General features: G+C 40.4%; 15 protein-coding genes and 1 long non-coding RNA gene across 40 annotated transcripts; 6 read left to right on the top strand and 10 right to left on the bottom strand.

The window, feature by feature from the left end:
• The first annotated feature begins 12,722 nt into the window (after positions 1-12,722).
• Positions 12,723-17,716, top strand: rwdd (RWD domain containing 4). Of its 2 annotated transcripts, XM_031290028.2 has the most exons (8): positions 12,728-12,914; positions 13,638-13,718; positions 13,927-14,036; positions 14,627-14,777; positions 15,046-15,145; positions 16,168-16,217; positions 16,345-16,347; positions 16,856-17,716. In XM_031290028.2, the coding sequence occupies exons 1-8, from the start codon at positions 12,891-12,893 to the stop codon at positions 16,892-16,894; spliced, it is 558 nt and encodes a 185-aa protein (XP_031145888.1). In that variant the 5' UTR covers positions 12,728-12,890; the 3' UTR covers positions 16,895-17,716. The 2 variants fall into 2 exon arrangements, with proteins under 2 accessions (XP_035849997.1, XP_031145888.1); XM_035994104.1 differs by lacking the exons at positions 16,345-16,347; positions 16,856-17,716 and having other exon boundaries at positions 12,723-12,914; positions 16,168-16,295.
• A 3,334-nt stretch (positions 17,717-21,050) lies between these two features.
• On the top strand, positions 21,051-64,749 carry LOC116043395. The gene is made up of 29 exons (XM_035994103.1): positions 21,051-21,060; positions 21,232-21,562; positions 22,743-22,942; positions 23,048-23,463; positions 24,987-25,141; positions 30,414-30,628; positions 31,355-31,488; positions 31,573-31,683; positions 32,793-32,951; positions 33,057-33,180; positions 33,250-33,453; positions 34,023-34,367; positions 36,359-36,879; positions 39,722-39,861; positions 40,528-40,656; positions 41,054-41,262; positions 42,495-42,620; positions 42,738-42,871; positions 47,636-47,764; positions 50,390-50,637; positions 51,493-51,658; positions 56,370-56,571; positions 57,235-57,368; positions 57,729-57,865; positions 58,862-59,010; positions 59,731-59,937; positions 60,601-60,695; positions 61,626-61,750; positions 63,733-64,749. Exons 2-29 carry the CDS (start codon positions 21,310-21,312, stop codon positions 63,978-63,980), a joined length of 5,415 nt encoding a protein of 1,804 aa, XP_035849996.1. The 5' UTR covers positions 21,051-21,060; positions 21,232-21,309; the 3' UTR covers positions 63,981-64,749.
• A 4,690-nt stretch (positions 64,750-69,439) lies between these two features.
• ing2 (inhibitor of growth family, member 2) lies at positions 69,440-72,662 on the bottom strand. The gene is made up of 2 exons (XM_031290049.2): positions 72,364-72,662; positions 69,440-70,836 (listed from the first exon to the last, which is right to left on the bottom strand). Exons 1-2 carry the CDS (start codon positions 72,506-72,508, stop codon positions 70,136-70,138), a joined length of 846 nt encoding a protein of 281 aa, XP_031145909.1. The 5' UTR covers positions 72,509-72,662; the 3' UTR covers positions 69,440-70,135.
• A 6,419-nt stretch (positions 72,663-79,081) lies between these two features.
• Positions 79,082-89,454, top strand: si:ch211-212k18.7 (macrosialin). Of its 2 annotated transcripts, XM_031290073.2 has the most exons (7): positions 79,082-79,216; positions 81,811-82,367; positions 82,988-83,107; positions 86,961-87,030; positions 87,356-87,535; positions 88,618-88,797; positions 88,830-89,454. In XM_031290073.2, the coding sequence occupies exons 1-6, from the start codon at positions 79,168-79,170 to the stop codon at positions 88,755-88,757; spliced, it is 1,116 nt and encodes a 371-aa protein (XP_031145933.1). In that variant the 5' UTR covers positions 79,082-79,167; the 3' UTR covers positions 88,758-88,797; positions 88,830-89,454. The 2 variants fall into 2 exon arrangements, with proteins under 2 accessions (XP_031145933.1, XP_031145923.1); XM_031290063.2 differs by having other exon boundaries at positions 88,618-89,454.
• A 5,143-nt stretch (positions 89,455-94,597) lies between these two features.
• On the top strand, positions 94,598-102,574 carry LOC116043426. Of its 3 annotated transcripts, none has more exons than XM_031290100.2 (7): positions 94,598-94,835; positions 95,095-95,207; positions 95,868-95,978; positions 99,510-99,563; positions 100,693-100,851; positions 102,089-102,211; positions 102,495-102,574. In XM_031290100.2, exons 1-7 carry the CDS (start codon positions 94,616-94,618, stop codon positions 102,531-102,533), a joined length of 819 nt encoding a protein of 272 aa, XP_031145960.1. In that variant the 5' UTR covers positions 94,598-94,615; the 3' UTR covers positions 102,534-102,574. The 3 variants fall into 3 exon arrangements, with proteins under 3 accessions (XP_031145960.1, XP_031145951.1, XP_031145942.1); XM_031290091.2 differs by having other exon boundaries at positions 95,092-95,207; XM_031290082.2 differs by having other exon boundaries at positions 95,086-95,207.
• A 3,819-nt stretch (positions 102,575-106,393) lies between these two features.
• On the bottom strand, positions 106,394-112,069 carry slx1b (SLX1 homolog B, structure-specific endonuclease subunit). The gene is made up of 5 exons (XM_031290126.2): positions 111,704-112,069; positions 111,560-111,611; positions 108,335-108,694; positions 106,887-107,102; positions 106,394-106,632 (listed from the first exon to the last, which is right to left on the bottom strand). Exons 1-5 carry the CDS (start codon positions 111,874-111,876, stop codon positions 106,603-106,605), a joined length of 831 nt encoding a protein of 276 aa, XP_031145986.1. The 5' UTR covers positions 111,877-112,069; the 3' UTR covers positions 106,394-106,602.
• Positions 111,622-116,737, top strand: zgc:112271 (uncharacterized protein LOC553698 homolog). 4 transcript variants are annotated; one of them, XM_035993739.1, is made up of 4 exons: positions 111,622-111,640; positions 112,723-112,787; positions 113,455-113,552; positions 116,436-116,737. In XM_035993739.1, the coding sequence occupies exons 2-4, from the start codon at positions 112,725-112,727 to the stop codon at positions 116,533-116,535; spliced, it is 261 nt and encodes an 86-aa protein (XP_035849632.1). In that variant the 5' UTR covers positions 111,622-111,640; positions 112,723-112,724; the 3' UTR covers positions 116,536-116,737. The 4 variants fall into 4 exon arrangements, with proteins under 4 accessions (XP_035849632.1, XP_031145998.1, XP_035849631.1 ...); XM_031290138.1 differs by lacking the exon at positions 111,622-111,640 and adding an exon at positions 112,387-112,504; XM_035993738.1 differs by lacking the exon at positions 111,622-111,640 and adding an exon at positions 112,411-112,449.
• An 8,848-nt stretch (positions 116,738-125,585) lies between these two features.
• Positions 125,586-130,998, bottom strand: LOC116044119 (protein c-ets-1-B-like). The gene is made up of 8 exons (XM_031291161.1): positions 130,992-130,998; positions 130,729-130,848; positions 130,418-130,621; positions 129,617-129,691; positions 129,284-129,475; positions 127,809-128,027; positions 127,586-127,704; positions 125,586-125,993 (listed from the first exon to the last, which is right to left on the bottom strand). The coding sequence occupies exons 1-8, from the start codon at positions 130,996-130,998 to the stop codon at positions 125,781-125,783; spliced, it is 1,149 nt and encodes a 382-aa protein (XP_031147021.1). The 3' UTR covers positions 125,586-125,780.
• A 3,715-nt stretch (positions 130,999-134,713) lies between these two features.
• Positions 134,714-150,999, bottom strand: pygmb (phosphorylase, glycogen, muscle b). Its single transcript, XM_031290111.2, has 20 exons — positions 150,618-150,999; positions 147,966-148,067; positions 146,164-146,242; positions 145,950-146,053; positions 145,125-145,256; positions 142,933-143,044; positions 142,756-142,838; positions 142,084-142,227; positions 141,363-141,455; positions 140,788-140,934; positions 140,509-140,672; positions 140,226-140,340; positions 139,949-140,050; positions 139,709-139,856; positions 139,576-139,634; positions 138,732-138,873; positions 137,869-138,076; positions 137,589-137,723; positions 136,812-136,878; positions 134,714-135,951 (listed from the first exon to the last, which is right to left on the bottom strand). Exons 1-20 carry the CDS (start codon positions 150,858-150,860, stop codon positions 135,802-135,804), a joined length of 2,529 nt encoding a protein of 842 aa, XP_031145971.1. The 5' UTR covers positions 150,861-150,999; the 3' UTR covers positions 134,714-135,801.
• Positions 151,000-153,346: 2,347 nt separating this feature from the next.
• sf1 (splicing factor 1) lies at positions 153,347-166,377 on the bottom strand. Of its 5 annotated transcripts, none has more exons than XM_031290199.2 (13): positions 165,969-166,377; positions 165,140-165,271; positions 163,322-163,397; positions 160,318-160,470; positions 159,362-159,451; positions 159,049-159,232; positions 157,123-157,238; positions 156,846-156,953; positions 156,559-156,754; positions 156,255-156,477; positions 154,881-155,045; positions 154,306-154,371; positions 153,347-154,013 (listed from the first exon to the last, which is right to left on the bottom strand). In XM_031290199.2, the coding sequence occupies exons 1-13, from the start codon at positions 166,228-166,230 to the stop codon at positions 153,682-153,684; spliced, it is 2,103 nt and encodes a 700-aa protein (XP_031146059.1). In that variant the 5' UTR covers positions 166,231-166,377; the 3' UTR covers positions 153,347-153,681. The 5 variants fall into 5 exon arrangements, with proteins under 5 accessions (XP_031146059.1, XP_031146051.1, XP_031146078.1 ...); XM_031290191.2 differs by having other exon boundaries at positions 156,255-156,480; positions 165,969-166,376; XM_031290218.2 differs by lacking the exon at positions 154,306-154,371 and having other exon boundaries at positions 165,969-166,376.
• Positions 166,378-167,682: 1,305 nt separating this feature from the next.
• Positions 167,683-172,917, bottom strand: rbm4.1 (RNA binding motif protein 4.1). Of its 2 annotated transcripts, none has more exons than XM_031290239.2 (3): positions 172,658-172,917; positions 170,359-170,782; positions 167,683-169,460 (listed from the first exon to the last, which is right to left on the bottom strand). In XM_031290239.2, exons 2-3 carry the CDS (start codon positions 170,762-170,764, stop codon positions 168,604-168,606), a joined length of 1,263 nt encoding a protein of 420 aa, XP_031146099.1. In that variant the 5' UTR covers positions 170,765-170,782; positions 172,658-172,917; the 3' UTR covers positions 167,683-168,603. The 2 variants fall into 2 exon arrangements, with proteins under 2 accessions (XP_031146099.1, XP_031146108.1); XM_031290248.2 differs by having other exon boundaries at positions 170,359-170,784; positions 172,661-172,850.
• Positions 172,918-173,691: 774 nt separating this feature from the next.
• On the bottom strand, positions 173,692-179,158 carry LOC116043515 (RNA-binding protein 4.1-like). Of its 3 annotated transcripts, none has more exons than XM_031290278.2 (4): positions 179,136-179,158; positions 176,316-176,745; positions 175,220-175,959; positions 173,692-175,024 (listed from the first exon to the last, which is right to left on the bottom strand). In XM_031290278.2, exons 2-3 carry the CDS (start codon positions 176,725-176,727, stop codon positions 175,235-175,237), a joined length of 1,137 nt encoding a protein of 378 aa, XP_031146138.1. In that variant the 5' UTR covers positions 176,728-176,745; positions 179,136-179,158; the 3' UTR covers positions 173,692-175,024; positions 175,220-175,234. The 3 variants fall into 3 exon arrangements, with proteins under 3 accessions (XP_031146138.1, XP_031146121.1, XP_031146128.1); XM_031290261.2 differs by lacking the exon at positions 179,136-179,158 and adding an exon at positions 178,651-178,768; XM_031290268.2 differs by lacking the exon at positions 179,136-179,158 and adding an exon at positions 178,637-178,750.
• A 451-nt stretch (positions 179,159-179,609) lies between these two features.
• On the bottom strand, positions 179,610-237,243 carry map4k2 (mitogen-activated protein kinase kinase kinase kinase 2). Of its 6 annotated transcripts, XM_035993734.1 has the most exons (33): positions 236,879-237,243; positions 221,512-221,569; positions 219,040-219,130; positions 218,620-218,684; positions 216,462-216,517; positions 214,795-214,842; positions 214,637-214,679; positions 214,418-214,490; positions 212,796-212,927; positions 212,525-212,587; positions 212,315-212,396; positions 210,997-211,113; positions 210,781-210,859; positions 204,106-204,164; positions 203,960-204,012; positions 200,345-200,383; positions 199,862-199,895; positions 198,308-198,464; positions 194,363-194,538; positions 194,150-194,191; positions 193,226-193,310; positions 192,961-193,040; positions 190,265-190,325; positions 190,052-190,175; positions 188,990-189,048; positions 188,517-188,620; positions 185,429-185,606; positions 184,363-184,431; positions 184,177-184,263; positions 184,025-184,095; positions 183,872-183,927; positions 181,060-181,768; positions 179,610-180,687 (listed from the first exon to the last, which is right to left on the bottom strand). In XM_035993734.1, exons 1-32 carry the CDS (start codon positions 236,969-236,971, stop codon positions 181,681-181,683), a joined length of 2,622 nt encoding a protein of 873 aa, XP_035849627.1. In that variant the 5' UTR covers positions 236,972-237,243; the 3' UTR covers positions 179,610-180,687; positions 181,060-181,680. The 6 variants fall into 6 exon arrangements, with proteins under 6 accessions (XP_035849627.1, XP_035849629.1, XP_031146016.1 ...); XM_035993736.1 differs by lacking the exon at positions 179,610-180,687 and having other exon boundaries at positions 181,493-181,768; positions 198,461-198,464; XM_031290156.2 differs by lacking the exon at positions 179,610-180,687 and having other exon boundaries at positions 181,493-181,768; positions 203,960-204,009.
• Positions 237,244-239,130: 1,887 nt separating this feature from the next.
• Positions 239,131-266,401, bottom strand: men1 (multiple endocrine neoplasia I). Of its 4 annotated transcripts, XM_031290315.2 has the most exons (11): positions 251,647-251,750; positions 250,733-251,043; positions 248,840-249,320; positions 248,518-248,726; positions 247,719-247,847; positions 246,598-246,638; positions 246,407-246,494; positions 243,620-243,756; positions 242,187-242,331; positions 240,951-241,124; positions 239,901-240,437 (listed from the first exon to the last, which is right to left on the bottom strand). In XM_031290315.2, the coding sequence occupies exons 3-11, from the start codon at positions 249,273-249,275 to the stop codon at positions 239,901-239,903; spliced, it is 1,896 nt and encodes a 631-aa protein (XP_031146175.1). In that variant the 5' UTR covers positions 249,276-249,320; positions 250,733-251,043; positions 251,647-251,750. The 4 variants fall into 4 exon arrangements, with proteins under 4 accessions (XP_031146200.1, XP_031146175.1, XP_031146183.1 ...); XM_031290323.1 differs by lacking the exons at positions 250,733-251,043; positions 251,647-251,750 and adding an exon at positions 266,389-266,401; XM_031290332.1 differs by lacking the exon at positions 250,733-251,043 and having other exon boundaries at positions 251,647-251,765.
• rtn3 (reticulon 3) lies at positions 251,713-285,948 on the top strand. 3 transcript variants are annotated; one of them, XM_031290288.2, is made up of 9 exons: positions 251,713-251,963; positions 258,927-258,974; positions 263,535-266,327; positions 271,625-271,832; positions 274,058-274,196; positions 276,441-276,510; positions 280,408-280,454; positions 282,256-282,314; positions 282,440-285,948. In XM_031290288.2, exons 1-9 carry the CDS (start codon positions 251,873-251,875, stop codon positions 282,486-282,488), a joined length of 3,504 nt encoding a protein of 1,167 aa, XP_031146148.1. In that variant the 5' UTR covers positions 251,713-251,872; the 3' UTR covers positions 282,489-285,948. The 3 variants fall into 3 exon arrangements, with proteins under 3 accessions (XP_031146148.1, XP_031146155.1, XP_031146162.1); XM_031290295.2 differs by lacking the exon at positions 263,535-266,327; XM_031290302.2 differs by lacking the exons at positions 258,927-258,974; positions 263,535-266,327 and having other exon boundaries at positions 251,717-251,963.
• On the bottom strand, positions 281,030-282,164 carry LOC116043569. The gene is made up of 3 exons (XR_004103503.2): positions 281,908-282,164; positions 281,284-281,312; positions 281,030-281,249 (listed from the first exon to the last, which is right to left on the bottom strand). It is a non-coding gene; the product is annotated as an uncharacterized LOC116043569 (long non-coding RNA).
• Positions 285,949-288,358: the final 2,410 nt, after the last annotated feature.

Here is a 288,358-nt window from a genome sequence, read left to right as displayed (position 1 = left end):
AGAAGCCCGATTGCTAATGGACAAGAATTAAATTCATTTGTTTAAAATTTATCAGACAAGCCTCATGTTATATGCATACAATAGACATGGTTAAAACCACAATGGGATTTTGTCATATATGGATATATTACAATTAGGAATGATAGGGAAACTGGTAAAGGGGGTGGGGTGGCGACATTTGTAAAAAAATGGGTTGAATTATAATGTAGTTAACATAGGGAAAGAACATGAATCAATTGAAATCAAAGTGTGGACAGAAAAGAGCAGTTCAGTGATAGTAAATTACTATAATCCTTGTAATAGATTGAATTATGATATATTGAAAGATGTAAGAGGGTCAACGCAAGGAAAAATTGTATGTGGAGATTTTAATGCACACTGCACAATGTGGGGGAGTAATGATTCAGATGTAAAAGGGTCTGTGATAGAGGAGTTCATTGATGATATGGAATTTGTGTGTATAAATGATGGAAATAGTACAATATATAATAGTTCACAGAATACGAAGAGTGTTATAGATCTGACAATCACATCTGCTACAAGTTAGTTAGTTAGTGCTAGTGTTAGTGCTTGGGAAGTTTTAAATCAATCAACAGTAGATAGTGACCATTACCCAATAATAATAAAGATTGGAGTAGAGATGCGTCAAGAGGGAGGAATGAGTACACCTAGATGGAAACTGGCTAAAGATGACTGGGATGCATTCCAAGTATTAAGTGAAGCTAGTTGTGTAGAGCTAATAGGAGAGAATATAACAGATGTAGAGGATGCTAATAACAAATTGGTTGCATATATTATATACACACAGCAGTATAAACTATTCCAAAAAGTGCAGGAAGCAAAGGTAGAAAGAGTGTGCAATGGTGGGATTAAAAGTGCAGGGAAAGGATCAAAAAGAGAAATGGTGGAGTGGATGCATTGATCCAATATTAAAAAGCACAAGCAATTGTTCGTAAAGCAATTAGGTCTGCAAAACGTACATACTGGAGACAATACTGTAACAAAATGAATGAAACACAGTTTTCAGAGGTATGCAATAAGTAATTTAGAAAAGGTAGAAATTCCAGCAAAACATTTGTGAAGGTTCATAGTTCAGAAAATGTATTGTTTAAAGGCTAAACAGGGTAGAGATAATACCCTTGCACAGAACCCAAGGGTTACAGAAAAAAAGAGTTTCATCAGGAGAAGATCTAGACCTACCATTTAGTCTATTTGAACTAAGGAAAGCTATTTCAAGTCCACGGCAAACTTCACCAGAAAAAGATGGTGTTTGCTATAGCATGTTAGCACATACAGTTGTGTTCAGAATAATAGCAGTGTGTTTAAAAAAAGTGAATAATGCTCAAAATCCTTAGAATAGCTTTTAATTCCATAATATCAATGCATTGGGAACACTGCGCATTCAATTCCAAATCAAAACATGACCAAAATTGATCAAGTTTGTGTTATACCTTTACAGAAAGTGAAGAAAAAGGAATATTAGGCTGTTCTATTTTGTATAGTATTTGCATTTTTCTTTACAAACCCAAACATTTACTGTATAAACTGAAAAATGTCTCAATGGTTTGCTTTACTTTGAATCACTGCACTAATATTTAGTTGCATAACCATTATTTCTGAGAACTGCTTCACATCTGTGTTGCATGGAGTCAGTCCACAGAATGTTGTGCCATTTCTCCTTTGGGCAGTCAATGTGTCCTTTGGCAAATTTCAACCTATTCAGTACATGTCTTTTTTTCAGCAATGGGACTTTGCGGGGGCTTCTAGCTGATAGCTTTGCTTCACATAGCCTTCTTCTGATCGTAACAGTACTCACAGGTAACTTTAAGTCTTCTTTGATTTTCCTGGAGCTGATCATTGGTTGAGCCTTTGCCATTTTGGCTATTTTTCGATCCATTCGAATGGTAGTTGACCGTTTTTTCCCACGTCGTTCAGGCTTTGGATGCCAGTTCAAGGCAATTTTCTGCATTTGTTTATATGTTTTCCCCTCTCCAATCAACTTTTTAATCAAAGTCCGCTGTTCCTCAGAGCAATGTCTGGAACGACCCATTTTGCTGAGTATTTCAGTGTGAAATGCACTATAACCAGCATGCACATTTGCTTCCTTCCTTCCTTAAATATGGGCCATAATTGACACCTGTTTCTTCACAGAATCAATCACCTCACTAATTGAACACAACACTGCTATTATTTTGAACATGCCCCTTTCAATTACAGATTCAATTACACAGAATGAGCAGCATGCATGTCATGACTGTTGGGTCTGTTGGTTTTCTATGTGTCCTGCTTCTACAACACTTACTAGTAAATGATTTGCCATGTAGAAATATCACTTCTACCAAAAAAATTTATTTATGAGGTTAGTGATGTTGGACTGCTATTATTTTGAACACAACTATATGTCAGATAATGCTCTTGAAGTAGTATTAAGATTGTTTAATAAAATATGGGATCAAGGCAAAATCCCATCAATGTGGACGCAATGAATTATAGTTCTGATACTTAAACCAAGTAAAGATTCATCAAATGCATCAAGTTATAGACCCATTTCATTAACATCACAGTTAGGAAAGACTATGGAACGGATGGTTACGGAAAGATTACATTTTTAGAAAGTAAGGACCTTTTTTCAAATTACCTAAGTGGATTCTGGAAAGGAAGAGGAACAATGGATAATGTTTTGAGTCTGGAATCAGAAATTAGGTATGCTCAAACTAATAGAGAAATGATCATTGCTGTATTTTTCATGTTGAAAAAGCATATGACATGCTGTGGAACGAGGGACTTCTCATTAAACTAAGTCATTTGGGTATAAATGTACAACTGGGTGTTAGATTTTATGTTTGGGAGGGCAATAGAAGTAAAAGTGGGTACGGAATATTCCAATAGGTATTCAGTTGAAAATGGAACTCCGCAGGGTAGTGTATGCAGTCCATTATTATTTAATATAATTATCAATGACATCTTTGAACAGGTTGGACATAATGTAGGAAAATCACTTTTTGCTGATGACGGGGCTCTTTGGGTTAGGGGTTCAAACGTAGAATATTTAAAATAACAAAATGCAAGCTGCAATGGACAAAGTGGAAAAATGTACAAATAAATGGGGATTTAAACTGTCAATTAAAGAAATCACAAGTCATATGCTTTGCTAAACGCCATATATCAGTACCCATGAAATTATGTGGACAAATAATCGAGCAGGTCAGAGTGGTTAGGTTTCTTGGGGTTTTGTTGGATGAAAAGCTGACCTGCACCATGGTGTCAACATATTATTAAGGGAAAAACAATTATAGGCTCTGCATTTTCTCTTAATGCTTATACCAGCTGACTCACCCTTGTACAGTAGCGGATTACATTCTCTCAATCATTTATACTCACTCATACTTACACTTAAAGTCTCCGCAATTCCTTACTTTAAATTGACTTAGGTTATCAGGTTCTTTTTCAGTGAGCAAGTTAGAGTTTTTAAAAGACCAAGACAGGGTCAGCACAGTTTCCTTTACACAAAGTCTAACTAAAATAAGCAAAAGGTGCTTACCTTGTTTTTGTTTTAGAGTGGCTACTCTCTCTGTTTTCAAAGAGACCGTGTCATTGTCCCCTCCCTCCGTTGTTGGCTCAGTCTTGGGCCGATCCTTTTCTTGGACGGCACCTATGTCGTGGATTTCTCTATGCACGACTTACTTAACTTAATGAATTATTCAAGGACACCAAGATGGTGATATAACAATTACCTTTATTTAAAACAAAAGCTCCTGAGTTACTCTGCAGAGTTTGACTAAAGGCATTCTTAAAGCATGCAATACTTACTTAGTTTACATTGGGGGATGGAATTAATCGCACAGCATTGTATGTCATCTGACAGCACATGTTTGTCATCAGGCCTTTGACCTCTCTGTCTCTGGCTCCATTATAACAGATCATTGTTTATCTAGGCCCATGATCAGGGGCCTGTTTCACAAAACCAAGATAAGGGATTAAGCTGGGATTTATCAGTTATCCTGGATGATTTAAGCCTTGACTCGGTTTCACGAAAGTGGAGGCACATAAATCACCATGGAGATTTATTCTGTGCAGCTAGCCTGCTCCTGACCAGGCTAACAGCCAGGATTTATTTAATCCTGGAGCCTTTTCTGATCACCCAGCAGTGGTTTTACCCTATTGTTATCAGCCTGGATTAAAATACAACAGGTGCATATTGCTGTTCCTTTAAGTACTGTTATTAAAGTTGTGACCATTATTTGTTTTAATAATTATTCATGTGACAGTTATATTGCTGTATGAAGACTACTGTTCATATTGTTGTTAGAAGTTTGATGAATATATTACTGCAGTTGTTGAGATAATTAGAAAAGGCTGATAAAATTTCAAATGTGTTTTAAATTTTGTTACTAAGGGCAATACATACAATGTTTTACATTTCTATAGTTGACCAATGCACCTTGAATTATTTGAGTTGATTCATTTTTTTTTTAATTCTTTAACAATAACGATCATGTTTGTTCCGCTGCCATGTGCATTGTATTTGGCATTCTTAGCACACAATTTGTGTTGTCCAGTAAACTGGGACTATAATTTGGGAGGATTGTACAATTTAAAGAACATATCCTAATTGTACAATCCTCCCAAATTACAGTCTTAGTTCACTGAACCAGTAACTATCTAGTGATGTAGGCTACTGTACATTCATGTAACAACAGGGGGACGACACCCCAATGGTTTTTGACCTTATATTTTGCTGGGGGGGAAATAACTGATGAATATACTCTGTTCCATTCATGTTTACAGTGTGCATGGAATTTCTCACTTAATTATCTTTATAGTTTCTAGATTTTAGAGTCCAATTTCTTCAATGTCTTTATTTTCTATGTCCACAAGGGAGCAAGGCATATAATATGTAGAGAAGGAAACTCGTCCTCTATAAAAAAATAAAAAAACGCGAGAAAACGCGTGGCAGATAATAGCGGACAGACTGAATGATAGTCTAAAAATATACATTCACGAAATAGTGCTCTTAACTGAAACCATTCAATAAGTCACTGTCATTTGCAAAAACTAACAGTTGTACACTTTGCATTAAAAGCGAGCAGTGGAAGTTAATATGACTTAGGAAATGTATATTTTAGCCCATGAGGGAGAGGGAGGAGTGAAGAGATATACGCATCATACTCTAGCGTTGTAGAAAATTGATCTTCGTGGTAAATTTTCTGAGTAACATTATCTTTTGCTCACTTTTAAGGCAAAGAGTACAATTGTTAATTTGTGCAAATGATTAGTAGCCTAATCCTTGAATGGTATGATTATGACGGTTTCAATTCAGAGTGGTCAGTTAATGTATATATTCAGTCGGTCCGCGATCGTCTGCTACGCTTTCTCTCGCCGTTTCATTACAGCGGCTGTGTTTCTTTTCTTTTTATACGAATAATGTGTTTCACGTGATCATACTTCCACAAGAAGCTGCTGCTCACTCTATGTAAAGTATGTACAATGCGTATTCTCCATTTTGGCATTAGTAAATCTGTGATCGACCTCGCGGTCTTTTGAGGAAAGCCGTGTACGCGCATCTATCTGAATTACTTCAGCCTGGCTTGGCCTTCGTGAAACGCACCAAGCCAGGATGCACAGATTAGACTAGGTCAAGCCTCACTTTATCAGTTATCCTGGATTTATATATTCTGCTTTTGTGAAACAGGCCCCAGGCCACACTCCTCTTGTGGACTGTGGTAAACTCTCTGTCCTCTTAACGGACCTGCGCGCATCCTGTTTCTAGAATTCAGCTGTACATTCCAGAATTATGAAACCACTTCCTGTCTGATCAACAAGGCAATCTCCTACAATGTCTATCAGGGCAAGATTGGGGAGCGAATAGGGCATCATTATTAAATGTACTGTATATAGGGCACTTATGAGAGCAGTACTAGATTATGGTTGCATAGCATATGTATCTGCAGCAGAGACTGGTCTTAGGTTCAGGCTCTACAAATTTGTAGTGGTGCATTTAAAACATCACCAGTAGCTGCAATGCAGATTGAAATGGGGGAAATGCCACTGCGGATTTGGAGAGTTAAGCTTATGATGGTGTATTGGGTCAATTTACAAGGTCATGGAATAGCTCATCCTACGAAGACCATTTTGCAGGATTGGTGGGAGCATAACAAGTCCAATTTTCATAGTTTTGGGTGGATAGGAAATGTAAAAGCAGAAAATATAGGTTTAGGTAATATAAAATATAGTCCATCAGTTCCGTCTTTAGCTATTCCTCCCCGAGTTGCCCCCGATGCTGTGCATCGGAGTGCAAATGTGTTTGAATGTTTATCTGATGAGCAGGTGGCACCTTGTACGGCAGCCTTGGCCACAGTGTATGAATGGTTCCCATGCTATGTAAAAGTGAGTGAGTAGTCAATAGGGGCTTTCCGACCGGAGGGATTTTTGCAGTTCTTAGAACTAAACATTCCTAGAACACTTTTTTCGTCGTGTTCCGACAGGAAAAATTTGGGGATTTTTAAGTTCCTCTGGCCTCAGTAGCGTACTTTTTTAGCTCCTACTTCAGAGCAGGGTCTTTTCCCTTTTCCTAGGTGTACTTGATTGGTCGAACTTATAAGTCACGCCCACTGCCAACTCGGAACTTGCAGACAGAGCAACAACGGGACATTTTTAACAATTTTCACCATCTTATTCATCATTAAATTCACTTCTGACAACGTTTTAGGCGAGAAATTAACTGTTTAGATTTCGAAATATAGGCAGTCTTGCGAAAATTGATGCCGAATTGACAATTTGCTTAAAAGTTTTCGGAGTTGAGGAGCTCCATGAAGTGAGGCGACAGCCAGCAAGCGCCTGCCCCGGCCTCTAGCTCGTCGCTCGGCCAGTCTTGCTCAGACACCTCACTGTAAGATGGAGGTCTCTCAGACCGGTGTCGTAAATAAGAGGCTTTTATTTCGCCGTTGACGGTTTGTTTGTTTAAATATCACAACACATGTCCATCATAAGATTAACGGGAACCTGTGGTTAACTGTCTTTTCGGAGTTAAACTCCACAAGCGTGTCCTGCGGCTCGCCGGCCGTCACACACATACAGTCTCACACACACACACACACGTCCACAGTGCAGCAGGCAGAGGCGGGGTCTGTTCCGAGTATAATAAAGCCCCGTCTGTGTTGAGCAAAACATTACGTGAATTACTACAAGAATGGACGTGCATTTAATATAGGAAAAGTGCACAAGTATTAGCATCATTTGTTGTTCTTGTATGTGTAGCGCTAAGGTCTAGTGACGATGCTATAAAGACCGTTGCCGTGCTTGCGTCACTCCCTTACCCCTCCTACCAGTCCCTATGGCCACTTGGCCAGTGGGAATGCAAACGGAAAAAAAGATTTTGGGGGAGAGTAGTTCTTAGAACTGCTTAGAAGTGTACTTTTCCTCTAAAAAGTACAAGTACTATCTGGTCGGAAAGCACCTATTAAGACTAGAAAAGCGCTATATAAATACAGTCCATTTACATTTACAAAACATCCTGAGACTGGACGTACTGGAGCTGCAATTTACATTCTACAGAATAAGATATTATTAAGAAGAGAGCCACAGATCATTTATCAGTTTATATTGTTGAACTTCTATCTAATATACTAGCATTAGAATGGTTGGAAGAAAACAAAAGAAATGCATTAATTGCTTTGGATAGTTTGGTGGCGCTTACAAGCATAAAAACAGTGAAATCATGCAGACAAGATCTAATTTTTAAACTACATAATTTATTATACAGAATCTACAATAAGGACGTAATGGTCTGTGTCATGTGGGTTCCTGCCCATGTAGGTGTAGATGGAAACGAGAATGCTGACATATTGGCCAAGCAATCAATTAAATCCCAGATTGTGGCCATGAACATCCCACTTAGTAAAGCTGAGGGCAACACAATTATTAAAGATCAAATGGAAATATCATGGCAAGAATACTGGGACATAAATGATGCAGGAAGACATTTATATAACATTCAAAGACATATTGGGTCAGAAATAGAAGGGAAGAGGCAATTTTTACACCTCTCAGGATAGGACATACTGGACTAATTAAAACACCCAACTGGTAGATGTTTACAATGTGATCAGCATGAGTCTGTGCAGCATGTGCTGCTGGAATGTAGGGGCTATGAAAAGGAAAGGAAGAAACTGAGATTAGCATTAAAAGAAGCTAAAATAAGCTTTAAACCAACCCACAATCTTTTTAAAAACTTATCAAAGTAGTTTTGTTGCCTAAACCTAACCAAGTAGCACTTGGCCATAGCGTTATTGGGGCTGTGTCATGTTAAACAAAAAGGATCTTACCCTTTAACAAAAAAACAACAAAACAAAAAAGTTGACCTTTCCTTTCCATTATGCTGTCAGACAATTTCAGCATATAAGCGGTTAAAACAAGCACTTTTGTAGATGTAAATCGAAGGTGTGCAATTGCCCAATAACTTACATTGCAGCTTGCTGCCGACTGCCGTGGTCTTGCTTAATACTGGACCAATGTCAAAGATTGTTGTTACCATCAGTCACTTAGACACAAAAACATGGGGAAATAGGGTCCAGAATGAAAAAAACGAACTTACCCTTTAAGAATAAGTCTTGTCAACCCGTTCTCACTACGAACTCGTAAAATACGGACGTTTGGACAGTGGCTGTCAGCGTCTGAAGAGACGGAAAAAGCGTCCTTCAGCGTGTTTGTACGTATCGGGGCAGAGCAGCAGCTACACGGGGTTTAGCAAGTAGTATGTAAGGCGGAAATTCCACGCAGGGAAGTTGGTTGGGGTGGTGGATGGGTCAAACACAGGACTTTCACCCAGGAGACTGGGGTTCGTGTCCCGCTTGTCACGTTTCCTAAAGTCGCTTTCTTCTTTAACCGTCCCGTTATTCCCACGTGTCACGGAAACATAAGCCCACCCACGACCTTTTCCTAAACCCAACCGTCCTGTTCTTCCCGCGTGTCACGGAAACATAAGCCCACCCACGACCTTTTCCTAAACTCAACCATCCCTTTCCCGTGTGTCACAGAAACGTAAGCCCACCCATGACCTTTTCCTTAACTGCGTCAAAAGGGAGGCCAATAGTCCCGACCAAGCACGTTTAGTTAAAACGCTTATATGACGCTAAAGGAGACTTTTAGCGTCAATAAGAACGACAAAGGCACTTGACCAAGTGTCCGTACTTTACGAGATGGGAGTGAGAACCTGTTGGTCTTGTAAACTCCTCTGCCTACAACCTCCCTTAGCTTAGCTTTCTTTCCCCAGTAAATATGTGAAATTTTAAAGTTATTATGTATTATATTTTTCTTCAGATCAAATTTTATGTGCCGATCCAAACCAATGATGAATCTAACGTAGTAGTGTGTGTGTATCAAAGCCTGATATATCTTTTTATTCCTCTGTGCCATAAAGCTCTTTTGTTTTCCGTCCTGCTGCCCCAAATACTCACTAGAGCATCAAAAGTGGATTGACCCGCTGCTGAAAATAGTCTCCAACAAATGCATTCTCTTTTTGTTTGAGTGTGGTTTGCTAAAAACTACAGTGACCAGCTGTTTTAGTTAATTAGTAAATTCTTAATCTAGTACATCTACATAGTACATCTTAGAAAAACTCATTAGGACATTTTTGTCTTCCACTACAACCTTTATTATGAAGATGACCAAATAAAGTAAAAGCTGTTATTTTTATTTGTCCTTCTCGCTTCAGCTTCCGTTACAGCAGTTTAAGATTTGATTTGATAGACATCTGTTTAAGAAAATGTTTCTAAAGATATTAATATTCATATTGTGACGAGGCGCAGGGCTGCCGTCACGCTAGCGATGCGCTACCTATTTTCTCTCAGAGACTGAATGTAAATGTTGCCTGTATAGGTTTATTTAGCATGTTCATATGTTCTGTTAATTACCACACACTGTTGTCAAATAATCTGTAAACCTAGTCATTTATCAAATTCCTCAGTTATCCTGTAGCTTTCTTGTGTACACATTTAACATTTAACATCTAATACTGCAGTGATTTAAATGCTATAGCAACATCCATCAATACATAATTTTCTATTGTTTAAAACCCTACAGTTTATTTCACAAACATGTTCATTTACAATAATCACACAACACTTGTGCCTTTGTTAACTAGTGTCGTTTATTGAGTTTAAAAGCTAACAGAGGGTAACATGATTTGTCTTACCAGCATGTGCTCTCTTTGTTCTAAAGGAAAGTTCTTCTTCTTCTTCTTCTTCTTCTTCTTCTTCTTCTTCTTCTTCTTCTTGTGTTTTTGAATGGCGGTTGGCAACCAGCTTTTTGGAGCATTACCGCCACCATCTGGACTGGAGTGTGGATCAAGAGGTCAACCTACACTTTCTTAAATCCTTTCTAATAACCCAGTTATCTTCAAAAAAGAAAACAAAAAATAAAAACAAATTTCACCTGATCCTTTTTGCAGTATATCATGTAAATTTAATGTCATCTGGTTTTCACCCAGTTGTGAAATCAATCTTTGTCTGGCTTGATGGTATTTAGGACAATACATAATTACATGTTCTATGGTTTCTTGACTATCGCAATATTCACACATTCCATCAACATGCTTTTTCATTATAAATAATGTTCTATTTAATCCTGTATGCCCTAGCCTCATTCTAAAGGAAAGTTTGCCGCGATCCTCGGGTTTAAATGGGTCTATGACTTCCGGGGTAACAGGAAGTTAACTGGCATTTTAAGTATTACATTTTTTAGCCATCAACATGTCTTGGGGCTTTGTCTAATTTGATTGTGAATCATATAAATGATATGCTGTAAATGTCTAGCTTCTTAGATATATTAATTTTGGCTGTATGGAGCCGTTTCTGTCTATTCACCTGAGCCACCCCTGCATTGTATTGTGTTGGTATGTTCCAATTTGAGGGGTGGAGCTTCAGGCTATATAGAGTGGCAGTAGTATTTGCTCAAGGGAGAGCTGTTGGACACCTGAGGGAGTAGGATGTAAGTCTGTTGCATATTCTCAGAGTGATGACTTGAGTTAAGGTCTAATTAGTGAACAGTTGAATATTTATATTATCTTATTGTTTTGACTCCCAAGTCAATTTATTTTATTTCCTTGAAAGTATATATTTTTCTGTTTTCTTTAATTTTGTTAATTTTTATTTCACGATTTTGCCTCATTTGGCCTTAATTGGGGTAAACAATAAAAATCCCATCTGTCTCCGACTCATCCTGAGTGTTTACACCTGCTCACGACTATTCATCTACATCTACCCTTGACACATATCATGTGTTTTTGTGTTTGTTTGTTTTTGTCTTCTTTATTGATAGAACAGTGCATACAACATTTGCACATCCAAAAGTGGTCATACTAAATAAAGCGGTAAAGACTAAATAAATAAAAATAAATAAATCCAAATTAAAGAATTATATGAATATATTATTGGCTTTTACAGCACTCTTGTTTTTTTCTAAGATTATTTTATTAAATATTTTATTCTAAGCACTCTTGTTTTTAACATCTAACAGTGGTGCCATATTCAAATCATTGGCAAAAAAGTGTCCAAATTTCAGTGTTGAGTCGATCTGTTTCCTTTATGTTTATAGAATGTCCCATTCAAAAAGAAAATCAAATATTTGTTCATCTGGCTGCCTGGAATTTTTTAAACTTAGTCTTTCTCTTTATAAAATGAAAAGTTCTATCCGAATATTAAGCGTGCACAATGAACTAACAGATGAAAAATTGTGTCTTACTCTTTTTTTTCTAATCCACAGAAAACCAAAGATTATTCAATATGCAGCAGGTTAAATCTCCTGAACATGTTTTACTGGATATACCAGCACAAAATTCTAAATAAAACCCATTTTACATAACACAGTATTTCTTACCATATGTGCCCCTTTAATTATTCATCATGGGTTGCTCAAAACATCTTCGTTGGGGAAGAGTTGCATTTAATAGTTAGCCTACATCTCATATTATATGTCTGATATATTTATTTGTCCATTTTCTTTAATAATATACTATGGGCAATTCTGAAGCTGAAACTGTTATGAAACTTCTTAGAAACTGTAGTGCACGCTTATCATGAACCTTATTCTTGTCACGTACCTAGTAAATTTAACATAGATAACTCATTATAGGTTATTAGTAAGTGAATATGTACATGAAAAAGTTCATCAACTAACATAACACTGTGATCAAAGCATAATGGTTTTATCTTTGTATTGAATATCCATGTTATCGAAATGACGTATTTCCACATGTGGATTGTCAATGTTTTTAGTCACATTTAAGTAAAAACTACACTGCTCCTCTGAAATAGTTTGACAGTCATAGGTGTAATTTACAGGGGGGATTGAGGGGTTACAGCCCTCCCCAATAATCAAAACTGGCCAGTGCAACCCCCCCCCCCCCCAAAAAAAAAAGACAAAGACATTTGTACCATTACTTGATGCAGAAAAGGAACACATAGTTGTAGAAAAAATCAGCAGAATGCAGGAAATTAAATGTTTGATATATTCAAAATTTCAATTTTGCTCAAGAGTGGAGATTTCAAGCTTTTCAGAGATCTAGGAGCAGGTCTTTTCGCTACGATCCATTCTGAATTTGGATGACTGGACTAAATTGAAGAAGCTGATGGATTTTCTACGCAGTATAGGACTTTATTATAAAATGTGAATAAGTAAAGACAATGTTGGTAATAAACAGTAGAGGGCAGCAATACGCCACTGCAGCGTCTAGTCTGCCTTAATCCAAAGAAGAAGAACTGCGCATGCGTGTAATATGGTGGCACTGGTGGTACCAGCTGGGGAAGTTGTTACATTATTTTCTTAGTAAAGTTTTAATAGGAGAAATGGGTTGTTAACTCTGGGATTTATAAACTCTACACAGAAGGAAAACCATGACAGCTAACGAGGATCAAGAGGTATGAATGAATGATGATGTAGTAGTAGGCTAGCTTCTGTTAGTGGCTAACAAGTTGACACTAGCGTGACTGCTAGCATAATAGTGTAGGTTAGCGAGCTTAGTTAACAGCTTTTCTGCTCGTTACCTAGGAAAACAATTAAACATGTCAGCTCTTACTTATTGTGCAAGAAACTCAGGACAGAGTGTCAATTGTCTTTCTAGCTTTTGAGCCCAGATAAGCGTCGTTCATGCCTGAGTAAACGTCACGCAAAACTCCATTTAAAAGTGTGCCAAGTTAAGTGTGTTTTAACTCAAGGGAGGAATGCGTGCCACATAAACCTCAAGTCAAGAGCTTTTATGAATACAAAACTTCCTTTAACCCATCCGGTGTATATGTTAGCTGTTAAACAGCACATTTACCAATTAAATATCGGTGTTTCACAGAAGCCATCTGCCACCATAAAACGTAACATTACAGTGGTAAGTTGGTGGCTTTAGCAAGTTAAAGGTTGAATTTAAAGAGTCCATTAATGTCTGGAGGATTACATGTATGCCGATTTAAAAAAAAAAATAGGTAATCATTATCTCGTAAAAAGGTATTGACTCGTCATATCCTGCATACCCATGCCAAGTGTAAATTACCATATGTATTGTGTTTGGTGCGCGGAAGCTATCGGGACAAGCTGCTGCAGATGTAAGGAACTACTTAAATCTGTCTAACCTGCTGTCGCTTCCACCACAGATGGAGTTGGAGGCTCTTCGCTCTATCTATGAGGGGGATGAGTGTTTCAAGGAAATCAGTATAGTTTCCTTTCAGTTTAGGGTGAGTACTATCCCCTGTACTGTCCAATCCTGCTTTAAAAAAACCAATAACCTGCCTCCCCAACAACATGTTTCAACAGGATATACATCAATTAAAGCAAGAAACTCAATATGCTTTTTCACTTGTACTTCATGACCTTTAACAAACTATTAGGATTGGTTCTGTAGCAGTGCCTTCTTTTACCGTCTATTGTAATGCTATCTAACAGATAGGAGACCTTGATGACACCAAAGCATTCATGCTGGACATCACATGGCCTGAGACGTACCCTGAGACGGCCCCACAAATGTCCCTTGATGCTTTTTTCAACAACAGATTGTAAGTGCTAAATTATTATTATGCATTAGTTTACATTGGTAACTGATGGCAGATTAGAATATGACATCAAAATCTGGAAACACTTAGCGCCTTTTGCCTTTGCAGGGTTCTAAACTGTATGACTGTACAACGATTAACAGATATAGTTGTAAGTGTTCCAATACTGTATGTGGATGTAGCCAATTTGTGGTTAATGCACTGTGTAGAATTTTTTGTTTTCTTTCAAATTATTCCGACATGATCAATTTCTGTTTCAAAATTGTTGCAGTCCATCAGGACTGTAACCACAATTTAAGAAATACTAAAGTCACGAGTCCTCCCAACGTAACCCCCACCCTCTCAGAACATTCTGACCAGACACCAAAAATGTTTTAAAACTGTGTTTATTATTATTACTTAGGTATTTTACATTACAATTTCCAGTTGTTTAAACAGTTAAACTATTTGTTTGGATTCCTGTACATTGAATTTCTCAACATGAAAGAAATACTCCATGAGTTATTTATTGGCCTAAAAGCTGTGTTGTAGCTCGACACACACTTTATGTGATGGTCATATTGTTTCTTTCCTTTACAATTATTTAATACCAGCTCTGCAGAGACGAAGCAGCTGATTCTTACAAAGCTGGAGGAGCAGGTGGAGGCTAACCTGGGCACTGCAATGATGTATACTCTTTTTGAGTGGGCCAAGGAGAACCAGGAGGCCCTCATGGAGAACCACAAGCCTGTAGCCACTGCTGTGGTCAGTATATTTCATCACTCCCAACTAAATACATCAGTACAGTTTTAAAATCCTTATTCGTGGGTCTATTTTTGGTACTAAGCCCTGATAGCGGCACAACCCCAGAGAGCTCTTGTCAGTCAACCATTGTGGGCGTTGTGTGGCTTCTTCTTCCCTGGATTGGTGCTCTTTTTGTCCTCCCCCTAGATTAGGTGAGAAGAACTTGTTGTAATTAGAGTTATGAGATGTGAACAAAATAACGGATTGTGTGTTGTTGTTGTTGTTGCAGACATCCAGCAGTGATGGGATTACCAGCTCAACAGCCAAGAAGAAGGAGAAGAAGGAGCAGCTGACTAAATCTCAGAAGAGGAGGATTATCAACAGAACAGGTACATTAGTCAGACTTTCCACAGGAAGATAATCTTTCATTTTAAAGGACCAAATTGGTCATTTCTTATACTGAAACCTTACGATCAAAATCTGATCCTTTCTTTACTGAACTCTACTGTGTTATGTTGCCTAGCTTGTTAGTGTTGCAGCTCTGCCCTCTTCAACACTGAGTATTCGAATGTGAAAAATGATTTGGTGACACTAGTCAGAGACTCTGTTCTGACACTCGGGTTGGCAAAATACACAGATTCGCTAAGCTCCGAATTATCATTAGGAAAGAGCACTGGAGAAACATCCAGGCAGCAGCTTCCAGTGGTGTCACACTATTCCACTGAATAGCAGGTAGGGGTTAAGGCCAATGTATGCGTCTGCGTTAAATCGTGGAGCTAAGGACCCTGCGCAGTAGCCCGATGTGCACCTCTCATAATTACAATTACACGTCGTGGTGACGCACGTCGGTCGGCCGTGACTTGGTAGCATTACATTTCCCCCAACTCATTTCCTGGTTCTCTTTCTCCAATAAACAACATGAAATCAAGGAGAGGGTTAACTTTTCCTGCTACAGATTTCCAACTGTGGTCAGAAAGCCCAGGGGAAACTGTTTCTCCCACTATGCCTCTGGAGCCGGTACTTGCTCACTCCCCCGACCAGACACTCCCCATGCACACACACATTCCGGCCCTGCTATTCTCTTAAAAATATCAACGTGCACACCAATATTTAAGTGTATAAGCTAGTAAAACCTTCAGGCCACTTACGTAGACTACAGCGAAAGCTCTGTGTGGTGCCTCCCTAGAAGCAGAAATCCTGCTTCATACACTGAAATACACCAACAAAGGCTGGGAAGAAGGAGACTTCAAGCTAGTTAAAATGAATGTAAACAATGCAGGATTAAATGGAATGCGGCCCGGCATATTTGATAGCTGTGAAACATTTGGATCTCCATAATAATTTAGAGCCAGTAGCTTTAGTGTTTAAGTCAATAGACAGCAGTGCATATTTTAACGATTTCTGCTTTCAGATCACAAAGGGGAGCTGCCAAGAGGTTGGAACTGGGTTGACGTTATCAAAGTAGGTGCATTTTATCTTCTGGCCACAAGATGGTGCACTTATTCAGCCTTAAGCCTGCAGTGACATTCATCATGAACCTTTCCATGTTTGTCTTTTTCTCTCTCGTCACTCCTGCTTAATGGTCCAGCATGTGAGTAAAAAAAAACATTTAAGTTAAATCTTTGAAATTTATTAATTCATATTTTATTTGGTTTATTTGATAGGGACCATGCATATTTATGAACATTGTTGTATAAAAAAAATCTGCAGTCCCTAGGCAGGTGACATAGGACTAACATAAAGACAGCCAGCAGTCATACAGCACTCATTCACTATAAATTAAAAAGGTACACATAATGGTGACACATACATTGACAAAACAAACAAAACAAAACAAAAATACATGATGACAAAGACGTTATTCATTCACCTCTATACTGCATTCAATTTAACAGTGAAAGTGTATATATGGGTGATGAAATGTGTGACAGTTAAAAGTGAGTGCATCTCTGGTTTTCTAGGATCCACTGTTTTGAGTTGTAAAGGTGTTGAATGAACACTCTCTTATTGGGAGGGGCAAAGCTATTCCAGATGAGAATCAGATCAAATCCTTCACACAATGCCATGTCTTATTGTTTTCCTTTGTTTTCATGTTGCAGTTGAGTAAAACAGGAGGAAAAGACGATGATTTGGCCTGAGGGCAGTGATCTGGTGCTACTTTGTACAAAGAAGTGCAGTGAAGTCTGAACTCACCTGTAGTAGCCTGTTGATGCTGCTGTCCAGATACAGTCACATCCTCCATCTTCAACATTTACTCAACATGGCTGCTTTCACCCTGAGAACCAAAGCAGGCTGGGAATGGTGGACTTCAGGACACACACACACACACACACACACACACACACACACACACACACACACACACACACACACACACACACACACACACACACACACACACACACACAAACACACTTCCAGCTAGAGTCAGACTTTGAGCTGTGAACTATTTGAAGCCCTTGCTGTGTTTTATGTGTTGTGTGCAATCAGGTGAAGACACATCATCAGCTTTTGCTCCTCCTATACAGTTAGCATTCAACCATTCTGCTCAGTCATCCATCAGGGTGGAGTGTGCTTGAGATACTTGCTGTCACTGCCATGTTTTCAGTCTGTGATTAGGCCCAGCTGCCAGGCACTGGAGCTAAAAATGTTGGATAGTGGTTCTAAATGGATGTGTCAAAGTGTACATTTTTTATAACACACAAAATGTCACCAGACAAAAGTTTTTTTTCCCCCTATAAATTTAATTCTTTTTAATAAATAAACCAAATTTGGTCTACTGCTTGTCTAAAAAATGTAATTTACTATTGTGTGAGATTTTAAGACTATAAGAAGGCTCAAGTGATCATGGTCTAAATTGTGAAGTGTGAAGTAACAAAACTGTGCCAGAGTTACAAAGGAAGTTGAGTGATTCTGCCTTCAAAATAAAACCTGAATCTGATAATTGCTGTTGATACCAATGAGGTCATATTTCTGGTAATTTGAGAGTTTAAAGATCTGTAAAGAAGTAGAAATCTTAGTTACTCAAAAAGGCTTTCATCTGATATGACTTACAAAGTCCTTGCACCCTAGAACAAAACCTCTTGACTGTGAAAAGAACTCCTGCACAGGGTCAGTACTTATCATCTAATCAGGTCAAATCTATATAGACATACAGCACTGGAACCATACACTGCATATAAGAACAGCCTGGAGCTGCTTTGATTGTGAGTCTTTCCCAATTAAGGTCCGAGGAATAACACTTGATTTACAGTGTGGGGTTTTTAATGTTACTGCACAGACTAAATATGTTACATTCTTACTGTTTTGCAGCATAACAGAAACAGATGGACAGAATGTATTAACAAGTACAATTTAAACAATATGTGAATAAATAAAATGTGTTTTCAGTCATTTTTATAGGCTGGCCAAAAATGTGTTAACCCAATCCTGGCTACAGACCAGATTTCCCCAGTAGCTGAACATAACTGGTGAAAGACACCTCGTGTAGAAGAACATCTCATGTCACTACACCTTAAACATATTTTCACGAGTTTTATACAACAGCATATCTGTGCTGTCCAAAAACTTAACGTTTACTTATTTAATTCTGCCACATTCTCAATGGACAAGCTAAATGCTGTATGTAAACTATAACACTGGCATCTGGAATAATATGAGCATATTTCATTTGGAATGAGCAGATATGACTGCAAGGCTGTACTATAAAACTGCTATATTTGAGGGGGAAACAATGTCCACTGAAATAGTTTTCCCCTTTAAACGTTTTATTTAAAAATATATATATTTATATTGCGACCGGAAGTTGGGCCTTTTATTCCTTCCTACTTGACACATTGCCGTCTCATATCGGTCGGAGGGGACGTAATGTGGACCTATAACAGGGACGGGCTTTTTGCCAAAAAGAAGAAGAAAGTAAGTGTTTTACGACAAATTATATAGTTTTAATTGTCTAATTTATACTGGATTTTAGTTTGTTTGAAAACTCTTAACCCTCCTGTTGTCCTCGGGTCAAATTTGACCCGTTTTCAAAAAGTCTCTATATCAGAAATGGGTTTCTTTCAATCAAATAACGTGGATGGTTCCATACAACGCTCTTCACAAGTAAAATAAATGATCAGCTCACTACTTTCGTTGAATTTGGGTGTTTTAGTCAATTTTATAGCAGTTGAAAAAAAAATGATAAAAGAACGTAAGAAAAAGCGCCAAAAAAATCGACAAAAACATCAGAAAAAGTGACTAAACGTCAAAACATTTCCAAAACATCGGGAAAAGCAACAAAAGTGTCAAAAAGACGACCAAAACATTGAAAAAAGTTTAATTATTTACACAGAAAAGCAAAGTTGCACGGTGCTGCCACTAACTGCAATAACCTACTGCAGCTAAAAGCTATTCAAAAATCTTTACAGAAGAGCCTGTTTGTTATGCTCAGTATTGAGTTAATCCATTATTGGATGAGTCTAAAAAAGTCTCTAGTGAGCCACTATTGGCAAAAATTAATGATTGTTGACACCTTAATATGCTTATATAGATAGTGTCAGTTTTGTTAGGATAGTATATACACATATTCTTTATGTATATCTTTAGGATGTAGGCCTACTTTGTATAGACTAATTGCAGTATTTCCTAAAGCTGAATTTCGGTCTCTAAAGTAATGTGATAATTTATATTTCCTGTGTTGCAGGAGGACAGAGAGGCTGTAACACTTCCATCTATAAACACTGGCCCAACTGCACTATGTCAGGTGAACTGTGACTTTATAGGTATATTATGTCATAGATATGTAGGTATGTATGCAGGGCTTCACATTAACTTTTATATTTTGTGGGAAATTACGTATTATTTAAATAAAGTTGACTATGATGTGCTACAATTAACTTGAAGAACCAGATTTACAACCCTTTAAAATGTAAATGAGCACGTTAACACCCAAATCAAGAATACATAAAACATATAACACTGCAGTCATCAAATATTCAGCTCTGATGTGTGTAAAGCTCCTTTTTGTATAAAAACATACAAGCGAATAAGACACAGACATAAAAAGAGTAGCTTCTGCTCATATTATGCTCATTTTCAGTTTCATAATTGTATTTAGAGGTTGTACCTGAATAGGTTTACGTGGTTTAATTTTCAAAAAACACCATATTTTTGTTGTACTGCACACGGCTGCAGCTCCTACAGAGTGAGACATCTCAGTTCTGTTCCATCTTTGTTGGGAGTCGCACATGTGCAGTACCTAGGTAAGGACTACTAGCCAGTCAGAAGCAAGAGTATGAGGGCGTGCCACGCTAGCAGCTAGGCGAGCATTAGAACGTGTGTTACAAAGTGAAGTAAAGGCTGGACTACAATAGAGCTGTTTGGAGCAGTTTGTGAACAGTGTTTTCTCTGTAAGATGGTAAGTCCCTTTGGGGTGGACTGTGTATGGAAGACTGTGGGCTTTTTCACTTTGTAAACCTATAACGTGAACAAAATGATATATACACAATAAAGGAATGGGAAAAAGCCCAAAAGCATAATATGAGCACTTTAAGCAGCCGGCATGCGCCCTCGGTGACGGGAAGCGCACGGAGACCAAACGTTTTTACCAAGTAAATTGTCCTGCTCTCTCTGTACTTCTTCTACTTCTTCTACCTACTTACCTACCTAAAAATATAGATATTATTTTATCAGACATATATTTATTAATCCTAAATGTATTATACATTTTTGACTGTATTATATAATTGCATGTTAGGTCTGTGTCACATGTCCAAATTCAGCAAAGTTGATGACATCATCAGGGTTTTTCTTTATAACACAAAGCCTGCATTACAAACTGGGGTCATGGAGACGTGGGGCATTTACTAGACAGAGGGTCTAAAAGATGCTATCGAATTGCATTATGGGAAATGTAGCATCCAGTGTTTTTGGGGCTTGACCCATGGTAGGACTTAAAGTGAGGATATCTCTGCCTCTGCTGCTTTGATTTTGACCATGTACAAATTAAATGTCTCTTGCAAATCCACAAACTTTATAGAAGTTTAATACTAAATCACCGGAGTGCCATTTTAATTTAAACAGACAGATTAGCACTTTAAGTAAATAGGTGAAACAGTTACCTTAACATACTGTACCCATTCTTATGTCTTCTCTGACGCTCTTATTTTTTAGAGGACAAACAGGTATTGGCATGAGACCAAACTGAAGCCAAAGCACCTCAGAGTAAGTGTCTCAGGCCAACACGGAAACCCTAAAGTTTCTGTTCATTCATTTATGGCTAAAGCAATCACAATGTTTTTACAGTGGAGCCCATTTTTTCAAGGTATGTCATTTATTTATTTATATATCATTTTATGTCAGTGAATGTGCCCATTTCATCTTTAAAATGAAACAAAACAGACATAAACCTGTAAGTCTGAGGCAGTTCCTTTGTCAGCTTTCTTTTAATACAGAACTCAACTCAATCATACAGACCTTTTTGTTTTTTGAACAGGTTAAGGCTACCAAGGCCTTACTAGACCTACATGGATATGGGAGAACAATTGAGGACTCAACAAAGTTACTGAGGAGCATGGAGACACTCAGCGAAGAAGATGACGGCAAAGAAGAAAGAGAGGGAAAAAAGAAGGGCAGAGAGACGGACAGTGGGACTTATCTGTCTGTTGGGTCAAACAAAGATGATGTGGACAACGGAAGTGACGACAAACTCCCAGTGACAAACCTGACGTGTGATACAACGACCAGTGAGGTTCAGAGAAAGGAGGAGCCTCCATTTCTTGTTGAAGAGAAGAGATTCATGGTCTACATATGTGGTGGATACAAAGGTAAGAATGACCAAATCTCTGACATGTTTATACTGTGGAACATATTCTTTTTTGAATGCCTGGCAGGTGTTCAGAATCACTCCAAACCATTGTTATAACTCAGTCTTTAGTTTGACATTGGAGAGTTAGATGAGAAGATTAATACCAATCTCATGTCTGTAAGTTAATATGAAGCTGGAGCAAGCAGACAGTTAGCTTAGCTTAGCATAAGCGCAAGAAAAAACTGGTAACAGCTAGCCTGGTTGTGTCCAACGGTATCAACATCTGCCTATCAAAAACGCAAACTCACAAAACAAAACTCAGAAACTGAAAAACTGTCAAACTAGGCGGTGCAATATGAATCAAGATTCTGTTACTGTATTGCCTATCTCTCGCCTCAAATGTTTTCAGAAACACATTTTATGGTATAGCTGTAATCTGAGAAAGTTTGTGATTTGGCTGCCATTCTTTTCCTGCTTGAAAACAGACCAAGCACCGCCCCGACTTGCAGCGCTACGTCACACGTTTTGTTGCTCTCATTGGTTGTAGGTCTCTTCAATTGCAGCCAGAGACATTTTGGTCTGGATGGTTGATACCACCCTTTGGAAATCGAAAATCAAAAGAGAGGTTCCAGACTAATATGAATTTGCAAGTGAGTCTGGTGCCAAGCTAGTGAACCCACTGCTGTTCAGCCTGGAGTTAAGTTACTCTTTAGGGTGCTGATATTTCAGATGCTGTTCAGTTTGCTGCCCTCAAGTTACCAAATAAAACCAATTAATGGTGCTTTAAGATTTAGGTTAAAACTAAATGTCAATACACCCTGAAGAAGGCCGCTTTGTACCGATACCAGTGGGTTGCTGCCCAGTTCTATTTTTAATGGAAGATTTTGATATGAAATAGCCATTCAAATAAAGGCTATTTTAATTTTTTCACAAGAAGAGTGCCTTGGATCTTTTTTATTTATTTATTTTTCTCTTTTGAAGTTGTTAATATTTGTTGTTTTGTTCCACATATGACTTTTAGCTCCATCACCACATAATTCGGCAGCCATATTTATTAAATGCAAAGAAATGTCACAACAGTATTGATCATTTAGAATTTGTCTTTCTCTGTTTTCTAAAGCAAAATCAGTCCCAATTGACATACAGTAAAAGGAAGATGTAACAATTGTTTTCCACATGTGCATATGTGTTTGATTCAGACACAGTTGCAGAGAGAAGTGCGCTCATGGAGAATGTTTATCCCAGACTGTATCTGTACTGTAAGCAGAGAGGCTACGACTTCAGCATGGTTGACCTCCGCTTGGGGGTTGGATCACCTGTAGCTGAATTCCACAACACTGTAGAGCTGCATGTGGAGAATCTCCAGCGATGTCAGGAAACCCAGGGTCCAAACTTTATAGTGAGATATCAGCATGTTGTATTATGTAACAGTAAAAGTGCCGAGACAGCATCTTTGCATTTTAGATGATGAATTCATATGTATCTCCTCTCTTCTGTTGGTCAGTTGTTTGTAGGACAGAAGAATGAGGTCCAGAGCCTTCCCTCCACCATCACCAGAGAGGCTTTTGAGGCCATAGTGAGAGTGGTGGAGAAAGACCAACAGCAGGCGTCCAAGAACAAACCAGTGGAGGACTTTCCTGCCTCAGGCTCCCAGTCCAGCATCACTACAGACAGCAGCTCTGGCAGTTTTGTCCAGGATTCCATTTATGGGAATGATCTGATTTTCAGAGAACAGGCTGAAGTCTCAGGACTGCTGAGCCAGAGCTCCTACAACTCATTTTCAGGAAGAGAGGAGGCCAGACTCAGCCCTGTGGGTGCAAGGAGCCCGGGGGATTTGGACAAAGACCTTACGTTACTCCAGACGTGCTACAGGCTGGACAGGAATTGCCTTCCTCCTATTTACCGCTTACTTCCCATCAGGTGAAAACAATCTGCTGGTCACAGTTTATGGTGTAGCAGATCTAGCCATGACATGCTCTCCCTCACAAAGATTTTTTGTTAACATTTTTAAGGATTGCAATGTCAGTTGGTTGGTTTGTGTAGACTGAAATATCTCAACAACTATTATGGCGCTTACCCACTGCTAGTACTTAGCTCTATTCTACTCGGCTCGGCTCAGCTCGACTGTGGCTCCCCATCCTCCTTTTTCCATTGCAGATTTAGTACCGCCTCGTGCGTGAGGTCATCATAGCGACGCTGCAGGAAACTGCCGTGACCTAACGCGACAAGCACACAGAACGTCGAAGGTGTGTTGTTTTTGACTCTCGGTATGTGGCTGTTTGCCAGAAGACACATTTTGTTTCAAAAGATGCTGGAGGCAGCAAAAAAACACCGCTGGCTAAACTATTTAAAAATGGCGGGTTTGTTCAGGTCACCCCGTCTGTCGCTAGCAATGATGACGTAGTGATAAGTGACGATTCTCTCCGACCAATCAGTAGTCTGCAGGTTTTCACGTCACCTTTTGGTATCGCATTAGCTCACTCGGAACCTCGACAGAGGTGATACTAAAAAAAGTACCTGTTGGCAGGTACCAGGGACTTTTTTTCATAATGGAAAAACAAAAAAGGCGAGTAGAGGCGAGGCGAGCAGGTACCATGTAATGGAAAAACGCCTTTAGATCTATAACCCCAGAGAATGAATCCTAATGACCGTGGCAATTCTCAGACATTTCCTCTGCTATCATCATTAGGGTTGAATTTTTGGTTTTGTGTGAAATATCTCATCCCGTTTGATTGATTGGCATGGAATGTTGTACAGATATTCACTGTCCCCAAAGTATAACTCCCAGTGACTTGTTTATTTTCCTTATAGTCAATCACATTATTCAATGATGGATTGGTACAAAATGAGTGACCGACATTCATGGTTCCCAGAAGATTAATACTAATGGCTTAAGTTATCCTCAGACTTTTAATTACATTTTTTGCCATTAAATTTAATACATGTTCCCCACACAATGAATTGTAATAACTTTGATGATACCCAAAGTTTTATCTAATGTTATCATCCGATCAAAATTTCAATATGACCAGTACTTTGGCTAAGATTTACATTACCAACAACTACTTCTGGAATTGTTGGGTCTCTGTAAATTATTATGGTCTAGAGTATGGTCTAGACCTACTCTATCTTTAAAGTGTCCTGAGATAATTCCTGTTATGATTTGACACAATAAATAAAATTGAACTGAATTGAATGACAAATAAAGATCCTTGAACCTACCTGGTGAACATCAGCAGTCATTGTGAGTATATAAGCATGCTGATTTTAACGTTCATTTTAACATGAACCAGAGCAAATTCCTAAACAATCCAGCTATAATTGTTCTTGTGTAGAAGAAAGGCTCATGTCTATCAGCCCCTCTATCATCCTGTCACAACAGTCAATAGGATTCAACATCTAGAAAACATACCCTATTCATGATCTCCTGGTGACATTCACAGCTCTCACCATCCTGACATGTTGAGCATGGACATGGAGCGCAGGAAGCAGGCCATGAAGGACTGGAGCGCTACCTGCCGCAGACTTTGGGTGATTCTACAACGCAGCGCAGATGAGGCAGTGGGGCAAGAAGAGGCATCACTGTTACTCAGAACAGGTACGGTTGAAAAACATATAGTGTTATTTTTTTTCTTCTCATATGATAGACAGTGGTGGGAGAAGTATTTAGATTATTTTCTTAAGTAAAAAGTACAAATTCAACACTGTAAAAATACTCTGTCACAAGTAAAAGTCCTGCATTGAACATGTTACTTAAAGGAGAACTCCGGCCAATTTTAACGTTAATCTTGATCGCTATAAATATGCGAGTACAGTCGGAAAAAAAACAAGCCGAATTGGTGCGGTCAACATGGAGTAGCTGCAGCTACGTCTACGAGCTTCCACTTAGCTAAAACGCCAGTTGTCTGGGCAAGTTTTAGAGTGCCTTTGTGCTTCTTAACAGACACAAAATGCAATTAAAGCTGCAAGCAGCGTTGGACGGGCCCTCGCGCCTCTGCGCGCGTCGGGGTTACTGGCGGACACCGCTCCTTGCGACCGTGCATTTGCGTGGCACTTAGACACTGCAAATCGTCACCAATGAAAAGGGAACTCCCTGCTGAGTTCAATGATACCTCACACAAGACTCTACGTCATACAGTTCATTAGCTGTGAAAGGGGGGCGTGGCCAAAGCATAGGGGTCAGGGCAAACCTTTACCAATAAAAAAGGAAGTCTCTGCTGAGTTAATTGATACCTCACATAAGACTCTACCTTAAACGGGTCACCAGTTATGAAATGGGGCGTGGCTTAAGCATAGGGGGGCGGGCCAAACCATCAGCAATGAAGAAGGAACTCTGCTGAGTTCAATGACACCTCACACAAGACTCTACCTTTAAACGGTTCAAATGGTATAAAAGGGGGCGTGGCCTGAGTAAGTGGGCGTGGTGAAAGTATGGGGGGCAGCTCATTATCACATGTAGACCACACATTATAAGTTTCATGTAAATCGGATGATGTTTGTCATATAAAGTTTTTCTTTTAATTACTTTTCATCGTTAACGTCTTAAGATGGCACAGACCAAATTTGAAGTTGATCGGATAAAATCTCTAGGAGGAGTTTGTTAAAGTACATGTGGAAATGGTCAAAATCGCACTAATTTTGAACCTTCACATAAAAATGGCGGACTTCTTGTTGGGTTTAGGGTATGGCTCCAATGACGTTTTTTGTACGTCTTGACATGCTTCATATGTGTACCAAGTTTCGTTAGTCTACGTTAAACGTACTGCAGGGGCTCCATTTTGTTAACTTTGTAGGGGGCACTAGCGAGCCATTTTTGTGCGCCTATTCCCGAAACCCTTAAAATACGTACATTTTCACCAGACTTGATGCGACCGCCAATTTTGGTGAGTTTTGGAGTATGGTAAGCCCCTCAAAAAGGCAATTAATTTGCCGGGAAAATAATAATTCCTTCAGTTTCAATAGGGCCTTCGCCGCTGTCGCGCTACGGCCCTATTAAAATGTCTGTGCAACATGAACAGGGCCCTTACGTGACAACAAGATGCGTTTCAACTCAGACATTGTTTAAATTCACCTACCTTGTCTCTATCCTGCCAGTAGCTAGCTCGCCCTGCTAGTTGCTAGCTGCTAGCTGCCGTGTGTTCAGCCAGGTTTCTGTGACCGGCATCCTTGCTTATGATTCCTCCCAGCCTTCGTTGCCTCCCGCTCCCCAACAATCACTCGAGCGGCCACTGTTCTGGCTATGTCCTCCAGAGGACAGGTCATGCCTTCGCGACGAAAACTTGAAGTTTATTCCCCCTCAAAAATAGGTAATTGAGCACTGTAGTGGTTATGCCCATATCAGTGACTATGTAACTACATGGAAACGGGCCAAATGATGTCTGTAGCTTGCACAGTGATAGCATTAGAGAAGGCTAGCTGTAGTCTCGCGCTGAAGTCCTGTTGTAGCAGGAAATGGTAAACAGTGTGCAGATTGCTCCGAGAAGCAAGTATGCTGGTCGGGCCTGCTAGTCCGGCTAAGGGAACTACCACACAGATCGCTACTGCCAAGCCTCCTACTCACCAACACCAGATCGATCACACACAAAATGGATGAGCTACAAATACACACGGAACTGCTGCGTGATGATTATCACAGAAGCCTGGCTGAACACACAGCAGCTAGCAGGGCGAGCTAGCTACTGGCAGGATAGAGACAGGGTTGGTGAATTTAAACAATGTCTGAGTTGAAAACGCATCTTGTTGTCACGTAAGGGCCCTGTTCATGTTGCACAGACATTTTTATTGCATTTTGTGCCTGTTAAGAGGCACAAAGGCACTCTAAAACTTGCCCCGACAACTGCCGTTTTAGCTAAGTGGAAGCTCGTAGACGTAGCAGCAGCTACTCCATGTTGACTGCACCGATTCGGCTCGTTTTTTTTATCAACTGTACTCGCATATTTATAGCGTTCAAGATTAACGTAAAAATCTCCTTTAAAGTGGCTATATGTCAAACGATTAAAATATTTAATCACAATTAATCGCATTAATGTCATAGTTAACTCACAATTAATCACACATTTTTATCTATTCTAAATGTCCCTAGATTTCTTTTTGTCCAATTTTTTTTCTTCTCATTTTAATGCTCTTATCAACCTGGAAAAGTGCAACAGCTTGCTTTGTGCTTTTGTTGCCTGGCTTTGACGAGGGGGCGGAGAATTTGCATCAGCTGTGTGCTTGGCCATCAAGTGGTATTTCAGACTGGACGTGCTGCGATGATAGCTCAGTTCACAACGACAAAACACACAAATCACTTTGGTCTTGTCAATGGAACCATTTGGCAACTTTTTAAAAGTAAACTTTCCATTCAGAATCTTATTGGCATCCATTTCGCCGTCTCGCGCTCGCCATCCACTCAAAACGTAACGTTAGCCTACTACTCTTTGGCCGGCTCACACACCCAAAGTGTGTGCGGTGTGCCTGTTGTTTTATTTCCGGTCTAGCTAGATCCGGTGTGGTGTTGTAGTTTTTCTAACGTTACTAGTTGTTGCAACAGCATGTGAAAAAAAACTACAAAGTTTGCTATGCCAAAAAGAACGTTAATCTCGCGGTAAATTTTTTTTGACGAAAAATCGTTAAAATGGGTTGGCGTTAACGCTGTTAATAACGCGTTTAACTGACAGCACTAATTAAAATGCAATTAGGCCTAGTCTATATAAAGAAATCTCTTGCTTCCTTTTACCTGGCTGGATACTCACTAACACAGGCTTTTCCGGTGTTACAAAGAAATCTTTAAAAGCTATAGTGTGTAGTTTCTGTCTCCCCATGAGGAATTCTAAGTAATGACAACAAAACTGTAGGCGAGTCCAAATGATACAAGCCTTCCGTGACCGCGCACCGCACCGCCCCTCCCCCCCTCCTCCACACAGTTGCTAGTAGCCAAGGAGGACACGGAGGATTAAAAAAATGATGGATGGATTCTTCAGAAGAGGTCATTATCTTCACTTGAGTTTCTGCGTGGGAAAGTCATCGGACGACACAATCTTCTGAACATAGTCATACTGAGAAATACAGAGAGAGTTATGTGGAGCTGATAGGCTTAGCTTAGCTTAGTAGCAACATTTGGCAATGGCTTGAATATAGCTTTCATTAATATCAAAAAGTTACGCTAAAGTAAAAAGTTACACTAAACCTCTAAGTAAAAGTAAGTATCATCAGGAAAATGTACTTAAAGGATTAAAAGTAAAAGTACTCAATGCAGAAAAATCCTCACATTTTAGAAACTGGAAATGATCAAAACAGTTTTGTCAATCAACTTTAATCGTCTAATCATTTTAGCTGGACTTGTTATATTGGTGGGTAGTTTAATTTATAATGAAACATCGTATTTTACAAACTACATGCTTTGTGTGCAAAAATCTTTTGTAAAGTATCTAGTAACTAGGGCTGTCAAACGATTATTTTTTTAATCGCGATTAATCGCTGAATTTCAATAGGTAATTACAATTAATCGCATGTTTTATCACATGATTAAAATTCTATTATTTTGCAATTTAAGTACATATTAACAATGGAAAGCAATTCTTACCATTGTATCTTGATTGGGAATCAAATGAATGCAAGGAAAGTTACTTTATGAACTTGACTTTAAGATTTGTATTTGTTTATTATTTATTTACTGTAAACAAAAGAAAAATGTGTGAATCTGTCATTATTGCACAATTCCTCCAAGTACCTAACTAAAAAACTAAAAATCCCTATCCTTACTAGAGTCAATATAGTGTGCAATAACTTCTAAATAATTTTGATTACTCACTGACGTCCAGTGATCACTGGTTAATGAGACAGCGTTTGCACTTTGCAGCAGTTCCAGTTGGGCTGCTTTCTCCGTGTCGTACAGGCTGTATATGCATGAAACTACTGTCCCCCTTGACGGCAATGTATAAGACGGGTCAGAACATGCCACCATAGTACTTCTTTAAGACCCGAGTCTTCTACGATGCTGATAGGTCTGCAGTTAGTTGCCACCCGTTTCGCAAGAGCTGTAGTAATTTTTTGGGATTTGCTTTAATAGCCTGCTAGCATCAACCTGGGTCACGTTAACTGTACTACTATGCTTATCTCGTAGGTGGTAGCTCAAGCTTGACGTGCTTCGGTGATATTTTAATTTGGCTTTACGCAATGTGCATATGGCGTTTGACTTGTCTACTGAGCCGTCCGGGAGTTTTGGAAAATAAAAAGCGCCATTCAGAATTGTGTTGCTGCTGTCTTTCTCCATCATGCCTGCAGCCTGCAGCAGCAAGATGTGTTACGAAGAAGTATGGCAGCTTGATGATAAGTAAAGGTGCGGCAAAGGGTCAAAATAGTAGCCTGTTAGGCACGATGCAAAGCCGAGTGAATTGTAAAATAAATTAATAAATGGCGGCATTTGATTAATGTGATTTAAAAAAATCGCATCGCGATTAACGCGTTAATGCTGACAGCCCTACTAGTAACTAAAGCTGTCAGATTAATGTAGTGGAGTAAAACGTACAATATTTCTCTCTGACATGTAGCGGAGTAGAAGTAGAAAGTGGCATGAAATGAAAAGACTACAAGTAGCTCAAATTTTCACTTAAGTACAGTACTTGAGTACATATACTTAGTTACATTCCACCACTGATGATAGAGGTGTCTCCTTAATCTTTCTGGCCAAAGAATTCCACTGTGCTGATGGATTCAGAGGAAGCATTGCAGTGAATCTCAGTATGGACGTATTATAGTTTATAGCTTTAAAAAGCTGAACTGAAGTTCCTATGGTTTAAAAACAGTGACAAGAACTTATTTCCTGAGGTATATGCTAACTAATGGCACAAACAGATGTCACCATGATCTTTTCCGTTTTTTATGTGTAGTTCTTGACTGGGAGGTAGAGACGGCTCTGCAGTCTGTAAAAGACGCTCCGCCAGAGGAGCACTGCCACTGCTATAAAAGGCTTATCCCAGACCTTTACAACAACCTGAAGAATAAACATGCTGCTCAGTACACCGACCTCCAGGAGGGACGGGCTCAGCTCGATCCAGTCCTCAGCACAGCACACCAGCAATTCATGGACCGGCTCCATGAAAAGGTATTTTCACTGTTACTAGCTCTTAGTCTATATCCACGACGTTCCACTTCCTGGATTGCTCTGTTGCCGATGGAAATTCCGCCGGATTTCATTCATTTAGGCCGGATATCCGCTACCTTGGGCTTTCTTTGTGTTGGCATTTTAAACTTGGATTTATGAGGACTATGGTTGACCTTTTCTCAGATCTCTGCAAAGCTAGACTATCTGTCTAATCATGTTCCACCAAAACAAGTTCCTTCCCGAGGCTGTGGAGGTATAGGTCTAGCAATGCGAGACTACGGCTTCAACTGAAATCACATTTAGTCGTACTTTTTTTTTATTTAAAGCTGGTTTGGGATCAATCAGAAGTGCTCCTTTACTCTGTCAGCTTCTGAGAAGGCATGCTGGTCTACATGTCTGACAGTTGACAGAGGCAAAGAGACAAAAACTTTTCTCTGCTAACTGTGGCTTGCAGTACTTGGACAGTCAGTGTTTTGTTAGAAGCAGTGTTGAAGAATTAATTTAGCATCTAAAGTCACTGTAAGTTTTTAAACTGTTAAGTGTGCTTCAGCAGACAAGCGAGCTTGCAGTATGGTGTTAGCAGTGTTTTCCCCGGGTGGATGTTTGTTTGGCTTGTTAAGCAAACCAAAGTGCAACACAAGACATGTCTTTGTAGATTTTCTTCTCTTGTCTTTCAGTTCCGCCTCTTAAGTATGTTTTATTAATTTCTATGTCTACATCATCAAGCTGCGCCACACCAACATTTATGAGCGTAATGTGGGATGGGGACGGAAAGGACTGAAACACAATCGCTCACACCAGTTCTACATGGAGCGCATCTCCTCCCACTTTCAAAGGACTGTTATCAACTCCCTCAATAAGTACAACATACACACATATGGAAACATTTTATGAACTAATCTCTGTGTTATAAGGGTTACATCTATGTTCTTTCACTTTTTCAGAGTAATGAAGGCCACCAAAACTCAAGGTCCCTTTGACACAGTGAGGAGAGAAGCTGTCAGAGTGCAGATACAGGGCGACATACAGCGTCACATTGACTATGGACTCCATCTGTGAGTGGCTCATTGTCTTTCTTGTCCATTACCAATCACAAGAGCTGAAAATACACCACACTCTGGTGTGCTTAGGTTACAGTGACTCACAATCCTCTGTTGTATCCACACTTCCTTGTGTGATACCTTGGCTGATAAGATAGCTGTATTTTTACATAAAAATCGTTGCCAGTGTTTTGCTTTCAGCCTATTTATTCCAGTGTCCCCTGGTTGGATTAGTGTAGAAGGGCTTTTTTTTATATTATCGCCTCTAGTTGCCAAAATCAGAAAAAAATTCAAATCCTTCACATGTTGGCTTTAAAATATATTTAACTTGAATTTAATTGGGCTCTTTTAATGGTCCTGAAAACCTCAGTTATTACTGTGAGCAGTGGGATCCACACAACACAAAACCATCTGTTAGTTAGAAGATTACCTGTTTGTTGTTGTCATTGCTTTCCTCTCTGGTTTAAAGTGGATGATGTTTAGTTGGGAAAATATGATGTCACGTATTTCCATGTAGTAATCAAAGTCTGCGACATTTGACTGTTGCCTAATTACTCATAAATATTTAATGTTATAGTGAAGTACTTTTAAATTTAAACCCAACAAATGTTAACGGCCTGGTCACATCACCACATTTTTATAATACATAAAGAATAATATTTGCAGTCCGAGGTGTCCTGTCAACAGCTTTACAGACCAATCTTTTATAATAGTGGTCTCTGGGGAAAATGTTTCTTGGGCCGCATTTTTTGTTGCAGTACTGCGAGTGGCCACCAGGACAAACTGGCAGCAAGGCCAAGAGGCGTTGCTGTATCACACTCTTGATACCTCAGTTAGCACTGTCAAGCAGGTTGCTATTGGTCAGTGGTGTGAATTTGAAGCCCTTTCAATTGAAATGACTTGATTTACCTAAATTATTTAAGTGCTGGTGTGACTGAGATTTTACATGGTGATGAAAGAAAAAGTACAGAGCAACCACAGAGTAATCTATAACTATCTAATTGGGCTACTCAGACTATTTAACAGAGTACAACATATTAATAACGTATAAGTATTCTTAATTGTATTTCCACACATGCTAAAGTTCCAGTTTAACTCCAGTGCGATTTCCTTCCATCCATCAGGGGGAAGGGCTGTACTTTGAGGCGGGCTTTCCTAGCTGATGTGAAGAAGGCAGTGGAGCAGTCAAAAACCAGACCCATCCTCCTACTGGGACCACCAGGCTGGGGAAAGAGCACCACCATGGCTGCAGTAGCACAGCTAGCGCCCTCATGGCTACCGGGGTGAGATGCTGGTAGAGCAGAGAATAGCATGTTAGCAATAACGTTTTTTGGTTTGTGGTGGGTCGTTGATTGAACCATTCCATTTTTTATGTCCCATTGGCTCAGAGCTGTGAAGATATTGGTGCACTTCATTGGCTTCACTGGAGAGAGCAGGAATATTCGACTGGTCCTGCAGAGTCTTTGTGTCCAGCTGGCTGAAGCCTACTGTACCCACACACAGCTGTCAGAGGTACTGGACCATCTCCAGTAAACACAGCTTCACTTTTAAAGAGATGCCAAGATGTATTTGTTCTTCCAGGGCCTTCATCAGCTGATCAATGAGTTCCACTCTCTGTTGGGACTAGTGGGAGCAGAGAGGCCCCTTATGGTCCTGCTGGACGGGTTGGATGAGCTGTCTGAGGAACATGGTGCAGACCTTTCCTGGATCTCAACTCCTCTACCTCCCAATGTCTACCTTATTCTCTCTGCAACCACTGACTCCCACTGTACTCACACTCTGCAGGTCAGTATGGCTCCATTGAAGTAGTCGACATTATAAATTGTACTGTAACTTTAAGAAAAGGTCGATAAAGCAAATCAATCAAAATGTGATAAATATTTGTGGTTTTAGAAGGAGTTATGGGCTAGAACAATTTCCTGCGGCCATGACAGAATTTGGGGCTGATCACACCGAGAAGATTGCGATTAGCATAAGCAATATACAGGCTAATTAAAGTCTTGGCATGGCATCAAAACAGGAAGGAAATGGTAAACTCTCCTCTTGCTTGATATGATTGGCTCCCTGTGCCAAGTGGGACATTGACGAGTGGTGCGACTCTGCGCCTTGTGCTGAAAAGATGAGAATATTTGAACTTTTATGCATGTCTAAAAAACCGCTAGAAAAACACACCATGGGGTGCAAGAAAGAAGTGCAGCATTCAATGCAGCTGTAAGCAATAACTACGGCTGCCCACATACATTTGACCTTGTTGTGCATATTGTTGGTTAAAATGATATATATACCCTTGTTACATAAACTAATCTAGTAAATATGATATTTATACCTGACAGATTGTTCTCTCTTACCAACAGTCAGCCCATCCCACTGTCCTTTCCCTCCCTCCACTCAGTCCTGATGACATCACAGCAGCTTTGGAGACCAAGCTGCAGACTGACCAGAGGTGTCTGCAGGAGCAGCAGTGGCAGCTGCTAATCCAGGCTTGTCTCTCCTGTCCCTGCCCTCTCTACCTGGAAGCAGCTTACTCTGAGAGCATGCTGTGGATGTCCTACTCCCCCCAGGCCAGCATCAGTCTTCCAGCTAGCCTGGAGGGCCTCTACCTCGCCATGCTGGCTCGCTTAGAGAGAGAGCTGGGGAGGCAGCTAGTGAGACGGGCTGCATCTCTCATATCCATCTCACGTTGGGGTGTCACTGAAGAGGTGAGGAAAGCTACATTTACGTACAGGCTGCTTGGCATTGGTGAACAGGGATTTCTATTATTAACCTTAAAACTACATTTGTCACCATTTTCATAATAATATGCAGTTGTGCCTCAGTTCTTGGTCCTATGCTGTGACCAAGAACTGCTGCATGCATGCTGCCCCTTGGCCACAGTGGCCCCGTTTTCACCTGCTATTAAATCTGATCTGAGTGATCGGATCACAAGTGGACAGCTCTCAGTACAGGTGAAAACACTATTAGGATGCATTGAGGATGCATTGAGATCCGATCATTGAGACCACATTTGGAGATGGCCTGAGCCACGTGTCTGCATTCTCATAGCAGTGAGAACGGGAATGTGTTCTGGGCCACATTAACCTACTCAACTGTGTAACGATACTCATTCAAAGTACTTCTCATGTCACAGAAAACACTGAGAGTGAATCATGTGTTTTGGTTGTGAATGGAATGATGTCCGTGTTTATTTGGGGCAGTAAGAGCCGATCACAAGTGGTCACTCAGGACGCATTTGGAGACACATTCTGCTGCCAGGTCGGAACACACATACGTAGAGCTGTCCACTTGTGAGCGTATCACTCAGATCGGATTTTAATATCAGGTGAAAATGGGGCTATCGTTATGCTGATGACGCAACGCTCTTTTAATTGCAGTAACTCTATGAAGCTCAACACGATTCAAAACTGTCTTAATGCAATAAAAGAATGGATCACTCAAAACTTTCTTCTACTTGACAAAACAGATTATCATTAGGCCCAGGTACTGTTATGCACAACTACTCAAATTTAATTTGCCCGTTTACCCAAAATGTTAAACACAGTGTAAAACAAATCTTGGGATTACCTCTGATCCCAACCTAGATTTTAACCTAAAAGTTGAACTCCATGTAAAATCTCTGGTTCAGTCCTGCTTTTTCTAACTAAGTAATATCAGCCAAAAATCAGATCCCTACTTCAGCCAAAATACTGTTGATAACACAAAATCTAACCTACTCTAATCTTTTCCGCATTACAGCTACTGCTCATATATCAATTTTAGAAGTGATGCCTAAGATTTATTCAGCAATATTTAAAAAAAAAAAAGACATACCCAGAAATTACAATTTATTACAATTTGGGGCTGTAGTCAGTAATAATAACTTTCTACTCATCAAATGAAAAAAGAAGTCCAACAAGGCAAGACATAAACAGTCAGATCATCTGAAAGATTTTAAAAGAATAATTAACATCTCAGGAAATACACCCAGTCTCATGTCTCTGCATTATCTACGGAGCTGAAGTCAGAATGTGGTTAGCCTAGCTTAGCATAAAGGATGTAAGCAGAGAAGGTTAGCTTGCTAGTTTTATAATATGCATACCACTACCTCTTAAACTTAATTAACACGCTGAATCTCATTCGTTGTAGGGGAACTTATGTGCTGGAGCTTTTTCTTTACAAACAACAGTGTATCCACCTGCCGAGTGCTTGAGTGCAGTGTCTCTGGCTGTAGTGCTGGTTGCCAGATACAGTCTTGAGCACAGGTTTTGGTTTTTGTCTGTGTATAGGCGCAATGGTACCAAACCAACCTCACTGATAACAAAGAGCGCTGAGCACAGTCCATGTGTTCACCAGGGAGTGGTTCCAGCATGTCACCATTTTCACATTCTGTTTGTGTTCAGATTAAACAAACGAGACACAAAATGTTAATCAGTGAGCTTTACAGGTGTTGGCAGCTGTATTGTTGCCAGGTTAGCTGTTCCCCCTGCTCCCAGTGTTTATGCTAGTATGGACTAACCATTCCTAGCTTCAACCTACAAACAAACGATTGATATCTTCTCAGCATACAGTTATTCTGTATTTGGTCACTTTAATGTAACTAGTCATTTTATCTCAGTCATACCAGTATTAAAGTGACTTCCAGCGCAAAAGCCTGTATATGAATGGGATCAATTGGACATTTTGAACCAATAAAATGCTTGTGTCCATCATCCAGGAGTTACTGGACCTACTGGCCCAAGATGGAAAGGTGCTCCAGGAAGTGACCTCATGTTACTCCTCTTCCGGCCACCCCAGGGTGCCTTATGTCCTGTGGGCTCGACTGAAACGTGACCTCGGTCATCACCTAACTGAGGTCAGGACAGATGGGACGTGGGTGTACCGCTGGACCCATTCTGAGCTGAGGCGTGTGTGCATGAAGCATTATTTAAAAACGGATGATTCTCTCATGGCTGTGCATGCAGATTATGCCAACTACTATAGACACAAGTCACAACACACACACATATTTCAGCCACTGGCATGGACACTGGATGAGGATGGTGAAGGCATGAGTAAAAGTTACAGATTCAATCTGAGGAAGCTTCACGGGTTACCCCACCACCTGGTTCGCTCAAGCCAAATCTTGCTCTTCCTGTCCGAATGCATTTTCAACTATGAGTTCCTGCTCCATAAATCCTGGGGTCTGTCTGTCCTGGACATCGAGGAGGACCTGAAGAAGGCTGTGCTGCCAGACAAGTAGGTCCTTTCAGAGGACAGATAGAATGCTGTCCTGTTGTCTTAAACTGCATATACCATTGATGACGATCACAGTTGTCTAAAGCAAGAAGATCCTCACTTTGCGTCTTGGCTTTGGTTCAGTTTCATGTCCCTGATTTCAACTTTACTTACCTTCCAGTTTCTGCTATCCAAAGACATGCATATCAAGTAATTAGAAGAAATGACATCAGAATAGTGAAACATTATGTCCTTTTTCTTTAATAACCATTATTCTACCTTGATGGAAAATGTCATAAAGTCAAAAGAAAGATGTAAGAGAATTGACAAAGTGTTCCACTCAAACTATTTTGCACTTAAAGGTTCTCTGTAGAGTTTCTGACCACTAGTGGTACACGGTCAATTTAACTAGGGATGCACCGATCCGACTTTTTCAGTCTCGATACCGATACCGATGCCTGGGCTTTGTGTATCTGTCGATACCCGATACCGATCCGATACCATTGTTGAATTAATAATAAACTGTATACCTTCCACCTTATACCTTCCTTCCACCAAGAGGAAGAGACTAAAGGCACCAGACTTTCCTAACTAAACATTACTTACTAAGAAAAAATAACATAGATGTAATGTATTGAATTCTTATTTATTTGTTATTTCAAAAACAACTGTGCATTCAAATCGAAAATAGAATGTAATCAAACTTCTTAAAATAAATTTAAATAAATAAAATGTAGCTGTAGAAACAAAATAGTGTATTGGTCAAACATACAAAAGTAATCAAACAGTTACCAAACATTGTAAACATGTAAACAAATATTTGAATTCTTATTTATTTGTTGTTAAAAAAACAATTGTGCATTCACATCTAGTATTGTACTTTGCAGTTCTACCACCACCCCTTGAAACATTTACTTTGCAGACATTGCAAACAGCTGACGAACTAGTTGGTGTGGCAAGCGTGAAATATCTCCACACAGCCGACTCTTTGGCTCGCTCCATGTTGCTTAACTGTTAACTCAACTCTTCCACCATGCGACACACGTGCTGCTGACGAATGACGTAGGATGTGCTGCGACGGAGGAAAAAAAAAAAGAAAACTGGATTGGCCCGTGGATCTGTTAATTTTTCCGATCCCCAATCCAGCTATTTTGTCAATATCGGGGCCTATATTCGATCTTAATATCGGATCAGTGCACCCCTAAACTTAACATGCATTCCTGTGTTGCACACTACAACGATTGACAGTCTTTGGTGTTTTCAATTGTGTGAAAATGAAAATTTCAAGGCAATTTATCCAATAGTCGACACATTATCAGTCTGACCTAAAAAACATTTCAACCTGGTGGTGTGAGAGGAAAGGTCAGGGGTCTCTGGTGAACATGAGCGTCTGTTGTACATTTCATGACAATTGATCCAATAGTTGTTTGGATTTTACTCAAAACCAAAAATATCAACCTCATGGTGGCTTTAGAGACACTAAGGATTTATCATGTGGGTACCATTACCAAACTGACAATCCATCCTATAGTTGAGATGCTTAGAAGTGTTTGAAGAATTCTGTGCAGAGCATACACATTACTTCTTTCTTGAGATTGTGTGCAAGTGTAAAAAGAATCTTTGTTAACCATGTGAAAAGGCTAAATTTATTGGCCTGTTCTAAATGGCCGCACTTGAGGCCTGTGTTCATAGCCTCTTCTTGGCTGCATCCCACTGCCTCCTCAAGCTTTCTCCAAGATTTTTGTGTCTTTGAATCATATGAATGGGGATAAGGGAGCACATATTTAAGACATTTGTGACAGAAGTAGTTGTATGAAGAATGGATAAAGAGAGCTGAGAGAATCTACACAACTAGTGAATTACTGCGTTCATTGGCTTTATTGTCGGTTTCAGAAAGTTACAGAAATTGTCAGACGCTGCTTCTCCACAATTCTGCCTTCAGTAGTCTACAGTAGTATGTTTCTGATTATAATCACAACTCACACTTGAAATCTTTGGATCTCTTCTTTTGTTTTCCTGATAGGACTGTTTACCGAACTTTGATACTTTTTAGGCACAGACCGAATTGCCTCCATAGTATCAAGTATTGAAAAATGCCTTGTCATTCAATGCCAAATTTCAATAACTGACGAGTAAATCCCATGAGTGTCAGTGAGCCAGTAAGCATGCAGCATGCTTCTACCGAGATCTAATAATGTTTGTGATTGGCTTATTGTCTTATATTACACATCGTAGTAATATAAAAAAACTACGTTCCATACAGAGACGGGGCTCAAATGTGTGTTTTTGTATTTTGAGAGGCTTGACTACAATGTTCATCACATAGGTGTTTTAAAGGATCTGAAAGTGAAAATATTTGTACCGTAGTGTTGTAATTGTTTTTGTTAAAGTTATTTCCATAAAATTTGTATCGAAAAAAGTATCGTCCAGTACCAGTACCGGTATCGAAAGTCTTGAATCTTGAATGATACCCAGCCCTATTTCCTGATACCTTTTTTTTTTTTTTTAGCTATCTACTGCAGGCTGAGCAGATGTCATGTACTTCTGACCTGAGCTAAAATCCAGCTTGTGATATTTGTTGCATGTCGTTCCTTTCTTTATAGCCCAGTCTATCCTCTTTCCACTGCATGCTGTCATCCCTCTGTTGGAGTATGGTCTGGCTGCGCAAGTTAACATTGTGGGATAGGAATGAGAGAAAACACTCTGGCTTGTTTGTATTTCTTTAAACCAATCAAGCTAATCCCAGATGCAGCGACAGTGCCTTTTCAAAATAGATAGCGGAAGGGGAAGAGAATGCTGGCTGAAATAGGTGGCCAATGGCACCATCTGTGTAAATACAGTGTGTATCCCCTTCACCTCCTAGGGAGCTGGTGGATGTGAAGGTGCTCTCAGGTGCACTGGAAATGTCCCGAGCGGTGCTGCTGCAGGACCCCTGTCAGCTGGCCTCCCAGCTTATGGGTCGACTGGGACAAATTGTAACGGAGGATCGTCCTGTTGCTAAAGGTACACTGACAGAATCTACCTTTAAATTGTGTTTGTCAGTATTTATTTACTACATTTAAATTGAAATGGGCTAACGCATGCCTAATCACTGGTATGCCCCATACCAGTAGTTAATCTGTAAACTCCTGCATTAGGCTGCTTTAAAGACTGGCTAGTCCCTTAAGAATTTTATATTTCTGGGTCTCATTTACATGTCTTCATGAAGCACATGGTGCTGGAAGTTAGGTGACACAGTGACTACTACAGGGAAACAATTAATTCATATAAAAAAGTTAAAAAGCCTTTATTAAAATGGCTCTTTCATATTGAAATCGTTAGTAGGCCTGTATTAAAAATAGAACTGGGCAGCACCCTGAAGAAGGCTGTTTGTGCCCATTTAAATAAAGGCTTTTCTTTTTTTGCAAGAAGAGTGCCTTGGACCTTTTTTCTCTTTTGTGTTCCCCTTCCAAAGAACACCCTCATGATTTGTTTGAACTTCTAAGCACTCCGGACTTTTTTTCTTCTAATGAATTCATGTATTTTTGGTATTTTGAGGACATGAAAATAGTCAAGTTAAAGATAGTTAACCACTTGGAAGCAAAAAGTTATTTGTATCGGCCTTCAGTAACTCCAAAAAGTATATCGTCCTCCATTATTTAGTGAATATTTGCTGTGTGTATGACCCAGGTGACCCGCTGAAGTTCAGCTACCTCCATGCTCTACTGTCTCAGTGTCGCCAGTCCTCCCTACCTGTGTTGCTGCCCTCCTCCACCTGTTTGCTCCCCCCAGGAGACCTCCAACACACTCTGCTGGCAGGTAACACATCATACTGCCCTGCTACACAGAGTTGTCATCCTGATTGTCCATACTATAATTTTTCTATGTTGCTCTATTCTGTCCGTCCTGGAAGATGGATCCCTTCTTTGTCGCTCTTCCCGAGGTTTCTTCCATTTCTTCCATTTTCCATTTTTGGCCATAAACATTTTTGGGGACAGGGGGTGCGTATGCTGTACAGATTGTAAAGCCCCCTGAAGTACATTTGTGATTTGTGATATTTGGCTTTATAAATTAAATGTAATTGTCTCTGTACTTAAGGTACATGCTTGTCCACTCCACACCTACTGTAACTAAAATATGTATATGTTGCAACATTTTTTGTAATATAACTGTGTAATGAAATAATCAATTGAATAATGGTGTTTCGACTAACCAGGTCATTTGACCAATGTGACTGCCCTGGGAGGGGGGCAGAGAGGACCCTTGGTTGTCACCAGTGAATCAGATGGAAGGCTGAGGTTTTGGGATCTGGAGCAGAGGCGGATCATCAGGAGCCTGGACGCAGTGGGGGGAATTGTAGGAGATTCCATCACACTGGGTCTGGATGATAGGATGCTTATTGTCCGCATGGGACAAAGTCTGCAGGTTAGACTTCAGCGCTGCTTGGTTTAAATGAAGAGGAACTATCATTATTCTGCCTTATCTCAGCAAGGAATATTGTAACATGGTGTTATTCAAACTACAGTTATGATAACCACTTTGTAAAAACAACTTTTGAGGATCCAAACATGAAGACAATTTGGATATGTAGCACTCGAAGACAAGCAAGCAAAAAATAAGTTTGTATTGTATGAAACACCAGGGGCCTCATGTATAAACGTTGCGTACGCACGAATCGCTTACGTACGCTGGTTTTCCCGCACACGGTGTGATTTATAAAAATGAACTTGACGTAAGAATCGTAAGAATCCAAAGCATCCATCCATGCGTGGCGCAGCGGATCCGTGCGCGTCTCCACCTGTCGTGGAGACGCTGGCCTCACTAACCTCTCCACTTAAATACATGGCATTACATCAGTGAGAAACTGCTTATTGTGCGTAATAAGATAAGATAGACTTTATTAATCCCACACTGGGGAAATTCCTGTGTTACAGCAGCTCAAAAGAAAAAAGAAAAACAATGTACACACATCAGACAACATTATATAAATATATATACATAAAGTATATGAACAAGAAAATTGAATCAGTTATAATAATAATAGTAATAATAAAAAAGACATATTTACACAATAAACACCCTTATATAAACAGACAGTATATAAACACTAATTTGGACTGACACTGAGATGCATGTTGTTCTTTAACTGGTGTGGCGCTGCCACAATTCTCTTGATTTCCACTTCGACATTAGACCTTTTTTTTTTTTATTATTTCTGCCATGGTTCGGTGCATTCACCGCCCAGTCACCATTTGCCACTCTGGGCATTTTCTTTTATTGCTTATCCGAGATGACAAACCTCCAAACAGAAAAAAAAATTCTCGCCTCCACCGCGATCAGCACCTCAACCGGGGGCGCATTTATAGTCATTTCCATATTAATTTATGGGAGGAGGCAAGTCGGGGTCGGTGGTTTGTTCACGTGCGCTCAGTTTGAAAAAAGTTGATTGGGATGTATAAAGGAAAGGTGCGCAGGACCTGGCGTACGCCCGGTTTCATACATGTGAATATTTCTATGCGTAGGTACTTTTTTTGCGTAGGTAAGTTTTGGCCGTACGCCATTTTCTGGTATGAAAGCTGCGCAGTCTTTTATACATGTGGCCCCAGGAGTTCCAAACCACTGAAAAGACCATATACTGATATGTAACTGTGTTTCAGGTGAGAGAGGTTGAATCCGGGCGAGTTGTGTATTCAGAGAGTGACTCAGTGGATGTTCCCATAGTCACCACAACTTGTGAAGGACAGCTGCTGGTGGTCTTCTATGATGGAAGTCATCGAGTCAAGGTGCAGCAAACAGCAACTTAAACTTTACAAAGAGAGCCTTATATGTTCATTCAATTTTATAAAATGTTTGTGTAGGTCATGTCTGAGCTAAATGTCTGTCCCTCGTGTGTTTGTTAGGTTTTCGACCTAGCCTCCAGCTGTTCTCTGCTGCACTGTGCTGACATCTCCATGGAGTGTGAGGCAATCCACAAAAACCGCTCCATTCTGCTGTCCAACAACTCCATCAGAGACTACGTCCTCTTTGCCTACAGGTCAGACAGCATGAGATTAGACCCAGGTCAGGACCAGGCTATGGCCATAAATTGGACATATTAATGATGTCTTTTTATGTTATTCAGCACTTTGAAATTTGACAGATACTTATCTTAACCTAGCAAATAGCTCATCCTATAGCTCAGCTCAGCCTCATCCTGTCTTTGTGTTTGCATTTGAAACAATGGAGATGGTGGCGGCAACTACTTGCTGTCTGAAAGCACTTTAAGACGGAAATATAGTCCCCCGAAATCTGTTCTTTTCTTGGGAGCATTGTCCTGTTGCTGCCTTAGTTTTGATTAATGTTTTGTCTTTGTATTAGCATAAAAAAATGACACCTGAGTATAGATTAAATTATTTTCCTGGTTGCAGTAGTGTCTGCAGATCATCCAGTCAGACTGGGTTCAACCCCAATAATCTCCACCAGAGGGTTAGGATAGGCCAAGTCTCTCATTGCCCTCTTTCGCTATTGCTGAGATAAAGCAGATGTCCCTACCCTTTCGCTATCTCAGCTATGTATTTTGCAATGGCACTGTTGCTGCATCTCGAACTTAGCGCCGCCCAGGACGGTTGTGATTGATTTAAAGAATTCCAAACAAGCCAGTATTTTTTTCCCCCTATCCCAAATTAGATGGGCTAGACCATTCTCTATTGCTAACACAGCGATCAACTCAAACTGTACCTGTGTAACTGTGAAAGTCCTGAGTGGGAATGACTACCTTAAACCCTGGTTGCACAGTAGGCTCAGGTCACTATGAATGTCAAATGATGGTGATCTCAACAGCAACATATTCACAAGTGTCACTACGAGTGACCTTGTTCTTAAACAATATCACATTTCCCTTTGTTAACAAGCTGTGAAATCAGGCCTGCATAGTATCCAGACAAATGTCACCACTAGATTTGAAAACAGTTTTGAATTATTAAGACAGGCAACTACTCATGTGCCTCCCCAGTGTAATGTAGCACCGAGAAGATCCCTTAATGCCTTCACTCATGTCACATAGATGAATGACACTGAAGCTGATGGCCAGGTGCACTGCAAGATGATAAAAGTTTCCACAGAGGTGTTCTTCATCCTGTTACACTCTCATTATAACTGAATTAAGAGCAGTGGCATGGCTGCTTTCAGAGTAATTAGCACAGAAGCCATACCTACACACCTGACAGGAGGAGGTATCAGATAAACAAGAAACTAGGGCACTAGTGGTTGCTGGTAATACAAGACGACAGGGATGGTAATAATATGGAACGCCTCAGAGCATCAGCACATTTACAGTTGGGTCTTAGTGTGTCAGAGTTTAATGAAAGCTTTCATAAAAGCCGTAATCTACAAATAATAATAATAATAATAATACATTTTAGTTAAAGGCGCCTTTCTCGGCACTCAAGGACACCGTACAGGGATACATAAGACATTTAAAAGCAGCAAAAAAAAAAAAAAAAAACAGAAAGAGGCAGAGCAATTGACATCAAGTCAAACAGATTTGTTTTGAGTTGCAATTTGAAATGGGGGAATGAATCAATGTTTCTGAGTTGGGGTGGTAATGAATTCCAGAGACGGGGAGCAGAGCAGCTGAATGCTCTGCTTCCCATTGTGGTGAGATGGGCGGAGGGTACAGACAGGTGTATGGAGGAAGAGGATCTGAGGGAGCGGGATGAGTGGGAACCTGGAAGAGATCAGACAAATATGGGGGGGCGAGGTTGTGGATGGCCTTGAATGTAAACAGGAGGGCTTTGAATTGGATACAGAACTGGACCGGGAGCCAGTGGAGCTGTTGGAGGACAGGAGTGATGTGGTGGATGGATGGGGTTCGGGTTATGATATGGGCAGCTGAATTCTGTACCGGTTGAAGTTTATGGAGGGATTTGTGAGGGAGACCGAAGAGGATAGAGTTGCAGTAATCCAGATGGGAAGTGACGAGACTGTGGACAAGGATGGCGGCAGTGTGGGGGGTAAGGGAGGTGCGGAGGCGATTGATATTTTGTAGGTAGAAGTAGGCAGACCGGGTAATGTTATTGATGTGGGGTTTAAAGGATAGTGTGCTGTCAAGGATGACACCCAGACTCTTAACCTTGGGGCAGGGTGAAACGGAGGAGTTATCAATAGTGAGAGGAAAACTGTTGATTTCGGATAAAGTGGATTTGGTGCCAATGAGGAGAACCTCGGTTTTATTACTGTTTAATTTGAGGAAGTTTTGGGTGAACCAGGTTTTTATTTCAGAGATGCAATCAGTAAGGGAGGTGGGCGGGGTAGATATAGGGTAGGGTAGGATGGAAGTTATTGAAGTTGGAGGGGTCGGCACCAGGATTTTTCAAAATAGGGGTAATGGCAGCAGTTTTGAAGGATGCAGGGACAGTTCCAGTGGTGAGAGAGGAGTGGATGATAGCAGAAATGAGGGGGACCAGGGAGGGAAGGCAGGCTTTAACAAGTTGTGTGGGGAGGGGGTCAAGTTGACAGGTGGATGGCTTGGATTTCTGGGTGAGTCCTGTGATTTTTGAAATATCGGGGAGCTGGAAGGAGGAGAATGAGTGTGTGGATGGGTGAAAGTCGGCTGAGATGCTGAGGTGAGGGATTGATCCAAGGTGCTGGTAGATGTTCTTGATTTTTTTCTGTGAAAAAGGACATAATGGAGTTGCAGAAGGAGGTTGTATACAAGTGAGGGGGGAGAAAGTCTTGCGGTTGAGTGATATTATTAAGTAGGGAAAACAGTGACTTGGAGTTTCCTTTATTGGCAGTGATTATACTGGAGTAGTAGTGGGTTTTGGTGCTAGCAATGGAGTCCTTATAACGTAAGATGTGGTTATTGTACTTTATTTCTTTGTGAATAGTGAGACCAGTTTTTTTATGAAGACGTTCAAGTTGCCGACCTTTGGCTTTCATGAGACGAAGATCGTGGGTGAACCAAGGGGCGGAGATGGAAAAAGAAACAGATCTGGTTTTTAACGGAGCAAGGGAATTAAGAATATTATGGAGTCCAGTGTTGTAATGAGAGACCAGATCATTGGGGGGTGGATAGATTGTGAGTGACAGGGAGGCAGGAGGAGTGGATACTTGAAGTGAGAGTGACGGGGTTGATATTCTTTATATTCCGAAATGAAATAAGGCGTGATATTTTAAAGATGGAGAGAGTGAGTTTCACTGTAAATGAGAGGAGAAAGTGGTCAGTTATGGGGAGTTCAGGGTGACACCAGAGCAGCAGATTAAGTCCAGAATATGTCCTTTGGAGTGTGTGGGAAAAGTGGTATGTTGCTGACATCCAAAACTCTCTAAGCAGGAGGTGAAGTCCTTGGTGAGAGGCAGATTGATATTGTCCATGTGGATATTGAAATCGCCCAGTAGTATTATGTTTGGTGAGCGAGAAGATAAGTGGGTGAGAAAAGCAGCAAAGTCATTTAAAAATTCACCGTTCGGTTTAGGGGGGCAGTAGACAGTAGCAATGATGGCTGGAGTGGGACCAGACAACTTGCAGACAGCAGATTTAAACGAGCTGGAGACAGGCACAGACACCGGCGAGACTTTCCACTTCTCGCGGTAGATTATCGCAAGACCTCCTCCCCGGCCAGAACCAAGGGGTTGACAGATGTAAACAAACCCACTAGGAGTGGATTCATTCAGCTGAGAAAAGTCAATGTCTCGGTTAAACAAAGAAAGTCTAGCTTACGATCGCAGATGAAGTCCTGGATGAGATGTCCCTTGTCTGTCAATGAGCGGATGTTGAGCAGAGCGAAGTTGAGTGAGGTGTTGTCACAGCTGGTGGTGGTGCTAGCTGACCGAGCTATGCGGGATAACACGCTGTGGTCGACAGCCCGGTTGGTGGAGCGTGGAGGGTGACGAGAGCTGGACCAGATGGACTTTATTGCTGTTGAGCTGTTGTAGTGGAAATTCCGGCGGGACCCTCGGTGAATGTATCTCCGGCGGGGCTGGAAGGCGATGTCCGGGTGAAGGTGAAGAGCCTCCGGGGCAGGTCCAGGCAGGTGACAGTGCAGCCGGAGCAGGTCAATGGCCGAGTACGGCAAGCAGCGGTAGCAAGCTGTGCCAACGTTCACTCTTCGGCCGTGACAAGCCATGACCAACTTGCATCCTCCGGTCATCATGGCATCCTCCGGTCATCAGGCATCACGTCAGACTCCAACCCCGTATAAAACAAAATACGGCAGCGAGATGACAAAATGCGTAGCTATATATAACTATTGAACTTTGCTAATGAACTGAGTATGAAAATCAAACGAAATGATCAATGCATTTGCCAAAAAAAAAGAGTAAAGTTACTGAAAGTAAACAAGCCAGACAAAGCGGCGTCAATCTCGCCAGCGTCCCCGTTACTAGGCAACTAGTGTATATATATATATATATATATATATATATATATACACCAGTCTGTAGGATAGGATTTATATATATATATATATATATATATAAATCCTATCCTACAGACTAAATAAAAACATCTTTGTTTGGTACAGATTCGTGCAAAAATCACACTACATGACTATAGTACATTTTTATTTGTGTTTCAATGAAAATGAGAATGATGATGATCCAAAAAAATGGATTATTCCACCCAATATCGTGAATCATATCGCACTCGCAACATCAGTCAAAACAATCACAATTTGACATTTTCCTCATATTGTGCAGCCCTAGTGAGCAGTAAAAATTTGGCACTGTGTTCTAATTTGTAAATACTATTAATGGTTTAAATATATATGAAAGTTACATCCTTTTAGGTTTTTGATACTTGTTCTTCTCTGTGTTTGAGGTCTTGTGATGAGGCAGCAGTATTGAGTGCCAGAGGGGGCGCTGTGCTGTCAGTCCTGTCTGTTCAGCACGGCGCTGCCTCTATACAGGCTGTGGACATGACTGAAGACTACCTGCTGCTCTTCTGCAGGTACAATAACACTACAAACAATTCAATTCAATTCAATTTTATTAATAGTATCAAATCATAACAAGAGTTATCTCAAGACACTTTACAGATTGAGTAGGTCACTCTATATTTTACAAAGACTCAACAATTTCAACAATTCCCCCCAAGAGCAAGCATTTAGTGCGACAGTGGAGAGGAAAAACTCGGACAGACCCAGGCTCTTGGTGAGTGGGCATTTGCCGGTGCCGGTTGGAGGTATGATGGCAACAGTGGCAATTATAGTCACAATACAGATAATGGAACTATGACTAGAAATAATAGTTGTAGCAGTTCAGGGCGCCGAGCAGGACCACGGCGGAAGCTGCAACCATGATTTAGGTGCCACCCTAATCCAAGGAAAACTGTGAGGCGAGAAAACATAAGGGCTCTGGTAGGGCTGCACAATTAATAGAATTTTAATCACGATCACAATTTTGGCTTAACACGATCAAATCACGTGATAGAGCGATATTTAAAATGCTTCATTCTGTTCATAGAACGCTCTGTATCAAAGTGTTTTTTTTCCCCAAAACTCCGTAAACCACTCTCTGAACACGTGCCTCCATGAGCCAATCAGAGTTGTTCCCTGCACCGCGCAGCTTAGTTTAGATGTAGACAGTCACAGAGGACAGAGTAACGTGAGGAAAATTAGACAACAGATAGCAGTCGGTCATAAGTCGTCACAAGGTTTACCAGTTTACCAGTAAACGCAACATTTTGTCCCGTCTGTGTTGTTTTTCAGACAACAGCAGTGACCAGTACTAGTTTGAGTCTTCTAGCTCATAGCTTTAGCAGCAGACTGTTGCACGTCCCGCTGTTGGAATCCTCTACAGTGAAATACAGTCAAACTACGCCGTTTAACTGTCAGCATTTTAGCCGTGTTTAATCCAGTTACTACTGTAGCTAATGGTAGGCTAACATTACCTGCTGTGTAACGTGTTATTAGTAGGGCTGTCAATCGATTAAAAAATGTAATCTAATTAATTACATACTCTGTGATTAATTAATCGAAATTAATCGCATACATAATTAATGGTGCCTGAACCGATACTTTTTAAGAAAGTAAAAAAAAAAAAAAAAAAGGTACTAAACAACAGTCGGTGACATTAAAGAACGGCTTGTTTATTGCTAAGGCCATATGGTCAAAATTAAATGATTTAATAATAATGTATAACAATAACAATAACTTATTTCACTAGTAAATTGCTGTTGAACGACAAAAACAACCACCAGATGGGAAAAGGACATTTACAATAACTTCAAATGCACCACGAGGCTGTAGTTTACCAGTTTCATTGAACACACCGTCTCTGTTGTTTTTCCGACAGCAGCTGCAGATTGTTACATACCGGTGTTGAATCCTCTACAGTAAAACACAGTCAAACTTTACACCGTTTAGCATTAGCTGTCAGCATTTTAACCATGTTTAATCCAGCTACTAGCTAGCGGTAGGCTAACGTTAGCTGCTGTCGAGTATAGTGTTAACTAGCTAGCGGTAGGCTAACGTTAGCTGCTGTCGAGTATAGTGTTAACTAGCGTCACGTGCAGCAGTGTTTGTGTTGCCTGTATCGTCTGTTTCAGAGCATCAGAGAGAAGCGCAGACATATCAGTGGCACCAGATTTCGATAGCCAGTGTTGGCAGGAAGAAGATTTTTACAAGTAAATGTTCCAATTAATGATCCAGGCAGCACATTCTCGTCTCCCTCCTTCATTTTACAGTTGAATGGTGGCTAGAACGGCTCTGGGTCAAACGTCAATATGGAATGGATTAATCTGCGTTATTTTTTTTAACGCGTTATTTTTTCTCAGATTAATTAATCGAAATGAACGTGTTATTTTGACAGCCCTAGTTATTACTGTTTACTAGCGTGACATGCAGCAATGTTTCTGTTGCCTCTAGGGTCTGTTTTGGAGCATCAGAGCGCAACGCAGACATTTAAGTGGCACCGTAATCCGCGTTGCTATTTCGTCCGGTAGATACCTATTGGCACCGGATTTTAACATGCGCCGTTAACGTGAACAGAAAATTGCGTTGCCTGTATCTTTTCACGGCAAACGCACATGTTTGGAAAGCGGTCGCACGACAGCTGAAATGGCATACTCCTTCATAGTATCCTTCAACAAAGGAGTAATATAGCACAATATGGATGTATTGGCAGGAATGTAGCACAATGCGGATGTGAAAGTAGTTGTAATTAGCCTATGTGACAATAACATTTGTTTTGGTTAAAATCAACAAATAATCGTGATAATTAATCGTGATCAATATATTGATCAAAATAATCGTGATTATCATTTTGGCCATAATCGTGCAGCCCTAGGCTCTGGGGAATAAGCTACCCAGAGCTAAGTTAGTAACAAGCATTTCTGGTACATGAATGCACACAGATGTAAAGAGAGAGGAGAGAGGAGCTCAGTGTGTTAAAGAAAGTCCCCCGGCAGTCTAAAACTATAACAGCATAACTAAGAGCTGGTCCAAGTCAAAACTGAGCCAGCTCTATAAAGGTTGGTTTATGAATCTGACGACTATGAAGAGAAGCAGAGAAGAGAAGGGGTGCCTAGGGGTGAAACACTGTAGTGAAACATTCTCTACTTTGTTTGTGTCAGATTCCCATACAAGAGAGGCAGTGAAATCATCCAGATCAAACTCTTCAGCACTGTGTCCTTCCTCTACCTGCGCTCTATACTGGGCTGCAGCCAGGACTGCATTTCCCAGGTCACTATCAACCGGGCGGGGACTCACGTTGTGGCCTTTTGCCCCTCCCCCCATACTGGCATCACGGAGCTGGTCACCTGGAACCTGGAGACAGAGGACCACAAACACATCACTCGCTGCCCCGCAGTACTGACCAAAGGTTTGTTTTTACAGGGGTGCTCAAAGTGTGGTGGTGCAGATACCCAGAGGGGGTTTAGGGGTTTCCAGGAATACTGACCAGATTGACTAATAACCCAACTAGGGATGCAGATATGAGGAAATTATGCATTAACGTTGTTGAATACCGCCATAACAATATTACTTGGGATAAATAAACAGATATTAAAGTGTTCTCAGTTCTGCATTTCTGCTGCTCCCAGTATTCTGCTAAAATACAACAATTTGCTTGTTGAATTTAAACCAAATGAAAGATAATCCTGTCCAACATTCTTTTATTCAAATTGAATGTAAAATACATCACAAAAAAAAATGAGTTACATTTTAAAGTGCAGTTTTCTACTGTTTTTCGCCATATATCGCAGCCTTTTGCGATGTGTGCGATGACGATTAAAAAAACCCCGATATATTGTGCAGCTCTAAACCAAAAAGCATTTGTCCAATTATAGCTTAGCAACAGTGACTAGGCATGGCACACGCACAGCTGTCAAGGTTTGGATTTTTCAACATGCTGAAATGGTCCACATGGAGCCCTAGTAAGGGCAATACTCAATATTGCTCAAAATAAGAGTTGTGTGTTTTTTATTGTCTGTCCAAAACCAAAAGCACAAGAGCAGAAATGTAAAGAATGGATTTAGAGGTTGGTTTTGGCTTCATGCTCCACTGAGCAACTCCCCTAGGAAAGAACGGGGCTCCGCCTCAAACGCTCTATCCAGTTTTTATTATACATCCATGGTTTAAATAGGTACGTTAATCCAGGAAGTAATTTTAGGGGGCGTGTCTTGTAGTAAAGTTGGTGTTTTGCCGTGTTAGCTCTGACATTTTCCTTTCCTTTCAGGCCTTTGTTTTGATCTGCGCTTCTGCCTGGGGGTCTGCAGCGGAGAGAAGTACCTTTGCCTGTGGGATCTGACATCCAGGATCAGTGACCGGGCTCTTACCTATAACATCTATAAGCTCAGGAGCGAAGGCACAGAGGAGGTCGTCCCTATGGGGAAAACCCTGAGGTAGGTACTGAGATGTAGCACTGAAGGTAGTCGCTTTGTATTTTCATCTCATGGTGCTTCTGATCCAGAAGAGGCAGATATTAGTCAATATCATTAACTTTTGTTATGGTGGTTGTTTGATTCAGTTTTTATCCATAAGATGAACACGCCAGTAAGGTCACATTCCCTAAAACCACTAAAATATTGCTTTACCTGACTTGTTATCAGGTTAATGCTAATCAATAACTTTTCTAATGAACCTAGGGCATTCTACGTGGACAGCAACTAGCGGTTACAATCTAATATCATGTTACAAATTACATGGGACCAAAACATTTAAATACAATACGTAAATAAAGTTTCTTACTAAACCTAACCCAACATTTACTTTCGTCCACCATGTTATTGTGTAATATGACGCCAACTCGGCAAGTCTTTGTATGTCTTTCTGACTTCTTGTTCCCAATTTTAAGGGGCATTCATGTGAATTTTTAGCCTGGATGCCAGCCGAACTTAGCCCCGCCCACAACATTCAAGGTCGGGAAGTTCGGTCTGGACTTGATCCGTTGTGGAGCAATTATGCTGTCAGTCAGTCAGTTGCCTACTGGAAATATGTCACATAAAATTTTATGAAAGTGATGCTTTTGAAAACATGATATTTCTGACAATAAATGAAAGATTTTTGAAATGGCATGTCAATTTTGTCTCGGCGGAGCTAAGATGAGAACAATCAGAACACGGCAACAACCCGCGCAGCACTGCAGACAATTCACCACTGCGGGTCAACTACATAAAGCTTAGTGTCTACGTCGGTAGGATTAACAGATAAAATGCCTTCTCCTAAAGCTAAAAACCCTGTTCGCGGCGGTGGAAGCCCGGTGCTCGGAAGCTCCAACGGCCGCTACAAGTTCATGTTGCTGACCAAGCCGTTGAACCGGTCCTCGCCGCCGGATCTCCTCCGGCAGCAGGGCTCCGAGCTGGCCACGGCTGGCTTCCGAGCATCGGAGAGCCCCACTTGGCGCCAGGGGTGTGTGTGTGTGTGTGTGTGTGTGTGTGTGTGTGTGTGTGTGTGTGTGTGTGTGTGTGTGTGGTAGTAGTAAAGAGAGAGAATGGGAGAAAGAAGTTTGTGTGAGGTGGACCTGGTCACCACAGACCCAAATCTTCTCAGCTGTTGCTACTGTCATATGCTGCACTGTCTCTTCATTGTATGGGTCACTTCTTATATAATAACAAGGTAATACAATGTGTAATCAAGTGATGACTGATTAACAGTAATGTAAATGCTAAATGCCCTAATACCTGTTGATATTACAACAATGCAAAGTGGGCTCTTTCTCCATTTCTTTGCACAAAACTCTACAGAAAGTGCCATTTAATGGTTTATTTTTCAAAAAAAAATTCCAGGGGGGCATACTAGGGACCCCCCTAGGGATAGCCCCCTGACATAACAAATCCCAATTTAACCCCTGCACACACACACACACACACACACACACACACACACACACACACACACAGCTGATGGTGTCGCTGCGACTCAGCTGTTCAAGTCACAGAGGCTGGTTTTAGAACGTAAGAGACATCACCTGTTTCAACAGCTAATAGAGAAGTCAGCTGTTAAAGTCAGCTAAAAACTATAAAAATAAAATAATTTTTTTTAGACGGAGCAGAGCCTCAACAACCGCCCAAAAGCACAGTAGCGTTAGCTATAAGGTGGAGAGAGATAGAGAGAGACTGAAGAGAAGGAGCGCCCAGCGGCGTTAGAACAAAGCCGTGAATCAGAGAAATAAAACATGTTTTCGCCAATTCATCTCTAGAAATGCAACTGCAGCAATCATCTCACTATCACTAACGTTATCCACATTCATATTTACACGAAACAAATGATATATCCATCATGTGCATTCTGCAAAGAGTGGTTGCTATGGAGTCTTGTCTGTTGACAGTTGAGTTGAGTTCCATTGCTCTGATTAGTTGTAGGTCTATCCATTGAGTGCAGAGAAATTTTCTTTCCTGGTTCGGTTGAAACACGCCCCATAATCACAGCCCAATGGAGCAGTATCAGACTCAGATTCTAGTCAGAATCTGAGTATGACGATGTCAGGCTAGTGAATTTTCCCAGTCAGAAAGCCGTTCCACTCCCTATTAAGCCCCATTGTACCGAATTTGGTTGATGTGATCGCGGTCCAGTGCAAAATGAATGGGACTCTATGGAGCTAGACGGCTAAATTTGTCTCTTTTGCCTGATTGTCGTTTAGAAATCTCAGATTTGATTGTAGTTTTTGCAAGTTCAACATGGATTATAGGTCGAAAGTTGAATGAACGAGTACTTATGTCCTTTCGATTTCTTACAGGTTGAGTCGTTGTTGACCATTACACGCTAACATTCTGCTAATGAATGCTGATTGGTCAGTGAAGGACAGATTACGATCTGAGATCCTGCTTGATGGCATCCGAAGCAGAACCAGAATGTCAGAGTGAATATTTCGGCGTGGTCTTATGGTCTCATTAGCAAACCTCTTTCTAGCACATGCATTAACAGGGAGAGCCTTACCTGTTAGCTGTGCTGTCGATGCCTCGAGAAAAAAAGGATGCGACTCTGAGCTTGCCGTAAAGCAGTATCTCTGGCCGTATATGTGTATGATGTCACTGACATTTTAAAAGGCTTTTTAGAACAAAAAAGCGACTTTAAAAAAATCTAACACCCAGCAGTGTGTATTTTCTTAGCCTTCCCTTTCAAATGCAACATTCAAATTACTAGACAAAAAATTATATCCTGAGAAAAGTGGATTTTGAGGGTATTAGCTCCATAGAGTCCCATTCATTCTGCACTGGCCTGTGAGCGCCCCCTATATGGAACTCTGGTGGAACTGCAACCAGTTCAGAACCCGAAAGTAACAAGAGAGTGGAACTTCTTCCCTTATTAGAAATTCTTTGATAGCACACACCCAACTTTAACCACAGCCAACCTGACCAATCAGATTACTGGGACAATGGACAGAAATTGAGATGAAATGGACAAAAATACTGATTTACAATAAAAGGATTAGAACTAGGGCTGTCAATCGATTAAAAAAATTAATCTAATTAATTACAGACTCTGTGATTAATTAATCGAAATTAATCGCATACATAATTAACGGTGCCTGAACCGAAGAAAAGAAAACAAAGGGTACTAAACAACAGTTGGTAACATTAAAGAACGGCTTGTTTATTGCTAAGGCCATATGGTCAAAATTAAATGATTTAATAATAATGTATAACAATAACTTATTTCACTAGTAAATTGCTGTTGAACGACAAAAACAACCACCAAGGACATTTACAATAACTTCAAATGCACCACGAAGCTGTAGTTTACCAGTTTCATTGAACCAGTCTGTGGTTTTCCGACGGCAGCTCGTCAGCTGCAGATTGTTACATCCCGCTGTTGAGTCAGTCCTCTACAGTAAAACACAGTAAAACTTTACACCGTTCAGCGTTAGCTGTCAGCGTTGTAACCGTGTTTAATCCAGCTACTAGCTAGCGGTAGGCTAACGCTAGCTGCTGTCGAGTATAGTGTTAACTAGCTAGCGGTAGGCTAACGTTAGCTGCTGTCGAGTATAGTGTTAACTAGCGTCACATGCAGCGGTGTTTGTGTTGCCTGTATCGTCTGTTTCAGAGCATCAGAGAGAAGCGCAGACATATCAGTGGCACCAGATTTCGGTAGCCAGGGTTGGCAGGAAGAAGATTTTTACAAGTAAATGTTCCAGTTAATGATCCAGGCAGCACATTCTCGTCTCCCTCCTTTATTTTACAGTCCAATGGTGGCGAGAACGTCAATATGGAATGGATTAATCTGCTTTAATCTGCGTTATTTTTTTTCTCAGATTAATTAATCGAAATTAACGCGTTATTTTGACAGCCCTAATTAGAACCATTAACAGAAAACACTGTTCACAAACTGATCCAAACAGCTCTGTTGTAGTCCAGCCTTTACTTCTGTGACGAAGGTGCCTCACTTTGTAACACACGTTATAATGCTCGCCTAGCTGCTAGCGTAGCACGCACTCTGCTTCTGACTGGCTAGTAGTCCATACCTAGGTACTGTCAGTGCACGCTCTCATACTCTGCTTCTGACTGGCTAGTAGTCCTTACCTAGGTACTGCGCATTTGCGACTCCCAACAAAGATGGAACAGAAATGAGATGTCTCACTCTGTAGCTAAAACAGAGAGCTCAACACACAGGGTGAAAAGAGGAGCTGCAGCAATGTGCAGTACAACAAAAATATGGTGTTTTTTGAAAATGAAACTATGTAAACCTATTCTGATATAACCTCTAAATACAATTATGAACCTGAAAATGAGCATAATATGAGCACTTAAAAAAAATAAACTCCAATAACAGGTGATTATAACCGCATATTAATTGCACTCTGTTGTGCACACTGTTAATTAACTCACTAAATCATAAATGCAACATCTCAGTCTGGTAGACCTGGTCAGGTATTCATTTATTTGGACTATCTGTACTTTTCTTTTTCTTTATTAATAAGTGGCACTTTTTGAAGTATTTAATGTGTCAACTCTCACTGATTCTTGCTTACTCATTACATGGCGTTAGTAGTTTTAAGGAGTAGTAGTTGCTATACATATTCAGGGGAGCGCAAGGACAGGTGGTATTTGTGATCTGAACTGACAACTGACACTTCATCATCCTCCTTTGATGGAGTCTGGCTCCCTCTGCCTGCAGGTATGCTGTGTGCCGCTCCATCAGAGCTGGGACGGTATATGTGTGGAACTTGACCAGACGGCGTTTTGCCTGCCGACCAGTCAGAGTGGAGCACAGCCTCTACAGCAGCACGGATGTGGTGCTCGCCCATGACTTCAAACTTTACATCTTTACAGACAGAAGCAGAAACAGCAGCATGGACGCCGCTTCATGTCCATTCCAGGTCAGACTGTCTATGATGTCCTTTTGATATTTTCATCTGCTCATTTTGAGTTTAGTTTTTGGTCTACACTTTATACTTGTGTACTCAGATTCATTCTCAACTATGTCCAGACTGCACTCCTTTAAGTTCACGTTTTCTCTTAGCTAAGTTGTGGACTACTTAGTATAGTAACTTATTTACTATATCCACGACGTTCCACTTCCAATATTGCTCCGTTGCCACCGGAAATTTCGCCGGAATTTAACTCTTTTCGGCATTTTAAACTCCTGTGGATTTCTGAGGACTATGGTTAACTGCTCCTCAGATCTCTGCAGGGTAAATCCAGACAGCTAGCTAGACTATCTGTCCAATCTGAGTTTTCTGTTGCACGACTAAAACTACTTTTGAAGTATGTGTTCCATCAACAAGTTACTTCCTGAGGCTATTTTGCAGCGGCACCGTGGCTCTGCCCGGTGCTTAGCGCCGCCCAAGACGATTGTGATTGGTTTAAAGAAATGCCAATGAATCAGAGCATGTTTTTCTCCCATCCCGGAATGCTGTGTAGACTAGCCAGACCCTACTCCGCAGCGCTGTGTAGGAAGGTCTGGCAAAGCGAGACTATGGACTACTGAACTAACCATACCCCCTGTCATAATAACCTTTCTGTCATGTCTGACCTCCCAGACTCTTTTGGTGTATGATTTGATAAAGCGGAGCTATGTGAGGAGACAGACTGGGATCACAGTTAATTCCTGTCCTCAGCGTGAGCACCGTGTTCTGGGGGATGGACGGACTCTTCTGGGCCTATCAGAGACCAGGTAAGAGTGAATATGTGAAATACAGGGAGTATGAAAAGTCTGCAATGATATGGATACTTCACATCACATAAGATTAAGAAAATTAGGAAAAAGAAACTGAGCTCCAAATGAAGTGATGGGTTCCATGTATGACATGCAGTTATTTAATTTGAGGCTACCCTATGATCCAGACACCCTACATGTCTGTATTCCTTGTACAATTTTCATTGGAATGCATTCACATGACCTGAACTGAATTAAAAATGAAAGTATCAAACAAAGTAATACAGTTGTTCTTACTTTGCATCTATCATATTGACCTGCAAAAAGCCATTTCAGCAGAACCCCAGTTTATTTCCTGTCTGATGTGTGTCGTTGCAGAGACCGTCTGATCCTTTGGGATCTAGACTCTGGCTCTATCAAACATGAGATCAAACCCTCCCACAGAGAGTCGCTCCTGTGCAGCTGCCCTGCCCAAGACCTGCAGCCCAATGTGACCCCACGCAGAGAGACAACATGTGAGCTGCCTGATCCTCCAGCTGTAAACACATATTTGTCATCATCATCTTTTCCATGATGATCTGACTTTTTAACATTTACATTTTACTGTGTGTGTGTGTGTGTGTGTGTGTGTGTGTGTGTGTGTGTGTAGCTGATGCACAAATCCAAACCAATTTACAGAGTGTAATATCAGTATTAACATCAGTTCCTAGATCACTTCAATAGCAAGCAATTAGGGCTGTAATAATTTTCCTTCCACTTGTAAGTTGGAGCCAGCTGAGGAGACTAAAATGTTTGTTGGAGAGTATACAGTAGGTGTAATCTTTTCCAGAAAAGGGTTTAATACATGACACTCTGTGGTAAAGGTAGATTTTAGTTTAGTTTTAGTGCTCGTATAACTCCCCGTCCTCTTCACTCTTTAATCTTTACACTAACCTAATCTTAATTCTTTTCTTACTTATAAATCCAAATTCCATCCTTGACTGTCTTCTTAAAGCCATTTTGTGTAGGATTTTATACTACATTTCAAAGTATTTTGATGGCCTGAGTATTAGGAGAAACGTGTGACCATCCTGAAAAATAATGGTGACTTGGTAAAATATACCTGCTTCAATGATACCACGTCTGGATAGGCCTGTTGTTACCTCCACCAAGGAGGTCATGTTTTTGGCTCTGTTTTCTTTTTGTTTGTTGGGAAAAACTACTGGCTCAATTTTTTGACTTGGTGGAAGGGTGTAACATGGGCAAAGGAAGTACCCCTTACATTTTCGAGCGGGTCTAAATCACGGGGCGGACCCACAAATTATTTTTCACTTTCGTTAGCATTTGCGAGATAGGGCATTTGTGCTGCTTTCATGTGGTGTTGGAATAATCTGAAAAATATGTTCCCGACTGGGAAAATTCACGGAATTGCCCCATCGAGTCAGGACGTTAGCTGCAAATAGGGCATGCCTTGAAGGAGGTCGGCACTCTCTGAGTGTCCTTCTAGTTTAAGTTTTCTTGCATTGCTACAGTGATGCCATGGGACATTCGAACAGAGAGCCAGTCTGCAAAGAAAAGGAGGCTCGAGAGGGAGGCACAGAGGGAGAGAGAGGCGAAAAGGAGGCTGGACAGAGAGAAATACAACTTGATAGACCAGTACCTCCTCAGTGGAAATGAACAGGTACACAGCAAAAGAGCAATGCACTGTACAAGGGCAGGATAAGCCATCCAAATCTACATTTTTATCTGCAATGTTTAAGGGCAAAACAATGTTACTGTTAAGACACACAGAGCCGATAATCAGCCGTTAGACAGTCTGGCGAGGTCAGTGACTGGAGTCTGTTCGGTGTGTTTCGTGCCGTCGCCCGTCCGAGGGGCCGTCAGCGTTCATTTTGGCCGATTTGACATGTATAATCGGCGGGACAGGCACTGCCGGCAGTCGGACTCAAATGACCCATCTAATTGGTAGAGTGCTAACCCGGAAACTAGAGTCTCTCAAAATCTGACGAAAATCTTTTAAACTGACCTTTGTCGATCTGAAATGAATACAGATTCAACAACTGCATGGCCTATTTCTCGCTTAAAATGTTTTCAGTAACACGTTTCGTCTTTGAATTTCCGGAGAAACCAGAACCACGTGACGCGTTCGTCGAATCAGCTGCCGGTTTTCATTTTTGGGCGACAATACAGATTAGCGCCGCCTGGTGTTATGTATACGTATTACGTCTCGTCGCTTTGGTGTGTTCCGAGGCACTTTTTTGACCAACTCTGGGACACTGATCAGTCCAACTGCCTTTTCTGCTGAGGGTCGGCCGTCTGGTCAGTGTGTCTGCAGCTTTACACTACATTGTCAGTAGTTGTTGCATCACTGACCTCTACATTCCACACCTTTATTTTGTAGGTGGTGGTGTGCTCTTATTTTGCTCACCACCTCAATGTCTTCAGCGTGGTTTCGCAGGAACACCTGCACAGCCTGGGGGAGAAAACATCACTGCTGAGCCTCCATACTGCAGCTATTACCTACACTGGCAGTCACCTGGTGCTGACCAGCTACAACCATGAGCACAGGATGCCCCATATCACCCTGTGGGACCTGCACAAAGGAGCGGTGGGTTCCCACTGTTTGTTACAGTTTGCTTGAACTAAACTCTTAAATGTTCCGTTTTAAGTTTATTTAACACTTTTAAACAATTATTTGGCGATTTGTGATTGCTTTGTGGCAGGGCGGAGCAAGACATAAACATTCAGGGCTCAGCCCAAACCTAGTGGGCGACCATTTACGGCCGCTACTTGCACTATTTTTCAAGCCTTTGATAATAGAATGCCTAAAATTCTGTACATCATTTGGGAAAAACATGATAGACGACATCCTGTTTGGTATCTAATTGTTCTCTAACTGTGTTCATCATTCTGAAACCAGAACACAACAAATGTTGAGGATGACTCATTTTCACTCCAGCCACACTTTCCCATTCACTTGAATGAGAAAGTGTGTCCAAACTTTGGACTGGTACTGTAGGTAGGGTAGGAATTTGGTGTAAACAGCATTACTAATCTTGAAATGAAGGCGATATTACCGAAGTAACAGAACTTTTGCTCCATTGACTTTGCGGTCCAGTCAGAGACTGAGTGAAATGACACAAGGTTCAAGTTATTTTAAAAACCTAAAACATTCGGGGCTGGAGCCCCAGACCCCCTCGCTCCTCCCCTGCTCTGTGGTTGATTTGATTTTATATTGCCCTCATGTTATGCTTTGTATATATTCTTTTAGGTAAGGAAAAGACTGTCGAATGAAGCTGGAGTTTGCTGCGTAGCTATCACAGACAACGCAGACAGAGTTGTCTTTGGGGTCAGAGGAAGCAACAGGTAAATGTTTTCAGATTTCTTGAGTGACATGACCATGTTACTACTGTATATTCACTACTTTAACACTGTGTCCTACCATTGTTACGCAGATGACACCCAGTCGTGTCTCGTTTAGTCCTGAAATTCCCTGCAATGCCGCTGAACACCGATAAGACTAAACCTCGGACCACTGACATCTAACTTAAAACACTCAGCCAGACATTTATGAGTTGTTTTTGCTTAAACCAGTGCCTCAAACATGTAATAAATGTAAATAACGCTGGGAACAGTCTTGCTTGCCTATTTAATATCTGAACAAACGTCAAAACTGTAGGATGTTTTGAGCGTGAAATTTCATTCTCCACCATGAAAATATTTTATAAAGTAAAAGCCATATTAACTCAAGGTCCACTTAGTAGCTTTTTCTGGAGTATTTGACTGCATCTTACAGTCTTCCTCAATGACAACTTAGCTATCTTCGAAACAAGTAAGCAAACTCCACTCGCCAATGAAGAAAAAGCTTTTATGAGCTTTTATGAGCTTATGCCATACACATATACTAAGCTGTAGTAATTTGGTTAACTGATTAATATTATATATATTCTTACATTTTAAATCTTGACGGTATGTTTATGAGGGGTCCTGTGTCAAAAACTGTTTTTTTACTATAGTTATGTAGTGCATATTCATTAATACATTTGCATTCGATCAACCTACTTTTTTGGAGAACAGGAGAGGGGTGAGGGCTCCCTACTGGGTTTATTCAGCCCTGCTGTCAGCCTTCACTTTCTGTAACTTTTCATACAACAGTCAAAACACCTACTGTTGTCTGACATGCTAATGACGCTAACCATGCTGCCATTGGGTTCCACTAGCATTTTGCTGGCATTCTGTACTGAGTTTTAAATGTGTGGATGAAAACATGCTATCACATTTTGAATGATTTGACAGACTGAAGGTGTGGGACCCCTTCAAGAGAATTTATAGGAGCATCTGTGGCTATGGGAACCTCATGCTAGAATACTCCAGTAAGCTTCACGTGACAGAGGGTGGAACCAGAGCCATCCTGCTGTCAGGTAGGTAGTCTCGCATTGCCAGACCTATCTCCACAGCGCTGTGGAGTAAGGTCTGGCTGCACCACAGATACATTCTGGGATAAGAAGAAAAAAAACTCTCTGGGTTGTTTGCATTTCTTTAAACCAATCACAATCGTCTTGGGCGGTGCTAAGCTCTGGACGCAACGACGGTGCCTCTTCAAAATAGTCTCAGGAAGGAACTTGTTTTAGTAAAACATTTGCATCCCGTAAAAGAAAACACCACATAAAATATTAAATGAAGTTAACTGTTCACACAATACAGTAACATGAGCTATTTAAATTAGCTGGATACATGGTTAAACATCATTTGCTCTTCCCAGCGTATCGCCGTGTGTACTTCGTCCACAGCAATCCCACCAGTTGGTCCCAAAACATATAAACATATTCTTTGTAAATCTTTACAATCATTCCCCGAAAGAACCAAGCAGTTTCTTCAAAACTTGCCATTTTCAGCAGCTCAAAGTTTGTTGTTGTTTCCCGAAACGAACAGATTTTTAGAACAGCCACACACAGAGAGCGGAAGGTGGCGGCCGATGTCAGGCAATTATCCTGGAAATGTACTTTCGTTGATCCAGACTGTCAGGTGGGAAACAGAACTGAAAGTTATTATTCAGTGTATTCATTCAACTTTATTCATAGTGTCAAATCACAACAGACATTATCTCGGGACACATTTCATATAGACCAGGTCTAGATCCGACATTCCCCCATGAGCAACGGGGGCAAGAAAAAAACTCCCCTTTAAAAGCTCCTATAAAGCAATGGAAGAATTTATTAGGGCTTCAGTCTCATGACTCTGTGTGTGTGTGTGTGTGTGTGTGTGTGTGTGTGTGTGTGTGTGTGTGTTTTCACACTCTGGTGCTAAAAACCAACTGTTTTCTCAAGACTCTTTCACCTTAAGGTGCCATATTACAGCATATTTTCACACTTTCAAGCAAGTGAAATCAATGCAGTCCCAGGTAGAAAAGGGTTGGATTAAAGGAGGCTGACATACATTTTGATTTAAGCTGCCTACAGTCTATTTATGTGCTATGATGATTTATTATTTTTGACAGTGTTTAACATGCCAAGAGCTGAAGCGACTTCTAAGTTTATTGCAATTTGGGTGAAAATAAATTTAAAATCGGGCTCTTTACGATAAGTATTCAGCGATTTCTCTCTGATTCTTATTAAGAGGCCTTTGAATCAAAATAAACATTTATCCATGCTCCTGATCTGATCATGTCACTAGAATCTGTTCAATTCAATTCATTCTTAATTGCCTCTCTATAAAGTTATTTTCATAGTTGCTGGAAGAGTCAGCCTCTCCCACACGGGATTCAAATTGTGATTATTTGCTCTCTCTTTTTTTTTTTTACCAATATTGCAGTTGTGAGTGAAATTGTGATTATCTTCCATTAGGTTAAAATCCAGGCCTGTATTTGTGGTCTTAATAGTTTACATTTAATAGATACAAATGTACCAAGCATAATTAAAAATGAATCAACCAGACAGTCAGATTTTCAATCATTCAATCAATTCATTTAGGTATATATAGCTAATATCACTAATCACAAATTGTGACACATTAGTGGTATACTTGACATATTTGTCCAGTAATGGTGATAATTACAAACTGCTCCAGCTCTACTGTAGCTGGTTAACACAGACAAACTGCTTCACAGCTCTGAATCTAGGAGGTCCCAATTCAAAAATCATAATTTAAGCTAATTACCTTAAAAGGACTGAACAAAACCAACGTCACAGCGACGTCTCTGATTGGTTGAGCTCTCTGTTACCATGGAAATGTTTACCAAACCCACGAACAGCTATAGCAAGCTGCTATCATTGAAGTCTATAATCCCTTCTGTACACAGTTAGAACCCAACTATGCACATAACTAAATTTTTTACTGTCATATCATACACAGCAGAATGTCTCCATGTGCAACAGGGATTTTTTATGTTGCTATGATTTTCCAGGACAGCTGAGCCTGTGGGACCTGGAAGCGGGCAGCGTCCTGTCTGTGCTCTCCCTGGATGCACATGTCCGCTGTATGAAGCTGCTTCTTGGGTGCCCGACTTCTGTCCTGCTCGGCCTCAGCCACAGCCCTTCCCTCATCAGCGTCAGGTTAACATCCAGGACTGTCAGCTCAGCAACTCAAGTCTCCCAACACGGAGACCTGTTTGGAGAGTCCAGCAGCAGCGAGGAAGAGGAGGTGAACTCGTGAAAATTCAGGGTTGTACAGCTCTTTCTTCGTAGTGATTGTGTATAGGAAAAGGTCTTTTTACGCCAGTGGATGTCACATGACTTGCAGCCATGCCCTTCCCAACTTTCTATCTCATCTAAAACACTGCAATTCAGGCACCATAAATACATTAGCGGGACTTGACTGTTGTAAATACGTTTAAGATGGGGAGAGCGGGAATGGATGTTAACAAAGGGATGGTGGGAAATGTTATCACGTCAGTTCCTTCAATTTGTGCATTAAAAAGAGTGTGAAAATAATATGTATGATGAGGGGGGAGGCAGTCTAAGGCAGTGTCCACATTTAGGAGCCTGAGGGTAGAAGCTCCTTTCTGAGCCTCTCAGTGCTGGCCTGGTGTAACCAGTACCTTTTTCCTAACCTTAACAGGTAGAAAAGACTGTTACTCAGGTCATTTGGAACTTTAATAATTCTCTTAGCATTATTCTTGCAGCGTCTAGTGTAAGTATCCATTAGACAGGGTAGGGCACTGCCTATTGCATGTTCAGCCGAACAAATCACTCTTTGCAGGGTTTCAGTACCAGGAGTAGAAATTCCTCAGAATTTGAAGGGATACCTGGAATTTCCTCAGGCGTTTAAGGTGAAGCCGTCTCCATGTGAAAAGGCTGCCTTTCTCCCTTTTCACTAGGCCCTGTTCCCAACTTTAACCGTGTTTTGTGTCTGCTTGATTCTTAATTACAGTATAATGTTTCAGTTTATTCGATAAATTATCATTTGATGTATGTAAATGACACAGGTCCGTTTAGTTGGTTTACGAGTTCATAGTATTTTTGTTCTGGTTCTGCGTGTGATGTGGGGGGGTGATCTGCTGCTCCCCAGCTCAATCAAGGAGAGTACATGCATGTTTGCCTGATTAGATCAGGCTCGTTCGAGATGAGCTGCGCCTCGCCTGTAGAGTGGACGAGAGCAGGCGGTAGCAGCAGGGGGAGGTGACGAAAATCCGCAGTCAAGTCGGACAGTCTACAGCCGTTTCCAGCAGCCTTCAGGCTGAACAGGAAGTCACAGAAACACTCACATCCTGTTAGGTCTGATTCCGATTTAATAAAATGTTATCAGACCCATAATCAGCTGTCTCCAGTTGTTTTTACTATGACAGAGTAGCTGTCAAAATGCTCTACATGTGATCTGTTGCTGATGTTAATAAACAACAGACTAGACGATCCGTAATCTGAACAGATTAAGTCTCTCTGACTTCTAAACGTAACTATCAGCCACACAACATGTGTTCTGTACAGAATAAGCCTTTAAATCAGACAAATAGCAATTATAATCCCTCCAATTCAAAAACAATAAAAAAGTTTATATAAAACATCATCACGTTGAGTCGATTCTGAACCAATCAGCTGAGAGCCAGGCGTTTCCCAGCATGCCCTGGGTCCGCCTGGGTCTTTCAGTCGGTGAAAAGCAACTGCGCTGCCTGTGTCTCAAACCTGCGGCTGCCTTGATCTCGTGAGGTTATTGTTGACCACGTGTGCATGACGTCAGAGCATGTCGGGATCAAGTCGGACACAAATCTAACCGGCATGCATGAGGGGAGCAGGGAGGGGCGGGGCACTCTGAGGGTGTAGGAGATAAGGTAAAATAGTTCTGCAGTAAATTACATTTTGATAATATTTGGGGTGCTTATTGTTATGGGTGCTAATATATATATAAATGGTAATGTCAGCAGTAACAGTAAATGTGAATCTAATGGTATTTTCTGGATCCAGAGTGTTGAATGTTGCTTCTTTTTTTTTAGTATAGCTCACCCTATAGTTATCTGTGCAGGTGGTAGGTTCCAGGTGGGTGAGGCTGAGATGTGAAAGTGCCTTCACTAGAAGGTAGAAAGAAAAAGGAGTTGGCAGCCTGCTGTGAGTTTGTTTAGTTTGATGTTATTTTTCCTCAGTTTCATTGTAATTCCCAGATTTCATTTTGTACCCTTTGTTTGAGTATGTTTTTTGTTTGTTAATAAATGCCACAATGGACTTCGGTGACATCATTGTCAGGGAATGTTCTGTTGCTTAAAAAAAAGCATATATATATATATATATATATATATATATATATATATATATTGTGGAATTTGTTCTGTATGTCTGAATGATAAATGATGCTAATAATAAAAAATTGATCTAAAAAAAAAAATTGCGATAAGGTATTTCCACATCACAGGACGAAAAATGTCACTTTTTCAAATCCCGGTGAAATATGTTCTAAATGTGAATGTTTAAACAGCTGTTACAAAGGCTAAGCTAACATGGACTTGCATAACCCTTGTGTTGTTCTTCCGTCGACCATGCAACTTTGTGTTTTTCTTTTTTTTAAAGTTTATTTTTTGGCCATTTTAGGCCTTTATCTATACAGGACAGCTGAAGACATGAAAGGGGAGAGAGAGAGGGGGGATGACACGCAGCAAAGAGCCGCAGGGCAGGGCCAAACCTGCAGTTGCTGCGCTGAGGAGTCGACCCCTATGGGCCCGCTCCACCAGGTTAGCACCCTCAAATTCTTTTTTTCTGGGTCATAAAATTAAAATTAAAACTTTTCCTGACATTTTTGTCACTTTTTTCAAGTTTTTGTTGCTGTTTTGCGCTTTTTTAAATGTTTTTGAAGCATTTTTAGATATTTTTCTCACTATTTTCAACATTCCTTTACCATGTTTTTTTTTTCTTCAAATGCAATAAAATTTAATGAAACACCCAAATCCAGTGAAAATAGTGAACTGATCATTTATTTTAATTGTGAAGAGCGTTGTATGGAACCACCCACATTATTTTGACAATTTGGTTGAAAGAAACCCAAATTTCTGATATAGAAACTTTCAAAATGGGTCAAATTTGACCCGAGGACAACAGGAGGGTTAACCAAGAGACACAGCTACTAAAGGCTAACCTAGCATGTAACATTAATGGTATTGTCTCCTCTCCCTGTGTGATGCATTTAATGTGAGAGTGAGTCCTAAACTTGCCTGGATGAGTGCATGTCTTTCCTACTTCTAGAGGGGTTTGTGCTGTGTTAAACTGATTCACCCAGGCACTGCATGTGTTCGCGTCTGTAGCCGGGCCTGCTGGCAGGTGGCTGCCGTTCTGCATTCACTGCGCCGCGTCCTCTCCTTCATCGGCGTCCTCCCCCAGCCAGCCCTGCTCTTCCTTGTTGTTGTAGTTCAGGTTTTAAACGGTGTATTTACAAAAGTTTGTACTCTTTCAGCGTCTTTGTCTTCAGTAGTGTTCTCTCTGTAGAAAACGTGTGGTTTGCAGCCGTCCGCTTGAGGCTCTTCGCGACTGCTTCCAGCCGGAAACAATCCCCTCCATGAATCTCCTTCACACACAAATCTGGGTTATCAGAGCCACACAAACATGCCCTCTCATGTCACATGTCAGCATTTTCCTTATCAAAAGGCTACTCCAAAAAAAAACGTCTTCAAATAGTCAGTCAGTGAAAAAAACGTTCACTTTTGAACAACTTTTGAACGTATTTTCACTGGTGGCCAAAGTCATTTTGCTTACTGGGTAACATGAAACATATTGTGGTTTTAGCTGGTTAATGTTAGCTTGCTTATTGCTAAAAGAATCTGATTATGTGGGAAACACTACAGCTATTTTATTAGAATGACATGACAAATAAACGTTACTGGATGTAAAGTGAATTCAACTTTAATACATTATATATATATATATATATATATATATATATATATACATATATATATATATATATATATGTATATATATATATATATATATATATATATGTATATATATATATATATATATATATATATATATATATATATATATATGTAAACAGAGAGCGCCATCTATTGGACTCAAAAACTAAAGAAAATACTTCAAAGAGCTTCATTTGGATATCACTAGGGATTTGATCCTGCACGGCATGGAGGATGTTCAGGTGAGTCAATGGGATAGCATGACATTATTTTCTAGTTCCATATTGTGATTTTCTTTTAAGGATTTTGGAATTAGTTTATGCCACTGCAATTATGTTACAATGAATGGAATATTATCTCAACAGACAAGGAATTTATGAATTGTAATCACAAATTTAACCCTCCATAGACTATTTGACAATCAACCAAAACAAACATGATTCAGGTATAACATAAGCCTACAAATGTTTGTATGCCAAAATATAACAACTTATAGGCAACCATTTCTTAGTTTGGAGAGCAGTTAGAAAATGCTGCAAATAAACCAGACTAAATAAAATTAAAACTGAAATTAAAGAAATAGATTGGTAATTGTGTTGACATTTCACTGATTAGACTTCTTCTGATCCTACGAGATCCACAGAAGACAGCCAGCCTTTACTTTTCTCTTGCTCTTGGCAGACTGGATGCACTAACAGGCCTGGAACCCTCCCACAGGCAGAAAAACTCATTACACGCTTCATTTTTGATTTGTTTTTAAGAATTCCAGATTGCCATGGTTTTTGTTTTTTCCTTTTTAAATCAGAGGGTGTTGTCTAAAATCCTCATTGTACCGTACAGGGTGCTGCGTCCACCCCTCGTTGGCTGACAGGCTTCTAGTGGCACATCACACAGGAACACACAAGGCTCATTCCCATCCAGAGCACCCAGTGATTGTTTTTAGAAAATCTTGTAAGCCATTTCTTCTCAATGTACCAAACACCAAAGCAAATTCCTTGTATGCGAAAACCTACTTTGCAATAAACTGGATTCAGATTTTTTTTTACTGCTAAACATAACATTTAGCACATATACACGCTAATGCTAGCATGTCAACATGAGGGTAAGTGTAACATGCTTTACAATTAGCATGTGGCATGCAATTATAGGTGGCTGTGGCTCAGATGGTAAGGGCTGTCGCCTACCATGTCGAAGTGTCCTTGGGAAAGACGCTGAATCCCAAATTGCTCCCGATGCTGTGCCATTGGTGTGTAAATGTGTGAATGTTTATCTGATGAGCAGGTGGCACCTTGTACGGCAGCTTCGGCCACAGTGTGTGAATGGTGCATGGTTCCTGTACTATGTAAAAGCGATTTGAGCAGTCGTTAAGACTAGAAAGGCGCTATATAAATAGTCCATTTACATTTAGGGTAGCATTAATATTAAAGTACAGCTGAGATTGGAGAATTCAGTCATTAGTGTCCTCTCATAAACTTATTGGACAGGTGAAAACTTCAGCCTGATAAATATGCAATGTGAAAAGTCAGAGGATCCCCAAAGTCATCGGGATTTATCCTCTTTGAAATTTCAGAGCAAGTAAACACTTAATATTTTGGCGTTGGCCCAATTTCTGGTGACTAACATTGCCAGTTGCTAATGTGGCTAAAAAAAAAAAAAAAGAATATTGTGTACTGTGAAAAACAATCTTAGCTAATATCTCAGCACACTGTACTGGCTGGATTCAGGCTGCAAAAAACCTTGTTGCATACTCCATGATGATGGAGAAAGAATAACTGAATGGTAACTGAATGATTATACTTTGTTTTAATGAATATAAAAAGACATTTACACAATAGTGATAGTGAACCAGTGAAAACATGAAGTCCACAAACATAACGTCCTATTCCAGTGTCCCATCAACAACCATCTCCTCAATTAAATATCATCTCTTGTAAACATAACATGTGTAGGTTATTCTCTACAAGCCATTATTGTATAGACAAACGCTGATTTCAAATAAATGCGTACAATTCAGAAAGTTAAAATAAAGAAAAAAGTTTGTTTCACCAAAACTGAAGAAAATAATCATTAGCAGGTACACCTTTTTTTTTTTTTTTTTTAAATTAGGACCTTATCCAGAATGAAAAGGGATAGCAAACCAAAAGATGCTTTTTCATTTTTTCCCTCAAAAGTCAAAATAAAAAACAAGTCTCACAAAAAGCAAAAACACTTGGGGAAGATGGCAGCTTCAAGCTGATGACTCTTGCAGCAGCTGGACTCCCTACAGTACACTTATAGCCAGTGAGAACAATCAGTGATGTAACAGCACAAGTTCAATCACAACTTGTCCTTGATTAATAATAAGCGCTGCTACCAATGGTGTTGGACTGTGCTCTTCACAACATCACAAGTACTGTTTTCAACTACGGCTGATAGTCCTAACCCTTTAGGCTAAAGACATCATCCAGATGAATAAAGGGCGAATGAAGATGGGTCACTACCTGGACCTGCGGTCTTTTCTGTTTTTGTCTAGGCTTTTGTCCATGGTCTTTTCATTGTCCCCTCTGCATTTGGGGCAGTACCACTTGCCTTTGGGCTTGTAGGTCAGCCCCACACATGAGAAGTGGAACCACTCGATGGGGCACTGGTCATTGTCGCAGCCGATCATCTCACCGTATGACACCTGCTCGCACAGGCAGTAGGTGGGCTCGTTGGGGTCGATGGCGAAGTCGACCGGCGAGGCATCTCGCTCCTGTTTGGCCTTGCGCTTTTTCTTCTTCGCAGACTTGGACTTCTTCTCTCGGGGCGTAGGAATGGACAGCTCCTCCACTGGGTCGTCCACCAGAGAGCCGTTGGCTGATGGGTGGCTCGAGTCGCGGCTCTCGCTGTTGCGCTGGCGTCGTGGGCGGCGGGCCGAGGTGCGCTCTGGGGCCGGCAAGTCTTGGACGCTGGAGCGCCGCTCCATAGTGACTCGCTCTGCCTCGCTGGGCTCCTGGAGGCAAAGGGAGTGGGAGTCCATCTGGCGGGAGCGGTTCTCCACCAGCTCCGTCATCTGGGTCACTACATGGATCTTCTCGTCGCCCAGCTCCTGGCTGATGATGAGCGCTCTTTGCAGCTGGACCTGAAGGCGCTTTCTTTGAGCTGCATCCTGCTCACCTTTGTACTTCTCAAACACTTCATCCACCTCCTTCAGCACCTCTGAAAAGCAGGATACAAGGACAAGGATTTTTACTCATAAGGATACTGAGAATCATGAGAGAAGAGATATATAATAATAATTAAGTTCCCCTCCACTGTTTTTCGTATTGTTCCTTGACTGTGATGTTTGAACATCCTTATACAGAATGATGTGTGTGCGCAGAGTGTTTTCACATCCATCAGCTGAAGAAGGGTTTCTCTGTGCTCACCTAAATCTCAGTGCGGATGTACCAGCAGGATTTTGTGACCAATCATGGTCCAGTATGCAATTTACACATGTGTGATGTGGAAACATGAAGCTTCCAGGTCACAAACACTCTGAGAACAGACTTTTCAGTCAAATAGAAGACATCTTGTGTGCGCAGTAAAACATTTAAAATAAAAAATAAAACATTTGCATTTAAGTGATGATCACGCAACTATGTAAAAAGGCTAATCTAGTTCAGTGAATAACGGCAAAGTAATTAAGGATGCCAAGTGCTTTAAAACCTCAAAGTAGAATGAGGAGGGCAGCGCCGCAGTGAGTTCCTGCCTACAGGAAATGACGACAGTTAGATGTTGAAAGGGGTTGCCTAGAAGAGCAGCTATCCGGCTCTGCGTCTCACACTCGACGGAGTAGAGTGGAGGTGCAAACATCGTATACAAGCCATCAAAAATGTGTAATCTCGCTTAAAACAATCCAAATTGAATGTGCCCCTGATTATATATGTATATTTAATTATCTATCGACGGGGTCGTGGAACGGTATGGAGACTGGGTTTTAGCCGCTGCTAACCCTGCGTCAACATAAAGCATCGGTGTGGGTTGTTTTTAGATTTAAAAAAACGGCAGTATTTGTTCACCATGGTTATCGGGCAAGGGTTCACACCTCAATGAACACAGTTTAATGTCTTCTACACGTCTGTATTCTGCGTGATGGACTTCGGCATACATTAAACAAACCAAGCATTGTTTAATTATATTAAATGCTTAGGTTTATGCATTGTTTTCCCTGCCATTCGCACAATAATCCGCGGAAACACCGTGGTGGGCGGCAGTGTGTAACGTTAACGTTACCTATTGAAAAAGTTGAGATTTTAATATTACAAGGTGCTAATTTTTGGATTATATCGATGCCGAATTTGCCATCGGACACCAAGTATTTAATGCAGATCTCGTATCTGGCTATAATGTATGTGGACCTTTGCCGAGAGACAGAAATATCGAATCAAAGAATTTTCTCATTGAGTTTGGTGTCACACACACAATACAGGACGGAGTGTATCAGGGTTATGCTAACTGAATGTTGGCTGACTTGTTTATATAACAATTTGCTCGTCAATGTATTTAACCATATTTCAGCTAGTCACATTACTGTTTATCGAAGTAACGTTACATATGAGCAAGGGGCGTTCGGTTTTTGCAAAATGGGAACACAAGGCTCGCGCCTGCTCCACCATTTCAGGACACCCTGTTAGGTTGCAGTTCATGTTTGACAATTGTATACACACAGTTGTAATGAATGGTAAAAACAAATAGACACAATACCTTGATACTTTGCATCAATTTCTCGAAGCAGAGAAACATTTCTTTGTATGTCCAAAGGCAGAGACTCCACACATTCCAGATAATCCTCCACATAGTTGACCAGTTGTTGCGACTTGTCGGCATTTGTATAATGGTGGCCTAACATCGTCTCTACAATGCATAGAGGCACTAAAAGAATATGGAGGAAATGTGAAAAATATACTGTTAAAATCAAATGCTTGGCGACTTTGCAGCTTGTAGGGCAGTCCCAGGCAGCAGTTCACTTCAAACAAAACTCAAGCCTCTGCGCATGCGGGAGTATTTTCCTTTTATGGTATTGTACAGTTTCCTCTCATTTGTCGTCACCGAAGGCGGGCTCAATTGGGTTTGCAGCATCGGGATTGGCAGAGAGTCACCTCATTATCATAACATTTTCCCGGGAAATTAAACCAATGGGGAAATTAAACACAGAGCTGCCATAGTTTAGACGGAGACCAAATTGAACCTCTTTGTTTTATATAAGAGCAGAGCAGCAGCAAAATGAAAGGCACAATTAGTCATTATTTTTTGTTTGTGTTTTGTAGCCTGTCAGAATTCAAATTATAAACCTGTTTTACTGCAGTGTTAACACAGTATTAATGTAGGCTACTCAAACTTTTAACAGCAGAACTTAGATTTATTGTTAGGAGCAACAGCAGGTATGAATCTTAACTTTTTAATGTTTGGTTGTGCTTTTCTATATTATGTACACAAATTGGGCATTAAACTAAAAAATATCAGAACAATACATTTTCTATATGTATTAAATGAGTCAAGTCAAATCCATTTTATTTATATAGCGCCACATCACAAGACAAGTTATCTCATGACACTTTTCATATAGAGCAGGTCTTGACCATACTTACATAGTTAGCAATTCCTTCATATACTTCCACAACGTAGAGAGATTTTAGAGACACATTTTGAAAAAGGAATGGGATTGAAGCAGCAGTGGCTGAAATATTGTGACTTTTAGTCCCTAGCATGGGGTTAAACTCAGGTTAAGCTCCAAAAAACCTGGATCCTACACTTCCCATAATGCAACTAGTTTAGTCTAGAACAGTTTTAGCAGTTACATCATTAGACAAAGAAAAGCAACCAGGAACAGAGCAGACAGTGCTCATGTTTGTGTCTTCTTATATGCTGTCTAAAGTTTGGGTACATTCAAAGCACTTCAAAAGCATCTGCTATACACACGGTCACAAGGCTGAGGTGAAAATAGGCCTGACTATGACAATACACAGGTCCTTCCTTTAGTCTGCACAAACTCATATTCAAACTGTCACTGTGAACCACCTTGTGTGTGTGTGTGTGTGTGTGTGTGTGTGTGTGTGTGTGTGTGTGTGTGTGTGTGTGTGTGTGTGTGTGTGCGCGTGTGTGTGTGTGTGCGTGTCTGGGAAAATACTTATTTCCTCTTTCTGTGTCACATGATGTCAGGGCACTGCCTGACATCATGTGACACAGAAAGAACTAACTAGGCTACTACCACCACTATTGCCAGTTCTATACTTCTAATTACAACTATTACTACTACTACTATAACTTGTATTACACTACTAATACTTCTACCACTAGTACAACAAGTGGTAGAAGTATTAGGCCTACCTATACTATAACCAATAGTGTCACTAGCTAATAATAGTGCTGTGAGTCCAGACTCGAGATGTTTTTCTATTGTCTCGGACTTGTCTCCCACTTGTTGGTACTTGCACTTAGACTTCACCACTGATCTCACCAAAATTCTAGTTGGTCTTGACCATGTCCAGCACTTTATGCTTTTTTCTAAAGTATCTTCCTCCTTCACCACAAAACCATTAATGAAGTGCACTTGTTCAGAAAACAAATAAGTTGTAATTCAAAATCCATCATTGACATTGACATTGTCAATGATGATTGACATTTGGTCACCTGGTATTTGTCGGGCTGCAACATTATGCCTCCGCTCAGCCTTGCAGATGCAGGAGCATTAATCATTGTTTTAGTGACACCTATGGTACCTTTTTGTTACATTTTCCATTGGCAGTCCAGAATGTTATTGTACACTATAATGAAAAGACTCAACATCTAAAATGTCAAGTTGCACTTCAGCTTTATGGGATTTTAGTGAAATTGCTATAGGCTTAAAGTAATAGGCCTAATTTGATCCTACAGGGTTGTTACTCTGCACAGGCATTTTGATAATTACAAATAATAATGCAAAATGTTAATCTGAAAATAGAAGATATCTTTCGCATCACATACATTATGAACAGGTAAGTACGTAGTCTTGAAGAGGATTTTTTCTTTTTCGGTCTCGGTCTTGACTCAGTCTCAACTGGTCTTGGTCTTGGACTTGTCTTGGACTCGAGGTGGTCTTGAGTACAGCACCGGCTAATACTAAAAGCAGTACTGCTTACATCACTACTGCTAATAGTCTACAGGGGTCTTCAATGTTTTTAGGCCAAGGACCCCTCAGCTGAAAAAAAGACGGAGCAGGGACCCTTTAATTCAATTCAATTCAATTTTATTTATAGTATCAAATCATAACAGGAATTATCTCGAGACACTTTACAGACAGAGTAGGTCTAGACCACATTCTATAGTTTACAAAGCCCCAACAATTCTAGTAATTCCCCCAAGAGCAAACATTTAGTGCGACAGTGGTGAGGAAAAACTCCCTTTTAGGAAGAAGCATGGGACAGACCCAGGCTCTTGGTAGGCGGTGTCTGACGGTGCCGGTTGGGGAATATAATGAATAAAATTGAGTTGCATATTAAACTGGGACTACAATAACGTGTAGGGTGGCCTAGAGCCTTTATATATACCTTTTTATGGTGCATACAATACTAAGCTATTAACATAATTGTCAGATTTATACAGCATGTTTTAATGTTAAAATGTGGAACAGTGAATCCTTATATATATATATATACTATCAAACAATAATTTGGTGGCCCCCCTGCAGCAACTCTGAGGACCCCCTAGGGGTCCCGGACCCCTTGTTGAAGATCTCTGCTGTACTATAACTACTACTACTATTGCGTCATATACTCAGTAGTCAAATGTAACTAAGTAGATTAACTTAAGTGCTGTTCTACAGTACAATTTTGATCTACTTGTACTTTATTTGAGTATTTCCATTTTGTGCTACTACAGTTTTGAGGCAAAAATTGTACTTTTTACCCCGCTGCATTTATGTGATAGCTTTAGTTATTACTAAATGCAATTACTAACTGCAAATCTGCAAGGTAACTGATAACTTATTAGTTACCTTGCAGATTTAGATTCTTAACATGAAATATAAATCAACAAATACATTCTGATATATTATTGTAGGTAAAGCTACCCAGCAGTAGCCTACATAAAGTCATTGAAATGAGCTCTACCTTTACCTGCTGCTTCTGATTCTGAAATGGAGCATACTGTATAATGGGTACTTTTACTTTTGGTACTTTAACTATATTTTTTAAATAAAGTATTTTTAATTGGTAAGCCTTTGCTGAGGGACCTTCTTTGCGGCCAGAACGGGTAGCTAAAGTAAGATTTTGAATGCAGGACTTTTACTTGTAACAGAGTATTTTTACACTGAAGTATTGCTACTTTAGGTAAAAGATTAGTTCTTCTTCTACAGCTATTATTAGTGTAGAAATAGTAGGCTAGTATAATTACTGCCTTAACTACTACATTACTACAACTATCATACTGTAAATGTTTGTGTGTTCATATATGCATTGTACAAGGAAGCCCAAAGCCATTGTCTTGCTTCAGTAAAATGTCAGCTATGTTGGTAGTTGAGACGGGATGATAAGTATTGTCCTATGACACGGAGCAAATATCACATGAACAAAGTAGTGAAGCAGGTCTGGTGTGGGGGGTGCAGCCAGTCACTACTTAGGTTTCGTTTCATTCTGGTGGAAAATAACTTGCGACCTTTCGCTCCATTTTTAGGCAATGACTTCCCTCCCTGCTGTCACATTACTTTCGTTTCCTGCATATTGTTATCAGATGACAAGTTTAAAAGAACCGTTAGAACTTCGGAATCAACACTAGCTTTTCCGGTTAGTGCTTTCAAAATAAAACCTCTAGTATCTCTTTCAAATAAATGACTCGTAACACCTTACTCCAGATTGTGGTAAAGTAATAATTTGATTATTCACATTTATCTCCTCTCATACTCATGTAACACCACTAACTGGTTAGAATTCCCACTTGGTTTTTATTAAAAAGGCATTATATTATATGTTAATATATTATGGAAAATATATATTGTAAATCATTAAAATCATGAATAACGTCAGATTTGTTGTGAACCCTATAAATGTGCACTTTAATTAAAACATTAAGGTACAAGACTTTATAACACCTTAATCCACTCAGAAAACCCAGAGCCCATTCATATAGCCTATTACAGCTTGAATTTGCAATGTACAGTTGGAGTAAATTGGCAAAACCTTAAGGTCCCTTTAAGGAGCAAATGAGTGAAAACATTCAATTCAATTCAATTTTATTTATAGTATCAAATCATAACAAGATTTATCTCAAGACACTTTACAGACAGAGTAGGTCTAGACCACACGCTATAATTTACAAAGACCCAACAATTGTAGTAATTCCCCCAAGAGCAAACATTTAGTGCGACAGTGGTGAGGAAAAACTCCCTTTTAGGAAGAAACCTTGGGTCAGACCCAGGCTCTTGGTAGGCGGTGTCTGATGGTGCCGGTTGGGGGTGTGATGAACAGTTGCAATAATAGTTACAATAAAGATAATGGAACAGTGATTAGAAATAGTAGTTGTAGTAGTTCATGGCGTGGCAGAGCACTGCAGGGCATTACAGGGCGTTTCAGGGTGTAGCAGGGCGTAGCAGGGCACTGCAGGACGTAGCAGGACATAGCAGGGTGTAGCAGGACGTAGCTCGACGTAGCAGGACGTAGCAGGGCATAGCAGGGTGTACCAGGGCATAGCAGGACATAGCAGGGCGTAGCAGGGCGTAGCAGGACATAGTAGGGTGTAGCAGGGCGTAGCAGGACGTAGTAGGGCGTAGCAGAGCATAGCAATAGCAATACATTTAAATACTGTATATTACAGTCCACAAATGGATCCATTAATTTACCACAAAGTTGGGGAAAACCTGAAAACTGAAAAAGAATACAGTCATTAATTTGTATTAGAAAATATTTCAAAATCACATTGTTTTCTTAAAATATATTATTTGTTTATTTACAAATCCTATTTAGTAATATAATTAGGGCCCGAGTGCCGACAGCGGCGAAGGCCTTATTGAAACTGAAGGAATTATTTTCCCAGCGAATTGCCTTTTTGAGGGGCTTAACATAGTTAAAAAGTCACCAAAATTTACGGTCGCATCAAGTCTGGTGAAAATTTACGTATTTTAAGGGTTTCGGGAATAGGTGCACAAAAATGGCTCGCTAGTGCCCCCTACAAAGTTAAAAAAAATTGAGCCCCTGCAGTACGTTTAACGTAGACTAACGAAACTTGGTACACAAGCATGTCAAGACGTACAAAAAAGCTCATTGGAGCCATACCCTAAACCCAACAGGAAGTCCGCCATTTTGAATTGAAAGTTCGAAATTAGTGCGATTTTGGCCGTTTCCACATGTCGTACTTTAACAAACTCCTCCTAGAGATTTCATCCGATCAACTTCAAATTTGGTCTGTGCCATCTCAACACCTTAAAGATGAAAAGTTATTAAAAGAAAAACTTTTCATCAAACGGTGTGGGCGTGGTGTGGCGGCCATTTTCAGCATTTATCGATGAACGAAGAAGTTGTTGTAACTTTAGTGTACATTGTCATATCATCTCGATTGACAAGGTTTGACAAGGGTCCAGGCCTGAGGACATCTACATGCCAAAATTGACTTTTGGTCATAGCGCACCCCGCTGGCAACAGGAAATCCGCCTTATATGACAAACATCTGATTTACATGAAACTTATAATGTGTGGTCTACATGTGATACCACTCCCTATACTTTAACGTACTTAGGCCTTTAATACTATCTTATATGGATAGCATTCATTTGAATATATGGCAACATGTATTAAGAATACTATATTTTCCAGGCAATTTGGCTCCCTTTTCTACCATCCATCAGACTAGTACAGAGATCTTCAACAGGGGGTCCAGGACCTCTAGGGGTCCTCAGAGTTGCTGCAAGAGGGGCCACCAAATTATTGTTTGATAGTTTTATATATATATATATATATATATATATATATATATATATATGTCTGAAGATATACATAACAGGAATCCAACATATTGTTTGTAAAGCTAAAAAAAAGAATTTACACAACATTATAGGCTTGATAGGCTAACTGGCCCATAGGTAAGGTAGCCATACACAGATAGAGTTAAGCTTAAGGATTCACTGTTCCACATTTTAACATTAAAACGTGATGTATATATATGAATATGTCAACAATTATGTTAATAGCTTAGTATTGTATGCACCATAAAAAGGTATATCTAAAGGTTCTAGGCCACCCTACACGTTATGTAGGCCCAGTTTAACATGCAACTCAATTTTTAACATTATATTTTTCAGCTGAGGGGTCCTTGGCCTAAAAACGTTGATTGAAGACCCCTGGACTCATGTTTTACTTTCACAATTAGAGATACTCTTACTTTTTAAATAAATCATTTCCGGTTATGTGCTGTGCCTCTGCTAGCTTGACGCGGCTGTTTATGTATCAGTGGAGACGGAGCGCTGTTGTTGCACTCTGAGCTCGTGTCAGCAAAAGTGCAGCAGTAAACTAACGTTACCTGCTGTCAGACTCCACTGTCACCATGAAGACGACTGTTGTGTTCGCTTTTTTAGCCTGCCTGGCTGTTTCAGGTAAGACACTTTGTCTAAACTAAAAGCAAAAAAGAGGGGGTGTCTTTTCAGCAGTTTAGGGAAAGACTTTTTATGGAAAAAAATTATAAAATAATAAATAAATAAATAAATTGTAGGCCTACATGCTCAAGGACAAATACGTGTTTTATTATACAATTGTGTTGCTTCACGTTGGTGACTTAAATATCCAGCCTAAGTTGATTTAAAGTGTATTGTATACAGCCTTTATATTGGAGTAGGATTGTGTTTTTCTGGTTATTAGGACGTCTTAATGTTTCCTTTTTTTCGATGTAGAAATGAGACACGATGTGTTTTCATGAGACCTGACTGTGACTTCCTGGATTGTTTAGAGAACAGAAATTTCCGCAGTCTTCAGACAGTGTTGATCTGACTGAGTCAACATGTCTGCTGGCAGAAGAGTCAGGGTGAATATGCAACTTGTGTTGAAGCCCAAACTCCAGTGGATATTTTGCATTTGGCTTTTTTACGGGTGTAAAAGTAAATATTATACTTAAGTGCAATTGTGTCAAATTAGGCCTAATTACTCTACAGCGCTGTGGCGATAGGCCTGACACTGCTAAACTACTCAAAAATAATTATTAAACAGCCTAAAAGTGGTAAACACTTTATAGAAGTCAATCATCTAGTGAATAAAGCCCTGTCACCTCTTCTATCTGAGTCCTCAAATGGGGCATGGGACAACCAGTGCCTTATCAGAAAAAGACAATGTAGGCTAGAGAGCACATCCACGTAGTTGCTGGTGCAGGACAAAAAAGTAAATGTAGAAATGTTGCACTATTAAAGTATTTTTCGGAGCATTGAGCTGTTGTGTGGACTTTACCTTTTTTCTATAACCAGTGCCTGAACCTGCAGATAAGCTGTGGACTGAAAACTCATCACAGTGTCATAAATATAAATGTGCTGCAGCTTTGTGTGGCCTACTGAAATGTGGCTATTCCAGTTGACCTTATCAGCTGTGTGTTTGTTTAAACGAATAAGCTACTCACAGTTCAAAGATCGGCTGTAGTCAACAAACATCAGAGCTGCACTAATCAGTATTTCATTTTATTTTATATTGTTGTATTAATGAGACCTCAGAACATGATCCCCTAACTCCTCAGTTCCACTCCACTCAAGGCTGTTTTTAGCCTGTTTCAGCTCATTGTTTTGGTTTTAAAGCCCAAAAGTGAGTGTAGAGGTTAAGCCCAAGCTTTAAGCCCCTGAGGTGCTGTTCCACGGGTAGAGTAATTGATGCACTTTTTACCTTTTTGATCAATGAAAGTCCAAGTCATATTTGCCGTTAAAACCTTTGGTTCCATTTATTTCCATGATATCTTAGTTGGGTTTCCAGACAAATCATTGTTTGTATGTATGCCTGTGTGGTGTTGTGGTGTTGGTGTGCGTGTGTGCGTGTGTGTGTGTGGTCAAAAACTGTATGTGCTTCCGGGTTGCACCTGAGGAACCAAAGATTGGTTCCTATTCATACCAAGGGCACTAATTGGCTCTTACAGTTAGGCTATCATCCACTACATTTCCAGCAGCAGCAGACAGCTGTTTTCATTGAATTTAAATAACCCACTGTATACTATCTGCTCATAGAGCTGCAACGATTAGTCTACTAATCAATTACGCGATCAATAGGATAAAAATGTGATCATCAATTAATCGTTAATGTGTCATGCAAAATGGTTGTTTCAGCTTCTCAGGTATGAAAATCCTGCTCTTTTCTGTTTTATATTATATTAAACTGAATATCTTTGGGGTTTGGACATGACATTTAAAGACATCATCTTGGACTTTGAGAAACTGCGATGGACATTGTTCCCTATTTTCTTTCATTTTATAGACCAAATGATTAATTGAGAAAATAATCGGTGGATTAATCGATAATGAAAATAATCATTATTTGCAGCCGTACCTGCTCAGCACCAAACAGCAGAAAGGCAAAGTTAGTGGCTAGCTGGTGAGAAACATCTAGCAGCTAAAGAGGCAAGTTTTTTTTCCTCAGGACATGGTAAAGACCAAAACAAAGCTAAAAAGAGAAAATTATTTTCATTACATTCATCAGATGGCACAACTCCAAACGAGTGATAATGTTGCTCTGATTCATGTCAATTGCTTGCTGTCCTGTAACATCAACAGTTTTTAAGTTGATGATAGGGCTGCTCGATTATGGAAAAAAATCATAATCACAATTATTTTGGTAAATATTAATATCACAATTGTTTAACACAATGAATCATTGACTTTTGGAAAGATGTATTTATTGAATTTAAAAAACATAAGTAGTTCAACAAATCAACAGTGAAAACGCCTTGAACTGTGAAGTTTCTCTTAATACTTATATAAGATACCCGTTTGAACTTTTTTTTTCATTCAGAACCCAACACAAAATAAGAGTTTACTTGCATTGTTTTTTTTTGGTTTTTTTTTTTTATTATTAGGAGCCAAAAATCACGATTAAAATTATATTAATTGCACAGTCCTTGTTAATAATATGTTAGATGTTTTGTTTTCAGATGGTTCTTCTGAAGTGGTATAGCAGTGAACGTTGAAATCAATTTATTTCTCCCTCTCTGTCTTTTTGATTTAAGCACTGTCATTGGCTGAAGATGAAAAAAAGGCCAAACCTCCTGCAACCATGTCCCCTGCCATTGAGTTCAGCCCCCAAGCTTCATCTGGTACCACCACGACAATCATCCCCAAACCTACAACTACGACCCCCAAACCTACAACTACGACCCCCAAACCTACAACTACGACCCCCAAGCCTACAACTACGACCCCCAAGCCTACAACTCCGACCCCCAAGCCTACAACTACGACCCCCAAGCCTACAACTCCGACCCCCAAGCCTACAACTCCGACCCCCAAGCCTACAACTACGACCCCCAAGCCTACAACTACGACTCCCAAACCTACAACTACGACCCCCAAGCCTACAACTACGACCCCCAAGCCTACAACTACGACCCCCAAGCCTACAACTACGACTCCCAAGCCTACAACTACGACTCCCAAGCCTACAACTCCTCCTCAACCTACTCCCCCCACCAACTTGACTGTAGGAAACTACACCCTGATGGCAGACAAAACAGTTATGTGTGTGATGGCTCAAATGGCACTGCAGATCCGACTGGCAACACCAAAGGTACATTTCATCAGTCACAATAGACACAACAAGAGCCACAGCAAAGTCAAAGGCCTAGCTATTTTTTTGAGTAGGTTCTGATCTTAAACATGCATGTAGTAGTGATATCCAAAAGAACTTGGTGAAACTTTGTGTTTATTCTCTGAGCCCACTGCTAAGGCTGACCACTGACTGCTGGACATCTTTTACAAACGGAAGCTACAACACCATTACAACTAGGTGTATTAGGTGTCATTTTGCTTTTTTTTTCCTTAAAGATTATCCAGTTACTTACGTTACAGTTACAGTTACGTGGGCGTGGTAATGGGCTATCGAAGACAAAATGAACCGAAACAGACATTTCTAATCCAAATAGTTAGAACTTTCTGCACAAGCCTCTGACTCAGCTTTCAGCAATTCATTTGTCAGCATCCTGGTTTCAGGAATTGAGAAAAAAGGTTTTCATGGCAAGTTTTGATTTCCTCATTGTGGCACATTTGATTGACTGTGAGAGGTTAGATGCATGTCATGTGTCATATGACAGTTTACTCAGTCTACACGACAAGGTGATATTTGTTTCTTTACAGAAACACTGCAGGTACCTTCTGGACCATACTGATTTCTCTTTTTCTATCTTTCAGGCCAATGGAACCTTCATTGTTCAACCAAAGTCTACACATATAGAAGGAGTTTGTCAGGCAACCAAGGCCAACCTTACCATTGAATTCAAAGAGGGCTTCATCACCTTCATGTTCAACAAGGTATGACTGCTGTCCTAGATTTGTCACAAATATGGAAGTATAATATTGGTAGCTACAATGAGGTCAGTAACTCATCTTTGGCACTGATTTGGCATTTTACTTAACCCTCCTGTTGTCCTTGGGTCAGATTTGACCTGTTTTCAAAGTTTCTACATCAGAAATTTGGGTTTTCTTTTAATTGCCCAAAAATAACATGCGTTGTTCCATACAACGCTCTTCTCGAGTAGAATGAAGGGTCAGATAGACCCACATAGAATTTTGGTTGTTTTATGAAATTTTATAGCATTTGAAAAAACAATGAAATGGTTTCTGAACAGTATCCTGACTAAACTTTGACTGTTATTATCCACCCAATTGTGACAACTATTTGTGGAAATAATTCATAATTTCAGCTTTTTGTTTTTACTCAAAAATGAGGTATAATTTCATATAAATGAGGTTTATTCACCATGAATAAAAAAAAAAAAATTGATGATAGTGGTGAATTTGGTGGTAGTGAAAAAAAGCGCAGGAAAAGCAAGAAAAACCTCAAAAAAAGGGGTTGACCCGGCCTACCCGGGAGGACAACAAGTTGCATGGTCGACGGGAAGACAACACAAGGGTTAAAGTCTTAGCAATTAAATACTGTGACATAACCCATTCAGTCTTTTTTTGATGAATAACAAATTGTTTGAGCGGTACCTTCATATGCAGTACAGACTGGAGTCAGAGAAGAGTTGTTAAAAAAGGGAAGTTTAGTTGACAAGCCTGTTCTAAGAGCATGTGACAGGGAGTGGCCCACACTGCCTCACGCCACAGCGCTTGTGTAATTCACTTTGTGATTTTCGAAATGAAGAATAAAAACACCATCACAGTTTCTCAGAGTCTTAAAATATCTTATTTTGGCCGACCAACAGTCCGAAACCCAAGATGTGCAGTGTATCATGATATAAAACAGATCAAAGCAGGAACTCATCTCAATGGAAGAGTTTGAAATAGTGAATGTTTGGCAATTTTGCTTAAAAAAATGACTGAACCAATCGGCAATCAAAATAGTTGCTTAAATGTTTTTCTGTCAGTCGACTAATCGAATAATTAACTAATCGCTTCAGCTCAATGAGTTTGAATCCTTGCGAAACTGAATCTCAAAGTTATTTAGATTAAGCTCTAAAAATTGTAAGAAATAAAAGTTAAAAAATGTAAACTCAAAAGACTGACGTTCAAAAAAGAACAAGAAGATGCTGTCAGACAGTAGTTTAATGACTACCATTGCTCTTTGCTGATGAGAAAGTGAGAGAGAAAATTATAAGAGATTTGGTAGCTTTGGTTTGGTTACATTTTGATATTAAAGCTACTAGTGCAGTGCCCGTTGAAAATGTGCCTGTTTGGAACGGGCCGATAGCTTGGCGTGTGGTATTGCAGCTTGTAGAATTCATGAAAACCAAACTGTACCCCAAAATTACTTACAGAAGGACCCCGAAACTACTTCATTTGCAACTCCCCTGTATACCCTATTGACTTACTGATTTACCTGACAGAGAACGTTGCAGATTCAGAATGTAATCACAAGAAATCGCAATGAAAATGTGGAGTAATGTGGCCGGTGGGTAGAGCAGACACACATATATTTAGAGGTTTATACCTCAACGCAGTGGTCCAGGGTTCGAATCCGACCTGTGACGATTTCCTGCATGTCTTCCCCCTCTTTCTCCCCTTTCTCACCTAGTTGTCCTGTCGAATAAAGGCGGAAAAGCCCAAAAAATAATGGGGAGTAATCAGACATTAGCCTCCTGGACTCATGGTAGTGCGCTACCCACCCGGCCCCTTATGAGAGCTAAACAGCACCTATCTGCATTAATCAACCACCAAAACCGGACTGTGTGTGTGTGTGTGTGTGTGTGTGTGTGTGTGTGTGCACACGCAGAGAGAGAGAGAGAGAGAGAGAGAGACAGTGTTGTCTCGTGTTGTATGATCGTTAACGAATTTAACACTTCAGCAGAGGTGTTAATTTCCATACAGGTTTAGTGGCTTGACAGTTAACGGTGAAGTAGGGGATTTGATTTGCGGGGGTATTTTGGCGACGGTAATGTTATTAGTTAGCAGTAGACTTAATTAACCCGGGAAACGATGAAAAGTGCTGTGTCTGCCCGGTTCAGCTCTGAGATTTTCTCGCATTGCACAGCACTGTGAAGGAATAATCTGAAGCGCCTTTTCTTTCCACCGACCTTATTCCACACAACAGTCGCGATGAGCTGTATTTCACATTTTAGCTGCCAAAGCTCCGCTGCTTTCTTCGACCCTCTCTGTCTCTGGTCCTGCGCTCTGCTCAGTCAGTCTTTGGTGTTTTTTGCCCCCAACGTCTCCTTCCAGGTAGCAATGGTTATGTTTAGGGTTAGGGTTAGCTGCCTGGAAGGCGCCATTGGAGGTAAAAAACACCATTGAGCGTGGGCAGTGCGAGAGGGGGAGTGGCCAGCAGCTAGGGCAAAAGCCAATGTGTGCTTCTTTTACGATATATATTTAACGATATCTTTTGCATTTCTAATCCAAACAAATTTGGCACCGCACTTACTCGTACCCGTAGCAAGACACCTGTCAAGTTTGAAATCCATAGGACTAACGGTTCGAGAGATATGTGCATAACACATAGACAGACAGACAGACAGACAGACAGACGTTCCTGCATTTTATAGATAGATAGTGTGTAGTTTCTGTCTCCCCCATGAGGAACAGTTTGCAGCATTGGTCTTGTGTAGTGTTTGGTGAACTTATTGTATATTTGAATTTTCTCTGTGTACTTCATTTACAGTACTCTAATCACTGAGAATTAGAATTGCTAAAAGTGTTTTAGGTTAGCAACAGCAGTGTGTAACTGGTTCAAACAGAATTAAGTCATATGAAACGTGTGTGTTTCATATGGTAACAAAATATGTTTTTATAAATTAGTGTATAGTTTTTGCAGGAGTGTTTCAATTTGCAAAGGGTCTGAGGTGTTCTGGTGTGTGGTTGTGCTAATTGTGTGTAGTGCTCTGAAAAACCGGTCCCTGTTTTCAAAATAGTGCAAGACATAATGTCAAAACCATGCAATGTAGACTTACCACGAGTAGTCTCGCTTTGTCAGACCCTCCTCCACAGCGCTGCGTAGGAGGGTCTGGCTAGTCCACACCGCATTCTGGGATGGGAGAAAAACGTGCTCTGGTTTATTGGCATTTCTTTAAACCAATCACAATCATCTTGGGCGGTGCTAAGCACCGGGCAGAACCATAGTGCCGCTGCAAAATAGCCTCGGGAAGGAACTCGTTTTGGTGGAACGTGTGTGCATGAAAGTAGTTTTAGTCGTGCAACAGAAAACTCAGATTGGACAGATAAGTCTAGCTAGCTGTCTGGATTTACCCTGCAGAGATCTGAGGAGCAGTTAACCATAGTTCTCAGAAATCCACTGGAGTTTAGAACGCCAACACAAAGAAAGAGGAAGGTAACGGACATCCGGCTGAAAAGAGTGAAATCCGGCGGAATTTCCGATGGCAACGGAGCAAACCATGAGTTACAGGATTGTGAAACGAAGGTTTATGTCGGTTCCAGGCTTAAAACTCTTCATATAAGCATTTTCTAAAAAGTCAATGGAGATATTGAATAGGGAAAACCACTACTTGAACCAGAGCCGTTCAAAAAGTCACTGTTGAGCTCTATAAAATGATGCACAGTAGAGCCTGGCAATATTCTTAATGAATCACATTGTTTGTTCATGTAAATTAAAAACAATATCTCACATTTGATTACAGTAAGGATTTAAAATGCTCTATGTAGCACCTTGAATACTCACTGCCATTGGAAAACAACTTTGGTAAAAAAGACGTGTCCTATTTTCTTTCCTCAGAGCATTGAGAAAAATACCGTCTACGTTGATGCTTTGTCTTTCACCCTCAACTACCCCTTAGACAAAAAAGGTAAGTTGGGAATACGCAAATTTTATTCATCCCTCTACGTATGATATACTGTCATGTTAACAATTAAACTAGACTATCTGGGTCCACTGCAGGTGCACTGATAATTCAGCTGCAGGTGGGTGTTGTGCAAGACAAGAGGCAACTTCCCTGTTTGTGTTTAACTATATATAGACCGTGGAATTGCTGTTAAGCATGCACTGCCAGTAACAACCAACCTGCTTTCAGTGCAATGCAGTGAAACATGTTTGGCTCCATATCTGATCATCAGCATATGTTTTGACGGGAATCGTCATTCTGCCCTGAAAGCACCTGCTTTGTTTTACAGTTGCAAACGGACCCCCGTACACTGCCAACAACAAGTCAATGAATCTCTTCGCTGCAACGATCGGACACTCCTACTCCTGCAAGCGTGAATCACTCTACATGGGGAACGGACTGTACCTGGATGTCAATCAAGACCGGATGCAAGCCTTCAATCTGACCAAGAGCAACGAGTTTGGCACTTGTAAGTGTCTTTATGAAGTAAAATGAGTCATTGGTCTTGGCTCAATGAGAGCTTATTATCAGTACATGTAGCTGTCTATTAAATGCATTGTTAGATCCATTAATGAAAGTAAGAAGTAATCCTTATACAATGTTCTGCAGTACCACAATGTTAAGTACTGCATTACAAGTAAAAGTCCAGCATTCAAAATGTAATTTAAGTAAAAGTTCCAGCAAAATGTATTCAAAGTATCAAAAAAGTAAAAGATGTCATTACGCAGAAGGGCTCCTTTCATAATCTCATTAGTATATAAAGTACAGTATTGTAAGGTAGCTGTATTGTGCAGTTTAAATGATAAAAATGGATCTTCTTTTTACAAACTGATCATAAGTTTTGTCTGTAAAAGCTAAATCTAAGTAAGTAAGTAATCAGTATAGCTCTAAAACCAACTTAGTTGTGTAAAATGCACAATATTTTTTTTTAAAAGGACAATTTATGTAGTGGAGAAGTATAAAGTACCATAAAATAGAAGTACTCAACTAAAGTGCACGTAACTCTAAAATGAATTGCAGAGTACAGCACTTTAATAGGTGTTAATAAGGTATTTAGTTACTTCCACTAATGAATAGCCATCATCACAGTTTAATCTCTACGCGTCAGTTGGGTAAAACAGTTGAGCAGTGTATTAACACACTCAGTAATTATAACCAGTCGCCTGCAGGCCAGGAATAACAGGTTTAACTACAGTCTAACTGTACCAGCGAGCTGTACATTATATTTTCATCGTAATCATAATTGTTATATTCACATTAGCAGGCAAAACAAATGGTGCATGTTTAGCCGTGAGACTTCTTTTCATACTGCGAAAGCACCACTTTACAGTGTGTGCATGTATAGTGTGTTAATATTTGCTCATTGATATTTGTTGTATAGTTGTTAGACAACTAGAATTGTTTCTTTGTTTTATTGGTTGTCAGAAGTAAGTCTGATATGTGTGTGTGTGTGTGTGTGTGTGTGTGTGTGTGTGTGTGTGTGTGTGTGTGTGTGTGTGTGTGTGTGTGTGTGTGTGTGTGTGTGTGTGTGTGTGTGTGTGTGTTTTCCAGCTGACATCTGTCCGGCTGACAAGCCTGACTACCGCGTTGCCATTGCGGTGGGTGTGACGTTGTTGGTGCTCATCATCATCGTGGTGGTGGCCTACCTGCTGGGCCGCAGGAAGAGGGCCGATGGCTACCAGTCTCTGTGAGGGAGGCCGGGCACACTTCAATCAGAGGTTACTCCTATTATAATCAGTGAGGCTGTGATCTCACTCAGGGGCTAAGGGGCATTCCCACTAAAGCCTAACGTGCCATTTCTCTGTTCTTTCATGATTTGGTTTACCCAATTTACTGTTATTAACAGTGTTTAAACTAGGGGTCCCGAGTATGGAGGCCAGAGTGTGCCAATGGAATAATTGTAGACCTTAAAAGTGTTTGATAGTAATGAAACTGATGAACTTAAATTGATCCATTTAAATGCTATTATATAAATTGATTAATCAAATTACAATTCAAACACTTGCATTGATAAAGTCAAAGTGAAAAATAAATAGATATTTAAACTTGCCAATTAATTCATCTATTTTGTCTTTAAATGCTCAATCAATCATTGAATTTTAAGATGGAGTCACAAAATACGTTTTAAAGGGCATTTAGACTTATCTTTTAGTTATCTCATTTACTGACTTGTCTGTCTATCATATTCCCTTATCCAATTCGTCTGTTTCCTTTTTAAACATTTAGAGTTGTGAACGATTTGATTGAACAACTCTTGTATCTTTAATTTAAAGATGCTTAAACATTGTGTCACCTAAAAGTTAGATCTAAAGTCAGCTTCTTGTTTGGATGGACTGTAGATCTTACTTTTAGGTGACACAGTGCTTAAACATCTTTAAATTAAATAAACAAAGTTAAAGTTAATTCACTGATTAAAGGAACACGCCGACTTATTGGGAATTTAGCTTATTCACTGTAACCCCCAGAGTTAGACAAGTCGATACATACCCTTCTCATCTCCGTGCGTGTTGATAGCTTATTCACTGTAACCCCCAGAGTTAGACAAGTCGATACATACCCTTCTCATCTCCGTGCGTGTTGTAAGGCTGTCTGACGGTTCCAGCGGCATCAGGCCAGCACATAACATGCAGGTGAATGGTTCCAGTAATCCTACTGCTCCGAATAAGTGACAAAATAATGCCAACATGTTCCTATTTACATGTTGTGATTTGTAGAGTCACAGCGTGTACAAAAAACAACGTAACATGAGACACAGCCATCTTCTAACCGTAAACAAACAGGGAACTATATTCTCAGGTGGAAGAATATAGTACTTGGGCGGAATGATTTGCTTTGCAGCAAGCCTGTCTGAGACTATAGTTCCCGGTTTGTTTATGGTTAGAAGATGGCTGTGTCTCATGTTACGTTGTTTTTTGTACACGCTGGGACTCTACAAATCACAACATGTAAATAGGAACATGTTAGCGTTATTTTGTCACTTTTGTCACAATTCGGAGCAGTAGGATTAGTGGAACCATTCACCTGCATGTTCTGTGCTAGGCTAAGCTACCGGTGGAGCTGTCAGACAGCGTTACAGCACGCATGGAGATGAGAAGGGTATGTATGGACTTATCTAACTCTGGGGGATACGGTGAATAAGCTAAAGTCCCAATAAGTCGCCGTGTTCCTTTAAAGTTTAGATTATAACACAACATGAAACTGAAAGTTTTAATTGTGTGTTGGACTGTGATGCAGACATGTAAGTAAATATAATAACAGTTTAAATTTAAAAACTTTACAATTTATTTTGTTATTTAATTCTAAAAAGCAATTAAGAAAACAAGAAAATATAATAAGTAATTGCTAAATTTAATGATATATAAATAACTTTGAGTTTAATAATGCATTACCTAAATGCAAATGAATGAAAAATGAATCAATTTGCTTTGTATTATTATTCCAGTAGCACGCTCTAGACTCTATACACTTTTTTTTAGATTTTCCATGCCAGTAGCCAATCCTTATATGTGAGGAGAGTTTTACTCAAAGAGTTTGACCCCTGAATTGTATTCTCATCAAACTGGACAAGCCTCTGAAATAGCATTTGTATATTGGGACACTAAAAATAACGATGTTAATAACGACACATCTATAAAGACTGACATCTTCATAACTACTTAAAGTAAAAAACTGACGAAAATGTCTCGTTAGAATCAGTTTGGGTTATTTTTTCCATAGAGAACTAGTGCGTTAGTGGTCATTACTTCATATGATAATGATGTCATTCTATATTAAATTCTTGGCTCCTTTTTTCAGCCTAGTCCCACATTATACTCTCCCTTAGCAGTGGAAGCGGGAAGTAAACCAGATTTTATCATCTGCTTTTTGATTTAAATTGTATTCAGCTTGTCTCAGCAAATATACGACAAAGTACATTTTAATGTTTTTTCATTGTTTTAAGATTATGTGTAAATGTTTTGTTATTCCTTTTTTTTTAAAGAATCAAATATTGTGTCTTCTGTCTAATAGGGATTTTATGTTTTAAAAAGAAGGGAAGTTATCCAATCAGTAACGTTACAGGTGATTGTACTGTGTATGTTTGCATTATTAATATGCACAAAGGGAAAATTGTAGGGGTATGTGTTGGAGATTGTTAAAACCTATAGTCAACAATAAGTGCACTGATTTCTGTCCCAACTTGATTGCCTTTGTCTTTTTCATACAATATGTAGATGATACTGTGTTTAAATGTAGGGATGGACCGTCCATGTTGGTCAGTAAGGAGTCTGGTCGGATCCTGATTAGATTTTTTTAAATGAGTCACGCATTAATCACATCTCAGGAGTCCATCTCTCCTCCCTCGCCAAGTCAACTCTCACAGACTATACTGCCTTGAAGGAGTAGTTTAACATTTTGGGAAATACGCTTATAGATTGTATAGCAGAAAGGAAATAAGCATATTTCCCATAATGTCAAATTTGTCCTGTAAATATTGGTTAAGGGGCGTAACACAGAAACATTATGCTGTTGAGAAAGAAATCCCACCAAAATGTGAACCTGATGGTGGCATTATTTTCTCAACTGCAGTTTCCAAGGTCTAGAATGAATGTTGAACCTCAAATATTAAATGAAAAGTTATTAAACCAAAATGGCAGAATTGCAATTTGAGTACACAAGTAAAATAAAATATTTTTTCTAATCCCCAAATCCTAGCTTTGTGTCAAAGGGTCAGTTAGCCCACATTATAAAGAGACATATTTGATCCCATATCTCTAGTGGTATTTAGTTGCGCAGGTGGTTTCAGTTTTATGTTTAGGTTTTGATTTACTCATTTTTCAAAACTTCTGCCGCCACTTTAATAAAATGATGGTGAATAGGCTTTTCAAAGCATTGAAAAATAACATTTGAAAAATAAACAGTGGCAGATATCTCAAAACCTGGACAAAAACAAAATAATCTGCATGGTCAGATACCACTAAAGATAAATGTGATTTATGTCTTGTTTGTTTGTGTGAACTGAACCTTTAAGTATTTTAAGAAGTAGGCTAGACTTACTTTAAATAATACTCAGTGTGCTTGTGTTATAATGAAAATTGGCATGGCGGGTGGGGTCGGATGTCTGGATGTGATGTTACTGATTCAGTTTGTCCCTGTATAAATGTCCCTCAGTGAGTGTCAGCTTTTGCAGTACTTGTGGAATTGAAGAGTTAGACTTAGACCTGCTGCTCACAGCTGTACTTCCAGATTTTATCCATCAGGTGATGCTCTGAAGTTAGGAAGCGAACAGAAATAAGGGACCTTGCTGTGTGTACAGTTATCCCAATGTGTGAGCACTTTTACCTGTTGTAGACTTCCTGTGCCAATAAAGACATATTTCTAAGTGTGTGTGTGTGTGTGTGTGTGTGTGTGTGTGTGTGTGTGCGTGTGTGGGTGTGTGTGGGTGTGTGTGTGTGTGTGTGTGTGTGATAGGCAGCTTCAACAGCAGATGTGTGGTCAATCTTAATATCACTAAATATTTAATAAGTAATGTACGGTACTTCACCGTCATAAATAGCAAAAATCAAGTAAGTAATTTGACATTTATGAAGCATTTTCAAAAACATGATTACCAAGTGCATCCCAGCTTAAAATAAATACAAAAAAGATAAGATAATAAAAGCATTTTAATAAATATTTAAAGCTATAGTGCATAGTTTCTGTCGCCCCCATGAGGAATTCTAAGTAATGACAACAAAACTGTCAGTGCCCAACATCATTTTCTAAACATAGCCATACTGAGAACTACAGAGAGAGCTGTGTGGAGCTGATAGTCTTAATTAGCTTTGTAGCAACTCATTTGGTAATGGCTTAAATGTAACAGACATTCATTATTATAAAAAAGTCACACACTAAAGCATTAAATCAAAGAGCGCAAACATTGTTAGAGGATAAGATCAAATTAGAGCAAGGGTGCATCAATACAATGTGTTTGAGAATGCAGTCAGTAGGTCTGAGATGATTGCTGATCTGAGCGGCTCGCGGCCCGTTTCACAAAAGACAGAAATTCTAACAGAAAAACAGTCAAACTTAAAGTGCTCATATTATGCTCATATTATGTTTGGCTTTTTCCCTTTCCTTTATTGTGTTATATATCTTTTTTTGTGCACGTTATAGGTTTACAAAGTAAAAAAGCCCAAAGTCCACCCCAAAGGGACTTACCATCTCCAACAGAAAACACTGTTCACAAACTGCTCCAAACAGCTCTATTGTAGTCCAGCCTTTACTTCAGAGACAAACGTGGTCACTTTGTAACACACGTTATAATGCTCGCCTAGCTGCTAGCGTGGCACGCCCTCATACTCTGCTTCTGACTGGCTAGTAGTCCTTACTTAGGTACTGTCAGGGCACGCCCTCATACTCTGCTTTTGACTGGCTAGTAGTCCTTACCTAGGTACTGTCAGGGCATGCCCTCATACTCTGCTTCTGACTGACTAGTAGTCCTTACTTAGCTACTGCGCATGTGCGACTCCCAACAAAGATAGAATAGAAGTGAGATGTCTCACTCTGTAGCTAAAACAGAGCGCTCAACACACAGGGTGAAAAGAGATATATAAAAAAGATGGTGTTTTATGAAAATTAAACCACGTAAACCTATTCTGATATAACCTCTAAATACAATTATGAACCTGAAAATGAGCATAATATGAGCACTTTAAACAAAATTATATATGACCTCAGACCTCAGTTCTCCTGCTGCATTTATAAAATATCTGATCAGATAAGTCCTTTATATTAGCTGTGTTTCTGCTAAATGATTGACATATTTTGGTAGACACAAAACTGGAGTTAATTAGCCATGGCAAATGTAAATTCACAAACAAAAAAAACAACATTCTCTATATTTGTAAAAGAAATGCAACTCTATATATCAACGATTTCTGACTTGCAGAACAGAGAAAAAAAAAGAAAAAAAATGAAAACATTGGTTGTCTGTAATACATTTAATGTTTTTTCAACAGTGCTAACTGTGTACTTTCGTTTCTGTATTTCTTTTTATCTTATCCTTTTTTTCCTTTTAATCTTTCTTTGCCTGTTGCTTTTCTTCTATCTTGTCACCATATGTTTGTACTTTTGATATTTTCTATCAATACTGTATGTCATGCTTAAAATTTTAATTAAAGTACAAAAAACAAAAAAAGTTAATTAAGATAAAATAAGATAAGATAGACTTTATTAATCCCACACTGGGGAAATTCATGTGCTACAGCAGCTCACAAGAAAACATTTTTTTACACACATCAGAATAACAAATAAACATTAAGTAGACATAGGAGAAAAAATATACATAAAGTATAAGAAATAGAAAAAATAGAATTAGTTATTATAATAATAATAATAGTAATAAAACAAACATATTTACACAATAAACACCCTTACATAAACAGGCAGTATATAAACACAGATATACAGATGACTAGAAATGACATATTGCACAGTTGGAGGTAACAAGTGATAAATAAATAAATATAATATAAATAATTAGTCACATGATCATCGTTTATACAGCTGATGATGGTGTCTGAGAGGAAACATGCAGCCGGAGGCATGTTGCAACACTTTGGAGGAGGGTCTGGCAAAGCGAGATTATGTTGCATTGACCGTAGGCATTGACAGACAGACGCGGGGCGGGACTCGATCACCCAAATCCACAGAGTTGTTGCAAAACCTCCGATCTGCAGCCTCGGGAGTCTCGGACCGCTGCAAAACAAGTTTAAAAAGGGAAATTGTCGCTGATATCGTGACCATGGAAGGTAAAAACACGCTTTGTTAATATATTATTGTATTTAATAACTTTGAGTTAACAGTGAGGAAAGAAGGGCATGACGATCTGTTGTTTGTGCAGAGTGATGAAATCCAGATGTTTACTACTTGAGATACTGAAGTCGATTTCCGCTGCATGCCTGCAATGCATGCGCAACTCTTTTCCACCGTAGGCTACAACTGTTCCTGCTAAATGTCCAAATAGAAGACATAAAGTAAGAGTAGCTTTGGCTGTTTCAGATGAAGCAGCAGTTGTGGAGGAAGGCATTAGCCCAGCCCAGAGCCCTCTGGTCGCTGTCAGCTTCCAGAGAAACGTCCATAGGAATAAGAAGTACCTGGAGGCTGAACCCAAAGCTCTGGGGGTACAGTGTGTGTGTGTGTGTGTGTGTGTGTGTGTGTGTGTGTGTGTGTGTGTGTGTGTGTGTGTGATCTGCAGCTCCAACAACAGATGTGTGGTCAATCTTTTTACTTCGTTTACTCAAGTAATGTACGGAACTTAAGTTGTGAGAAAATTGTAATTTACTTCAGTATGCCACTTTTACCTGCTTCATACTTATCCTACCTACTTTTCAGAGGAAATATTAATGTGTCAGTTTCACAGCTGTTACAGTTACTAGAGTGTGTTTAAACAGTATCTATATTTACAGCATAATAAAAAATAAAAAATAAAACATTATAATGCAATACGGTAATATATTTTATATATTACCAGGGGCATTGGTTTGGTTTAAGAAGTGTAATTACATGATTACTTAGAATCCTTTTTACTTCCTTAATAGATACTTTATGATAGATACTGTATTTTCCATATTACTTATACACAGAGTTTTGTGCTTTATGCCTTATCTTTGACTGGTGTGTGTGTGTGTGTGTGTGTGTGTGTGTGTGTGTTTGTGTGTGTGTGTGTGTGTGTGTGTGTGTGTGTGTGTGTGTGTGTGTGTGTGTGTGTGTGTGTGTGTTTCAAACCACACATACCACAAGTTTTGCAATCTTAATAGAAAGTCTTCTCTCTGCTGTCCCAGATCACTCAGATTGGTCTGAGTTTGTTTCAGATCATCTGTGTGGGTGTGTTTCTGTCCAAAGGCTTGAGCTTTGTGACCACTGACATACCTCTCCTCATTTCATCTATACTGGTAAGTATGTGGCTATATCAAATATTATACCATAATTCAAAAAAAGCTGATCTGAATCTGAATATATATAAGATGCTAACAGGGTGTCAAGCTTTTATGCCCAGGTAGTGGTAATGGTAATGGTGTCCTGTCTCTCGTTATCGCCCTCATTGCCTTGTGTATTTAGTGCTCCCTTTATCTGGTGTCAGTTTTCCAGCTTTTTCCCTAGCGTGGGTCCGTGTTTTTAGTGTTCCTGGGTTTTCCCTGTTGTCTCGGCTTTTCAACAGGGTACCTTTGTGAGTTTTTGTTTGTTTCCTGCCTGTTTTTGGACTCTGTAAGCCTTTGGTTATTTAAAGGACAATTCTGGCGCAAAATTAACCTAGGGGTTAATAACACATGGGTACCGAGTCAACCGTTCTCTGGGATATGTTTTCATGCTAATCGAATGTGACCAGTTTTAGCGCAAACCGCTAATTAGCTTATAAAGCTAGTCATCGGGGCACGGGTAAAGTAAAAAGAAATTGCTATTTCTATACCACTAACAAGGCTCAAAATAGCACCACACTTCCACGGTAGCATAATGAGGGTAAACATGTAAAACGAAAGATCGAGAACTTTGTAAGTGTACAGTTTATTAAAAAGATAGTTTATAAAGACAGTACCGTTCTCGTATACAGGCAGGCTTGGGAAAACAGGTGAGGGTAGGAACGAAAACTGACCGTTATCGAGAGCTTTGCCTTCTGGCTCAGCTCTCTTTTTGTCACAACGGTGCGATAAATTGAATGTAATACCGCACCCGCTGCGCTGATTCTCCGACCAATCTCCCGCTCCATTGTCCCCTCACTCACGAACAAGACCCCAAGGTACTTGAACTCCTTCACTTGGGGTAAGGACTCATTCCCTACCTGGAGAAGGCACTCCATCGGTTTCCCGCTGAGAACCATGGCCTCCGATTTAGAGGTGCTGATCCTCATCCCAGCCGCTTCACACTCGGCTGCGAACCGATCCAGTGAGTGCTGAAGGTCACAGGCCGATGATGCCATCAGGACCACATCATCTGCAAAAAGCAGCGATGAGATCCCCAGCCCACCGAACTGCAACCCCTCGCCACCCCGACTACGCCTCGATATCCTGTCCATAAATACTACAAACAGGATTGGTGACAAAGCGCAGCCCTGGCGGAGGCCAACTCTCACCTGAAACGAGTCCGACTTACTGCCGAGAACCCGGACACAGCTCTCGCTTTGGTTGTACAGAGATTGGATGACCCTGAGAAGGGACCCCCTCACCCCATACTCCCGCAGCACCTCCCACAGTATCTCCCGGGGGACCCGGTCATACGCCTTCTCCAGATCCACAAAGCACTTGTAGACCGGTTGGGCATACTTCCAAGCTCCCTCCAGGATCCTTGCGAGAGTAAAGATCTGGTCCGTTGTTCCACAACCAGGACGGAATCCGCATTGTTCCTCTTCAACCTGAGGTTCGACTATCGACCGAACCCTCCTTTCCAGCACCTTGGAGTAGACTTTACCAGGGAGGCTGAGAATTGTGACCCACCAGGGAAATTGACGACAATCCCCCATCATCCTCCAGCTCTGCCTCTACCATAGAGGGCGTATTAGTCGGATTTCGGAGTTCCTAAAAGTGCTCCTTCCACCGCCCTATTACCTCCTCAGTTGAGGTCAACAGCGTCCCATCCTTACTGTACACAGCTCGGATGGTTCCCCGCTTCCCCCTCCTGAGGTGGCGAACGGTTTTCCAGAAGCACCTTGGTGCCGACCGAAAGTCCTTCTCCATGTCTTCTCTGAACTTCTCCCACACCCACTGCTTTGCCTCTTTCACAGCAGAGGCTGCAGCCCTTCGGGCCCTTCGGTACCTTGCAACTGCCTCCGGAGTCCTCCGGGATAACATATCCTGGAAAGACTCCTTCTTCAGTCGGACGGCTTCCCTGACCACCAGTGTCCACCATGGTGTTCGTGGGTTACCGCCCCTTGAGGCACCTAAGACCCTAAGACCACAGCTCCTCGCCACAGCTTCAGCAATGGAAACTTTGAACATTGTCCACTCGGGTTCAATGCCCCCAGCCTCCACAGAGATGCACGAAAAGCTCAGGGGCCTCCTCCAGACGTTCCCAATTTACCCGCACTACCCGTTTGGGCTTACCAGGTCTGTCCAGAGTCTTCCCCCACCCCCTGACCCAACTCACCACCAGATGGTGATCGGTTGACAGCTCCGCCCCTCTCTTCACCCAAGTGTCCAAAACATACGGCCTCAGATCAGATTATAAAATCGATCATTGACCTTTGGCCTAGGGGGCTCTGGTTCCAAGTACACTTATGAGCATCCCTATGTTCGAACATGGTGTTCGTTATAGACAATCCATGACTAGCACAGAAGTCCACACAAACAACCACTCTGGTTTAGATCAGGGAGGCCGTTCCTCCCAATCACGCCTCTCCATGTGTCTCCATCATTGCCCACATGCGCGTTGAAGTCCCCCAGGAGAACTATGGAATCCCCCACTGGAGCCCCATACAGGACTCCACTCAAGGTCTCCAAGAAGGCCGGATACTCCGAACTCTTGTTTGGTGCATATGCACAAACAGTCAGAGTTTTCCCCCCCACAACCCACAGGCATAGGGAGGCGACCCTCTTGTCCACCGGGGTAGCGGCGCTCAGCCGGGGGCTTGTGAGTATCCCCACACCCGCCCGGCGCCTCACACCTTGGGCAACTCCGGAGAAGAAAAGAGTCCAACCCCTATCCAGAAGTATGGTTCCAGAACCGAGACTGTGCGTAGAGGTAAGCCCCACCAGATCTAAGCGCTCCACCTCCCGCACCAGTTCCGGCTCCTTCCCCCAAAGAGAGGTGACATTCCATGTCCCCAGAGCCAGCGTCTGCTGCCCGAGTCTGGTCCGTCGAGGCCCCTGACCTTCACTGCCACCCGTGTGGCAGTGCACCCAACCCCAGCGGTTCCTCCCACAGGTGGTGGGCCAATGGGATGGAGAGATGGATGCCACGTAGCATCCATCTCTCCATAGCTGTGCCCGGCCGAGCTCCGTGGCAAACCCGGCCACCAGACCGCTCCTCCATCTGGGCCTGGCTCCAGACGGGGGCCCCGGGCTTCCTCCGGGCAGGGTCTCTCTATCTCTTCCTCGTTCTGTCATAGGGTTTTTGAACCATTCTTTGTCTGGCCCCTCACCTGAGACCACTTTGCCTTGGGAGACCCTACCAGGAGAACAAAGCTCCAGACAACACAGCCCTCAGGTTCATAGGGACACACAAACCTCTCGACCACGATAAGGTGATGGTTCCCGGAGAGGATTATTTACTGGGCAAACCTCTGAACAGTGGTGACGCAATAACTCAGATTTCTTTTCTTTCATTCTTTACTTTACTTACTTACTTTTCTTTATTTCCACTTGCTCTCCTAGTTGTAGTCCCAGCCCCAGCAGGCATTTTTCAGCTTTTTTGTGACTGTGCTGTTAACTGGCGAAACTCTGGTTGGCAGCTGCAACTTTTGGTTGTGTAATTTGTGTTCTCTTCATTCACAGGTGATAATAGCTGGGAGTGTAGCTGTAGCAGCACAGAACCTCCATCTGCCGACGGTAAGTCACCTGGCTGGAGTGGAGACCCCACATGATTGCCAATTCTGTATAGGCAATAGCCAACGAGCAGATCCACAGGCCTACTGCCTTCAGAAAGTACCAGAATATATTGAAATGTCTTGTAATGAGAAATGTTGACTATATTGCACTTTTGTGAACTGCCACAGAAAAATTACTGCTCTGTCACTTCCTCTAAGATGAGGAAGTTGGTGTTACGTTGACCACTGACCCCGTCACATCTGTCCATCTGTGGCCACATTCAGCCATGTTGCTCAGTTACATGTTAGCAAGCAGTGGAGAGAGCGCCGTTTAGTAAAGGAACAGGGAGTAGAGCAGCTTAACCCTCCTGTTCTCCTTAGGTCAAATTTGACCCCTTATTAAAGTTTCCATATCAGAAATTTGGGTTTGCATCAACCAAATTGCCCCAAAATAACATGGATGGTTTCATTCAACGCTATCCACAAGTAAAATGAATGACTACTTTCATTGAATTTTGGGTCTTTTATTCAGATTTATAGGATTTTATAGAAATGTTTAAATGGTTTCAAAACAGTATCCTGAATAAACTTTCACATAAACCAGTCTGTGATGCACTGAACATCCTCTGATCTTAACTAGTCAAAATAAATAAATTTCTGCTTTTTATCAACTCAAAAATTTGATATAATTTCATATAAATGAGGTTTATTGACCATGATTTCCAAGAATAAGTGTAAAACTCGTGTGAACAAGTTGGTATTAGTGGTTTATGTAATGGTGGTAGTGGGGAAAAAAACTTTAAAAAAGGACAAAAACGTGAAAAGAATTGTCAAAAAAAGTGTATACATTTTGACCCGGGAGGACAACAAGTTCATAGTTGACGGGAAGACAACACAAGGGTTAATATACAGGAGATGATGGTGTAATACACCGCAGAAAAGAGGGAAGCTGGTTAACTGGTTAAGCTGTGACGACTCAAAATAGTTGCAAATTTACCAAGTACAACTGTTTGTACATGATTTGCCTTTGCAATTTTAATTTCAGGATTTAAATATCAAGTTATTTTTCTCTTATTGTATCCAGCCTGTGAACGTCTAGCTAAGCAAATCCAGCATCATTCTAAAGAATAATAAAATCTCCTGTCTTTCAGCTGAGGGCCTGTTTGGGGATGCAGGTGGTGGCCAGTGGTGCCTCACTCCTCAACATGATCTGTATACTGATTAAAATGGATCACACGCCCTCTTTCTGTTGGAATTATTACTATCACAACGCCACAGTACATTGGGGCGAAATCTGCCATCAAATTGAGGTGAGCTATAACTGTTTGCTCTTTTTAAGAACAAGATTTTCATGGTTCAGAGTTTGATAAGATAAATAATGAAACTAGAGTAGTCTGGAGATTCAAAGTTACCTTTTAAAATCTGGCACATAAAGAGCAAGCAACAGTGGTTTCCTGTTATCATTTTTACAATGATGTGTTCATCTCAACAAAAACAAATGCACAAAACAAAGCATGTCTGTCAATTTTCTCAACAACTGTTCATCCGATCGACTTCACACTTGGCAGGTGTCTTGCTGAAGACCTAAGGAAGTGCAGTGTTAAGTGCGAGCTCTGGAGATCTACGGGACAAATGTATTTGTAGTGCGTTGTGTACACACTGTGTAGTGTTTTGAGTGGGACCCCTATTAACTGTTACTCTGCAGAACGGGATGGTGGGTACAGCTTGCTCTCCTTCCACTCGGTACAGAACATTCAACAACAGATGAAGAAAGAGAGACCCGAGATGTTACATTCTAACAAAATCAAACATTTCAAACATTAGTGATCTAGCTTTCGGAATGAACGCTTTTGTTCTGGGAAATAGTATGGTCCCAATAGCTAACTGTTAGCAAATTACGCATATACTCTAGCATTGTTAGGGGCAACTATGTCATGGCAGAGGTACTGTTAAGGACCCGAGTAAGTGCAGTGTCGAGTGTGAAGTTGTTTGTATGAGCAGTTCTCTTTAATTCTTTACAGTTTAGCTTTCAAATTTGATATATTTTGAAATATCAGTTGATTATGTGAGCACTGAAAGCACTTAACCCTAATTTAAAGAGTCCAGAGTTGAAGAGTAAGAAATGAAAGCCGTTGAAGTGTAAGTTGAAGTTTACAGGATTTTATTTAATTTTTACTTTACTGTATAAAATGTGTGACAAATACACACATAACAAAATTTAAATAGCTCCACTCTAAATAAGGCGATACATTGATATTGTATCAGGACATTGGATAAATGTACTACATTAACAAATTAGAAAAAAAGAATAAAGAAATAAAGAAAAAGCAACAGATGAAAGCAGTTGAAATGTCAATTGACATTTAATTGCCGTGTGAAAGCAGATGCAGTGTCAGTAAAGCAATAGAGGCACTTAAAAAAAGTGTAATCTTGTTCAGCTGCTGTTTTGAGTAGCCTTGTAATGCCGCACATCACATTTGTTTTTATTTTATCTTTCTTTCTTCTTTTGTCCAAGCATCATTTCTGCCAATCTTATCCCCATACCAGAGCATCCACTCACACATTCATGCGGAGGGTATAGTCATTGAGGCTGCTCTGTTGGCTATCTCCATCACTCTGGCCGCCTACAGCTGCAAGGTGATCAACTGCTGCTCGCCAGCTTCCAAAATGGTGAGTAAACGCTGACAATAGCTGTAGCAAATAGCAATACAGCTGCAAAGATTTTCTCGTTGTGTCACAAATCTTGCAACCACATCTGGTTCTATCATAGAGGTCCTCTCTGGATAACAAGGTTTACTCCTAATGCCAAAATATATACCAACCATACAAGAAACAGAAAGTTTCAGGGCAAGCACGACTTTGGGACCTTTAGCAGACTTTCATTACAATAACTTTTAATCAACCATTCCATGGCTTAAAATTTCGTCTTTTTCTTGTTTTCTGTCCCTCCCAGCCGGTGATCACTGTACAAGCGCCCCCTGTCCAACACTGAGGAGACAAAGTGGACGAGCGTGGAAGACAGATGTTTAGCTACTTACAAATGCTACACAAATTTAAAGCTGCACTAAGCAATATTTTTTATATCAACAATGGATCAAATGACTATGTGTAATGTGAAAGTTGTAGTGGAAAAACCCAAAGAGTTAAGCGTGGTTTATGATTTTGCTTTAAATCTACGCCGTGGCTATGTACATAGGTACGTAGAGACACAGACCCCACACCGGACCCTACGCCGTAGCCTGACGTGCACCTCTCAAAAGTGAAGTTACATCTTCATGTCGCGGCGACGCGAGTTGCTCGGCCGTGACTTAGTAGCGTTGCATTTCCCCCAACTCATTTCCTGGTTCTCCTTTTCCATAAACAACATGGAATCAAGGAGGACTTTTCCTGCTACATATTTCACATCAGAAAGCACAGGGGAGACACTTTGTTTCTCCCACTATGACTCTAAAGTTGCTACTCGCTCCAAAGCTAATCACGTCACTCTCTCAATCGCTCTACCACATGCCAGCTCTGCTATCCTCTTAAAGAGATAGACGCACACACACACCAACGCACAAGTATAAACTTCCGGCCACTTACATAGGCTACGGCGAAAGCTCTGCGTGGAGCCTCCGCAGAACCATAAATCACGCTTTATCATCAACTCTGCAATTCCCCCTCAGCTCATTGCTTTGGTTCTCCAGAATGCAATGTTTTTCTTAACCTCATTATCAGCCACTGTACACGACCTGCTCATTGCCAAACAGCAGACAGACACAGTTAGAGACTAGCTGGTGAACACAGTAGCAGCTAAAGTGACAGATACCTTTCTCAGGAGGTGGTGGAGAGGGAATATTGGACTTCATTCACGTGTACACAAACACGACTGAATGCTAATGTTGCTCTGTGTCTGCTGGCTGTAGAAATATGCAAATATTTCCTAAAATAAGAAACTTAATAAGGTGATAATACGTCAATGGTTAATGGTTTGTTCCAATGCAGCAACGTCGTAAAAAAGAAGAAAGAAAAATCACTGAATGCAGCTAAAGAAAGGACTTAAGTATTTTTTGTATAATTACAATGTTCTTTGCATATTAGCATATTTTTTCATTAGATATGTTTTTATATGTATTCCTTCTCATATGTTTACTTTAATCATAGTCTATTTTGTCAATTAAAATGCTTCAGTAGGCACAAGGGACAAATACCTAAAATATGTACAGAAAGACATTAAGCGTCTCTACAGTATGCGACTGTAGTAGTAGTTTGGCTAAACTGTGGCCACAAGAGGCAATTACATGGTGATGGAAAATGTAATGTGACAGTAAGTAGAGAAAAGTCCTAAAGTCAGTGAACAGGTCAGGGCTGTCAGTTTTAAGTTTGCTAACATTAGCCACCATAAGCTACTGGTCATAACAGACTGTAGCAACAAAAAAAAAGTGTTGATAAAAGGTGCGTTATATTGCTTATGAATTCAACTTTTCTTTCATCAGAGGAAGATAGTGTTATTTCTTCTTTCAAAGGTACACAGTCTTGCTTTAACATCCACTTAGGAACATACATAACACAAATAATACAACTGTATAGAGACAACACATACAATTAAAATTGATGCACACGAATGCTTTTCTGAAAACATTTTATCCAGATTGTTGATTACTTTATGATGATCACTACCTATATAACGCTTTCCTGTTGTTTCCTTTGTCACTGCAACTAACAACTACTGTATGGATAATAAAAAGCTAACAAATGTAACCGAGTTTCGCCGTTGTTTCTTTGTTGAGAGAGACAGTTGTGTTTAGAGGTGTGGCACCAACATGCTGGACTGTAAAGAAAAGCCCGTCACACACATATATCTTACAGTACATGTGTCAAACTCAAGGCCCGCGGGCAAAATCTGGCCCCTCGCAAATTTTGATCTGGCCCATGTAACAATTTAGGTTCACAGTAACTTTTGGCCTGCCTAGTTGTGCACCAAACCAAAAAGACAGAAAACTGTTTTCAAACTGTAAATACGTGATACTCGAAGCAGAATTTCACACGTCAAAGATATTTGACTTTTTCAAAATAAAAGTATGTCAATAAACTATAAATGTCTGGTCCTTAATGTGATTCTTAATTTCCAGTGTGGTCCTTAGTGGAATTGAGTTTGACACCCCTTCCTTACAGAGAAACTTCCCTATTATTATTCAACCCTCTTTCCATAAACTGGTCCACTGGCACCATTTGTACCTGCACTGTGTCTCAAAGGCAGGTCCACAATGTATATCAGGTCTGTAGATACATGTATTATTTACAAAAGGTCCCGTCTTTAGCTTCATTTACCAGACCAGTATATTGAACTATCACTACTGTATTATAGTCCAGTCATTTTAAGAAAAAGGTTGAACAAATTGCAACAGAAAACGCAATGAGCATTAAAGTGCTCATATTATGCTCATTTTCAGGTTCATAATTGTATTTAGAGGTTATATCAGAATAGGTTTACATGGTTTAATTTTCAAAAAACACCATATTTTTGTTGTATTGGACATTGCTGCAGCTCCTCTTTTCACCCTGTGTGTTGAGCTCTCTGTTTTAGCTACAGAGTGAGGCATCTCACTTCTATCCCATGCTCAGTAGCTAGGTAAGGACTACTAGCTAGAAGCTAGCGCTGCTAGCAGTTAGCCACGTTCTCAATGGCAGAACACTGCTACAACACACACAAGTTCACCCTAATCTACAAAATAAATTGTATAGAACTACTTACATGTCCCTCATCTGCAGTTATTCCACGCAAAGTTGGAAGTGCGCCCTCGTTTAGAAGAAGTCTCCTGGGTATCCTGCCTTGTACTGACCAAAGTTGGAGAAACAGCTAGCTGATGTGGTATTAGCTAAAGTGGTTAGCAGACACCAAATGTTTCGGCCGATGATGTAGAAAGCTACATTCACAAGATACATTCAGAAACCCATATCTCACTCTAAACAGCATGGATGTTTTTTTTTCCAAGTTTGTATGCGTGTGGAAGCACCAGAGACACAAAATAACATCCCAAATCAGAAAAAGTGATTTTTTTCATAATATGGGCACTTTAATACATAGAGGCAGGAAGAAGTACTTTAAACCAGCCTTTATTAATTATTATTGCAGAGATGGGGTTTGGGGCTGGGTCCGTGGGACTGTTTCTGGGGGATGAGTGTGAGGGAAGAACAGGGGACAAGGGTAAGGAGAATGCAGAAGACAAAATGTAGGTCCTGTTCCCCATCTCTGCAATAATAATTAATAAAGGCTGGTTTAAAGTACTTCTTCCTGCGTCTATGTATTAATGCTCATGGGTAGCCTAAATGGGTTCCATTCAGACCTTAACATTAAGTCTTTTACTGTTATATGTCAACAAGATTCAACAAGACATTTCACCTGGCTATACCCAATGTTTAGATCTGTTGTGGTATTTATGCAAATTACCACATACGTAATTAGATTATGTACCGTTTGCCCATGTTAAAAACAATTTCAAAAAACTGGTAATACATCTTTTGTTTGTTTTGATGTAAGTAATCAACTCAGTAATTTTCATGGTGATATCTAAAGGTTAAAATTTTTACCCTATTCACGTGAGAAAAAGAATGAATAGTATGAATAGGTTATATTTGGGTCTTTTTCTAAATTTTCCCCTAATGGGATTCTTCGGGGCTTTTTTTCCTTACTCAGGACATATTGAGGATACAAAATCAGTTGAGTTTGCTTCTGTTGCAATTTGTTCAAGGTTGACCCCCATTTTGGCTTAAAATGACTGGACTATTACTGTGACAGAAAACAATGTTTCATGTACACTACAAAACAATCTTGTTTTATTTGTTACACAATGCACAACTATTAAACATACATTAATGATTTAGGATTTTATTCCTGGAGAGATGTTGGACCTGTGCACATTTCTGCTGAACAGCTTTAATAAAGTTAATGTACATTCCTGTTCAGTTTGAAAAAGGCATTTCCATCGCACATCATCTACATAATTCTGCATGACTGTGTTATGTGGCACCACAGTTAATTAAGAAGGAAATAAAAGTTGAGTTTTGCAGGCTCCACTCCCTCATATCTGCAACTCATCTGCCCAGTGTCTCTGTGGGAGATCAGAGAACAAATCAGTACAGCACAAACTATGTTCACTTGTAATACATCAGATCTTAAAATCAATATTTAGTTATGGTCTTTGGTACAGAAGGAAACTGTGTATGTCATTTCCTTTGAATTCCTAAACAGGCTTTTTAATTTACAGGATGTGTAAAGTAGTAAAAGCTTTAGGACACAGACAGAAGACATTCCAATATCCAATATACAGAGCATTAAAGCAGACATATTTGTACATCTTCTAACCTGTGATGCAGACGGTGTGATCTCCTCCAGGTCTCCGAAGCAGCAGTGTTTATGGCGGACGAGACTCCCCCACAGCACAGAGCGACGACAGGCCGGACAATCCCCCTCCACTGGCAGGAGGTGGGATGGTTCTGACTTCAGGAAATGTTTAGCGAGGCAGATCACATGAGTGCTCATTCCACAGGACGGGTGGAAACAGCTCAGCTTTTCTGACACCTGAGGAAAAGACGGCCTGTTAGGTCTCATTACTGCCTACAACCAGAAAGTCAGTTTACAAGGATTATTCCAGGTGAAAGATACTGGGAGTACAATGGTTTAACCGTGAGGCAAAAGTCAAATGAAATGTGTAAATTATTGGTAATGCTGCATTCATGTGGTGTATATACTCAAAATGTGTCGCCGATTGGGAAAAATGACATGAATGTCGCCTCAAGTTGAAACAAAAACTCAGAAAGTCTGCAAATGTTTGGCTACACGTCTTGCCAAGTTGGTGTCACATTACGCAATAAGATGGCCAACAAAAGTAATTTTATTTTAACTAATTTAATTTTTAGGTTAATGGTAAGAAATTTGTTCAACTCGTGAAATGGAAACAAAAGCTGTTAGTGAGGTTTAGTGAGGTTAGAAGCTGTTTGTTTTTACAGTTTGGTCTCTATGACTATTAACATGCTAATGTTAGCAAATTAGCACTCTAACCATCTAACATGCTAAATGTTACAAATAACGCCTAAGCAAACATTGACATGCTAACATGCTACATTTGATCAACTTTTAGTATTGTTAAAAGAACGGCTCTACATGATGGGAAAATCCTTATTTGCTTTCTTTCTGAGATGTTATGTTCAGATGGATATCAATCTCATTTTATGTGTCTATGTAGAGCTGGAATCAGGGTGGGGTTAGCCTAGCTTAGCATAAAGACTGGAAGCAAGGGGAAACAGCTAGCCTGGCTCTGTCCAAAGTGAAAAAGTACACCTAACAACGCCTAACAATCTGATTTATTCACGTCTTATGTAATATGTTTAATATGTAGGCTACACAAACAAATGTAATTATAACAATTTGTGGTTTTAGGTGGAGTTATGTGTTGGAACTATTAATGTAGGAACAGTTAGGTGCAGTGACTTTGTGCAGCTCCCTGGTGTCTTGCTGTCACACTGAGGTTGCCAGGTTTGGTGCCATCATACCAGAGACCAAAACCAAATCCTGTGCTCAGCAACTGTATCTGGCAACCCACATTATAGCCGGACACGCTGCACAGAAGTACTGTGTGGATGGATACACTGTTGTTCATAGCTTATTTTACTCTAGGAGTATTTATACTTATACTTTTTATTAAGGGAATAGTTCAACATTTTGGGAAATATCCTCAACCTGTACATAAACAGAGTATCAAATTTTAAAACAGAACGTAACAAAATCCCCATTTATATCTAAAGAGTATCTACCTTGACCAGCCCTTTACAGAGAAAACACCTGGATGTCTCCTCCTCCTCCTCCTTCTCCTCCTTCTCCTCCTTCTCCTCCTCCTCCTCTCCTGCAGACTGCAGCGGCAGCTTCTTCTTCTTGGCTCTCACACTCCCAAAAGCGATGGGGATGTGCAGCGGAGGCTGCAGATGGGGCTCAAAGTCCATCCTGTACTCCTGTTTGAGCCAGCGGGCCGTCAGCGGCAGTCTGTTCCAAGGCGCCACCCGCAGCATGTTGGAGACGACGCGCCAGTGGAACTGCAGGCTCGACTCTTTCTTGGAGCGCCGAGAGACGTGGGAGAGACGCCTGGAGGAGTGAGGGTGCTGCCACGCCCACTCAAACTGACAAATATAATGATGATGGTTAGTTATTATTCACAGATGAAAGCATACTGGAAAAATCAGGTCCAATAGGACTATAGGGATATTTAATACTACATGGAACTGTATTAAAGAAAAACAATATTAATATAATAATAATTGCTTGGAATTAATATTTTTATAGATTTATTGAACATATTTCAGTACTTTTTATGTTTTAAAATAAAAAATGTAAGGGCCCAAAGACACCCTTTATTTAGCAGCCTGACATCTCCAGGTGAGCTGAAGTCTGGAGAGCAACAAGAAACCCTAATGAGTCACTGAATCATTGTTTGTAGCGTAGACTGCAGAATAACCAGTTAAAACCTTGTCTTTTAATTCTCTGTGCCAAAGAGCTAGTGAAACCGAAACTAACTTAATAATGTTGTTTATGTGGTGGTTCTGTAGAATCTGTGTGGGAAGATGCTACAATTGAGGTTATCTGGTCTCGCTATTTTGCATCAGTAACAAATAACCTGCTTCATGTAGAAGCTAAAGTTGGGAATAGTGTCCGGCGGCTGAGGCAGGAGTACAATCCCAATAACAGGAATCGAGCAATGAATTGCCTATTTTATGATAAATAATTGCTGTACAAATGTATCGTTGAGTGGGTGGGTATGGAGGTTTAGAGCTAGCCTGGCTCTGCCCTCCTACGTACTTCCGCTCAATTTTCATTTCCCTTCAGTACTCCGTCTGGGTATATGAAATGGATTAATCCCAGCGTCTTTAAGGTCAATGTTCCTCTCATTTTAAATTCAGAAAGTGGCAGTTTTACACACAAAGAATGTGTGCAGCCGCATCCATGAGTAATAAGAGTGTACATAAGGGGAACTTCTGTGTTTTCTGCCAGTGTCCGTCAAGTTGTGTTAGATTTCATGGGATTTTATGGGATCAGTATATTCTTGGGTTTTCTCCGGCCAAATATTTGGCGGTCCAATCAGCGAACAGAGGGAGTGGCTGAGAACGATGACGTTAGGACGTGCACGAGAAAGATCCGAGCGAAGCCATTCGGTCCGTTGTGGCAACACCGCCGAATATCCAGAAGTTAAAGCCCGAGCAAGAACAATCTTTGCTGAGTTGTGTTGGTGGCCATGATGTTGTGGCCCTCCTCCCCACGGGGTTCGGGAACAGTTTGACTTTCCAGCTTGCTCCGTTAGTGGTGAAGGAGTTGGCTAAGGCTAACGCTAGCGATGCTAATACTAAATATAAGCCGATAGTTGTCAGTCTCCCTTCTTGTTTCACATGCGCATGACATAGGTCACGACCAAACGTTAGCAATTGGTTATGGCAGATCCAGATGCCAGACTCTCTGTACAAATGAAATGTACCAGAGTCTGGTAGGAACAGGCTAGTTTAGAGCATCAAACTCTGAAAGAATTTCAGAGCGGAGAGATGAGTTGAACTCCTTTTTGAGCAAATATTTCCAGGAACCGTCGAGCCACAGATCTAAACTTAAGACCTAACCTTGGAACTAAAGTCCCTTTGTCCATTCCTGTTTGCTCCTGAAGAACCATCAAGATCAGGAAATAAGACAAGAACTAACCAAATGGCAGCGTTTGAGGAGGATTTTCACACATGAGAAACCAACAACACAGACCAATTGTTTGTAATTTACTGTGAAGTGACTGATGTTTTCAGAGAATGTAATGAATAGATACAAAAGGTGACAAAAAACTCCCCAGTGTCTGTTTCTATGCTAGACAATCTGCTGAGTGTTGCTTCAGAATCAGAACATAATGAAACAATCAGCTAATAAAGTTGTTTCTCACGTTCACTTAACGTTAGTCCTCACAACCGCCAATGACTGTCTCTAGTAGTAGACTATTAGGTAAACCAACAACACAACTTTGTTTATACATAAACGTTACAATAACATTCCACCAGTGGTGGAATGTAACAAAGTACATTTACTCAAGTACTGTACTTAAGTACAAATTAGAGGTACTAATACTTGAGTCTTTTCTTTTCATGCCACTTTCTACTTCTACTCCGCTATATGTCAGAAAGAAATATCAGAAAAATATCCACTACATTCATCTGTTACATCTTTAGATACTATTTTTGATCGTTTCCAGTTTCTAAAATGTGAGGGTTTTTCTGCACTAGGGTTGCACAATATTGACAAAATGTGATATTTGCGATATTGATTATGAATATTGCGATATCGATATTAATTTAGACATTTTTAAACATATGTAAAGTTACAAAAGTTACTGGAAAACGCATCAAAATAGATTCATAACAAATAAAACAATTTTTCTTACAACACAAGGTTAATTTCAACTGACATATTGGAATGGTCCAACATGAATAAATAAGTAAGGACCATGTCTACAGAACAGGACATGTTTTACTGGTTGGACCGTATAAAATAAATAAATAAAGAACATGTCTACTGAACAGGACATATTAGAAACAATAAAAAATAAATATATAAAAATATTGCATACTTAGCGACACTTTCGATATAATATTGCACAACGTGATATTGCCATAACGATATTGAGTCGATATATTCCATGCACCCCTATTCTGCATTGAGTACTTCTAATACTTTAAGTACATTTTCCTGATGATACTTACATACTTTTACTCAAGTAACATTTCAATGCAGGACTTTTACTTGTAACAGTTTTTTTTTTACAGTGTGGTATTAGTATTTTTACTTAAGTAAAGATCTGAAAACTTTTTCCAGCACTGCTGTCCACCCATGTCCTATTATTGATTCTGTAACCAGTTGTGGCAGCTGTTTGGCCAGGGAGCAACCTGCAGCACTTTAAACTCTGCCCTGATAGTTCCAAGTTTTCCAAATTGGCTTTGGAAAATGACCAAATTTAGAGCACTTACCCGAAGGGCAGCAATATCAGAGGGAAAGCCATGTATGATGAGGACCATCTCCCTGAACAAAACGAGAAATATATGCAGAATGTCACTGATTATGTAATTACACAATGTCCATCATGTTGTATTGCACAGTAACGTTGGTCGTACCACGGTCCTCTTCCACTGGTTCTCTTGGCTCCCCCTCTGTGCCGTCCAGCGTTGTGCTGTCCGATCCTGCGCTCAGGGTTCACAGTGAAACCGATGTAAATACGGCCTTTAAATTTAGGATTCGTGCAGTACAGCATGTACACGCCAAAGAAGCTCTCTACCTCAACAACCATTGTAAAAGAAATAAGCAGTGTGTTATGATTTAGCTCCTTGATTAAACGATTGCTTTAACGTTACAGCATAAATGTAATTAGCTAACGTTAAGCAACTACAAGCATGACATTAGCTGACTTGTGGTAATGCTGCCACTCGAAGGTAGCTAGATATCTTAAACATTTTCACGCAAAGTTACCATAGACTGTATATAAGAAGAAAGTTACCTAGCAAATAGCATCTAAGCGTTAGCATGTAAACCATGTAAACAAGTGTCTTAGTAGCCTATAGAAGTGCCCGATAAAATGTGTTTCAAAAGGACTCAATGTTTCACGCTGCGAGGCAAATAAATCGCTCAGATCATAAATAACAACTTATTGATATTGCTACATCTCAAACTGAGTCGTTTCGAAACATATATGTTCGTTTATATGAATCACTATTGACATTTAGTTCGTCTTTCTGTAAGGACCCCTAAAAATGTGATTCGCTGCTTTAAAAATTATATCCCGCCTATAATGTGTATATACGGCAGCTGATTGGCCATATTTCATAGTATTCTTCGGTCAGTGACGCCCACCCCATCACGGACGGTGACTGGAATTAGCGAAAAACAAACACCGTCTAGCATCTATTACACAACTTTTGGTAATGATAAAATTCTAAATCAAAACTTAATTTTAAAACTGTGCTGCAACCAGTTTTTAAGAGATATAGACATTTAAATAAAACCTACGTAAATAAAACCATAGTACTTCCGGTGTCAGCATGTCTAACCCCTCTGATAGACTCAATTAGATAGCTATACACATTTAGCCCCACTGCAACTGATATACTAACGTTACAGTATACGTTTGTTCACGCAGACATGGCTATTACAGCTGATCACATCAGGGATAAACTTATAAAGGAGCTCGCGGCAGTGTACGTGGTAGGTTTCTGGTTATTTGTATTACATGTTCCTAGCTTGTGTGCTGTAACTTAGTGGGCAGAAACACACGCCAAACTCCATTTAAACACCTTTCAATTGTTAACATTACGTTACTTATCTGCAAAATTACAAACCTGGTAGAAAATAACAGATGTTTTAGATATATATTTTATAATTATAACTATTTATAGCACATTCACCAGGCTACAATTTGCCTCATGCGACCTCACTCCACTGTGCAGATGTATGTTAGCCGGAGTGTTTGAAGAGGAGACACTGACCTATTTATACAGGCTTTATACCTATTTAAATAGACACGGTTTCATTGAGTGCAGGCTGATATTTGATGTGAATGCCAGCAGCTGTACATCAGTTATGGCCAACAAATAAAGCACCACTACAATGAATGATTTTTTGATTGGAGTTTGGTTCAGCTGTGCGATGCGAGGTGCTAAGCAGGCCCCCAGCTAATAAAACAACTAAACAAGGTACAATATTAACAGTCCCTTGTTGGTTTAGAGGACTCACTCAGACTAGAATAAGGCAGATATAGTATAAAAAACGAGCCTGGTAGCAAGATAAAGCACACCATGATCATACATACAGTAATTCAGTATCAGCAGCATGACATGACTGTTGGCTGTAACTTTTATCTTGTCTACTACAGGATGTGGAGGATACATCACCCAACCGATGTGCTGCCAGCTACAAAGTCCTGGTGGTGTCATCCCAGTTTGAGGGCAAACCACTGTTACAGAGACACAGGTATTACACTGTACTACTATCACATAATGCATGTCTGCAGTGTGGGTTGTTCTCAGATCTTTGGTATCAGTTTAGTTCAAAAGACATTCCAAGTCGGGGCAGGCCATGCAGACAGTATTAATACCAGAATATTTTAAGAAATGTTAATTTACAAATTTCTGATAGAAAGTCACACAGTAAATTATCAAACTGATAATGATTTATGGTTTTATTAACTTGGACCACATAATTGTATCAATATAGCTTATAATAAAATAATAATTTATGATATAGCAGCTATGCTACATGATGACATCCCCTAAGATCTATGTAAAAACACACACATAACTAGTCGGTTATATCAGGTTGTGAAATCACAGTCTGTAATTGAACTTAACAAAACCACCAAATCAGTGCCAACACTGCACATCATCACATATAAACACATATATCATGAGATCCTGTAGCTCCAGTACAACACAATACACAGTAAATACTATTCTATAACATCTTAATATCACAGGAAAGCATTAACTCCAGCGCCGTGTGAGTTGAGCCAGCCCTTTGCCAGGTCAGCAGTTGTGAAATCTGAACCCCAACCCCCCAAAAATCTCATGATCACTTGTCTCTGTTCTGATTGACAGCAGTCAAACCTATAGGCCAAATCCTACCAGGTAACTTATTTATGTATAGTAATAACAACTGATAATAAAAAGGGTTCACTATGTGGCTCCCAAAAGACCTGAATTTACCCAAAGCTAAAGGTGTATCAGGGCCCACATGCTGTGCTTTCTTTAAATGTTGAAGGCTCTGTATGTCTATTGGTAGAATGCTGTATAAATGTGTCTGGGAAAAACAAAACTCACTGAGTGTGCAGAAGAGCGGTTCTCATATGGCAGTTACTGCTGATAACACCGTCCAGCCATTGTGGGTCAGGACAGCACCAAAGCCAAAGTTTGATTTAAAGGACAATTCCGGCACAAAATGAACCTAGGGGTTATAACATATGTGTACCGAGTCAACCGTTCTCTGATATGTTTTCATGCTAATCGAATGCGTCTCTAGCTTGAAACAAGCTAGCGCAAACCGGTGGTCAATGTTGGGGAAGTTACTTTTAAAAAGTAGTGTTTGCTCGTTACTCGTTACTTCTTAAAAAAGTAATCCGTTACTTTACTTAGTTACCTCCTATGGAAAGTAACTTTTTACGTTACTCGTTACTTTTACGCTACTTTTTAAAAGCAGGCGTCTCTGGCAGCGACTGAAGTTAATCATACAAAAACTACCTTTGGGGCGTCCGGATAGCTCAGTTGGTAGAGCGGGCACCCATATATAGAGGTTTACTCCTCGACGCAGCGGGCCCAGGTTCGACTCCAACCTGCGGCCCTTTGCTGCATGTCATTCCCCCCTCTCTCTCCCCTTTCATGACTTCTGCTGTCCTATCCAAATAAAGGCTGAAAATGCCCAAAAAATTATCTTTAAAAAAAACAAAAAACTATCTTTGACCATGAAGCCAATCTATGGTTTATCAGCGTCTGAACTACACTGCAGACTGGATTCTCTACTCACAGAGTGACGGCTGATTCATTATGAACGAGTCCAGCGTGGGTTGAATGCACATCAGCTGGTCATCGGCGTTACACGGTGTTAAAGCCGTTACGGACCAACCAGACGGCCGACCGTTGACAGAAAAGGCAGTTGGACTGATCAGTCTCCCCGACTGAGCATGTCAGGTCGGCCAAAATGAAGGCCGACAGCTCCTCTAACGGACGACGGCACGGAACACACCGAACAGACTCGAGTCACTGACCTCGCCAGACTATCCAACGACCGATTATCGGCCCGGTGTGTAGCTGCCTTTAGTGTATGTAATGTCTGTATCAACTTGTACCGGTGTTACACCGAAATCTGTGACCCATCGAGATCGGTGTCCCCCTACCTCAACCTGAACCAAACCCTTGTCCCTAACCTTAACCACGGAGGGGGGCACTACGCTTTTAACAGGAGGGACACAGATCACGACGGGTCACAGATTTCGGTGGAACACTGGTTGCGCAGCCACAATGGTCGTCAATGTCGTAGACACATGCAGCCTATTTTCTGGAAATCCTTGCGTGTCCGTGCGACCAACACAAGTCCACAGCGGTCCGCTGCGTGTAGCCTATGTTTGAGCCCATATCCACGGCATCCATCTGTGAGGTTGTCAGCTTTGTGTCTTCCTGGCATGCTCTGTTTGTAGGATGGCCGATTTAACTGCCAGTCCTCAGCGATGTAGTGGCATGTGTCACGTAGCTCTCTGCTCAGAGCGCCTGAAAAAGTAGATACCCCTAACACTGCCGGTGGTTAGCTGCTAACGCTAGCTTTCGGGGCAGAGGGTAAATCGCTATTTCTATACCACTAACGAGGGTTAAAATAGCACCACACGTCAACGGTAGCATAATGAGGGTCCCTACATGTAAACCGAAGCATTGAGAACTTTGTAAGTGTACAGACTGTTTAAACAGTCATGACCAGTTGAACGACGAATGCCGTGCAACCAGTAACCAGTAACATAGCTCAAATACGGCGTTTGTCGTTCGACTGATCGTGACCCAAAATGGCGCCCACATGTAAACATGAATGCTACTGTCTTTATAAACTATCTTTTTAATAAACTGTCTGTACACTTATAAAGCTAGAGACGCATTCGATTAGCATGAAAACAGATCCCAGAGAACGGTCGACTTGGTACACATATGTTATTAACTCCTAGGTTCATTTTGCGCCGGAATTGTCCTTTAACGAGTAAAGATCTGTCACAAATGCACATTATCAACATGAGAACAACACGGCTCCTGGATGTAAAGGGTTCCTTTGGCTGTTGTACATACAACTGTACAATCCTAACCTGTGGTTGTGTGTTAACAGGATGGTGAATACGTGCCTAGCCGAGGAGCTGAAAGAGATCCACGCTTTTGAACAGAAGACCCTCACACCAGAACAGTGGGAGAAACAGAAATCACAATGACACACACACACACACACACACACACACACACACACACACACACACACACGTTATATCACACTCACACCAGTTTCAAATTTCTACTATAAAACAGGCCTTATGCTCTGATATGTAGAAAGAATACAAGTGCTCTCTGTAAATCAGCAGTATTGATATGAAGCAATGGAATGTTCTGGTGGCAATAAAACACTTTGATGATGTATTTTGTCATTGTTTCCTGTAAGTCATTTCATTTTTAAATTTTTAATCAAGAAATAGTCAGTGAATATTGGATACATATTTTATATATTTGCCACTTTGAAACAGAATTGTTGCAAATTGCATTCTCCACTCTGATAAATTCATATTTCATAGCAACTTGAGCATCAAAACTAAAAGCCAGAATGACAAGCAACATAGCCAAAAGTTTATTGAGAATTTTTTACAAATTGAGGGCCTAAACCCTTTGGTTTCCTATGCAATAAAAAGCCCCAAATTTGTGATTTTTGATATTGGGTTATATTAAATAAAGATATAAAAATGACTATTAAATGGACCTTGAGGTAAGCTTTATTATTATTATTATATTTTTACATATACAACAACTGCAGCCTCTAGAAATCCCTAACAGGACTTTCCAATGAAAACAACCAACAACAGGTCCCTATGTGTACAGTCTGGATCAACGAAAACGTTGGTTTGTTCCGCCAGATGTCCCTCACCCTTGTTTCTTTCGGGAAACAACAGCAACCCTGAGCTAGCAAGCTACACGCTGAATATTGCAGTAGTTTTTTTTTTAAAGATTTTTTGGAGGGGCATTTTTAGGCCTTTATTGCTGAATACATGAAAGGGGAGAGAGAGAGGGGGAATGACATGCAGCAAAGGGCCACAGGTCGGAGTCGTATCCGGGTCTGCTGCGTCGAGGAGTAAACCTCTATATATGGGTGCCCACTCTACCAATTGAGCTATCTGGGCGCCCAATATTGCAGATTTTGAAGAAAATTTGGAAGGTGCAACAAGGCAGGGCTTGGTTCCTTCTGTGAATAATTGAAAAGATTTACAAATAATATTTTTAACGTTACGGCATCTACTATTTAACTGGGATATTTTGGGACCGATTGTGGTAAGGTTACTGCGGACAAAGTAACGTCCCATGTTACACAGGGCAATACACTAGTAAGGGCAAATTACGTTTAACCATGCATCCAGCAAATTTAAATAGCTCATGGTACTGTATTGTGTGAACAGTTAACTTCATTTTATGTGCCGTTTTTTTTTTTTTTAAAATGCTCCACCAAAACAAGTTCCTTCCCGAGACTATTTTACAGAGCCACTGTTGCTGCGTCGCCCAAGACGATTGTGAGTGGTCTGGCAATGCAAGACTACTATGTGTATAACAGATGAACAGGTCTGTAATCAAGTGAACAACATGTAAAGAATGGGCATTGAATAGAAATGAGATGAATACATTTAAAATACAAAACACTGTGAGCACAATATGTCTATTCCCAAGTGCACATGCATATTTTGTGTGTGTGTGTGTGGGTGTGCGTGTGCGTGTGTGTGTGTGTGTGTGTGTGTGTGTGTATGTGTGTGTGTGTGTGTGTGTGTGACAGTGTGTTGAAGTCTAAATGAAGTCTCACAAAGCACAGAGGGCTCATGAGGTGTTAATAAGACCAGGCAGACCCCCTGCCTGTTTTTCAGGCTCACACATTACAGCCATGTGCTTTGATCAATCATTGTGTTGTTTTTGTTAGGGCAAACGCACATTAGCCATGTGTGATTGTGTACATGTGTTTCTCTCCTCTGGAGATCAATAGCATGTAGAGCAGAATAGTGGGAAAATATAAATAAATGATAACATTTAGTGATATGTTTTTATACAATTATATAGTCATAAAAATGTCTTTTGTTTAAGAACATTCCATGCATAGTTTTTTACATAACAGTACATAATAACATACAATGTGTGTGTGTGTGTGTGTGTGTGTGTGTGTGTGTGTGTGTGTGTATGTGTATGTGTGTGTGTGTGTGTGTGTGTGTTCATTACATCTACATTTTACAGAGCATTGGGCATCCATCTAAGCAAGAGTGTGTTTAGAGTGTTGACCAGCTGAAATCCATTTGACTTGTATTTGTCCATTAATAAGCATGTATTCCAACTAAAATGGACTATGAAAGTGGAGATGTTTTTCATGGTATGTCATTGATAGGTATTCTTTTGACAAGAAAATATTAACTCAAGGTCCACTGGCAAGCTTTTTCAGGAGCTTTCAACCACAGCTCACAGTCTTCATCAGTTAAAGGAGTTTGCTCAGTAGTATGGAGAGTATGGAACTTTGGTCATCACTAGTGATTTGCCCATAGAAAACATGCCTTTTTGGAATGGCCCAATTGCTTGGTATTGCTGCTTGCAGCTTTCTTGAGAACTGCTCATCCAAACAACTTGAAACTTGACACTGCGCTTTCTTGGGTCCTGAAATAATATACCTGCCATGACATAGTTGGATCCCCTAGCAATGCTAGACAATCTACATCAATACCAGCCATTGGTCCCCCCACTTTCCGCCCCTGGCCTGATTTGGCGTATTTGGGACCAGGCTATTAATGGGAACAAAAGCATTCATTCCGAAAGTTACATCGCTGATTCTTGAAATGGTGGAGTTTGCTACAATGTAACATCTCGGGTCTCTCTTTCTTCATCTGTAGCGAGCAGTGAAGAGCAAGCTGTACCCAGCATGATGTTCTGCGGTGAAACAGTAATAGGGTTCCCGCTCAATACACTACACAGTGTGTACACAACGCACTACTAATAAATATGTCCCGTAGAGCTCCAGAGCTCTCATTCAGATTCAGATTTGCGAAAGACAGACGCACAGACAGAGATTTCTTCCTTTAGAGTTAGATGTGATAAGAGGTGGGTGTTTCTGTGGAGATTATAACCCTGTCTGTTCAAGAATGGCCTGTCAGGATTTGCAAGGTGTGGACCCAAAAATGCAGAGACGAGGAGGTAATGGAAGATATAGAAGATGTTTTAAAGTAACGGCTTACAAACAAAGGGAGTCCTGAGGCAGGCAAAAGGTGTAGAGGCGTGTAGGCAAAAGAGTTCCAAAAACACTCAGAAAACTGAAGACTGGGGAATCCCAAACACAAGGAATTGCGAGACATCAGAAGCAACAAACACAATGATCTGATAACAGACAAAGGCAAGAAAAAGCACAGACTAAATACACGAGGTAACGAGGATAGTAACGAGGGACAGGTGTCATGAGGGCTGATGAACAGGTGAGACACATCACAAAGGCAGGAAAATACAAGGCAAGAAGTAAAACAAGACATGACACAGGAGAACACTACAAAGTAAAACAGGAAACTGAAGCATGAAAACACACAAGAATGGAACTAGGAAACCAAAACACAGAACAAACATGGGTAAAACATAACCATGAACAAATAACAGGGAAATAGTAACGCACAGGAAATTAATTGACAAAATAAAACAGGAAAAACCACAACCATGACCTGGCCTCCCTGATCTGGAGTAAGTAATACAACGTGGTGGAATTATGTTTTACTGTAGGAGAAAACATGTTTCACTTGTTATACCTTTGAGTGAGTCACTTTGTACATAAAGAAGTACCTTCTTGTGTATGACACGTTCAGGTGTCAACATATCATTTAAATCCCCAGATTTATAGCGTGGCTGAATGCTGGTTCAACTGAATGCTAATTTGATTTTATCCTTCAGTGAACTGGAGACAGAAACAGAGTGAGCATCAAGCATCAAGTGTGTAAAGATTACTTCCACCACTTACCCTCCACAGGCCCGATAATGGAAGAGCCGACATGGGGGAGAGTGTGTGTCTTTGTCTGGATGTGATGGAAATGAGTTTATTCACTGATCAGGACAGCTTGTCTCTTTTTTAGGGTAAGAGAATATGACATTAACCTTGTAATTTATACCATAGTAGTTTCTCCTTGAGAGCTGTGAGTAAGAAAAGGAGAAACAAAACAGAATCATGCCCCCAGAAATGAGCTTTACCAAAAAGGCCTCCGGAGTGTGATGACGATTATAAAATAAAGCTTGTATCACTGTAGCGCAGCATCATTTCCATCATTCATTTATTAAACAAATTGAACATTGAATTGAATATAAAAGTTACACTTTAAAGGGTGGTTTTCAGCTGCTATTGTCTTTCAACAAACACAAAAAATGTCTGAGTGTCTTTATTGTGTTTATTGCACAAGTTGAAATAAAAAATGAAAAATTGTGCAGTCCTAGTAGATGTAGTTTATAATGGTCTTCTCCAGGAAGAACTGTTTGCCTCTGTTTTGTTTCTAGTCTTTTTGCCAAGCTAAGCTAAACAAGGGCTAGCCCTTATCCAGAACAGGACTACTTCATAGAAGTACTAATAGAAGGCACAGACTTTTTTAGTTGCCTCTTCGTCAGGAAATCTTTATAGCAACCTCTGTGGTTGGAGAAAACGACAATAGATGGGTGCAAAGTAGTCTCGCATTGCCAATCCTATCTCCAACCACTTTATAATAATTACATTTCACTATCTTTATCTTTAGTTTTCTGTACTGTTTGATTTTGCCTTACATTTGCATAAATAACTTATCTTTCTTTATCTTATTTGAATATATTTCTTATCTTTTTTTATATTATACTTGTTGTACATGTCCTTATTGCACCGTGGGCAGGAGAGAAACGTATTTTCAATTGTTATGCTTGTCTGGCACATATTGCAGAATTGACAATAAAGTTGACTTGACTTGAACACATACTGTATTTGCACTGAATTGGAAGTGATGATATTTTACACAATACACTGAATTACAAGGGTGTAGAGAACAGGGCGCTATTACAGATTTATGTATATAAACTAAAACTTTAGTATTAAAGTTTAAATTAAATTAAATTAAATTAAATTAAAGTTAAGTTGTAATTTAGTCAGTCTGCTGAAAATGAGTACCACTCCAGCTCTGTCCACTGCACTGTGGAGTAAGGTCTGGCTACACTACAGATACATTCTGGGATAGGAGAAAAAAACGCTCTGGGTTGTTTGCATTTCTTTAAACCAATCACAATCGTCTTGCTCCGGTTGCAGCAATGGTGTATCTGCAAAATAGTCTCTGGAAGGAACTTGTTTGGTGGAACATTTTCACCCTACAAAAGTAAACTCCACATACAATATTAAATGTAGTTAAAGCTATAGTGCGTAGTTTCTGTCTTCCCCATGAGGAATTCTAAGTAATGACAACAACACTGTTGGCGAGTCCACATGATAAAGCCTTCCGTGACCGCGCACAGAAAAAACACTTTGAAAACTTTATTGTTCACTGCAACTTTCTGAAATTCGGTTATAACATTATTTTTGTTTATTTATTCTTGTCCTTAAATTTACTGGCTTAATTTAATGATTTTAATGTCTATACTTGATTGTAATATCTATTTTATTATAATGTTTCCAAATTTTAACTATAGCCTACTTGTCTTTGTTATGATTGTGCTTTGTTTCTTGAATGTACATATATTGTTTGTTTACCATGTGTTTCTATGCCTCTGTAAAGCCCTTTGAGTTGCCTTGTGTATGAATTGTGCTATACAAATCAACTTGCCTTGCCTTGCCTTAAACATAATTTGCTCTTACCAGTGTATCTCCGTGTATACTTCGTCCAAAGCAATGCCACCAATCAGTCCCAAAACGTCCCAGTTAGAGAGGAAATGCCGTAAACATATTACTTGAAATTCTTTACAATCATTTCCCCAAAAGAACAAAGCAAAAATTGTTAAAATTGATACACTTTTTCGTTTGAGTATTAACGCGCTTGCTGACATCGTTTTGCCCAAATATGGCTAAATCTGCCCCTCCTCAGTGTAATTGTGTGGCTCTGTATTAATTCTTGAATGGCACCACTTAGTCGACTCAAACGCAATGGGATACATTTGGCCTTAAAAAAAATCATAATTTAATGAATAGAAAACTTGCCAACATGTTATGCCAGGTTCATTAAGAGGAGGATGACTCTGGACCCAAAGCTGTACCATAAAACCTAATTTTTTTCACAATAACTAGGACTCCTTTATCCAAAAACCAACCAAGTATCAGAAGAGTAGTCACACTAAATTATATCTTGGCATAATAAACACATTTCTTCAGCACTTGTGTGTAGGCTTGGGTATCGAGTATCGAGTATTGATTGGAACCGGGACTAGCTTTGCGATTTTCCCGGACTCGTTCAAAAGTTTAAATTTCGATTCCTAGTTTCGATTCACAGTCTGCCGACCAGAAGAAGAAACCGCTGAACACCAACGAAGAAGCTCCACCGGAAGTGTTGGCATAACCGAGCAAGTCGAACATGGATAGCGTGCGTCGGCGGTTCAAAGTGTGGCTTCACTTTTCTAAACAGAACGAAATCTCGGCAAAATGCAACATTTGCGACAAGATTGTTTTGTGCATAGGGGGGTGCACATCGAACATGATAAAGCACCTCCGAGTTCATGGAGTAGAAATAAATGTGTGCCCCGTCGTTGACGCGCTGCGCCGACCGTCCTCCGCTGCCTCTTCCTCTGGTTCTGGCTCTGGCTCCAACCCCTGCCTGGCACCGCAGTGACTGCACTGCAGTCCGAATCCGGTAAGTAAAACAATACATATACAATAAATAATGTCTTGCACCAACATTGAGGCAGCTAACAAATTAGCCCACGTATTTTTTCATAGACAATTTACGACCTGAGATTGCGAACGTTAGCCAGGCTGGTGACTCCACGACTCTGTGTTCTGTGTTTTCTCCACAGCAGGAGATACTATCTGTCCAGAAGGCTCACGCATCCTGCCTGAGAAGGCAGATATGGTCAAATAACAACTGTTTCTGATTTTATACTGTACCTGCTGCTAATCTGGACTGGGTTTTACAAGTTGTTTCTTATTGTTTATTTGCTATTCTGCACCAGGTTAGCCCATCAGTGGGAGCACGGTAACATGTTTAAGTACCTGCAGCATCATACACTCATGTGTAAATGTGTTTTCATGAGGTTTTCAAAAATAAAGCTCTCTTGAGGAAAGTGTACCCCTGTGAAAATATATTCATAATTTATAATATTTATATTCAAGTTCATAGATTTGATATTTATATTGTAGTTGAAAACAGCCCTGTGAGAAATTCATAGTAAAGTTCATAAAAAGTTCATAGAATTAAAATTGATGGAGATGGTCAGACTATTTCCTTCAGAAAGACCATTGGTTAGCTAGCTCATTTAAAATATCCTAAACTTTTTTGACCCTGATTCTTAAAAGAATCGGAATCGAGAATCGTTAGGAACCTGAATCGAAACAAGGAATCGGAATCGGAATCGGAATCGTTAAAATTCAAACGATACCTAACCCTACTTGTGTGTACTATTTACGTAAGTTTATATTGTAAACCAGCTGTGCTGGGTCAAACTAAAAGAAGTCATTCTTAAATCCACCGGAGCAGAAATGATCCCCTGCTGCATTAGGAATTAGAGGGCAATAAATCAATAAACAAGCCTTGTGTGGTTGGAGATGTAAAATTAGACAGCTTGATTTCTCTGCAGGAGCTGACCCAAACACATATGTAGTAAAGTGAAACGCAGAAGGAGTTGGCTGAGCAAACGTGAATACATCAATTAGGTTCCATTAGTCCAAGCACCAGCTGATCTCTGTTAAAACACTTCCTGGCAGGGATTCTTTCAGGCTGGATCTTTGTGTTCATCACCTCAGACTATCCTATCCTGTCTGCTTAGTGTCTCATTGGAAGGAATTATTTGGACAAAGATCAGTGTAGTGCACTGTGGCTTGCGCAGCAGCCCAAGAGAGCAAAGCCACTCTCTCCATTGGAAATAATGGCCTTGCTGTGTGCAATGTTGAATTTGTGCTTTTGCTATAAAAGCCCATGACAATGCTTGATGCTTAATGTTGATGTTTATCAGGTAATGTTTACCATGGACACCTTCTTAAGGCTCTGACACACCAACCCAACGGCCGTCCTTCGGCAGAAAAGGCAGTCAGTCTGCCTCCCCAAGTTGGTCAAAAAAGTGCCTCGGAACACATCGAAGCAACGCCGACTTGAGCGTACGTTCTGCGCGTGCGCAAGACGTAATATGTCTCTATAGCAGCACTAATCTGTATTGTCGCCCAAAAAATTAAAACCGGCAGCTGTTTGGACGAATGTGTCACGTGGGTCTGGCTTCTCCCGAATTTCAAACCCAGACTATAATGGCGACTCGTTTGGAATACAATCTCATATTTTACGAAAATAGTTCACCAAAACGTGTTTCTGAAAACATTTTAAGCGAGAAATAGGCCATGCAGTTGCTGAAACTGTCTTCATTTCAGATCGACAAAGGTCAGTTTAAAAGATTTTCGTCAGATTTTGAGAGGCTCTAGTCACGCTAGTCCCGCTCGTCATTTCCGGGTTAGCACTCCACCAATCAGATTGGTCATTGAGTCCGACTGCCCGCCTTCCGATTCAACTTGTAAAACCGGCCCAAATGAAGGCCGACGGCTCCTCTGACTGACAACGGCACAGAACACACCAAACAGACTCGAGTCACTGACCTCACCAGACGGCCGATAATCGGGTTGGTGTGTCAGCGCCTTTAGTCAACGATCCCCTCAACTCAAAAATGTGTGTTTCTTATGTTTATGACACGGCTCTACACAACTAGGTTGCTACAACAAACTCTTGCTTTGCGTGATCAGGTGTGGTAAAAACACTACAACTTTTGTCCAAAGAGGACAGAAAAGTTTGTCGTACAACAGTCATAAACATTCATAAGGACTTCTGACAGTGGCATGTCAGTCTTATGCACACCCCTTCAAATAAAGCCAAAAAAAAAAAACATGTCTACATTCAGTTCACAGTAGATGGGCCAAAACATAAAAAGAGCACCCATACATACGTTTATTGTTGAATTCTATGGGTAATCAATAACAACGTGGTTGATTTAAAAAATAAATAAAAGATCAACATTATGTGGCATACAGTATGTTAAAACAACAGCAGCATCCTTACACACACACACACACACACACACACACACACACACACACACACACACACACACACACACACACACTGTGTGTATCACCCTCTGAGCCTCAGATGGTCAGTTCTCATAAATAACAAACTTCATCATCAATCATAAAGTTATAATAATTACTGATAAAAGGTTATAAACTGAAGTATCCCATATAAAAAATGTAACTGCTCCTTGTTGCGAGTGTTTGTTGAGGTCATTACTGGTTCTTGTTACTGATGTCCAACATGGCGTGCAGCTCCCCAGGCTCATATCCCAGCAGGCCTTGCAGGTTGCAGACAAAGCGGTAGACGTAGCGTTTGCCAGCTGTCTTGCGGATGATGTTCTTGTCGTAGTAGTATCGTAGGCCTCGACTGAGCTTCTCATAGTTCATCTTGGGTTTGTTCTTCCTCTTACCCCACAGCAGGGCCACCTGGACACAGAGCTACAGCTTAACTCCAGACCTCATAGAGCTGCAGAACTGTCATTACTTTGACAGCAATATAATGATGATCAATAGTATTAATGTTGCAAATGTAATGGTTGACATTGTTAAGTGGTAACTGCAGTCACTGGAGTCACATAGAATTAGACTGATCTATTGATTTTTAACAAAATTAAAAACACAAACTTGTAGAGCTAGACCGTTAAAAGACTTAAACTTGATCAAAAATAATGTCATTTTATCATCATTAGCAGTAGTACTGGGTATGGTATGGTTAAAATTATTATCATAAGGATATATTCCACTGTCGATAAATATGTCAGTAAAGGTTTGGAATATTAGTTATTGTGTCCAGCTGTTGGTGAAAATAGCTAACTACTGCCACAAAACCAGCAGCTTATATTGCCATGTGTTAAATAAACTCGATATAATGTGGAGTGGAGTTGTGACTCTGTGAGTGCTCTGTTTTAGTGCCTGTCTCTTTTTTTTTAAAGATTATTTTTTGGGCATTTATTCGACAGGACAGCTGAAGACATGAAAGGGGAGAGAGAGAGAGGGGGGATGACATGCAGCAAAGGGCTGCAGGTCGGAGTTGAACTCGGCCCACTGGGTCGAAGAGTAAACCTCTATATATGGGCACCCGCTCTACCAACTGAGCTATCCGGACGCCCATCCCTGTTTCTTTAATCCCCCCCTGTTGAATAAGCCCAGTCTGCTCTGATTGGTCAGCATTTCTGGGTCATCTGCATCTGCGCTCTCGGAGTCTCTGCACCGTCTTGCAGCCGGGGAATAACTGTAACGGCACTGTAGCGGCACTTTCTAACCACATATAGTATAGTTGTGACATCACAACCCTACGAAGGTCCTGACACCTCGTTTAAAGGCTTGTTCTAAATACGGGCTTTGTGCATTTCTCTGTGAATCCACAATCGAGCGTTTTGATACTTTAACAGTATTTATATTGCACCTCGACCTGCTTTATAATAAAAAAAGACACAACATCTCATTTATTGACAAAATGGGATCTTTAAGCCAGTTGTTCCCAAGCTTTTTGGTCTGAGGTCCCCCCACAGCCCTGTCAGATGAATTTATGTACCCCTTCATCAATCCCAATGTATGTTCCAAATGTAAAACACTATACTATATATTCATTTCAAAATGTTTTCATACAATTGAACTGTCAATCTTTAGGTTAGTTTGATCAGCAATCATACTACTACTAGTCTAGGATACAATTACTTGGAGAGAAGCTGAATGTTTCCACTATTTATTCATTACTTTCAGCTACCTGTTTAAACTTCTGTGCTCGCGTGCTCGTTTTACACACTCTTACATAACTGCAACACAAACTGTTCAGGTGTTACAGTTGACTTAACATGTGAATATATTTTTTAAACAAATCCCACTTTCTATTTTTTTCAAATTAGTCAAGCAACTCTACAATCTTTCCACGCACGCCCTGGCAACTGAAAAAGTGGTTAGGGTTAGGGTTTACCTAACCCTAACCCTTTAAGCTATAGCTAAACATGGCCTATGGTGTTTTACATCCCATTTTGCTAAAACCTACAGGCATTGTGTACCTCATCAGGGTCCGTCAGCTTGAACTCCCACCCATCTCCTGTCCAGCTGATACATGACTGACAGCTGCAGTCTGTGAGAAGCTCCAACAGAAACTGCCACAGCTGGATGGGACCACTTCCTATGGTAGGAAGACTAGATTGAAGAATTGCTGCATAGATTTATATATTTAGATATGAATCCATATGAGATATAAAAACTGAATCTCCTTCAGCCACCACTCACCAGTGAAACCGGCAAGGATCACTGCGGGTATCACGGCCGTGCCCACATCTGTTTTGTTGTCTACATATTCTTTGAAGCTTCTGTGTGAGTGTGGTAAAGTGAAGATATCTTCAGACACGGTCTGTTCCATCAATGGCTTTATATCATGGAGAGGAGCAGTCCAAGATAGAGAGCCCACAAAGTCAGAGTCGTCACTGTGAGCAATCTCCACTTCTGAGTCTGTCTCTGCGAGTACACCATAGGAGAAACAGAGAAAAGGCAGGTTAATAAAGATGGAAGGCACTCAAGTGATGATGTATCACTGGTGGCCATATTGGCCTAAATGCTCCACTATGTTCAGCAGCGACTCTCTAACTGTGTCTGTCTGCTGCCTCCCCTAAAAAAGCTCCATAGATGTGAGGAGAACTGTATATTCTCGGTCTCGGATGAAGAGGACTCAGGATTTTATTTCAAGAACGGTCAAGACCACAACTTCAGGGATATCACTAAACTGCCTGTGTATTGTCTGATTTATGTGTTAACATCATTACTGCAATTGGATGTAAAACTTCCTACTTCAAATACAACCAATAACTTGACTAATTTCTAATTTGAAATGTGTTAACCCCCATTCCCCGATCCCCCTTAACACGCACTCCCAAAGTAAATGTAGGTGACAGGAGAAGAAGCTCTAGCTGTCTGGGAGATGTCAGCCAAATCAAACCAAAACATTTTATTTATTACATTTTATTTATTATATTTTTTTAAAGTTTATTTGCAAAACAACATCTAAAAGAAAACACACAGCAGTGTTGGGACCACCTAACATTTTTATCTGCACTAAGTAAGGAAGCATAAAGAAAGGTAAGTGCAAGTGACGCCATCGAAGCTAGCTAGCTAAAGTTATCAATCTTCCTCTGTACCAAAACTCTCCAGAAATCTCTTCACCCCACACCCAAAGGGATTTTATTGCACCGTGGGTTGGAGATAAACACATTTTCAATTGCTCTGTATGTCTGGCACATATGGCAGAATTGTTTGTAAAGTTGACTTCACTTGATTTGATTTAGCGAATATTAGCTATAGCCTACATATTAGCTAGTTGTGTATATACTGTATGTTTCAGTTGTTTGGTCTGGTCTTGGTCTTGGTCTCGATACACTCTGGTCTTGGTGATGACGTGGTCTAGGTGGTCTTGACTACAACACTGTAGAAAGTAGTTCCAATAAAAACTGCTGCTGATGAGATACATTCAATTTGGCTCAGTACCACCACAAACAGGGAGGAACATCTCAAAACTATCTGCATGGCTTAATACCACAGGAGGTAAGTGATTCAGGTGAGCCTTTAAAGAACATTTTTAGAATTACAATCTCATCCTGAAACATGACTGAGAACAAACACTAACTCAGGACCAAAGTAGAATGTAATCGCAAGAAACACAACATCTTATTTGCACCATATATAACGTGTAAGTGTGTGGAATGTGTTTTCACCTCCAGCCCCTTGTGTTTCATGCAGCAGAGCAACAGCGGTCATGCTCCTGCTGGGATCTTCTGTTTTTATCAGATAGTAGTCTACACGTTGTACAGGGACAGGGTGCAGAGTGTGGAGCTCTGTCCTCTCACTTGGATGGTACTGAACATGATAATTGTGTTTGTCTGAATGCTCCTGAACATAGTAGTTTTCTGAGGAAACATAGACAAGGGAATCATAAAACAGTTTTCAACAATATAACAAGTAACAATGTAGTAATTATGTAATTATAGAGGGGGTAATTTGGTAATAACAACGGTTAAAGGTTGAAGAAGACATTATTACATTATTACCTTTGTTGATTTGAAGCTGGCAGTAAGATGGTATCGTGCATGTGGGTAATGAAGAACTGCAGTCATATTCATTCTCTGGACAATGAAATTCAAACATTGTGTTATTATTCCATGATCAGTGACAATGACTAAGAAGAATATAATAAAGAACATATGTTTACCTGTGTGCATGCATACTTTTTACATATACTTTAGATGAATGTAAAGCCATTATTACGGAGCCCCTAAAGGACATGTTTTTTTTTTCTTGTGCGCATGAGAAACTTTTTTGTGAGCACGAGATACTTTTCTCATGAGTACACGAAAAGTATCTTGTGCTTCAGAGAAACCAATCTGAGTACCAGTCTGAATGGCTGCCGAGAAGGAGGTATTCATCCTTCTAAAAACGCAAAATGTACCTTATAGTGTCATCAACAAACTTAAAGATGATAAGGTAACTGTTTACCGATTTTATGCTCTGAATGTGAAATAGCCACATAACCAGGGGCGGGGCTAGAAGGGGGGCCAGGGGTGGCACCGGCCCCCGCTGAAATATGATTGGACCCCCCTGGGGCCCCCCCCCCCCCCCCCTCCCCCCCAATCCACTGGGCTAGACTGCTGTCAATCTGACAATTGGGATTTCCATTGGATCAGAGTTCTGTCACTTGGCTGCCTGTACTGTTTCCGTGGTGACTGTCCAAAATTCTGATACCATGGAACCAGTCGCCAAAAATGTTGATCATGAGCAGCAAGCAGCAAGGCACGTTTCAAGGAAAATGTGAGTTTGTAAGAATCATTTTTTGTTTGAAAAAATCCCGTTACCTCTCCTCATGGTCTCCAGATGCTCCCACAGGATCTCTCCTGCGATGCAGTCAGACATCAGGCCCAGGAAAGCCTCTCGTTCCAGGCCACACAGCTCGCTTCCCTGCAGGCCTCTCAGATCTGACCCTAGGCAATGGAGACCGAACTCAGCCTGACACCAGTCCAGCCAGTAGTTCACCTCCCATTCAGACCACAAGGTAGGATCTGGACAAAATAAATAGGAGTAAATCTACATCTCTGAATGTACTGTAATGGGAGCTTTCACTCCTGTATTCATGAATGCAATATCCTGTATGTGGCTCAGGCAGTACCCTGTGGGAAGAGATGGTTGATTCTCTCCTGGGCAAATCCAGTGAAACTGGCCTTCACCGCTTGGTTGAGGACCTCCTTACTGGTCGGGGTGAGAGGAGGGACCTCCAGGGTGTCCATCTCTGGGAGACCATATAAAGACCCTCATGTGTAAGATCATTAGACATTAAATTATAAAATAATATTTTGCATTTGTCAACAACTATAACTCCTTTCAACAAGCGGCAAGGGCGTAGTGGACACAGGGTATGCGGGGGACCCGCACTTTCCATGTCGGTGCCCTCTGTCCCCCACACTTAGAAAACGTCTGAGTTGATTTGAACACACACCATAAGTAGGCGAATGCGCACCTTACTCAGGTTGCATCAGTTGATTGATATACTCATATATATAGGCAATAATAAAATACTATATATTTAAAATATATACAAAAGAATATAGTGAGGAAAACTAATTAAAATATGCAATAATTAAGACCAGTGTATATGATGAAATAGTGGCATTAGAATGTGCCAGAGGCCACCAAATTTGGGCTACTACGGCCAGAATTTACAGGTTAGGTTTATGGACATTTCAGTTTTTCCATCAATTATAAATGAATGTAGGCTACTTGGAATCCATGATTTGGAGAGACTAATGGGAGAGGATCTTTTCAATAAAAATCCTCCTCCTGAAAATCTGTCCCCCTCACTTTTGAAATTACAGCTACACTCCTGACAAGTGGTATTCTTTTTAGTTATTAAGGTTTAAAAACAATCCCATAGATATATATATATATATTGTATATACAGTACACCATTGATATTTCAAAATACTCAGTACACCTCACTGATTAATTGATCAACATAAGTCCACATTGAATGGCCTGAACAGTTTATGAGTTATTATGTTATCTTTATACAGTACAAACTCCAATCAAGTATTGAAATGTTCACAATTGCACACTGATCAACTTTGCATACGCTCATTATGATGGGATGATGATACAGTTTATGAGTTATGTACCATAATGCATTAGAGCCTAATGTTGGAGTGCTTTAAAGCTCCCACTGCATCTTTAACTCAGCCAATACATTAAGGTCAATGAGTTTAAAAATAACAAAGTATATTTTTAGAAAGATTTCTTCACTCCAGGACAACTGAGCCAATTACATACAATGATGAAGGCCATGAGATGCGGCTGAAAGGACATTGGGTTAAAACCTTCCATTTCCGCAGTCAAGAATGATCCAGCATGATGAGTTTCAATCTATAAAGAGCTTTTAACTGCCTGTGGATGACCTGTACATGTGTATAGACAGGTAATGATGTGTTTATTCACATATAAATAACATAAATATGATTTAAGCTAAGGATAAATCATTCATTACCTGTTTAAACACCAAATGCTTCAGTGGTGAAGCTATTGTTGACTAATCTATTATTAAACATTTTAAAATGTCTGCTCACAACTACATTATAGTATATCATAAACCATTCATCACAAATACTCAATAGGGTGGTTAAAGTAAGTTGTTGCCATAATGTTCAAATTACGTTAAAAAATTACCAGAGAATGATCAGATTGAAACAAACAAGAAATGCGTCAGAATCACTTTGAACTCCTCCTTGATGTTGACTGAAGAGTGGGATGAAAATCCTTGTCTTACCGTAAGTATTGCAGTCCATCCCAGTGTGTACGGAGTTGGGGATCAGTTGGAGGAAACTGAGACCACAAAGGGGGGAATGGGGCTTTAATATGATAGATAGGAGGGGAGGAGGGGACCAGTTGTGATGGACAACTGTCAATCATGTGGATGTGGGAGGGGCAGGAGGAACAGGTTTGAGGCCAAGTGTGGAATCACTTAATCAATGATTTTACACACAGTAGGCACAGAAGAAAAAGAATATGATAGGACATTGGATGTTGGAAGCACTAATTTAAGAAAACATCAACAACTAGTTTTCATCTGGAGCTTTCAGCCACATCTCATGACCTTCATCAGCGGGTTTGTAAGTTGTCATTCTGACTGATCTATTCCACGACAGCTGAACAAACGGCATCCACCGATGAAGGCCCCAAGATGAGGCCTAAAGCTCTTGGGGAAATGTAGTAAGTGACCCTTGAGTTAAGAATTCTTTGTCAAAGCAGTAAGGTGGTATATGACCAAACATACAGTGTAAGGTCTAAGGTATAAGGTCCATGACGAGCCTCCATTGGCCTCCATCTCATTGGTGTTCATTTGACATCTGATGCCTGTGAATGCCATAGCAAAAGATTTACACTATTTTATACTGATCGAAGCATTTAGTGACCTGCTTGGATAAATGGAGATTAGGCTGCATTGTTTATATCACATTTTCCCCAATTGACCCAATTGTTTTGTTACTTAATGACGACTCTAAATTACACCTGCTTGGGAGACAGAGGAAAGTTTGGCTAGCCGGCTCAACTGCAACCAAGAAAATGATAGCTCAACGCTGGCTCCCCCCGCCCCCACTCGCTTTGTATAAAACAGTGGTTGGCGTATTTTCTAGACATAGTTATGCTTGAGCTCTCTACAGCAAGGATTAACAAAACCAAATCATTGACTATAGACCTCTGGAAAAACGCAGCAGCACAAGTATCAGTCCTAATGACCTCAGCATCACAAGAATTAGAGGACAGTGACTAGGCAAGATGTGATTTCTGTTTTTGTTTATTTGTTTGTTTTTGTTTTCCTCAAGACCGCAGAGGGTGGGGGGTGGGAGAGGGTTTTTGTTCTTGCTCAATTATATTTGTATGTTCTGTATGCTCTAAATATAAAAAAAATGACAATCATTTTAATTAAGTCCCCTAGGCTTCTATAATTTAGTGAGCCATTGTGTTCTGTATGTGTGTCTTAGACTTCTTTTGCAAGGCCAAGAAAAAAAGGTTGTATACAAAACAATACAAAAACACTAAAAAGGGCCAAAAAGAGATAAAAGAGAATACAGACAATTACCAATAGAGTTATGTAATTTACAATAGTTTTATGTTTTACCAGATTTATCAGCTTCCTCAATGTATTGTCTTTCTCCCAAGTGGCTAAAGCAGACATATACAAGCTTTTTTTTTTTTTTGTTTAAAGAAAAAGGCTCAAGGAATGGCAATTCAGTGTGCTTTCAACCTTTTGTTGACCAGAGATCACCATCTGTTGGGCTCAGAAAATAAAGAAAATGCTTCACAAGACTTCATTTGGACGTCACTAGTAATGATTGCAAAATGGACTCCTTATGTTTCCATTTTAAAGAAACAATGCAGGACATATAGCACCCTCTGCTGGCAGTCAGTTGAAAGTGTCCGATATCATATTTACTTTAACCTCTTTAAACTGTACAGTTTGTTTGTTCACTGTTCTCAGGTTTCTAATCCTAGACCTCATCTGTCAGCCAACGATGACATTTAACTCAGCATGTGCTTCATGGGCCAGCACCATCATTCTCAGAGTCTCCTTGTCATCTTCCCTGATGGGGAGAGCATGAAGAAGCTTTGAAAAGTCCAGAGTTGACATTCCATGAAAGCTGAGGCAAAATAATCCGGTTAATTTATCATCCAAAACCACAGTGCAGGCACAGTTTGAAAATAGATCCTAGTGGCCTACATCGTCTCTGATCCACCTCTTGTCAGATCCTAAATGTTATCATTTAATCACTCAATATGTCAATAAATGTTGAAAACAAAATGACAAACCTGTAGCGTGACTTTAAATGAGGTGGACCACCAATATACTGTATTTATATTATGTATTTGTGTTATTCATATACCTAATCAGATATAAGGAAACGCAAATGTTAATTAATGTACAGTATTTGTCAACAATTATAACTTCTTTTATGAAAACATATTTTATACCATTAAACATTTATGGCCTTCATATTCTCTGATCCTTTATTTTTGGACCAGGGCAGTTTGTCTTATCCTAAATGTTAAACATAAACTTGTGTTATGCGTCACTACAGGTGCAAAAAAGGACTGAAACGTCTGAGTTGCTGAGTTTTATCATTTATTGATTAAAAAAGGAAAAGCGCTGGCTGAGAGGGAAATGAAAGGTTCTTTTTGCAGCCTCTGTCATATTCTAGAGCTGAAGCAGAACATGTTACAGTACATCATGGACTCACATATGTTATATATACACACACACACACACACACACAACTATAACACAGAATACATACATCTTCCAAAGATTAATTCAGTCACTTAGGTTTTAGGCAGAGAAGGCTTTGTTTTTTTCTAACACAGGTCACTTTTAGGAAGAGAGTACAGCAGAATGAGACGGACACAAACATGCAGGCAAACTGATCACACACATAAATGGATATATTCAACACTGAGCGGGCAGCCAGGGAGTCTTTTAATACGAAACATTAATATGAATGTTAATCTGCGGGGAATATGGAGAAAATAGTTCCAGTCACAGTGCTGCTATGAGGCTGTGGTTCACAGTAACCACCGAGTGGCCCTTCCCTCTGCCATGGAAGACATGGGCTGGTTTGGAACCATAACAATGCTGAGGTTTATCGGCATGTTTGCTGGGTTTTGGTAGCCATATTGGCTCAGAAGTAGAAGGGGAATGTAGTTAGAATTGGGGTTTCGAATAACTATAGTAATGATATAGTCCCTCATTTTGTTATAGCACTCAAAAGGTTTGCCACTCAGCTTCTGGTTGATGTTATGACCTAGAATTTCAAACATCAGTGCGAACTATTGGGCACTATTACAAAATAAGGAGGTATATCTTTAATGTTTTTACTCCAACTAATGAATTCCATGATTCCAAAACCATGATTCCAAGTTGAAATCTAGGCTGTTTCCTAACTGCTAAAAGGCTGATGTGGAGATACAAGGTTTTTACTCAACAGTGAGACTATGCGTTGCTGGTGCACAGAGGGAAAATACAAAATATAGTTTCTGAATAAGCCCACTTACATTTTACTGTGATAGAGGCAGATGTGGGGATCAGTAATGTGTGAAAAGAAATAATGCCACAGTACACGGTGAAAAGCTACAGGGTTCTTCTGCAGTGGTCGGACCACACAGTGAGCTACGGTAAGGTGTAGGAGGCAGATGTGGTTTAGCGAGGATCGTCAGGAGCAGGGATCTTCTCCAAACTGGGCTCCATGCCCCAGATCTCCCTGGCATACTGGGAAATGGTGCGGTCACTGGAGAATTTACCACAGCCGGCGATGTTATGGATCACCATCTTGGTCCACTCTTTAGGATCCTGGGGGGGGGGGGGTCACATTGTAAAATAACATGGAACCTAATTAATACCTGAGCCATAGTAGTGTAGCATTAGTGTAGTACTGTACAATGTAGTATGGTATAGTATAGTACAACCCGACTCTTACTTGAATATTTAGATAAACCTAGGCTACAGCATAATACAGTGTAGTATAGTAATATATTGTAGAGTACATTATGTTATAATACCATATAATATAATACACTACAGTGCAGTAGCATATGATAGAGTAAGTAAGGGATAATGTAGAGCGATGACCGGCTGGTCATTATTGCCAATTAGAACCCCGACAAGCTGAAGCAGGACGGACGCTCTCCGGCGGAAGCCAGGTCACCCCGGTGAGTGAGCTAACCATGGAGCTAACTAACGCTCTGTTTAAACTGTTGCCATTAAGCTCTGTTAGCGATCCCAGTTTCCTACACCCTCTCTCTCGCTCCCTTTGTGATCCACTGATCAGCGATAATAACTCCGTATGAGCACATATACGGATTTAAAAACAATTTTATGGACCATTGACTGACCAGAGTCTATGATTAGAACTCCGTCCATGGCAACGGTCTGTTATACTTGGCAACGGTCTGTTATACAGAAATAACAGACCATATAATTCTAGAGTCTAGTATTTAACAAGGCCATCCAATAAAGTAGTGTAATAAACATATAGAATATTGAATCATATAGTAAAGTACAATATACTGCAGTATATCATTGCATATCAAATATAGAATATGGAAGTAAAGCAGAATTCAACCACAGAAACTCATCGTGCTATGTTAGACTGGTTGACACATAAATTGAGATTTGAGCTCTTCTTAATTCCCTCTGGCTGACATACTGACCTTATAGAGCGCGCTGACTTTCTCTTGACACTGGATGTAGTCTTCATAGTCTGCAAACACCTTGAACCTGCAGCACAGACAGATCAGATGGATTACTATATTAATCAATACTAATTCATCTATTATCTTTACTGTTACTATAATTGCCACTGTTCAGTTCATCATACCAATTGCTATAACTATTATTTTATTTATATATATATATATATATATATATATATATATATATATATATATATATATATATATATATATATATATATATATATATATATATATATATATATATATATTTTCCCAACCGGCAGCAACAGATGGCCGCCCACCAAGAGCCAGGGTCTGTCTGATGTTTCTGCCTGTTAAAAGGAAGGTTTTCCTCGCCGCTGTCGCACCAAATGCTTGCTCTTGGAGGGAATTGTTGGGTCTTTGTAAATTATAGAGCATGGTCTAGACCTTCTCTATCTGTAAAGTGTCCCGAGATAACTTCTGGTGTGATTTGATACTATAAATAAAATTTAATTACATTTATTTGAGACATTAATATGAGCCAAGCAACAAGACCATTTCTAATCAGTTTTATATGCATTTACTGAGTGCCACCAGTTTGACTTTAGATGATGATGACTTGCTTTACAGTCTCAGTTGGAGTAGGTTCATTCACATTCATTTGACAGTGGATGACAGTGGTACACTGATGACACTGCATGACTGTGGACGCAAACGCAGGCTGTGCACAGACAAAGGGCTGATTCCTGAGTGTCAGCAGTGTGCTCTAACCTGTCGTGGTTCATCAGCATGTTGACGAGGTCTTTGAAAAGGTCGGGCTGGCTGGGGCTAAAGAAGCCTCCGGATATCTGGTCCATCGCCTGCTTCAGCTCGGGGATACGGCGGTAGTACGATGCAGCGTCATAGCTGAGGGCGAAAGACATTCAACAAACATTAGAACAGGCATCAGGTAACAAAGCGGGTGAGTTTGACCCAAACACCTCCATGTACACCTGGCCAAGTGCAGCTTAAATCATTTCTTAATTAGATTTTTCTGTTATATAAGGCTTACCCCTTCTTGTCCAGAGCCTCCACATCGGGCACCCTCATACCGAAGATGAAGAGGTTCTCCTCCCCAGCTTCCTCTGCCATTTCCACGTTGGCTCCATCCATGGTGCCAATGGTGAGGGCCCCGTTCAGCATGAACTTCATGTTGCCGGTGCCAGAGGCCTCAGTACCGGCAGTGGAGATCTGCTCCGACAGGTCAGATGCAGGGATAACTGCAGAAAGGCGATTCAGAAGTTTTTCTCTCTATCCAAGTTCTAATGTAAGTACGAGTACATGGAGTACAGGGCTTGCGAAGTAAAAGCCCTTAAAAAGGTCCCATAAGGTAAAAGGTTTTTTTGTTTTTTATTATAAAGCAGGTCGAGGTGCAATATAAATACTGTGAGTGTATCAAAATGCTCAATCCCCAGAGAATTGCACACAGCCTGTATTTAAAAACTGTGCCTTTAAACGAGCCGTCAGGACTTCCGTACGGTTGTGATGTCACAACTATACTATTTATAGATAGAAAGTGCCGCTATAGTGCCGTTACAGTCATTGCCCGGCTGCAATGACGCTACAGAGACACCAAGAGAGCAGACGCGGAGGACCCGGAAACGCTGACCAATCAGAGCAGACTGGTCGTTTTCGGGAGGGGGGAATCTAAAACGGAGCGTATTAGACAGAGAGTGACTACAGGTATATTTAGACAGACAAGGCAAACCTTTTTTTTTTTTTTACATTAAAGTATGTAAACTTGTACTAGTAGAAAAGAGAATGAACCTCAAAAAAAAGCATGATATGGGATCTTTAATGTTAAAAAAAGCCAACGTTTTCAAATGCTAAATGACTCATTATTGAAAAAGGTTATATTTTCACAGTATCTGTTACCCTTTTCAGCCAGAGTGACCCGATAGTTCTCCAGGTAGATGACTTTGAGGCGATCACCCACCACAGGGTCATTATTGACGATGTCTCCAATTGATGTGATCAGCTTGATGATCATCTTGGCAGTGTGATAACCTGGAGCCGCCTGAAAACACACAGGACATCATCCTGAGAAAAACTAAAGAAAAACCAGGCTGGAGTACCGCCCATGTACAGTACAAACCATGTTTTCAGGATGTGGGAGGAAATCTAAAGAGTTATCTGTGTGGAATTACATTTCTGTTTTGCGGAAAATGTAGCATTTCCAAGTAGGATAAACTCTCATCAGTCCAAAATGATAGCTTACCGTCCAAAACACATTTGACAGGTTGGAGTTTAAATTTGAATTCAAACACCTATCTATAATAATCAGTCCACATAAGACTACATTTATGATCACAAAACAAACTCATTTTAGGAGGGTGTTTGATGAACGTGCACATTGTAAAATTATTATTATTGATGCAAAATTAGTACAATAACTATCAATATGGAAAGAGGCGATTAAAGGAATATGCACTACAACTTCCTGTTTAAACTATGGGTTACATAAATATGTGTAAGTTATAGGTTTTGTGTGAAATTGTTCTGGGTTGAAAGGAGAATATTCAGGGGGGCAATGAGAGAGAGGGGGGAGAACACATATTTGAGGAATTGCTCTTTATGTATAAATATCTTATACTGCTAAACATATACAAAAGTCATCTTTGTTCTGTAATGGACGCACAAAATGTTCTCTAGGAGATACATTCTACAGTGTTCTGTCTCAACATAGAAAAACACGTCCAACAACTTCAACGCCACTCACCTTTCCTCCAATCATGATGGTCCTGGGGGTCCATGACTTGTTGGGTTCTTTCTTGATTCCTGATTAAAAACAAAACAACTCTGAATCCATACTTATTTTCTAAAAAGCTGCTGGTAAAAGACAAAGCACCCACGGTTGTACAGCGTGATGATGTGCAGACAGTTGAGCAGCTGTCGCTTGTACTCGTGGATCCTCTTCACATGGACATCAAACATGGAGTTGGGGTTGATCTTCATCTTGTATTGCTCTTCAAGGTAGGCAGCAAACTTCATCTTGTTCTCCTAGAAGTTCATACAGAGGAATGTGATTAGAAATAAACAGAAAAAGAGGGAAATAATCACCTTTCTTTTGGCATTTTAATGTAAGCTCTCACTTGTTTGACTTTGGCAACATCCTGAATGAAGGAGTCATCGTCCACAAAGTCCAGAAGCTTCTTCAGCTGGTCCAGGTCACGGATGTAGTCCTCACCAATCCTCTAAATAAAAAACGAGAACCATTTCACGTAGCATGTATCGTGAGCTTTGGATATGCTCCAGCTGTCAGTCAGCTAATATTGTCTATGTAGAAAATGAAGAGGGTTTTGTGCTGATGCCTGAAATAGCTCCTCTCACTTGTCTGTATTCAGTCTGTATGAACAAGAACAAACACACCTCTGCGATGACCTCAGCCAGGCCAGGGTTGCACATGACCAGCCAGCGCCTGGGCGTAATGCCGTTGGTCTTGTTCTGAAACTTTTCAGGGTCTGTTTCGTAGAAATCCTTGAACCTGAGGAGGAGAGGAGCAACAATTAGAGACTAGTTAGAATGATGTTTTAATATGTGTTTCAACCTTTTCTTTGTTCTTGAGTCATCATGTCAACTACAGATATGGCCGGAGGCTCTCACACACACACGCACGCACATTAGAAGAGATGAGGGGAACTGGTTTCATTACACAGTGTCTTTGATGATTTCAGAGTGGATGCGGGCCACTCCGTTGACAGCATGAGATCCCACAATGCACAGGTGAGCCATGTTGATTTTCTTGATGTCCCCTTCCTCAATCAGGGACATTCGGCGCAGACGGTCAAGATCTCCAGGGTAAAGCTTGGTGATGCGCTAGAGGGGTGAAGGAAAGAGACATCACAGTAGCGGTCTGTGTGTGAATGCAGCCAATTATTAATCATCTAAATACCAAAAGAGCTCATCGATCTATGTTCAGCTCCCCTCGTACCTCCAGGTGCCTCCTGTTGATCTCGTAGATGATCTCCAGGTGCCGCGGCAGCAGGTTATGGAAAAGGTCGACGGGCCAGCGCTCCAGGGCTTCAGGCAGGACGGTGTGGTTGGTGTAGGCACAGGTACGAACCACGATGTCCCAGGCCTGGACACAGAGAGGACAGGACCAGAGACATGGGACATCATCACACAGACTCACATGTTAAGGCCACAGTTTCAGTTGTTGTAAAATCAGAATATGTGTATTGCCTTTTGACAAATACAGTTAAAACTGTAAATGTGTTGTTTTTAAGATGATCCTTATTAGCAAGTTTATTTGCTTACATCCTGTCACAGTGTATGACTTCAGCTGCTGTCATTCTGCTGCTGTGTCATTGTTACTGCAGTGTTGAAGGATGCAAAGAGACAGAATTGCTACACAAGTGACCACAGGACGCATCAGTTAAACTGCAGTAGTTACAGTTTTTGCAGGGTAGGTCTGAGTTCACAGGAGTGTGCGGTCTCTTAGACTCGCTGTTTTAAGCATTCTGACGCCTGTGTGTTACTGCGCTAAAAAAGGTATATGCCATATACCTTCTCCCAGGTGAGTTTCTCGACGTCCACCAGGATCCTCATCAGCTCAGGGATGGCCATAGCAGGATGGGTGTCATTCAGCTGGATGGCCACCTGCAGACCACAGACAGAGATGGTGCACACTTTAAAGAGTGAACCTGCAGACATTCAGCAGAGAACAAACCTCTGCATCCAAGTTGCAATACTGCAGTCTGATTAAAAGAAAATAATATGGGCGCCCGGATAGCTCGGTTGGTGGAGCGGGCGCCCATGTATAGAGGTTTGCTCCTCTGCGCAGCGGGCCCGGGTTCGGCTCCGGCCTGCGGCCCTTTGCTGCATGTCATTCCCCCTCTTTCATTTCTTCAGCTGTCCTGTCAATAAAGGCCTAGAAATGCCCAAAAAATAATCATAAAAAAGAAAGAAAATAATATGAATGTTTGGCAGTGAACATGGAAACCAGTTGATACATAACTTAATACATTCCCAGATTAACAGTTATGGTAAAGAACTTCCCTCATCATCTTTGATATGATAAAGATAGTGGCCGATCCCTGCCACCCCGGACCCAAAACCTTTTGAAACACTCTCCTCTGGCAGGTGGTTGCAGTCCATCAGGACCAAAACCTCATGCCACAAAAACAGTTTCTTCCCGACTGCAGTCTCATAAAGGCCCAGCACCCCCACTGACAGTCTCTTAAATCTCTCTTAAATCTGATTTCTGATGGCATGATGGAGGCCTCACCTTGTCTGGCAGCGAAGAAAGGTCTAGTCGCACAAACTCTGTGGAGCCAAACTTGGAGGCTTTGAATCGACGGACGATGTCTTGAAGAGTTGCTGCTACAACAAAGTACTCCTGCTTCAGACGCAGCTCCTTCCCTTCAAAGAACTGAAGAACAAAGACTAAAAGACATCTTTTATAATACCTGTGTTACTGACATTGCTGCACATTTGCAATTTTTATTCTACAAATGCTACGCTGGAGAAAACAATTAACTGATTGGTAGAGTTAAAGCTGAATTTTTTATGGCCACTTTGGGGCAATGGGACTCCACAACAAACCGAAGACACAACATCCAAAATATTTCCATGTTTTCCATTCACGTTGCCAGATGTCAGCATTTAAAGTGTTAAAGATGCAGTAGGTAAGACTTCTAAAACTAACTTTCTGTCATATTTTTACTGACTATGTTCAAGTAGAACTACATGAAACGGGGGGGTCAATCACTGCTCATGCACACGCATTCATTCTCCCTTGTGGGAGACCATTTTGTGCTTTAGCGGAAAGGGAGGAGGGAGGGACTGAGAAGTTGTTGATGTTCAATTTTTTTGGCTAAGTCCTGGACCTTCCCAATCCCACCTACAGCACCTTTAAGTACAATATTAGAATAGCTGATAGTTATAAAAATCCACTCACATTGTCGTTGGGGTAGAGAACCCTGGAGATGTTCTCAGCCAGATTTCTGTCCAGCACGGCTTGAATGTAGCCACCAACATTAACTGTGGGACATCATTTAGATTGGTATTTAGTAGCTATGATTTATATACAGTATGTCAATGGTGATTATTTACCAGTACAGATGACAATACTCACAGTCTTTGAGGTTAAAGTCACATGGGGCCTTAGCAGACCACAGTCTCATGGTGTTGACGATGTTGTTCCTGTAGCCGGGGACTGGAGTGTCATAGGGAAGAGCCAGAACCACCTGAATTAAAAAATAAATATTAAGTACACTGGTTATTGTTCCTTTATTCTCTGTATGAAGTGTCATCGGTGAGATTAGACCATTACACGTTTGTCCACGTTTGTCCACTGGAGAGCGCTGTAAAATATCCTGCTCACTACATATCTTGGTCACTATTCATTAACAACCAAATTTAAAAAGGATTATTTTTTTCTTTTGTTTGTTAAAAAATAAAATATCGGTCAGACTTCAATGTAAACCCAGTGAAACTTCTGATAATAATTATACAACAATCATTTTACTAATTAAAAGGTCCCATAACATGCTTATTTCCAGGTTCATACTTGACATACCAGATGGCCGACCGTTGGCAGAAAAGCCAGTCGGACTGATCAGTCGGGTCCCCGATGTCCAAAAAAATGCCTCAGAACACACTGAGGTGACGCCGACTTGAGCCTTGTGTGCGAAACGCAATACGTCTCCATAGCAGCAGGCGGCGCTTCTCTGTATTGTTTCTATTAACAGTCTATGATTGTTTCCCAGAAAATGAAAACCGGCAGCTGATTGGACGAACGCGTCACGTGGGTCTTTTTTCTCCGGAAATTCACAGCCAGACTGTCATGGCGGCTTGTTCAGAATACGATCTCATATTGTACTAAAATAGTTCACCAAAACGTGTTTCTGAAAACATCTTAAGCGAGAAATAGGCCATGCAGTTGCTGAATCTGTCTTCATTTCAGATCAACAAAGGTCCGTTAAAAATATTTGTCAGATTTTGAGCGGCTCATCCACTTGCCATTTCCGGGTGAGTCCCGACTGCCCTGTCTCCGACTGAACATGTCGGGTCGGCCAAAATGAAGGCCGATGAAGACCGACCAGACTCGAGTCACTGACCTCTCCAGACGGTCCGACGGCCGATAATCGTCTCTGTGTGTCAGCGCCCTTAAAGAGAGCTCAGTGCGTGTGGGTGGCAGAAGAGAGATAGAGAAAGAGGAAGCAGACGTGTAGATGCGACTGGAGCAGTGTTGGTGGAATATGTTTCAGTTTTGTACACAGTGTGTGCGGTGTCCGAGATAAACTCCAGACTGAAAGCCAAGTTCATTTATTTGCTCTCCAGAAAATTTCCTCTCCAGGATTTTAACCCCGACGTTATTAATTTTATAACGTCGGCCCTGGAGGTAACCAGTCTCCCCTGGTTTTCTGACCACGGTCGGAAACGAAGCGATCAGGAAAGGTTAACACGTTGAACATTTTAAATTAAACAGCTTATTAACGTGCGCTTGTTGCCCCGTGTGCGCTGATGCGCTCATCTGTTGACATTTCCGAATGCCTTCCTACAGTTGCTTAATAAAAGCGGTCTTTCCATACAAACAAACGTACATGTGTAATTAGTATAAGAAAAAAAAATTGATTTTAACTGTGTCGGGCTCGGGTCGGGCTCAGACATAAATATCTTAATGCCTGTCGGGCTCGGGTCGGGTTTGGTTACTGCTCTGTCGGACGCAGGCCAGGCTCGGACAAAAAAATGCAGCCCAATCCGCACTCTAGTATTTCCCCTGTCTGAAACGCTTTGTTTTAGCGCCTGTCTCTTTAAGCTCTCCTCCCAAAAAGCCCAGTCTGCTCCGATTGGTCGGCGTTTCCGAGTCTTCTGCATCTGCCCTCTCTGCACAGTCATTGCAGCCGGGGAATGACTGTAACGGCACTGTAGCGGCATGTTTGACCTATATATAGTATAGATGTGACATCACACCCGTACATAAGTCCTGACGGCTCGTTTAAAGGCACAGTTTCTGAATACAGGCTGTGTGCATTTCTCTGTGGATTGAGCGTTTTGATACTTTCAAAGTATAGTACTTGCTTTATTATCAAAAAAGACATGGAAATCTCACTTTTTACAATATGGGACCTTTAATACTTGTATTAAATATGACTATCTATAACTATCTATATCTATCTATACTATCTCATTAGTATCAATTCCAACAGTGTTGTTTATTCATCAGTTCTAAAGTAAATACGTAATCATTATATGAGAGCTGAATAGCATTGACTGAACACTTTACATACAAAAAACATACTTCTGGTGTCTGTTCCTACTAACCTGTGTGTCGACCCACTTCACTCCGTCAGCTGTGTGTTCAACTCGTCCGTAGAAGTGGACTGGGCGCATGTACTCAGGGCGAGCTTTCTCCCAGGGGTTACCGTAACGCAGCCAGTCGTCAGCTTCTTCCACCTGTGGAAACATGACGCCGTGTCATTTGCTATGGTACATTATTACAAAACAATTTCTTAGGGTCCTACCTTCCAACAAAACGCCTCTGGTGATCAAAGACTTGACAATACCCAAATCTACCATGCACTTTTGGTCACCTGTTCTCACTTTAGTAACTACGTTTTGTTCATTAATAGGCTGATAATCAGACTGAACTGTAAGCTGATTGTATTATGCCCTAACCAATCCGTAGTGACCTGTATCCTTCCTGTCAACATCTGTTTCAGCCAATATGGAAGCTGTGGTTGTGGTTATTATCATTCAAAGAAATGTGCTAGGAGCTGTTATTTCTGTATGTCAAGTTAAAACAACATTTACAGTTTTGTCCATCTCATCCATAAAATAAGGTCTTATTGCTGTTTTTAATAACAAGTGGCTGACAGCGTGCAGGATTCTAGTCCTTTTACAGTCAACATTTTAGCCTTCACTTTAGTATGAAGGTCTGGAAATGGAAACCACCATCACCAATATGTGTCTGTTTAATTAAATCCAGCCATTTCTTGCAATCAATCCTTGGGTAAAGAGTGTAGCTACATGACTCTATGGTGGGGTCATGTTTGGTTTACTAACTGTCACTGCAATGACACAGCCAACTCAGATTTCAGGGATGTAACAAGGACTTTAAATGCGCTTGTTTTCATTAAATCAACCTACCTGCCAGCCGTCGACAATTTTCTGATTGAAGATGCCGAACTCGTAGCGGATGCCGTATCCATAGGCTGCCAGACCCAGAGAGGCCATGGAGTCCAGGAAACAAGCTGAGGGAACAACAGGGAGGGGACTCTGCTTGAGACTGTCCGCTGTACTTTAGTACAGATGTTTACATCACTGTCTGTCAGCAGCCAATCAGGAGGAAGCATGAACTCACCAGCCAGACGACCCAGCCCACCGTTGCCTAGACCGGCATCTTCCTCGATGTCCTGCAGCTCCTCCATGTCCAGGCCCAGCTGAAGGACACATCAACTTATTCTTACAATGGAACATTGTTATTTCAGGGACCAAGCTGTAAATACAGGCATCAGTCCTCCACATCACCTGAAGTGGACTAAAGGCCAATCCTTGTCTTTTCTTTATGCGTTATAATGAATCCCACTTAGATTATTGGCAAGACCTGCCCTACGAAGCAGCCCGATTGGTTGGTGTTAGGCATCGACCTCGAGTAGTTAATGTCCAGATAGCCAATTGATGGGACCTGAATAAATCAGGTTCCGTTACCTCGCGCAAGCATGGACGCCTGGCCAACTGTAGCGCGCAAATGCTATTGAAGGGCAGGTCTTGCCGGGAACTGCAGTGGGTTCCATAATAATGCTTCCTTTATGCATCCAGAAACCATTGCTGCTACTCCTAGCCATTCAAATGTACAATATCACTCTTACTGATAAAGAGCAGTTCATTTATTTATTTCATTGATGACATCATGGTTATTTATTTCTGCTTGGGCTTCGACAAATTTATAACAGAGAGTCTGAGTGCAATACTAATTCACCAGAGTACCCTTTAATGCGCTTGACTAGCAGGACTTTGGCTCAGTCCCAATCCAGCCCCTCCACCCTCCCCATGTCCTCTCCACCTCCATAGAGCTCAACAGTGGTCGACAAGTTTTTGAACGGCTCCGGTTCCATCAGTGATTTTTCCCCATTCAATATCTTCATTGAATTTTCAGAAAATGCTTATATAAAAAGAGTTTTAAGCCTGAAACCAAGCCAACCAGCTAGGAGATGAGTACACAAAAGAACATGTTTGAAATGGTTAAAAAGGCAAAGGGACAAGACTGTGTACATAAACTATCATGGACTTAAATGGTAGCAGCTCGCTTTATAGCCGTTTGCAGGTCCTGTTAACATTTCCATGGTAACAGCGAGTTCCATGAATCAGAGACGTTGCTGTTACGCTTAGGATTGTGGGTAGTGTTGTACTTCTCCATGACATTGCAAATAAAATGCAAAGTTTTTCTTAAAACTAGGTTGATTTCATACAGACTTTCATACAGACTCTCTGTAAGTCTACCCTAGATTGTTCAGACATTATGGCTTATAATCAAAATCCTTATGGAGAAAATGATTGGATTTTCACTTACGGAACCACACTGTTGATCTTTATTTGCCTTGTTGCATGAAGTTTGCCTGTCTAAGGACTAAGGACTGTCCAAAGTCTGTTCGTGTGGCGTGGAAGATGCATTCAACCCATCCAACAAGTCTACACCAGTGCTGACTTGTCATTCTGCACTACCCCTAACTGGAAGCACATTGATTTTGATCTTGCACATAAACCTTCCTTTTTCTTATTCCCTGTTCAAGATGGTTTACAAATGACAGAAAGTAAAGCACAATAAAGGAACTATCACTTTGTCCCTGACTAAATGTAGCCGTCTTATACCCATGGATCAGCCAATATAACGAAAAATCTGATTTTATACGACATGTTGATTGTTTCTGGAATGTTCAGCATTTACATACACTGTATAACCAAAAGTATGTGGACCCCCCCCTGTGCAGATGCTGGTGCTCTTAGTTTCAGTTAAGGTAAATATTAATGCCACAGGATACAATATTGTATAAACAGTGTTCTTCCAGCTTTGTGTCAACAGTGTGGAGCTAAGTGTGTGAACTCATACAGAGTGACACTCATAGTCAAGGGCTGCTGGTTTGGGTAAAGTCCTGCACTCCTCACCTGGTATGTGGCTTCATCGCAGGCGTTCTCCAAGGCAAGGTTAACCATGGTGTTCTGCAAAGTCCGGCCCATGTAAAACTCCAGGGAGAGGTAGTAGACACGCTGGCGAAAAACAGAGAGAAACAACCTGTGAATGCTGGCCTTCATTACATTTTCAATTGATATAAAGCTGACTTTATTTAAATATTCTTTCAATAATCTATATTATTACATCTCCATGCAAATCATTTGCAAAAATCTGACAAATATATGTTTCATCTACAATTTGATAGGATGAAAAATTCACCAAATACTGCACTAAAAGTCACCACAGATTTTTTTTTTTTTCTAAAGATTATTTTTTGGCCATTATTTGGATAGGACAGCTTAGACTTGAAAGGGGAGAGAAAAGGGGAATGACATCCAGCAAAGGGCCGCAGGTCGGAGTCGAACCCACGGCCGCTACATCAAGTAGTAAACCTCTACATATGGGCTCTACCAGGTGAGCTAACCAGACGCCCGTCACCACAGATTTTCAGGAGGATACTAATAATAAAACACACGTGCCCTATTTGGTGACCCTAATGGCCCTGCAACATTTTCTCTGGCAGAAGACAACAGCTGCTGTCAGAGGCAACAACTGCCGGGCTATTATTACTGCAGCTCTGTGACAGTGTGAAAGTTAACACAGACTTCAAAAAAATGAACATACATACTGATGATGGCCTACCAAAATAAATAGAGATAATGCTCCAAACTGTATAAGGACATGTGAAACATGACTGGCAGCCTCTCTGACATTTCTGATCCTGCTGCTAACTGATCGTATAAAGGAAGCAGACATGGAAAAAAAGGTATGTGCCAAAGTGCCAAAGGCATCCAGAGGTCACTATAAATAGGAGAGGATGGTATGTGCATTTTTTCCAAAGCTTACCCTGACAAGCTCTTTGTATTTAGCAGTATGCATGTCGGTTCATCTGGTGTGATTATTAAGCTTTGGATGTCATTGACACAGTATGTACCAGAGAGTCAAACAGTTTACATTCACTGACAGAGAGAAAAATAGATTGTCCAAATTCCAAGTCAGCTTTTTCTTCTGGCTGTGAAACTATGACAGTACTTGCAGAAATGTTTAACCTCTTATAGAATAATGCTGCATTATTCACATTTTTCACGACTATAACCAGATGCCAATAAAGATCTCTCAATGCTTTCTGACTTCCCTACCCTGTCTGTGTCTCTCAGCTTGGTTCCTATTGGAGATGAACATTTATAAAATCAGGTCACAAACATATAGTTTCACTTTTCTCCTTCTCAACTCAGTGATTTCCTAAAACAGTTGGCCACTGTAGTTTTTAGAACACACTGAAGCTTTATTATTTCAAACCCAAGAATCAATGTTTTTATAAAAATATGCAAGATGCCTTGTGCATCATTTTTAAACACGTTCCTCCCTTGTTTGGACTCTTGTCCACTGGAATTTAAAATACAGTTTTGTGCAGCTGAACCAAGCCTGGCTGCACAACCTGAAGTTGGAACAATGGACCAACCAGAAGGATTCTGTCATCACAAGTAAGAAGTTTTAAGTGGGATGCATTGTGAATTTTAAGCCAGACAGAGGTAGCTTGTAACTTCAGGGTCACACACACACACACACACACACACACACACACACACACACAGATAGGAAATTTGTGTCCCGCTCAGACTTTGTGAAACCTCACTGTTGAACATATTCCTCCACAAATTTTAATTACACATACCCAAAATAATTATACAGCTACAAAACTCTTTTTTTATTTATTTTTTTAGATATGTGCACATTTTATCTGTTATTATTTTACTTTACACATGCACAACATAATTATACAGCTGAGCATCATTTCACAAGCTTAAAATATTAATGACGCGTATTTGATTCCACAGACCCTCCCCTCTGCCCACCCCCCAGACCATGGTGCAGCAGACTGTGCGGACAAGGCCTAATGCAGCCTTGCATAATTGATGCTACAGGTGATGGCCCTTTAAATTCTCCATTCAACCTCCTGTTTCAGTAAAACAAGGAAGCTGAGTGCAGGGCATTTTATTGTAGATGGTTTGAAACGAGGTAGTTTTTGGAAAATGTATGCTAGCTTCGTGTGCATCATTTAACATGTGTGTGGCCATTTTGCGATGCGCAGTGTATGGTGGGGGTTGTGGTGAGGATGGATGGAGGGCGTTATGTAATACTACATGGTTCAACAACCAGTTGAGTCTCCTAATTTCACACAGTGCCAGTGCAGGATGATAACAGTATGTGCTGTACACGTTTAAAGCACCGAGGCCGGGCATCGTCCTGAATAGCGCGCAGTCGATCAGATCAAGGTTACTGAGGTAGCTAGATTACGTAACAGACAGCTCTGATACAGAGACATGTCAGTGTGCACAGGACTCTCCACACTCTGCTCATACAATGAACTATATGCGTCAAGACAAAGCAGCCGGAACATTACTATAAATGGATATAAAAAGCAAAGCAGCAAACTGCGCGCGCGCGCGCGCACACACACACACACACACACACACACACACACACACACACACACACAAAATGCAACAGAGAGCATCCCACTCCCACTGCTCCCCGGTCAGCTGTGTGTACGTGCATGACTGCGGCATCAGCTCGCTGCTTACTTTGGGGTCTTTCTCATAATAGTGCTGCTGCGTCCGGATCCAGCGGCCCACTAGGTAGTCCCGGACTGTGTTGGCCAGGGCAAAGTAGTAGTCCCGTTTGGTGGCCACATTTCGGTCTTTAACCAGGGTGAAGTGGAGGTGCCTGTTAAAATTAGTTTTCAGGTCAGTAACGTTTTCCACCCCGGCCAGCCCTCGGACCGAGATCTGCTTCCTCTTGTCCTGGTCTGTCAACGGCTTGGCCATTCTTACTCCAGTTTATGTTTAGTTTTTACTGAATGTCAAGTTAAATTTCACCCGGCAGCCTGCCCACTCTTCTTCTGGCTCTCCTCTGAACACAGACAGCCGTTGGGATGTGACGGCCCAGCCTATTATATGTCACGTACTCAGTGTCAACATAGACCGAAGAAAACAAGTTTTTCCGGTCAGCAGTTTCAAAATAAAACCCGGATCTTAGGTCCGCTAACGAGGCCATGTACGATTTATAAGTGCGTCACAAGCCGAATTGTAACATGTTTGCCATCATAAACAGCAGTGATATGAGTAACGTGTATTTATGTCCAAGCTGTTTCTATTTTCAGCAACAACAAAATCTAGAAGAGCTGAGGAGTGCCGTTTTTCTCGGAAGGTCAAGTCTAATTGTGCAGAGAAAACCGATAACGTTGCTTTTATTTTGACGTCAAAATAGATTTAGTTCCGGTCTTAATGTAGTTAATTTTCCGTGGTTTAGCATCCTTGAAACTTGCACAAAAATCCTGCTGGTTTAATTATTTATTATTTTATTATACAGCCAACTGTTACGGAAGTAGTTCGGAAGGACTTTTTGTGTCGTCCAATCAAAGGATATAGGAATATATATAGGATATAGCAACTGTACCAAAAGTGGTTTTGATAACGTTAGTTCTTGACATACGGAGCTAGAGCTATAAAAGCAAAAGGAGGAAGGAAATACTAGATGGACATGTAATATGTGTTTTAATATGTGACAAGTTAAACAAGTGCAAGTAGAAAAATACCAATTTGAAAAAGAGAACCAAACTAGCTTTCAACCTTATGTCAAAGTTTTGCGAATAGTTTTCTCAGTTGTCATCACATTAAGTATGGAACTAAAAGTCTGACACATAATGTTACACACACAAATTGTAACTCAAGGCCCACTCACTAGATTCTGGGGCTTTCAACTACATCTCATAGACTTATTGGAGGAGTTTCTCGGGTTGTCATCAAGTGCCCTAAATATATAACTATAAATATATAACTATAAGGGCGCCTGGGTAGCTCACCTTGTAGAGCGCGAGCCCATATAGAGAGCGGCCGCGGGTTCACTTCCGACCTGCTGCCCTTCGCTTCAGTGAAGGCCTAAAATGTCCAAACGTATATATACAGAATATAGAAGGTCGTTTATGGACCTTGTAAACCACAAGGTGCAGCTGAAAGTTTAGGAAAAAAAGCTAGTAAGTAAACAAACCTGGAGTTAGATTATTTGTCAAATGCCAAATCCCATGATGTCCCCAAGCTGCTGAAATTAATTTTATATCTTAGAATAGAAATTTATTTTTCCAGTTTTTACCTGTTGCCTCACATGTCTGCAGACTTAAGTATTTAACCATTAAAGGCAGCACATGAATAAACTAAGACAGACATGCTCCATCAAGTGGTATGTTGCCAAAATAAACTATAAAATAACTGTATTTACACTAAATATAAATAGGGAGTTTGTTGCTTCTGTGCTTCAGTGATGAAGAGACTGTTCTCTTCACATCTATAATGCCCATATAAAATTGAGCTGAGTGTCAGCAGTAGGGGCCATTAGCAGAAATCTGTATACAAAAAACTGTATAGACTTTTTAAATCATGTTTTTAAAAAACCATGTGTCTAAGTGCAGACTTCCTTTAGAATTTGTGAAGCAGTGTACAGCCAGACACCCATGACAAAACCAGGTTATGTAACACATTTGAATGAGGCAGGCAACAGGGCCTGGCCTGCACCTGGCAAGCATTCTGACACAAAAGGGTCTCGCAATAATGAAAGGAGAAAACAGTCTGCACTCAACAACAAAAAGGTGAAATGGATCAGTTTAATGCTAAACCAAGCAAAATGTCAACAGCTTTTCATTTAGGCTAGCGCCATGACACAACAGACTGATTCCAGAAACAGAGCAAAACTAACATTTTTCTTCTCTAATAACTCAGGGGACAAAACTGATATTTTTGTCCATACAGAAGCAACACAAACACTGCACACAGCGTCTTAGCAGAGCAGAAAGAGATGCAGAAAAACAGATATATCAGATTCTCAGCATTCACGTAGTGCAAGTGGTCAGAAGCTGGCAGATCGCAGCATCAAATCCCCCTTTTTCAAACTGTCACAACTGAGACGCAGGCAAGTAAAAGAAAAATAACACTTAAAACCCTGGGAATTTCTGGAAACCAATCTGAGACAGTCCTACAAAAAGGATTTCTGACAGAACTAAGATACAATTCACATCTCATTACAAAAATATTAATCTTATTTAACTCAAAGCAAACATAGGGAACGTGACAGGAGTATAAATGTGTGAGTATATATATATATATATATATATATATATATATATATATATATATATATATATATATATATATATATATATATATATATATATATATATATATATATATATATCCAATTCTAGTTAGGTCTGGATCGAACATTTGAAGCGATGACACTGTTGAGCAAAAATTAAACTTACTGGCTATTTGAGTTGTTTATTTGGTATACAAGTAACGTAACAAACTACAAGAGCAATGCAGAACATGTGCCTGAGAGCAACAGTGTTTGTATGCACACAAGGAGCTTTGAGTTAACACAAACTTTTAAAAACAGGAAAAATAACTCATTTACTAAAGTTACGCAACTTTACAAATTTAACTAACACAACCTTTTCATTGTTTCAGAGATGTCTTCACAATATCAAGGATCAATAAAAAATAAAGCACTGGTTATATTTTTTTTTCTGTGAGCACACATCCACAATGTGCTGCTGGGTGGAAACTCTTGTGGGAGGACGATTCTTCTGTGGTCGGGTTAATTCTGGGGTGGAGGAGGTGGGGGGGCAGGAGGCATGCCGAAGGGGGGCATGCCTGGTACCCCCATCCCCATCATGGTGACAAAGTTGGAAGGGTCCATGGGTGGCGGGGGCGGCGGAGGGGCATACATCATGCCAGTTGAGCCTGGAGGTGGTGGAGGGGGAGGAGGAGGGGCACCTGGGGGCAATGGGGGCTGGACGCCAGGAGGAGGAGGCACCATGGATGGGGTACCCATGGGTGGTGGGGGCTGGGCTCCTGAGGCTGCAGGCTGCTGGGGCTGCTGCCATGGAGGCAGGGTGCCGGTGCCAGGGCTGGAGGTGGTGGTGGTATCTAAAGGAGGGGGGGCAGTTTGAAATTAACTCTTTACTGTCATCTCAAGCTATACACACCAAATTATTCCTTAACTACTAATCACTAGTGTGATATACAGAAACAGTGCTAACATTGTAGGTCAATGTGATTTATTGCAAAATGCTTGTCTCAATATCAAAACATTTGCCTACGTACATAACTGCATTACTGGACAAATGCCAAAGACCATGTGAACTCTAACTCTATTTGAGCAGAGAATTGTGGGAGTTTTAATGTATGCAACAACACATAAGTGAGGATTTGTAGTTACCATAACCAGATATAGGAAAGCCATCTGACCTGGCCTGACTTGAATGTAACTTTTGTGATGACCAAGCTGCAGTTTATTAGGAAAGAACAACAAATTAACAGTCTATTATTCTCCTGACTGAAAAACCGTTTAGTATTTGAGTCACTCAAAATGTCAGGGCCTTAAACTAATAATTATGGTCAGTACTTCATACATAAACATGTCTGTACTACATAGTGCAAAGCACAAACCCTATTTCAGGCGTTTCATAGGGTTGTCACAATGTTAGAACAAATGATTATTGCCTATATAGTGGACTTGTAGTAAAAGTTAAAATGACCTGAGTGGTATCTTAATTATTTTTTCTATCTGACACTTCCTCTCCTCTTCACAGAACTAAAGTCTAAGCCTAAGTTCAGACCAAAGATTCACGACGAGACAAGTTGAAACTTGACCCTGCTTGCTGGTCTGCAACGTTCTAAAACCGGCGAGTTTCTACCAACGCGACGAGACGGCGTATCATCTCCATAGCAACAACTCTCTGTACTGTAAGTAGAGACGGAATCATTTCAAATGCAGTTTTTGTGTGGTCTTACTCTGTTGCCAGGGTAGCGGTGTACTGGTTGCCATGCTGCTGGTTGGAGGGGGAGGTGGAGCTTGCTGTTGCCATGGTGGCAGGGGTCCAGAAGGGGGAGGAGGCGGCTGGTTGCTGGGGGGAGGGGGTGGAGGTGGCATCATGCCCATTGGAGGTGGCAGCAGACCTACAGGGAAACCAAACATCAACCACAGTTAAGTGTTGGTGCCACAGTTTATTCTCCTTGGTACACAGCACATTGACAGGTTTATTGTGTTGTAGATTTGAATTTGGTTATCATTTATTATGCTAAACCGATGAGCTTGTAAATGCAATATGGATTTAGAAAAGGAGCTTATGCAACATTCATTACAAGGTTGCTCTTCTGTGGCATTTCAAGGGACTTGAAGGGATGATTGTGTCTCAGTAACAACCTACTGAAGTAAAACTCATTTCCTTTCTTTCACTTGAAATCTCGTCCAAGTATCCGTCAACTCTCTAAAGCCCCATTAGGACTGGATTTCCTTCTCTAGAGGAGATGGGGTAACTTTAACATTACCTGTGCTGCTCAGTGATCTGAACCACATTTGGAGCACATGTGGGTAATTTTACACCCCCACCCCAGGAATAATTGTTCTGTTTACTGGCTGGGCCTCCAGTAATTCAAATCTTGTCAGGAGAAACATCCTTGTATTTTAAAAGGGGATCCTTGAGTTTCCATTTCTTTTTTTCTTAAATCAACTCAATGTGAAAATTGACTTGTGTGAAAATAGAGCAAGTCAAAAGCGCATTTGCTAATGTGATAGATGGAAACATGCCAACACCAACATATTGGCAGATTTGGAAACCAACATGACAGAAAAAATGAAAAGCTCTCAGGAGAGCAAGACGCCATAAAAGCTAATCCATTGGTCTGTTGTGATATAATGTCAGCTACAGGTTTCATTGTACAGAAAACTAAGACTGGATGACTTTGATACATAAGGAAACTTAAACCTTTTGATTCTCACAAAAGTATTTAAGCATTTTTTTCTTTGATTTATAAGTGAGTTTCTGAACAATTGTTTGCTATGGACATCAGAGACAATGATATCCTCTAAAAGCGTGAAGTCACACTGAATATATACCTGTATCTTTCATGAGTTCAGATTGGACTGATTTATGACTCAGAAAATACCTCTTTTATTTTAATATTTATTTATATTTTAGCAATGTCTCTCTCTCTCTCTGTCCGTGACCCCTGGAGAAGCTTTTGGATTTCATTTTTGGTTCCTGACTGTGCAATGTCCATGTCTATTACAGACTAGATCTTATAACATCCCTGATTTCACCAATTACTGAGATGCACAGGGACTAGTAAAAACTCCCCAAAACCATGAATGTCAGCCCTTATTACCCATAGGGTGTCCGTGAGGTCCTGGACCCTGGCCAATAGGAGGAGGAGGGGGCTGCATCCAGGGGGGAGGCAGGCCGTTGGGGTTTGGGGGCATAGGGGGGCCTCCCATGTTGGGCATGGGGGGAGGATAGTTGTGGGGTCCTCCATGGCCACCATGCCCTCCATGCATGCCATGGTAGTTCCTGTTCTCAGTTGGACCAGAGCTCATCCAAGGAGGCCGGTTCTGCTGCACACAAACAGTCACCAGTTTAAGACACTTTTCTACACCAATGGGAGGATGGAATCATGTGTGTTGCCAACTAACCTGTGGTGGCTGGTTATTGTTGGGTCCTGAGGACCGATGCCCTCCGCCTTGGGTGTTGGAGTGTCCTCCACCAGATGTGGGGACAGGAGCCTCCCCTAGCTCCGCCATCAGGGACAGATACTCCTTGTCCATTCGAGCCTTGTCCTGGGCTGACTGAGGAGGCTCGCCACCTGTTGCTCTGTGGGCGGCAAATGAGCTACACAAAGCAAAACAGCAAACATTGTTAAAAAAAGACTCATCACTACATAAAAAAAATACATTTAGTGAATTGATCAACTGATTGTCACCTGGTGTACTTGCAGTCGGAGGAGATGTGGCCTGCTCCACCACACTTTGTACAGAGGGTGGTATTAGTGATGCTGCGTGGCTCAGAGTTCTGCCAAGGACGAAGGATCCTACAGAGACAAACCGGAACATTCTGTCGTCAGTGGTGCTCTGTAGCTTAGTCCGAACATAATACTTTCCCCTATATTTTCCCTTCTCCAGCCCATACATTCATCAATGGTCCCCCCAACATTGGACTGTGCATCAGGCTCAACCACTGTCAAGACTTATTACACTGACCTGTTGTCATCTTCCCTCAGGGTGCCATTGAGTCTGGCCAGCTCCCTCAGCTGCATCTTTCGTAGGTCATTCTGATCCTCAGGCGTCTCAATACCTTGCTTCAGAATGTTGCGAATCTGTGGACACACATTTTTCAGCATTTATATACTATGCATGCAAATATATCAAATGTGTTTTTCTTTAACATCAGGAAACACTGACCATCAACTTTGATTAAGTATCACTGGTGTTAACATTTTTCCATTGAACACATACAGGACACAAGCTATATGTGTAGTACATCCTGTAATGCCCTGCAGTGCGCTGCTATGCCATGAATTACTACGACTATTTCTAGTCACCGTTCCATTATCTTTATTGTAACTATTATTGCCACTGTTCATCACACCCCCAACCCGCACCATCAGACACCGCCCACCAAGAGCCTGGGTCTGTCCCAGGTTTCTCCCTAAAAGGAAGTTTTTCTCACCACCGAGGTTTCTTCCTAAAAGGGAGTTTTTCTGCTATGTCACACTAAATGCTTGCTCTTGGGGGAATTACTGGAATGGTTGGGTCTTTGTAAATTATAGAGTGTGGTCTAGACCTACTCTATCTGTAGTGTGTCTTGAGATAACTATTGTTATGATTTGATACTATAAATAAAATTTAATTGAGTACACAAGTATTTGGGACGGGAAAGAGAATTTGCTTTTTTTTATCCATTTTTATCATATATAATGTATTAGTCCATTATTAGCTTCCTTGTGATGCAAACTATCACAGCACAAAAATACTGAGTCAGCAGGGTTACTTACATAAAAGGTAACTGCTTTTACTGTTGGGGTAGTGATACTTGTAGCTACTAGGGCTGTGCTCGATTGAAGAAATTCTTAGTCGACTAACACTCATTCAATTGTATCGACTAATCGATTAGTTGATTTAATCGACAAATCTGTAAATCTGAGTTTCTCCGCAAAGAGTCACGCAAAAGCACCACTTTAATTCTTGTGTTTACCAGAGATGTGCTCGTACGTTTCTTGGAAATAAGTCATTCAGCATGAAAAAAAGCATAAAACATGACTAATCGACTAAAGAAATCTTAGTTGACTAAGACCAAAACGACCGATTAGTCGACTAATCGACTAAGAGGGAGCAGCCCTAGTAGCTACTCTGTTCAATAGGATGTGTGATTTGGTTGTAGCTCTTATATAGATCTGGTAACTTGAGCTTGCTCTAAAATGTGGATGTTTTGAGCCTTTTTTAATTAATGTAATGCTTATATATGCTCTAGAGAGCGAATGTATTCAGTGTGTTTTCAGTTCATGAAACATCTGGTTGCCTAAAGTGTTTGGTTGTACTGAGACACTCAAGGCATGGCTTCTCAAAGGCCATACCACCCCCACGGTTGGCACACATGTGAACCGCGGATCATTGCAAAGTTCAACCATCATAGTGTGAAATACAGTTTTACTGCCGCTGTTAGGTGAACGGAGCGCAGCAGTGATTCTGTGGTAATGAAACAAGACCACGTCAGCTCTGCAGCTCGCTCAAGTCCCAGTGAGTCAGGGCAATGCGGATACAGTGGTCACAAGTGTGGTTACACTTTACATGCTCGCTGCAATATAATGTAATGGGATTGTATAATGGCGAACGGAAAGCGGCTGCAGTGTGGTTACATTTCCTCTGAGACACGCACGTACATGCTCCAGTAACAAAGATACAAAAGACAACATATTAAAACTAAAATGTAACAAAGTTAATGAGCTACTGGCCGCCAACTCTGCAAAAAAAACAGCAAGGGTGAAAATACCCTAACATTGTTGCCCGAAAGGCACACTGAATACATATAGCAATGAACTGATAAAAGGTCACTTAAGTGTTAATAGCTGAGCAAAGCTGTACGTGCAATAGGAGTATGATGCATCAGAACAGCTGAGGTGATCTGACCTGCTCCACAGCTTTCTTGACATTCTCCATTGTGTTGGCAGTGACCAGGGCATGCAGAGGCTCATCTTCCCCTGGCAGCATCTGTCCATCCTTTCGGCCTACCTTCCCCTCCTTCACAGAACCTTTACCCCGGATCATGATCTTGGCACAGCACTCCTTCTCAATGTTCTTCAGCGTGTTACCACTGGTGAAACAGAAAAGGGGGGGGAAAAGCGAGAAGCCAAGCTCAATTTCAACTGTACTGGCTGTTAACTTACCTGCTTCTGAAAGTATAAAATAATGCAACAAGACAGTAATATTAAGTCCAACTTACCGTGGTCCGATTAGCAGACCAACAAAGTTGATTTCAGGGTACTCATCTTGGGGAATCATAACTTTGTCATTGACTCTGGTGGCTGGAGGTCTGCAGGAAAGAAACACAAGATAAACATTTACAAGGAGCAATGAACAGCTTTCTCCTTCTGTTCTACCAGAACAGCTGAGAAACATCCTGGTCCATCTTTTGGTTTGTAAATGCGGGCTGAAGCTCCCCCTGAATAGCCTGTAGTCCCTGAGTACTAACAAGGACCTGGACATCGTTGTCTAACGTTCTCTGCGGTTCTTCTCTAAGAACTGGTTGTCTTGCTCCATACAGATGCACTAGTAAAATGGTGATTATTGATGTGAGCGTTTGTTGTAGCGGGCAGAGAACAATGGCAACAGAAAGCAGAACTCATAACAATGCCTACACGTCACATTTTGTTAAGTTTAGACTTCTTGTTAAAAACCCCATCCCCGACCAACGTGCAGAATTTGAGATTATTACTATCATCAGTTTACAGTTGCCGAGTTAACAATATTAGCCTCTGGTCACAAACAATGGGCCTTTTATTATCATATATATTAGTTAATTATTAGCTTCCTTGTGATGCAAACTATCGCAGCACAAAAATACTGAGGTGTTTTAGAGAAAGTTTTTCAAGTGTCCCACTGAATCCAGAAAGACTCAATCCAGTCAGCAGGGTTACTTACATAAAGGTAATCGTTTTTACTGTTGGAGTAGTGATACTTGTAGCTAATCTGTAAAATAGGATGCGTGATTTGGTTGTAGCTCTTAATTATAAAATAGATCTGGTAACTTGAGCATGCTCCAAAAAATGTGGATGTTTTGAGCCTTTTTTAATTAATGTAATGCTTAGATATGCTCTAGAGAGAGATAATGGTTCTTAACAGACTGTCTATAGCCCTAAAAACAGTAATTTTGTGAAAAATCTAATTTAAAAATCATACTTGTAGTCGGCAGGAGGCTTGAAGTCAGGGTTGAGTCCAACCATCTCTGTGATGAGGGAGTGACGCTCCTCCTCAATCTTCTTTCGCGTCCGATACTCTCGGGTGTTTAACCTCTTGCCCTCGCTGTTGTAGATGGGCTCTGGAGAGGGAGACCTGAAAATGGCAGAAAAAAAAAAAAAGACAAGGAAAACATCATCAATACCTTTCTAAAAGTGTAGCTCTGCAGTCAACAATCACACATGCTCCCTACAGCTAACTAAGACTTTAAGAATTTCAGATCATTAGGAATTTTGAATCAGTGGGTACTGACATGTCTTAGAAACAATGTTAAATCTAAAAAATAGTTTTGGAAATTTGGATCTACTGAGAGAATTCTCAGATAGACTATGACTCACGGCCAGTGCAAGAGCAAACTCAAAATGAAAAGAAAATAATGTAGGAACTCTGCACTGCCATTTTAAAGGCTAGAGTCCATTCTTTTAAACAATTAAGGGTAAAAGGGGGCAACCAAAGCTGTATAGTGGTAATTAACCCAATACACTGGAGGGGCATCAACCACAAAGCAAAAAAAAATAAAAATATTACATGGCCATAACTAAACCTGCATACAGGATTGTTGGCCTACAAGAAAGGAAAGTTGGGAGGTAAGAAAAAGAAACCAAAGCAAAATTCGCAATCCTAAGCAGAAACGCTGGCTTTGAGAGTTGCTTGGTGTTGGCGTGGCGGAAGAGGTCCGTACCTCCCCTTGGATGCTGAAAACCTGTGTTGCTGCGTTAAGGAGGCTCTGTGCTTGAAAAAGGGTTAGGTTGATGTGGGGTAATTTGGGTTAGAGAAAAGGAATTAAGATTAGATATCCACCTTTTCCTACGCTCTCCCATCAGAGAGCCACATGTGTGTCCATGTGATGTGAAGAGTGAGAAAAAATAAAATAATTGGGTTTTTCCTTTTATGCTTCAAACTTCCAACGGTGACAACCTGAAACACCCCCAGTTGGTTCTGTCACGTTAGATTGGGGAGTGATTTATAAGAGTGCTGCAGCTCTGCAATCAACTTTTTGGTTGCTGTGGAAATGTCCGATTATGAAGAGAAACTATATACAGTGTACAGGCGACAGGGACTCTAGCTAACAAAAGGTCAGCTTCACACACTCTGGGAGCAAGCCACGTCCTGCGGGAACAGATCCTTACTAAGTTACAAGCTGGCCACTGCTTTTCCAGAACACATACAATTCTGGCAGTTTTCTTCCAGACCTCAAGAGTCCAGAGGGAAAACTGGAACATGCCCCCCTTCCCTCTGGGTGGAAATGTTTAAAGCCACATTACGGGATAACCAGAGATGACCAGCGACAAATCATTTGTTAAGTCTGGACCAGAACCTTTTGATCACTGGTATGCTATCACGTAGGCTACAGGCCATGAGCTCAATCACCACTGGCAAAAAAGATTATATATTATCCAGTAAAAAAAAAAAAAGTCAGGCAGGGCAATATTAATTGATGGGACTTGTGAGAAATCAACTAACTTTTCCAAAAGTGACAATTCATCTGGACAATTTTAACTTTACGGCTAACAAGATATGAAATAATCAATGCTAAAAAATAAAGTAATTTACGTAAAGTAAGGTGTTTTGACCCGAACCTGTTTCAGAGGAAAATCTTTATACATTATGAATCATATATGTATTTATATATTCACACAGGACTCTACATCACACACAAAACAAGCAGTGGGTGAAACCATGATGCAGAAATACTAGAAGGCTAAACGATTTCACTTAACTGTCAAATAAAATGAGAAATGACCCAATAAAAGTGGTGCAAAATATTCTAGAACAACTTTGTTCTGGCAGTGGTTTGCTTAGCTCAGCTGAAATACATCTCATCTTACACTGACCTATATACAGTGGCATTCATACCCCCCCCTGCTCCCTTCCACTTTGGACACTATTTCTCACAAAACGATTTTCAATTGTTTTTTTAATCCAAGATTGAAACACTGCTTTTCATTACATCATAATGCAACTGAGATCATATAATAGATGGAGATGAATAATGTGTTTGATTAAAAAAGAAAACACTTATATCAAGAACGGTTTGGTTCAGAGCAAACTTCCTCCTCTGTGGACAACCATGAGATTTGAATAAAAGCTTGGGGGGGGGAATCCACCAAGTGGACAGTGAGATAAGGTTTTTAAGTCAAACTACTGTTTTCACAGTCAAGGAATTCAAACATTCAATTGTATACATTTGTTATTTTACTGACATCTCTTTTGATTTGTTCAAAATTTCAGTTCATACAAGTTTGCACTTTGCCCATTCGCTTTCATGAAATATTTCTTTAAATTCAATTTCATAAAATGAACAGTATTTCAATCTCAAATTGAAAAAACTAATAATATGCTTTATTTCGATGTAATTGCAAACACTGTCTCATTGTCTTGGAGAAAGAAATAGGCATATATCTGATTTTTCAAAGTACTACAGATTGTAAAAAAAAAAAAAAAAAAAAAAAAAAAAAACTTTTTTTAATCGATAAAGTGGAATTTTTGCACTCCACTGTACCGTTTTAAATGAATGTGTCCAAATGTTTTAAGTCGTAACTATGTAGGTAGCCATAAATAGTTTTATACCCTATGTATAAATGTACCATTAACAATTCAAAACAAACTACACATAAATATAAAAAAGTGCTAAAGCTACCAGTACCAGTAAATACACAAGAATGTATGCTTACTGGTGGTGGAATTGTGAGCAGTCAGAGAATTATAAATATATGAATGTAGCTCAAGTTCCCTCTAGCACTAGATTTTGACACTATGAAAAACTCAAACATTTTGCCCTTTACTTAGGAGATAGCTAACTAAAAGCTACATCTGCCAGCTAACTACTATGAAATCTGAAATTAAAGCTAGCAACCACATATAAACTGAAAATCAACATTTGTCTTCCAAAAAGTCAAGAAGGTAGAGAAAATGTTACTGTTCATGGGTTTAATCTTTTTCCGACCTGTCCTCAGGGTTAACAGGGATTCCCAGGTCTCCTGTACGCAGTTTACGAGTCTGGTCTTCAATCTGCAGTTGGACTGGAAGAATTCAGGTTAGGAAAGAAAAACAAGGATGGAGAGAAATGTGGTTACCACAACAACATCAGAGAGACAACGCTCTGCACATTAGAGCACCGTCTCATACATTACTGAGGTAAAGACAAATGGTGAGTCTGTTAAATAAAAAGTAAAGGGAGATCAAATTAACATGTGGTAAGACTCTAAAGAATGAAACCACTTACTAATATCTTAGGACATCAGAGAAAAACATTACCCAATAGGAATATGTTCTAGAGGTCATTACATTAGCATAAACCGGACTAACCTTTACTCAGACAATGAATAAACATGGCAACATATCAGTATATGTCTAGACCTTGATTCCTAAAAATGCCTGCCAAACCATTAATATTTCAAACCTATGATGTGTTTTTCTTCCCCAAAGAAGACAGGGCTTCACATACTGCAGCATATTGTGTTTAACGGCTTTGGCATTTTAAGGACACATCGGGTCTAAAAATCACTGACTGGACGATTTGTTTTGCACGTTTCAATAACAAAAAAAAAGGTGATGGTAGTCACTCTTTGCACTCCACAGATCTAACACTGAGGGGCAGCTGTGACAGAGACAATTTAGAAGGCAATGAAAAAATAAATCAGTCATCCCATGCACATTATGAAAGCTGTAATGAAATACCCCCCCAAACACAGAGATTCACTGGTCACTGAAACAATTAACTCTGGATTAAAGAGATAAATACAGGCCCCGTAAATTGTGGTTTACAGCAATTTCATCTTAAAACACTTCCCTTGGATTGTTTAAGGGGATTTTCTGAATGAGCAAAGGAAACAATAAGTGTGACCAACAGAAGGTGGGCACAAATGGACGTTTACATACCAAGGAAGAACAACCATTACCAATGAGTGAACAGAATCAATAACAATGTCAGTTATTGACAAAAAGGACTTCGCTGCTTCAGAACACCCCGTTGAGGGCCTGTGAAGGCAGTATGTTGGTGCTACACTGCTGCTGGAAGGCATTTATGGTTGAAAATTATTTGTTTCACACGTTTGTTTTTACAGGTCAAACTAAGAACACAATAACAATGATCAAGTGTTTCCCAATTCGCAACGGCCACTAAATCAACTGGTAGAGTAATTTAAATATGTTGGATGGATTTGCCATTAAAGCAGCATTGCTCACACTTATCCCAATATAAACAGAAGCACACTTTGGCATGTTAGGACATTATGAGTAACGCCTTCATGCACAGGAACAATACTGATGATGTGTAGGGGATCAAGCAAGACAAGTGAGTAGTGACCTGCAGCTCAGGACAGATATCAGCAAGCAGTGGAGTTTAACCATCTATCTCATCTATCAGAAACACTTGCCACAGCAGAATATCTTTACTTCCATTAAAGAGAAATAACCTTAACACTTTACATCAAGTTATAATCTTTGCTCATTAGCAATTATTGTTTTGTCTCAACAGTTGGAGCAAAATTAGACAATTCCCATTTTGTAATGTCACTGTCAAATACATTGAAAATATGATTGAAAGTTTATAGTAAACGCATCACGTGTGGGTGCCTTTTGAAAGCTCTAACTGTTGGGAACTCCGCAAACAGGACATAAATATAACATTAATAATGGTATGCAGCATTTAAGAAACTAGAACCTCAAAAAGATGTAATTGATGAGACATATTGAAACAAAATTGCATTTAGAATTACAATAATATGGCAACCTTAATTATTTATTTTAATTAAACATTTACCTATATAGGCTCTCTCTTGATCCCGGGTCAGTCCAGGGGGAATAACAGTGGGCATGCCCGGTATGACTGTCTTCTGATCAGGAGTCTCACTGCTCCAACGACTCCTCTTTCGTGATTTCTTCTGACTGAAATCTACAGAAAGAAACGGGGGGGGGGGTAATTATTCATGTTGGCTGTAGATTTAATGCGTGTCGTTACGGGATGTACATACATTCAAGCGCCACTCAACATGACCTTGCTTATCGAAAGAGGCAACAACAAGAAGAGGAAACGTGAACGACTCACAGGTAACTTAGCTACAAGAAGCCGGACTGAATATAGGAATACCCGATTTAATATAAGGCAAATGTGCCCTTTTGGTCAACTAAGCCCATGACATGATTTAGCTAACGTTTAAGTACATCATTAACGTTAGCGTTGTTTCATGTTAAATGAGTTCGGCATGCCATTGAGCCAGTAACAAGGAACGTTAACATTAACCTTGCACTGGTTGATGTCCAACATTAGCTAACGTTACATTTCTTTATTAACATTACCCTAACGTCAGCGTTTACGACGTTCGTAATCGGTTCAACATTAAATTAGCCGTTTTATGAGCAAATTCTAACACTGAAAGATGATAACCCAGGTTGATGCAAATTAGCGAGCTAACGTTACTCACTAACAATGTGTTTGCTAACTTATGTTAGCAGGGCTATCCCCATTTTGCACCAGGCCGGGGCTTGATGTGGGGCCTTTGACCAATGTTAGCCTAGCCACATTACCTGGCCAGCGTCAACTCATGCCGCATTAAGGGCCTCTAACGTTAGCGGACGTTCGGTTAACATACCTGGTTTGGCCAGTCCGACCCCCGCAGTTGGTTGTTGTGGGACCTGGGGCGAAAAACTTGTCCCAGGAATGAACTGATGTGGCTGCGGAAAAGATGCGCTTGGCATCGCGGGCTGGAAAGCTTGTAGAGAAGGAAAGGATGCGGGCGGCACTGGTGTTGGCATCAACCCGTTCCCTGCACCAGGCCCAGCGTCAAATCCTCGTTTAGCGCCAATACTAGGGTGCAACTTCCCTAAGGGAGTTGCGTTTGCGCCCGTGGCCATTTTCGGTGTACTCAAATGGCTTAGTGTCCGTCAAACGTCAGTCGACTCGGGTATAAATTTGTTTAAATTGAGAAAATATCTGACAATCTTACTCACATACCAGCCTCACATTACTTTAATCAAAATGGCGCCCAACGGAAAACCATCCCCCATGGACGTGGGATGATCCGCTGTAGTATAAAGCATTCCTATTGGCCCGACCAAGCCCCTCCCCATAAGCCGTATTCTATTGGGCAACGTTTTTTTCAATTAACCTAATTCTGAAAACTGTTTGGCTCTTATGGCTATCAATCCGCTTATATTTCTACCCATTTCTAACAAGCCCAATAAGCTCACCCATTACTGAAATGTAATGGCACTGAATATGAACTTTAAATTAATAAATATTCCCAAGTATGCACTCGTATGAAAAACATTCTTTTAATATATTCTCTGCCTGTACAGATTCAATTTCAAAAGTACTTTTATATACCACAAGTACAAACAGAATTCAAACATGAGAATACTTGTATTTATAATGGTGTGGAACATTCAGTACAGCTTATCATCAATGATCAAAATGAAACAATTGGAACTTGGTGTCCTGTGACAAAACATCAACAGCATCACTGACAGAGTATCTTAGCTACAGACTTCTAAAGGTGTCATTCCCACCTAAAATTTTGAATATGAATATATTGGTCAATATTCATGCTGTAGTGGATATTCAGATTATTGTGACTAGTGATACCCAAATGAGTAAGACATGTACACTACCGGTCAAAAGTTTGGGGTCACTTAGAAATTTCTATTCCACTCCATTATAGACAGAATACCAGCTAAAATCAGTTGCATTGTTTTTTTAACTAGGGCAGCAGTTTGCAGATTACATTATGTGCTTACATAAAATGCAAAAGGGTTCTCTGTTGTATGTTTTTTCAGTTAGCCTTTTAAAATGATATCAGATTAGTAAACAGAATGTGCCTTTGGAACATTGGATGAATGGTTGATGATAATGGGCAATGTAGATATTGCATTAAAGATCAGCCACTTCTTTCTACAACAGTCGAGAACCCTTTTGCAATTATGTAAGCACATAACGTAATCTGAAAACTGCTGCCCTGATTAAAAAAAACAATGCAACTGATCTCAGCTGGTATTCTGTCTGTAATGGAGCGGAATGGAAATTTCTAAGTGACTTTTGACCGGTAGTGTACATGCCAATGTTATTGTATCTGCGCACTAACCCACTGTACTGCATGCGTCACCTTATTTTATCATGTCATGATGTTCTACGTTTCAGAGTGGATATGGTCCAGGACTAATGTCAGCAACACAAGTTGCAGTTATGTGGGATTATGTGTTCATCAAGGTGGTTAACTTCCAACTTGATTGACTGTTGCATTTTGCTGTGAATGCCATTTGACAATATAGCAGATGACTCAGCACAAAAAAACACAGGTCATAGTTTTCAGACTTTAGACAAACAGATTTTAATTTTAACCTCATTGATAGAAATCAAGACAGACAGCACAGGCAATTAAGGTGATTTTCATTATGAAACTCCAACATATGTTCAAGATGTGAGGCCTTATCTTTATCACAGCAATGAAAATCATTTTAATCTAGGTAATGTGCCTATACTGACAAAAAAACAAAACATGATTACGATGCAGCTTGATAAAACATTCAATTTAACTGCAGGTCCATATTTGGTACAAGTGGGACATCCCACAGGTTAAACAATGTAGGTGATGAAGTATACAGTATTCAAATGTGTTTTCATTGCCTCACATATGCAGTAAAGTAACAATTTGAATTTACACAAACACAAATACACTAAAATGCACATAGTTTGAGATGCTGCTAAAAAAAGGATTAAAATCAATTCATGTGACTAAGACTCCCCTTTAATAAAACATGCACCAATTTAGTCTAAATAGTGTATATAACATAGCTACTTTCAGGGGAGCAATAATTCAGGTCTTCTAGTTTCGTGAATAGACATCAACCACGTTGTAGCTAGACCCAGTATCGGCACCTAGGCTAAGCCATCTCAGAACTGCACTAATACCACAACACGCAAATAGGACAATGAAAGTGGTCGACTGATCATTAGTTGTACTGCATTTTGAAGTACCTGGAATGAGATCATAGCATGTGAGGGTATTCAACCATTCACATTGAAATCTACTTATTGGCTATTATGGTTGGTAAGCTTTATTGTAACCTTATTCTTACTACCCAAACGCCTCAAGCACACTGAGGGCTGACCTTTGCTTTTGATATTACCAATAAGATATGATTGTTTAGTTTTCAGTGATTCCACTGGCACGTAGGCTATCTTATCCACTAAATGTCAGACAACTCTAACCTGGCTGTATGTTACAAGGATTAGTATGCATATCGTGCCCGATCAGCGCCAGGATCCCGCGGATGGTCATAGGTAGAACCTCTTGGGGGGGCGGGCACAGGGGAAATGCGCGAACGCTCATATGCGTATCCATCTGCCTCGACAGGGACTCTCCGAATCGGACTCCGGTCACGTGCGTAGTATGAGGAGACTGGGGCTGGTGGAGGAGGAAGGGGAGGGCACTCGTATGGGTCGTGGCTAGAGGGGGGCAGACGTTCCCTCATTAAAGCTGTGGAGGATGTTGATGGAGCCGGCAAGTGGACAGCGCGACGTTCCTCAAAATAACTGCCTCCGTAAGTATTGGCCCTGTACTTCCCGTAGTAGTCCACGACACCGTACGGATCCCTTTCCTCGTAAGACGACCGTCGCATCGGGTAGGCTGGTACCGCGCCATAGAGTGAGCCGTTGCTCATGTATGCCGCCTCACTGCCATACATCCGAGCCATGCTATGTTCAGCATCAGCGCTAATGCCTTGACCTGGAACTGGCCCGTATCTCATTGCGCTCTCGTAGCCTGAACCCCTTCTGTACCCTGCCATGCCGCTGCTGTGACCAGAACCACGGGAAAAACCATGTACAGGAGCATAGCCGCCACCGTAATCTGGATCGCCACTGAAGTCCGGATGATAACCCCTGTTGCAAGCACGCCCGTCAAATCTCGAGGCATCGTATCCATCAGACTTTGGCTCTGAGCCGTTTCTGTGGTAGCCATTTTGGTCTAGAGGACATTCTTTGGACCAGTGGCCTTCCTGCCCGCAACGATAACAACCCGATCTGTCTCCCATTCCCGGCGCAGTACGCAGGCGGCTAGTCGAAAGCTTCACGCTCATCAGTTTGCCTTAAAAAGAAAAGACTCAATAAGGACTTATGTCTGCATATTTTCTTAATAACATATTTTACATTTCCTGCCAGGCATACAAAAGTCATCCATCAGTCTGGTAAAAATCTGCGTTATACTCCAATAATAGCAATAAGACATAGCTTATGATTTGAGTATTAAAAAAATAGTTATTAAAGCTGAAATCCGTAACTTTCCACACATTCTTACCCCCCTGCATTGGCAAAAGAGAACTCAAACAATGTTCATACTATAGCAACAATGTCATGGAAGGTTGCACGCAAGATTGCTATTTAAATTAGTTAGTGCTAAAATAAGTCAGCAAAGGCTGACAGCTCAAATTATTCTTTTCATGTCCGTGTAGCTACGAGGGTCCGCGTGATGAAGATTTCGTCATATGCCCATGTTGTAAAGGTTGCATATACAGACCCACAATCTATGACCCCACAGGCAAACGCGTGAACACATCTGTGTGCATAAACAAAATTAAGTATAAACAGGACCGCCACTGTTTGGGTGTTTTTCCAGCTCTTAATGGGCCTATATGCAATTGAGTTTGATTTGTAAAAATACAGATATGGTATGTTATTCATTACTTGCAGTATTTAAATGACTGCACTTGCATTGATAACCAGAACAAGTGTGACCTGACAACTCAATCATAAATTGCAGTAGGTGCCTATTTGTGTTTTACAAGAATCCACCATACCAATGACTATTACCAACATTACGGATACCAGCTTTAAAATAATAAGGGCTGCTTTACTTTCTTCAGCTTACCGTGATCCCTTCAGCTTTCTTGTTTTACTTACCTGCAGTGCTTTCATAACTTACCTATCAATTCACAATAACAGAATTAAATAATAATGTAATAATTAATCCCAGCCCGAGAGTTCACCTTTAAAAGCCGTGTTGTCTAACTGATTAATGGCCTCCATGGCATCCTCTATTCGATCCATGTGAACAAAAGCATAGTTTTTTACTATGTCACACTCCAACACAGAGCCAAACTCTTCAAACTTGGCCCTCAGCTCCTGGTTAGTGCAGGCAATGTTGCCAACATGTAGTTTAGTGGATCCTCTTGACTTGCCACGGCTCAGTTCTACATTCATAGGCTGGCCGTTTAGCTCATAATGGTGGAGGTTTCTGATGGCTTCTTCCGCCTCCGCTTTGTCATCCATGTGCACAAAGCCAAAGTTCTTGACAATACTGCATTCTCCAATCTTGCCATATTGGGAGAAGAGAGAGCGAAGTTCGTCCGATGTAGTGTCTGGTGACAAGTTCCCAATGAATATTTTCACCATTGTGGAGCTTCCACGTTACTAAGGGAGGAGAAGAAATCAAGAATATTACCACAATTTTATTGAGCCCATTGAAACCTTGACCATTTGATTTCATGAATCCAAATGACCATTATTGTCATTTTGGAAACATGAACCTCGATTTGCATGCATTCACAAGGCTTTCCTGCAACTTCTATTGAGATAATCACACATGATGATGAACTCTGCCAACAATGAATTATCAATGGATAACCACTAAACAGTGACAATATACAGATTAACTCTGATTTACCATGATAGATTTTGTGGTACATGCATACTGGCTAAGAATGTTTAGGGAAAATGTGATACATACTTAGAACCAAACAGCACAAAGTCTAACCTTGGGCAGAACATGATATTCTGTAAAAGTCTACATTTATTAAATGTGCAATCAATGTTGTCTGTTGTTTGTTTGTTTGTAACTCTCAAATATCAATATTAGTATCCGCCTCAAAAGTCCAGTATTGTTTGGGCTCTAGTAATGAGGATTGTACCATTTATCAAAGTACGTCACTTTGTAAAAGAAAAATCAAAATGCATACTTGTAGATGCTATAAAAATACAGTTGGCTCATGCTGCAATAACATTTCCTCTATATTAACACAGTTTTGGATTCTGTGCCAACTCAGAGGGAACAAACAAAATAGATTCAGAGTAGATAGATTCAGGGTCATAACTCTTTCAAGTTCACATTGTGTTTTTACCACACATTAAGTTCTACTAGGACACTTCAAAAGATAAATAACGTCACATTCTTTCCATTTCTCCCACTGCTGAACCTAGATTAACCTCTAGAAACATGTACCAACTCACTAGACAAAATATGCCAATGGCAAACAATATGTAACGATCAAAGGATTATGTAAATTAAATAGATGGCATCCTGCTGTTGTGCCTTCATAATCTCCACAATCTTTTCACCAGTCCAAACGAGGAACACATTAATACACATTTCCCAATACATTACAATACAATACAATACAATACACAAAACATTGGTGGGACGGGGGCATTACAAGTCTCCAAATAATGCTATAAATTGGGTAACGTATTAAAACCATCAATGAGCAATATTAGTGCATACTACAGCAAAATGATGTGGCTGAAAATTTGCGATAGAGCTGACTGCAGAAAACCAGTGGAATGTTTTACAAACGAGTGTAACCTAATGTTGTAATGGGTATAAATCGATGAACTTTTTTTGTCCTCACGCTCTTTTGTCAATTGTGTTAATGCAGTTAAACTAACATTATGACATTCACCAACAGTTGGTGGTGATGGTGCGGAGGTGGGCTCGTAATAGCGGTTAATAAAACAAAAATACGAAGAATATTTTGTGCAAAACACGATACCAATTGTTTATGTAACGTACGTTAGCAAGTATCGTTCGTAAAACACATTGTTCATCTTTGTTAGTAACAAACCAACAAACTATTAAATTAACCTTACGTTACTTCACAGAGACAAAAATGTCGCACACCAGTCGCTATTTTTTCTTTTCAAAGCATAACCAGGAGCACATCGTGGCTCTGCAGCTTAGCTAATGTGCGTTAACGTTAGCCCACGTATCAAAATTGTGTTTTGTTAACGTTATAGCTAGCTACATAATTGGACCAGTGTTGGATTTTAGTCGATAGCAAAGTTATTTAAAATCGGTCTCCACGTTTTAGGCAATTGCCTTAACCAAATATGTTGTGCACGTAACGTTAACATTATAGCTAACGTTAGTCTGCAAATTAGCTTAGCGTAACCATACATTTGACAACATCCCCATTTGTTATAGGCCTGAGTAACTGTAGTGTACTGGCTAATTTTGATAGCAAATATACCTTTTAGTTTATCATTTTTGTGTGGCAACGTTACATTAATTACCTTTTTAAAGATGCAATGTGCGTCTAGTCCCTCGGAGGATGAGATGACCACCGTCTACCGACTGGCGTTACCAGCTCGTGACACCATGGCAAAGACATACATCTAAGCTACCCGGTTAGCATCTTTTGGGTGTGACTAACGTAACAGCGCCAAGTACTAGCTACATCCATGGTGCTATGCCTCATGTTGGGATGAGAGCGAAAAAGGGAAACCACGGAGAGAAAATAAGCAAAATGCTATAGTATCCCATATCAATAATAGTTGGACAAACCATTCAAAATAATTTAAATGTATATTTTGTGATACCTGACAAAATACTGTATTAGAACAGCCACTTGTTTTAATAAAAGTAGCTTACAATCATGGCAACTCTTCATAATAAATGTGTATTATCTATGTAAACCCGTCTAAAAGTTTACAGAAAAGTCTGAAAATGAAACGTGTGTAGAGTAACGTTAGTACATTTTGTATTCTTTCCTGTACGAATACTTTTTTGTGACCCCTTGAAGGACTCCCAACCCCCAGGCTGGCAACCACAGATCCAGACAAATGTTGCATAGACACTACTGTAGTAAAGATCCAAACTACCCTGTTGAGGTTGGGAAGAAAGCTCAGGAGGAGCTTCTATCTACAGGCCACTAGAATCCTAAATAAGGACAACCCTTCAGTATTATCCCAAATGGTTACTTAAAAACAGGCCAAATCAATGAGCAGAACTGTTTAATGGCAATATTTAGATTTTTGCATCATCGAGAGCAGGTATGTGGATTTTGGTCTCTCAACTGATATAAAAAGAAGAAAAAAAAAAACTTCTTCGCAATAAATATATATATATATATATATATATATATATATGCATACACTGTGACATTATCCATATTGCTCACTTCTGATACACTGTTGGGAAAAATAAATTCAATGCCCTTACAAAGTGCTAAACAATGATTTTTTTTTTTTTATAGTGAATAGTTCCACTGCAACCACAATACACCATCAAATTGGGTTTCAAACAAAGAACTGAAAAATGTCAAGGGTCACCAAAATAAGTTTGGTTTTTATTAAAAATCATATTCATTTTAGATTTTTAACGTATGCTGGTACTTTTACAGCTAGTATGAAAAATACAAACTTCAAATTCACCTTTATGCAAAACGAACAAAGGCACCTTTGAAAGTGCCTCATGACTTATACAGCCCAAGCCCTGAGTCCTGTCTCGTTTCTTTATCTGCTTATGCTGTGTTGTATAGATACAATGAACATCCATCCCACACTAAAATTCAAGTGATGGGAGGTTATTTTCTGTTGGCAGCTGTGGGCACAGTGTGCAACATTACCATTGGGAAGAAAACAGTCAAGATGTTACTTAAGTTGCACAGTGCTTGTCATGTGACATTTTTGTTTTGGTGTCACTTAATGTTACTTTTATTTTAACTATTTCAGACCAGCAGACACCTCATTACGTGTCGTAAAATTATCAATTTTATATTTTGTAGACACACATTCAAATTACAAATAATGAGGCTGGAATGTGAGATTATTTGTTTACCATAGATACTAACTCAAAGTGGGATTCTGTGTCCTAACTGAAAACTCAGCCAGGTCAATAGCATGAATATGGATTCATTTCTCTATTGTCTTCATCAGTGTGAATCACTGAGTCCATTCATGTACTTCAGACGGTGAAGAGGGCATGTACTTTCGCACCCACAACTAGACCACTGCCTGAGTCTTTCACCCTTTCAAGCATAAAAGAAGCAACTTCTCTGTGAAAATTACTGGTTTAAGCTGTAAGAAAACATATTTCACAGCACAATGATAGACCCCAATGATCATCATTTAAAAAAAACAAACAAAAAAAAAAACATTTATCTTTATCCACATCCATATAACTGATTCAGATCAAGATGATTCTGCACGACACGCAACTGATGCAGCATGGGTTAAACCTCATTCCATTAAAAAAAAAAGGAGGGTACATTTTCATATATTTAAGGACACAAGAACACTTTCTAAATGACAAACTGAAGCCAAACAATTAACATTTGCTTCATTTGAGGAAGTAACAGGTAAGAAAAAAAGACATGGCTAAAAACTGAGCTGAAGACCTGCAGAGCATGGGAGCAAATTATTGTTTTATACATCATTAATGGTAAAACTGTGCAGTTTGCTAATCATCCTTAGTCTTATTGAAAACCGGTTATGTGAATATGATTGAAAGGACGATTCATCTGCAGACAACTGGCATGTCAGGTGTCTGGAAGATGCCGACTTAATTTCCACAACTCAAATGCTTTGCCGCCCATCCCGCAGACTGATGGAATCACGTAACTTGAAGAAATGACAGCAAAAGTCCTGTAGTTCACAGACCTAGAAAGAGAGCACATTCCCTTCTCAGAAACAGGGTTTAAACCCTCATTATCAGCAGCAGTTTCAAAGGATTTAGTACCTTATATCAAAGTTGATTCAAAATGGATTACAAGATCCCAGTGCCCAATGACCAGTAACGATTTACAGTAAAATGTCCCACTAATAAACTCATACATTGTTTAGTACGTTGCTCACCTTGACACCATGGCTTTAGTATGGCGCATAGCGATCCTTGGGTCGTGGAGGAGCATGGGAGCTCCTGGAGCCTGACAACGGGGACAGCCGTGTTGACTCATAGGCGTAGCCAGCCGAGGAGACTGGTACTCGTCTGATTGGGCTGCGGTCTCGTGCATAGTATGCGGCAGCCGATGAAGATGGAGGAAGTGGCCGACGATCATATGGATCTATACTGGAGAACTTTGACAGGGAGGAAGGGGGAGGTGGGGGAGGGGGGAGATAGGACATGCGACGATCCTCGAAATAGCTTGAGCCATAAGGGCGAGCTCTGTACTTCTCATAATAGTCAACACTGCTATAGAGACGTTCACGGTCATAGGCTGATGACCTCTCAGCAAAGGAGCCTGGCGCTCTGCTGGCGTACCTATCCCCCAGCTCAGAGCTGTAGCCGCTAAGCCTACGAGGGGGAGGCGGCATCCCACCTCCGTAACTAGACCGACTATACGCAGAGCTACCCATGTAATCAGCTTCTGGAGGTGAGTCCATCCTGTAGTTGCCCCTGCCATAACCTGGGGGACCACGTGGGGGGCCCCGGCCGCTGCGACCTCTTGCGCCGTCACCGTGGCTACCGTTCCGACTGACTCGACAATCTTTCGACCAGTGACCATGTTTCCCGCAGACATAGCAGCCGGTATGATCTCCCATTCCGGGGGCAGTGCGCAGCCGACTGGTGGACAGCTGTACGCTCATCAGCTTGCCTTATAGGGAGAAAGAAGACACGCATGAGACGGTGGAGTTTTGACACGAAAAGGTTCTTACCGACTATAAAACACGTTAAATGCATTTGACCGACAATCACTGGGCAAAGCGGAATAACCTGCCGCGCCAGGTGCGGGAAATTGAATACCAGTGCCTGTTCACCAGTTATACTGCCACTGGTTTTACAAGAAACATTGCCAAACTTACAGTGATTACTTTCAGTCCATCTGGTCAATTAATGTGGAAAAAAGCCAGTGGATTTTACTTGTCATGAGGTCGACTGCGACAGAACAAAATCCAAATTTGTATCTATAGACAGCAAAGACAACTAGTTCTCCCCTGCCAAAGAGTTCACCTTTGTAGGCGGTGTTGTCCAGCTTATTGATGGCATCCATGGCATCCTCCATTCGCTCCATGTGAATAAAGGCATAGTCCTTCACTATGTCACACTCCACCACAGTGCCAAACTCTTCAAACTTGGCCCGCAGAACATCAGTGGTGACCCCTTCGCCAAGGTTGCTGACGTGCAGTTTGGTGGTGGACTTGGGCCTCCCTTTGCTCATCTCCACATTCATGGCCCAGCCATGCAACTCGTACTGGTGAAGGTTTTGAATGGCCTCCTCGGCTTCAGATTTGTTGTTCATGTGTACAAAACCATAGTTTTTGACAATGTCACATTCTGAGACTTCACCATACTTCTCGAAGAGTTCACGCAGCTCCGCAGGTTCGGTATTGCAGGCAAGGTTACCAATAAATATTTTCACCATAATGAAGTTCTGTGTATCCTAGAAGATTCAGAAAAATATGTCAATTACTACTGTTTATCCACAACAAATATTTAATGATGGGGATGTCAGGGTTATCTGCACCGACTGTCAGCGAACAATTGGTGAAATTAATAAATACGTGCAGTTGCCAGTTTATTAGGTACACCTAGCTAAAACTAATGCGCTCCAATACGCAAACCTGCAATAAATCCTCCCTTCATGAAGGTTATAATGTTTATTCAACTCTATGGTCATTTTGGAGGATGTAGTTTGTGTTACAATTATATGCTTATTGTATACACCAAACAGAAAGCAAATTCTTTGCAAGTGAAAACTTATTGATATGGTTTGTGTATTTTTTTTCCGCACAGGCCGTTGTCTCATGATGTGTACATACACAGACCTGATCTGTGGGCGCCCGGATAGCTCAGTTGGTAGAGCGGGCGCCCACATATAGAGTTTTACTCCTTGACACAGCAGGCCCAAGTTTGACTCCGACCTGCGGCCCTTTGATGCATGTCATTCCCCCCTCTCTCTCCCCTTTCATTTCTTCAGCTGTCCTGTCAAATGCCCCAAAAACTATAATAATAATAATAATAATAAAAAGAGACCTGATCTGTCCACTATGTGTTTTCAGTTTCTGTCAAATTAACATTGTGTTTTACATTTTTCTGGTTTTTGTGGTGTGCCATCTTGTGTTTTCTTTTTCTTCCCCCCTGCTGTTTACTGACCATCAGGTAATAGCGATTTGAATAGATTTGTGCCACTACAAGATATGCCTGTTTTTCTCTTTCACACTTCCTTAAAGAAGGTCTTGTAGATCGAAAACCTTGAAACTGAAGGCTTGAAAAGAGAAAAGTGGCGCACACCTCCTTTGTGCATTGCACCAAATTTATATCAGTTAGGTTCTATTTCAGTGTGTCATACACATTTAATCAACATTTAGGTAAATGTTTGTATTGGATCGGACTCTATCGTCAGATACCCAATATTTAATTATTAGGAAACTGGGCCATAAAAACTTGATTGGGACATCATTTAAACCACTGCTGTTTGGTGTGTCATATGGTGAGACTGGTGTGCGTTATTATGTAAACAATCTTAATTTGATGTAAAATAACATCTGTAAAGTGTCCTGAGATGACTCGGTATGATTTGACACTATAAATAACACTGAATTAAATTATTAATATGCCACTCATTGGCAAAGGAACATCATGCAAACGTTTCAAATGTGTATTAAAGAGTCAAACGTGGGTTAAAAGTGCGTATAACAGCGTCACGCGCCGTGCTTTTGTATGACGGCGGTGTGAACTGTTTTAACGAGACACACCTCGTTCACGAGCTAGCTCTATAATTTCGCAGTTTAACTTATGATACGAATTTAAACACTGCACGTTGGTTTGAATTTCACATAATCTACTTTTGCTTACGTAGCTAGCTAGATAGGTAAACGCAGATATAACGTTGTATATCTAAACATGTCACAGATAAGCCTAACGCCAGCTAACTAGTAGTACTAACGTTAGCTAGCTAGCTAGCTAGCTAGCTCAGACTAACGTTATTAGTATTTTCTGTGTATGTTAGCTACATTAACGTTCCTCAAGAGTAACTGGCCTCACGGTACAGTCTAAACGGCTCGCTCGATATTTATAAAATACAGTAGTAATAGTGTTTAGTGCGCAACGCTTCCATGTTCGCGCATATTTCAGTGTAACTGTTAATGGCGTTCTGTTTGGAAAATGAAGGCGTATGAATTCAGAATGCTAATAGCCTGTATTAGCCAACGTTAGCTGTACGCCTGCTAATTCAGCCCATGTCCTTTCAGAGAACCTTTAGAACAACGCTACGGTGATAGTTATACATCGCCAACTTCCTAAAACGTTTTTCGTCTCATGTTTTAACTTACAATCTTTAACTCACCACTTAAACGACGAAGGCCTCGACGCAATGAATGAAGAGTGAAATGGCGCTTGCACCCGTGACGATGCTAACGTTTGTTCTTCTTCTGATTTAATGGCGGATCGTAAACTAACGTTTACAGAATGGCGGATCGTAAACCAACGTTCAAAGGTGCATACTGCCACCCACTGTACGGGAGTGCGTAACAGGAGGACTTTACATACAATCAGGGTTCAAAATTAGCACCATTTACCAGCCAAATGCTGGTAAAATATGCAATTGGCTGGTAGATTTGCTTCACTCACCAGCCAAAAAACAATGGTAATCTTTTGAGTGGCTGGTAAAATTTGAACATTCACTAGCCATTTGGCTGGTGGACGAAAAAGTTAATTTTGAACCCTGCATACAATATACGTAAAAGTAAAGAGACAAAAGGAAGAAACAATATATATCCTGCAATCTAATCCTGTCTGTGTCTTTAAGAAAAGAGAGCCTTCCAGCATTACCTTATTTTCTCACTCATCCCTAAATCCCTTCCAATTTCCATGCCGGTCCTAGCTCATACATACCGGTAGCCTAGTAGGCCTATCTTATCCCATACGAGTTTCCTCTCTGAATTATAGGCTACTTACTACACCTCATAATGACATGCTTAACATTTTCAGGAACATTATAAACATCAAATTGATCTGATATGCACGTTGCCATTAGCCTAAATCAGGGATTTTCAACAGGTGGTCTGGTACCTCTAGGGGGTCCTCAGAGTCAATGCTTGGGGGTCTCCAAATTATTGTACATTTTTGAAAGTTTTCAAAAATTAAAAAGTCTTAACATGAATCCAACATATTCGTAGCAAATATAAATCCCCACTGATGATAGGCTTACTGGCCTATAGGTAAGGTAGTCACTTTTCAGAAGTGGAAAATAAAGTTTATTTGGATGTAATGACAATGAAACATAATAACTATATCTGCTTCAGCTTCAAAGGATATTAAAATCTTTATTGCGCATATTACAACCTCTCCATACCGTAAGAGCATACTGTATCGTTATATACTTAAAATGTATACACAATAACAATAAAAACATCTTGAAAAACAAATAGTCATATATGCATATTATGTCCTTCAAATATATCAGGGAAATGTGAGTGTTACTTGTACATTTCCTTTTCCATAAATAACAAATATCATGACACACAAAACTCTAATGTAGTGGAATTTTAGTCAAACTAATACACTTTAATTGCATTCAGTTTCCATGGTCCCTAATGTAATCAAATATATTTAGCGTGAATTAATTAATACCAATGCAGATGGAGAAGATCAAAGCACTGTTGGGCACAAATGTGTAACTGGCTGCAATGACTTTAGAAGGTTGAACAGGAATTCTAAGCTCTGAGGGTCTCTCAACATGGTGACACATAGCCTAATGTAAATGCTGCTACGCTAGCACATTCACAATCTTCAAAATACATTTAAATATGATTTTCAGAATGACATGGTCTTGGGTAAGTATACATTTGAGAAGTTAACTTGGTTACAGGCACTCTTTTTTTATATTCAATGCGACAATCTAAATATCACTGACATGTTTTATGGGGGAACAGTTTAGAGTCAAAACCCCGTCCTATTTTTAAGCTACATCATGTGTTTTCATATTTTAAGATAAAAGAGGATTTACTACTGTTCTGGCTGGTACCTTTTTAATACCTCACATATTCCTTTAATCAATACACCAAACCGTGGAAGTAGTCCACACAACAACAAACCTCATCTAAAATCACTCAGTGCCTCTTTGGCTTGGTTCAGGTCATATGGGATAGATGGGAGCAATCACATCATTTGACAACTTTAGGTTTAAGCACCAACTTGGATATATTCAGAGCTTTCAGAAAAATCTGAGTTTTCCCAGTCATAATTATGATGTGAAAGCGTTAATTACGGTAACTCTGACAAGGCGTGAGTTCAGCATTGTGTGAAGAGACCAGTGTGCATATACCAAAAAAAAGGCAAACCCCTGTGGCTGAGTGGTGAAACTAACTGTCTGCAGCTGCAGCTTAAAGTGCTCATATTATGCTCATTTTCAGGTTCATAATTATATTTAGATGTTATATCAGAATAGGTTTACATAGTTTAATTTTCAAAAAACACCATATTTTTGTTGTACTGCACATTGCTGCAGCTCCTCTTTTCACCCTGTGTGTTGAGCTCTCTGTTTTAGCTAGAGTGAGACCTCTCACTTCTGTTCCATCTTTGTTGGGAGTTGCACATGCGCAGTAGCTAGGTAAGGACTACTAGCCAGTCAGAAGCAGAGTATGAGGGCGTGCACTGACAGTAGCTAGGTAAGGACTACTAGCCAGTCAGAAGCAGAGTATGAGGGCGTGCAGTGACAGTAGCTAGGTAAGGACAAAAAGCATAATATGAGCACTTTAACCAATGGAAACAAGACCTAAAATTCTTTCCCTTCCTTTAGAGTGCATCTTTGTGAAATTTATGACAATTCCTTTAACAGGTTGTTAAGGTTTATTCATGTGATTGACTTACAGGAGTCTCAGCCTATCACACTCGTCCCTGACTAAATGTTCTGGTTCCAGTAACTGACAAAGACGACAGCAAGCAGTAAACAAATACATGCTTCAGAACATCAGTTCAGAAATGTATGTGTGCTGTTACAAATGTTATGTCAATGTTTTATTTGTTTTTTTATTACAGCAGTAGAGCTGAAGCATCAGGAATGAAACTGTCTTCCCTGCTGCAGTCACACTGTGATTTAAGATGGCAAGATGAATTGTTTTTACATGAAAACACAAGAGTTAGAAACTCACTTAGCATGTTGACAAGTCTCTCCTGTACATGTGTTGCCCAACAACTTAAGTATGAGTCTGGATGGGCAACTGAATTCCATACTGACATCTGTCACTCACAGCAGAGAGTTGGTGCTGGTGTCTGCTACAGCTTCGCAAGGAGGACACCGTTTCCATCACTGGGTTGTAGAACAGGTCTGCATTTCTCTTCAGTGTGCGTTTAGAAGAAGTTGAGCCATTTTCTCTCAGTAGCTGCTTTCATGTCCAGTCAGGATGTACAGGTTGCTCAGTGCTGAGGGGTCATCTGTCGGTGTGCTCTGAAGGATGATGTCCCTGTATAGAGTCAAGAAGGAAAAACCTCACAGCTCATTCAGGGTGCCAAAGAAATGCAGAGTTGGCCCAAAGCTTATGATTTACCTGCTATACAGTATCCAAATCTGGGATTTGAGGGCTATAAATGAATTAATACATTAAATCTTAAATTGAGAGTATGCAACTTTTAAAGGTCCCATATGATGCTCATTTCCAGGTTCATACTAGTATTTTGGGTTTCTACAACATGTCTGAATATATCTGTATTCACCCTCTGTCTGAAATGCTTAATGCCTGCCCCCCCACATTCCTTCTCTTACAAATGAAAAGTTGAATACATAAACAATAAAATACTTAGTTTAATACAGTTACAACACTACCACAACTACTTCCTTTAATAATATTAATTCTGCAAACAATGCCATTACTATTATTACGACAACTAAGACTACTAACATTCCAACTACTACTATGACCACTACTAATTCTACTATGAATAATACTTTCCACACTACTATTGCTACTCCTTCTGCTACCATCACTAAGCATAGCATAGTAAGTAAATGCATGGAACAAAATTGGGATTGGATGTACCAACATATCCTCCAGCTAAATAAAGATAAACTGAAATAACCAATGAAGCCAAAGAAAAAGAAAAGAAAAAGGCATACACTAAGACTTACATTTTAGCATTCACATTACAACAATTATAAAAAAAAAAAAAAAATGTAAGATTACTTTTTGGGCATTTTAGGCCTTTACTTTTATAGGACAGCTGAAGACATGAAAGGGGGAGAGAGAGGGGGAATGACATGTAGCAAAGGGCTGCAGGTCGGAGTCGAACCCGCAGCCACTGCATCGAGGATTGAAACTCTATATATGGGCACGTGAGCTACCCAGGCATCACTTCTATTGGACTCCCTCCAGATTGTTAAGAATTGGTCTGAAAGACATGCCAAATTGTTGGAAATGTAAGACAGAGGAGGGCCAATTGCTTCATGTCCTATGGTCCTGTGATGAGGTCCAGGAATTTTGGACCAGGATACATGATAACCTATGTCAGATTTCAAGGACCCAGGTTCCATTCAGCCCAAGATTATTTGTTCTGGGAGATGGGTCAATCCTAAGCGGGATGGATAAGCACATAAGAAGCTGGGTCCAGACTAGTTTAATGATAGCCAGACAGATAATTTTAAGAGGACGGAAGAATGAAGGGCTGCCGTCAATCCAGGAGTGGGCTTGTGAGATGGCAAGGGAGGTGGCGTTTGAAAAAATGTCAAATAACCAGTTTGCCAGATTGGATGTCTATACTAGAAAATGGGGAAAGTAGCTGAGCTTTCTGGAGGGCTCCTAAGAAGCTTTGTGCTGGGGGAGAGATGTGTATGATGGGCTTATGGTGTTGTCATTTATACATATGATTATTTGGTTTATGGGTTATTGTCTGTTTTGTTACTATTTTGTTAAATGGTCTTGAATATTGTAGTTACTGTGTCAGAAGGCAAAAACATTTTTTTTTTGGGTGGGTGGTAATGACGGGGGGGGGGGGGGGGGTTTTGTTCATGTTGCAAGTGTATGTTTGTATTTTGTTAAAAAAAAAAAAAAAAAAAAAAAATCAGCCTAGTATTACTTTAAGAATACAGTATATCAAGACTCAAATAACTTTCGTTTCAGCAGTCAGCTGTCTACAGTACGATAATGTCTCAGAAAATCACGGTATTACACAATTACAGTATTATTATTATCAGTTACAATGACTCTTAAAGGAATGTTTTGGTTGAAAAAACACATTATAATTATATAACTGTAGTAACTTGAAACCATTTTTGAATGTAAATGATGTGTAAAAACTCTCCCTTTTGAAAATAAATAATAAATTAAAATTAAATGAATACCATAGATAAACAAATGTACATGGTATCATAACAGTTAATTTAATACCACAGTATATGTCAAACCGCTATACCGCTGCAACCTTAAGCTGCACGGCAGCAATACAATTTTTGCTTATTTGTATCTTCTTTGTATTTTTACTCTACTGCTACCAGTACTACTGCTATTACTGCTATTGTTTCACCAGTGAATGATATTAATATTGTCAGATTGGTGTATCGTCAGAAAACGTACCTGTTCGTTCCCAAAACTCTGAATGCTCGACTCTCATCTGTAATTTCTTGTGTCACCTGCAGATAAAGATGAAATTCACCTTTTTATAGACATGGTGCAAATATGACAAACTCATGGCAGTCCCAGCATGACAGAAATGTCGAAGCTAATCACCTCATTTGAATGAAAACTCTTCCCTTTAAGGCCATGTTTCCAGAAAGCCAGCACACTGTCCTGTAAGCAGACTGATAGAACATGTCACGTCACTCAACTGTCAGCAGGGACATCAAGAACACTCACTGTGTTAATTACAGGATTGTGTCTACCTAGAGTTTCAATGGGGAAGTCAAAGACCATTTCAGCAGCCAGCTCTTTGGATGGAAGCCCTCGGAGGTTGACTATCTTAACCGTTTCTGTCCAACGAGCATCAAAATGGAGATACAGTAGATTATTAATCAGTATGAAAGGTGGCAGGAGGATTTGGAACATGTGTTAAAATGGATGGGACTTACTTTCTAATGCGATGAGAACAGTGTCTCTGTCCATTTGGGTTACCTGTACTGCCCTGAGTGCTCCACTATCTGCAGACCCACAAAGAGACGGAGGAGAGAGCTGAGTTGGAGCTTTAAGCTTAGCTCGCCAGAGGCAGAAGGAGTACAACAATATTCTACTCAAGTTAAAGTACTATTACTTTGATTAACTTTTACTTAAGTAAAAGTTAGATTACTGGTTTAAAAATCTACTCAAGTAAATGTAAAACGTAGCTCACATAAAATGTACTCATAAAACGTCACTTTTTAACAGCAGGGGGGAAATATAATTTTTGGTGGGGGGTGCGTGATAACGGAAGGCTTGTATCATGTGGACGCGTCGCCAGTTTTGTGTCCTTACTTAGAATTCCTCATGGGGGAGACAGAAACTACGTACTATAGCTTTAATTAAATCACAGTCTTTTGCGATTTGATAAGGGCACAAAGCCACACCGCCAGTGGTGTAGTCTACGTGATACGCAGGTATACGCAGTATACCCACTAAGAAAGCTCCAGGATTTCCATATACCCACTTAAAAATGCCCAATGACATGTAACAACATACTTTTTGATATATTTTGAATTTTCATCTGTGTTTTTCTTCTTCGCATTGGCTAAATAAAGGTATTTCCACTGTGAAGTGGTGCATAAAAGTGTATCCGAATACAGGAAATGAAGTCTTTGACGCTGAAAATAACTGTGGGGGAGGACACCCAGACCCCCCACTATGATATGCCCCCCCCCCCCAAAGGCAGATTCTGGCCCATATTTATAGGCCAATATATTTATATACAGTACAGTATACCCACTACAATACATGAGACTACACCACTGCATACCGCGCTTTTCATTTTAGTTTGTTTGACAGATACTTTGCCAAAGCAACGGCGCAAAACATTTTTTATTTACTTTTTTTACTCAGTAACGGATGAGATTTGAAATGTAGCAGAGTACAATACTTCAAAGAAAACATACTTGGATAAAAGTAAAATGGCAGATTTTAAAAACTACTTTAAAAAGTTAAAGTACAGACAGCAGTCCATCCTACCTGGCGCTGAGATAGGCGTGCTGTTCAGCTCTATGATATCAAACTTGAGCTGCTGGCTGACTGGGCGTTTCCCGTTACTACTGTCTCTCACCCCGACACACAGCTGGGGGAACTCATCTGACACCAACACCAGCAGCTCAAATATGGGCAGAGAGTCAGGTAGCCTCATGGCTATGTGCTGCAAGGCAAACACAACACAAAGAGGAAGAGTCAGCTTACATGGTGCTAACAATGGCATTGATAGAACCAGGTAAGTGTGACATAACAGGACACACATTCAATGTTTCACCAGGAATTGTGTCAGAATCAATTCACACAGAAGGCACTATATTGTTGTGAATTAAGGCACCAAATATACTCTGCCCAGGAAACAGATGATGTCTCTTTTTAGCAATAATTCAGATTTCTGGAGATACTGAATAGTCTTTTTACTCGGCTTTCAACTCAGAAATAATAATCCACAATAACCACACATCCTTGTGTTACAAAATGCCCACTCTCATAGAGATGAACACTGAACTCTTCTATTCGCTTACTTTGTCATTGTGCTCTTTTGGAAGCATGGGATTGTGGGACCGAGGTACATGTGAATGTTGTGCATTTTCTTTAAAGTGCTGCAAATGACATATGTAAAATGCAAAATGACATTAAATAACTTTGAAGTTTCAAATAGGAATCTGGCCAGATATATATATATATAGATAGATAGATAGATAGATAGATAGATAGATAGATAGATAGATAGATAGATAGATAGATAGATAGATATATATAATACCAGGAAAATAAGACAATTAGCATTTTTTAGTAGCTAGCGTTCTATACTATATAACAGTTACTCATTGCACGGCCTCCTGCGGCTCGCCAATAATAATAAATAATACGGTGATATGATCATGCAGTCAATACAGATATTTCATAAAAACAAGTCTGCTCAATTACAAATTATTTATATTTTTAAAAAAATACCCAAAACAGTGGCATTACAAGATGGAAATATAGACTAGAAAAGATGTTTAAACTTGCTCTGCCCTTCCTTCCAGCGAAGTTGCCAGTTTGGGCAAGCGGTCTTTCCAGCTCTTAATGCTGAATGTGCTCTTGGATGGTTAGATACATGATGGGCTAATGTAGAAAAAATTGCATATTGTATGTTTAGGGATGATAAGCAGAAATGCTATTTATGACTGGATGTAACTTTTGATACTTTGCAGTAAAAGTGGCTCTCCTATTGACTATGTCCTATCAGTGTGGCTCTCATGAAAGAAATAGTGAAGACCACTGCTTATATAAGATGTGTAAATATCCTTCAGATTGGCTGTATGACCCTCTTTTATTTTTAATAGACACATTTCTGGGGGACTGTTTCTTGATTTTATTGAAGCAATATTTAAAGAGAGAACAAATGGTTGTCACTATGAAGCTACAGTCATGTGTCAAGGTTGATTCAACTTCAACTTTATTTTTTTTTTCGGGGGTGACCAAGGTACCAGTGGGCTAGAAGATCAACAATAGTCAGTGGTGACTGACTTTGACATTTCCAAGTGTCCAAAACATAGCATCAATAACATCTTAAAAAGCGGCAGAATGAGGACACTGCCACATCTCTTCCATCGTAACACAAATTGTCCCCATCAGCAGCATAGACATTATCATCATCATCATCATCATAATCGTCATCATCATCATCACCATCACCACCACCATCATCACCATCCTCATCCTCACACCGTCCATACAAACCACATCATATCGCTAACTAAACTACACACTTTGCCAAGGGCATTGAGGGGTTACTACTTCCTCCCCCGGACTGAGTTTACAAGTGAAATGGCTGTGGGGATGAAGGAGTGCTTGTACCTGTTAATTTAGGTGCATTTAAAATCAGATATTTTTAAGTGAGAAAGCTCAGATTGTATGCAGTATGCAGTTACTGAGGCCCATGTCAATTTTCCATGTCAAAATTTGATATTCAGATTATTGTTTTGGCATTTCTGCATTTATTTGAAAGGGGACAGTGTAGAAATGGGGGGGAAGGGGGAGAGAAATTAAGGGGGCAGGGTAGGGAGCCACGGGAAGCTTAGCTCCTCTTACCGACATGAGCTCTTAAGACATGAGCTCCCCTGAAAACATGATTTCTAAATAATTTGAGTCTCTAAAATATTGACAATATGCTATTTTTGCCATGCATTTTTATTTATCTGTATCTCCCTCATCATGGATCATGTACAAAATTAGGCTATTATTGTCTATGCTCATGCAGGGTGCGATTTGTCGGGGGGGATGCATGGCTCCGGGACGTCGGCTACCAACAGCAGTTGTTTACAATAGGTGACTGTGAGCCGGCTACAGGCACCGCCAGAGGGACCGTGGTAGTGGAGTTTAGCCAGAAAAAGTGAGCGTCACGCGGCGCTGACAGTTAAGTTTAGGCACCAAAACGACTAAATTTAGGAAAAAGATTGTGGTTTGGATTAACTGGGTGGCGTTTCCTGGGTGAAAGTATTTTGTTTTCGCCGCAGAGTGAACTCCATTCTCCGGCTTGAAAGCGCTGTGTTTTATGTTGACACCACGTTGTGCTATTTCATTTTGAGATCATTTTCCATTGAATGTTGAAGTTCATAAATAAGTGTTTTGGCATGGCTGGCCAAATGGCATTATATCAAGGGGGATTTAATTTAGCCTGTTTTGTTTTGTTGTGCATGATCAAAAAACATCCCCATCTGCTTTTTTCACTTCTCATGTATGATTCATGCATGAGGGTGATTCATTACTAATTCACTTTAATAAAGACACAGGCATGCATGCTATTCTTGCCATCACCATCGAAGCAATGAAACTTAATATCACCAGGAGGAAGAAATAGGATTCCATGGTAACAAGGTCAGACTTAGTATTTAAACTTCCTTTATGAAACCGAATTTCCTTAAAAAAAAAGATGCCTAATTTAGTTCAAGCCAGGCTTAAAACACACCACATATTAAATATTACCAGAGCTGATTTTTACTAAAAGACCAGTATAGGTTGAAGCTCAACAACAGAAATACATAAAGCCCCATATTTCACGAAGAACATTTAAAGTGTCTGTACAAACCTTTAGATGCATGAATTTCTGAAGAGGCTCATACCACAGGAGAAGAGCCAGGCCAGATGGAACTGCCCCACATAGAAATGTACTGTCTGTGTATGGGTTTCTTGCTGAGGGAGAGCAGAAAGGCGGAGAGTGTGTTGTAGTTATTACTGAATAAACACAAATCAACTTCACTAACTGGAAAATGAGAATCACATCAAGGGCCAGGCATGTATAGTTTATTGACATGCTTTTATTTTGAAAAAGTCAAATCTTTGACTGCATTATTGCATGTCTTATGAAGTCTTCTCACTTACAGTTTGTTTGACATAAAACCCTAAAAAAGTCAGCAAAAAAGTTCCTTAGAAAAAAGCCAAGAACAAAAACGAGGTGGGCTGAAATTTATTGTGAACCTAAATTGATATACGGGCCGGATCAAAATCTGCGAGGCCTTAAGTTTGACACATGTGATGTAGAGGAAAGTCTGCATTACTTACCTACACTACATCTCCTGCAACCTTTAGTGTCGGGGATCTTCACTGATATGGCAAACTTTCTGTGGATTGAGAGAGAATACACAGTTCAGTAAGAACACCTTTCACATAGCTGTCACTTACAGCCACCATGTGTAGGTTTAGGAATAGCTTACTTTGGTGCCACCCAGTGGTAGTACCAAGCATGCAGTCTTGTATAAAGTACTTGAAAGCAATACTTGAGTGAAAGTATAAGTATCTTACCAGAAAATGACTTTGGTCGAAGTTAAAGACACCTTTTATATATATATATATATATATATTACTTGAGTAAAAGTCTTAAAGTATCTGATATTTCCTGTACTTTCTGATATTAAATGTACTTAATTATTAGAAGTAAAAGTAAAAAAATAACTTTATTGTGGCTTCCTTATACATACCCCAATTCCAATGAAGTTGGGACGTTGTGTAAAACGTAAATAAAAACAGAATACAATGATTTGCAAATCCTTTTCATCCCATATTCATTTGAATACACTACAAAGACAAGATATTTTAAGTTCAAACTGATCAACTTTATTGTTTTTTTTTTGTTGCAAATATTCACTCATTTTGAATATGACACCGTCTTAAATATCAAATTCAAAGTCTTTTCCAGGACTTTCCAGGTAATATTTAAAGTTAAAGAACCGAACACTGCATATTTTGAGAGAGCTGATCAACAAAGAAAAAACAGAAACAATCTAGGAGCAATGATTCACCAAACCTGCTTTTTTCGCAGTCTAACAACTTTGTTCTGATTTTATTTTGTAGTAACGAGTAACAAAGATGCTTAGGGAAATGTATCGGAGTAAAAGTATACATTTTATTTAGGAAATGTAGTGGAGGAAAAGTAAAAGTTTCCAGAACTATAAATAACGTAAGTAAGTTTTACATAAGTAAAATACAGACGTGAAAATTCTAGTTAAGTACAGCAACAAAGTATTTGTACTTTGTTACATTACAACATTGCAAGCACGGCACTTTCACTCTGCACCTACAGCTCTAGCATTACATATTTACAGTGTAGCTAATGTCCGGTCCTACCTGGAGCTGATCCTCTCAGTGAAGCGGCTGGTGCTGAGTGACAGACTGCTGTGTTTCTTCTGAAGGGGTCCTCTCTGTTCAAACAGAGCCGACAGACTGTGGGAATAAAGCTGGGAAGACTTGCCTGCAGGATGGATACTTTGTTAGAGCAGCGGGTAACACACAACGCTGTTGTGTTTTCTGACAAAGCCGACATTTTAAGAGACTTGTTACCTGATACAGACATCAGCACGTTGTTCATAACATACAGCCAGGTGCATCGCTGAGGGAGCAGCTGTGGGAAGAAAGAAAAGACATCCAACAATTCCTTTGAGTCCAGATTGACCATGTGCTTGGATTTAATACACTACACAAATATCTCTGGTGATCAGGACTTTAAATTGACACCCGCCAAAATTAAATTAACTTCAGCAGGTAACATTTTAAAGTTACTAGCCAATTTGGCCAATGATGAATGAATGAAGCGAAGCGTCTTTTTGAATCGGCAGACTGAAGAAATGTTTCCAGATTGGTCTGTTTTACGCCAAGAAATTTGGGAGGTTTTGTATGTCTTGGAAACGTAATCTTTACTGGCATCACTGCTTGTAGTTCTGATCCTACATTTCCCGTGAACACTTTGTCGTGACGCGTCAGACAACCGTTGGCTACATGCAATCCTGAGGTCATCAAACTGGACCTTCTCCACTCTTCTGGGTAGATGCTAGTATCCACCTAACAACAACGCGAGTAAACACTGCTACAACGCAACATTGTAGTGAATAAATATAAGGTCAAAAGCAGCAATAATCTACTTTATAATTCATTATACATGAAAACGTGACTCGCCGTATAAGTAACGAAATGTAACCCTAACCCAAACCCTGTCTTTTACCCTAACTCTTTATAGCTAACTTTAGGGTTGATTTGCACATATTACACTTGCACATGTTAGTACACGTCAGCGCACGGGTCCACTATGTGATAAACCCTATGGAGCGTACCACATGTGTACATATTTCGACAGAGTGACAGTGTGAGTGAAGAAATAGATAGAGACAACAAAATGGGACGAATCAGAGATGCGAAAGAAAAGTTGTGTCCTGTTCTCTTTATTTATTGTTTTTATACTGTCCAACCAGTAAAACATGTCCAGGGGCCTGTTTCACAAAACCAAGATAAAGGATTAAGCCGGGATTTATCAGTTGTCCTGGATGATTTAAGCCTTGACTCGGTTTCACGAAAGTGGAGGCACATAAATCACTATGGAGATTTATTCTGTGCAGCTAGCCTGCTCCTGACCAGGCTAACAGCCAGGATTTATTTAATCCTGGAGCCTTTTCTGATTACCCAACAGTGGTTTTACCCTATTGTTATCAGCCTGGATTAAAATACAACAAGTGCATATTGCTGTTCATTTAAGTACTGTTATTATTTAAAGTTGGGACCATCATTTTTTTAATAATTATTCATGTGACAGTCATTGTTACTGTTATATTGCTGTATGAAGACTGCTGTTCATATTGTTGTTAGAAGTTTGATGAATATATTATGGCAGCTGTTGAGATAAGTAGAAAAGGCTGATAAAGTTTCAAATGTGTTTTAAATGAAGTCTGTTACTAAGGGCAATACACACAACGCTGTACATTTCTAGAGTTGACCAATGCACCTTGAATTAATTTAGTTGATTCATTTTTTTTAATTCTTTAACAATAAGGATCATTGTGTTGTCCAGTAAACTGGGACTATAATTTGGGAGGATTGTACAATTTAAAGAACATATCCTAATTGTACAATCCTCCCAAATTATAGTCTTAGTTCACTGGACCAGTAACTATCTAGTGATGTAGGCTACTGTACATTCATGTAACAACAGGGGAGAGGACACCCCAATGGTTTTTGACCTTATGTCTTGCTGGGGGGGGAAATAACTGATGAATATACTCTGTTCCATTCATGTTTACAGTGTGCATGGAATTTATCACTTAATTATCTTTATAATTTCTAGATTTTAGAGTCCAATTTCTTCAATGTCTTTATTTTCTATGTCCACAAGGGAGCAAGGCATATAATATGTAGAGAAGGAAACTCGTCCTCTATAAAAAAATAAAAAAAACGCGATGGCAGATAATAGCGGAATAGCAAACAGTTGTACACTTTGCATTAAAAGCGAGCAGTGGAAGTTAATATGACTTAGGAAATGTATATTTTAGCCCACGAGGGAGGAACAGAGTGAAAGAGATATTTACGCATCATACTAAAATAAAGTTTCAAATGTGTTTTAAATGAAGTCTGTTACTAAGGGCAATACACACAACGCTGTACATTTCTAGAGTTGACCAATGCACCTTGAATTAATTTAGTTGATTCATTTTTTTTAATTCTTTAACAATAAGGATCATTGTATTGTCCAGTAAACTGGGACTATAATTTGGGAGGATTGTACAATTTAAAGAACATATCCTAATTGTACAATCCTCCCAAATTATAGTCTTAGTTCACTGGACCAGTAACTATCTAGTGATGTAGGCTACTGTACATTCATGTAACGATTTGGTTTGGTGACTTGTTCGGTGGGCATGTTCTAGCATCTACCACTCATCTGCTGCATTTACACATTCTATCCTTAAAAAAACTAAAATTGTTGACTGGGGAAAACATCCCAACACCCAACACCCACTTATGGCATGCTTGAATTACTTTTTTCAGAATGTGAGCATAGCTCTCGTGTTAGTTATACAAGGACCAGATGGCTTGTAGCAAAGACCCAACATTTCCACAGTACTCCCAACAGGGCTCCCTGAGGGACACAATATAAGCCTTCTCCAAGTCTGCAAAGCACATATAGGATAAGAAGATTCTCATAACTCATCCAGCAGTGTATTGTGTTTCAACAAAATAATGGGAAATATATGGATCATTCCTTTTTTTACCTTCTCTAGTGTATCTTCATGAAGTTCATTAAGGTTCAGTGTGTAAATGCCCTCCTCTGCCCCAAGAATAAGGTACTGATCTAAGAAGGAAACATGTTTGTTAAAGGGGAAAATAGGTTTCCTTGCACCATGACACAAAGACACCATAATATGAATGTGAGGCATTCATCTTGTTAAGTTTACAGTTGATGACATATCTAGCAAAGCTGACTTTATTCTGTTTTGAAGCACATCTTCAGGACATTAAGAGACTTTGTTGTCTTACCTCTTGTCTTGGGTAAAACCCATGTGACAGCACAGTGGATTTTAAGAGGACAACCGTTGAAGACTTTGGAGAAGCAGGCTCCCATCTACAGAAGCAGTACAGTAACTGAATCACCAATGGTCTGACATGGTTACAGTGACCCTTCATTCAATTTTGAAATGATATCCACACTAACAAAAACAGCATGTATGATTATTACAATAATGACTCATGAATTATGTAATGTATTTTAAAGTTGCACTAAGCTACATTGCACATTGGTGACTGCAAATACCAGCTGGGTGCTGAGGTTTCCAAAGATACCAAATATATCAGGCTGAATTTTGAGGAAATAAACTGAAGCACAATACATTAAAAAAATAGTTGATGGAATAGTGCAGCGACAAAAACATCAGCTGGATTTTTACATAAAAACTGTTCCAAGTGCAGCTTGTGTCATGCCATGCGAGGAAGCCAGTGGTGTAGTCTACGTGATACGCAGGTATACGCAGTATACCCACTAAGAAAGCTCCAGGATTTACATATACCCACTTAAAAATGCCCAATGACATGCAATAACATACTTTCCATTATATGTTTGATATATTTTGAATTGTCATCTGTGTTTTTCTTCTTTACATAGGCTAAATAAAGGTATTTCCCCCGTAAATTGGTGCATAAAAGTGAATCCGAATACAGGAAATTAAGTCGTTGATGCTCAAAACTTCCCTGGGGGAGGACACCCTGACCCCCCACTATGATATGCCCCCCAACCCTTCCCCCAAATGCAGATTCTGGCCAAAATACAGTCCAATATACAGTACAGTATACCCCCTACAATACATTAGACCACACCACTGGAGGAAGCTTATCTTGTTAGTCATCAGGGCATTGCCGTTGGTCAGCTTTTAATGTTGGTCACATGCTGTTAGATTTCACACTTACATGGACTTGAGGGGTAGGAGGAAGTCCATGACAATCAGCCCTCTAAAGATGTCAAAAGGTTACACATAACAAAACATAGGGGATGATAAAAACTGTACATCAGATGCATTACAAATCAACATCTTGTATGGTTTACATGAGGAAGTTATTAGGTTAGCAAATCACACAAGATTATTGACGTTTCCTACGGATACGTTTTTGGCTTCAACTCACAGCGTCCTCAGTCTTTTTCCTCAGTGTGCTCCATTCAGGTGATAGCAGTGTCTCTCTTTTCGAAGAGGAAACAGTGGTGACCTTCTTCTTCTCTGCTGTTGCAGCGTCCTCCACAGGCAGACATGGATCACTGCAGCGCTGTCTGATGTCCTGTGTGGCTGAGCACCTGGCCAACACTTGTCAAACACAGGAGAGAGGAATATGGGGAAGGGATTTTTGTCAGTCCAAGTTTTGACTTGGCCCTGAGTTGGTTTGGACTCACAGTTCAGAGCTCAGACTGTGTCTGGGTCTTGGGTGCTCCATAGGGGTGCATGATATATCGACTCAATATCGTTATCGCGATATCACGTTGCGCAACATTATATCGAAAGTGTCGCAATAAGTATGCAATATTTTGTATATATTGTGGAGTGCTGCGTCCCGTCCGTTGACTGTGTGGCTTAGTTGTGTTCGATTTAGAGCCTGCTATAATGATCATGTTTCACTGGCCAATTACCGTGTCACTTGCACATGTTAGTACACGTCAGCGCACGGGTCCACTATGTGATAAACCCTATGGAGCGTACCACATGTGTACATATTTTGACAGAGTGACAGTGTGAGTGAAGAAATAGATAGAGACAACAAAATGGGACGAATCAGAGAAGCGAAAGAAAAGTTGTGTCCTGTTCTCTTTATTTATTGTTTTTATACTGTCCAACCAGTAAAACATGTCCAGGGGCCTGTTTCACAAAACCAAGATAAAGGATTAAGCCGGGATTTATCAGTTATCCTGGATGATTTAAGCCTTGACTCGGTTTCACGAAAGTGGAGGCACATAAATCACTATGGAGATTTATTCTGTGCAGCTAGCCTGCTCCTGACCAGGCTAACAGCCAGGATTTATTAATCCTGGAGCCTTTTCTGATCACCCAGCAGTGGTTTTACCCTATTGTTATCAGCCTGGATTAAAATACAACAAGTGCATATTGCTGTTCATTTAAGTACTGTTATTATTTAAAGTTGGGACCATCATTTTTTTAATAATTATTCATGTGACAGTCATTGTTACTGTTATATTGCTGTATGAAGACTGCTGTTCATATTGTTGTTAGAAGTTTGATGAATATATTATGGCAGTTGTTGAGATAAGTAGAAAAGGCTGATAAAGTTTCAAATGTGTTTTAAATGAAGTCTGTTACTAAGGGCAATACACACAACGCTGTACATTTCTAGAGTTGACCAATGCACCTTGAATTAATTTAGTTGATTCATTTTTTTTAATTCTTTAACATTAAGGATCATTGTGTTGTCCAGTAAACTGGGACTATAATTTGGGAGGATTGTACAATTTAAAGAACATATCCTAATTGTACAATCCTCCCAAATTATAGTCTTAGTTCACTGGACCAGTAACTATCTAGTGATGTAGGCTACTGTACATTCATGTAACAACAGGGGAGAGGACACCCCAATGGTTTTTGACCTTATGTTTTGCTGGGGGGGAAATAACTGATGAATATACTGTGTTCCATTCATGTTTACAGTGTGCATGGAATTTATCACTTAATTATCTTTATAATTTCTAGATTTTAGAGTCCAATTTCTTCAATGTCTTTATTTTCTATGTCCACAAGGGAGCAAGGCATATAATATGTAGAGAAGGAAACTCGTCCTCTATAAAAAAAACGCGATGGCAGATAATAGCGGAATAGCAAACAGTTGTACACTTTGCATTAAAAGCGAGCAGTGGAAGTTAATATGACTTAGGAAATGTATATTTTAGCCCACGAGGGAGGAACAGAGTGAAAGAGATATTTACGCATCATACTCTAGCGTTGTAGAAAATTGATCTTCGTGGTAAATTTTCTGAGTAACATTATCTTTTGCTCACTTTTAAGGCAAAGAGTACAACTGTTAATTTGTCCAAATGATTAGTAGCCTAATCCTTGAATGGTATGATTATGACGGTTTCAGTTCAGAGCAGCGGTCAGTTAATGTATATATTTAGGCTGCTAACACATTCAGTCGGTCCATGATCGTCTGCCTCGCTTTCTCTCACTGTTTCATTACAGCGGCCGTGTTTCTTTTCTTTTTATACAAAAAATGTGTTTCACTTCATCATACTTCTACAAGAAGCTGCTGCTCACTCTGTATAATGTACAATGCGTATTCTCCATTTTGGCATCAGTAAATCTGTGATCGACCTCGCGGTCTTTTGAGGAAAGCCGTGGACTCGCATCTATCTGAATTACTTCATCCTGGCTCGACCTAGTCGCTCCTCCTCAGCCTGACTTGGCCTTCGTGAAACGCACCAAGCCAGGATGCACAGATTAGACTAGGTAAACCTCGCTTTATCAGTTATCCTGGATTTATAAATTCTGCTTTTGTGAAACAGGCCCCTGTTCTGTAGACATGGTCATTATTTATTTATTCATGTTGTATCAGTCCAATACGACCGTCAGTTGAAATAAACCTTGTGTTGTAAGAAAACTTGTTTTATTTGTTATGAATCTATTTTGATATTTTCCCATAACTTTTGTAATTTTACATATGTTTAAAATATCGAAATTAACATTGATATCGCAACATTCATAATCGATATCGCAATATCACATTTTGTCAATATCGTGCAACCCTAGTGCTCCAGTCTACATACACCCTCAGATAAAGTCAGACGACCATGGTCGTCCAGCTAACCACAACGCTGTTTATCTTAGTTACTGATAAGCCCACATGTTGGAGATACAACATGATGGCGATGCTGGTGTGATGTGCTTCATGTTCATCCCACACATCAATTAAGTTGTTCAGTCCTGTTTTCTCCATATCAGAACCATCTCCAAAATCAAAAACATATTGTCAAGCACATAAGAAGCTGGGTCCAGACTAGTTTAATGATAGCCAGGCAGATTATTTTAAGAGGATGGAAGAATGAAGGGGTGCCGTCAATCCAGGAGTCGGCTTGTGAGATGGCAAGGGAGGCGGCATTTGAAAAAATGTCAAATAGTTTGCCAGATTGGAGAGAGGTGTATGATGGGCTTATGGTGTTGTCATTTATACATATGTTTATTTGGTTTATGGTTTATTGACTATTTTTTTTTTTCTGGGTGGGTGGTAAAGATGACGAAGTGTTCATGTTGTGAGTTGTATTTTTTTGTATTTTGTTAAAAAATAAAAAATTGTTAATAATAAAAAAAAAAAACATTTTCACAGCCAGATCTTAAAAAAGTAATTCATGCCCTCATATTTTCCCATCTAGACTACTGCAACTCTCTTCTAACAGGCATAGATGATAGAGGAGTAAACCGCCCCACCTGTATTATAACTGGCACCGGTAGATGTCCACCCACAAAGAGCCTGGGTCTCTCCGAGGTTTCTTCCTAAAAGGGAGTTTTTCCTCACCACTGTCGCACTAAATGCTTGCTCTTGGGGGAATTACTGGAATTGTTGGGTCTTTGTAAATTATAGAGTGTGGTCTAGACCTACTCTATCTGTAAAGTGTCTTGAGATTCTTGTTATGATTTGATACTATAAATAAAATGTAATTGAATTAATTATTATTGTATTTACTCATTTGTCATTTTTCTGTCCCATCTTCTATTTTCACTATTACAGTGATGTGTATAGATAACTACTGTATGTGTATTGTTGGATCAACAATTTGTATTCAATGTTTAAGTGGAATACAAAAAATACACAATTTACAACATGAACACACCCCCCCCCCCCCTATCATTCAAGACAACACTACAAAATAACAACAAAGACATAGTTTACATGGACAGTAAACTGTAAACCAAATAAACACATGCACAGTATATGTGACAACAATAAGCACATAGTATACGCTTCACCCCTACGTGTATTGATATTTATGTGCTTTTGTTTCTCCTGTCAAAGCACTTTGTAAACTATTATTTTTAATAGGTGCTATAAAAATAAAGTTATCCTTGTTGTTATTACCTGTAGTGGAGGTTGAGTCCGCAGTGAGGACAGGGTCTGGGCCCAGTGTGCAGCTGGGTCTCACCATCAGCTCACTGTCCTCCGTGCTGGGAGTTAAAGAGCTGAAGGCTGGCAGGGAGGCTGTAGCCGGACTGAACAAACCACTCTTCCTACCTCCCTGAAAAACACCAGAAAACACATGAGTCGCTGTGACGGACTAACAGGCTCATATTTCATCATGTAGTCTCACCCTGTGAGCCAGTTGCATACTGTTTACTTATACTATAAAGCAGTGTTTCTCAAATGGGGGTACGTGTACCTCTAGGGGTGCTTTGGAGGACTGCAGGGGGTACGTGAGATATTTAACAAAATGTTTAATAGTTACATGGCTGTTGTCCAGAACATTGTTCCTCTTTATGTAGACTTTTTTTTTTCCTACCATAGCCTTCTTTGGACCTAATCTTGCCTTCTTATGTTAGACCAACACAACAATCTAATGCTGCACCAAACTGTTATCTGGTGTTGTGGGGGAAGATTCTACTTGTGTAAGATGTAAATATGTCGGAGCTGATCAAAATACTGCAGAGCAGTGTTATTTAAGTTTGAAATGCAGCTTCATGTTCAGTGCTAAACTCATTTAAAGCTATAGTACGTAGTTTCTGTCTCCCGCATGAGGAATTAAGTAATGACAACAAAACTGTCGGCGCATCCACATGATACAAGCCTTCCGTGATCGCACACCAACCCCCACCCCTCCTCCTCGCAGTTGCTAGTAGCCAAGGAGGACACGGAGGATTAAAAAAACATGATGGACTCTTCAGAAGAGGTCATTATTTTCACTCAAGTTTCTGCGCGTGAAAGTCTCCGTACGACAAAATCTTCTGAACATAGTCATACTGAGAAATACAGAGAGAGTTGTGTGGAGCTGATAGTCTTAATTAGCTTTGTAGCAACTCATTTGGCAATGGCTTGAATTTAACAGACGTTCAATAATATAAAATAGTTACGCACTAAAGCTTAAACACTTGTTATTGGCGCCCTGATAGCCTGACGGTTAGGGCACACACCACATGTCTGAGGTCTGATTCCTACCAGGGACCTTTGTTGCATGTCTACATACATACATACACATCATGTATCCTCTTGCAGACCCAGGTGTTTTGTTTCGAGTCTGTGACTGAAATCTATATGATATTTTCAATCTGTGACATAACAGTTCACTACTGAGCGTTTGAAGCAGGGAAGAAAGATGTTAAAGTTAAAGGAACGGCAGGGAATCCTGATCATCTGTTGATGTTATTTTAAGGAGTTGATGGAAACGACACAAACAGTTAAAACCTACAATTACTTAAATTTCACAACTTTGAGTAGCCTAGCCCTTTAATGTAAGCCTTCTACTGTCGAATGTATAGGTACAAATAAAATGTGATCTATTCTATGAAGTCTTCCTCCAAGTATAATTCATGTTTTTCAGGTGTATATATATATAGATATACTCAAACCTAGGATAGAACCAGTACAATAGTATGCAATTGGACCACAGCTTCAGTTTACGGTTGTATAGTTACCACTCACATCAGTAGATGACGCCCTCCTGATGGTTAAACTCCTGAAAGACAAATGAGCAACAATGTCCTGATCAGGCTCCAAAAATCTCAGAATCAGGTGATCTAATGAGATCCAAATCAAGCACCATGGCAACAAGTTGGACAACACAGGCAGATGCTGGAGATGCTGAGGGCAGGGTAACAGCAGCACACAAACACAAATATTGAGAAAACACCACAAAAAAAAGCAGACAAAAAGCCCCGAAAAGCCAGAACCAGTGGGTTTGTGCTGAATCACGTCCAGTTCATGAAGAAATACAGCGGGACTTTGGGGATGGGATGAGCGGAGAGTGAACACAAACCCACTGATTATGTCAAAGATGTTTGGCGTTAGCTGATATTCAAACCATAAACAAAAAAAATCAACACAAGAAGTTTATTTCAGGTCAATTCATGTGGGATGGGGGGACACTGCTGTTAGGAGAGGCTGGAGTTGATGGACGTGGCCTACCTCAGCTGCAGAGCTTGCTCCACACATTCCAACAGGCTCCTGCAACAGGAAGACCTGGTGTTTATCTGCCCACGGGCCTGAATGGCCCATAACAATGGGAGGGAAGGAACTAGAGGTCCACTGAAGCCCCATAAACAGTGCTGATATTTGGACTGAGGCTCAGACATTCTGCGCCAAATTAAAGGATAATTCAACCCAGATCTTACTCTCTCAGTTTTGGCCATCATTACTATAGAGTGATAACAGTGTACTCACCAAGGTTATGCTAACTAGGGCTGTGGCCAGGGTTTTAAAAATATATGGTTGTGAGTCCTACATGCTGCCTTTTTGGATAAGAAGTGATTTTCTGGTTAAAAAACGGAGTTAAGTTTTTAGAGCCAGCCTCTAAAAACAAGTTAATAATGAAGTGTATTACACACATTTCAATTTATTCTATTAATTAAAGTGACTATATGTAACGTTTACACGGTTCCGAAACTGTGTAATTTTCCATTTGATGATCATTAATGACCTGTAACAGCAAACGAGACTAACGCTAGTTTTATATAGTTTTTATTAATGCCTCTGATTTTTCCTGCAAAGTCACAGAATGATTTGCGGCAGGTGGACAGCGCTACAGTAACACATTCTGACGGGTCACAGATTTCGATGTATCACCTGAAAAGCCTGTGTTATATCCAGCCAGCGGAGCCAGGTAAACGGTGGCAGGAGATTTCTTTATATAGGCCTAATTGTATTTTAATGTTATTGTAGAAGTTATCTGTTGTAGTTATGGCTGATACTGGGGCAGGACCATCACTGGAAAGAAGGAAATTAAACGAAGAACAACTAAAAGCTACAAGGGAAAGTGAAAGACGACGGGCGATAACACACTCGATCGGGCTTTCAACAGATGGAGACAATTACGGGATTGTAAATTATTAAAAATCGACCCCGAATTGGCCCTCAGGTATGTAATATGTCTATTTCATTCACAAAATAACTTTACAATGCTCGATGTGGTTGTACATCAGTAGCCAACATTAAATTATTATCATTTGTATGAAATAATTGTATACATTGTTTTCCAAATACGCCTGCATACTGCTGTCTTGATATTTAAATTTAAATTTGTTATTTACATTTGATTGTATTTTTTAATTGAATTTTCATTTTGTACTAGGTGTCACTTGTAAATGAGATCTTGATCTCAATGTGATTTCCTGATTAAATAAAGTATATATAAATGACGTTAGCGCAGACGTTTTATTCCTTTTAGTCAGTGTTTGTGTTGGCTTACTATTTTCTTTTCCTTTGTGTATTTGTGTAAATCATCCGTGGGTTTTAAATAATGCGCTATATTAATCTGTTATTATTTTGTTGGTTGCTACAACAATCTCTTAATGCTTTGACTCGTGACACAGTGACAGTGATACCTGGTTTATCTCACGATACATCCAAAGTAGGCTAAGTTACCGTATGTAACACTTGAAATGCAACGATGCATCTGTAACGTTTTCTCTTATTGTAAATGAATGATTTTCTGTCTGAACAAAACATTCATCGTGACGATATGACCTCCTGGTAACACTAACTCAGAAATCTACAGTGTGTAATACAGCACCGTAAAGAAAAGAGCTTTAGGACAGCAGGTGTGGTAAAAACATTCCCGCTTTAGTCCAAAGGGGCCGCTAGAACCAACACAAACTGAAAGTTACATATAGCCACTTTAAATATGGAAGCTGTGACCATTTTCTTTTACCCAAACCAAGTTGGTGGGAGGCATGTCCTGTGCAGCTTTTCGTAGTTTATTGTTATTGTGCCAGTAAATATACTAAAGATCAGCCCCACAGCAATTTGAAGTCATATCTGTGTGTTGGTTTTCCTTTTAATTACAAACAATATATTCAATTAAATTTCAATTAAATTGTATTTATAGTGTCAAATCACAACAAGAGTTATCTCAGGACACTTTACAGATAGAGTAGGTCTAGACCACACTCTATAATTTACAAAGACCCAACAATTTCCCACGCACAATGGACATATCATTCATTAAATAATTATTTCTATTTTTAATTTAGCTGCTCACTGGGGTATACGTACCGCTGGTTCAGTGGGCATCAGTGGTTTGGATAATCTGGATAAATGATTGGTCTGTTAACCTGCCTGATGGTCTAACTGCTTGTGTTTCACACTCCGTCAAACTTTGTTACCACAATGTCACAGCGTTCCCAGATCTCAGTAAATACTTTGGTGAGTACAATGTTGATATAAGTGATATAAATGATGATGAAAACTACAAAAATAAGACCCAAGTTGTAGTAAACTACGGTTTTCCTTTTAATGCTAAAACTATGACTACCAGTGATAATATTGCTAATGAACTCATACTGCTACTACTACTTTTTTATTTACCCCTATAGTAGGAAATTAGGAATACTAGTATTATTACTACTGCTTTCATTAACATTTTACATAACAATCAACCTATTCAATCAGTCTAACTGAAAAGGGTCCATACAGGTCAGAGAACACTTTAATATCCACATTCTGTCATTAAAGACACACTCTCTTATTATGTTATAGTGCCCAATAGTGCCACTAAATCAAAAAAGAAATCTGGCAATTGTTAATGTACCACATTTGGAATTGCAGGTCACATGACACCCACTTTCCCAAGAAGTGATGTAAAACGATGAATACAGTTTTTTCGAACACTTTAGAAAATAATTTTATGTATAAATTAATTTCATGATTTGATAAAGATTTTAAGTCTGATAAAACTTTGAATTTGGAAGAACTTATTTGGCATATGCAATGGTGAGCTATTTCAATTGAAATAAATAGGACTCCATACTGGAACACAGTATCCAGTTCTCTCACTGATTTTGCATTTCACTTCTATAACACTAGACAAGATAGACAAGTTTTCCAAAAAAGTATTAACATTGATGCAGCAGAACCAGAAATATCATCCTTTTTAATCTTGTGCATTCTTCTTCCTTGTCAAAACCTGGCTCCTACATTACCCACAATGCAACTTAACCGCAAACAGTTCAGTCGGAGATTTGAGTGTGTTATGCTAGTATTGGCTAACGTAGCCTGGAACCTCTAGCCTGCAGCAGCGATGAGGAGCAACAGAGGACTGGTAAGATTACTTCTTTCTAACTCCACGCCTCCAGATTGATTTTTTTTTTAACTTGTAGTCTTCAGACCCAAACTACACCAACTCAAGTGACACTTTTTTCTGACATTTATCAGACTTTACACAGCTCCATCTGGAGACACTTAAGGCTTTGATCAACTGTTTTCACATATGCAATAGTACTCCCCAACACCTGAAATCAGCAGAGTTTCTCTTCAACAGTTCCATGCTCAACCGGGTTTTAATCTAGAAATCAACACGTCTCTCTCTTTGGATTCAGGGGCACTATTGGACACATAATAAAAACATAATTACAGTGTAACGTTGACAAAAGAGGGAAATTTGGGATGTTTTTCCAATGTTGTCCTCAGATTACCTACTGATTGCTTCAAGGGAGGCATCCTGTTCAGCTGTGACATCTCAACAGCCAAAAACCATAATATGCCTAAGACAAAGACAGAACGAAGGTAGAAGAAGAAAAGTCTTACGGCGAGTTGTCTTCATCTCCAGACAGACTCCAGTTGTCATCATAAGAGCCCTGCTGAAGGGGGAAAACGGAGCCCTTGATCATATTCACGTATGGCATCAGTACACAGCACTGTCACAAAAAGACCTTGCAGAAAAAGAGCATTACCACATCAGGATACGGCTCAGTGACTTTCCTCAGTGGAGGCCCAAACTTCATTTGGTCGACTGCAAAGAAAACACGATAAGAATGAAACGAGTGCTGTGCAGTGTTCACACAGAACTGTGGGTTTTATGAGACAATAAAGAGCAGGCCAATGTGCTCTCACCCAACCCAGGCCTGTTCATGCACATCAATGAGCACTCACTCTCAAGTGCATTGATTAGTTGGAGCTAGACACAGTATGCTCTCTGCAACCACACATCACCTATCAGGTCAATACTGGCTTCTACAATCCAGAGCCAATACAACAGCTGAGTACAGCATGACAATGGTGCAATGACAAAACACAATGACATTTTTTAATAGTGTGAATTGAAAAAAAAATTGAATTTAAAATGACTAAATTCAATTCAGTGCACTGAGGGGGTTTTCTGTGACTACTTGGTCTGGTTTGAACAGTAGCATGTGGTGGCTAGCTAATGTTGTTATCCTGTACACAAGTTACACTGACTTTCTTTAATGTCTACGGTACACTTCACAGAAAACTCCAACATACAGTATAGTATACACTAGGGCTTGAAATCTCGATTTGAAAGAATGTGATTAGCTAATTGTGAAGACCGCGATTAATCGAATGTGCAGATGAATGTTTGGTATAGCATTTGGTTTAACCCTTTTTATTACTCTTTTTATTATTATATTTACAGTTTTTTGATAAGATAAATGCTGGAATATTGTTACATATCACAGATTGTATCCAGAAATGTCCTATTTTCAGTGGATTTTTCACTATTTTTTTATTATTATTGTTTTTTTATTATTATTATTATTATTATAACTTTAGCTTTGTGATAAATGTTTTGTGTATGACTGTTCAATGTTCCATGCTTATTAAAAGAAAAACACTTATTGCTTTCAATTCATATCTATGTTCTCATCCTTTCATAAGAATATAGAGCGGTTTTGATGGTGTCTCACGTTATAATGCTCCATGACATGTCTTATCTGTTACATGGTGAATATTGAACTTTAACTAAACTTAAAAAAAAAAAAAAATAATAATAATAATTATTATATTTATATTATAGATAGATATATCGCAATCTGGCAGAAAAATCACAATTAGATTTCCCCCCCAAATCGTTCAGCCCTAATATACTGTACACATGACAGAAATCTTCAAGAAAAACTAAAAGCTAGATAAATAGCCCATATTGCCTTCCTTCCCAAGCTTTTGATGTGCTAGCTAACTTAAAGATCATTTTTGTCCCCACCGGGGATGAAAATAATTCAGCAAGGGCAGGGATATGTAGACCAGAAAGGGCGAAATCCCACGTATCCACCCCAGCAAATCGCACCCTGAATACATACATCTACATATAATAATTAGAGTTATTTCATCCGATCCATTTTCACTTTACTTCTGCAGACCAGCTTTTGGAAGTATCACACTTTGGTTTCTCTGATGTGATGAAGAGGAAGAAGCAGATTGATGTGTAATCACAGAGAACCAGAGCCGTCAGCTGACAGTTTGAAGCAGAGGACAGGGAAACTAGTGAAATGCTGCTGTTCAGCTCCTTGGTACACGGCTGAACATCGCTCCATGAAAGCCTCTGGTCGCCGACTGGAGAGACTTTATAAAAGAACTGACCTCACTCTCCACCGGGAGGCCTACAAAGAACATGTGAGCTCCTACAAAGAAGCTCTTTCCAAAGCCAAGACAAATTATTACACCACCCTCATGGGCAACCAGCAAAACCACCCCACAATGCTGTTTTCTACTATTAACCGCCTGCTACGCCCCACTGACACCCGTCAACCTCCGGTTGAACCTCCATCCCTCTCTTTCCATTCTCACATCAAATCCATCACCAAATCAACCTTTTTTCATCTCAAAAACATCTCCAGACTCTGACCATCACTCTCTGACTCCGTGGCAGCAACCCTCATTCATGCTTTCATAACCTCCTGTTTGTCTGGGGTCCCCATCAAAACTCTAGACAGGCTCCAGTATGTGAGATCTTGGCTCCAGAGTCCTGGCGGCAGAGACCTGGCAGCACATCACCAAGACCTGGCAGCACATCACCCCAACCTTCATCCACCTTCACTGGCTCCCAATTAAGTCCTGCATCACATATAAAATCCTCCTTCTCTCCGACCTCCTCCATCCATCCACCCCACTCCAAAACCTGCGGTCCTCAGACGCTGGCCTGCTCTCCATTCCCCACACCAGACTCTGTACCTTCGGAGACAGAACCTTTAGTGTTGCAGCCCCATCCCTCTGGAACACCCTCCCTGCAGATATCCAAAATGCTACATCCCTGGACATTTTAAAAAAACTCCTGAAACACCACCTGTTCACTACAGCCTAGAACCTCTAATTCTGTAAAGTGTCCTTGGGTTTTCTATATATATTTATATATAGCTATATAAATAAAAGTTATTATTATTATTAAACCAGAAAGTGGAAGTTGCTGTCTCGTCTCGGCTCAGGAAGCTCTCACTGTGTTGCTGAATGGCTGCATCATTAAATAAAAAATTCTATCATCATTATAAAGTTTAGAACTTGATTTGAGAAGTCTTAGTCTATGTTATTTACGGTTTAGAAAACTGATTGCAACATGAAATTACCAAACAAAAACTATAACTATAATTTCTTTTGCATGTTTTTGCTACAAATGACATACTTTGAATTATCTTCCACCTTCCCAGCAGTCAGTGCTTTCACTTACAGTATGAAAATCAACTTGCAGAGACTTGAAACATGCTTGCAATAGAAATTCCATCTCAGTGAACATGATGTGTCCTTTTTTGGTAAGAGATCCATTGTTGCTTCATGGTAAAGTAGATGCTGACAGCTGTTTGGAAAGCTCTGCACTCTTTTACAAAGTAACATATCTGAGCAGCCAGCAGCTTCCCCGACCTCTTCGCTGGTGCTTTATGTCATTTGCAGCATGACAATGCCTTGTTGTTGTTGCACTATTATTTCTGTGTTTCCTGTTGCCTTCTGCAAACTATTAGCCTCCTTCCTTCCCTGATATTTAATGTGGATACATTGTAAATTATATTCTTTCTTTTTCTTTGTCTCAGTAGGGCTGGGTGTCATTAGAAATTTTTAGCCTTGCTAGCGGCATAACGCTATGTCTATGTCTGTCAGTCGGTCCACCACTTGGTCTAAGATCTTTATATCTATTTGATGGATGTCTATGAAACGTGGTACAAATATTCATGGTCCCCAGAGGATGAAACTCAATGACTTTGGTGATCTTCTGACTTTTCATCTAGCGCCACCACCACCAGGTCAAAAGCTTTCATCTATCTTGAAAAAAAATCTTTACATCTGCCCGATGTATTGGCACTAGAGCTATGATCGGATGATTAAAAAAAATCAAGCCAGACCCTACATGAACCCACATAGATTATGTCAAAGCCTGAACCAAGCCCAAACCACCATCGCAGTTTTGGGCCTGAGCCTGGTTAAAACCCTGAATTTCCGTAGCTTTTTTATCCTTGGGTGTAAGTTGCATAGATATCCAGAAGATGGCAGTCACACACAGCGGTACACAGCCCATCCATTACTCATGACATTACACAGACTATAGGGTCTGCATTTAAAAATAAACAACAAGAAAACCCTGGGAATTTGTGCAAACCTGACCTGATTCAAAGCCGGGGAATTTGGGGAAATTACAGCCTGACCCAGGGCCCAATCAGGTTCGGGCAGAGAATCAGAGCTCTAATTGGCACAACATTCATGGTTCCCAGAGGATGTATCCTACTAACCCCAGCTTTTCTCTAGCGCCACCAGCAGGTTGACATTTGTAGTTTTGAGTCAAACAACCGTTGGATGGATTGGCAAGACATTTAGTACATTCATGTTCCCCTTAGGATGAACTGAGCTTTGGTGATGCATTCACTTTTCAACAAGTCATCATCTTGTCAAAATTTCACCATTCTTCACAGCTGCTGGCATGGCTGTAGACTCTTAAGGCCGTCCACACCAAGAATGATAACTATAATCATAACTATAACTATTAGGGTTGGAACGGTATGCTTTTGTGCAGATTCGATTTGTATTGCGATTTTAATTTATTGCGATTGTGGAAGTATTGTGATTCAATAGTGTTGAGTATTGCGATTTTCTTTTCCTTCTTTTACAAAAAAAGTTGAATAATATACTTCTAGAGACAATATATCATGAGACATTGTTTCAGTCAGTCTGACATTAATTTCATTTGTTAAGAAGACCATAACATGGATTTTCTGCATTTTCTGCTTTCGGTCTGTTCCTGGTAACACATATGATGTAGTCGCTGTCAGCGGTACCATATAAACACAAAATATTTAGGTCAATCATTGGAAACCTTAATAAATAAAAAATATCGATTCTAGGAAAAATAATCGATTTTAAAAATCGTCACAAAAAAATCACGATACATACGTGAATCGATTTTTTTCCCACCCCTAATAACTATAACAATGTGAGCATCCACACTGCTCAACAATAACTGTCAACAGTGGCGTCAAGCACACGCTGTACACTCCAGCTGATAATAATACATAATAAACTAATAAAGCAGACGTTGCAACCTAGGATTACAGGAATATCAGTAGAAATATCCTACATAATCGTGAATTCGGGTACATTTTATGAACCAAAAAAGTCTACCAGCGGTCCCTGGGGCGCCGACACCTCTGCCTTCTACAGGAAACAGCAGGCGCACAGAGCCAGGGATCAGAGCAGATCTGTGCAGGGCACCGAAACAAAAACACAGACAGTATGATAACATCCAAAGCACAAGATTCACTTTCAGTGGATTCTGTGACATGAGAAATATTTTCAAAGTATTAATGTTAAATAATACAAAAATGCACAGATCTAAAGGATCGTAGCCCCACCACGAGTGGAAAAGTCACGTCACGCCTCTAACCACCTGTGTGAAAGAAATTTCTCCGTGTCTCTCTCTGCCGTGTCCTGTTGTAAACTCAGATGGATTCTGATTGGCTGTCAAGTGTTTCTATCGTTCATCAAATCGCTCTGAAAGTGATCCCAACGATATCATTCTCCACTGTCGTTGTTGTTATAGTTGGTGGTGACTTGAGTTATAACGATTTTTAAAACTACATATTTCTAGTTATCGTTATAGTTATCGTTCTTATTGTGGACGGCCCTTTAGTCTTGTTTCAAACTAAAGAAGATACGGTATGTTGCCACATTACTGATACGTCACTTTTTCAATACTTTATTTCTCCAAAATGTCTAAATTAAAAAACTGAAAGAAAAGAACTTTGCCTAAATTAAATACAAACTGATTTAAGAAGATTACAAATCTGGCCACATCTTTGATGCCAACTCTCCGTAACTCACTGTCTCTGGTACTCGGTGCTGCTGACACATTTGGTCAGTACCAAAATAGTATTTAGACCCAATCTAGTAATATCAGCTTGTAGCAGTATGTGTAGCAGTGTGAGGCTTCAGTGCCCATATTGGTTAAACTGAGGTGCAAGTGTTGAATGTGTTTATGGCTTGTGTGTCTATGAATAGCACATTGTATATAAGAAAAGTTGAGGTAAGGTTGATTTATACTGGGCAGAGTGTAAGGGCAGACGATCACACCAAAAAACCCTTACACAACAAGAGGCCTAGTGGCTGTGCAGCAGTATGAAGTCACTCCAGCTACTGCATACAAGTACCACTGTCTGTCACACACCAATGGCATGTTCTCAGTGCCATCCTCTGACGCAGGCTTCATCCCACATGTATGGCTGGGTTACAGGACGAGGGCAACCATCGGCAGGCTGACTGAGAGGCTTTTGTCCTCATTCATATTATGGAGATTTCAGCACTGAATACTGGGGGTCATAGCAGACAATGAAGCCACTCTTCAGCAAGTACAACCAACATACAGTATATTTAGACATGCGTGCATACAGTTACAAGCATGGCTACCAAGTGTTGTCAGAAACATACTCTATTACTGTGCAATATTTAAGATATATGAATGATATAGGTCTATTTACATGCAAATTATATAGAGCTGCATAAAAACTGTCTGCCCATATTATAATTATACTGTATCTATTTGTCATATAGATGTCATGGTGCCTGTGGTGTATACTGTAACTGCATGAAGAGTAGTTTGAGGTGAGTTAAAGGAACAGTTTAACATTTTTGGAAATATGCATATATTTACTTTCTTTCCTGAAATTGTTTCCAATCTCATGTCTGCGTGTTAAGTACATAGCTGGAGTCAGGAGGACGTTATTAGTTTAGCTTAGCTTAGCTTAGCTTAGCATAGCATAGAGGCTGGAAGCAGGGGGTGTCTACAGCCATGCTAGCGGCTCTGTGAGGCTGTAGCTAATTAGGCACAGCGCTTCTTTGAGTTAAAAGCTAACATCAGTAGGCTAACATGCTCACAGTGACAATGCCAACGCGCTGGTGTTTAGCAGGTACAATGTTTACCATGTTCGCCGCCATCTTAGTTAAGCGTGTTAGCATACTAACAGTATCTAACATTAGCTAATTAGCTCAAAGTATAGTGTAGTAAAGGGTAGAGTTACCTGCTGGAACTATTTTGTGACACACACAGACTGTCCAGTCTGTGTGTGTCACAAAATAGTGTGTGTGTGTGTGTGTGTGTGTGTGTGTGTGTGTGTGTGTGTGTGTGTGTGTGCACTCACATTGTTCTTCAGACAAGGTCCTCTCTGCAGGCAGGTGTTTCCCTGCTGACTGAATCTTGTCAGGAGCCACTTCCCCAATCTGTCAACACATCATTCACATGACACACCGGCACAAACAGCATATCAGCAGGACCACAGGAAAATGACACCACTTTAAGGTCTGCATGGTTGATTAAATATCAACAGTCATCAGTTCTGTCTCCATGTAGTACTGACCTCCAGCTCGTTGTCGTCCATGCTGTGTGTGTGCGTGTTGTGGAGCTCAGGGTTGTTGGCCATGTCCAGAAGCTCAATGACCAGGTTCCGGGTCAGAAGCTGCGTCACAAACGGATGCTGGAGGAACAAGTTACAGATCATGTCATTGAACAATAATAGAAGACTATGTTGATCTCAGAAACTCATGCAAAATGGCGTCAAATCTACTCAAGTCCATATGGATGACGTTTAATTTCTGGGATTGTTCAGGTGCCGCAGAAATTCTGCCGGATGTCCCTCACCTTCCGCTTTCTTTGTGTTGGCATTCTAACCTCCAGTGGATTTCTGAGGACTATGGTTAACTGCTCCTCAGATCTCTGCAGGGTAAATCCAGACAGCTAGCTAGACTATCTGTCCAATCTGAGTTTTCTGTTGCACGAAAAAACTACTTTTAAACCAGCACGTTCCACCAAAACAAGTTCCTTCCCGAGGCTATTTTGCAGCGGCACCATTGCTCCATCCGGTGCTTAGCGTCTCCCAAGACAATTGTGATTGGTTTAAAGAAATGCCAATAAACCAGAGCACGTTTTTCTCCCATCCCCGAATGTTGTGTGGTAGCAGTGCTGTGGAGGAAGGTCTGGGAGGCTAAATCTACACTAACTGACCCCCTAATTAATTGTTAAAATTTCAGTCTTTTGGAGGACATTGCTAAGCCGGTTCCAGACTTCTGAATCACCGCTAACATCTCAGATTTGGGGCTGCAACTTTTCATTATTGATTAATCTGACGACAGTGATTACACAGAAAAAAGCAGCAAAGCCTGGAACAAGAACTGATTATAATTGTTGTTGATACATGTTCAGAGCCCTGAGCAGCTTCCATTGGCCCACAGCCAGAGATACTTCAGGGATATAGAGAAAAAAAGTACGCACATCCAAAAAAAAACAAAAAAACTGAGGTGCTGGATTGAGGCCTTGACTGCAAGCTATCCAAAATCATTAAGACTGCCTGATTTTCTGTGTTAAATTGACTTATTCTCTGTAATTTTAACTTCAAACTGTATTTGAAATTGTGTCAATCGGGTGACAGGAGAAACAGAACATTTTCTGCAAAAATGAAAAAGCAGTTCCCATTTGTTCAGAGTGCATTATGTGTTCATATCCACATAATGTATTCAGATTTGGTTACATTCCTATTCTCGTAAAAGAGAATCAAAGTTCTCTGGATACGTAAGGGTTTAAAATAGAAAAAATTGCATTTATAAATAGTGCATATATATGAAGACGGATGGCTAGTTAAAGGCCATTCATTAATTACGAGCTATAAAGAGCCAGCTTACCTGCAGCAGTGTCTCAGCTGAGGGTCTTTTACGAGGGTTTTTAATGAGAGACATCTTCACAAAGCTATGGAAACCTGCTGACCTGCAGGGAGCAACAAAGTGTGAATTAATTGCACATCAAAACGATATTGATAAGATTAAAGGAAGATAAACAATTGGTCCCGATACATGCTATGTGATTTTAAAAGGAACACAGATAGTTAAACTCACCATTTGGTTTTATCCTTTAGTCTTGGAGGCTGGAAGCTGCTCTTGGACATCAACATCAGCGCTCTGAAACATTGTTTTAAATGTCACTGGGCTGGAAAATGTCTTAATTGTTTACATGCAGTGACTGTCCAGGAATTATACAGAGAAAAATACAAATTATGCAGCCAAAATGTTACATAACACAAGTCTAATCTGTTTATCTCTTTGCTTTGGGATCATATAATCTGTCTGCTTCCATGTGTCTGAGTTCCTGTTGCCTGTGCTGACTCACCTCATTGGATGGAGGTCAAACATGGGCGGTTGGAGCTCAGCCAGCTCGATGGCGGTGATGCCAACGGCCCAGATATCACACAGATGGTTGTACCCACCCTTCTTCTCAACTGCAGCCACCTCTGGAGCCATCCTGAGAGGAGAGGAACATCAGATATAACACACACATGTACACAGTATGTAGCAGACACTAGCCTTTTATTGATGCTTTAGTATGTTTATTTACTAATATTCATTAGGATTAGTCTCAGTAATTTCCTAAAACAGCAGACTACTATTGTTTTAATCAAGTGCAGCAGCAGGACGGAGGCCTGTAACAATTATTACATAATTGTCAATTTTATTTTTTTAACATAATCGCGGGTTCTTTGTTTAACCGCAATGAATAGCTAACATTGGCTAAGGTCTTATGGCACGTGACTGGTAGTTGGGGATACAGTTAGAAAAAATGTTTTATGATAATAAAGAGGCATTGTTTACTTCATAGGATGTGTATTTGTGTTATTACATTATCTGGGTCACATAAATATATATATATATATATATATATATATATATATATAATATATATAATGTGATAAAAACAAAAATGTATCCTGGAATTCATTCAAAACTTGAATTTGTTTAAAAAAAGTAATAAATAAATAAATATTTTTAAATTTGACTGAAAGAGACAATTATATTGTTAACTGCAATTATTTTGGAGGCAATTAATTGTACAGCAACATTTGGAATTGTTACAGATGGTGTATGTGTGATTGCGTCGAAATAAACTACAGTGTGTGTGTTCATAGTACTGAAGGAACATGTCACCCAGTGCAATAGTGTGGCTCATTGATGTGTTTTAATATTTTTTAATAACAATGGAGCTCTATGGCACAGAGGAAGATATATCAGGCTTTGATACACACACTCGTTAGTAGATACATTTATTGTTGGTTTGGGTAGTTTCATTAGATTTATTAACAATAATAAAAATATTGAATATTACCACAATTTTCATTTAAGTGTTAACTGGTGTAACTTGCTTAACTGATTTCTTAATGATTTATTGATGGAATTACTCAAGGCTGCATCATAGGGCCACTCCGGTTTTCTAAATTGGATATATTTTGATATATTTAATATTTAATATTTTGTATTTAATATTATATCTAATATATATATATATATATATATATATATATAGACACACACACACACACACACACACACACACACACACACAGTAAACTGTATAAACCATTTACAAAACAGAGTCGTCCTAAAAAAGTGGATCCCTCTGCTTTCATCTATTGCGTACATTTTGAAAGTCTTATTTTTTATTGCCTAGGAATAAAAAGAGGAAAGTTCATTATTTAATCTGGGAGTACTCTTGCAATGAGTCGTTTTTGTCGAAACCCTGAATCAGTTTGGTCAATTTTCTAACCATAGAAAAGGGTCAAAGGACAAAGTATATTGGCAGAAAATATTGGCTAGTTGCAGCCCTCATCCAAAACATACTGACAGCAGTATTGTGTCACTCTTCAAAAAACTCTTATAGGTTGACCCCAACACTGCATGGTTGCTTTAAACAGACAGACGCTGAGTGAGGTGAGGTGGGTGCAGCTTCATTCATCTTACCAGTAGGGAGTTCCTATAAAAGACTTCCTTTTGGCCACAGAGGCACTGATCTCTGCTGCAACTCCAAAATCAGCTATAACAGAAGAGACAGACAGTCACACTGGTGTTAAGTGGCTATAATCCATTATAGAGGGCTATTTAAGCACACTTGATGAGTGTGAGTAGTTAAAGAGGTATTGCAGATGTGCACGAGTGTGTCCAATACAGATCCCCACTGACCCAGTTTCACATCTCCTCTCTCTGTCAAAAGGATGTTGGCTCCCTGCAGAGAGAACACCCACACACACACACACTTAAGCTTGCTTTCACATGATAGCCTACAGTATAATAATATATGATCACAATTAGACAGCAACAACTTGAAAAAACTGCAGTACCTTTATGTCTCTGTGCATTTTGCCAGTTTCGTGCAGGTGATACAAACCCTGGAAAAAGCAAATAATGATAATCAGCTGAGCTTTGTGCAGATATTTTCATGTAAACATATCCTATTATTATTTATTTTATGGCTGTCAATTATACAGGTCCCCAATTAACCCCTCTACCTCCCAACAACCTGAAACCAACCAGTACTGCTCTGCTGGACTACTACGTGGCCCCAGGTTTCCCTGTGTATCCGTTTCAGGTAATTTGATTAAACACAATGATTGTTAAGATTATGCACCATGGGAGCACAATATAAATAAAAATAAAGTCTAAGGTCTTAAAACTAGATCCTGGGCAGCACAGGCAGCAGCAAAACATATTTTAGCACCTAAAAAAGGCCCAACTAAAAAAGTCAATATTAGTTTGGTGTGCACAATATTTATAATATTTTCACCGCTTTACCTTGCTGTCAGACAGCCGTATCCGACAGGTACTTTAACTAAAGCTGTTATATCCATCAATGCTCTCTTCAAAGCCACCAGACTCCTTTGACAAAAACTGTAATATTACATCGCAGAACACAGGAGTTGCTGTTCTACCGCTGCATTGATCGGTGCAAACTAACTGATCGATGCAGCGGTAGACCAGCAACTCCTGTGTTCTGCGAGGTAAAATGATTGTTTCTGTCGAAGGAGTCTGGTGGCTTTGAAGAGAGCATTGGTGGATAAATGGCTTCAGTTCCCAGTCGCAAAAGGCTGTCTGACAGCAAGGTCAAGCAAAGAAAATATTCTAAGTATAGGTTACATTTAAACTGATATTGTTTTTTTTAGGTGGGCCTTTTTTTTTGTAGGTGACTAAATTTCATTTAGCGGCTGCCCCCGTCCACAGCAGTACATTGTTTACCTTCTGTGTTGGTACTCCTGCCTGCTTCTTCATACTGTCAGTAATCTTTTACATTGGTTTTACTGATCGCTATATTTGAGTTTTAATAAACCACGATTTCATATAAATCTGGTTTTAGCATTTTAAACTAAGTGTAACTCAAAAACCCTAATCTTAGTTTAAATGATGTCATGTAATAATGTATATTGATGCACATTGCAAAACAAAATTCTATTTTGAATGAAAAGGAAATGTGAAACAGAACAATGACACATTTCCAAGAAGAGGAAAAGGGAAAGTCAAAACCAAAACCAAAAGGTACACAAGAATGCTTGTATACCAAGTTAGATTGCTGAGGATTGTCATGACGAATCCAAAGGCAGCAATCTGCTCAGCTCTGTCATCACTCATTTACGTTTAGATTAGCACTCCTCAAGAGAAATCTTTTTGCCCCGTTGACAGTTGTTAAGTAAGCATAACAAAGTCAGACAAGACATTTTAAACTAAGTTATCGTCTGCGATTTCTTCCTTCTTACTTCAGATTTAACTGTTGTCTGCAAACCTGAAAAATCTGAGCAGAAGGTCACTCACTAAAAAAACAACAGACAGGCTGGCACATTCTGCTGCAGACTCTGTTGTGCTGCAGCAACATTTACCTCTACAGTATATTTAGTGGTCTGGCGAGGTTAAATACTATTTAGCTCTTCTGTGGCTGGGGAAAAAAACACATAAGTCATCCTGTCAGCAGAGTATCTTCAGAGATTGCATAAGTTGCCTTTGACACAAAGAGCCTTACCTGGAGGGTTTCTCTGCACACGTATGCTATCTGTTTCTCCTTTAATGGGCCCGTCACTGAGAAGAACAGTTTGATTAATAGCACGAAGAGCCTGCAGGCACATTTATAAGTCCAACTGGCCTTTTAAAGCTCATTGTGCAGCGTTGTTGTTACAGTAATTATACTAATGTCTCAAAATGAACGTGGTGATTATGGTCTGACATTTTTGGAAGAAATGTCTGCTGTCATACCCAGAGTAAGATGAGAAGATCAATGTTTAGCCTAGCATAGCATAAAGATTGGAATCAGTGGAAACAATGCTAACATAGCTTTGTCAAAACAACTCCAAAGCTGTCTTATTTATTTTGTTCTTTACTTAGATTGACAAATAGAAATGTCTGACAGACAGATGGAAGGGGTATTTTCTTTTTGAAAAAACTAGGGGAGACATGTCCCTCTCTTTGTGCTAAGCTAGGCTAACACATTCTTGTATTGCACAGACCGGAATGGGAGTGTATCTATGTTCCCAGGGTTCTATGTTCCTCAGCTCAATTTGCTCTTAATATGACACATTAAGGAGATCTTTCAAATGGTTTTATGTTCTCAGCATTTTTTTTTTTCCTAGGTCAAATGTTCAATGTATGTTTCCCTGGGTCAATATGTTGAAATCACACACAGCTTACTGTACAGCCTGCTGATGTTATACTCCTCAGTATGCATTCAAAGTTGTGGGCAAGACAGTTTTCTTGACTTCTGACATTGGTACAGTATCTCCACAGCAGCTGATCAGATCTTTACATTTCAAACTGCATTTCAAACATCCATATCACTTCGTTCTTTTGTAATTTGAACTGCAAAGACAGCCCTTATCAATCACTGACAATGTTAGTTTATATCAAGACACACACAAGCCCTGGGAACATAGGGAGGGATCCCACAGGCATTAGTAGCAGCCATGTAGGAAAAACAAAAAGGTTCTGTGGCAGATAGTGGGAGTTTCTGACAGCTATGGTATTTCCCAATTGGTAAAAAAAAGAAACACAGAAGTGCCAACAAACCTGGCTGCAAAGCCTCAATCCCTGACAGTTGCATCTAAAGAAACAGTCTGCCAATTCAGGTCATGAAAAGTTAGCTATATGCTTTTTGTTCGTATCTGGTTCAAAAATAAAAATAAATTGATTATTTATGCTTACCGGCAATTTCTATTTATATTGTGCAACTACAAGACAAGCAAAAGTGGGTAACTATGTGTGAAAGTTCCCAAGTAGGAATAAAGGAAGGTGTGGCCAGGTTGGTTCAGTTGGTAGAGCAGATTTTACATAGAGGTTTATGCCTCGATGCAGAGATCCAGGGTTCGAGTCCAACTTGTGACGATTTCCTGCATGTCTTCCCCCTCTCTCTCTCCTTTCTCACCTAGCTGTCCTGTCCATTAAAGGTGGAAAAGCCCAAAAAAATTATCTATAAAGGAAGGTTTTTTTCTTTCTGCCACATGGTGTGAATGCAGCATTAGCTGTGCTTACTGTTGATTACAGCGCTAACCTCGGTCAAAAAATGAAACATAGATATAACTCTACACCTTCAAACAACAAGTCAAGAGAAGAAATTTCAATGTATACAACAGATGGCGTGGTTGTTTTGGAGGCTTTTTAAAAACTTTTGACAGAGAGATAGTGTTTGTGCTAAGCTAGGCTAAACATGTCCTGAGCATGTTCAAAAGCGCTCATGCTTTAATCCAAGATAGTTACCTCCATTTTGGGCATTGTAGCTACACACTTAAATAACCTAAATTGGCTTGTTTTGCATTACATATTTCTAGCAGTGGGTTAACAAGTAAAAGCAGATACAAAAGAAGCTAAGCTAAGTAAAGAGAAGCTATACACTGTGTGTTTGTATATGCTTTCACTTGTTAACTGCTGCAGGTTATCAATAGGGCTACCCCAAGACAGAATAACAACAGTTTTCCCATTCTTCCCACTGTGCCAACGTGGCATGAATGCCACATTATCACTGTACCGGACACACAGATGTGAACTCGATATTGATCTTTTCACCTTGCTCTGGATAAGAAACAAAAGAACATTTCCACTGTTTCTTTAAATGGTAATACAGCATTGTTCTTTAAATGGATGTAAATACAAGGCCTACATTCAGAATTCCTAACACTTTTTTGTATTTATACCATGGTAAATATCCTGAAGTGAGCCTCCACCACAGTACTCCATGCAGATCCACAGCTTGGTGTTCCTGGAAAGAGACACACAACATTTATCTTGGTGTTTGACATGAGCTGCTGTGCTTTTTTTCCCCGGTTGTTCAGGGATTGTGAAAGACAACGTTGAAGCATTCAGCATCAAAAAAAGAAACGCTCACAAGTAGACACTCCCTAATAAAGTCTGAAACTAAACTATCGCCCACAAATACATACAGTATCATTCACGAGCTGCTGTGCCAATAATCTAACTGAGCACCAGAAAGAGTGGGAGAGGAATCCAGCAGCAGTGTGGGGAAATAAAAGTCAAATTCCACATATTTCAGTCCACCAACAATCCCAGGAATGATTCCACACATGTGCAGTGGATGGGCTGAAAACACACAGCACCTGTGGTAGCTGCCGAAGTAGGCCACGATGTTTTTGTGCTTGCACTCCGACATCATGGTGATCTCCTGCTGGATGGACGTGATGTCATCACCTGAACAGACAGACAGTTTAGTGTCTTCTCTCACAACAGTCTGGTGTTAGTACACTGAGCTCCTACAGCTGGAGGGACAATTATAGACCAGTAAACCATAGGGTTAGACTAATGGGAGAACTAGTATATGAGGCTGAAATATCAATCACTGTATCTGGGAGCGTTATGACCAACAAGTCCTCCAACCCATACGGCCACATAGGTGGTTTGTTCCTACCCTCTAATACGACCCACAAGAGCGTTTCCTAAATTAGCGCCCCTACCGGTGACATGTCCTCATACCTAAACATAACGGTCACAGATTTAAACATGTGGTTGTGAAACTGTCGCAGTTTGGTTAGGAATAAGGTAGTCTATATTGAAGAGGTTTCATTTCCGGTATTGTTCAGGTGCCGCCGGAAATTCCGCCGGATGTCCGTCGCCTTCCTCTTTCTTTGTGTTGGCATTCTAAACTCCGGTGGATTTATGAGGACTATGGTTAACTGCTCCTCAGTGTTTTCTGTTGCACGACTAAAACAACTTTTGAACATACACATGTTCCACCAAAACAAGTTCCTTTCCGAGGTTATTTTGCAGAGGCACCGTTGCTCCGTCCGACGCTTAGCGTTGCCGAAGATGATTGTGAATGGTTTAAAGAAATGCCAAATAAACCAGAGCACGATTTTCTCCCATCCAGGAATGCTGTGTGGACTAGCCAGACCCTCCTCCGCAGTGCTGTGGAGGAAGGTCTGGCAATGCCAGACTAGGATTAAGTCAACAAAACTACTTAGTTAGGTTTAGGAAAAGATTGTAAAATACGGAAAGTATGTTTGTTAAGTTACTGAACTTACGTATGTAAGTACGGGACGTAGAATGTGTGTGTGTGTGTAGAATGTAACTATAATAGTTACATCACATTCTAGTTAGTTAAAATAAGTCAAAATTGACTTTTGGTTTCACATGGGACACAAACAGCGTTCTCCTTGGTGAAAGTCTGTGTTTGTTGACCCATCCATCCACTCACCTCGACATCCTCCTTTTGTTCTTGATACTACGTCACCTGTCTTCCTCCTTTGCTCCCGTCATAATTACTACAGTCACGAGAGGCTGCTAACCTGACGCGCCAGATGGTTGGTTAACACAAAATCGTGTGCAATGTGATTCTCACGTGATCTTGCGATATCACGTGAATCCAGCTGCCGTGCAAGGTAAAGAGGTCGCCGCCACAATAAATGTAAATACGGGTCGTAATAAGCTCTTTGTACAAACAACCTATGGGGTCGTTTATTGGGGGAATGACAGCCTCGTTATGATGCACTGCTACTAATGAGTACCAGTACAGATATGATACTTTAGATTATGAAGTGTGAAAATACAGAGTAAAAGGCAATGCTTCTAGTGCTGGCTCTTTTCCCATCACACATATATTATTAATTTATTGAAGGATAGGTTCAGATTTTTTCAAATCTGTGTTAAAATAATACACGCATGAGTTATTAGTTTCTGTAATTGTTCCTCTTGTCCATATTACAATGTAAGTGGAAAGGTAAAAATCCATAGTCCTTTTTCAGGGCATAAATGCCATCCTAAGTTTAGCTTCAGTTTGAGTTGGTCGAAATAAGTATCTCTGAAATTTACAGATGTTTTATTACAAAATTCTCTTTTGTGTTACTGAAAGCATAAAGGGGGTCTGTAACTTTGGAAAACACTACATGAGCATGTCAGCATTGTTTTAGACTTGAAAAAAAATGAACCTATTCTAATTTAAAAAAGGAGACATAAACTTTAAAGGAACATTCCAACAATTTGGGAAATTTGCATTTTTGCTGCCCCAGAGTAAGATATAAAATAAATGTAAAAAAAAAAAATCAACAAATAAATAAATAAATACACTGTGTAGCAACACTGTTACAGGCACATTGTATGTCACACTGTGCAAAATGGGTACAGTAAATGATAATAAAAATATCTAAAATCTAACAAAATCTTGGTTGCAATCCGTCTGACAACGTACAATATCTAGTTGGAGGTATGTCAGATTGTGCAATGATTGTCTGGTGAATTGTAGCTCTATATTAACAGAAACAATCTACTGTATATCCAAGCAAAGACATGTCATCAACTTACATCTTCATTAGAAAGTGGCGCTCACATATAGGATTAGCTTAGCACAAAGACTGGAAACAAGAGGAAATCGCAAACCCTGTCCTGTGCTAAGCCTTCTTATGAAAACTGCTATTTATCTTCTATGCCGGCTGACTAACAAAAGCATAGTTCCCAAAATATCACTGTTGATTTACAATTAAATTTAAATAATCATAAAAAATCGTAGGAAAAAAAAATCTATAACTGCTGTTTTGCAAATAAGCAGATGTGAGCATGTTGTGTCATGTGTAACATACCAGGGTCTAGCTTGACAATCTTGATAGCTGCCAGTTCAGACGTCCTGATGTTTCGAGCCTGAAAGAGATAGAACATATACAATAGTCAGAACTATATGCACTATACTATACTCTTTATTGTACACAGGGCTGGGTCCAAAGCATATTCAAAAACCAGTAAAGTTAAATAGGGGTTGAAGCCATTTGAGTTCAGAATTCAATCTCCTATACAAACAAGTTCCTTGTATTCTGTTGACAATGACTAAATGAAATAAATTTGCATCTTTTGGATGCCCTTGTGCATCAGAAACAACTAAGAACAAACCTTAGAAAAAGAGCTTGTATACAGAGAACATGCCAGAATCAAATATCATGGTTTTAAATAACCATAGGCCGATCTCATAGAAATCTGAAACCTGTTAGAGAAAGACACATCAATCCAACCCACTCCATCACATCACTAAGTTCTCTCTACACCATGGGCGATTTTAGACCCTTTTTAGGGGGGCTCAAGTAAGGTGACGTGTGTGATCTTGGTGAGTTTGTTTTTGTTAGAAATGGTGAGCATGTTGTAGAAACAGGGGGAACAGTACAGCGGGATGGGTTGGATTATGATAATCAAAGCTCTTAACAGACTAACCCACATTCCCTTTGTTCCTACGTCACATTCCCTTACACTGATGTTGAGCAAAACGGTCCCCATTTACACCTTGCATTAACATATGATCTGTATCTATATGGAATATACTGTACACACACACACACACACACACACACACACACACTTAAGCATCCAAACTGTGCAAGCAGTGAACTTCATCAACATCCAAATTATATCAAATTAAAAATGCAACCTGCTCAGCGACCGACAAATACATGACCCTACCACGGTTAGGTATCACCTTAAGCAAAGTGCTAATTTAGCTTATAGGTACTTATAAATTAAAATTATTAAATATTATTTTGCATTATTTTGCATGCAGTATTATCATGCCTTTCTCACAAGTCAACCGAAGTAAAACATTAGCTTCTTGGCTCATTACAACTGTAGTCAGCCCACAGAACAAATGGGAGATGAATGTGCATCATATGTGTAGTCCTGCTGTGGTAGAGCGCACTGTTGTGGTTTTGAAAGACTGGATGTTGTGCCTTCACACAGCTGGTCTCAAGTTGTTCTATTCCTCAGGGAAGGCGTATTGTGTTTTGCGCAGCAATGCAAAATGGTTTTGCATTACTTAACATACCCCAACACTCAGAGGACATGCCAGACAACACCCTACAAAAAACAAAAACAATATGCAGTACTCATTAGATTACATTACAAGACTTTCTGCCAGGCTGGTGGTGAGCACATTTATTGAGTTTAACAGTTCAACATGTTTTTACATTGGCATCAGTTAGTTGGCTAATTCGTTGCCAAAATGTCTGATATTTCATTGAATAGGGAACACATATTCTGTAATATAAGAACTTAGGATATTTAGGATAGCTTAAGAAAGCATTTAAGATAGCTGTACAGCTACTAATCTTTTTCCCTTGTGGTGCTAATAATGAAGCAAAACACATAGTCTTATATAACTATTACAAACATACACTTGCTTATGAACGCGCTCTTACTCATGAACTTACACTCATTAAATTCAATTAGATTCAATTTTATTTATAGTGTCAAATCACAACAGGAGTTATCTCAGGACACTTTACAGATAGAGTAGGTCTAGACCACACAATTTAATAAATACTGTTGTTCCCAGGCAAACTTCGCCACCACTAAATCCATTCATTTATTTTGCTGTTTTGTTCGTTCAGTTTGTGTGTTACTTGTTTTGCCTACATGTAAAGCGTCCTTGGGTTCCTTGAAAGGCTCTAATCCAAATCCAAGCTATCATTATTATTACTTATGAACGTGGTCTTACTCACGAATGTGCACTTATGAAGGCACCCTTACTTGTGAATGTACCCTTACTCAGGGCCACCATGTGTCTTGCTCGTGCCCAGGACAAGATGTCCAAAGACAAAGTTGTCTCCAAAGGTCCCCTCAGCAGATTATTTTAAGGTTAGAGGGCCCTCCCTAGACCCAGGGCCCGGGACAACTTGACCCTGTGTCCCCCCCTGCTGGTGGCCCTGCCCTTACTTACATACACACTTTCTCATGAACGTACTCTTACTTACGAACGCGCTCTTACTAATGAACCTACACTTACTTACGAACATGCTGTTGGTCATGAACATCCTCTTACTTACGAACATGCTGTTGGTCATGAACGTCCTCTTACTTAGGAACACGCTTTTACTCATGAATTTGCACTTACAAATAGGGTTTGGAATTGTTTGGGTTTTTTTCCGATGCCAGTTTTTTTTTTTTTAAAAGAGCACAAAACGACAGTCGGCCACATTTAAGAACATCTTATTTATTGCTAAGGCCATATGGTCAAAATTAAATGATTTATTAATAAAGTAATAACAATAACTTATTTCACTAGTAAATTGCTGTTAAACAACAAAAACAATCACCAGATGGGAAAAGGATATTTTACAATAACTTTGAATGCACCAGGCTACCAGTTTCAGGTGAAACTCTGTGTTGTGGAAGCTGCAGCTGCAGACGGTTACGTCCCTGTGTTGGAATCCTCTACAGTGAAATACAGTCACACTTTACACCGTTAGCTGTCAACTAGCTACCTGTTGTCAAGTGTAACTTTAGTGTTAACAGAGAGCATCAGAGAGAAGCGCAGTGGCACCAAAATGAGGCACCGAAATCAGCGTTGCTATTCGGTCTGGTAGATACCGGTTGTTTAAGCACTGGTGCCATATTATCACCAGGTTTCGGTACCCAACCCTACTTACGAATGTGCTCTTAAGAATGTGCAGGTTTTCACAAACACCCTAATGAACACTCACACATAAATGTGCACTTGCCCATTTTCATTGCATTCAAGCAACAAATCTGTGCAGATATGAGGCCTTGCAAATCAGATGTGGCAAACTGCGATCAAAAAGTAAGAGAGATTTAGGATAAAAACACACGAATAGGGTGCCCGGATAGCTCAGATGGTAGATCAGGTGCCCATATATAGAGGTTTACTCCTCGACGCAGCGGGCCCGGGTTTGACTCTGTCAATAAAGGCCTAAAAATGCACAAAAAATAATCTTAAAAAAAAACAATAAAAAAAAACAAAAAAACACGAATATTCTTGCATGAAGTCCATTGTTGTTTTATCTATCACATCATGACCAAACATAGAGTGTGAAGACATTAAGTCATGGTTGGAGCTCCGCCACCTGCCTGCTCCATTAAGATAAGTAAACCTGGGCATATATCCAACTGCACAATATGCTATCTCGATGATGAAGACTTAAAAATAGTTCAGCCTGCTGTCCCACCTTGGCTTTAACCTTGTATTGATTCTAGAGCACGTAAATCAATACAAATAGTATTGGCACACGGAGCTCTTTCCTACTGGCAGTCCCAGACAAGCCCCAGGTGAGTCAGAGAGTGAGACTGATAGCAGTATCACTTACTACAGACTTATTCTTTGACTGTGTGATGCTTATTGCACAAGTGAAATGTTCAGGAAGTCACCAAACACATTTGAATTCATCATCTTGGATCCCTGAAGATTCACAGCAGATTTACTAGCAATCTGTCTTGTATTCCGTTGATACATATGGGCTGTTCGATGCTGTCCTCTCCTACTTTTTCTTCAATGCCTAACGAATCTATCTCTTTCTCTCCAAGTGTGTCTTTCTGCTTGAGCAGCACTGGTTGAAGCCTGAAAATATTGTAAACAAATTAAAAACATGACAATATAAATAGAGCTCTGTTTCAGACTGATACTTCCGGTTCAGGCTGGTCCTCATCCTCAACACGTGCCTTTTTCAGTTGCGGGAAATACTTTTCAATACTCATCTGGATTGAAGCAGCAAACATTCAGTGTAAGAAAAACACATACAATGACATAACATTATTTGTAATAAGTTTATTTGATTCACAGCTGCTACATATAGTGTTTTGACCTCGACAACCCAACTGCATTTTACCGCAAACTTGCGACTAGTTAACTTTCTAAAGCAGGCGCAATCACTTGTTTGCTAAGAGTCGGGTCGGAACTCCAACATTAACACACTGACAACATTGTATTCGGAATATAAAATAATTTTATAGCACTTTTTAATGTGTGATTGTGTAAAAGTGTTCACGATATACCAACCTTTGGTGAACTTGTGAATTTCGCCAGCCTTCTTCTCCATAAACAGTGTTTTTATTACAAAATTCTCTCTTGTGTTACTGAAAGCATAGTCTATATCAGCAACGTTTCATTTACAGGAGAGTTCCGGTGCCGCCGGAGGTTCTGTACCTGCGTCCGACGCTTAGCACCACCCAAGACGATTGTGATTGGTTTAAAGAAATGCCAATAAACCGGAGCACCTTTTTTTCCCATCCCAGAATGTGAATTGTGTGGACTAGCCAGACTATATTATCCATTACAGTTTGGCATAATGACATAGGAACATAGGAATACAACAACATAGGAATAAGTAAAACATGAATAGATAATAAATGAAATAGTAAAATAAGATAATATTAAAAAATTATAAAATAATTTAAATAATTTAAAGAAAACGCAAATATACTAACCAATTGGATTAATAACAAATAAAATAACCATACATCTATATAGCTATCTTCTAGGGGTTAGAGGGATAGTTGTGTTAGGTCACAACATTAACCAGCCTGTTTAGATAATTGGGCTTATCAATGCATCAGCCAGCCCATAAGGTGAGTTGAGGTAATCACTGCATCAATAAGCTCATTATAGGACTCCATCTCTTTTCAAATGTCTTCTACTTTAACATCTTTTGAATTATTCTGAGGGCATCAGTTTTGTTTATCACAAAATTGAAATTTCCAGTAGAGCCTTTCAGGGCTTTAAAATCAGTGTCCCTGGGTAGGATGCTGTCAGCCACAGTGTCTTTTTTGATACGATCACTAGGAGATGCAAAAGGCAAAGTGTTAAAATCCAACACAGAGGGGCTTTAAGTCATTCTGACATAAATCCCATTGAACTTTTCATTTGCTATCAACGATTCAACAAGCAAGCTATAGTTTCACACTGATAAGCAGCAACCGAGCTCTTGACAATGAATTAAGCATTTAACTGTTGCAGTCAGTTCACTTCGGTTCACTTCCATACCCTGATGTGTAAATGTAATGGACAGTCGGACAGCATCTGAGGAAATGCTTAGGTAGATACATTCATTCATTCATTCAGTACAGCCTGCAGAGCTTTCAATACTGAAGTCAAAACATAACTGTCAAAGTAGTCCAGTAGGTGGCCAGGTTGGCTCAGCTCTCTCTCCCCTTTCTCACCTAGCTGTCCTGTCCATTAAAGGCAGAAAAGCCCAAAAAAATAATAAAAAAAGTAGTCCAGTAGCAATCCTAATCAGTCAGGGGAAATCTGTGACCCAAATTATTTTGACAACATCAGAGGTGATGGTGGATGTTGTTTCAAAGCAGCTATATTGTGTTTTCAACTTCCTCTATTCTTACTGGGAGTATCAGTCATCCCCATTCAGGGACCGCACTGACGTCAGATGGACTGCTTTTCACTCTAAGCATCCACAACAAATGAAGCAGCCGCCAATAGGATAAGCAGGTCGCCTCAACACAACCTGTGGCTCGGCTGCAGTTCCTGTTTTCTTTCCTGTTCTACTGCAGTGCTTCCTGTGACTACAGTGATAGTAACGTCTCTGAGTAGATTTTTACATAACCAAGCCTGAAATAACAGCAGTTTAGGGTTACATACGAACTTAGAACGGAAACTTCACTGCACTTTGATCAGGCACCCAAATGTCTGAGCTAAAAACGATATACAGTCCTCTGGCCAACTGTAATTTCATTATAATGAGACCACCTCAGTATTGAAAGCATATGTAAAGCATGGGGCATGAATGGCCCACCAACATGATGTTGAACTGAACATAGAAACTTAAAACTGATGTGAAACTGGCAAGATAACAGGTGTGAAAAGTAGTCTTGTGCTTGTTATATTGCACTCATAAGTAACTTTTGAAATAAGAAATAACAAATTATTTAGCTTACAAAATGAAAAGTTGAATTCACAAGCAATAACACACCCTAAAGCTAATACACTTAGGGGTTTTGTTGCTATGGCCTTACTTGGTCTGGTTCGACCAGTAGCTTATGGTGGCTAATGTTAGCTAATGTTAGTAAACTTTAAAAACATTGCTTCAGGTTGCTGACTTTATGACTCTTTCAACATATAGAGTTGTGTTTGTGTCCACCTGATGAATATAAGTCTAATATTTACTCTTATTTTAGCTCCTTTCCCCTTTCTTCACTAGCTAGTTGCTAACTGTCTGCTGACACTGAAGCAGAACAGTAAAGACAACCATAACACAACCAACATAACTTTAGCACAAAGATGCTAATAAGCTCTGTAGAGCTAAAAGTTGCTGTAGAGTCGGGTTATACTTTTTTGCATATGTCACTATGAGTGACACCTTTCATATCACACACAGTCATTTGATCCATTGTTAATATAACAAGACTATGATGAGGCTACAGCCATGCTAACAGCTTGTGGTGTTATTTAGACACAGCAGTGCTTTGAGCCAAACACTTTAGCATATTAATGCTGCGTTCCAGGCAACCCGTAACCCGTGTTTTCACAACCTTCTACCTGTGAAAGTGCCCTGGAACGGCAGTCAAATCTGTAACTTACTACCCGTGAACTCGTACTAGATCGTTGTACTCCCAGTTACAGTTTTTGACGTCACACACACATAAACAACAATGGCGACCCCTGTTGATGCTGTACAGACGCCGGTGATTAACGGTGAGAAATAGAAATAAATAGACATAAATAGGCAACGTAAATTGTACATTGTAATCAAAACAATACACATACGATTGTGTACTACTACAGGTTACGTTTATTAAATGAAGCCCAAAATATGTTACCGACTAGAAATTGCTAGTATCAGCTAGCGCTAGCTAACATCAACTTAGCCGCTAGCTAACGTTAACTTTAGGTAGCCAACCTGAACCCTGCCAACGGCACAATGTTTAGGTAGTCAGCTCATGTTGTGAGTCGTGACTTGAAGTTGTAACTTACGGGCTAAAAATTGTGTCTGGAACGCAGCATAACATGCCCATAATAACAATGCTAACATTCTGATGTTTAGCAGGTAATGTTTAGGTAATGTTTCAGATTGGACAGCTGTCTGGATTTACCCTGCAGAGATCTGAGGAGCAGTTAAACATAGTCCTCATAAATCGACCAGAATTTAGAATGCCAACACAAAGAAAGCAAAAGGTGTGGGACATCCGGCCTAAAATAAGTGACATCTGGCGGAATTTCCGGCGGGACCTGAACAATCCCGGAAATGGAATGTCTTATAGACCACAGTCTTCTAACAAGCTGTTTTCACAGTGCTTTATAATCTGGATTTTGTAATTAACCTCCACAATAAGTGATATGAACTGCTCTCTACACTCAGCATCAGGGCTGTAGAGTTCAGACTGGAGACGTTTCTCTATTGTTTCGGACTTGTTGGTATTTGGACTCGGCTTTGTCTCGGACTCGGCCATTGGACTCGCCAAATATTCTAGTTGGTCTCGACCAAGTCCAGCACTATATGCTTTTTTCTAAAGTAGGGGAGAGCGGGGTAAGTTGTCACATGGGTAAGTTGTCACACTGCTCATAACTCCACCACTAGATGCTCTATCTCAAAAATCAAATAACCACTTTGTGTGACTTCTTCTTCTATAGTCAACTTCCTGTTTACATGTGGTCAAGGTCGCTCTAATCTGATGTTAGCACAATTTTTTTATTTTTCTGCTTAAAAAGTAAAAAAATTGCACTTTAAATTTTATGCAAAGAAACGTTAAGTATGAATGTTAAAAATAATTATTTTGCACAAAATAGAGGAGACAATAACGTGTCTTTTGATACTTTAGCTGAAGTGCTATGTTGAGCTAACTTTGAGATTAAGCCAACATTAGCACACATGCTAATGTTTGGGGCAAGTTGTCTCAATGACTTTGGGGGGGGTTGTCACATGTGACCAGCCAGCGAAGGAAGAAAACAAAGCAAATCAGCAATTCAAAATCAGGTCCAGTCAAAATCTGGACCTATGAAGAACAAGGCAGCTAAGAGAAGAAAAATTATACAAGAGTCATCATCAGATGATGAAGAGTGCTTCTGCCTCGTCTGTGTGGAGCCACTTTCAAACAGTTGTCCAAAAGAGACCTGGGTAAAATGTGTAAAATGCAACAAATGGGCCCATGATGCTTGCACCTTATAGGCCAGGCAATTTATGTGTGACATAATTGTGTCTGTGAAAATGAGTCTGATTAGTCAAATACAGGGCATCTGTTTAGTTCAGAGGTTAAACATGTTAAGTAAAGCAAGTTATCTGCAGCATTCCATTCAGTTATCATGAATCTACGTGCAAGCCAGAGAATGTTAGAGTTTAAAGTTCAAATTAAAGTGGTCTTGCCACTTAATGTGTTTTGATTGAAATGTGTATTGTTTTTCCAGATTATCTAGGCATGATTGTTTACATTTCCAGTTCTGGTTTGAATTTAAAAATTAAAATCAATACTCACAAATAAGTAGTTATTTTTAGATAATCTAGTGTGACAATTTACCCACCGATGGGGCAAATTGTCACAAGTGCACATTCTCTATTCAACAGTCTACAACTCCGTAATGAGATAAGATATGAAAATGTTATGAATACAACATATGTTCCCAAGACTTCCTTCTTTCATTTGGTATGACATTGATACCATTGTGATGTTTCATGCTCAGTAAATGTTACAGTGTGAAAAGTGTGACAACATACTTCCCTAACTTCCTCCTTCAAAACAAAACCATTGATGAAGCACCCTTGTTCAGAAAACAGGTATTAGTTTAATCCATCAAAATCCATCTAGAACAGGCAGTGACATTGGTTGCCTGGTATATGCTTGGCTACGTCATATACCTCAATCATCAGGCATCAATTATTTTTTTATTTTGGCCACAGACACAATGTCAGCGAGCACTTTGGACTATGGATTCTTCAGGACAAGTAATAAGTTTAAGAATGGGAAAATTTCCATTTTCTTTAGTGACGTGTTGCTTGTTATATGTTACATTTACCATTGGCAGTCCAGAATGGTATTGTTACAACAGAATAACATCTAAAATGTGAAATTACACTTTAGCTTTATGTGACTTAAGTGAAATTCTTATACGTAAAGTAAATAATATGGCCTAATTTGATCCTATAATGTGTAACTCTAGAAGACATACTGTCTCTCACATCACATAAATTATAACAAGGTAAGTGGTCTTGAAGAGGATTCTTTTTTTTCTGGCTCGGTCTTGACTGTCTCTCATTTGGACTCCGTCTTGACTTGGACTCGAACCTCTTTGGACTCCGTCTTGACTCAGTCTCGACTAGTCCTGGTCTTGGACTTGACAAATGTGGACTTGACAACAGCCCTGCTCAGCATCCATGTCTCAAAGCTAGGGCTAGGTACCAAACTTTGGGACTTTTAGGCACCGACCGAATTTCCTCCATAGTATCAAGTATCGAAAAATGCCATGTCATTCAATACCAAATTTCAATACCTAAGGAGTAAATCTCATCCGCGTCGGTGAGCCAATAAGCACGCAGCATGCTATTACCAAGATGTAATAATGCTTGTGATTGGCTGTTAAATGTCGTAGAGGCATGTAGGAAAAACTCTACGTTCCGCACAGAGACGGGGCTCACGTGTGCGTTGTTGTATTTTGAGAGGCTTGACTTCATAGGCTACAGTGTCTTCAGTGTTCCTTTAACTGTTCCAGTCAGGGTTGGCTGTCACTTCATCAGAATCACAGAACAAAGGTTTCTATTCTTATTTCCACCAACATTCAATAGCAATCCATGAAGAGATGAATCATAGAGAGGGGCAGAGATGCTGCCTTCCTGATCTTTACAGTAAAACCCATGGCAGAATGCATCAAGTTCATGCCAATCTATGATTGAATGCCTGGTGTTTCCAATTACTTTTCATGCTAAAAAATAATACTTCCATTTGAACTACCCCGACATCACCAGACTGAAGTCAGAGACCACTTGAAGATAGAAACATTCCATCTGGACTGGCTGTGGCTGCTAAGAGCCACAGGAGGACATGGATCAAGATTACTAAATAAAGGGTCACAAACACACATGAGCTCTAAGCTGAGTTTCCTCTGAATAATAGCAGTGTAATGAGACTCCATTGAAAGCCCAAACAGTCACATGTCCAGAGGTTTCACCCTTGACTACTGCAGTTACAGTTCCACCAAACCCACCAACAGCAGCAGTGGGAGCAGTGATAATGTGCTATTGTCTGTTACTGTATGTAGAGCAGCTCCCATTCACAGCGGACACACAGGCTGCAATGTGTCCAAATGTTACAGTAATGCAAAGAGGGTTCAGAAAACCACTGTCAAAGTCAGCTGAATATTATTCATATTAGAATGTTATGGGCTGCGTCCGAAATTCCATACTATCATGCTATTTAGTAGGCTCAAACAGTATGTGAGATTTTTTAGTATGTCTGAAACCTTAGTTTGAAACCAATAGTACGCAAATTGCATACTATTTCCGGTAAAATATTACAGTATGCAATACTGGACACTACGCCGGCATAAATATCCCACAATGCAATGCAGTAGTAACGACAACGTTCATAACAGACAAACGGACAGAAACCAATGAGCTCTGTAACGTCGATAATGCTCTAATTTACATTTCTACATATTTAAACGACTGTTGGTGTAGTTATTCACCTTTTTCAGTCATTTAAGCATTATCTGGCAATGCCGCTAGAGCGGAGGGGGCAGGGGTTACCATGGTTACGCGTCTTCAATGGCAAGGAGGCTCTCAGGAAGTGACGTTGAAAATGACAACTTAGTGCGTCCAAAAAGATACACACTACTGTTTATTTATACAAAAGTATGTTGAATTGGGCGCCCGGATAGCCCAGTTGGTAGAGCGGGCACTATGGGTGGTATGGTTCACAAAATCCACGGTTCGGTTCGTATCACGGTTTTAGGGTCACGGTTTTCGGTTCTGTACGGTTCTTGTTATTTTTTCTTTTAATCTTTAACACTCCAGAAATATACTTCAGCATATGATATATAGCTAAAATTAGCATATTGAATGCATGTTGCACAATACATGCACACAGTGGCAGTTCTATCTATTGTTTGATTTCCGCTGTCATCATAGGTAACATGAAATCCAAAATGTTCCCACACACCAGACTATATACGACGCTGGAGCATCCTCCAACTTGGGCAGCCTTCCTTATCTCTCCCACTTGACATTTCTGCACATGACGTGACCTGCAGCACTCCGCACTCCACCTGAGGAGCGGTCGGCTCGGCGCCTCTCAAAATCTGACCAAAATCTTTAAAAAAACAGACAGATTCAGCAACTGTATGGCCTATTTCTCGCTTAAAATGTTTTCAGAAACACTTTTCGGTGAACTATTTTCGTAAAATACGAGATCGTATTCAGAACGAGACGCCATTAGAGTCTGTTTTGAAATTCAGGAGCAGCAAGAATGTTTTTTCATGAACCGTACCACCCCTATATAGTATGCAGTGTAGAGTATGCGATTTTGGACGCAACCTTAATCTGCAGTTTGTCATCATCTAAGGGGAAAAGAATCACCTGTCAATCAAACAGTGTTGGTGGAACTGTGGGTTTCTCAGTTCTTATGTGGAGTTCTAATCCCCTAAAGAGCTTTTTAGTGTCTTTCTGCACATTGTTTTTGTTTTACAGCCAGCAGCTTTACTGTTTTGGTTCAGTCTTATTGCTCTCATCAAATTAATTTTCATCAGCAGTTGTTTTCAGTGAAAAAGCTCTGTACACTACCTGTTGAGCAGCAAACAGCTGACAGACACAGTTAGAGAGCAGCTGGTAAACATAGAAGCGTTTCCCTCAGGAGTCGGTGGAGACCAAACCAGAGCTAAAATAGAGGGAATGTAGGACCTATATTCATCAGACAAAACTGCAAATGAATGATATTGCTCTGTGTCTATTGGATGTGTAATTAAGCAACAGTTTGCTAACATGTTAGCACTTTTATAAGGCCATAATTTAACGTTGTGTTTACAGTTTGATTCACTGACCCAAGAGGCCATAAATACAATCAATGCAGCTTTAAAAGAGTACTCCACTGCTTAAGCATTAAACTCCTATTAAACATTGTCAGACTCATAGTCTGCATCAACCGAAGTACATTTCAAGAATAAAGCACGACATCCGGTGCATGATGTTAGGCTTTGCCCCTCATTTTCCGCTCTCTGTGTGTTGCCGTTGTCAAACAACTACACGCTGAAAATGGCAGGTTTTGAAGAAAATTTGGATTGTGCAACAAGGCAGGCCTGCTTGGTTCTTTCCTTGAATGATTGTAAAGATTTACTTAATATATATTTACGGCAATTACTCTCTAACGTTTTGGGACCAATTGGCGGGATTGCCGTGGACAAAGTACACACGGAGATACACTGATAAGAGCTAATGAGGTTTAACCATGTATCCAGCTAATTTAAATAGCTCACGTTACTGTATTGTGTCAACAGTTAACTTCATTTAATATTGTATGTGCTATTTTCTTTTGCATTGTGCAAATGTTCCACCAAAACAAGTTCCTTCCTGAGACCATTTTGCAGAGCCACCGTCGCTGCGTCTGGAGCTTACCGCCGCCCAAGACGATTGTGATTGGTTTAAAGAAATGCAAACAACCCAGACCTTTTTTTTTCCCTTATCCCAAAATGTATGTGTAGTGTAGCCAGACCTTACCCCACAGCGCTGTGGAGATAGGTCTGGCAATGGGAGACTATGAGAGACTATCAAAAAATTATCAAAATCTATTAATATTGTCTTTTTTATTCCATGCATTCTTCCTTCTAAATTACCCGCAATGCAACTCAACCACTGATAATTTAGTCTGAGATTTGAATGTATTTTGCTAGTAGTAGCTAACAGCCTGGAGCCGCTAGCCTGCAGCAGAGATGAGCAGCTGGTAAGCTCACTTCCTGATTTCTCACCAATGTGAGTAATAACTGCTGCATGTACATTTAAAAAAGAGATATTATCTAGGATTTGGTCTTAACTTAAGACATCAACAACCGAAGACAGAGAGCAAAGTAAAAAAAAAAACTCGCCAAATTGAAGCTTCTCTTGAAATAACATCTCATTCTGAAAGCTTAATCATCTCACCCAATAGCTTCACTTACAGACAAATAAGAGGAAGTGTGTGTACAGGGTGGCAAATGTAACAAATACAGGACACAAGGGCTCACTGCTATGCTAATGCTATGGCCTTCACAGTCTGCTGTCCATCCCTCAACAGTTCACACATTTGAAGAATCTGAGGAGCACTGAAGCCGTCCTGGAGGCCTTACACCAACACGGTGCCCGCGGGCACCAGGTAGCCCCCAAGGACCACATGAGTAGCCCTCAGGCCTGTTCTAAAAATGAAAATTGAATATTGATATTATCTGTTTCCCACCTTGTTAAGTCATTGTTGATAATTATTGATAATGAGAAATCATTAACGTGATCAGTGTCTTCACGTAGATGACTATCATTAATCATTAATAATCATATATAACTAAAGGCAAACTCAGCAAATTTGTTATTTCAGAAGAGTGTATCAAACTGGTAGCCCTTCGTATGACTCAGTACCCATGAAGTAGCTCTCAGTTTCTAAAAGGTTGGTGACCCCTGCCTTACACACTGTAGGCAGAGCAGTTTCTGAAGCTGCTGTTTGAATGATTAGCCCAGAACATAAGGTGTACAGTTTGGCAAGTCTGTCATGAACAAACCGCTGAATACAAACTGAAACGTGTCACGGAAAAGAAACATTTGCTAAACTATTTTTACAACCTTGTAAAAAAGGTTGAATCTGTAAATAACTCTATAGCAAGCAAATGGGTTATTTATATTTTATGATAAAGTCCCCCATGTTTTTGGTCTGGGGTGTTACAAAAAAAGAAACAATGCAAATTCTTGTGTTGCTTCTGCAGGATGCACAAGGCACCGGGGCGGGTTAGCAGCACAGGATGTTTGCATCCTGACGCTCAAATCACTACGTCAGAAAGAGACGACACCAGCCCGTTTCCTACTGAATACATAGGTTGGATAGTATGACAGCATATACTGTGATCATCAGAGAGACCGTCAGAGATTTTGCCATATCGTTTATATTGTGAAATCTAACCGTTTACCATCAAGTGACACCTTGATTGGCTGCAACTAATGATTATGTTCATTATCAATTAATCTTAATCATCATATTGTGTATGTAATGTTAAAAAATAGTGAAAATGGCATTTACAGATTCTACAGCCCACAGTGATGCCTTCAATTTGCTTGATTTGTCTGACCTCTGTTAGATATGTTGAAGTAAAACAGCAAATCCTTACAATTCTTTAAGCTGGGCCCATAGAATATTGGACGTTTTTGCTTGAAAATTGACTGAAACATTAAATTATATGATTATCAAAATAGTTGTAGATAGATTGCAATAGTCGATCAATTGATCTGCTAATTATATATTTATATCTCTGGAATTAGCCAAAAACAGACTCTCCTGTCTAGTTATTTTATCTATTAACTTTGATTTTCCAGATAATTAAACATATGACAATATATATCACTATTGCAATATTAAATAACATCGTGATAGGAGATTCTATCCATATTGCCCACCCTTATGAAAACATGAACCTGTGGCACATCTGAAGCAACAGGCTGGTACTGTGCTTTGTAAAATACCTGCCTGTTTATAAGGGTTGAAATGATTAAATAAAATGTGATTGTAATGACATAATGGCGCGCGCACACGCACACACACACAGTTTTGGATCCATCTCCTTTATACTGACTATTTCCCAGAGATCCCTCAAATGAATTTAACGCTTTTAAGTATTTTTGTTCTGTCGTATAATGTGAACATTATTTTGACATTGTATTTTGATATTTTGCTGATTGTGTGGTCTGCAGGAGAAAAAGGCAATGTAACCCTTACAGAGGCAATCATCAGAACATCAGTCTTGATACATTCTTGATTGGTTTTTGATAACCTTGATATCATCCCTCAGGTTATCAAAAACCTGCCACATGCAGCACTTTATTTAATCAGAGACTTCTCCACACACACAGTTTCACCTTGATGGCAGGAAGTGAAATAACGTTACCCTGTAGTGTGTGTGCGCAGTGAGACATTTCTGTTCTTGAACTAACACGTCCACTCCTGACTGAGTTTTTTTCTTTTTTTTCTGTCTGTGCTGCGGTGAAAACACGAGCAAATGTTCTCACTCACCTTGAACACATCTCCATAGGTGCCGCACCCAATCCGGTGTATTAACTCGTAATCATCCAAAGGGTCCAGGAATGACACCCCTACCCTGTCCATGTTTGGCGACACCTCTGGGTGCTGTGGGTGAGCCTGGCGGGCTTCCTACTCACACATCCCAGCTGCTGTTGTCCGGGGAGAAAGCAGCAGCAGATGAACACACTCTGACTGGCTGGCCCACTGGTTAATAGGAACTAATTGGAACTGACTAATTGCTGGCGTATCGATCCAGTCAGCAGACACACACACACACACACACTCACACACACAACTCCAGTCCGTATACGCTGACACACTCCAGGCGTCTGTGTGCAGATAGTCCTGAGTGGCGCTGTTGTCAAATCACGCATGAGCGAAGACACTCTACACTGTAAAAAATGTCCGGTTGTGTCGACCTTCAGTTTTATGCTCTTGTCCGTGCTATTTTTCGGTCAGAAAACAAAAACAAATGTAGGAGTGATACAAAAAGAAAGAAAAAAAATAACTGTAATTGAAAACAATTACATATTAAAGTCTATGAGACAAGGGTTAGGGTTAGCATAAGCATAATACAGATTCATGTCATAGGCTACAATTGATGCAACATTCTGATTTACAAAGTCAAAATATGGCTATTTTATTTTAAGCCTACCTATAATGTTTTAGGCTTAACTTACATCGTTTTGACGTAGCATCTAATATAGACTTACTATGTCATAATTTAAACTTAAAAATGTCCAATACTTTGGTGTATAACTACATACCTGCAATGACATTCTTATTTACCTCAGCTGTTGCCTACTTTGTTTTTAGTGCTATTTAGCAAATGTTAGAATGCTAAGCTAAAGTGTGGAAAATTGTAAGATGAAAAGTCAAGAATTTCACTTATTTTCTCATAATATTGACTTGGTAATGGTTTGATGTTCCCTTACAAAGTTGACACAGATTTATTATTAACTAAATAATTAATCAGTCAAGCCAAATCTTAATATTTGCATGGAAACATGATTTTCACATAATTTTGACTTAACTCAAAATATTGATTTAGTATGTCATAATCCTGACCTAGCATTTCCTAACTTTGACTAACCAAGTTAAATGTTTGATTTAATTCAAAATAGATAAAATATGTCACAATTCTGACCTAGTCTGAATTTTTGATTTAAAGCTTTAGTGCGTAACTTTTTGATATTAATGAACATCAGTTACATTCAAGCCATTGCCAAATAAGTTGCTACAAAGCTAATTAAGACTATCAGAATACAGCATAGACAATCTACTTAGAAATATAGGAAATATTGATACATTGGATAGAACAACACAATGTAATTCTGCTAAATAAAAATAACATTCATTATTAGTTTCATTTGTTTTCATTTTAAACAAATTGTATATCCAAATACAATACACATTTTCTATAGGCTCAGTCTGCCACTTAAAAAAAACCTAAATCCTGTGCTGGTTCCATGGTATCAGAATTTTGGATAGTCACCATGGAAACATTAATTGGGAACAAGGGCTGGGAAGATTGGCAGAACAGGCAGCCAAGTGACAGAACTCTGATCCAATGGAAATCACAATTGGCAGATTGACAGCAGTATTTAATATTTAATCATATTTCAGGGGGGTTGGTGCCTCCCTTCTAGCCCTGCCCCTGTTACTATATACTATCTATAGTTGATCGTTGTATCATATCACATCCATGTCCCATGTTATGACTGTCTTGGTTATTAAGGTTTCCTGTTTTGTGTATATTGTGTTGTGTGCATATTGATTTATGAAGGAAAATAACTGTACTACACACACTCCCATTCAAGTCATTCCCATGAGCCTGCTGTTACCGGTTAATCACTGCTGCTCAGTCTGCAACTGTAGTCTCATAGACACCACTGCTAAACCACAGATGCGTCACATGAGTAAAGTTTCCGTTTCAGACAGTTAACTCAGTACATGTCCCCTCTTGCTCGTCCTCATTTCTCACAGTCCACTCATATATGCTCTTAATTTCCCGCAAACTTGTTTTCAAATGGAGGTTGTATTTGCCTCTGTGATCATCCACAGAGAGCAGTCTCCTCTGGGGAGACGGGCCGTTGCTTTCCAGCTGAATGTAGAAAACACATACCTCCCATTGCAGTACAAGCTGAAACACCCCGTTTTCACAGTGTACAGCCTCTTACAGCTCAGTCACCTGTGAACATGTTCTCTTATGTATCTAATACACATCAGACCTCACCACATTCTATTTTCATCAGGTCTTTATTACTTGCAGATACAAAAACAAGAACAAAAACCACAAGTCATCAAGCAAATAGGATGTAGCTGGGCCACCTAATGTGGCTCCGTCTCAACAGTGCATGGTCTTCCTGGTCTTCTCTAATCATTAGAAATAGGCCAAACTTATCTATTCTTAAAACTAAAGGCCACCTACTTTAGAAAAGAACAAAGGCAAAGTAAGGCAACATAGAGCTAGCAAGAAAGAAGCTGTCGATAGAGCAGAAGTGGACAATGTTACACAGTAACTATCCTAAATTAATCACTTCCAAGGCTTCAGTCATGGACAGATTCCTAATGGTACAAGTTGATATTTACACATCTGTATGTTGTATTCTGGTCGTCCTCGTTACTTTGGCTTCAAAAATCCACATGTAAGTCAATGAGAAGTTAATAGTCAGTGTGCAATTGGCTGCCAATTAAAACACAAACTAATGATGAATGAGTGCTTAACAATCTATTAAACCAGGCAGTTCCCCAGAAAATCTGGCTATAGTTAAATAAAAACAGAATGAAATGTTCACTCCTTCAGTTCAAACCTGATATGTGATGCTTAACTCAAGTGTGCAAGTCAAATATATTGCTAGGAACGATGAGGATATTGACTGAACCAAACCATTGGATGAAAATACTGGTAAAATAGTTTCACAAACAAAAGCGAGGTTAATCGGCTGTCCGTGTTGCTGTTCACAGTATGTCCTTCAAGTCTCAACAACTCCTCCTACAACAATCAACATGTCTAGAGTGACTTGCGCTGCCGCTTCATGAAGGACATGGAGTAATCCCCGGCCGGCGTGCTCTTCTGCCTCTTCATCTGGACCTGTGACTGGGCGGTGAGCTGCAGCTTGATGGCACTGGAGTTCACCTTGGCAGCACACAGCAGCCCCTTCATCCCCTTCATCTTCTCACTCTGAAAGGCGACCACAGGACCGGCGGGGTAGGGGGACGCCTGTTGTTGGGATGAGGGGGAAGAGTCTGGGCTAGGGGAGTTGGGTTTTCCGTCAGCGTTTTCCCCTCGCAGGCCCTGCGAGGAGCGGCGGCGGCCCCCTCCCTCTCCCACCTTCTTGGGCTGGGCTGCTGCAGCGGCTGCTGCTGCTGCTGCAGCAGGCTGGGTGGATGGGGAAGTGGGAGCAGCAGGAGGAGGAGAGCTCTGCTCATCCGGCTTGGACTCTCTCCTGGGGCCTCGTCTGCGGCCCTCCCGGGGGTCGTCGCTGGACAGGTCATCATCATCCTGGGCCTCTGGCTCTTTGGTGATGATCGACACCTTCTGACGCACCTTTGGAAATCAGACCACAAACCCATTTTTAGCTACAAAGCATCAACACTAGGGCTGGACACAAGGAAAATGTGCGATAATGTTGTTGAAAATCGCAATAACGATATTAATAGCGATAAACAGCTATATTAGTGTATTCTCAGTTCTGCTGCTTTCAGTATTCTACTAAAATACAACAAATTGCTTGTTGACTGAAAGGAAATAATTTCCAACATTCTTTTATTGAACAAACTGAACATTGACGTGAATATAAAAGTCACCACTAAAAAAGAACCAAAGTTACATTTTAAAGTTTTCTGATATTTTCTTTTAACTAACACAAAACATTTCGAGTGTCTTTCGCGATATGTCACAGGCTTTCGCGATATGGTTGTTGCGTAATTTGATATCGTGATGACGATAAAAAAAAAAAAATATATATATATATATATATATATATATTATGCTGACAGAGCTTGTTTTGGCCGTGGTCATTTTGAATTTCAAAGGGCAGAGCTATTCTGGGTTTCTCACCTGAGCATCAAAGCGGCTCAGAGACTGGACCAGGTAGGTGGCCCAGCCCACGTGAAGGACCGGCGTGGGACTGCCCTCCTCCCATTTGCAAATGCCATCATAGAAACACAGCAGGTGGGCAAAGCATTCTGGGTCCTGGAGTGCGGAGAGAGCTGCTGCCTGCTTGGGGTGCTCCTGAAATCACAGTATTCAGTTTGTTATACAGTAAGTGTCCTATACCCCGTTTTCACCCGGTGTTAACATGTGATCTTAAAGGGTAACTTCGACATGTTAATTAGACATGTTTTTGTGTCTAAGTAACGGATGGGAACAACAATGTTTGAAATTGGTCCAGTATTAAGCAAGACCGCGGCAGTCAGCGAAACAAGCTACAATGTAACGTTAATGGGCAATTGTGCACCTTCAATTTACATCAAAAGAAATTGCCGTTTTTGCCTCCGACAGGCTCAGCTTATTGTTCCAAGTGTCTGACAACATTATGAAAGGATCCCTACAGAGATAGACCTTTTTGATAAAGAGTAAGATCCTTTAATTTAACATGAAACATCCCCAAAATCACCATCACCAAACCCACCAGACTCCATAAATAATTTTATCATCGTAAAACCCACTTAATTTAAAGTCGACAGAAACAAAATAAAACTATCAAAAGCCTTCTTGGTTCGTCTGTCCACTGTTCCAACAATCACCACTCTGGTTTGGTTGAAATAAACCCTTCATTCACCCATTTACCTGTGGAAACATGCTGGCTCTATACACGCTAAAAAGTATGGTTTAACTAAATGGAGTCTGGTGGGTTTGGCGATAGCAATTTCAGAGCTGTTTCATGTTAAACAAAAAGGATTTTACTTGTTAACTAAAAGGTCTATCTCTGTAGGGATCCTTTCCATAATGTTGTCAGACACTTAGAATAATAATCTGAGCCTGTCAGCGGCAAAAACAGAATTTTAGTGGACAGAAATTGACGGTGCACATGAGAACTACATTGTGTGGTGCATTTTAATTCAATGATGCATAAATCTCCACTTAGCAAACACTTGCATCATAACCAGGCTGCAGATAACATGCCCAAATGTAGATCACATGTCACAGGTGATGGGGTCTCATTCTCAGGTTTGTTTATTTCTTGCTATCGACTTGCTTCCTAAACAGTAAGAACTGTAAACATAATAAGCTGACCACCTCCGAAAAATGAATCTGCTGGATTGCAGCCTTTTTCTGTCTGGGAATACTTGCCTTGTCAGCTCCTTCTCCTCCCTCCCCTCCCTCCCCAGGACTCTCTGCAGCAGCAGCCGCCTCCTTCAGCAGATTGGGGATAACGTCGTTTGCAATGTCAAAGAACTCCTTGTAGATCTCCTCGTCCTCACGGAAATAGTTATAGCTGCAAGAGTAGGTGAGAGGAGAAGGACTTTTAATCACAGCAGGGGGCATGTCAGAATCTAGATATATGCAAGATCTGACTGAAAATCTTATTTATATATGTATAGTCATCTACAGGCTTCTTCTTTACAAAAGACAACATTATATAAGGTCCAGATGAAGACAGGGCTCTTTGACCATTTGATGTCTTTCAGAATTTGAATGTTAACCTGTAACATGTTGATTATTGAAGGTATTGCAACAGTCCAGACAAGCACACACACACACACACACACACACACACACACACACACACACACACACACACACACACACACACACACACACAGAGAGAGAGCAGTTGAACAATGGAGGAGCAGGAAAAGGAAGCTGATAGATGGGAAGAGAATGTGTGGTGGGTCAGAGCTGGTATTTTTAGCTGCAGCTCATGAACAGTGTGTTTAAAGGGGAGGAGATTGTGTGAGGATGCTGGACACTTCCTGGCACACCCTCTCATACTAACTGGGACGGGGCTCTTTGCGGTGGATGTGACAGTGGTGGAAAACCACCACAGTGAAAAATCTCGACTCAGAAGTTGCAACACAAGTGAGGGCAGATAGCCTTGCATTTACTGCCATCTTGTGTCCGCCCGGTTACATAACAACTGAGGCTGCTGGGTTACTCCAGTTCATACACCAGCATGGTCGAGCTCATAATGTCCAGACCGTCTGACAGAATTTAACTTGGATTTTGAAAACAAGATTTCTTCTGGTAATTTTTGCGAATAACAACTGTCAAACATAGTGCTTGACGACCATTCCACAATAAAAGCAAACCAAAACCAAATTTGCTGGACAGTTCTCCGAGGCAAATCAACATCATATATTCTGGTCTTGCCCATTCATAATTCCTTTCTGGCAGGAGGTTCATGTAGTTTTGGAAACAGTACTCCAGGACATTCTGTTTAAATTAGAGACCCTGTATTTGGGTGCCCTGCCATTAGAAAACGTTACCTCTCATGTTGGATATCGAATTCTAAGCGCAGCGGGCAGGAAAGCCATTACTAGAAAGTGGCTAAAACCAGCAATATCTACAATTGATGATTGGATATTGGAATAACTGTATTTTACAGAAGGCTTGGAAAGATAAGGCTATTAAGTCCTACGAGAAGGACTACATTGTTTATTTGGACCTTGTTTTAACCGTTGCTCTGTTGCACAGCATCTTGCATTTCAGTATTATTGTCTGTGTGCATGGCCAAGATTTTTTACTGTGCTTGCATACTAGTGTGTAAAGCAGTGTGAACTCACTCCTGCATGACCTGAGCGGCCTCAGCCCAGGACTTGAGAGCCTCCCGCACATCCCTGTGTCTGTAATGGAAACCACCCAGGTACATGTAAGGGTAGATGTGCTCGTTGTTGTAGTACTGCTGAGCAGAACTGACAGCCTGAGAGAGAGAGAGAGAGAGAGAGAGAGAGAGAGAGAGAGAGAGAGAGAGAGCACAGAAACACAGGAACAATGACTTCTTATTACACATCCTGATCTGTGAAGATATACAATAAGCATTTGTAAACACATCCTTTTCAGTGCAGAAAGTCAATCTGTTATCACATTTGCATCAAGTTAGAAGCAGAAAAGTCCAATGATATCTTGTTGTCTAACTTTAAAGGGTCCATACATGGAACTCAGGGGGTTTTTCCATTCACGTGTGCTGGCTTGGCGCGTCCAGGGATTTGCATTTCCATAACAACAGGGCCACCCTCTTGAAGGTGTGTCTTCAGTGCCAGTGAGTCGGTCACGGGGCTATCTTAAAAATAGCCTAACTTGCATGTGAACATCGCGGATGTAGTAGCTAAATCGATCCTTAGAAAAATAAATTTTTTTTCAGCAGATGTCTTAGTTACAACAAGATTGAGCTAGCAAGGCAGTTTGTGTTTGTGGTTATTTATAATTTGAGAAATCCCACGATCTCTAAAATCGCATGATCCGACTTGCCATTACTAAAACTAGTAATGGCTAGGGCTGAACGATTAATTGCATTTGCGATAATATCGCGATATGTTAAAACGCGATTTCCTAATCGCAAAGGCTGCGATTTGGTCACATGACTCGTGAGAGCAAATCAGTCTGCACTCCGCAGAGAAAGCATCAACTAGCACGCTAACGCTACACTGTACCTTGAGCTGATTTCTGTCATTCAAACAACTTTGAGTTGTAGTTTAAAACTTTTACAGCCATTTTAATAAAATGAAGGGTTTTATTCTGGTTCGAGTCCATACGTGCAGTTAATGGATACAGACACGCAGAACTGAAGGCTCGGTTGGCAACTATTAGCTAGCTCTGATTAGCGGTTAGCAGTTAGCTCCGTTATAAAGATATGGAGTGGAGGAGCTGCCACTGAGAGGGGTAACAACCAGACTCTGATAAATGACGTTCGGGGAGCTTTCACAGCAGCGTGGCCGCGGGGTTTCAACAGCTTTATTAGTACAGTTAATCCCACGGCAAGAACACCAGCAACTAGCTAACGCAACGATAGCCTCTCTGCACTCGGCAGCACGCAACTTCACGAGGGGGAGGGGCTGGAGGCAGCTCCTCTCTGTGCACTGTAAAAAAATACACTGTTGTGTGTGTGTGTGTGTGTGTGTGTGTGTATATATACTATATTTTTACTTTTTTAACTGTCTAGTGTGTAATTGTGTGTTGTTCATACTATAAAATGATTTATTGTTTGTCTTTGTTGAATAATACAGAAGACAAAGAGCTTAAAAAATAATCGAATCGCAATCGCAATATTTGGGGAAAAAAAAATCGCAATTAGATTATTTTCAAAAATCGTTCAGCCCTAGTAATGGCAATGCATAACAGCACACCATGGTTTGGCTTGGTGCAGCTAAAAGTGCCTATGGAAAAACCCCATCAGTGGACAACCCACAACCAATACACTAGTTTACTGGTCAGTTTTAGTGACAAGGGGAGCTAGACTGTCTGGTTGGTTGGTTTTGGTAAGTGCATGTCTGATGCTGATGATGACTGTTGCATAACATTATTAAACGTGGAGTTGTCAATAAGGCTGGGCATATCGATATTTTATCGATATACGAGGCTAGATATTGTCTTCATTTTGGATATCGTAATATGACACAAGTGTTTGCTGGTTTTAAAGGCTGCATTCTAGAGGTGTAACGACATCTCGCAAGATTAAAATGTGACGAAAATGTAAACATTCACTACAGATCGCTCCCTTTCTCTGTTTTTTTTTTTCTTTAAATAAGTCTTTACTTTTAATGATATTAAACAAAGAGAAATGTTCTCCCCACGTTCTAAAATGGTCAGACATCAATAAGAAGAGCAGCCTACTTCCTTGTTTACTGCTGCAATGAAACGCTTGGTTACGTTGTAACCTTGGTTCTCTGAGTAAAGACTATTTTTCCAGTCATAGTTCTTAATTGAAGTGTTCTTTAAAATAGTGTTAAAATCTTGTCTCGTGAACCCAATCTCGTGTCTCGTCTCGTGAGCTGAGTGTCTCGTCACACCCCTACTGCATTCCATCTCAAAAATCTCATTGTGTAAATATTTTGTGAAAGCACCAATAGTCGACCCTACAATAGAGGTGCACCGATCCGATATTAAGAACGGATATCGGTCCCGATATTGACAAAATAGCTGGATCGGGGATCGGAAGATCCACGGGCCGATCCAGTTTTGTTAGTTTTTTTTCCCTCTGTCGCACGGAAGAGTTGAGTGTACAAATAAATAAGAATTCAATACATTAAATCTATGTTATTTTGTCTTAGTTAGGAAAGTAATGTTTAGTTTGGAAAGTCTTGTGCCTTTAGTCTCTTCCACATGGTGGAAGGAAGGTATAAGGTGGAGGGTATACAGTTTATTATTAATTCAACAACCGTATCAGTTATAGGGACTTAAAGTCGGATCGGTGCATCCCTACCCTACAATATCAAAGTTTTAAAATGCATTTTCCATATTGATATATTCAAAATGAAACATTTTGAGAAATGTTGGAGCCTAAAACCACATTTTCTCACATCCTACCTGTCCTACTGCAGTGTGACCTGGTGGAAACCTCTCTGAAGACTTACCTTGAGGTGGATTTTCAGGGGGCTCTCCTTGCCTGGGATCGGATCCTGATCTTCGAGGTCTGCCAGAGTGCCCATGGCCATAGGATACCTGGTACACAGTACAGGGAAGGAGGAGGTGGTGGAATTTAGCAAATTTACACATCAACTCTTCGTAGTGGACAGGCAGCGGTATCATCGACACAAACTCTCACCTGTCCAGGTCGCCTCGATCATACAGCAACCACAGGAGTTTCTGTTGAATCAGGGAGAAAAAGAAAATAAAGAGATCAGGAAGAGTAACACGGGCAGCAAAAAAACATGTAACAAAGATTGGGTGTCTTTAAATGTTAAGAGCTGTGCTTTTTCCTGGCTCAGAATGGGCCTTTGGGGGGCGACTACGCACTACAGTAAGCTTGATTGGTGAATTGCTATCATTTATTCTCAATTGTTATCATTTTGGTGCTGGTGATTTTCCTTTGGGGCTGGCTCAAACATCTTAGGGGGGGGTGCCAAAAATTCCTCTATGCAGGAACAACCCTGAATATACCAATGGTGTTATCAGATATAACACATACTCTATCCCACACGACTTGAGACTTTACTGGTGATGGCCAGATAGTGGCCCTCTATTCTAATGTGAAACAGGCTTTATTAGACACAGTCCTTTGTTTCTAAAGTTCATGTATTATATGAATATTTTAGCATATTCTAACTTGCTTTTAATGCTGTTTGTTAATGAAAATTCAACACATTCTCCAAATTCAGAATGTACGTTTCCACAGCAGTGATAGCACCAGTACAACAGAGTCGTGTCATATTAACCACTCTGCTGAGAACACCTTCCTTACCTTACATTAAATATTGTTTTGTTTTGTTTTGTCTGTCAATGAGTCACTTCCAGCACAGATTTTTCACATTAACAGTCTTGCATTAGCTCAATCCTGGTAGGCTTTTAATGTGAAACAACTGCAGGAAGTGTTGAGTTCATGGCATCTTAACAGCGGTGATTGGAAACCCTAGTCTGCCCAGATAAATTCTATATGGGAATCACTACCACACATTACAGTACGTCTTGATGAGATTTGAGTAGGATGAAAACTGATAATTATGAGGGAAAATACATTCTAGGCAACTACTTTCCATGACAAAAGAGAAAGATATTGGGAACTTTTAGACTATATACTGTGTGCAAGAACATCAAATTGCTCAGTTTTAGACTGGCTCTCCGGTAATAAGGTCATCGCTTCCTCCGGGGTACCTGTGAAACTGAAAATTGTGGTGTGTTCCGGTCGATTAAAAAGCAGATATGTAACAGCTAGCTGCACACACTCACCTGTTGTAGCTGCAGGAGCTCAGAGCTATCAGTATGCAGGTCCAGTGAAGGGTTGATGGCACAAACCATGAAGGCCACCTCCATGTTTCTGTCACATTTCATGTAGGAGCCCTTCAGATACAGCCAGCTCTGAGGGGGACACAAGCACAAACACAGGTTTACAGGGAGTAGACATCAAATACTAGTCAAATACTAGTCTGTCTGTTTAAAGTTTTCCTTTATAATACGACTGTAAGGAGGGCTATCTTCATGTTTAGAGAGGTTAGAAAAAGAAGCACAAAAACATAACAAATGGGACTTTCACTCATCAGTTTATGTGTCAAAGCAGAAATCAAAGAAAAAAAGCCAGGGCTCTGACAACATCTGATTCATGGTGTTTTCACACCTGTAGTTTGGTTCACTTTACCAGATCAGAAAATTCTTTTTTATCCACTTTAGATCTGGTCCGTTTCATGCTCACACTGACTTATTACAACAGAACCAAGAAACATGAGGGCACACGGCCTGACAGGTAACTCCTTCATTGGACAGTTTTGGTGACATAATCCTGCATCATCAGTGCTAAATGGACCCACGAGGGGAAATTAAATTCCAGTTACCGACAGCAGGTTACGCTGCATATTACTGAACCTGATGTGTTTAGTGATATTTTCTGGTGTCACAGCACTCACCAAGAAATAAATGATGCACTGCGCTCTATTGTGTACTATTTTGTTTTCTGAATTTGAACTATGCGTGGGAGTTTCTTTACGTGTTGTGAGTTTCGTCCTTATTGCAGGTGAGTGGAGGTAGGCCTTACCTTCTCGCTGACTCCCGCTGCGACGGTTTGTCCTCGTCGGTCCTCATTACCCTTCCCGTGCCAGGTGACCTCAGCCGTTTCTTCGCCGTTTTTGCTGAAAATCACCCAGGCGTGGTCCTCAGACAGTGCCAGGTGGACGTCCTTCAAACCCAGAACCTGGCAGGCTGCCACGACTGCGAATGCCACACCGGAGCTGTCCAGTTTGGTACCTGGTTCAAATTGAATAAAAAGGTTATTTTCATCAAGTTGTTCAAAGTCTGTACTTGCCATAAGAAACAGCCTCATAAAATCGCATTTTATTGTGATACTTGTAATGTCGTACCAGTGATGAGACTGAAGAGGGACTGGATGTGGGCCCGGTCCTTGAAGTAAGAGCGGCTTAGACTGTTCCAGATCACATCTGACACTTTCTTCACCAGCTCCCTGCTGGACCCTGTAGCAGTCCTCCGGTACTGGGACAGGTCCACAGCGCCGCGGATCTGGGCCGTGAAGCGCTCATACAGTGCAGAAATCATGCCCAGCTCCACTGTGGGGAAGCAGGACGTGGGGCAGTCCGGCTCCAGCGGTTCAAACCGGACCCCTGGGACGTTTATGGGGACGACCCGGTTCACAGCTAGGAAATGCTCGACAAAACCCAGGACCAGGGAGAGAAGGGCAAGGTCTGGCTCAGACTTGCGGAGCTCAGCATCAAACAGCTGAACCACACCGTCGATCCCCCGCAGGGGAAAGTGTTTCTTCTGGGCTGAGTGCAAACCCATGATGTCCACTGTCAGTCAACTCAGATGCTCTCCTCACCTGCAATGCTGAATGTTACACTGCAGTCAGTTCAACTCTGCATCAATATCACACACCGATGCTGTAGGAAGTAAATCCATACCGATAAGGGGTAACTTTCAGCTCCAAGCCTAAAGATGTAAATCTCTAAAAGCAGCTCATCAGCACTGGCCACTGTAGTTTTTAGCTAATGTTACTCAAAGTGGAGTAAATAGTGCATTTGGTGGGGGCTATTTTCAACAGCGGATTATTCCACATCTAGTGAGTATTTGGGGCAGCAGGGCGGTGTACGTGGGATTGAGTCAAAATAAACTACAGTGTGTGTTCATGGTAATGAGGGAACATGTCACCCAATGCAACAGTGTGGCTTATTGATGGGTCTTAATATTTTTGGACAACAATGGAGCTCATGGCACAGAGGAAAAAGATATATCAGGGTAAATAGTAAATATAGAATATTGCCAAATTTATCCTTTAAATTTGAGATTTAGCCCCTAACATTCCCCATTACAACGCATAACATTTACTTATTGGTAATAACGTTATGCTGAAAATGCAGAAGAGGCTGAAGCTTTACTAGAGAACCATTTTAAAAGACATTTTATGAAAACTGTAACAATATATATTTATTAACACTAGTATTATAAATAACGTAGCTACGGAAACGTATCGGCATTAATAAACATTCCGTTAATAATAATAATAATCTCAGCAAAAACAATGTTATTATAACTGCCGCACGCTAAACAGATAAAGACAAACTGTTTAGTATAGACTAGAGGATCTTTACATAAACCTAGACACTGACCCACAGCTGAGCAGCTTGAGTCGTTGCATAATGGTTACATCAAAGCCACTAACATGGGCTGTATGGCGCTTTGGTGGGCGGGGCACTCCTACTGCTACAGATGTAGCTACATTCAATTCAAAGCCGCAAATAGAAGCTCTTGTGGTTCGTGTTTTCGAGTAATACGTCGAAATGACTCCGAGAAATCACAAATGCTTGCGGTCTTTTAGTACAGACCGAAATACTCTGTAAAATGAATTTATTTGCAAGCCTGGTTTGCTGATGTAGGCTAACTAGCTAGCTACATTAACTTTACGAAGTTAAGTAAACGCTACCTATTTAGGCTTGCTATTGGTGTTAGTTTACTGAATGAACACTACGTTGCTTAATGAGTGAGATAAAGTACCGAAATATCCTGAACCAGAAAGTGAGCGACATACTGTGACAAACAGCTTGGGAGCAGATGGCTGAAAGGTGGTTGTCAGAAGCAGCTAACAAGCTAACGAACCGCTAGTTAGCTAAACTCAACACTTTTGGATGACGCTAACCCTCCTAGCCATCTCGCCAAATATATCGCCACAATATGCTGCAACACTGACTCACTTTGACCTCTTATCAACGCACATTTTGACCAATGTGTGGGAGATTACATACCCGTTTAATCACAGCCCCAGCCACATGTTTTTGTTTGTGTCCCCCTTCTTTTGCCGCGCAGTTCAGTCTGCCCAAAAGTCACTTGCCGTGTGTCACCAGTCTCTACGTTTGCGTCACGAAGCAGATCTCATAACGATACGTCGCTCGCTGTCAAGCACAGTTGAACGCCGAAAGGCCCATCCCCATGGATAAAGATCTAAAGCACTGCGCACACGGTTTCCTCTCATGTATGCTGGGAAATGTAGTTCATAGTATGTCATTCGTAAACTTCACCAGTAGAGGGCTTCATGATGCCATTATGTGATAGATGGCTACAAAATGGAACAAAGGTAACCATTACATAATGGAAAACAAGCTACAGTTAAATCCACACAGTTTAGATTTTTATAAAATTGTACTGTAGCCGTGAAGTCTTCATCATCATTCAAAAGAATCAATGTGGCTATGGCTGGCTTTGTTACAAACAGCTAAAACACTCACCAGTTTATGCATTCAATACATACTTGTTCATATTTATCCCATAATTATTTAGTATAAATATGTTGGTATCATTTACTCAAAACTCGTATAATGCAGCCTCCCAATGATATACTAGCTAATGGCCGAAATACAGAATCATACTTGGTCTGTGTTCAGGAATATTCCTCTTGTCGCTTTCACTTGCTGTCGAATATTTGTACATCATTTATGAACGTCACAACAAAATTCCGTCTAGAACAGTTGGATTTTACTGATACAGAGTTGCTGGGATATATTTTTTAAAAGGCAGGGGATGGAGGACAAGTCAAGGAGGGGTGTCAGTTAAAATAATTCCATGGGTTTATGTTATTGGACCTGAAAGCAGATACAAGTCCATTTTATCAGCTTGGAGTTGGGATATAGGAGCCTAAACTGGGACATTGAACGTATCTCACCCTGACATGTTTTTCCCCTCCTCCATAGTCCGCCTTGTTTCCCTCCGTCTCGCTTATCTGTCAGTGCTCGGACGTTGCGTTAAGGTGCAGAACCGAGTCCCGCTCTTGAGGAAATTTGAGGAAAGTCAGACGAAATATACGTCTTCAAAGGGCAGCAAACGACCATTTAAACTGAGACGACAGACATTTTGCCGCATTTGTGCAGTTGCTTTGAAACTACAGTAAAATGGATCCAATGACTCAGTCCGCCCAGATATCATCGTCGCAAGGGCTTGCCGATGGACAAAATTCTGCTGCCAAAGAATCAAAGCTATCCGGTAAGAAATAGCCTAGCGTTAAGTTAGCTAAGCAAATGTCATTTTAACTTCTTGTTTTACCATTAATTACTATGAAGCTATAACGTGTTTCGTTTTTATATACAAGCATTAATGCATTCATAGGTTTACGTCAATACCATAACGCAATAATTTAACTTGGAACTGTAATGTTAGCCTAAGAAACCCTTCTCTATTAACTTGTCTGGTGTTGGCCTGTACTTGGTTATTTAAGCCTGTTCATTTTTAATGGGATGGGTAACACCTGTGGTAGTGAACTTAACCGGACACACGGGTACCAAGCATGCCCCATGTTGCTTTGGCCTGCCCCCTGGTAACGTTACACGCCGCTGTCTTTTAACGTTATGGCGATAACGCCACGCAAAAACGTCTTTTATGAATCGTCAGTTTTAAGGCGCCTTGCTGATTAGCGATATAGCCTTTTTTTTAATTGTTGTAGAGCATGAGTTAAGTCATTCTATTCGACCAGCTAAGCAGCGTTATGATATCCAAAGGAGATTGCGTGATTAGCAGGGCTAACGTTAATTTAAATAAATAAAATTAAATAAACAAAACAAACCAATGGTATTATACTAAAATACATGCTTCGTAGTGCATTTGATGTTAGCCGAATTGAAATATGTATGATAATGACTGTTCTTAGAGTCTTGCATCATGTTCTAAGAGGTGGGTATGTTTGTTGATAAGTAAATACTCATTGCATGACACTTTTTACAATTATATTTTGGGGGGGACAAAGCCTTTTCGGTGCTAAATGTTGCGATGCTCTGCACTGCAGATTCATTGTTACTGGGCAACTGCCAGTGAAGGGAGGACCTCTTAAAGGCGCATCGCCCCTTTTGTTTCTTGATAATGACAACAGTCCCAGAACAAAACATAATGCCTGAAGAGCTTCAGTACCATCATTCATAACTGTGACCATCTCCAGTTGTGAGTCTTTTTTTAGGTTTTCAGGTTTCACAGTCTAACTGAGCCTAATTAAAACAAAGGAACAGTATTGTCTCCCAGGGCCTTATTGACAGATGACTGTGTTTTGAGGGAGTGGCAGCTTCACAATCAGTGACTGTGTGTATGTTTGTCTTCTGCATGTTTTAAGCTTTCTGATTTGAACTCCGTGGCTCAATCAGTCACTACATGTAAGCCATTTGAAAATCCTTTTAAAGCCATGTTCTGTTAATCAAAAGGATTGTAGGCTTTGAAGAATTATAGCACATGTGGTCATTGGCGTCAACTGGATGTGGCAGGGTGTGGCACATGATGCCTCACTGAGTTTCGATTTGGTCTAAAATTGAATCACCAAGCAACAATTTAAATAAAAGATTACTAGAAGTCTACCGGGACACAAAAGCACGTCAGTTCACGCTGCTTTAGCGTTTAGGTCTGTGATTCTTTCCATGCTTACAATCATGTGATGTACCATATGGTTAAAAAGTTATAAACAGCATTGACCACATTATAATTATTAATTATAATATATTCTATTAGTCAACAATTATCGATGGCTCGGCTTTGTCCCAGAAAATTAGCAGCCATGAGAGAGTTTGGAAATTATGGTGCTTGATAATATTTGACGCAGGATAGTTTACTCAATAAACCTACGTCCTTATAGTATGTTTAAACTGTAGCATAACCTACACAGGAATAGCTTTTTATGAGCTTCTATGAGAGCTAGTTTTGTCTCCCAAGGCAGACTCTAGAAAACATGGCTGTTAAAATGAATAGTTTTCTGGCAGCCACGAACAAACTCAACATTCCATGACAGATAACAGACATTGCTTTTCGCACACCTTGGTCATTACAGCGCTGCTGAGTCACCTAAAAATATGGCCTTTGGGCCCTACTCTGTCTGCGTTCATGTCATATGGAAAGACAGTGTTTGTAGATGTGATCTTCCTACTCGAAAATACTTTTAATTTTAACACATTTGTTGGGATTTGCAATGGATGTCACTTTTTTTCAACTTTTATATTTTTTAAGAAATATCTTGATTTTAGTGTATGGACTAAAAGTTCATTTGAATTAAAACCAACAAAATGAGGACTTCTTCTTGTGTAATCGTGTACAGCTAATGATTTATTTGTAATGGATTTATCTGTCAATAATTTAGGCACTCGGACAGACTAGACAGTCATTCCCGATGATGTAATCTCAGTAATGTATTGGTAAATTGGTGCTGGTAAGGGCAATACAAGTAGTCAAGCTTGGTGATATGTTCATATAGCTTTAATAACTTAATTTATAGTCATTTACTTCAGCTGCATATAGAACCAGGCCTTCATTGTAAACATGCTCATATCAGAGACACGTCATTAAACCTAATTCCCCAGTTTTATAGGTTATATATATTTTAGCGTGTTTTAGAAAGAAACTTCCCTCTTCTTTTAATTTGTTGTTGATTTAAAAAAAATCCTTCTGTCTTGATAAATTCAGCATAATGTACATTTCTGCAGCACTAATTTCGTCAGTATAACAGAAATACAATCTTCATTCAATTGCTTCCTGTTGCTTTCATTTTGCTTTTTTATCACAGCAACACTTCTTGAACATATGTTTCACATTACAACCTGCAACTGGCTTTTAATTTAAACCCATCTGTAGGAAGTGTGGATTTATAATGATGATAGCTTAATGTCAATCAAAAAACAGCCACAATTGGAATTGGAAACAATAAGGCCTAGTCAATAAAAAACATTGTTTTCAGCAGAGTCAGTATGGCACTATCATGTGTGATGCGTGCGTGCATGTTGACATATTGCCACACAGGCTAACTGATATGGATGTATTCTGTCAAAGATATCATGACATGTGCTTTTTTCCATATTGCCCAGGCCTCATTGTAGTATTTACCATAGTAATCTACACTAGTATTATCTTTGAATGCGTTGATGTCACTGCTACCAGATGGCCTTTCCAGCTTCTGTCTGTAGCTAAACCCATTTCACGTGACTCACCCACTGATGAGTGCCACTAGTCACAAAGGAAGTGGCACACTTCAACATGAGGACCTCATTTCTCAAACTACATTGCATCATATTTTCAGGGGAAGTTAGCCTTAGAATCAGTCTATGTATTATATGTAATCCTTAGCTCACAGTTTGATAACTTGCAGATACCTGTTCAGCTGTCTTTGGGCACATATTTCCTCTTAGGAATGTTCTAATATGAGCAGACTAACCTTTATATTGCTGGAGGAATCCAACCCAACCTTTGCTTTTGGTTCATTCACCAAGATAGGTGTTCACTGTAAACCACTTGACAGTGAAGCACACAAGCAAAGCTTCAAGGGACACGGAGTTCTTTCAGCCTCCCTCTCTCCCTCTGCACTTGTCTTGCCAAGACAGTCCTCCAACCGCTGCTGGAGTTGACCGTATCACTGAGATCACAGAGGCCATCAGCTAGCCCTCAGGGCTGGACGGTACAGGGTAGCTAGAGCAGCAGGGCAGGCATGGCAGTAGAGTAGACCCACCCTGCACCATCACTTCCAGCCTAAGAAGCCGAGGCCACTTTGGCAAAGCTGACTACCAACTCAAATCTTCCAATGACAGAGTTAACAAAGAAGAACTGTAGTATTTGGAATGTACACTGTGACGACATAAAGGCAGTCTAACCTTTGTCCCAGAAACCAAAAATAACCAGTATATCCAACATAGCTCAAAGCTATTATACAATAATATCTTTTTTTTAATTAACAATAGGAATGTCACTACACCAATCCCAATGAAATTCTACATTTCTCAATATCCTATTTGATACCATGGTAGAAAACAAAACGATAAATCCCATGTACTCCTTTTTTATAACGTGTATTCCAGGATAAGGATGTTACTAACAAGAGTGTCACGTCACTCTTTTTATTGACTTTTAAATCTTTTTTTCAGCTGAACATTTCTGTCACTGTATTGGCATGGAGTGTAGTGGTTTGAGGGGAGGGGGAAAGGAGCGAGTGGCTTGCATGTAAACTGGAGAGAATGTCCTCAGCCTGCTGCCTGAAGCCTGGCATCACCACACAGCTAGCATACGGTAATGTCTTCCATGAGTTCACCTGGAACTCCCAAACAGCAAGTTATGACGTTATGCGGAGGAGAAGGGTAGTTAATGTCAGCTATCGTTAATGTTAGGCTCTATGCGAAACGCAACGGCGACAGAAACGGACTTATTTGTGGTTTGGGAGTTCCAGGTGAACTTGTAAAAGCCGTTGCCGTAGATGTACGGTATAGCTACTGTGGTCAAACATGCTCTATGCTGCGGTCAAGCTGTCAGTGTGCACCATAGTGTGCACGGAGATGAGGCACTACCACGGTTCTTCCGGCTGGTAGGTGTTCTTCTTCTTCACCGTTTTGTGGCATACAAGAACACTTGTAGGCTATATGCTGCCACCGTCAGGCCCGAAAGGATTGCATTCCCTGGTAAAGTTACCTACGGTAGAAAAACGAGTATCGTCACGTTTTCCGAATTTTGGCATCTACTTAGTACCGAAGTATTGGTTCTTGTGACATCCCTAAGTAACAATGGCTGTGCGTATGAAAGGGGACACTTTTTGACCAATCCAGAGTAACATCACTAACCCTGCATTTCCCCTCAGCTAGACAGATTTTTCAACCTCTTTTAGCTCATGGTTTTGGTTGTGGGCTATACTGTATAAACTGACTGTTTAGCACCAATCAGCAGACCGGCAAAGTTGGTGACTTGCTGCTGAAGAAAGTGGAGCTTCTTGCAGCTAAAGTGCCAGATATGTTCCTCAGGAGATGGTAAAAGCCAAACCTTTAAAAGGAGAATGAACATTGGAATCACACATCAACGGGATGCTGGCATTGTTCCGTGTCTTCTGGGATTAAGTCAAATATGTTGATGATATGTCAGATGTTGTGTTTTCAGCTTGGTCACTGCCCCCGAAACATAACTTAATGTAGCTTTAGATAAAAAATATTCTGATCTAACCGCTCATTTATGCTCCCCTCTGACATCTATACTCATTTCTAATCTTGTTTTGTCAGTTCTCATTCAGTTTTGTTTTTCTCTCTGTGTTCAAAACACCATCACATGCAGCCATGTGCTGTCCTCTCAGATCTGTATGTTTATGTGCTTTCGTTTCCACAGTTTTACAACCGTTTAGCATTTTCCATTTAGAGCTTGCAGTGTGGTTTAAAAGTGAAGGTGTGGTGTGTTCAACCACAGCCATATGAATCTAAGGGGAAGGAATGCTGCACTGCAAGGGCACACCAACCCCAACCTACCCAACCCGTAGTAACGCCAGTTGAGCTGATATGAAGGGAGACGCCACACCTCCCTTTGTAAACCTGAAACTCTCACACATCTTCAGTCCTTACCCATGGCTCAAGATATTTCTCTCCTGGCATTCCCAACCACTCCGATGACAAAGTGGAATGAGGTGTGAACTCCTAATGACTTCCTGTTTACCTTGAATACTCTCAAACATGAAATAGAAACAGTTGCACTACTTGGCCAGGAGTATGCGGACCCCAACAGGCCAGCCTCCACTCTACTGGTTTCAGGCTTCCAGTCTGATGTTGCAACTAGGTTGGGTATCTCCACTGATTTTCCGATTAGGCATATTTCAGGTACACTACCACTTTTGCTTGGTTATGAAGAAGATTGTCAGAACTAATGATGTAAATTGTACAAGGAACCGTCTTATCTTGTGCACATTAAAAATATTGTTTACATTAGGAATTGACCACAAATCAGTTACATTGATGTACTTTTTATCTAACATGAACGCACCACAGCAGTCAATGCAAACTCTACACATTACAGTCGGTGAGTATTGAGCAGTCCCTCCAGGATTTTGCTGCCTTTTTATGAGATTGTTGCAGCCCAAAATGCCTGATTTTTGCGGGAGCTTTTGTAAAAAAGTTGCGATAAAAGTTGCGATGTCTTTTGTATTTTTGTGAAAACAGACAGTGAAAATTGTAAAAAAGTTGTGATTTTTTTTTTTTGTATACTTCTTTAAAAATAAAAAGGAAACTTGTTTTGGGGGAGAATAACATTACTCTAGGCTGAGTTTTCCTAGTAACCTTACCAAAAAGGTGCAGGATGCTGCAAATGTTGGTATAATATGAAAATGGCTGGTGGATTTAAGACAAAAAATTATTTATTGAATGAATCAAATTTGGACATGTATCAGTGGCTTGTTGATCTTTATATTGTTAGTTAATTTCCTATCCTGGCCTGGGACACACATTCATACGGTTTGATAAAGTACTTATTGGACTTTAACTTATCATTGCACTTGCAATAACGAGCGTAGCTGTCCTCAATTTAGGTCATCCTGTACGTCTCATCTCTGGTTTTTCCTGCATCCACCGTGTGCGTTTGTGTGTGTGTGTGTGTGTGTGTGTGTGTGTGTGCGCGCGTCAGTCGCGGGGGGGAAATGAGCAGCAGCCCCGGGCCCCACCGAAACCATTAAAAAAAACAACCCCGGACCAAAAGGACATTCTTGTTGGGACTTTCCACATACTTTTGGCCATATAATGTAAATGAAGTCTTTGTGTCCTGCTGGTTTCTGTTGTAGCAACATCAACCATGGGAGAAGTACTAAAGAAGAATAGTGGTCTTTTGGTAGTTAATTTGTGGTAAGCTCTTCCGTTTGCTCATAGCAACACTAAAGCACAGTGAGAAGTGCTTTTGTTTTCTTCTTAAACTGTCTTGGTCTTGCCTGCATAGCAAATATAAGTGCATGTGTTAAAGTTATTGTAGGTTGAAGTAAACAATGACAGCATATATGGGACAACTCCGTTAACATTAGTATTTTCTGGTCTTTATTTGAAGTTGTTTTTTGTATAGCATGTAGAGTTGTTAAGGCTGGATAAGTTTACTTGTTTTCTCTTGATTTGACTGTCTTTATTTGAATGGGTTCAGTGGATAGGACTTCTTTTCTTCCTCTTCTAGGATGATCATTCTTCTGTCCTTTTTTTATTTTTTCAGATTCCTTTCTTTCCTCTTCGCCTGTATCTCTCATTCAGTCTCCTCAAGGCAAGTGTATGGTTCTCTTACGCTGCTCGCCTGCTCTCCCCCTCTCCCCCTCTGTCCTGTAGCCTCTTGTTGCCCTGCTGCTGTACTGCTCTACTTCATCCCTCTTTCTGGTGCCCCTCTCCTGCTTGTAACAGTCCAACAAAAATACAAAATAAAACCTGCAGAGAAACTAACAACATGGTGAACTGGTGAACAGTCCTAACCCCAGCTCGACCGGTCTTTATCCGCCCCTCCTCCTACAAACCTTGTTTAGTTATTCCATCTGTTTCAACACTGCTGATCCTCAGTTGCTGCACTAATTGTAGGTTAGTCAGGCAGCACAGCGCCTCCTGTTTTCTGTGACATATGGTATTGGTAATTTTCTTCAGCACCCCCAACCCCTGCTGCAACTTGAGATGAATCCTTTCTAGCTCCATCGTAAATAGCCATTTTGACCTATTGACAGGTTACATTGTTAGTTTATTGTTAGGGCTGCACGCATAGCCATATTCTGAGCAGCAGAAGCTCAACCAACAGAGCTCATACAGATATTTACACGTGGTACATTTTGAATAATATGCCTCAGTTGCCTTGGAGGTGATTGATAAAATTGGCATAAATCACCAGCAGTCACTAGCACGCATCAAAACAAGTCTTTGTGCATTTCAGAATTCACTGCAGCTTGTTCTCGCCTATCTCCAGAATCTTTACACACACACTGAGAATTAGACCTGTGTTAGATCGGATTGCTAGCAGCTGCAGAGGAACTATTTCAGTTTTTTACTGCCTGCTAGCGAGCATTATTTAGGTCACCATCACTCACTGTAGGTTCAAGATAATCCCAAGATTGCCACCTTATTTTAAGAAAGCAGAGAAGTTCAAGTTCACATTATGCGCACAAGAGCAGAAACCTAAAAATGGATCAGGTTGGTGTCCCGGGGGGCACCAGCTTCCTGCTGCCCTAGTATCCAAGCCCAAGCTCCCCTCAGTCCCAGTAGCAACTGGGCCCAGAGGATGAGTGGCACTGGAGATACAATCCACCACCCAGCGGCCTGGGCCTGCCATTTCCTGTGGCTGCTCACTCACCCTCCACCCCACTATCTGCTTATGGCTTTGTAGGCTTCGTGCATGTCTCACATCCTTGCTTAATCATTAAAAAGTAGGTTTTCTTTGATCGATTTTGCTTCTTTATTTTCCGGTTCTTTTTGTGCTCTGATTTTTTTCATCAGTGTTAGAAGCCAATATTTGTGTGAACAAATGGTAGCCAATACTGTGACAGTAGTGTTTTTGTTAAATAGTTATATATTAGGATGGATATAGATTAGGATAGATAACATAAGCCAAGTATCCTCAGTCACGTTACCATTACACACTTATGTCACTGGCATCCAACCTATTCAATCTGAGCAATGACAGGGCGTGACTGCACCCTGTGGAACTCTTACTGACTCATCGGCTTCTCCACAAGGATATCTGACTTTGCTTATGCATAACATATTTTATCAGTAAATCAATGCCTGGGATTTCAATGTAAATACCAATACTTAATAAATAATTACATACAAATCAATATGTATATAATAAATACATTATTTTTTTTGACAAAATCTACATAAAAATTAAGAACCACGTTATGAGTTGAGATGATTTTGTCACATACTTATCACAAGGTCAAGAATTAAATGTCATATTCAAGGTAGATCGAATTTGTAATTGTAACAAGACTTTTAATACCCAGGCCACATTCATAATCACTCAACTCCAGTTACTGCAGAGAGCAAATTCCATAAATCAGACCTGGAAGGCCACTGAGGACTAATTTGGCAGATGGCACATCACTAGTGGTCTATTACAAAGCAGAGTTGTTGACAGCTTTATCTGAACCTTGTTCATAAAGCCACTCCTGAATTCTAGTCCCTCTGGAAGTCAAAGTTCTAATCAAGTAGCTCTGTGGCTCTATCTAAAATCTGTGGATTTATTATCGAAGCACGAGCTGTTATGGAATTTGTTTACTAGTACAGAGCCAAAGGACTACAATTCTGTTGGCCAGATGGAAAGTCCATTCATGTGGCCTAGTTTGAACAAGGCATTGTATTGTGGCGCAGGGGAGGTGGCAGTCCAAGACAAAGTGGACCAGTCAGTTATGCATCAGTGGAAAGGTCTGTGTCTATACAGTGGTAGGGGAGGGGAGGGGTGGGGTCATGGGATCATGCTGACAACACAGCTAACATTGCAAGTAGGAAAAATCTGGATCTTGCATAAACTATACAAAAATATTGGATCTCAAAATACCTTTTTATGAGTGCTTGCTGGTTAAGTTAAATCAGTTCTCTCGAGGTCGAGTGTGGAAGCTGATTTATTCATTTCCTAATATAGCTGCCAATTGCCGGTCCTAATGACTTGATATGGGAGCTCATTGGTGCTGAAATGGATGATGTGATTGTTGGAACAGTTGCTAAGAACAACTTTGGAACTCTGTGGCCTCCAGGATAGCTAGGGGCCACATGGCCTGGGAGGGGTGCCCTGCAATCATAGTGACTGTAAACGCCTCCTCAGCTGTGGCTGAGGAAACGGTGGTGTTTGAATAACTTGATTAACTGCACTGGGCAGCAGTATTTGCTAACTTTTGGCATATTTTTCACCTTTTCGGTATCATTACATTATTTTTGATGATGTTATAATAGGCCGTTAACAAATAACTAATTATGTAGTGAGTAACCAACCACAACCACGAGTGCAACTCTGAGTGTTCGTCATTGATTTTGAGATTTATCCTCTTCTTTCCTGTTGTATTTGTAAACGGTGCGAAAATGAGTTTGAGTTGATCCTGAAATGGTATTGAGGAACATTGTGTACTTGGCTAATGACCATCCTTTTGCACAATTAAACTGAATCAAGGTTTTCAATCAGTATGTAGCTTGTTAGCTAGGTTGATCCTTGTCGCTGGTGTTTTGTAATTGAAAACGGCAATGGAGATCTGTAGGGAGAGTGGGAGGAAGCAGAATTTTGTAGTCAGCCAGTGGCACTTTTCTCAGCAGTCCACAGTTTTTTTAAAACTCACACTCAAAACTGGCCCATATCCACGTCTTTAAGGCCCTACCCAACCCGTCTAAACTCGAACGGTACCGCCAAGTTTTTGACCTGATTAATTACTTCGTTTGCTGGGCTTATGCAACACATTGCCTGTGCTCTGCTTCCCTCTTCCTTCTGAACATTGCCAATCTACTTGGCACATGAACATAGACAATTTGCACAGGGAGAGAAAAATACATTTTCTAAATTATATGTGAAAATAAACAACTTCAAGTCAACCGATTCTTTGTCGGAACCTCCAGGTTGGGTAGCAGAATGCTAGTCTGTGCACGTTGCTGTTAAAGAACATGGATGCACTTTGGGGATGTTGTTTGTCAGTCTCTTAACCAATTATGTGTTACTTGATTATTGATATGTTGTCCGTATATATGGAACTGGCTGGTTCTGAAGGAGTGTGAAGCTCAGAAAATGTTCTTTATAGTTTGATAGCCATTTGTTTTGTAATGGGATTTGTATTTCTTTGGCAAAACATCATTGCAGGGGAGCGACTGGTAAAGTTTTAAATTAAAATATCTATTTACTTCCAAACTATCGGATGAGGTTTTCAACGGTGCAGCCGAGTGGGTCAGCCTCAGTTGTAGATGGCAAGGGAAATGGCTGTAAATGAACGTTCTAATGAGCATAGCAACACTCATTAAAAGGTACATTTATTTTACAAAGATCATTTGAATGGATTATAATTCAATGTATCCTATAATGTACAGTTTTTTAGTAGCATTTGTATTTTGTTTTCTTTAAAATTAGCGTGGGCTTTTACATTGAAGGTAGCAGCCTCTGTGAGTTTTCCTAGAAAATTGAAAAATAACACAGCTTTACACACCAACCATAAAATACTTGGGGTTTAAGTTACTACTCAGATCACGTGAAACTAAAAGTAGAATAGTTGATACCAGTTGTTTGTTTTAGTTCTGGGTTTTGGTAAAATCGCACACTATCACCGTATTTATTTTAGCTGCATGTGTGTACAGAAAACAGTTTCCAAATCGAATCCTTTTCAAATGTAATAGTGACTGAATAATTTATTATAGACAAGTTGTATATTATTCACAAACAAGCAATCAAATAAAAACTATCAAAAATAAACCACTTTCAAGCCTGCAAGTGTATAGCAAGTCATATACACTTGCTTTACAAATTGCAACTGGCATGCAGTTACTATAGCCACACATGGTGAGATCAGTGACTTTTTAATTTCTTTTGCTGCTTCATCTGATCATTCAGATCATTTAAGTTGCCCTACTGAGTGCTACCTTATGGCAACTGTGTGAAGTAGTTAAGAGCAGCATGCAAAAAGTGAAGATCCCATCCATTAGGCTTTATGAATATGCTTTATACAGTATTTCCATGATGCAATGCATGAATGCTTGGGCTGCAACATTAAGGCCTTGCTGAATAATAATAGTGCATGGGAGTTTAGCGTATGTGATTTTTATATAACCTCCCCCCCTTTTTCCTCTTCGCTGTCGTTTTTCATGCACGCCAATGCAGACAAAAGAGTGGGCTCTGACAAGCCCTGCGAAGGTGTTGCGACATCCCTTCGCTTTCCTTCTCAACCTGGCTCATTCACCCCTGGTAATTACGGGAGTGAAGCAGGGCCCCCAGATGGACAACCGGATTCACCGATAAAGACATCTCCTGTTTCAGAGCGAATAAAGGCACTGGAAGCTCTTGCTGCCAAAAAGAAGGAACCTGATTTTAGAAGCGATGGAGGTTTCTCTCACTTCAGGGACCGCCACCATGAAAAATCTCCCGCTGAGACACCCAAATCTCCCACTGAGACACCCAAATCTCCCGCTGAAACACCCAAATCTCCCGCTGAAACGCCCAAATCTCCCGCTGAAACGCCCAAATCTCCCGCTGAAACGCCCAAATCTCCCGCTGAGACACCCAAATCTCCCGCTGAGACACCCAAATCTCCCGCTGAGACACCCAAATCTCCCACTGAAACGCCCAAATCTCCCACTGAAACGCCCAAATCTCCGATTAAGACCCCAAAATCTCCCACTGAGAAAATTATGCCATCTGTCCAGAAAAGGGGAGGTTCTGCTGATCAGGAGTCACCGGAATCCCCCTTTGAAGTACTTGGAGATTTAAGACAAACGAATGAATTTGAAGAAACAGAAGAATGGATGAAGGCTCATTTACCTCCTGTGCCAGACTTTGATGCTGTAAATTTAATCAAAGGCACCCTGACTTCAGACAGTGTAAAATCAAAGGAGGAGAAGGAGACTGGCGTAGTTATACCTGATGTTCCTGCTGCCTTTGCAGGTGTCCCTGATGCTTTCATGGATACTCCTGCTCAAGCTCCAAAACATGAGGATGAGTTGAGTGATGCACAGAAGCAGACAAGTGTTGAGGAGGAGTCAGAGTTTGACCTTAGCTTTTTGCCAACAGCCTATATGTGGGATCGACAGGAAAAATCAAGTGCCCAGGCTCCTTTAAGTCTTGATATAATGCTTCCAGCTTCACCTGCACCTCCTGCAGGCTTTGACTCCCCATCTCCGCCTGCCTCTCCACCAGTTGGCACGGATGCTAAACACGTTTCGGAAGACAAGAAGACCATGTGGACCGAAGATCTGCAGCCCCCAGAGGCAAGCGAAGCTGACAGCTCAGGAGAGTCAGACGACACTGTAATTGAAGATAGTGTCCCTGTTCCTGCATCTGTTCCTCCTTCATCTTCTGATCCAGCAATTTCAAATGATCCTACCCCTGCTTCTGCAGCTCCCAGTCTTCCCACTGAGGAAAAGGAGACTCCTCCACCAAAGTCTGAGAGGAAGCTAATGCAGGTTCCAACAATAAATGTTATTGAGACCGACGAGCCAAATTACAGTGATGAGGAGATGGAAATGGAGCTTGAAGTAGAGGAAGATGAGGATTATAAGGCTGTAAAAGACCTAGCCAGAGAGGCTCCAAAAACCCCAGAGCCAGAGGACAGTAAAAATGAACCACCCATAACGCGCCCTTTAGAAACTGAATTCATGGAAGGCTACTCCCCTCCATCCTCACCGGTGGACTCTGATGCCGAATACTCTCCTAAACACAACACACTCAAATCTCTACCTGAAACGGTACATCAGGAATGTGCATCAAAACCTGAGGCCCTGCCCAATCAAGCACTGTCTGAAAAATCGCAGAACACTTCCAATAAAGTAAATGATGAACCCTCCCCTCTCATAGTAACAAATGAAGAAGTGGACTTCCAAGACAATGATGACGAGTGGTCCGATGAAGCACAACATGTCCTGGTCCAACCTTGCAAAACTGACCTTGCGTTAATGGAAACAACTCCTTACACACAATCCAACATGGATGAAAAGAGCAGCTCAGCTGCAAAAGAGGCTTATATGGAGACGGCTTCCCTTTCTAAAACCAGCTTCATGCAAGATGATATATATGACAGACAGTCATTTGATTATGATTATGATGCATCCTCTCCCTTGGATGACATTGACGACAAAGGGTTAAACAATGCTAAGGAGCGGTTTCTTTCTGATCCTTCTCAAATCCTCATTGAACCACTGAACGCAAGCGGTCAAAATCAGGAGGATTTAACTTCAGTGAATGATGACGAAGCCTTCACCAAGCCAGTTGGTCAGCCAACTATAAGAGAATATCCCCAAGACCCATATTCCTCTTTCCAAAGTGAGACACTAAGCAGCACCATTGAGCAAGATTCTAATAAGACCATGACCACTGACATGGTTACAGATAACATGTCAAATGGCAACTCCCTCCCGGCACAGAAATTTGACTCAAAGATCCAGCAGGACATTAAAGCAGATTACCATGCACCTGACACAACAAGCGACCCTGACAGCTCACTTTCTGAGTCTACAGATAGCTTTGTGGAGTTCATGCGAGAGTGCCTGAAATCAAGGCAGGATGAAGAACCTTACGACACACACCAAGCTGTTCCTTCCAAGAACAAGGTCTGCAAAACTGATTTGCCTCCTTCCCAGTCCACTCCAACCATGGTGATGGATCTTGAACAAGAACAGCTTACTATCAATGCTCTCAAAGAGCTGGGCAGCAGTCAAGAGGAGGAGGAGGATGAGGAGGCGTATCTCCAGTCAAAGGTTCTTGACCAGGGCAAAACTAACCCCAATGCTACATCTAAACCGCAGTCTTCCTTTACCTCAGTTCCTAATCCTCCGTGTTCCCAAAGCCACCGTGTGTTTGACAGCACGTATTCCAAAGAGGTAGAAGCCATCGACGAATGGGTGGCTGAAGCCTATCATCTTGCTGAGCATGTCTTGACAGCAATAATAACCCACTTATCAGGTAACACCTTTTCCTTATGGGCAGTAGGCCTGCTGACCTCATGCAGTCCCCTCAACAGGACCCCTTTTCTCACTTGCACCTTGTTTTTGCCTGCTCCTTTTCAAAAAGTGTCTGTTTTAGATATTGTATACATGTAGGAACAGGCTTTATGGCAAGAAAAAAAACACCCATTTGGTGATCGCAAAAAAGACCTCTTTCCAGCTAGTAGTTGTCACTTATTGGCACCTGTCAGCAAGGAGTTATACAAGAAGCGCATAAAGACCTTAGCATTCTACACTTTCATACAATTCACTTGTCTTTTTTCTTACAGTTTTAACAAAGTTTAGCTCTGTTGAAGAATTCTACTAGTTTGTATGAGCACATTCTTTCGTCCCATGGTGTGCACTAACACAACCCATAGTCAATGGTACCATTTATTACAGCATGACGGCACATGTGCAGACTAAATGCCAAAAAGGAGTCAGGTAATTGGAGCAGGTGTTCTCGTGTCAGAATGTCTAAATACCTGATACAAAAAAGAATACAGACACAGCTCCCTGGGAGAGACACACCTCCCAATGTCCAGGAAAGCCACCTTTGGGCTTACATGTAATGCTAAATGGCATTCTAAAGTTATGATAAACTTTATTGGATATCATATTGCCCACCCCCGATCACATGTCTGAAGAGACTGTGTCAAGTAGTTAGTTACATAATGCATCTATAGAACTACGATACAGAAAAATATGTGTTGAATGTCATACAGGCTTATTTGACAGTATATTAAAGCTGTAGAGAATGCAGTTGTCACAGAGTTTTGCAGCCAAACAGTGTAGTGTGCAAAATGGACACAAAGGCGGCATATGGTCTAGTGATCCTCACTACATTTGCGCGTTTGACCCTCTCCTGCCCTCTGTCCTTTACAGCTCGGCAGTGGTCCATTGACAGAGAGTGGGTGGGGGTTTAAATATGGTGCCCAAGTGTTGGCTTGCAAGAACCTTGGAAGTCATGGGGTACAGTCAATCCCCAGTGTCGGGTTTCTGTCTTTTTGCAACTTTCCACAGAACACTTGGTAAAGACCATGACATGATGACGAGGCATGGTACAAAAAAACTAAATAATGCCAAAGAAATTGCATATCTCCCAAATGATTTTGTTGTTGTAATTCATACTCAGGTTTTAGGCAAGATGCCATCTTGGGAAATGGTGCTTTCTGGTCTTTCAGTCCTCACTTGTCCAATCCTCCTCTCTTCATTCAAGTCCAGCTGCCCTTTTTCCTCTAAAAACTATGTCTAGCCTATGAGCACAAGCTGATATAAACCAGTCTGTTTCTATGCATCACAGCTTCCTGTGATGTGTGTTACTCTCCATTAAAAGTTGACCAGAGCAAGGGCAAAGTACTGGTGGGTATTATTACATTGACATTAGCCAGTTCTGCAGTACCCTCCCCTTCTCTGCAAAGATGATCTCTATTCCACACACACATGCACAGAGGCTGGTATGCAGACATTAATCCTAACGCATTCAGTGGTACGTCTACATGTGTTGAATATTTTAACCTAGAGTTGGCACACCAGAGAATAGTGTGCTGGTGCTCTAGCAACCAAAAACTAAGTGAAAGTGTGCAGAAAGGGCCTACAAGTTTGGCTTCATTTTAAAGCTATTATGTTCATTGCTCCGTGAAGCTTGCTAGCAGTTCACATATTGTAATTGTTTCCTTATTGTGATATTAATGACTTAGTGTTGAAGAAGAAGCACTGTTTTGTGTCATGTTCTGTATAGGAGCCTGTGTTGTTGAAGCCGCCCCCTCCAGCTATGAGCTTGAGCTATTTTAGTGCTTCTCTGCAGTGCTACTCCACAACTCGTGTTATTAGGCGAGTTTGTTTCAGTTGGTGTGCCTGTTGTCAGGTCGGATACAAGTTTTTGGTCAAAGAACCCCCTTGTCAGAAATTCAATCGCAGCCATCTGCCAGTGAAATTCACACAGTGGTAGCAAAAAGTCATTCTCTAAATTTCTTTGCAGGCTCGTTTTAATACCAGACTTGTGTTCGGGGCCTCAAAGATTAGTTTAAATCAAGCATTCCATTAGTGGTCAGATTTGTGTTAATTCTCTGTGTGAAGATTTGTAAAGTGAAGGAAAGGCACATGTGAATACTTGAGTCAAACTGACCCTGGATCACCGTTTGGTATTTGATTCCCTACCAAGGTTTCTGACATGGACCTCTACTGTCTTGTTTGTTACGGTTATTAGTTTGTTTTTAGTCAGAAGAAATAACTTCAGTTAGGATATTAATGGGGTCACCTGAAAAATAGACCAATGTTTAAACAGGCCTAATGGCTTGTTACTTAAAATAACCCTATTGCCACATACTCCATTGGAACAGTTAGTAATTACACTGCTCATAATGTATCATGGCTACCCATCATTGTTTTTGGTTTTCCAGCCAAACGACTTTGCTCTCATCAACCTGTTTTCAGTAAAAAAAATCTCTGATAACTCCACTGTACACTACGTGCCCAAACCGAAACAGCAGGCAGACAGTTAGCAACTAGCTACTGGAGCATTTAGCATAGTTGCTACTGGAGCATTTACCAGCTAATGTGACCGATATGTTTCTCAGGAGGTGATTGAGACCAAACCACAGCTAAAAGGAGAGTGAATTGTTAGCCCTGCTGTTATCAACATTATTTTACTGAACCGTTACTGACAGAATATTGGTCCTGACTGGTCACTGATGGGATTGGGTAGGGTTATGTACAGTATTATAGTGCCCAGTTGTCTGTCTGCTTATGTGCCCACTCTGAGACAAAATGGCACATGGCTTAGATTCAGATGACATGGACACTGCATGCCTAAGGATTTATTCACTGCATCAGTGGTGACAACAATTCCCTGCTCTTACATAGAGTTTAACATTTGCTTTCCATTGTGTGGATTTAAATCATGCTAGAGACCTTAAACATCCTTTCCTGAAGCAGATGGATTGCAGAACATATGATGTAATTTAATTCAAAGCTGGTAAAGTGTGCCAGTGGTCTCAAGTGGTGCAGTCGTTACCTGCATGAGCAATGCCTATGCTTCTGATGCAGTTCTTAACCTATGAAAAGAAGTCCTGGAATGTGTTAGCAAACACCTTTTTATACTTTATATTTGAATTGTCACTTATAATCGCAGTAGAAAGGTGCATAACATTGTTCCGTGGTCTGTCTTGGTTTGTGTTGGTCCAGCCTGTTTCTCCTCAGTCCTGTGTGTGTGTGTGTGTGTGTGTGTGTGTGTGTGTGTGTGTGTGTGTGTGTGTGTGTGTGTGTGTGTGTGTGTGTGTGTGTGTGTGTGTGTGTGTGTGTGTGTGTGTGTGTGTGTGTGTGTGTGTAGCTTTAAGAGCAGCACGCAGCACAGTGAAAGCAGGACACTGCACCTCAGCAGCCACTGGGACTTCAGCAGAGTAGAGTCAGGGCGAGAGACGATGGAGAGAGATAATGAACAAGGGCCGTCAAGCTCTGGCTGCCTCCCTGTGTGTAATGCCAGCAAAGCATGCTGGGAGGACACACACTACTCTGCAGTGCAGGTTGAGGGAACCCCGCTTATTGCTGCTGTCAGATAGAAACGGCACATCTCCAAGGAAGTTAACTTTATTTCTGGCTTGATCATCGTGCAATTGAATGTTTCAAAGGGTTTTTATTAATCTACTTGTCTCCAAATGTTGTCACCCCACTGACTTGCTAGATGAAAACTTGGTCAGCAGCACAAATGTGCATGCATCATTCAAGCAGCCGATAATTAAAATTTTATTGGAGTTTTAATGTCCCTGAGGATGGGCTTGGTTAGAATTTCAGCGGTACAGTGTGCTAACCTCGACAATCCAGCTGCATTCTTACATTAACTCATAGCTATCTTTATAGCTAGGCTACTTCCATGCTTGCTAATAACTTCTTTGAAGAGTTTGGTCTCCGAGCTTGACAGCGTTGTGTGAAGAACAAAGATAGACTAACTTATCAGAGCTAACTTGAATGCATCAGTTTTGGATGATCATGTTTTGATTCAGAATGTGCACGGAGAGGAGGGGCTATTCACAGACGGATCCATTGTCAATGTAGAGAAAGAGAACCAATGCACTGCATGCAGCTCCACAATGAATATTAAGATGATACCCATTTTTAATATTGAAAAAAATACAATGTATGCGAAACACTGCATACTGTACATCTCTGACACAGTACTAACCTAAACTTCTACCTGCTTTAAAATAAGCATGAACATAATATCATCTATAGGAATTAAAATTCCCACTTGATTCCACACCTAAGTTTAAGCCAAAGTTGGGCTGGTGATGGCATAATATGTGATATAAGCTCTCTTAAACAACACAGGTCTTTTGGATTTTTAAAAATGTGATTTATGCTTTATATATTTCTGACTGTATGGCAGTCGGTTTCCTAGTGTGTGTGTGTGTGTGGGTGTGTGTGTGTGTGTGTGTGGATCCTATATAACGTGTGTTCCCATTAAACTAGCTGGAGCACTGAAGCCTGAACCGTCCCTGAGGCATCAGCCCACGTGGTTTCTCCCCCACTTACAGAAGGCTTTTTTAAATGTACCCTTTTCCCAATGCAGAGGGAAGGCGTGGCGGTCTGAGTGCCAACCCATTCCAGCATTACATAACTGCTTTGTATAGAGGCTGTCACTTTTGCATGCAAGACTTCTCACAGGACATGCATACCAACACAAAGCGGGCATCTAAGGCAATGTGCCTTCCTCTGTGATGTGTTATTGGGCCAGAGTTGCCATGTAGGAGTTTTCTCCAAGCCTGGCTGATCTCCTGGCCAATACTAGTATTTTCTCAATAATGCAGCCAGCTGCAAATCAATTTTACTGCTTTTCAATGTCTTAATAAACTGTAAATTCTCACCTAGTTGCCAGGGCCTTTATTTACCTCCGCTGCGGCCAGGCTTCTATTTTGAACAGGTTTCTAAAAGAGTACTTCCTTTAAACGAACTCGACAAATTTAGACTCCATTGAGATCCTTTTAAAATATTTTAGGTTGATATAATAGTCTAGGTAAATTCTACCAAACAGAGCTATAAATTCATGGGCTTACTGTTACTTACTGTAATATATATATATATATATATATTATTTTTTTTTTTTTTTTTTTTTTTAATGAAAAAACTAAAAAGTCATTACAGGTTTCTGGACTATTCATACGTAACTGGGTTTAAGGACAAACCATAATATTCCAACTTGATATCATGATGTTGTATTGTAGGCCAGTTCTGAAAAACCAATATTAGTCTAACCCCCTCCCCGTAACCACCTCTCTGCAGTTAAGGATCTGATCCATTGGCGAGACCCCAAGAAGTCGGGCTTGGTGTTTGGGCTGTCCATGCTGCTGCTGCTGTCGCTGGCAGCCTTCAGCGTCATCAGCGTGGCCTCCTACCTGCTGCTGGCCCTGCTCTGCGTCACCATCACCTTCCGCATCTACAAGTCTGTCGTCCAGGCCGTGCAGAAGTCCGGCGAGGGACACCCCTTCAAGTGAGACCAAATCCTCTACTTAACTTTACATGTCCTTACTTGTTGTGTGAAAGAATTGATTGACCTGGGTTTGATCAGGCCAAAAAATGCTTCTTGTTTGATGCTCAAATTGGCAAAGTATTGAGTGTTTCTGTCAGGACCTTTCATATGTCTGTGTGAAAACCAAAACCAAAGTGACAAAATTAAGGAAACTGACTTTCATTGATTTCTTTTGAAACACTTCCTTCTGAATGTGAAGACATGAGACTTGTGTGCAGGCCGATAGCAGCTGAGGTAACAGTATTACGTAAAGTTGTAGCTAGGTTGCTTAATGCTACCGGATGCATTCAGACGCTTTGCACATGCAGAACAAAACATTCACCCACAAAAAGATTTAATATCCCACCCGTCTGTATGGAATAATGTAAGGAGCATAAATCGATTGGGATTCCGCTGAGCCATGTTGCTGCCTTGCAAGGCCACGTTTTAAACCACTGTCTCGTCTAAACCATTATGCTACACGCAGCTCTAAAGACATGAATGGCATCGCCTGACATAACCTCTGCATCTTCACATTATATTTATAGAACAACTTTTATGGTGGAGCCAGAGCCCAAGCTCCAGAGAGAGTATGCAGCTCCTCTTCAGAGTCACAACACTAAATCCTCCTCGTAGCTCATTTTAGCCTTTAAACCAAATAATTCAAAAAAGGAGACCATGGAAATTGATTTGGTAGTAAAATAGCACAGTTCTACCATTGAGCAGCTGGAATATAGCTATTTACCATTGTAAAGTAATAAGATGGAGTTGAGAGCTGTGTGACTTTTTTTCTTGCTTTACCCGCAGTTAACATTCTCCAGTTAGGGCTGCAACTAGTTATTATTTTCATTATGAATTCATCTGTTTGTTTTTTCCGCTAATATTTTAGTTCATAGAATAATAACAAATGCTCATCTTAAAACCCATAGTCCAAGGTGACGTCTTGAAATTGCTTTCTCAACACAAAGATAATAATTTTACAATAATCTCACATTTGAGAAGCCGAATCCAGCAAATCGTTTCAGCACCCTCTGCAGTATAATAGAATATATTTACTGTAGATTCTATACTATACTATAGATAATGGCAGTCCCAAATAAGTGCTGTATCCAACACAAACAAATACTAAAAGAAATGTGGAAGGGTTGAATTACCTGGACTGTAATGGCTCTAGGGGTAAATTTAGTGCAGTATAGGTTTCCACAGCACTAATTCCATCAGCACAACACCAGAACTGGACATATGCTGCTCTGAGATTCTCTTTTATTTTTAATAGAATGCTTTTTTTTGTGTGTTTTTTTTAAAGATTATTTTTTGGGCATTTTCGGCCTTTATTTTGATAGGACAGCTGAAGACATGAAAAGAGAGAGAGAGAGGAGAACGACATGCAGCAAAGGGGCGTAGGTCGGAGTCAAACCCGGGCCCGCTGCGGTGAGATATATATATATATATATATATATATATATATATATATATATATATATATATATATATATATATATATATATCTCAACAACCCTCTAAATCAGGGGCCTTCAACGTTTTTTTTAAGCCAAGGACCCCTTAATTGAAAGAGAGATGGAGCAGGGACCCCGTACTACATATATTGTATAAAATTAAGTAGCCTATTACACTAGGCCCACAATAACGTGTAGGGCTGACTCAAGCCTTTATACATACCTTTGTTGCATAGAATAATAAGCTTATTAATATATTAAAATAGCCTAGTAATTGTTGGCATGATTTTATAAATCATGTTTGAATGTTAAACATAATGTGGCACAGTGAATCCTCAGGATGAACTGTATCTGAGGACGGCTACCTTAGTGACTACCTTACCTATAGGCCAGCATGATTATCATCAGTGGGGAGTTATATTTCCTAATAATATGTTGGATTAATTTTAAGACTTCTTAATTTTATGAAAATCTTAACAATAATTTGGAGGCCCCCCCTGCATTGACTCCGAGGACCCCCTTGGGGTCCCGGACCCCCTGTTGAAGATCCATGCTCTGGTGTGCTACGTGGTAGGAAGACTCCTGCTTTCTTATTTTTAAGCCACTAATTAAAAAAAGAGAGCTTCCTGTTCATTTCCTCCTCAAAGCTTTTCACCACAGGCTGGTTATGTGTGTTTTCCTGCAGCACTTTCAGCCTGGACATTTAGCCTCATTTTGTGCTCACCTACCCCTCCTCCTCCCTCTCTGCAGAACACTGATAGATAAGGATGTCAGCGTCGCCCCGGAGACTTTCCGCAAGCACGTGGACGCCAGTCTGACCTACATCAACCGAGCCCTGAAGCAGATGAGCCGCCTCTTCCTGGTCGAGGACCTCGTGGACTCCCTAAAGGTGAGCAGCTCCGCCCTTCAGTCATTGTCCACCGTCATCCTGAGTTTTGACCATTAAACATCCTTATGATGGGAATCTATTCCCACTCTGTCCCATAAAAAGACTCCTCTCCAGGGTGCAGCCTTTTTATAACTCTGATTGGTACTGTAGTAACTCATCACTAGGGGCAAATCAGTCAAATTATAGTCAGAATCTGATCCGTATCGTTAAAATAAACCCCCGTAGTCATGATTATATTGTTGGATGCTAATTATTTAGAGAATATAACCCAAATAGGTGGCTTGGAACTAGGGCTGGGTATTGGTACTGGGTATCAACCGAAATAACCGTGTGTCGTCACATCACAGAGGACAGTGGTGGAAGTAGTATTCTGATTTATTTCTCTAATCTTAGTCTAAAGTAGTGGTTAATTTAACCCCTTAAAAATTAAGTCTAAAATGAAATTTAGAGGGGAAATCTCATTGACAAAATTGTATAAAATCATTACATATTTTTATGTGAAATCTTAATCTGAAAAGTAACTATAGCTGTTGAAAAAAAATGTAGTACAGTAAGGTTAGGTTTACTTAAAAAGGTTAAAGCCTGTCCTTTTAGAGAGCCTTCACATGTGCTCAACAGGTTTATTCTGAATGATTCAACCTCTGTTCAGGTTACGCTGGGTTTCAACAGGCAGCTGAAATAACGGCAGAGCGGAGTGATTCATTCCCTATGAGAACAGCGGTACGAGCGAAATACGCCGACGGCGGCGAAAGTCCCCGGATGTTCACCGCTCTCCCAAAGTTAACTCTGAGTCAACTTTTGCAGAGCAGTAGCCAATGAGAGGGCAGACTCGCGAACGTGCCTCCAATATATTCTACCGTATATACACGCATGCTATAGGTGCAAACTAAAAGATTGTGATTTTCATATAGCTTACTTTATGATATATCTCTATATTGACTACAGGGATGCTAACAGCTAGCTTGGCAAAAGGTTGTCCAGGCAGTTGGTACTCCTGGTGAGTTTTTATATACATTTGTTTTAGTAGTAGTAGCATTGTAGTAACGTTAGCATTGTTGCAATGACAACTAGCATGTTGCTAGTAATATAACGTTATTTGAACTAAACACAACTTTTTAAGCAGCAAAGTGTGTGACTGGAGTAAAAAACGTACCAAACAGTTGTGTTAGGCCAGATATAAACTGATGGAAAACGTATATCAACAGCAACAACTCATTGTCTGCAAATGTGTACACCGTCGGCATCATGTTGTGGTGACACAACTCCGCTTGAAATCCGCTGCTCGTGACCGAGACAGCAGAGTCGCAGTTGAAAAACGCTGCCCGTGGAAACCCAGCGTAAAGGTGACGGAGCTGTGGCCTTTCTAAAGGGTGTAACAAAGCTAACAGGAGAAACGGGGAGCTGAGAGTCCAGCTCAGTCAGTCCACACCCACACAGTCTGTCTGGTGAAACATGAAACACCTGTATGGGTTGGACATGGGCGGTTTGAAAGTTGCTTTTGTTTCACTAACATAAACTCTTGTATTGCTACATCAACCATTGGATAAGGTTTTATCCCAGCAACCACAGCGCAGAGCGCTCCAGGGAGCCGGGGAGAGGAGCAGGTGGCAGCTCTGTGCAGAGCAAAACAAAAACACCCAAAACACCACCAACAGTATGATAATACCATGAAACCCAATATTCACTCTCCGTGGTTTCTGGGACATGTGAGGAATACATTCAAAATTCTAACGTTTCAAAGTGCAAAAAGGGCCAAAATACACAGAGCCACGCCTCTGAAGATACACCTTCAAGCAGGTAGCTTTGCACTTTTTAAAATAGTTTAGTATTAGTATAAATGGTATACTTAATTTCCAAAACTACTTCCATCAGCCATGTCGTTGTGTCACTCAACATTCTGCTATCGGCTTGTCTTTTTAAGCGCCCCAAAGGGCACAAACCTTCCCCCTTTTTGTGATGAAATAATTAGGCTAGTGAATAACAGAAAAAATTTTCTCAGGTGAGTTTGACTGTTGTAATAATGCTGTGGAAATGGACATATACATAAACTGATATGTGAATGAATTCCATCCACCATCAATATGTTTTTCTAGCCTTTATTAGTTTTCTGTTGGCTACTATTAAGACGTGATTTGAGAATTTACAAAATGCAGTTAAACTCCGATGGACTGTTGCATTGTGTCCTGGGAAAGGCTTCACCCCTCTGACTTGCCCTGTGGGCTTCTTTTGTTGTTCACTCTCCAGCTGGCTGTGGTCATGTGGCTGTTCACCTACGTAGGAGCCGTCTTCAATGGAATCACCATTCTCATCCTGGGTAAGCACAGTGGGAACCAAGAGCCATGCCTCATTCACAATCATCATATTTCAGAAAAAGTGCGTCGAAATGCTCACATTCAAAATCATTTCTGAAAAAAGTCAGCCAGTTCCTTAAACGGAAACGCCCTCAAAGTCCCCTAATAAGGGACTGTTTTATGAATTCTTAGCAGTACATTTGCACATTCTTACAGCTCACACAGTTTGCTGTTCTTTACTAAGTCTTGAAAGAACCATCATCCTCATTATCTCTAATGGACTGATACCACAGGTCAGGTCAGGTTAACCAACCTCTTTCTGTCTGTGGTATTGCTTCAATGAGAGCTCCAACTCCTTATTCAAACAATGGTAACATTTGTGTTTGATGCTGTTTTTTTTTCAGATTTATTGAATTCAAATTTCAACATAGGGCCTAGTTGATTATTTCTCAGCTTGTTTCCTACCTTTGTTTGCTGTTTTTAGCTCTAAGCAACTTTTAACAAACCAGGGAGGACAAATTATAGGTCAAAGAAGTGCTTCACTCTATTTATGGAGAGTCATGGAATTTTACATTGGGGCCAAGGTGGAAACTATAACAATATATTGTTAAATTTGCATAAGGACACAAGGCCTGGCTTCGTCATGGCTTCATCGCAGGGTTTGCAGCTTTTCGATGATGTTCACGTCGCGTAATTATGTCACTTCATAATGTTCCCATGGCAACAGGGGAAAATGGCTGCTCTTGTGTGAAGTAAACACAACATTTTTCAACTTTCTGCTAGGATATGTGACTTTTTTTGCAATGAAAATGCAGGGATTATGAAATCATGCAAGCCCTGCATATTTTGCGCGGAAACCGGCAATTTATGCGGCGAAAGTGCGGCGTATTTGAAAAAATGCGGCCCCCGCATAAATATGCGGACTTTGGCTGATTTATGCATTGAATTATGAGATCGCATAATCGCGTTTTTCTGTAGGGACTGACTAAGGGCCATTCTGAAAAATGAGAATCGCATCAAGGGCCATTCATGTATAGTTTGTTGACATGCTTTTATTTAAGAGAAAAAGTAATGTATGTTTGTATGTTTCATATAGCCTATTTGGTTGACATAAAGCCCTAAAAAGTCAGTAAAAAAAGTTCCATAGTCATCATAGAATTTAGCAAATCAAGCAAAACAGTGCAATCTGAATACATTTTTAAAAGTAGGCGACCCGACTAAAAACAACCTGTTTCACAGACAGTGTGGTAAATTCTGCGTCTTTAAGTAGTCTTGAGTGTCACATAATTACAGTTTGAAAAACAGTTTCCCATCTTTTTGGGCCTTGAGTTTGACACCTGTTTGCTCTTTTGTGGTCGGTACACAGTATGACTTCACCTAAATGGCGGCGTTAGCCAGGACCAGTCGGGATCACTTTACTGGCTGTGTCTCAATTGTTTTTGCAAATAACCAACTCGGGTACTCTAGCTATATAATTCAATGTGAGAACACAAATGTTGAAATTACATAAAATGCCCGTCCCTTGTAGCCGTGATAAATTACCCTGAAGCTAATGCTTAGCTACCTGTTCAGGAGGAAATTGGCCAACTCGGGCTCTAAGCTGTCTCCATCTTTCAAATACAGTGAGGAAAATAAGTATTTGAACACCCTGCTATTTTGCAAGTTCTCCCACTTAGAAATCATGGAGGGGTCTGAAATTGTCATCGTAGGTGCATGTCCACTGTGAGAGACATAATCTAAAAAAAAAAAAAAAATCCAGAAATCACAATGTATGATTTTTTAACTATTTATTTGTATGATACAGCTGCAAATAAGTATTTGAAAACCTGAGAAAATCAATGTTAATATTTGGTACAGTAGCCTTTGTTTGCAATTACAGAGGTCAAACGTTTCCTGTAGTTTTTCACCAGGTTTGCACACACTGCAGGAGGGATTTTGGCCCACTCCTCCACACAGATCTTCTCTAGATCAGTCAGGTTTCTGGGCTGTCGCTGAGAAACACGGAGTTTGAGCTCCCTCCAAAGATTCTCTATTGGGTTTAGGTCTGGAGACTGGCTAGGCCACGCCAGAACCTTGATATGCTTCTTACAGAGCCACTCCTTGGTTATCCTGGCTGTGTGCTTCGGGTCATTGTCATGTTGGAAGACCCAGCCTCGACCCATCTTCAGTGCTCTAACTGAGGGAAGGAGGTTGTTCCCCAAAATCTCGCAATACATGGCCCCGGTCATCCTCTCCTTAATACAGTGCAGTCGCCCTGTCCCATGTGCAGAAAAACACCCCCAAAGCATAATGCTACCACCCCCATGCTTCACAGTAGGGATGGTGTTCTTGGGATGGTACTCATCATTCTTCTTCCTCCAAACACGGTTAGTGGAATTATGACCAAAAAGTTCTATTTTGGTCTCATCTGACCACATGACTTTCTCCCATGACTCCTCTGGATCATCCAAATGGTCATTGGCAAACTTAAGACGGGCCTTGACATGTGCTGGTTTAAGCAGGGGAACCTTCTGTGCCATGCATGATTTCAAACCATGACGTCTGAGTGTATTACCAACAGTAACCTTGGAAACGGTGGTCCCAGCTCTTTTCAGGTCATTGACCGGCTCCTCCCGTGTAGTTCTGGGCTGATTTCTCACCTTTCTTAGGATCATTGAGACCCCACGAGGTGAGATCTTGCATGGAGCCCCAGTCCGAGGGAGATTGACAGTCATGTTTAGCTTCTTCCATTTTCTAATGATTGCTCCAACAGTGGACCTTTTTTCACCAAACTGCTTGGCAATTTCCCCGTAGCCCTTTCCAGCCTTGTGGAGGTGTACAATTTTGTCTCTAGTGTCTTTGGACAGCTCTTTGGTCTTGGCCATGTTAGTAGTTGGATTCTTACTGATTGTATGGGGTGGACAGGTGTCTTTATGCAGCTAACGACCTCAAACAGGTGCATCGAATTTAGGATAATAAATGGAGTGGAGGTGGACATTTTAAAGGCAGACTAACAGGTCTTTGAGGGTCAGAATTCTAGCTGATAGACAGGTGTTCAAATACTTATTTGCAGCTGTATCATACTAGTAGTTAATACATAATAGTTAAAAAATCATATTGTGATTTCTGGATTTTTTTTTTTTTTTAGATTATGTCTCTCACAGTGGACATGCACCTACGATGACAATTTCAGACCCCTCCATGATTTCTAAGTGGGAGAACTTGCAAAATAGCAGGGTGTTCAAATACTTATTTTCCTCACTGTACATCTCCAATATTTACCCGGGGTTTGTTACCTCTACATAACATGCCGTTTTTTTTAGATTGGGTAGAATATATCTTTGTTGATCCTGTTCGTTTGTTTGCTGCTTTCGTGGTTGTCCTAACGTTACAGCTGTAGCGTGCTGGGTTTACGTTTTTACAGATATATCTGGCAACCCGACCTGGCTGACAAACTGGGCAGTTGATAACAACACACAGGCCAAAACACAAACGGAAATTCCGTTACAGAACGGAAATTTCAAAAGGAGAAAATACTGGCATTAGCATTGTTGTCAGAAAAGATAGTATTTCAACTTAGCATGTTTCCTTAATATCTGATGACGCATTGGGGTCATTTTTGGATTTATTACAGTGAATATATTACAAATTGGACCTTTTAATTAAATGAAGAAATGTGTAAATGCATTATTGATTGTCCAAAGAACACTCACCACTCGTGTCACGCAGACATGAGAAAATGGACATTTGCATGGTGTATTTCCAAACAGGGCTGCCACAGTACTGTAAATTGACACCAGCACAGTTAACAGAATGAATGCAGGCTGAGCAATGGCTGCATCTGCTTTAACATTCAAAGTACACTGATGTGTGGCCAGAAATGCAACACGCGTTTGAGTATGTTGTGTTTCTAACGTGTCTACTCTCTCTGTGTTCTCCAGCTGACATCCTCCTCTTCGCTGTGCCTCCCGTCTACGAGAAGTACAAGGTGAGTGCGACCTCTGTCCCCGGTCATCATGACTATATCCAATGACAAACTGAGTGTCAGAGCCGCTGAGAGCAGCCACGACTTCAATGTTGTTGCGAGCATTCCCAGCAGCAGTGAGCTCACTGGATGACTCCAGTCTTCATCAGACACTGAAGGCTTTCTGCGCCCCACTTGTTGCCGTCCAGTGTCCAGCTGCTGAATATGAAGTCATTCCACTGCTGGCTCTAACAAGTCGATGCACTATTCAAAGTGGGGAAAATTATGGGTTTAGGGGATTATTCCCTGCTACTTGAAAACAAAGAAGATGGCTGCTGCTGCTGCTGGCGAACAGCGGCCTTTCGAATCGGCTTTGGCCGCGACTCTGGAGACTTGGAGTTAAGCTTTTCTTTGAGAAAAGAACAAAGAACGGCACTGAAGTCATTCTTAAAAAAGGAAGATGTGTTCAGAGTTTTGCCGACCAGATACGGCAAAAGTTTAATCTATCAACTAGCTCCGCTACCTTCTTCGTTGCTCTGGTTGGTTGTAGCGCTATTCTATTACGTGCAGAGGGAATTTGAAAGACAACCGTTTATCCCACCCCTCGGATTGAGCCCTGCCAATGGTGTGTTCCCAGACCCAACATCTTGATGTGGGTCTGGCTTGTCAGGCTAACATTTAGGTACAACTGCACCAAAAAAATGTCATCGTAACAGTAAGTGCAACTCGTGGCTTGCACCACCTCATAGAGGTTCAGATGATCCAGAGCTGGTCAGTTGGTTGGACTGCGTTTAGCCAGTCCTTTTTTTGCCGCTCATGCTATCGAGCTAAGCAAAGCATCCCAGACGCTTACTATCCGCTTACTGCTGACGCTGCTTTGACCTAGCCTGGTCCTACCAGACTCTGGTACATTTCATTTGTACAGAGAGTCTGGCCTCTCCATTGACAGTGTTAACTTCCTTGAAGGCGGGTACTCTGTTGAAGTTTAAAACTATTGGATCTGCCCAGAGCCACTCTGGATCTGCCATAACCAATCGCTAACGTTTGGTTGTTACGTATGTCATGTGCAACAAGAAGGGAGACCGACAACTATCGGCTTATATTTAGGATCGCTAGCCTTAGCCAACTCCTTCACCACTAACGGAGCGAGCTGGAAAATCTAACTTTTCCCGAACCCCGTGGGGAGGAGGGCCACAACATCATGGCCACCAACACAACTCAGCAAAGATTGTTCTTGCTCGGGCTTTAACTTCTGGATATTCGGCGGCATTGCCACAACGGACCGAATGGCTTCGCTCGCATCTAGCGCACGACCTCAACGTCATCGTTCTCAGCCACTCCCTCTGTTCGCTGATTGGACCACCAAATATTTGGCTGGAGAAAACCCAAGAATATACCGCGAACCCAGACGGAGTACTGAAGGGAAATGAAAATTAAGCGGAAGTACGTAGGAGGGCGGAGACAGGCTAGCTTTGACCTGCACAAGGTCCTAAGTAGTCCTTCAATAGTTTCCAGCAGAGTGCCTTTACCTAAGGTGCTGACTTCTCATCCAAACCACTTTAAACTCTGGGTCTGGGCTGGTTGGCAGCAGAGATTTGATCCTGAGTCCAACACCTTTCCCCGAGAAAGAAATGCTAACACAACACTTGTTTTGGTTTTACATTGACCGAATGGCTTGTACTAGTAGCCTGTAGGTTTCACTAGTTCTCAAAAAATGGGGATTTCACCATGATCCTTTGCTTATTTAACGTCCTAAGAATAATTTTAATTTAATTAATTTTCTCAGACTGATGCTTACCTTATCTCTCATCTTTTCTCTTTCCAGACCCAGATTGATCAGTACATGGACCTGATTCGTACTCAAGTCAACACCACAATGGCCAAGTAAGTGACTCTAATCATCGGTAATGAGTGTGTTGTAGATGATCAGCTGACAGTGAAGCTTTCATCCACCACTTTAGTTTACACTTACCCACATTTTTGACACCTGTTTTGCTTTTCTCCCCCAGGTTGCAAGAGAAACTTCCCGGAGCTGTGAAGCGCAGCAAAACTGAATGATTAACCCCCCCCCCACCCAATTAGAAACCTCCATGTCACCATCATCCTCATCTCCATTGCCATCTTAGACCTCCTTACCTTCTCCTCCCCCTCTCCAGATAACCCCTGCCCCGAGTCTAACTCCTCCTCCCTACTCCATCAACCATCAACCCCCCCTACTACACTGAGCCTTGCTAGGTAGAAAATCTCTGAGCTACTCAATATTCAATGTAAAACTACTGCGCAGCTTAACTTGCAAGCATTAAAAAGAACTGTGCCTGTGCAGACAGGAAGCAGGTCGCTAGCGAGGAAGTGATGTAGCGCCGCGGTGGGCCCTGACTGTCTGTGGGCGTGCCACAGGGGGAATGGAGGCAGGGTCGAGTGAACTAGACTGAATCTATGACCTGGTTTTGTCATGTACAGCGAGCAGGGGGTGGGTGATGGCTGTCTATGTCACAAAAAAAGCAAATGTCTGTACTTTAAACCACACATTTCCCTGACGGTAAATGGATCATTTCAGCTGGAAAAGTTAAGGAAAAAAAAAAAAAATAGAAGAAAACTAACCTTTTGGGTGTTATTGTGGCTAGTCTTATCCTGCTCTCGTGCTCTACAGTTATGTGGATAGATATGAGTTGATTTTAGAGGCTAGTAATGGGTTTGCTGTTACTGATTGGCCTGTTATTGAGTTAGCTTCCATTCACCTTACAGGCACTTCTGTATCTAAGTTTCTGCAATGCACTGAACTTTTATTTTTTTAAACCCATGAGCAGGTTGAAATAAAAGGATTGGAACACTGAGCCAGCTGTGATAATTTGGTCTAGTTCACCCTCTTGATCAGATGCATTTTTTGAACGGTTTTCTGTACGTATATATACACCTTAAGACAACTACAGGCTCTCTCTGCTGTATGGAACACGTTAGCCTCGCTTTTTATATCAAAGGAAAGTTCCCTCACTTACAGCAGTACTAACTCCTTTTGTCGCACCTGTTCAAGCCAGTGTTGAGGTTTCACATTATACTTGTACATTTTTATTATTCTTATCACTGCTTATTACTATTATTGATATTAATTATAGAACGGCTGCTTTGACTCCCTAGTAGCTTGACAACAGCATTGTAAGAGTTATGTTAAGTGTCATTGAGCTTCATAATTTTAAATTGAAGGTCTTTCTGAGGCCTCCTGATAAATAATTCCTGATAAGTTAAGAGATTCCCTGTGTGTTATCACATCTTTAAATCTCAAAATGGCTTCCCAGCTCTACTGCTGTATTGTGTTGAGTTTCAAAACTATGGAGTATAGAGTGTGCCACCAGAATAAATATAGACTTTTAGAGTATTTCATTAAAAGGTCCACTTTAAGGCTTTCTCCAGAGCTTTGAAGACTGACATACACCTCTGGGGAAAAAAACTGCTTGCAAAGTGAAATAAAGTTCAAATGTGTTTTTGTCCAAAAAAAATGTTGAAGAATGAACTTTCACACCCAAATAAATTATAAGCAATTGAACTAATTGATTCTAAAGTAAAAATTCAAATACTTTTCAAATTTTGGGATTCAGCTGTTAAGAATTGACAATTAAAATTGAAAATTAAATTTAAAACTGAATTTGCAATAGCTTTATAAATGGTAATTTATGAATGTTTTATAATTCAACACTGGTTTTGGCACATTTTAGACTCCGTACAAAACCTTCACAGTGACCTGAGAGGAAGTTTAGAGATTAGGGCGTTTGTGTAACATAATGAGGGGGTACAATGTTGAATAAAGAGTGTAGCTGGGGATCTGGAAGCGGTTTTGGTTTCGGAGTGGTTATTATAGAGCTCTGTTTGTCACTGTGTTCCTTCTCTTTGACTGCCATGAAGCGCATGTCCTAGTGTAAGCTGGAAACAGATTCTCACCCTTTATATAGGCTGTATCATATTCTTGACCCTGACTTTTGTTTAATATGATTATTACTTGTGAAGGTTTCAATGGTGTTTTTGAACTGAGTAAAAAAAAAAACATAGTCATATGTTAGCACTACTGCTACATCTCCATATTGTTTTGAGGGATGAATATAGAGAAGGAAATGACGAGTATGTCCGTGTTGCTGTCCATTTCCGTGTGCCCCAAATTAAGTTTGCACGGAGTAAACGTCCCCCGAATACTGAAGAGCCAACAGCCTCTCCAATGCCGTGAATACTCCAACTACTACTACTGCTACGTCTGCCTGTGTACTGAATGTTTTCTATGGAACATTCCTTCCCATGCATGCCCTCCACTGTGTTTCGTCTCGCTGTGATCGCCTCACAGATGTCTTGGTTAACCACTCGTGCATGCTGTCTCATTCAGACTCTAGATGTTAAAGCCAAAATATGCAACATTTCTGTTGGAGATGCTAGCTGTTAGCCCCCACCCCCTCAGTCGGATAGGTTACAGCCCCGGTGCTTCGCACTCACGTTGATAAGTGGTTGGCTAGCCCGAGGCTGAGGTAAGCAGCATCTGTAAAGCTGCTAATGAAGCAAGTGTGATTGGGGGGGGGAGGCCTGAATACTGAGACCGCTAATGTTATTATGCATCCTGTTTTATTTATTTGAATGTGGAGAAGTTGCATATTGTAGCTTTAGTTGTCGTTTTCATCTAAACGCTTCACGCCAGCTGCACATTTGTATGATGATGTTGGTTTACATTAATTCAGCTTATTTTAAGGGTCAGTTCAACCAAATTTCTAAAAAATATCTCTCTCTACCTTTCATTTAAAATTCAAAGAACAAACATTTGGAACTTTTTTTTTTTTTTTTTTTTTTTTTTTTTTTTGGATTTCTACCTCCAACCCAATACTGTTGAGTTGATGGGGTGCTGTTTGTGGTGCTCACAGCATTGAATTCAGCCCTTTTTTAGGGACTGTTTCTTCTGTAGAATGTAGTTCCGAGGACAACTGTTCACAGTGAGCAGCACAAACTAAATTCCATCAACGTCCATTGTGTTGTGGTGGAGGTGGAAATCTCAGAGACAGAATTTCCTGAACCTTACCCTGGAAGTGTGGCGCTATGAAAGCTAATTAGCTTTTAACTTTATGTCAGGAAAGGCCATGTGTGTGTTGGTGTGCTACCTAGGCTGAACCGATCACTCATTTTCAGAATCCTAGTTGGCTAATTCCTTTAGAGTGTAATATTTAACATGAATAAAACCTGTTCCCTCAAGCATGTTGCTTTTCTCCTTTTCCTGCTTGTCCTTGTGTTTTCATCGGGTATGGGAGTGTGTGGCAGGAGTGTGTTTGACTTTTCTGTCTCTGGAGAGTCTTGTTTTGACTTTTTACTGGTTTATAGAAGTTCACTAACATCAGCTCTGTTTTGTATTAGCTATGACTTTGGTTCTGATTTTTGAAGCTTTGGGAAAGATGTTGCAGGAAAAAAAAAAAGAAAACTGTATAAAAAAAAAAAAAATAGTATGTGGTCTCTGTACTGATGTCAAAATGAAATTAATAAAAACACGTCAAAGGACCGTGGCTTGGTGGATCTGTTCTTCTCTCTGGGTAAAGGGCACTCAGGGGCCTTGAAAGAAACAACTATTTTCCCTGCATGCCTGCAGTGTGGGAGGACGCAAGATTAAAAAAATGCACTCGGATGAAATATCTAAAATAAGATTTGACTTGCTGTCTTTTATGGTGTTTGGGTGGAGAGAGGATTATAGTTTCTAATTTTAGGCCACGCCAGCATACTATGGTTTTAGTATTCATGGTAACAGTCACATGCAGACTTGACGTCCGATAAAAGCCTATGTGGTATTACATCAGAGTACCAAATGAAGTGTTACAGATGAATATCCAGCACATTCTGGATAGCAGGGTGCTGCAGTGGAGAACAGTTAGCTTGATTTGATTTTTGGTGACTTGACACAAATGTTTTGGCTGTTTGAACCAGCTGACCAATCTTAATTTGTATCCACAAAAGTCTCAGCTTTCCAGTCATACCCAATTTATGCAACGTATGATTATGATAACGTGAGTCATACTCGATCAGGCTTTCAACAGATGGAGACAATTACGGGATTGTAAATGATTCAAAATCGACCTCAAAATGGCCCGCAGGTAGCCAACATAAAATGACGTCCCCCTTCCATTTAGCACCTGGTTTTTATTTATTTTACTCCGTGTTTGTGTTGGCCTACTATTTTCTTTTCCTTTGTCTCCCTGTACTTGTGTAAATCATCCGTGGGTTTTAAATAATGCGCTATATTAATCTAAGTTATTATTCCGTTGGTTGCTACAACAATCTCTTCATGTTTTGGCTCGTAACACCATGTCAGGGATAATGTTACCCGGTTTATCTCACGATACATCCAAAGTAGGCTAAGTTACCGTGTAACCCTTGAAATGCAACGATGCATCTGTAACGTTTTCTCTTATTGTAAATGAATGATTTTCTGTCTGAGCAAAACATTCATGGTGACTATATGACCTCCCGGTAACACTAACTCAGAAATCTACAGTGTGTAATATAGCACCGTAAAGAAAAGAGCTTTAGGACAGCAGGTGTGGTAAAAACATTCCTGCTTTTGTCCAAAGGGGCTGCTAGAATCAAGACAAACTGAAAGTTACATATAGCCACTTTAAAGTCAGAATTCTGACTTTATTCTCAGAATTCTGACTCTGTTAAAAAACTTAAAGTATTCTCAGAATTCTGAGAATACAGTCAGAATTATGAGAATACATTATGAGAATAAAGTCACAATTATGAAATTAAACTCAGAATTCTGACTTTATTCTCAGGCCATGCCATTTTTTCCCTCGCCAAAATGAAGCCCAACTTTGGAGTATTTAGCCCCCTTCCCGACAAGCCAGCATGACATGGTACAAATGACTGATACCTTAGATCACCTAGTTTCACATGAGACCACCATCCCCCAACCTGAGCCTGCTACAGCCTCTGAAAGACTAAAAGTCGGCCAGGTGGGCCGTCAGATTGGCGAGGGGACTCGTTAGAAAAGTGGCACCCAATGTATACATATGACGCAACATTTCATACATTTTAGTGTTCAAATCAAAACATCCTAATTAACAACCATGTTCTGCTTCCATTAAAAAGATAACAATCAGAAAATGTAGTTCAATTAATTTCTGTTGCTTAGTGTCCCAAACTGGTTCGGATTTGTAAGTGAACTGTTTTTATATCCTACTGTATCTCGTATATACATTTTACTCTTTATTATAATCAGTGTTGGGAGTAACACGTTACAAAAGTAACGCAATTACAGTAATGTATTCCTTTTTGCTGTAACGCAGTAATATAACGCATTACTAATTAAATTTCGGTAATATTATACTCGTTACAATCTCAGTAACGCGAGTTACAACGCATTTTAACGCAACATTTAGTGGTGCATTGCTTTTTTTAAGAATTTACCAACACCGCGACACATTTCTTCACAGGAAAAAAAAAAAAAGCCGTATTATTTTCCTGTCGCTGTATTCGATGGTTGAGATGACTGCAGAGACAAATACATTTGCGAGATGGATATTATTTTCAGGAGTTATTACGCTGCGTTGAAGTGAGCTGTCCTGTTTCTGTTCCCGTGGTCAGAACCAGAGACGGTACGGACAGCATGTATGTCCCAACAGGTGACGGTACGGACAGCATGTATGTCCCAACAGGTGACGGTACGGACAGCATGTATGTCCCAACAGGTGACGGTACGGACAGCATGTATGTCCCAACAGGTGACGGTACGGACAGCATGTATGTCCCAACAGGTGACGGTACGTCAGCGGCTGACAGATATAAACATGTCGGGAATTAATGTTGAGGCTTGCTACACGTAAATATCGTTGCATTTTTATCAGCCATGGAGAGTAACTATGCCTGTAGTGTAATGGCTTCGAATGACGACTAAAAACGCTTGTCTTTTACTGTGA

This window comes from Sander lucioperca, chromosome 17, assembly GCF_008315115.2.
Source record: "Sander lucioperca isolate FBNREF2018 chromosome 17, SLUC_FBN_1.2, whole genome shotgun sequence".
NCBI lineage: Eukaryota > Metazoa > Chordata > Actinopteri > Perciformes > Percidae > Sander > Sander lucioperca.
Note: the sequence above shows the minus strand (reverse complement) of the source record. Positions and strands in the feature narration are given on the sequence as shown.

Coding starts and splice junctions, on each gene's coding strand:
- zgc:112271 (XM_035993739.1), top strand. CDS start 112,725: ATGGCTATTACAGCTGATCACATCAGGGATAAACTTATAAAGGAGCTC. Junction 112,788..113,454: donor AGCTCGCGGCAGTGTACGTG/GTAGGTTTCTGG, acceptor TGTCTACTACAG/GATGTGGAGGATACATCACC. Junction 113,553..116,435: donor CCACTGTTACAGAGACACAG/GTATTACACTGT, acceptor GTGTGTTAACAG/GATGGTGAATACGTGCCTAG.
- slx1b (XM_031290126.2), bottom strand. CDS start 111,876: ATGGTTGTTGAGGTAGAGAGCTTCTTTGGCGTGTACATGCTGTACTGC. Junction 111,612..111,703: donor ACCAGTGGAAGAGGACCGTG/GTACGACCAACG, acceptor CGTTTTGTTCAG/GGAGATGGTCCTCATCATAC. Junction 106,633..106,886: donor TCACACCGTCTGCATCACAG/GTTAGAAGATGT, acceptor GATCTCCCACAG/AGACACTGGGCAGATGAGTT.
- rtn3 (XM_031290288.2), top strand. CDS start 251,873: ATGGATCCAATGACTCAGTCCGCCCAGATATCATCGTCGCAAGGGCTT. Junction 271,833..274,057: donor GGCGAGGGACACCCCTTCAA/GTGAGACCAAAT, acceptor CCCTCTCTGCAG/AACACTGATAGATAAGGATG. Junction 276,511..280,407: donor AATCACCATTCTCATCCTGG/GTAAGCACAGTG, acceptor TGTGTTCTCCAG/CTGACATCCTCCTCTTCGCT.
- rwdd (XM_035994104.1), top strand. CDS start 12,891: ATGACAGCTAACGAGGATCAAGAG. Junction 13,719..13,926: donor TAGTTTCCTTTCAGTTTAGG/GTGAGTACTATC, acceptor GCTATCTAACAG/ATAGGAGACCTTGATGACAC. Junction 14,037..14,626: donor GCTTTTTTCAACAACAGATT/GTAAGTGCTAAA, acceptor ATTTAATACCAG/CTCTGCAGAGACGAAGCAGC.
- rbm4.1 (XM_031290239.2), bottom strand. CDS start 170,764: ATGGTGAAAATATTCATTGGGAACTTGTCACCAGACACTACATCGGAC. Junction 169,461..170,358: donor AGACAACACGGCTTTTAAAG/GTGAACTCTCGG, acceptor TTTCTTTTTAAG/GCAAACTGATGAGCGTGAAG.
- LOC116043515 (XM_031290278.2), bottom strand. CDS start 176,727: ATGGTGAAAATATTTATTGGTAACCTTGCCTGCAATACCGAACCTGCG. Junction 175,960..176,315: donor GGACAACACCGCCTACAAAG/GTGAACTCTTTG, acceptor TCTCCCTATAAG/GCAAGCTGATGAGCGTACAG.
- ing2 (XM_031290049.2), bottom strand. CDS start 72,508: ATGTTAGGCCACCATTATACAAATGCCGACAAGTCGCAACAACTGGTC. Junction 70,837..72,363: donor AATTGATGCAAAGTATCAAG/GTATTGTGTCTA, acceptor CCTGCTTTTCAG/AGGTGCTGAAGGAGGTGGAT.
- men1 (XM_031290323.1), bottom strand. CDS start 249,275: ATGGGTTTGCACTCAGCCCAGAAGAAACACTTTCCCCTGCGGGGGATC. Junction 246,639..247,718: donor AGCTCCTGCAGCTACAACAG/GTGAGTGTGTGC, acceptor CTGATTCAACAG/AAACTCCTGTGGTTGCTGTA. Junction 242,332..243,619: donor GCCGCTCAGGTCATGCAGGA/GTGAGTTCACAC, acceptor CTACTCTTGCAG/CTATAACTATTTCCGTGAGG.
- LOC116043426 (XM_031290082.2), top strand. CDS start 94,616: ATGCAGCCGGAGGCATGTTGCAACACTTTGGAGGAGGGTCTGGCAAAG. Junction 95,208..95,867: donor CTGAACCCAAAGCTCTGGGG/GTACAGTGTGTG, acceptor CTGCTGTCCCAG/ATCACTCAGATTGGTCTGAG. Junction 100,852..102,088: donor AAATCTGCCATCAAATTGAG/GTGAGCTATAAC, acceptor TCCCCATACCAG/AGCATCCACTCACACATTCA.
- sf1 (XM_031290191.2), bottom strand. CDS start 166,230: ATGGCCACGGGCGCAAACGCAACTCCCTTAGGGAAGTTGCACCCTAGT. Junction 165,272..165,968: donor GGTCGGACTGGCCAAACCAG/GTATGTTAACCG, acceptor TTCTTTCTGTAG/ATTTCAGTCAGAAGAAATCA. Junction 155,046..156,254: donor ACCTCACGGACACCCTATGG/GTAATAAGGGCT, acceptor GTTTCCCTGTAG/GTCTGCTGCCACCTCCAATG.
- pygmb (XM_031290111.2), bottom strand. CDS start 150,860: ATGGCCAAGCCGTTGACAGACCAGGACAAGAGGAAGCAGATCTCGGTC. Junction 146,054..146,163: donor TGGGCTGGGTCGTCTGGCTG/GTGAGTTCATGC, acceptor TTGTTCCCTCAG/CTTGTTTCCTGGACTCCATG. Junction 142,839..142,932: donor TGACTTTAACCTCAAAGACT/GTGAGTATTGTC, acceptor GATGTCCCACAG/TTAATGTTGGTGGCTACATT.
- LOC116044119 (XM_031291161.1), bottom strand. Junction 130,622..130,728: donor CAACCATCTCTTCCCACAGG/GTACTGCCTGAG, acceptor TATTTTGTCCAG/ATCCTACCTTGTGGTCTGAA. Junction 129,692..130,417: donor TCTGGAGACCATGAGGAGAG/GTAACGGGATTT, acceptor TTCATTGTCCAG/AGAATGAATATGACTGCAGT.
- si:ch211-212k18.7 (XM_031290073.2), top strand. CDS start 79,168: ATGAAGACGACTGTTGTGTTCGCTTTTTTAGCCTGCCTGGCTGTTTCA. Junction 79,217..81,810: donor AGCCTGCCTGGCTGTTTCAG/GTAAGACACTTT, acceptor TTTTGATTTAAG/CACTGTCATTGGCTGAAGAT. Junction 87,536..88,617: donor GAGCAACGAGTTTGGCACTT/GTAAGTGTCTTT, acceptor TGTGTTTTCCAG/CTGACATCTGTCCGGCTGAC.
- LOC116043395 (XM_035994103.1), top strand. CDS start 21,310: ATGGAGACACTCAGCGAAGAAGATGACGGCAAAGAAGAAAGAGAGGGA. Junction 25,142..30,413: donor ATCACTGTTACTCAGAACAG/GTACGGTTGAAA, acceptor TTTTATGTGTAG/TTCTTGACTGGGAGGTAGAG. Junction 34,368..36,358: donor GTTGGGGTGTCACTGAAGAG/GTGAGGAAAGCT, acceptor TCCATCATCCAG/GAGTTACTGGACCTACTGGC.
- map4k2 (XM_035993734.1), bottom strand. CDS start 236,971: ATGGACAGGGTAGGGGTGTCATTCCTGGACCCTTTGGATGATTACGAG. Junction 216,518..218,619: donor ACTTCAGGATATTTACCATG/GTATAAATACAA, acceptor TGTTCTTCTCAG/TGACGGGCCCATTAAAGGAG. Junction 193,041..193,225: donor GGTTTTACCCAAGACAAGAG/GTAAGACAACAA, acceptor TTTCCTTCTTAG/ATCAGTACCTTATTCTTGGG.